The sequence below is a fragment of the Ranitomeya variabilis genome, chromosome 3, assembly GCF_051348905.1.
Source record: "Ranitomeya variabilis isolate aRanVar5 chromosome 3, aRanVar5.hap1, whole genome shotgun sequence".
NCBI classification, from domain to species: Eukaryota; Metazoa; Chordata; class Amphibia; order Anura; family Dendrobatidae; genus Ranitomeya; species Ranitomeya variabilis.
Genome location: NC_135234.1, coordinates 379,085,906 through 379,342,461, shown reverse-complemented (window position 1 = coordinate 379,342,461; position 256,556 = coordinate 379,085,906). Strand labels below are relative to the sequence as shown.

General features: G+C 45.4%; 1 protein-coding gene and 1 non-coding gene across 2 annotated transcripts; one reads left to right on the top strand and one right to left on the bottom strand.

Moving 5' to 3' along the window:
• The first annotated feature begins 34,736 nt into the window (after positions 1-34,736).
• Positions 34,737-216,188, top strand: LCK (LCK proto-oncogene, Src family tyrosine kinase). Its single transcript, XM_077296013.1, has 13 exons — positions 34,737-35,015; positions 100,478-100,575; positions 146,134-146,209; positions 151,008-151,098; positions 151,668-151,766; positions 164,463-164,566; positions 165,433-165,582; positions 166,511-166,663; positions 169,486-169,665; positions 171,047-171,123; positions 172,480-172,633; positions 212,824-212,955; positions 215,300-216,188. The coding sequence occupies exons 2-13, from the start codon at positions 100,483-100,485 to the stop codon at positions 215,500-215,502; spliced, it is 1,512 nt and encodes a 503-aa protein (XP_077152128.1). The 5' UTR covers positions 34,737-35,015; positions 100,478-100,482; the 3' UTR covers positions 215,503-216,188.
• On the bottom strand, positions 160,227-160,333 carry LOC143764015 (U6 spliceosomal RNA). The gene has a single exon (XR_013213003.1). It is a non-coding gene; the product is annotated as a U6 spliceosomal RNA (small nuclear RNA).
• Positions 216,189-256,556: the final 40,368 nt, after the last annotated feature.

Sequence of the window (256,556 nt, the reverse complement as noted above, 5' to 3'; positions counted from 1 at the left end):
CTGTCTTTCTGCGATTTGAAGTTACCCTTTAATACAAGTAATTTCATGTCCATAATGTTATGATTTGGGAGACAGAAATGTATTGCCACAGGTATATCCATTCTTTTTTCTCTTATTGTATGGCGATGAGAGTTCATCCTTGTTCTCAGTTTCTGCCCTGTCTCCCCTGGGGGTCTGTATGTAGGGGAGACAGGGCAGAAACTGAGAACAAGGATGAACTCTCATCGCCATACAATAAGAGAAAAAAGAATGGATATACCTGTGGCAATACATTTCTGTCTCCCAAATCATAACATTATGGACATGAAATTACTTGTATTAAAGGGTAACTTCAAATCGCAGAAAGACAGGAGAGTCTGGGAATATAAACTGATGACGACCTTTGACACTCTAAATGCAGGAATGAATGTGTCACACGGATTTATGTCTTTTTACATCAACTAATGAACTTGCCCATCAGACCATGTGGGGTCATCACAACAGAACCAGACCCTAATCACAGGACAATAAAACAATCCTTATCTAAGAATTGGCCCAATATTTATGGACGTAACTGTTTATCACCCATGGTAATTCTGCTTCATGTCACCTGGCTTATCCATGGTTTTTTTCCCCTCTCCCTTTTTTTTTCTATACTATGTTGTGCATAAATATGTGATTCTTCAGAATTTGTTTTAGTCTTTGCCTGATGAAGAGACGCATGTAGTCTCGAAAGCTTGCAATTTGTTACCATCTTTTCAGTTAGCCATTAAAAGGTATCAACCACTGAGGACTCTCAATTCTAAATATTTTTCTAACAGTTACTATTAACTCCTAAAATGCTGCTGTCATTCTCTGACAGCGACTTTACAATCCCTGTCTAAATAGAGTAGAGGTCAAGAATACCTACTTTTGGTCTATATATTCTCTATTTTCCAGGATTGGTAAAGATAGCCAAGTACATTGCTTGACAAGCTCCAGCAGTACTCTACAGAATGAATTGAGCAGAGGCGTACATACTTGGATGCTTGACCAGTGGTCCAACCCCAAGCAATCAATAAGTTATGCCCTATCTTATTATTATTATGGGATAACTTAAAAACCTTTATGTCTCTTGAAGATTACCAATCTGTTCTTATGATTTTCAAAATGGACACTCAATTGCATTTCTACTGTCTCTTGCCTTCCTTATAATTCCTCCCACCTTCTTGCCCCTATTTTTTTATCTCTGAATTTTCTCTTCTGTTTTTTTGGTTGAAAATGAAAAATGTGTGAGAATATGTAGTCTGGGATATTGGATGACAATAGGCCCCCATACACATTAGACTAACATTAGTCTAATGTTTATGAACTCCCTCACCTGTCACCGGACAAATAATGTCAGGATGATAATGCAGCGCCCCCACACCGCCGCAGGGCCGAGGGGTACCCGGAGCCGGGCCTCTAGGTCTCAGTCCTGGGATTGTCACGGTGGCTAGACCCGGTCCGTGGCCCTGTCCGTCAGTGGGGGGACATCTGGTGAAGTAGGTGCTGTTAACGGTGGTGTAGCGGTGCAGTTGTGGGGTGCAGGTCGCGGTAAATAACGAGGACACCAGGTTGCAGTCTCTTTACCTCTTTACTGGAGATCTCTTGGTCCTCAGTCCGGAATCTGGCCCACCAGGCTGCGCAAGTCCGGCCGGTCCAATGGCACCTCCAGAGTTCTCCTCACAGGTGGAAATCAGTGCCTTCCTTCTTAGCGCTTTGTGTTGTAGTCCTTCCCTGCTGTGCTTACGGAAAGTACCCCACAACTGTTGTGTCTGTTTCTTAAGTTCCCTCATAACTCGATTAACTGATCTTCTGCTAATCTTCCGTCCCTTCCTGATGTTACAGTCAGAACGGCACCCGTTTGTCAGGTAGGCCTGGAGTTCTTCCGGGACCCTAGAGACGCCCCTCTCCCGCAATTGCCCCCCAAGACTTCATAGGTGATATGTGGTAGACAGCCCGCCTGAGACTGACTGTCCTGCCGCTGTTTGGAGTATGGCTTAAAGCTGTATATTATTCCACTCCCTCGGCGTTCCGGCCACCGGTAATGCGCCTCAGCAAGGTGCTGCCTCTTTCAACAAAACCCCTGCTGGTATTCTCCGTCTGCTTGATCTCGTTTCTCACTCAGCACAATCTATCTCGCTTCTAGTCCTTTCTTAGGGCACCGCCGCTATTCTGAGCAGGCACGGTCCCGTTGCATTCTTTCAATGCCAAGCCTCTGCCAGGATCCCACCCCTGGCAGAGACCCTACTGTCTCTTCCTCCACAACACCCACTCTCACTAGGTGTTGCTTCGTTCAATCCAGTCAGCGTTCTCTCTAACTTCCTGCCTGACCCCCAGTTTACCCACTATGGTGGGGAGTGGCCTAATGAATAGCACCCTTAGCTCCCCCCGGAGGCCCTGCTGTGAAACATATTGGTGTCTGTGATACCTGATCAGAGGAACTCCTTCAGCGCCATCGAACGCACCATGGCTCCCCTTAGTGGCGGAGCCACAGTACTGCAACGACCAGGACTCTGGGGCGCTGCACTCCCCCCTGGTTAAACACAGTACTCCGGGACTGGGAAGAAAAACAACAATACAGATTAGCAAAAAGACATACAAATTTGTTGAGTGCAAAACAATAAGTATACTTGAACAGGCTTCCCTTTATGGGAGGTGAGGACACTTTAACGTTACAAACATGGTCAACATTGTAAATTTCAGGCTATACATAACTCCTGCTACCCAACCGGGTATTCTACTCAGTGCAAATGCTGGAACAATAAATTAACTTTGCCTTTAAGAAACATACACTCTTAGTTTACCAAAGGCCTTCCTATAATCACATTACAGGGCAAGGTAACTCTTCATTCTCCTACTTTTGAACCTGCAGGACCGCCTGTCCCTATGGCACCTGTCATGATCTCAATGGCAAGAGATCATAGCATCAGCATATATAGGAACTAGCTCTTGGAAGATGGAAACTGAGCTGACCATGAACTAAACCTAACGCACAACTAGCAGTGGCCGGGTAGCATGCCTACGTTGATTCTAGATGCCCAGCACCAGCCGGAGGACTAAATAAAGCTAGCAGAGGAAAATATTAGTCCTAGCTCACCTCTAGAGAAACACCCCGAAAGGAGACAGAGGCCCCCCACATGTATTGGCGGTGAATCAAGATGAAATAACAAACGTAGTATGAAAATAGGTTTAGCAAATTTGAGGTCCACTTACTACATAGCAGAAGACAGAAAGGACACTTTCATGGTCAGCTAAAAACCCTATCAAAACACCATCCAGAAATTACTTTAAAACTCTGGCATTAACTCATAACACCAGAGTGGCAATTCCTGTTCACAAGAGCTTTCCAGACACAGTAACGAAACTACAGCTGTGAACTGGAACAAAAATGCAAAAACAAACATGGACAAGAGTCCAACTTATCTAGTAGTTGTCTAGGAGCAGGAACAAGCACAGAGAGGCTTCTGATAACATTGTTGACCGGCAAGCAACTAACAGAGCAGCAAGGTTATATAGCGACTCCCACATCTTGATGGGAACAGGTGAACAGAGAAGATGAAGACACCAGTTCAATTCCACCAGTAGCCACCGGGGGAGCCCAGAATCCAAATTCACAACAGTACCCCCCCCTCAAGGAGGGGGCACCGAACCCTCACCCGAACCACCAGGGCGATCAGGATGGGCCCTATGAAAGGCACGAACCAGATCAGAGGCATGAACATCAGATGCATTCACCCAAGAATTATCCTCCTGGCCGTATCCCTTCCACTTGACCAGATACTGGAGTCTCCGTCTGGAAACACGAGAGTCTAAGATTTTCTCCACAACGTACTCCAACTCACCCTCAACCAACACCGGAGCAGGAGGCTCAACGGAAGGCACAACCGGTACCTCATACCTGCGCAATAATGACCGATGAAAAACGTTATGAATAGAAAAGGATGCAGGGAGGTCCAAACGGAAGGAAACAGGGTTAAGAATCTCCAATATCTTATACGGGCCGATGAACCGAGGCTTAAACTTAGGAGAAGAGACCCTCATAGGGACAAAACGAGAAGACAACCACACCAAGTCCCCAACATGAAGACGAGGACCAACACGACGACGGCGGTTAGCAAAAAGCTGAGTCTTCTCCTGGGACAACCTCAAATTGTCCACCACCTGCCCCCAGATCTGATGCAATCTCTCCACCACAGCATCCACTCCAGGACAATCCGAAGATTCCACATGACCAGAGGAAAATCGAGGATGAAACCCCGAATTACAGAAAAACGGGGACACCAAAGTGGCAGAGCTGGCCCGATTATTGAGAGCGAACTCCGCCAATGGCAAAAAAGCAACCCAATCATCCTGGTCAGCAGACACAAAACACCTCAGATATGTCTCCAGGGTCTGATTAATCCGCTCAGTCTGGCCATTCGTCTGAGGATGGAAAGCGGACGAAAAAGATAAATCTATGCCCATCCTAGCACAGAATGCCCGCCAAAATCTAGACACGAATTGGGTCCCTCTGTCAGAAACGATATTCTCAGGAATACCATGCAAACGAACAACATTTTGAAAAAACAGAGGAACCAACTCGGAAGAAGAAGGCAACTTGGGCAGAGGAACCAAATGGACCATCTTAGAGAAACGGTCACACACCACCCAGATGACAGACATCTTCTGAGAAACAGGCAGATCTGAAATAAAATCCATCGAGATGTGCGTCCAAGGCCTCTTAGGAATAGGCAAGGGCAACAACAATCCACTAGCCCGAGAACAACAAGGCTTGGCCCGAGCACAAACGTCACAAGACTGCACAAAGCCTCGCACATCTCGTGACAGGGAAGGCCACCAGAAGGACCTTGCCACCAAATCCCTGGTACCAAAAATGCCAGGATGACCTGCCAACGCAGAAGAATGAACCTCAGAGATGACTCTACTGGTCCAATCATCAGGAACAAACAGTTTATCAGGTGGGCAACGATCAGGTCTATCCGCCTGAAACTCCTGCAAGGCCCGCCGCAGGTCTGGAGAAACGGCTGACAATACCACTCCATCCTTAAGGATACCTGTGGGCTCAGAGTTACCAGGCGAGTCAGGCTCAAAACTCCTAGAAAGGGCATCCGCCTTAACATTCTTAGAACCCGGTAGGTATGACACCACAAAATTAAACCGAGAGAAAAATAATGACCAGCGCGCCTGTCTAGGATTCAGGCGCCTGGCAGTCTCAAGATAAACCAAATTTTTGTGGTCAGTCAATACCACCACCTGATGTCTGGCCCCCTCAAGCCAATGGCGCCACTCCTCAAAAGCCCACTTCATGGCCAAAAGCTCCCGATTCCCAACATCATAATTCCGCTCAGCGGGCGAAAATTTACGGGAAAAGAAGGCACAAGGCCTCATCACGGAGCAGTCAGAACTTTTCTGCGACAACACTGCCCCAGCTCCGATCTCAGAAGCGTCGACCTCAACCTGAAAAGGTAGAGCAACATCAGGCTGACGCAACACAGGGGCAGAGGAAAAACGGCGCTTAAGCTCCCGAAAGGCCTCCACAGCATCAGGGGACCAATCAGCAACATCAGCACCCTTCTTAGTCAAATCGGTCAATGGCTTAGCAATATCCGAAAAACCAGCAATAAATCGACGATAAAAGTTAGCAAAGCCCAAAAATTTCTGAAGACTCTTAAGAGAAGAGGGCTGCGTCCAATCACAAATAGCTTGAACCTTGACAGGATCCATTTCAATGGAAGAGGGGGAAAAAATATATCCCAAAAAGGAAATCCTCTGTACCCCAAAAACACACTTAGAACCCTTCACACACAAAGAATTAGACCGCAAAACCTGAAAAACCCTCCTGACTTGCTGGACATGAGAGTCCCAGTCATCCGAAAAAATCAGAATATCATCCAGATACACAATCATAAATTTATCCAAATAATCGCGAAAAATATCATGCATAAAGGACTGGAAAACTGACGGAGCATTTGAAAGACCAAAAGGCATCACTAAATACTCAAAGTGGCCCTCGGGCGTATTAAATGCGGTTTTCCACTCATCCCCCTGCCTGATTCGCACCAAATTATACGCCCCACGAAGGTCAATCTTAGAGAACCACTTGGCCCCCTTTATGCGAGCAAACAAATCAGTCAGCAACGGCAATGGGTATTGATATTTAACAGTGATTTTATTCAAAAGCCGATAATCAATACATGGTCTCAAAGAGCCGTCTTTTTTTGACACGAAGAAAAAACCGGCTCCTAAGGGAGATGACGATGGACGAATATGTCCCTTTTCCAAGGACTCCTTTATATATTCACGCATAGCAGCATGTTCAGGCACAGACAGATTAAATAAACGACCCTTTGGGTATTTACTACCCGGGATTAAATCTATGGCACAATCGCACTCTCGGTGCGGAGGTAACGAATCAAGCTTGGATTCTTCAAAGACGTCACGATAGTCAGACAGGAACTCAGGAATTTCAGAGGGAATAGATGATGAAATGGAAACCACAGGTACATCCCCATGAGCCCCCTTACATCCCCAGCTCAACACAGACATAGCTTTCCAGTCGAGGACTGGGTTGTGAGATTGCAGCCAAGGCAATCCTAGCACCAAATCATCATGTAGATTATACAGCACCAGAAAGCGAACAATCTCCTGGTGATCCGGATTAATACGCATAGTTACTTGTGTCCAGTATTGTGGTTTATTATTAGCCAATGGGGTGGAGTCAATCCCCTTCAGAGGAATAGGAGTCTCCAAAGGCTCTAAATCATACCCACAGCGTCTGGCAAAGGACCAATCCATAAGACTCAAAGCGGCGCCAGAGTCGACATAGGCGTCCGTGGTAATAGATGACAAAGAGCAAATCAGGGTCACAGATAGAATAAACTTAGACGGTAAGGTGCAAATGGAAACAGATTTACCAAGCTTTTTAGTGCGCTTAGAGCATGCTGATATAACATGAGTAGAATCACCACAATAGAAACACAACCCATTTTTCCGTCTAAAATTCTGCCGCTCGCTTCGGGACAGAATTCTATCACACTGCATACTCTCTGGCGATTTCTCAGTGGACAACGCCAGATGGTGCACTGGTTTGCGCTCCCGCAAACGCCTATCGATCTGAATAGCCATTGTCATGGACTCATTCAGACCCGCAGGCACAGGGAACCCCACCATAACATCCTTAATGGCATCAGAGAGACCCTCTCTGAAAGTCGCCGCCAGGGCGCACTCATTCCACTGAGTAAGCACAGACCATTTACGGAATCTTTGGCAGTAAATTTCCGCTTCATCTTGCCCCTGAGATAGGGACATCAAAGTTTTTTCTGCCTGAAGCTCCAAATGAGGTTCGTCATAAAGCAACCCCAAGGCCAGAAAAAACGCATCCACATTGAGCAACGCAGGATCCCCTGGTGTCAATGAAAAAGCCCAGTCTTGAGGGTCGCCCCGGAGCAAGGAAATCACAATCCTGACCTGCTGTGCAGGATCTCCGGCAGAGCGAGATTTCAGGGACAAAAATAATTTGCAATTATTTCGAAAATTCTGAAACCCAGATCTATTCCCCGAGAAAAATTCCGGCAAAGGAATTCTCGGCTCAGATACAGGTGCATGACAAACAAAATCTTGCAAATTTTGTACCTTCGTGGCGAGATTATTCAAACCTGCAGTTACACTCTGAAGATCCATTGCAAACAGGTGAACACAGAGCCATTCAAAGGAGAGAAAAAAAAAAAAAAAAAAAATTTCAGCAGACTACTTATTTCTCTCCTTTCTCAGCCAAGGATTTTAACCCTTTAGTGGGCCGGTCAAACTGTCATGATCTCAATGGCAAGAGATCATAGCATCAGCATATATAGGAACTAGCTCTTGGAAGATGGAAACTGAGCTGACCATGAACTAAACCTAACGCACAACTAGCAGTGGCCGGGTAGCATGCCTACGTTGATTCTAGATGCCCAGCACCAGCCGGAGGACTAAATAAAGCTAGCAGAGGAAAATATTAGTCCTAGCTCACCTCTAGAGAAACACCCCGAAAGGAGACAGAGGCCCCCCACATGTATTGGCGGTGAATCAAGATGAAATAACAAACGTAGTATGAAAATAGGTTTAGCAAATTTGAGGTCCACTTACTACATAGCAGAAGACAGAAAGGACACTTTCATGGTCAGCTAAAAACCCTATCAAAACACCATCCAGAAATTACTTTAAAACTCTGGCATTAACTCATAACACCAGAGTGGCAATTCCTGTTCACAAGAGCTTTCCAGACACAGTAACGAAACTACAGCTGTGAACTGGAACAAAAATGCAAAAACAAACATGGACAAGAGTCCAACTTATCTAGTAGTTGTCTAGGAGCAGGAACAAGCACAGAGAGGCTTCTGATAACATTGTTGACCGGCAAGCAACTAACAGAGCAGCAAGGTTATATAGCGACTCCCACATCTTGATGGGAACAGGTGAACAGAGAAGATGAAGACACCAGTTCAATTCCACCAGTAGCCACCGGGGGAGCCCAGAATCCAAATTCACAACAGGCACCAGACCTACTGCCTCTCCTTTCTTTTACAGGACCGCCCCGTTCAGCCAGGGCCTACTGCCTTTCTCTACTATACATAGTATAGACATAACATTCCTTTCAGTTTGAGAACATGGAGCCCACTCTGCCTGGCTCCTATAAGGACTCACTCACTAACCCCTACGGGTCTACTTTCTGTCCTTAGTAACGAACTAACTTTCTATGGGGACGCAGGGTTTACCTTCTATCCTCACCTTCATTATTACTTTCTTACGTTTCTATCCATGCAGAACTCTAGTCCACCTCAACAGGCTTTCTGCATCTTTCCTTTTGAAGAACATTATTCAAACTTCACATTTCAAACATATTAAACACATATAACTTTTCATGTAAAACGGTTACATTTCTTGCAAAGCATCATCATGACATTACTGTTCGGAAACAGTATCACTTTCCAAGTTCAATTCTAACCTCCCCTTTAAGAGGAGATCAAGTCTTTCTGAGGTAGCTCTTCTTCTCAGCCTACCAGTCCATACCAGAGCTCCGGAATGGCATCTTCGCAAAGTGTCTTTAACTAAAACCAGTAGGAAGCACCTTTAAGAAGGTGCAAACTATTTACAGGAAAGTTTGAATCATGCACAGTCTATGATTACTGCAGTTTGTGTAACTTTGTGCAAAACTTCTGGAAAACAACAATAGTGACCCCGGGTCAACAAAGGGGTCACCTTTTAAAGTTTACCCTGGACGGGTTTAGCAGCAACAGGAACAAAAGAACAAACAGTAACTATTTACATTTTCATAAAGCAATAAAATCTTAGAACCCCCCACGAGGCGCCACCTGGCGGGGGAACCCCTGCAATACAGGCAGTTCAGGTTCCAGGTTCACTCCCGCGGCCAGGTACACCCCATGGGTGCGGGTCTGTTGCACAACCAGATCGTGCGCGGTGATGAGGGTCTGCGTTCCCACTTCTCTCTGCGCGGGTACATCAGGAACATCAATCACTCAAAGAGGCACCTCCTTGGCCGCTACGGTGGTCAGGCGGCAGATCGCAGGTTCTGTGATCAGACAGGGTGGGGCGACCGAAGTGGTCACAGATCGGTCACACGGTGGCACTTTGGCTACAGGGGCTGGTTTCTCTTGCTTGTAGACGTTCAGAGCGAACCACCCCTTCTCCCCAAGATGCCTGGTATAGATGACGCTGTCTCCCGGGTAGAGGTCTCGGTCGGGGTGGCCCTCTCTGAGGTGCGACTCGACATCCCGCCGGTTAACAAAGACCTCCGCGTATAGCCCCGGTTCCTTAATAAAGCCCCAGCCTCCTCGGAGCTTAAAAATGGTGACGATGCCCTGCCTGCGCGGGGCCTGGTGAGTGGTGGGGTCCTTGCGGGCCCGGTCCTTGACCGCCAGATCTTTCTGATGATGGGCCTCCCGCCCAGCCTGATGTATTTTCTCCTCCTCTCGCCACCGATGCTCTAGCTGGATTCGGTATTCTTCCCAGCTTAGGGCCTGTACCATCTCCCCCTTCTGGGTCTCCACCCCGGGGAACCCCATAAGATTGGATCCGGGGTTCACCCAGTGGCACACCGTGCGCTCCGCGTGGACCTCACCCAACAAGGGAGTAGGGGTGATCGGGGCTCGCATGCGGTGTTCCATGCCCGTGGCGTCCTCCCATGGTAGCAGGCGCTGGAGTCTATGGGTTCCCGGGAGAGGTGGTGCCGCTACGGGACCCACTAACACACCCTCGGCTGGCGGGGCAGGATCGGCGGACTCACCAACTGGTGCAAGTTCACTTTCCGCAGCAGGTCCCGCTGGTTCTTCCGGTGAGGACTCCGACGTCCGGGAACCCTCTACCGGCTCCACCGGGTGCGGAGCCTGGACTCTCACATTCAGTTGGAGGAGCTGGTTATATAAGTCCTCCATCTCGGCTCTCAGGAATCTGGTGTTATCCACGGAGGACGGGCTGCTGGGCTCATCCGGGTAGTCGGGGGAGACTTCCACTTCAACCCCACTGTCGGGTTCGGAGCTGCTGGCCATAGCGTCCTCCACGTGGGTCACTTCCTGGTCCTTTTCCCGCTCTCTCCTTCGGGAGCGGTTTCGTTTTCTCTGCCTCCGCCCCCCATTAAGGATTAGGAGGCGGATCTCTGCTGCTGACGGACACGTCCTCACCGTGCAGAAATATTTAGACTGGGCGGCCATTACTGTTCGCGCTCTCCAGCTTGCCTACGCCCACTTCACGCCCCTCTTCTCTTCCTGCACTCTCCTCAGCGCTGCAATGGCGGCGGATTTTGGCGGCAAATGGCACAACACAGTCTTTTCAATAAAGTACGGTTCAAGTACAGTAAATCACAGTCTCTAGGCACACATGACCTGATTCTTCAGGCTTAAGTAGATCCTGTTCGTGACGCCAAGTTGCAGCGCCCCCACACCGCCGCAGGGCCGAGGGGTACCCGGAGCCGGGCCTCTAGGTCTCAGTCCTGGGATTGTCACGGTGGCTAGACCCGGTCCGTGGCCCTGTCCGTCAGTGGGGGGACGTCCGGTGAAGTAGGTGCTGTTAACGGTGGTGTAGCGGTGCAGTTGTGGGGTGCAGGTCGCGGTAAATAACGAGGACACCAGGTTGCAGTCTCTTTACCTCTTTACTGGAGATCTCTTGGTCCTCAGTCCGGAATCTGGCCCACCAGGCTGCGCAAGTCCGGCCGGTCCAATGGCACCTCCAGAGTTCTCCTCACAGGTGGAAATCAGTGCCTTCCTTCTTAGCGCTTTGTGTTGTAGTCCTTCCCTGCTGTGCTTACGGAAAGTACCCCACAACTGTTGTGTCTGTTTCTTAAGTTCCCTCACAACTCGATTAACTGATCTTCTGCTAATCTTCCGTCCCTTCCTGATGTTACAGTCAGAACGGCACCCGTTTGTCAGGTAGGCCTGGAGTTCTTCCGGGACCCTAGAGATGCCCCTCTCCCGCAATTGCCCCCCAAGACTTCATAGGTGATATGTGGTAGACAGCCCGCCTGAGACTGACTGTCCTGCCGCTGTTTGGAGTATGGCTTAAAGCTGTATATTATTCCACTCCCTCGGCGTTCCGGCCACCGGTAATGCGCCTCAGCAAGGTGCTGCCTCTTTCAACAAAACCCCTGCTGGTATTCTCCGTCTGCTTGATCTCGTTTCTCACTCAGCACAATCTATCTCGCTTCTAGTCCTTTCTTAGGGCACCGCCGCTATTCTGAGCAGGCACGGTCCCGTTGCATTCTTTCAATGCCAAGCCTCTGCCAGGATCCCACCCCTGGCAGAGACCCTACTGTCTCTTCCTCCACAACACCCACTCTCACTAGGTGTTGCTTCGTTCAATCCAGTCAGCGTTCTCTCTAACTTCCTGACTGACCCCCAGTTTACCCACTATGGTGGGGAGTGGCCTAATGAATAGCACCCTTAGCTCCCCCCGGAGGCCCTGCTGTGAAACATATTGGTGTCTGTGATACCTGATCAGAGGAACTCCTTCAGCGCCATCGAACGCACCATGGCTCCCCTTAGTGGCGGAGCCACAGTACTGCAACGACCAGGACTCTGGGGCGCTGCACTAAGGATCCAACATGTCCGATTTCGGACTGCCAATCTTTTTGTTCTCTAAGGTATAAGCCACCACCAGACAAGTATGGCACCGGCTCTCTCATAGTGAACACAAAAGCACTCAGCAGTGCAAACGCTCTTTTGTATGGGTTAGTAGGGTGAGACAGATGCCTGCAGAACCCACGTTCAGCTGACATCGATCTAAAGTGTATGTTGTCTTATGTCCTGGTAGTTTCACATTCACGCTTGTGCATACATTTTGTATTAATCTTAGCAGCGCTGCATCCCTATCTATGATTGTGTGCTGTTTCCTTCCAATTTGGCTTAAATAAAGAATTTATTAAAAGCCTAGCAATTTTGTTAAGGTTTTTGGAAATTTTGGCAAAATATACCATATGACCTCCACTTTTCTTTGCACTCTAACTGTGCCCTAAATCTAAAAAATTACTGAATAACCAATGCCAATGAAAAAAAGCAGGTAAATATTAACCAAAGGTATTGAGTTACACATAACTTTTATGTTCAATGTGTAATATATCAATAAATACAGCACAAAACATTGGCCAGAATGATAATGATTATATTTTTCTGCTCGTTGGTTTGGCATGGCAATCTCCTAGTGAAGATCCTCCCAGCCTTGCTTGATTGAATGCGTAAATCCTTTTGCAGGATGATCCACCATGTCTCAAAAGCCCATGTTTAGCTAAAGTTTGCCTGTGTCTGTAGGCTATAGAGAGGAGTTAGGGATATATTCTTTTTTATTTTGAGAATTGGAGATTGTGAGATCCTCTTGTTTGTATGTAGTAAGTTTGCCGATGCACGTGGTATTTAGGAGGACCTACGCTCAGTGAGAATCATATTGATGCTGTATCGATATTTCAATTACCGTAATATTTTTTACGATGTTCTTGTGAACATATGGTCTACTCACTAACCAGAAATTCTTGCCTCCCTTGTGCACAGCTTGTAGCAATGTTTGAAGAGAGGTTTGGCATCCATGACTATTACAAGTAAGGATTCTATGATAACTCTGTAATGTGTGACTCAAAGTAGACAATAGTTTGTGATTTGTAAGACTTCACAATGGACGGAGAATTGTAGACAACTGACTACTTGTTGGCAGTAGTATCGAGATCAGTGGCAGGATACAATGCTTGTCTGTGTTGATTGAGTTCAAGACCTGGAGATGAGAATTAAGAGGTAATTAGCAGAAAATATCAAACCACAAAGTGAATTTCTTCACCAAAGGTATCAATGTAATCGGTATTACGGCGCCATTACAGCCATACTTTATATTACAAAATTGTGCTGAGGGGTTCAATTTAAGTGGCAAATCTTACTACAATGGCCCGCTCATTAAGATTAGCACAAACAACACTATCCTTAATGATCCTGGGCCTTTATGTCTGGTTCTTATATGACTGTATGGATAACATAATTATGTGTCAAAACAGTGTCTTTGTGGTTATTCCTATCTTTAGTGTGAAAATTACTCTTGAAGGTGGGAGGAAATGGGAGATTAAAATCTTGATATAAGTAACGTAGACAAAGAGAAATACGAGAAGTCAAGTAGAAGATAAAACACATGGAGAAACCGACAACCATATTTTTATGGAAACCATAAAATGGAAAGTGACTCAGCATCTGCAGATTCAAGCAGCAAGAACTTCATATTTATTGAAAAACACTTAAAAAAGAGTGAATTTTAAAATATCAAATATAAAGAAGACACCAGAGTTTTGTACGGGATCGAAATGTCATGATTTAGAGCTCTCTACAGGTCCAAAAGCACTTATACTGTACTGTATGTGTCATACATGTACGTGTATGTACGAGTCACGGTTATTTGCTGCCTTCTATGTCATTGGTAGTTTGATTGTGTGTTCACATTTATGAACAGAGATACGCTATGTTGGGCTGGAGGGTAAGGCCTCTGCCTGTGACAGACTGGGAAATGAAAGGTGTTTTTTGTTAATTATTCTAATTTACTGTGATAATGACTTTTGGGTTTTCATTGGCTGTAAGCCAAATCATCAACATTAACAGAAATAAACACTTGAAATAGATCACTCTGTTTGCAATAACTCTATATAATATATGAGTTTCACTTTTTGTATTGAAGAACTGAGATAATTAAACTTTTTGATGATATTCTAATTTAGTGAGAAGCACCTGTATACCATAAGAGGGTAGAGTGTGGATCATATTTTTTGCAATGAGCATTAAGAGAGTTAGTAGTCTATAGAGCGGCTCAGTGTAGTGCAGATATTGTTATTCCGTAGCATTCTAATGACATGGCTATTTTTAAGTGCATCAACTCGAGATGTGCTGCAGGAGACCAGAGAAGATGAAAGTCTGCAGAGACGAGCTGTGGGTATAAAAAGTCATCATGATGGAGATGAAAAGAAAGAGAACAACTCTAATCAGAGAAGACATCACAAGTAAGGCTGGGTTCACACTGCGTTAACAGCAGCCTGTTCAACACATACGTTAACGGGCTGCTGTTAACACAAGTGCAAACTTGTCACATCGCTAGCGCCGATAGAGCATCTGCTAGCTCTATCTGCGCTAGCAGTGACGGACCCGGAAACGCTGCAGCCCGTGTCCCAGGGTCCGTCACTCAATGACGGCACATGGCTAGCGCACGCCCATTGTGGCGGCGTTAACAGGCTACGTTACACCACGTTATGCCGCGGTGTAACGTAGTCCGTCTAACGGACGCCACAGACGCAGTGTGAACCCAGCCTAAGATACCTGGATGTAAATGTTTATTTGTGATCCAGCCTGTGTATCGCCCCCAGGCGCAGGGCAGTGGGGTACTCGGTACCGGGTCCCTTCTGTCTCGGTTCTGGGGATGTCACGGTGGCCCGACCCGGTCCGTGGCCCTGCTAAAGGGCGCCCAATTAAAGGTGTAGTTAGTTGTTTGTACGGTGTTCGTGACGCCACCTGTGGTATTCGGTCAGGATGACCGACGCTGCTAAGGGTCCACTGGGGTGATGGAATGGAAGCTAGATGGTATACCTTCCCACAGGTGAAGTATGTCCCTAGGGCTTCCCAGTAAGGTAGATGATGATAGTGTAAGTAGTGTAAGTCACAGTAAATAATGAGGACACAGGGTTGCAGTCTCTTTACCTTTTACTGAAGACTTCAGCATCCACAATCCAGAGCACTGCTAACAGGGCTGGCTGAATCCGGCCGGTCCGAAGGCACATCCAGAGTTCCCTTTGCAGGTGGAAATCAGTAGCCTTCCTACTTGCGCCTGTGTGTTGTAGTACCTCCCTGCTGAGCACCACAGGATAGTCCTCACAACTGTCGTGTATGTTTCTGTTATTCTCTCTCTCCGTCCCCCAGATAGTATGGATAGGACAACCCGTATGACGGGGTAGGCCTGGAGCTATTTTATAGGGACCCTAGAGACGCCCCTCTCCCACAATTTGCCTCCGTTGTCTTCATTAGGTTAAAGGTTGGGCAGCCAACTTGGAATTAACTGTCCTGCCATAGTTTGAAATAATGCGTAGAGCCTATTACTCCCTCGGTGTTCCGGCCACCGGCTACGCGCCTCAGAAGGATGTTGCCGATCTTAAGGCAGAACTCCTCCCGGTGTTATCTCCTTGTGCTGTGATCTCGTTTCTCACTTCTCCACAATATACTCCGCTTCTTGTCCTTTCTTAGGATGCTGCCGCAATGAGGTGCAAGCGCAGCTCCATAACGTTCTATCTCTTGCTAAGTCTCTGCCAGGATCCCACCCCTGACAGGGACCTCTGTCTACAGCTCAGATGTTCCTCCTTCTCCCCCTGTCTGCCTGACAGGTCTTTCCTGGGTCTCACCCAGTAGCGTTCTCCGACTAACTTCCTATCCAACCCCCAGTTTTACCCGACTGCGAGGAGTGGCCTAATAGATAGAACCCTTTGCTCCCCCTGGTGGTTGGAGTGTGAAGTGTAGTGTGTGACTGTGATACCTGGTGAGGTGAACTCCTTTAGTGCCATCAGACGTAACATCACTCCCCCTTGTGGAAGAGCGACATTACTGCAACGACCAGGACTCTGGGCCGCTGCACCTGCATCTTATTAGTACTGTGGTTCCTGTATGGTCCACAGTCTGATGATTACTGGCAACAACAACTCCCAGTATCTCCATTGTTAGGCTGGAGTCACACTTTATGTATTAAAAATCAATCAGAGTCTCCCTGCCGAGAGTCGCATGAGTGTAATGCGAGTGTCATGCGTGTACAATCCGATTTTTCACATCTAGCATCCGATTTACATCCGAGTGCATGTGCTTTTCTCTGTGATTTACACATTTCAAAGGAAATATTCGTCAAAACACGCACACACATATATACTGTATATATATACACTGTATATATATATATATATATATATATATATATATATATTAGATAGATAGATACATAGATAGATAGAAGAAAAGCCGGCAATTCATGTGCACGTACAGTAAAATCACACTGACAGGTTAGAATAGAATAGATAGAATAGATATATACACATAGAATACATAGATATATAGATGTCAGTGACAAACACACACATATATATATATACATATTACATAGATAGAAGAAAAGCCACTAATTCATCTGCCGTGTTCTGTAAAATCAGCGCAGAAGCCGACAGGATAGAAGAGATGGATTACATACAGTAAATACAAATTGAATAGGTAGATATATAGATGTCAGTGACAAATACAATTAGTACAGTGTGTGTGCAAATTATGGAACATGTATTTAACTATTAAAAGATTATTGTTTGGAAAAAATGGTGTGGGCTCTAGCATAATTTTCGTAACCAGCAGAGGGAAAGCCGATGGCTGGGGACAGATGTTTATAGCCTGGGAAGGGGGTAATGCCCATGGAGCTTCCCAGGCTATTGATATCAGCTCACAACTGTATACGGTAATTAGCCTTTACTGGCTATTAAAATGGGGTACCCCCAAAAAACTATGTGGGGTCACCCTATAATTAATAATCAGTAAAGGCTACGCAGACAGCTGCGGGCTGATATTATTAGCCTAGGAAGGGCCCATGGATACTGGCCCCCCGGGCTAAAAACATCAACTCTCAGCCACCCCAGAAAAGGCGCTTATCTAAGATGTGCCAATTCTGGCACTTAGCCTCTCTCATCCCACTTGCCCTGTAGCGGTGGCAACTAGGGTAATAGTTGGGGGTGTTGCTATCACCGTCAGGTGACATCAAGCCCCGAGGTTAGTAATGGAGAGGCTTCAATTACTAAACCCATAGTCACATTGTAAGAAAATACAGACACCCAGAGAAAAGTCCTTTAATTGAAAGACACAGACTCCTTTAATATTCTTAATTAAACCATACTTACAACCACACCTACTCCCCCGATGCCCTCGTCATCTGTAAAAGAGGTAAAAAAACCAAACAACAGTATTCCTCATCTTTCCGTAGAGATGCTTTAAATCCATTTGTCCCACGACGGGTCCAGCTCTGCTACATCTAGGTGGCAGGCTGAATGATGCAACCATGCAGCCTGTCATCCGGCAGACACACCGAGCACCTTGGGCTCACTGTCTCTCTGTGAACTGCTATTCCCTGTCTGACGGCACTGCGAGAGTGAGAAAGTTCTCCTGCTCGCGGTGCTGTGTGACATACAATAGGAGTTGACGTCCAATGAACTCACTTCATCTATGTGACGTCAGCGCCAGCGCTGTGAGAAATTTTCCCACGGCGCTTGCACTGATGTCGGAAAGGTGAAGCGGGTTCACTGGTTGTGAACTCCCGGGAGTGCAAAGCATGTAAGGCCATTTTTGTTCCAAATTAATTCAGAAATTGGCTGCACAAGTTTAATAAATCAGCCCTGATACGTCAAACATGATAAGTTTATTGTAAAATACTTCATATTATGCAATTAAACGTTTTAATCAATTAAGCACAAGTTGCTGCATTTTAGTTGACCTTTTTAGATCACTTACAGTTAGGTCCATATATATTTGGACAGAGACGACATTTTTATAATTTTGGTTATAGACATTACCACAATGAATTTTAAGCAAAACAATTCAGATGCAGTTGAAGTTCAGACTTTCAGCTTTCATTTGAGGGTATCCACATTAAAATTGGATGAAGGGTTTAGGAGTTTCAGCTCCTTAACAAGTGCCACCCTGTTTTTAAAGGGCCCAAAAGTAATTGGACAATTGACTCCAAGGCTATTTCATGGACAGGTGTGGGCAGTCCCTTCGTTATGTCATTCTAAATTAAGCAGATAAAAGGCCTGGAGTTGATTTGAGGTGTGGTGCTTGCATTTGGAAGGTTTTGCTGTGAAGTAAACATGCGGTCACAGGAGCTCTCCATGCAGGTGAAACAAGCCATCCTTAAGCTGCGAAAACAGAAAAAAAAAACATCCGAGAAATTGCTACAATATTAGGAGTGGCAAAATCAACAGTTTGGTGCATCCTGAGAAAGAAAGAAAGCACTGGTGAACTCATCAATGCAAAAAGACCTGAGCGCCCACGTAAGACAACAATGGGGGATGATCGCAGAATAATCTCCATGGTGAAGAGAAACTTCTTCACAACAGCCAACCAAGTGAACAACACTCTCCAGGAGGTCGGCGTATCAATATCCAAATCTACTATAAAGAGAAAACTGCATGAAAGTAAATACAGAGGGTTCACTGCACGGTGCAAGCCACTCATAAGCATCAAGAATAAAAAGGCTAGACTGGACTTTGCTAAAAAAAACATCTAAAAAAAGCCAGCACAGTTCTGGAAGAACATTCTTTGGACAGATGAAACCAAGATCATCCTCTACCAGAATGATGGAAAGAGAAAAGTATGGCGAAGGCGTGGTACAGCTCATGATCCAAAGCATACCACATCATCTGTAAAACACGGCGGAGGCAGTGTGATGGCTTGGGCATGCATGGCTGCCAGTGGCACTGGGTCACTAGTGTTTATTGATGATGTCACACAGGACTGAAGCAGCCGAATGAATTCTGAGGTATTCAGACCCACACTATGTGCTCAGATCCAGCCAAATGCAGCCAAACTGATTGGTCGTCATTTCATACTACAGATGGACAATGACTCAAAACATAAAGCCAAAGCAACCCAGGAGTTTATTAAAGCAAAGAAGTGGAATATTCTTGAATGGCCAAGTCAGTCACCTGATCTCAACCCAATTGAGCATGCATTTCACTTGTTAAAGACTAAACTTCAGACAGTAAGGCCCACAAACAAACAGCAACTGAAAACCACCGCAGTGAAGGCCTGGCAGAGCATCAAAAAGGAGGAAACACAGCGTCTGGTGATGTCCATGAGTTCAAGACTTCAGGCAGTCATTGCCAACAAAGGGTTTTCAACCAAGTACTAGAAATGAACATTTTATTTAAAATTATTTAATCTGTTCAATTACTTTTGGTCCCTTTAAAAACAGGGAGGCACATGTTAAGGAGTTGAAACTCCTAAACCCTTCATCCAATTTTAATGTGGATACCCCCAAATGAAAGCTGAAAGTCTGAACTTCAACTGCATCGGAATTGTTTTGTTTAAAATTCATTGTGGTAATGTCTATAACCAAAATTAGAAAAATGTTGTCTGTGTCCAAATATATATGGACCTAACTGTATGTACAAGAAAACAGCAGAAAGTTTAGCTTGAAAAAAGATGACTGTTACAGGGTTACCACGACAGTGTGGAGCTAGAAGACCGCAGCATCTAATTGCTCCTACTCCGACGCTCAGAAGTAGCACTTCTCCATCATAATAAATGTGTTTATTTCTTCTGACAGAATAGGTTAATCAGCCATGTTGGAAATCCCTGTGCTCACAGCTGAGCTCGGTTAGCCACTCCTTTTCCCTTTATAACCTGGCCTCTGTTGTTAATCCTTGTCAGAGCTAGCTTTATTGCTGCATGGCTATCAGTGGGAGAGGAGTTGGTATGAGCAGGAGAGTTGGAGGATTTATTAAGTCACTGTTGCTTGGTTTGTACGCTTGGTATTTCCTTATCCTTCTCTATTTAGTTTTTTCCCCTTCCTGCACACCCCTGTGGATTCCCTTATTATATGTTAGCGGATATTTTGTATGTCTGGAGTTTTCTGTTAACCCTTGTCTGTGTTGCCCTGTTTGTTGACTTGGTGTACTAAGGTACACAGTAACGCCCCCTCTTTCCTGGTTGGGGGAAGAGAACAGACGGAGGGCTACTGGTGGGGGAAGAGAACAGATGGAGGGCTAACTTAGGAGATAAGGCAAGGACGGAGGTCCTGGCATCTTCACCATCTGAAGTATTCCAGGGAGCAGGGTGAGCTAGGGCATCTCCTAGTGATAGGGACAGGGAAGAAGCCCCTGGTCCCGGGTCACCGAACAGTTGTGTCGTGACAATGACTTGGAGGTGACTTCCTTAATTTTTTACATTTAAGCATGAAACTATAAAAATGGCAGAAACTATTGGTGCTACTATTTCATGTAGGTCTAGAATAGTTATAGACAACCAATTATTACGTTGTTTTTTTTTAACAATAGCACAGCATGCTTTAACCCCTTAATAACCACCAATATGTCTTTTAACTGGCTTGAGATATTAGAGAATTGCATCCCCATACAGGTGACAATCCAGCCGCTGTCGGCTGTACACTATAGCTGACAACTTGCTGCATCAGCCACGATCAGTGTTTACACCGTCCAAATCTGTTTAACCCCTTAGATGCTGCTGTCAATAGTGACTACATCATATAAATGGTTAACAGAGTGTCGGGGCTTCCTCTTTATCCCAATTGGTGCCCTCAGATCATGATTGTGTGGTCCTGATGGTAGCCATGGCAATTCATGATCAAAAAGCAGCCTTAGAGTCTGACGGCTATTGTAACCTGTTCAGAAGTTAGCGGCATTTAGGTGGTAAAAATACACATTTTCATTTCTGTCATGCCACTTTGCATTAATTCCTGAAAATCACCTGAAGGGTTTATAAACTACCTGACAGCAGTGTTCAATATGTCAAGGGGTGCAGTTTTTAAAATGGTATCACTTTTGGGGTTTTTCCAATATATAGGACCCCCAAAATCACTTCAAACCTGGATAAGTCCCTAAAAAAATAAATTTTGTAAATTTCCTTGAAAAAATGAAAAATTACTGCTACATTTTTGAACCTCCTAAAATGCTAACAAAACAAAACAACATTTTACAAATGATGCTGATGAAAAGCAGACATGAGGGAAATGTTATTTATTAATGTTTTGCTGTGGTATGACTATCTGGATTAAAGGGATAATCATTCAAAGTTTGAAAATTGCAAATTTTTTAACATTTTTCTCAAATTTCTAATATTTTTTTTCATAAATAAACACAAAACATATCGACCTAAATTTTCCATTATCATAAAGTTTAATGTGTCATGAAAAAACACTCTCAAAATCACTGGGATTTGTTGAAGCGTTCCAGAGTTATTACCACTTAAAGTGACACTGGACAGATTTCAAAAATTTGGCTCCGTCACTAAGGGGTTAAAATACCAAAATAAAGACTAATTGTAATAATTATAGGGGATAACTCAGGAGACTCTTTGCGTGGAATAAGACAACTACAGGACACAGTTTTATTAGTGGTAAAGTCTATATTATCACACGGTGATTCAAACAGGTGCAGAGAGAAACTCAAGTCCACAACACTTGGTGTAAATATTAAATGCAGCTTAGCAGTCTATAGGAAACTTCAGAGGAAAATGCAATCACGCAGAAAGTCTATGAAGCACAATTATTCTTGAGGATACTTGACACGAATAAGTCCTTGCTTAGTCCAAAACACAGATAGATGGGGGCGTGGCCTAGCTGCAGATGGAGTAGGTCGCACAGAGTGGGAGCTCCATGTCCAGGAACCCTAAAGCGGCTCATATTCTCTTCCCGGCGGACTCTCTGTCTCCTATAATACCGGCATCGCTCCCTGGTGCGGCGGTGAGTGTATGGGGAAATCCAGAGCCGGCGCACGCGACCCGTCCAGGCGGATTATAGATTTCTTTGTGGCCTCCCCTCGGCTGCTGCAGGATCCCAAGATGGCGCCGTCCTCACCCAGAGCATCTCGCTCCTCGCAACGCAACGCTCAGGCATCGCTTTCGGGCGCTTCTTCACTCTCTAGCGGTGCGGTTTCCGACGCTGCAGCGTCACATTCTCCTGACGCCCCGGTAACTGCTGCATTACTTAAGGATTTACTTGGGGATCTCAGGACCTACATTCAGGAAGACATCCGCACCATGCTGGCAGAACTGAAAGGAGAGGTAGTGGAACTGGGGAACCGTACGGATCGTCTGGAGCGCAAGATGGTGGAGCTGATCTCCTCTCATAATGAATTATGGGACGCTCAGGAGTCACTGCAAGACCTGCTCACTAAAACCCACGCTAAGACTTTGGATTTAGAAGATAGATCCAGAAGGAACAATGTTAAGCTTAGAGGCATTGGAGAATCTATCCTTCCGGGAGACTTGAAAGCTTTCTTGCAGGATTTTGTTGAGGCTGCTCTCCCTCACTTTTCCTCAAAGGACATTATAATTGATCGTATACACCGGATCCCTAAGCCGACTGGTCTGGGGCCTTCGGTGCCAAGAGATGTGCTCGCCCGCATACACTTCTACGAAATGAAAGAGAACTTTCTCCAAGCTCTGGGGAAGAATCCTGCTCTGCCTGAAAGATTTGCATCCATCACCGTCTTCCCGGACTTATCTCCAGGCACCTTGGCTCTCCGTAAAGCTTTTGGACCCTACACGGCTGCTCTCAGGGAAAAAGGCATTCCATATCGCTGGGGATTTCCCACTAAGCTTCTTATCCGCAAAGATGGATCCATCACCACCTGCCTGACCCCGTCCCACACGGCGTCTGCATTAGCTGGATGGGGCCTGCCGGCTCCTGATTCCCCAATCTCGAAGGGCCCCTCTGGGTCTGGGAGTGGCCGTAATCCCAAGGCCCGTGTTGCATCGGACTGGGAGGTCGCTTGAAGAATATTACAACTTTTGGTTCCTGGCTATTTCCCGCACTATATGGATATTTTCTTTTTTTATTCCTCTCTTGAGGTTTGCTTTTTTTTTTTTTTTTTTTGTCTCCATATGCTGTGTTGGTCTCCTTGTGGGAGTATTTGCAGCATTTCAATTTTTTGCCCCATAGGTGAACTGTTTTTTCTGATTTTCACCTTCTGGACTCAGGATTTGCCTGAATGGACCTCGATGTCCTAATTTTCGTGTTGTATGTTCTGTTTATCCTTCCCTCCCCCTTCCCACCCTCCCGGTTCCCCCACACACGTGTTCTGGTCTGCAGCTTTCTTGTTGATTCTTTTTGTGCATATTTCATTGGTGCTCAATATGGGCTAAGTTTATTTATACTGTTTTACCATGAGTGTTTCGTTGTATTCCATTAATGTAAATGGTCTCAACTCCTAGGGCAAGAGGTCGATTGTCTGGAGGCATCTGAGTAAATCTCGTCGGGACATTATATGTCTTCAAGAAACACACTTATTGGAATGTGACAATGCTAGAATGTACTCAGGTCTATATCCACATCAATTCTTTGCAAATGGTCCGTCAAAGAAGGCGGGAGTAGCGATTTTCTTTAGCAAAGCCAATGCCTTCCAACTGATCCGTTCCATTGTGGATCCGATGGGTAGGTTCATTGTGGTCATTTGTCTGATTAATAATGCCCCCTATACTATTGCGTCAGTTTATGCCCCTAATGCCGGTCAACTAAAATTTTTGGAGTTTTTATTTTCAAACTTTGCAGGACATCCAACATGGTCACAAATTGATTGCTGGGGATTTTAATGTGCCAATGTCTAAGGTGTTGGATTGCTCTACCGCTTCCCTGTCAAGGAAGGAGGCGGGGCCGCTAATTAACTAATTAGCTAATTAATTTAAGCTACATGACATATGGAGGTATCTGCATTGTGGCGAGAGAGATTACACGTTCATGTCTCCCAGACACGGTTCCTATAGTAGGATTGACTATGTGCTGGTGAATGATGTGGCTCTCCCTCACTGCATTTCGGCAGATATTGGTAGTATCACGTGGTCAGATCATGCCCCGGTGTCTCTTACTTTGAGGGACCCTCTTGCTATTAGACCTCCCGCACACTGGCGTCTCAATACTCATCTTCTCACTGATCAACTAAATTCCCAGTTTATAGAGAGAGCCTTACAAGAGTTCTTCTCCTCCAATGATACGCCGGATGTGCAGGATGATACCCTTTGGTTTGCTCTCAAGGCGGTTGCTAGGGGTTGCTTTATTAAAATGGCTGCAACAGCTAAGAGGAAATATAATTCGACCCTTCAGTCAGCCCTGGATGAACTAGCTCGTCTTGAGTCTGCCCATAAGATGTCCACTGGCCCGGCGCTCTTTTCTGACCTGTCTAAAGCTCGCATGCATGTTCGTCAATTACTTCTACATAAAGCTGAGAATACCATGAGGAAAACCAAGGCCAGATTCTACGCAATGGGTGATCGGGCGGGTGCTGTTCTTGCTAGGCGGGTCAGGAGGAGAGAGGCTCAATCCAAGATTCCATTCCTGCTTGGGTCTGATGGCTCCCGTGTCCACAATCCCATCCATATTGCTGAGGAGTTTGCTTTGTACTACTCCTCTCTCTATGATCTTAGTTCTGACCCGGGGGTCCCTCGCCGGAGCTAATTATGGCGTTCTTGGAGAGAGCTAATCTTCCCTCGGTTAATGCGGAGCAGCTTTCCTTTCTGAATTCTATTATTGTTGAGTCTGAGCTTTCCCAAATTGTCAGGGACTCTAATAAATGCTCCTCTCCAGGCCCGGACGGTTTCCCTTTTCTTTACTATGCACAATTCCTCTCTGTCCTCTCCCCTTTTCTCCTTCGCTTATTTAATAACTTGGCGTCTGTTGGTAGCATCAGAGCGGAGGGGTTGGAGGCCTCCATCGCGACCCTCCCTAAACCGGGTAAGCCCACAACGTCTCCGGGAAATTTTCGCCCCATAGCCCTCCTGAATTGCGACGTTAAAATCTATGCAAAAATTTGGGCCAATAGATTGATAGCGGTGCTCCCTAGCCTTATACACCCCGACCAAGTTGGGTTTGTCCTTGGTAGGCAGACCAGAGATGGCACAAGACGACTGATTGATCTTCTGGATGTGGTGGAGAGGGAGGGTCTCCCCAGTGTATTCCTGTCTCTTGATGCCGAAAAGGCGTTTGACAGGGTGCACTGGGGATATATTGAGCTCACGCTCGAGAAGTTTGGACTTACAGGACTGATTTCCAGGGCCATTATGGCTTTATACTCTAATCCCTGTGCGTCGGTTTGCTCGGGCGGCTTTAAATCTCGGACATTCCCGATTTTAAATGGGACCCGTCAGGGCTGTCCCCTCTCCCCCCTTATTTTTGCTCTAATCATGGAGCCTATGGCTGCCTTAATTAGACAGTGCCCTGATATTAAGGGGGTGCGGGTTGGGGAGACTGAACATAAAATTGGACTTTACGCTGACGATGTAGTGTTGACTTGTACCTCGGCCTTAACTTCACTGAACGCGATCACCTCAATTTTATCCCAATTTTCCGCGGTATCATATTATAAACTTAATTTGACTAAATCCATTATTTTCCCCCTTTTTCTTCCGGCTGATCTCCAAATTCAAATTCAATCTAAATTTGCGTTTATTTGGGCCCCTATGGGGTTTTCGTACCTGGGCGTCCGGATAACTAGGTTGGATAACATCGTTCGTTCTAATTGCGAGGAAACTATCGCTGAAATTAGGAGGGGGATAGACCAAATATCGAGCTCCTCACTCTCGTGGATGGCCCGTATACAATCTGTTAAAATGCTATTTCTCCCCAAAATTATCTATTTATTTCGGTTTCTTCCCCTCTCCATACCTTCCAAATTTATCTCGGCTTTCCAGTCGATCATAGATCGGTTTATTTGGAATAACAAGCCACACAGGATTAAGCGCCAAATAATGTCCCTTCCGTATTCTATGGGTGGTTTGGGTGCTCCCTCGATCCAGTCTTATTATAGAGCGGCGATCTTGGAGCCTCTTAAGCTTTGGTGGGAAGGGAACTCACGGTTACCCTGGGTGCTCATTGATTCTCATTTCGCCCCCAGAAATTCTCTCAAACTACTTCTGGAGCTTTGGTTGCTCCAGGTCTTTCCTAGTGGCCCTACTCTACGCTCTATCAAGACTGCCTCTAAAATGTGGACGTTAGTTTGCTCCTCCCAATTCCTATTTATGTATTATTATGTCTCCCTACGGGCCCTGGAATGTGCTATTGGACACACCTCTCTCTCCTCCTGGGAGACGCGGGGGGTTCACAGGGTGGCTGACCTTTTTGACCCGGATGGCTTATTGTCGTTTGAGGTCCTTGCGGGTAGATTTTCTCTCTCTGGCAGAGATTTTTTTCAATATCTACAACTCCGCAGTTTTCTCAGGTCACGTCGGCTCTTCGGTGTCCCCCCGCCTGTCTCGGAGGACCCAGCACACCGGTTCTTTAGACCGGCCACTTTAGTACCCCATGGCGTCTCTATTATCTATAAGTCCCTTGTATCCCATGATATTCCTGCTAAGCTTCCTTTTATGATTTCTTGGGAGTCCTCTCTTGGTTGGACCTCCTTAACGTTCTTGGGTACCGGCCAGTCAAGGATAGCCTGAATCTTACCAGATTCCATGTTCAGCCCCTGGGGAGAGATGATATAACCTAAGAACTGTATCTCAGAACGATGGAACTCGCATTTCTCCGGCTTAATATACAGATGGTTCTCTTTCAGACGTCTTAAAACAGTTTTGACATGTTCTTCATGTTCCTGTAGAGAGTCAGAAAAAATTAGTATATCTTCCAAATAGATCACTACAAACTGGTCCAACAAATCTCTGAAAATGTCATTAGCAAGGTGTTGAAATGTTGCAGGGGCATTACAAAGCTCGAAGGGCATCACAAGAGATTCAAAGTGTCCTTACCGGCATCTGAATGCTGTCTTCCACTCATCCCCTGGACGAATACGCACCAAATTATAAGCCCCACGAAGATCCAGTTTTGAGAACACCTTAGCATGGCGGACTCTTTCCAGTAATTCGGGAATCAGAGGCAAAGGGTAACGGTTTCGTACAGTTACCTTATTGAGTTCCCGATAGTCAACACAGGGTCTCAGGGTCCCATCCTTCTTCTTTACAAAAAAGATAGGTGCCCCTGCTGGTGAAGAAGAAGGACGTATGAAGCCTTTGGCCAGATTTTCATCAATATACTCCTTTAAGGCTTGAAGCTCAGGTGCCGCCAAAGGGTATACGTTACCAAAAGGAATAGCTGCCCCAGGAAGCAACTCAATGGGACAGTCATAATGCCTGTGTGGAGGAAGCTGATCTGCATTCCTCTTGTCACAGATGTCAGAGAACTCTTTATATGCTGGCGGTAAAGAAAATACCTGTACATGTGGTTCCATAACCGTGGACTCAGGGACAGCTTCTGTTAACGCTGAGTTGCTCCTTGTTGAAAAGATAATCTCCTTGGTCTCCCAGTTGATAATTGGGTTCTGAGAACGCAACCAAGGAATGCCTAAAATCACAGGAAAATGTGGAGAAGAAATTAGCAAGAAAGAAAGTTACTCCTGATGATTAGGCTCCAACAAAATTTTAAGGGGTACGGTCTCCTGATCCACAGGCCCAGAGATTAAAGGTGACCCATCCACTATTTCCATGGTAATTGGAGAGGCTCTTTGCTGAATTTCGATACCATGTTCCTTGGCAAATGCGATATCCATGAAATTGCCACCTGCACCAGAGTCAATCATAGCTGCACTGGAAATCCACTGTCCTGAACACAGGATCTTAATAGGGAGAGAACAGTGAGAGTTCTTTTCCTTAAGCTCCTTGGGGGGTGAAGTCATAGAAAGTGAATGGAATACAGCGTTTAAAGGCAGGTTACATTCAGAGATGTCAGATTCATCATCACAGTTGTCATACTCCCCTACTGCTGCTAGCAGGATAACCTGTCGACACAGCTGCATGATTTCTGGCTGCTGGACAGCCTGAACACATGCAGGGATTGCCTATTTGTTAGGGAACCTGCAAATAAGGCAGCTGTGTCGACAAAAACTAAATCTCCGAGCACGACAAAATACTCGGAGGACACTCGAGCTTGCTCGGGAAACCCGAGCAACGAGTATACTCGCTCATCACTACTTCCCATCTAACCCCGTTTAACCATTTAAATGAGCATCTATACATATACACTCACTGGCCACTTTATTAGGTACACCTGTCCAACTTCTTGTTAACACTTAATTTCTAATCAGCCAATCACATGGCGGCAACTCAGTGCATTTAGGCATGTAGACATGGTCAAGACAATCTCCTGCAGTTCAAACCGAGCATCAGTATGGGGAAGAAAGGTGATTTGAGTGCCTTTGAACGTGGCATGGTTGTTGGTGCCAGAAGGGCTGGTCTGAGTATTTCAGAAACTGCTGATCTACTGGGATTTTCACGCACAACCATCTCTAGGGTTTACAGAGAATGGTCCGAAAAAGAAAAAAAATCCAGTGAGCGGCAGTTCTGTGGGCGGAAATGCCTTGTTGATGCCAGAGGTCAGAGGAGAATGGGCAGACTGGTTCGAGCTGATAGAAAGGCAACAGTGACTCAAATCGCCACCCGTTACAACCAAGGTAGGCCTAAGAGCATCTCTGAACGCACAGTGCGTCGAACTTTGAGGCAGATGGGCTACAGCAGCAGAAGACCACACCGGGTACCACTCCTTTCAGCTAAGAACAGGAAACTGAGGCTACAATTTGTACAAGCTCATCGAAATTGGACAGTAGAAGATTGGAAAAACGTTGCTTGGTCTGATGAGTCTCGATTTCTGCTGCGACATTCGGATGGTAGGGTCAGAATTTGGCGTAAACAACATGAAAGCATGGATCCATCCTGCCTTGTATGGAGCATCTTTGGGATGTGCAGCCGACAAATCTGCGGCAACTGTGTGATGCCATCATGTCAATATGGACCAAAATCTCTGAGGAATGCTTCCAGCACCTTGTTGAATCTATGCCACGAAGAATTGAGGCAGTTCTGAAGGCAAAAGGGGTCCAACCCGTTACTAGCATGGTGTACCTAATAAAGTGGCCGGTGAGTGTATATCCACTTTGTGACAATTTGAATCTCCTTTTTTGGGGGGGAGACTGCACTGCAACTCAGGCCCAGTGTATAACACAACACAATGTAAGTGGCAGAACGTGGCTGGAAGATATCTGAAAAAATCCAAGGACTGTAGTACAATTTCAATCTCCCTACAATGATCTCAGGACAAGTATGGCAGCAACAAAAAGGACTGCTGCACACAAAAGTGTGGACAAATAAACAAGATAACTGCAGAAAGGAGCAACAGGATTTTTGCTTTTAAAAAAGCAGTTGGTTTGCACAGCAGCGTGCAAACAGCAATGCAGCTATCAGGGAGCCTTATAAGGCAGCCTAATAAGCTACAGAGCTGATGCACAAAAAAATAGCCTCCACTGTCCCTGCAAAAAAACGTGGTGTTGGACAGTGGAAATCGCTACAGCACAAGTGGTTTGGGGGTTAATCTTCTCTCCCTAACTATATCCCTTCTATATCCACCTCTCCCTATGCTAAGATCGGCAGAAGTAAGATGGCGGTCGGCGTGCACGCCCCTTTATACCCCCTGTGACACCGCAGAAAGCAAGCCAATCACTGTCATGCCCTTCCCTAAGATGGTGGGGACCGAGACCTATGTCATCACGCTGCCCACACTCTGCGTCCTCCTTCATTGGCTGAGAAATGGCGCTGAACGTGTCATACGACACGCGACTTTGGCGCGAAGATCGCCAACCGCATGGCCGATCCCACACTAGGATCGGGTCGGGTTTCATGAAACCCGACTTTGCCGAAAGTCGGCAATTTTTGAATTTGTCCGATCAGTTTCGCTCAACCCTATTAGACAGTGTTGGTCCTCCCGATCAGAGTCACCTTGTCGATGGTGGGATGGCTTTTATGCTATTTTTTCACGCACAACCATCTCTAGGGTTTACAGAGAATGGTCCGAAAAAGAAAAAAAATCCAGTGAGCGGCAGTTCTGTGGGCGGAAATGCCTTGTTGATGCCAGAGGTCAGAGGAGAATGGGCAGACTGGTTCGAGCTGATAGAAAGGCAACAGTGACTCAAATCGCCACCCGTTACAACCAAGGTAGGCCTAAGAGCATCTCTGAACGCACAGTGCGTCGAACTTTGAGGCAGATGGGCTACAGCAGCAGAAGACCACACCGAGTACCACTCCTTTCAGCTAAGAACAGGAAACTGAGGCTACAATTTGTACAAGCTCATCGAAATTGGACAGTAGAAGATTGGAAAAACGTTGCTTGGTCTGATGAGTCTCGATTTCTGCTGCGACATTCGGATGGTAGGGTCAGAATTTGGCGTAAACAACATGAAAGCATGGATCCATCCTGCCTTGTATGGAGCATCTTTGGGATGTGCAGCCGACAAATCTGCGGCAACTGTGTGATGCCATCATGTCAATATGGACCAAAATCTCTGAGGAATGCTTCCAGCACCTTGTTGAATCTATGCCACGAAGAATTGAGGCAGTTCTGAAGGCAAAAGGGGTCCAACCCGTTACTAGCATGGTGTACCTAATAAAGTGGCCGGTGAGTGTATATCCACTTTGTGACAATTTGAATCTCCTTTTTTGGGGGGGAGACTGCACTGCAACTCAGGCCCAGTGTATAACACAACACAATGTAAGTGGCAGAACGTGGCTGGAAGATATCTGAAAAAATCCAAGGACTGTAGTACAATTTCAATCTCCCTACAATGATCTCAGGACAAGTATGGCAGCAACAAAAAGGACTGCTGCACACAAAAGTGTGGACAAATAAACAAGATAACTGCAGAAAGGAGCAACAGGATTTTTGCTTTTAAAAAAGCAGTTGGTTTGCACAGCAGCGTGCAAACAGCAATGCAGCTATCAGGGAGCCTTATAAGGCAGCCTAATAAGCTACAGAGCTGATGCACAAAAAAATAGCCTCCACTGTCCCTGCAAAAAAACGTGGTGTTGGACAGTGGAAATGGCTACAGCACAAGTGGTTTGGGGGTTAATCTTCTCTCCCTAACTATATCCCTTCTATATCCACCTCTCCCTATGCTAAGATCGGCAGAAGTAAGATGGCGGTCGGCGTGCACGCCCCTTTATACCCCCTGTGACACCGCAGAAAGCAAGCCAATCACTGTCATGCCCTTCCCTAAGATGGTGGGGACCGAGACCTATGTCATCACGCTGCCCACACTCTGCGTCCTCCTTCATTGGCTGAGAAATGGCGCTGAACATGTCATACGACACGCGACTTTGGCGCGAAGATCGCCAACCGCATGGCCGATCCCACACTAGGATCGGGTCGGGTTTCATGAAACCCGACTTTGCCGAAAGTCGGCAATTTTTGAATTTGTCCGATCAGTTTCGCTCAACCCTATTAGACAGTGTTGGTCCTCCCGATCAGAGTCACCTTGTCGATGGTGGGATGGCTTTTATGCTATTTTTTCACGCACAACCATCTCTAGGGTTTACAGAGAATGGTCCGAAAAAGAAAAAAAATCCAGTGAGCGGCAGTTCTGTGGGCGGAAATGCCTTGTTGATGCCAGAGGTCAGAGGAGAATGGGCAGACTGGTTCGAGCTGATAGAAAGGCAACAGTGACTCAAATCGCCACCCGTTACAACCAAGGTAGGCCTAAGAGCATCTCTGAACGCACAGTGCGTCGAACTTTGAGGCAGATGGGCTACAGCAGCAGAAGACCACACCGGGTACCACTCCTTTCAGCTAAGAACAGGAAACTGAGGCTACAATTTGTACAAGCTCATCGAAATTGGACAGTAGAAGATTGGAAAAACGTTGCTTGGTCTGATGAGTCTCGATTTCTGCTGCGACATTCGGATGGTAGGGTCAGAATTTGGCGTAAACAACATGAAAGCATGGATCCATCCTGCCTTGTATGGAGCATCTTTGGGATGTGCAGCCGACAAATCTGCGGCAACTGTGTGATGCCATCATGTCAATATGGACCAAAATCTCTGAGGAATGCTTCCAGCACCTTGTTGAATCTATGCCACGAAGAATTGAGGCAGTTCTGAAGGCAAAAGGGGGTCCAACCCGTTACTAGCATGGTGTACCTAATAAAGTGGCCGGTGAGTATATAATTACAGTATACCACTGTTGCTAACCAAAAACATACAATGCAAAAACCAATATTATCAAAATTACTGCTATAAAAGACCAAAACAATAAAACTACTCAATGTCCACCACCATCACCACTACACAGCGAATACATAATATAATATTATATGACCATTAACTTTACATAGCAAAACACTATACAGAGACCAATGACACCACCATACACCTTCTACTACATAATGACTGAAACAAATTTAGCTGTTACTAAATAAAAAAAAAAAAAAAAAAGACTACTAAAAAGAGCAATATTACCACCTTACTGTAACCGTATATTGGTAGATACCAGTCCCGCAGAACATATACGTGAGTACAGTACAGTCATATATAGTGACTTACAGCTGACGATCTTTCTGATTTGGGTCGCTCACTTTTCCCGTCTTTTCCGTCTCTCCCAGACCTCTAATACCACTTCTCCAGCAACAACTCTTCTGTATAGATTACAACAAATAAACATTTGACTTCTCACATTTCTAGTGATGTCTCCATCTATTCCCAACCTACAAAAACTCCCCACTCTGCATACACCTGAGGCATAGAATACTGACCCCAATATTTAAAAAACTGTGTCATTATTATGATTACACCCTCCCCAATTAAAGTGTCCTATAGAAAGTATTAATACCCCCACTGTGCAAAGGCCTGTATGCTCCCTTGAAGGATATAATATCCCATGTGCCCCGTTCCAGCAACAAATACCCTTGAGTGTCCATTTCAAGTTAACAATGTCCCCACCCAAAAAAAACTAGTAATGTCCCCATTTATAACAAATACTGTCCAGAGTGCCCACACAGCTCTGCATATACAGAATAATGGTTTTAAAGCCCCCAATACACAATATGATGGTCCCCAAAGCCCTTTATTATACATTGAGGACTTCATACCTCCCCATATAGTAAAATGGCTACATAGCCCCTATATACAATGTGATGTCCCGCAAGTACTATGGGGAATACATTATACTATATGAAGAACTATGGGGTGCATTATGCTATGGGAAGTGAATTGTATGACATGGATGACGATGGCAGGGTATTATACTATATGGAGCACTATGAGGAGTGTATTATACTATATGGAGGACTGAGCAGTGTATTTTAATATATGGAGGACTATGAGGAGTGTATAATACTATATGGAGGACTGAGGAGTGTATTATACTATATGGAGGACTATGAGGGGTGCATTATACTATATGGAGCACTATGAGCACTGTATTATACTATATGGAGGACTGAGCAGTGAAGTATACTATATGGAGCACTATGAGGAGTGTATTATGCTATATGGAGCATTATGAGGAGTGTATTTTAATATATGGAGGACTATGAGGAGTGTATTATACTATATGGAAGACTGAGGCGTGTATAATACTATATGGAGGACTATGGGGAATGTATTATACTATATGGAGCACTATGGGGAGTGTATTATACTATCTGGATGACTATGAACTGTGCAGTATATTATATAGAGGACTATGGGGGTGCATTATATTGTAAGGAAGACTACTTCTTATATGGATCCCCATGACTTCTATGTAAGCCCTTGATGAGTATAATGGTTTATTTTCTTTTATACATTACATAACAATGGCATTAAGGGGGACAAATATATACCAGGATGGGGCACCGGATAGTTACGCCACTGAGGTCACACTATACAACTTTGCAACAAAGCTATAGTGTGTGAAATGAATAGGGAAAATGTGAATTTGGGTGGAAAATATTTTGGCACGGTGGGGGGGCCCCATTTGAAAGTTTGCAGCAGGGCCCATAACTTTGTAATTACACCACTGCTCACCTCATCCTGATTCCGGCACCGAAGCTTCTCTTCTGGCCTGTAAAGGGGCGCGAGACAATGATGTCATCGTGCCCCCTGCAGGAGCATGCTGAGGTCTCACAAGCCGCTGTCTGCAGCTTATGAGACTGATGCGCGTGGCCATGTCTGCTGTTGACGGTATCACAGCACAGCAGACACGGCCGCGCGCAGTTTACTCTACGGCGTGCGGCCATTAGGTGGCCGGCCCTGCACAGCTGCTGGGGCAGCGGCCCGGGGGCATTTGCCTCCCTGCCATCGGGCCCAGCCCGCTCCTGCCAGTGACAGATACACGCACAGTAGTCCTAAAACAGGTTCATGCGTGAATAAGTAGATGGACGTGATTAGAAAGCCTTACATTTTGTTTGGCTCCTGCACAAGTTAAAAACTATATAAAGCACCATTCAAACATCTACTACTTGGAAGTAAGTGAAAATGTAAGTGGCTACGTATTCTTGAATCGATGTGGACACTACTGGTCAAAAACACCTAAGAAATGGCCGAATACTGTATATAGGAACCTTAGTACTGGTTTTGAACTACAGATATAATATCAGCGACACAATGGTTAGCATGTGTCTGTGGTTGGAGCATGGTATTCAGAGTTATGTTGGGCAGGAAGTCAGGTAACAATGAAAAGGAGAGAAACAGATGCAAAGTAAAACAAGAGGAGGGAGAGAAGAGTATGCAGTAGAGAGAAGACAAGAGCAAGCTATGGTGCAAAAAGCAATATACAAAGAAAATATGACAAAAGACAATTCATACTAGGAAGAGGCCAGCATTTTTGGAGAAACATAAAGACAAAAGTTAACACAAGAGGCCACTCTGGGGAAGAAAGGAAGAGTGAGAAAAGGTAGAAAACACAAATATGGAATATATATTATAGGCTCAAGGATGATCAAACCATAACTGGAACTGCTCGTTGTTTTCTTCTGACAGGTAAAAAAATCTTCATATATTCTTATGCTGGTTAATATAATATATTTTATATATACGGTATATATGTACACACATTCACAACAACCACAATATCCATCCACCGTTCTAATGGAACCAGAAATCTAATGTGTCCGCACTATTGCCTCACTCACTCCCAATTGTTTTATAATCTGATTATTATTGTCTCCTAAATGTAATTTTTGAAGAAAACTTTAATTCTGTTTTTTAAACTGTGCAGTTTGGTCTAAGTTTAGTAATGACCACAGCAATGATTGTGGTTAGGTATAGTACTAGCAAGCCATGCTTTTTCTGAATGGACAATGGCTTTTCATATGCATGCTTCATTTTAACAGTAACAGTAATTTCAGTCTCCAGTATAATATACATTGATTGTGAGCTACTTACTGTATAAAATGGCAGCTTCCTCTGATCTATTTCACAAAATGGAGAATCAGGGAGGATGCTGCATAGAATACACAGTCAGATATATTAAATGCAGATAATTCAAGATAAATACATAAAAAGTAATGCTAGAACTTCATACGTGTTAACATTTTATATTTTCTGTAGGTTAGACGGCATTAAAATGATTCTAAGGTGCCCTAGTCTGCCTTCATGAATGCTGAAAACAATTCTCCCTTGCAATATTACTATCATCACAACATCAATTTGTACTTTAACAAGTGTTAACAATAGTGTATCATTTCCCAAACCGCGTTAGATAGCGGTCAGCTGGACAATTTATTGGCTACAATGCTTAACGAGTAACTTTTAATTTTTACATAAATGAGTAGTACATGTGAAAATAAGAACCTTTGTATAATATCTTATCAGAGATGGGTCACTTCGAATTTCAACACCCGATCCTTTTGTTTTCGGTGGAGATAAACCGCCGTACCATCTGTCTGGCATCAGCTGAAAACACATTAGCATTCGCCGGATAGCTATCTTATGGGTATGGCCAGATTTACTCTCCCTTTAAGGCTAAGTTCACATTAGCGTTTGACTGCGGACTTCTTTCCTTAAGCTCCGCCTACTTCCGCATGCGTCCTGCGTACCTATCTTTAACATTGGGTAGGCAGGGACATGCGTTGTATGCAGATGCGTTCCTCGTGCGTCGTTTTGACACAAGAGAATGCAACATGTTGCGTTCATCGGGCATGTCAAAACGACGCACGCGGACGCATAAGCACACAATGCATGTCCCTGCGTACACAATGTTAAAGATAGGTACGCAGGACGCATGCGGAAGTAGGCGGAGCTTAAGGAAAGAAGTCTGCAGCACCACGCTGCGGACTCAAACGCTAGTGTGAACCCGGCCTAACTTGCTATTTTTCTTGGTTCTTATTTTCTTTTTTTCTTTCTTGTGGCTTGTCAGATACACTAATCGTTACTTATTTCCGAGAAACATAAAGGATCAGATAAATGTTAATCTAGTATGAAGTTTTCTGATTTGCTTCAATTGCAGACATCAATGGACTCTCTATAGACTTTACATTGTCGCCAGATCCCATTGAAACCGACAGAAATCTAATCCAAATGGTTGACTTTTGAATATCTATGTTACTAACATAATTCACAAAAATATCTGTAAAAGTTTCAAGAAACATATATGGTGAAGAATGTACCTACAGTATACTGCTTGCCAATAGCCACACTTGTGTGTGAGATCATGCCTTTCCCTTTGCAGCCCACATAACAGTGAAATTACAGAACTTGGCTATATGTTTGGTTTGGCCAGCTGGATAAAACTTGGCAGTCCATGTAGTTTATTCAATTTTACTAGGTTTGTTGCAGTGTTTTGGGATATTATTTTTTGCAGAAAATAACCTAAAACATATGTCAATGAGGTTTGTTGGAGCTAACCAGAAAATTAACCACTTTATGAATTTTCACTTTAGCCACTTAGGCTTTTTTAGACTCTGACTTCCAATTGTTTCAGGAAATGCACATGTACATGAATAGCAATAGATTGACGCTGACCCTATCTTTTGTATTGCAGCATCTAATGAGTGTGTGCAAAGGTTGTGTGAAAGGTAGGAGAGATGGGATATTCCCTACTATAAATGGTGGATCGAGTTTTATCAGCTGTGTATAAAGGTATTATCAGTGATTGTAAAACTGCCTCTGCTGATAAGGAACATGTTGTAAACTCTTCCTGAAACAAAAGGATGTTAAAGTCTATAATACCTATACTGATCACTTTCAAGATTGATTGCAAGAGTACTATTTTTCATTTTAAATAAAGATATTGATATAAAAAAAAACATAGCAATTTAAAGAAAAAAACTGTTTTAAACAATAGATAATTTTCTGAAAACACATTCCCTTTAAGTCAGCATTTTTATTTCAACTGGCTTCCTGGAGGTCCTCTGACTTCGAAAGTAAATTTTAAGATAAAAAATAATTAGAAATAATTGTAAAATAAGAAGTGGCAAATATCCATATAAATAATAATAATAAACCTGTGGGGAAAAAAATGGGAAAATTCGGAGTTATAGATTTTATTGTGCACTGGGCTCTATATCAGCGATATTTCTTCATGAGAAATAAACATAAAAATGTACATACATATCTCTGGATAGAGAGGGAAGACTTTTTTGTGTATGTTTCATTGCTGCCGGACAGGACCGGTGTCAGCACTCGGCCCACCCAGGCAAGTGTCACTGTGCGGCCGTGTCTGCTAGTAATGATACGGACAGACCAACATACAAACAGAATTAAAAGCGCAGTATCGGCCCCTCTGCGTCACTACTAGCGGACACGGTCACACATTGTACTCTGCGCAGCCATGTCTGAGAAAGTGACAGCCATATTTCTAATGTGTCTGTATGTCTGTGTGTGTGCATGTATGATGTGTATATCTATGTATATCAGTGTGTATGACTGTGTATATATTTATATCTGTTTATATGTATATTTGTATGCAAATTGCCTCTTCAGAGAGAAAGAGGACTTGAACTCTATAGCGCCACCTGTTGGAAGTAGGCTCTCGACTGGGGAACCTTACCCCTTAGACTCCAGTCCAGAGCCTCTCACCTAGCCAAATCAGATCTCATGCTTCGCACTGACGAGGGCCAATAGCCCGAAACACCGTATGTGCATATTGAGATTCTGATTTGGCGTTTATCCTAAGTCATATTGCACGACTCGTTAAAGGGTTGATTGTTACTTGTAGGATCGCTACTTCCAACAGGTGGCGCTATATAGAATTCAAGTCCTCCTCTCTGAAGAGGCAAATTGCATATAAAGTTTCCCAGAGGAGCATTGCACGGCGAATATGCCTCCTTACCTTGACAAGCCAGAGCTGGTATGTCACTCTCCACATGTATGTATTTTTCTGAATTTGTCTTCAAATATCTATATGTACGTATGTCAGTATGTGTACTTATCTGTGTATGTTTGTATGTGTGCGTGTCTGCTTATTGTATGTGTGCATATCTGCATACTTTATGTGTGTGCATGTCTGTGTATTGTGTGCGCACATGTCTGCAAATTTTATGTGCGCATGTCTCAATATTGTGTGTGCATGTCTGCACACTGTATGTGTATGTATGTATGTGTACTGTCTGTGTGTGCATGTCTGCGCACTGTATGTGTGTGCATGTGGAACGCCCACCAGGGCCGTGGGGTACTCGGTAGCGGGTCTGGTATTTAAAGGGATGTGTCATGGCAACGGTGATCCGGTCCGTGGCACTGGGAGCCCATGTTAAAGGGACGGCCTTTAAATGGATTTGTAAAATAATAAACGTTTGTGACGCCACCTGTGGTATTCGGTCAGGGATGACTGATGCTGCTTAAATGGGTCCACTGGGGTGATGTTATGGCAGCTGGGATGGTATGGCTTCCCACAGGTGAAGCTGGGTCCCCAGGGCTCCCGTTGTAGAAGGGACAGGTGGTAAGTGGTGTAGAAAGAAATGGAGGACACAAGGTTGCAGTCTCTATACTGAAGGGTTCAGGCAGCCACAGTCCAGGGTACCAGACCACAGGTGCTAGAATGGTCCGGCCATCTTGGAAGCGAATCTGGAGTCTCCCTTACCAGGTGGGGTTGGAAGCCTTCCCTCTAGCGCTGTGGTGTAGTCCCTTGCTGCTTTAGGCCTCACACAAGATCCTCATGCTTTCTCTCTGTCCCCTTTAAGTAGGACACTAACCCGTACGACAGGTAACTCAAGCCTTTTTACAGGATCTCTATCTGTTACTGTGTCCTCGGGTGTTAATGGTGGACAGGTAACTTGAAATCTAGCTATCCACCGGTTTCTGCCATGGGGCATGAAGTTACCCCCACAACCTCGGTCTTCTGGCTACCAGTATATGCGCTCAGCGTGGAGGAAGTTCAGTCACAACTTCTCTCTCCAGTTCTTCACTTTGCCTTTGCTCCTTCCTCCTTTCAGTCTCTTTACAAGTTGCTCTGCTCTTTTTTTCCTTCCCAGGAGCTGCAGAATCACTCGTCTGCATGGCCCCAGCTTTCCTTCCTCTCTCCGCGCTCTCCTCTCACCAACTGTCTAACTCCAACTGCCTAGCAACTGACTCCTCCTCCCAACCAGAGAGAGCAGCTCCCCTGAAGTTGGGTGTAGAGCTCCCCCTTCTGGCCTGGAGTCAGAACAGTGTTGTATGTGCTGAATACCTGTTAAAGGAATCCTTCCTCGCTTCCAAGCATGACATCACTCTCCCAGTGAGGAAAGCAATGCCACTGTAACAACCGGTTACCTGGGGTGTTACACTCATCTGCTTAATGTATATGTGTGCATGTCTGCGTACTGTATGTGTGTGCATGTCTGCATACTGTGTATGCATTAGCAAAAAAAGGAGAAAAAAGTTCCAGCACCAGGCATCTCTTCATAAAAATATTCTATATTTTATTTTCATGTCAAGGAAAAAAACATCTTGCGGGACGCAGCCCCTAAATGGCTGACGCGTTTTGAACAGAGTTCTTAGTCATAGGCATATGAACAGTACATAAAAACATCCTTACCCATTCCATTGAGTAAAACCATGTACACCTGTTACTTGACATGATTGGTTTGCATTCATTACAAAATCAAATGTGAGACCGCCTACCAGAAATCATGACGCCTATACAGGTCACCGCCTCCTTGTCCACACAAAATAAGTTTGCAAAAGACATCTCTACTAACTCAGTGTATCAACTCTATCAAAAAAATCAAAAACAAAACATAGTTGTTATACTGAGTAAGTAGAGATGTCTTTTGCAAACTTATACTTACTTTTACCTATGAAAATAGTGGGCTTCTGCACACCTTTGGTGTAGCCAAGAGCTCGTTGCACTGTTGCATCCCATCAGTTTGCATCTTGGGGTCTTCTCCTGCTTCTGATAGACAGCACTCACTTCCTAGAGAATGCTGCTCCAAGTGTGAACGTATGCTTCCTAAAACTGGCTGTGCCGGCTGTGAGCACACACAGTTCATTGTAGGAGGTCACACAGTGGCCAATTGCGTTCTCCTACCTTAAAGGGCTTGTCTGGCCCTAGGCTACAAGTCTGCAGTCACTTTATGTGACTGCAGACTTGTGAATCCTCACAACGCGTGTACTGTGAGGATTCTTCGGTGCTGGTGCAGGAATGGTGGGCTCGTGACCCCAAATATATGATTTGCATATATGCAGTATTGTGCTGACTAGATAGGTGTGGCCGCACACCTATGCAAGTGTTTTGAGCGAGGCCGGATACTATCTAGTTGGAATGTGGCTGGAAGTAGGCAAATCGCATACTTGTGGTCATGACCACCGGTTTCCTGCAACGGAGAATCCTCACAGCCTGCAGTGCGCGTTGTGAGGATTCACTAGTCTGCAATCACATAGAGTGACTGCAGACTTGTAGTCTAAGGCCAGACAACCCCTTTAATCTTCTGGCTCTTTGTGCTTGTACATCGGAAGTGCAGTGAACAACTTCAGAGAGGGCGGAGAAGTCCGATTCCTGCCTTCATTGCATCACCAAATAGGTGATAACCCCATTGCCACCAATAAGAACATTTTAGCAGCTAATTTAAAAAAGGGCCACTTTATCTACATGTGTTGAATTACGTTCAGGGGCTTTATATATGTATGGGGGCTTCATATGTATATGTATGGTGTTTCAGAGCTCTACACATGTAGATATGATGTCAGCTTTTTATATTAGATGTTAAAATGCTATCATTGGTGGCAATGAGGATAATGATTTAGTGATGCAGTGAAGTCAGGAATCGCACTTCGCCCTTTCTGAAGTCGTTCACTAACACTTCCTGTGGACCAGCGCAGTGTGTGAGAAATGTAAGGTCGGAGAATGTGCCTGCGGTGTAGAACTCTGAAACCTCATGAAAAGCTCCCATACAAATATGAAGTCCCTGTACAGAATGCAAGACATGAAGATAAGGTGGCACTGTTTGTTATATTAGTGGCTAAAATGTTATAATTGGTGACAGTGGGGATAATCACCTATAGTTAAGACAGGAGCTGCACTTCTTAGCCCTCCCCTCCTCTCTGTAGGCACTCACGACACATCTGGTAGAGCCAGCGCAGCAAGACGTGTCGGAAAAGAGGAGCAATGGATGAGAATGTGCCCGGCCACTGTGTGCATGCCCACCATGAAATGTTAGTGCTCATGGCCTGCACACACAAGCAGAGCAACATTTGGTCTAGGAAGCCAGCGCTGTCCCTCAGAAGCTGCGGCAATCACCAAGATGTAAATGAAGGGGTGTAGCAGAGTACCAAGCTCTTGGCTGCACCAAGGGTGCACTGAAGCTCCATCATTTAAAATTATTTTCTATGGCACTTTACCAGTAACAAGTACTGTGTAGTATGATTGTTATAGGGGCTAAGATCTCTAAATCACTGTATAATAATAAGTTTAATAAGAATTTTAGGAGTGACAGAGTCCCTTTAATGTCGGAGTCTTGAGATAATCTGGTTGTGTGGAGGAGGGGAAGAAGCCATTCATATCTCAGGGAATATTTTATTTGGCTAAATTGTGAATGCTAGAATTGTCCCACTGGGTTAGGTGTAATCAGCTCTAACTTATCTTGTGATCGACACCTTGCCCAGTGTCAGAGACGGTGGTCCGCCACCGATTATCATGTGATATATTCCTTATAAACACAAGGTGTAATTGTAATAATTCATATTTCCTTGACTTCTAAAATCACATAGTAAGATAGATGTATCATTTTACATTGCAAGATTGGGATACTTGTGAGGAGGCTGTTGTGTATACAAACCTCCTTTTGGCACTGAGGTCCATTATTAATTATGTTACTTTATTTATCTGATTCATCTCCTTTGGTGATGACCCTTTGTAGTATTTTGTATCAACAGTTGGATAAATTGCTACTCCTTAGTGGCTGTAATTCCAGTAGAGTAAGGTATAGGCTTTGCTTTAGGTCAACATGCTATGTTCTCACTTGTTAGTGATATCAAGTGCAGAAAAACAGGAAACTCATTATTTTTCTCGAGTCGAAAATATGGGGTTTGGAAACATCAAGCTCATTTTTAATCTAAATCTTCTCTTTCAGAAGTTTGGTCTCTTTTTATTGCTCTTGATTGTAGCTAGGGCTTGCTTCCAAATTTGTAATTATACTCATCAAGAAGCCAGATAACAATGGTCTATTGATAGAGTCTTCCATGCCTATTTCCTGTACACTGAAATTCTTTGAAATATCCTTGGCAGATCGTCTATCCAAGATTAATCCACATAGTCTACATAGTTTTATTTTAAATTATGCAATTATCATCACAAAACCAAGGTTATTGAGCTTTGTTTGACTTGGATGCCACTAAGGTCGTTCCTATGAAAGTTCTGTCCAGATTTTGTTTTTGCAGAGGTAAATACATTGGTTTACCCAAACTACTTTATCAGTCACAAGTTAACTAGGGCAACCAAAAATGGCATTATGTTTATTCGTATACAAAAGATTGCAATGTACACCCAATATGTTCTTCTCTTTTTCGGCAAATGTTATTGTGAACCTCCATTAATGGAGTTTTCCAGGAATAGTGTTCTCGGTCTTATCGGCCAGGACCCTGTGTAAATAATAATAAAAGAGCTTTTACTCACACTCCCCGAGTCTAGTACTGCCTCTCCACCGCTGCTCTAGTGATTGTTTACAGGCTGCAGAGGTGACATCATGACTACAGTGCACCACACAGCTGCAGACAGTCACTGAGGTGGCTCGTTTTACCTACATAGGCAGTGCTGTTGGGGTCAATGATTGGCTGCAGCAGTGATATGCTCTGTAGTTGTGATATTACTACGGTAGCTTGTATACAATCACCAGAAAACATCAGAGAGGCAGCACTGGACCGAGAGAAAGTTGAGACGATAGGCTGAAGAAAGCTATTCCTGAAAAATCCCTTAAACAATTTAATAAATGTGCAGTAGTTTATATAAATTTATGTTATAGCATATTCAGAGCAGAATAAAAAAGAGCAAAAAAATTAAGTAAAAGTTTTAAGAAGTCTCTTCATCAGATTTTCAGTGGAACTGGTTCTATATAGTAGCAGAAAGTCCACAAAAAACTCTGCAACTGACAGAATAAAATAATAAGATTAGGGCCCCTCAATTCTATCACACTCTGAATGATGACATAACAAACTTACAGATGACTTTTGTCTTAATACTTTATTCTGGTAGATATTCTAATCAGGCAGGATCCAGTTGTTCTTCTCCAAATAAGTGGCGTGATACTCTATAAATCATAGGAGCCAAAATATAGTGTAAACCAATAGCAAATTTTACTTCTAAAACGCAATTAACAGAAAAGAACATAAGTTAGACAGAACATCAATTTAATCCAATATTTTCTGATATTGGATTAAAGGGGCTGTCCACTACTAGGACAACCCCTTCTTGATAAAAATGGTTGGCCCCGATAAAATAATAAAGCTTATACTCACCTCCTGTGCCGGTGCCATTCCATCGGTGTCGGCACTTGCAGTCCCGGGGCTCTTGTACGGTTGTATGACACGTGGTGACCGGAGCACAATCAGCGCTGGTGTCACTGTCCCCGTCTTCAAAACAAATCGAAAATGAAGAGGAAGTCTACGCTGATCCCTAGTTTTCTCTTCATGTTCAATTCGTACAAAGGCGGTGACAGTGACGCCAGCGCTGATTGGGCGCTGGTGTCACATGTCACAACACCCCACGAGAGCCCAGGGAGAGCGAGTGCTGACACCACGGGAACGGCGCAGGCACGGGAGGTGAGAATAAGCTTTATTATTTTGTGGGGGCCAAGTGAGGGTATGAAAAGAAGTTGTCCAAATAGTGGACAATGTCTTTAAATTGATGTGCTGACTGTCTTATGCACCTTTGTGAGTATGTTAAATGCTATTGGTTTTCCACTATGTTTTGGCCCATCTAATTTACAGGGAATCATGTCATTTATTTGGAGAAGAACAATTAGGCGTTGAAAATATCCACCAAGTGTAAAGCCACAATCCAATATTATTCAGACTGTGATAGTGTTGAGCAGCCAAAACTCATTATTTTATACTTTCTATAAATTGCAAGAAGTGTATCCTTTTCTCTGGATAGCCAAAAAGTAAACTTAGTTAAGCCATTACTGATTGTAGATAAAGTACTACTTTATGTAAGTACTAAGTATGTAAGGGTATGTTTCCATGGTCAGTATTCGCTGCGGATTGGACGCTGTGTACATCCGCAGCGTCCAGATGTTACAGCATAGTGGAGGAGATTTTATGAACTCCTATCTACACTATGCGTGCAGGGACGCCTCAGGCTTCCCTGCGGAGATGGACATGCGGCGCATCTTTCTAGACCTCAGCATGTCAACTTATCTTGCGGTGCTCAGTCTCCGCAAGATAAATATCACAGTTCTATGTATAGGATGCGGTGATTCCGCATGGTTCAATGAACACAGGCGGAATCACAGCACATACAAAAGCCGTCAGCGCTGTGGACGGAGCTGCATCCAAAGCATTGTCAATACTGACCGTAGAAATATACCTTAATGAGGAAAAGTTTCCTCGCTAACTACCAGGCTGTTTGGGTCGGAGAGTGGTTTATCTCAAACAGTTGCATAATGCACAAAGAAATCTTATAATATTGATGCTAAAATTAAAAAGTTTAAACTCCTGTCAGAAAGAGTTATACATTACGCAGAGGCAGTGAGATATGTGCTGATTGGAACAAACTGCATGCTGGACATCAGCTAGAGAAGGAAATATTCCCTTTTCCTTATTATATCAATATTTAACAAACATTTAACATTGTGGTTTTTGAGGAAAAGACATGACCGCATATGGCAAATACAGTTTCTTACCTTGCAACTGCCCACCTTTCTGCACCCAACCCGTAGACTATTATGCGCCTTGAAAATAAAAACATTATTCATCAGTTCTTTGGATAATATTGGCCACAGCGGCCAGTTTATTAACAAACAATAACAAATACATATCAATTATTGATGTACTCTAAAATGAGGGGAGGGTTCTTGGAGCTAAAAGATCTGGCTTTTATTTAGCAATATCCAACTAATTCAACCACCATGTTACCCTCAGCCGTAAACCACCAGCTCGAGGGCACCAAATAACCTGTTCAGGGAAGACTAACCACCAAAAGCTCCCAGGGTAAGACCCCGTCCAGAGCCCATAGCCGAATGCCAGATCAACCCCACCTCATTTTAACTGTCTGGAATTTACTCACAATTCCTTCCCTGACGAATCAGCGAGCGACAACTCCAAGAACCCCACCCCCCGCCAACCTAGCCACTATGACAAAGTATCACTCTACTCCATCTACTAAAAACAACCATCATTCATGTAAAATAAATTTTGTTATCCTGCTCCACTCGTAAATTTATTTTTTAAATAATATATATATTCTTTTATATATATATATATATATATATATATATATATATATGTATATATATATATATATATATATACAATAAACAACCCCTTAAAAGATATTTGTACATAAAATATCCCCCACACGTTAATCCAACCAACTAACAACCAAAAATAGGGAGGGTGGGTGGGTCTTCACTCTCTGGATTCTTTTTGAAAATGGTGATATTCCCGCACTTTTTACCTGCCCAAACTAATCACTAGGCACGCCCCCTATAACCCCCCTTCTTAACCTCAACCAATCCCTGTCCGTCATTTTACCCCTTCTGGAAACCCTCCCCTAGCCAACTGCAGTCATGGGGTGCTTCCATCTAGCTATGCCTATTCCAGCCCCTATCTTTATTAAGACATCCCTCACAATTTTGTAAATATTGCATTATATCTTTTCATGGGACAACACTGAAGATATGACACTGCTATAATGTAAAGTAGTCAATATACAGCTTGCATAACAGTGTAAATTTGATGTGGCCTCTAAATAACTCAACAGACTGCCATTTATATCTAAACTTCTGGTAACAAAAGTGAGTACATGCCTAAGTGAAAATGGACAAATTGTGCCCAATTAGGATATGTTTCCACGGTCAGGATTGGCTCAGTATTTGCTCAGGATTTGACGCAGGTAAAATCTGCACCAAATCGGCATCTGAGCTCACTGGCAGGTCACCTGCATTTTTGATGCGTTTTTTTTTCATGCGGATTTGTATGTGTTTTTTGTAAGCTAAATAAAGATATATTATTTAAAAAAAAAAAAGATTTGTGATGTCATTTCTGGTCCAACCTCCTCTTTAACATTTGTCCAACCCACACTCCATTACACACAGATAGAGGGATAGATAGATAGATAATAGATAGATAGATAGATAGATAGATAGATAGATAGATAGATAGATAGATAGATAGAAGAAAAATGAAGGCAGCACTCCAAATATTTCAGGTGAAAAAAGGTGAAAAAGTTTCACAAAGGCTCGGGTGGAGCCAAAACGTTGCCCAGGATGAGTGGGGCTGAATAAAGTTTTTCACCTTTTTTCACCTGAAATATTTAGAGTGCTGCCTTCATTTTTCTTCTGTCTAACTTGGCAAGTTTAGAAATAAATATGACAAAACAGCATGGTAATTATAGCAATCTAAGATTTAAGCAATAAATATACCTTAACATACCATGTTACCAATAATAGGACTATAAAGCCTACACCAAATATCACATAGAACCACAACAAAAGATGATCAAAAGGCCATATTATGATTAAAAACCACAAAGTTTATTGAGAACTGAAATATACAAGCATATAACCATGGTGCACAATGAGGGGCAAAGACGTACCCACTGCACACTATCACCCATACAAATGCACAGCCACGGGACCTTTATGGCAGCAAGGTAAAAGATGTTGCTAAGGCATATCAGGGGGTAGATACAAATATAATTAAAACAATACCAATCTCCCAAATTGATGCTACAACCCCAGATTTTTGCCCAGAATATTACATCCTATCCCCACACTCAATATCTAACTGGGCTAGTATACCCCATAATGCATGGCAAGTGCCCGGGAAATTACCTAGAAAGTTGCGGTGGATGTATCGCCAATGTCCGTGGTAGCGCGTGCGCCCCGACGCGCGTTTCAGTCTCCTTTTTCAAGGGGCCGTAACATGCACATAATGTCCCCATGTTTTATAGTAAACGGCTACTGCGGATAAACCGCGCAACCGGAAATGACGTTCCTACCCCCGGATGTGACGCGTGTGGTTGCCCAGTCAACGGCAACGCCAGCAAGCGTCGGCGTCACCACAAGGGCGGGGTCTCGCTACAGACGCCGAGAGCATGCAGACGCGGCAGCAAGTGGACACCACACGCGTCAGGGGCAGGAACTGGGAGGCAGCCCATACAATCAAACGCCCCTAACACTACGAACATATAACATATAATGCAGCACCCCAGAGTCCTGGTTGTTGCAGTACTGTGGCTCCGCCACTATGGGGAGCTATGGTACGTCTGATTGCACTAAGGAGTTTCTCTGACCAGGTACACTCACACCACACTTCACACTCCGGCCACCAGGGGGGGTGGTCCTATTTAGTAGGCCACTCCTCACAACTCTGGTAAAAACTGGGGGTTGGACAGGAAGAGAGGGAGAAGTAGCTGGGAAGAGCTAGTGAGAGGACCTGTCAGGGATGGGATCCTGGCAGACTCCTCAGAGCAGAACAAACCAGTGAACAACGGGAATACAGCAAAGAGGAATTAATACCAGAAGGAGTCGTGCTGTTAGACCGAGGCAACATCCTTCTGAGGCGCAAACAGTCGGTGGCCGGAACGCCGAGCAAGTAAGAGACTTTAAGTACACTGCAAACCACGGCCGGACAGCCAATTATAGGTTGGCTGTCTCACTTAACACCTAAGCAGACAACGGAGGCAGCTGTGGGAGAGGGGCGACTCTAGGGTCCCGGAAGAACTCCAGGCCTACCCCGTCATACGGGTGCGTCCTACCATATCATCTGGAGGACGGAGAAAACGAACATCAGAGACAGACAGAAACAGTTGTGAGGACTATCCCGGGAGCTCAGCAGGGAAGAACTACAACACTCAGCGCTAGAAGGTAGACACTGATTCCCACCTGTAAAGAGAACTCCTGATGTGCCTTTGGACCGGCCGGTCTCTGACAACCCAGTTAACAGCGCTCTGGACTGAGGTCTCCAACACCTTCAGTAAAGAGGTAAAGAGACTGCAACCTGGTGTCCTCGTTATTTATTGCGACCGGCACTTCACAACTGCACCATTATCATCATTTATTGCACTGGACGTTCCCCCACTGACAGACAGGGCCACGGACCGGGTCTAGCCACCGTGACAACCCCAGAACGGAGATCCCAGAGGCCCGGCTCCGGGTACCCCTCGGCCCTGCGGCGGTGTGGGGGCGCTCCAAATTTGGCGTCACGAACAGGATCTACTTAAGCCTGAAGAATCAGGTCATGTGTGCCTTGGAACTGTGATTTATTGCGCTTGAATTGTACTTTATTGAAAAGACTGTGTATTGCCATTTACCGCCAAAATTCGCCATTGCCGCGCACGGAGGGAAGAGCCTTAGCTACGTGGGCGGAATCAGCCAAAAGAAGCGCGGAACGGAAAGCGCGGTAAGGCGCCAATCCCAGAACAGGAACTCCGACCTCCAGCAGGTTCGTGGGAGGAAGGGACAGCCATGTCTGAGTCGGGAGGAGAGGAGGTGGCGGTCGCAGCCGCGGACGCAGGGGCAGCTCCGGTCCCCGCAGCGGACGGAGCCGCGGCCCTAATACCACCACCGGTAGCCGCAGAACCCGCTGTTCCTCCCAACCAGCCGGACGCTGCCGCTAACACAAAAGCCATAATGCCCTTCTCTATGCCGTACCTGCCCGGAGCGGCTTGGCTTCCGCGATACTCTGGGGAGTCGCATACGTTCACTGACTTTAAAGAGGGGCTCTGCAGCCTGCTCGAGTTCTATCCCCTAACCGAGCCTCAGAAGGTCCATATGATAACCGGCCAACTCTTTGGGGCGGCTCTGAGAGAATTGAAATCCTGGCCCGCTGAGGATAAAGAAACTGCACAACAGATTTTTGCCAAGCTTAAAGCCACCTTTGATACTCGCACTGCTACGGAAATTAAACTGACTTTTTATGGATGCAAACAAAGGCCACAGGATAGCTTACGGGATTATGCCCTTAATCTCCAGGAAGCGATGCGGGCCATTAAGCAGAGTGACCCCGGCAGCATGCAGGATGAGGATAAAATCCTGAAGGAGCGGTTCATTGAGGGGCTCCTGTGCAGTCACCAGCGGGGCCAATTGCACTTCCTGGCCATGCAAAATCCAGACTTGACTTTTGCGCAGTTTAAAGATAAAGCTATCCAGGCATTGCAGGAGCGACAGCCCAGCCGCGCAGTACCACCCAGGAGCCCCGCTCTCACATACCACCAGGAGGTGGCATCGGATACCCCAGTTGCCGCGGAGGCCGACGCCCAGAGCTTCGAGGACGACTCCCCTGCAGGACTCCGTCTCCAGATGCAAGAGCTAACCAAGAGCATTGCTGCCCTGGCCCGGACGGTGCAGTCCCTACAGGAGGCCCCCAAAGAGAAGATCCAGTTGGCTTCCAGCCCGGAGGATGTCCCTTGGATGCGACAGAGGAGGACTCCGCCGACCAGGAGCCGGCCCGACGATCGCTTCCACCAGGATGGACGACCCATCTGCCGCCGCTGTCACCAGGTGGGCCATCTTGCAAGGTACTGTCCTTTAAACGAGCAACCCCTGGGGCAAAGGGCCAACCCCCAGGAGTAGGACGGTCAGGCCCGCAGCATTGGAGAACCAAGTATATTGGAGGACGACCAGTTCTCCCTGTAGTGATTGATGGAATCCCCTTGAATGCTTTGCTGGACACCGGTTCTCAGGTGACGACTATATCTTACGTGCTCTACAAACGGTATTGGGAGGACGCTGATATTACTCGTGGCCCTGACGATGATTTCACCATAATCGCCAGTAATGGTCAGCCGTTGCCACAAGTGGGGTATAAGGAGGTCACCATCAAAGTGGGGCGGGTGGAATTGAAAGCCCAAGGGATTGTGATTGTTGATATTGATCGCCGAGAATGTAATCCCATGATGACTCTTGGTACTAATGTTATAGAAAATTGTCTTGCAGAAGTGATTGTTTTGTTGCAACAGGTGGCAGAAACCGCTGGCCACAGTGAGCAACGTGCCCTGCAGAAGGAAATCAGAGCTCTGATGCAGAGACAGCAGGTAGAGCTGACTGGTGGTGAGATTGGTCGTGTCACTGTGAGTGATTCAAACCCCATCGCGATACCCCCCAAGAGTGAAATGTTAATATGGTGTCGAGCAGCCATAGGCCTCAGGGGTAAGGACTACCAGGCCTTGGTAGAACCCGTATATTCAGACAATAGGCCTACTGTTCTGACAGCCCGGGGGGTGGTCGACGTCCGTCAGGGGAGAGTGCCCGTACGTGTCCTCAATTGTGGGGAGGAAGAGGTTCACCTCACCAAGTATACCACGCTCGCCAAATTGTTCACTGTCAATAATAATGTGATACAGACACCTGAACCCTTGGTCCCGTCAAACTTGGCGGAGAACAAAGGTTCTGCAGAGCCCTCGAAGGACTGGTGTCGGGAATTGCATGTGGGCACTGACTCTACCCCATCCCATCAAAAACAGGGGGCCTACAGGGTGGTACACGAGTACGAGCAGATATTCAGCAAACACCCCTCAGATTTTGGGCAGGTGAAAGGGATCAAACATCACATCCCCACGGGAGATCACCGACCCATAAAAGAGAGATATCGCCCTGTACCCCCAGCTCATTACCAGTGTGCCAAGGACATGTTGCGGGAAATGAAGGAGGCTGGGGTGGTGAGAGACAGCTGTAGCCCCTGGGCAGCTCCGTTAGTCCTTGTTAAAAAGAAAGATGGTACAATGAGGATGTGTGTTGATTACAGGCAGTTGAATCGCATTACACATAAGGACGCATACCCACTGCCTAGGATAGAGGAGTCTCTGGCTGCCTTAAAATCTGCTAACTACTTCTCTACCTTAGATCTCACCAGTGGGTACTGGCAGGTTCCTGTAGCGGAGGCGGACAAAGAGAAGACGGCCTTCACGACGCCAATGGGTCTCTGTGAGTTCAACTACATGCCCTTCGGATTGTGCAATGCTCCCGGAACGTTCCAGAGGATGATGGAGTGCTGCCTGGGACACCTGAACTTTGAAACCGTGCTGCTATATTTGGATGATGTCATTGTCTTCTCTAAGACCTACGAAGACCACCTGAAGCACCTGGCCGAGGTGTTTGAAGCCCTATCCAACTTTGGCTTAAAGGTGAAACCGTCCAAGTGTCATCTGCTGAAACCTAAAGTGCAGTACCTGGGCCATGTGGTGAGCGCTGAAGGAGTGGCCCCAGACCCCGACAAGGTCACAGTGATTAAGGACTGGCCAAAGCCCAGTGACCTCCACGAAGTCCGGCAGTTCCTCGAGCTGGTAGGCTATTACCGGAGGTTCATTAAGGACTTCACCAAGAAGGCCGCACCCTTGCAAAACCTGTTGGTGGGCCAACCAAAGAAGACCAAGGGGAGGAACACCCCCTTTGATTGGAACGAAGAGCTGGAGGAATCCTTCACCTGTTTGAAGTCGGCACTGACGGGAGAAGAGGTACTGGCTTACCCCGAATACGACCAACCATTTGTGCTGTACACAGATGCCAGTAATGTGGGACTAGGAGCCGTGCTGTCTCAAGTCCAGAAAGGCAAGGAAAGAGTGATCGCTTACGCCAGCAGGAAACTCCGTCCCACGGAAAGGAACCCTGACAACTACAGTTCCTTCAAACTGGAATTCCTTGCCCTTGTCTGGGCAGTGACAGAGAGGTTTAAGCACTACCTGGCCTCCGCGAAATTCACCGTCTTCACGGACAACAATCCGCTAACGCATCTGGGTACTGCCAAACTCGGGGCTTTGGAACAGCGGTGGATGGCCCGGCTGTCCAACTATGATTTCACCATCAAATATCGGGCAGGACACCAGAATGCCAATGCCGATGCTCTGTCCCGAATGCCCAATTTACCAGAAGTGGGAGAAGACCCGGAGGCACTTGAAGAGGTGGAGCTGCCTGCCTTCCATCGCCCCAAAGCCACTCAGAACTCTCACCATGTGAAGAACAGGCACAAGAACCAACCGGATGCCACGCTGAATCCCCTGCCCCACCACGGATGGGCAGAAACCCAGGATAGTGACCCCGCGGTCCGTCAGGTGAAGGAGCTCTTGACGCAGGCTGGGTTGCACCCTGGCCCAGATGACCCACAAGAAACCCAACAGCTGTGGAAGGGGAGAAGCAAGCTGTTTATCCATGATGGCGAGCTGTGCAGGAGGAGCATTGACCCACGTACTCATGAATTGGTGTGGCAGATAGTGGTGCCCAGGCGAGATGCGCCCATGGTTCTGGGAGCCTACCATGATGGAGCCGGACACTTCGGATGGAGGAAGCTAGAGAAGCTGCTCCGAGGGAGGTTCTATTGGATTGGCATGAAGAGAACCATTGAGAAGTGGTGTCGGGAGTGTGGTCCATGTAGTCTGCGCAGGAAGGACCGTGACAGTCAGCGGGCTCCCCTGCGGCCTATCATCACCAAAAGGCCGCTCGAACTGGTCGCGCTGGATCATGTGAAGCTGACACCTAGCCGGTCGGGCTATATCTACGCCCTTACTATCGTGGACCACTACTCCAGGTTTTTGGTGGTTGTGCCTGTCAAGGATCTAACGGCCAGGACTGCCGCCAAGGCCTTCCAGCAACACTTTTGTAGGCCCCATGGCTACCCAGAGAAGGTACTGACTGATCAGGGACCTGCATTCGAAGCGGAAGTGTTCCAAGAATTCTGCCAACTGTACGGGTGTAAGAAGATCAGGACCACACCGTACCATCCTCAAACCAACGGGATGTGCGAGAAGATGAACCAAGTGGTAATTGATTTATTGAAGACCTTACCCGTGGAGGAACGGAACCTGTGGCCGACAAAGTTGCCTGACTTGGTGGATATGTACAATCACATCCCAGTAAGTTCCACCAACTGTACTCCAGCGTACCTGATGCGAGGAAGATCTAGTCGGTTACCCGTTGATCTGGACATGGGGGTCCTAGTACCCGAAGATACCTCGCCGGATGCAGATTGGGATGCAGAAAGGCAGCGAAGGTACCGCGAAGTACAGGAGTGTGTAGAGAGAAGTCTCGCCCAGGCTAGGCAGAAGCAAGAAAGGGACTACAACCAACATGCTCCTGCGATCCCCCTGTCACCTGGTGAGCAAGTACTTAAACGAAAGAGGAGATTACACAAGCTCGATGACCAATGGGAAGCGGAACCATATACCATCCTGCCATCCGACTTCGACAACACAAAGGTCTGTCTCATCAGCAAGGACAGAGGGGAGACCTCGACAGCGGTATCCAGGGATCACCTTAAGGTCTGCCCCGATAAGTTGAAAGAGAGGGGCACGGCCCCAGAAATCTCCCCGCCGGTGGAAAAGGAGAAGATGTTCCATACCGTCCTTGGTGACTTTCCCCAATCCTGGACTCAGATAAACCAAGCCATCGCGGTGCCTGTTCTAATGTTTCAACAGCCGGACCCACCAGACCCAATGGTGGTACCAGATCATCTGGCCCCGCTACCTCAACAAGCCTTACCTGATGAAGCCATGCCAACCATTGAGCCGGCAAATCCTCCCTCTGCTGTCAGTGAATCTGCTGTACCCACTGTTGATAACCGCAGCTCTGAGAGCCCCAACCTGCCAGTGCTACCCAGACTCACTAGAAGTGTAGTTAGAAGACAGTGCACTACACCAGCGGTAGCAAGCATAGCGGGCCCTGTTAGGCCAATAGCAACCCCTGCGCTGCGAAGGTCCACACGCAGCACTCAAAATCAAACTCCCCTCCGCTACAAAACTTGGAGGTATTGATAAGGGCTGCTATTTAATTGAAAATGTTTGTATGCATATCTTTTTGTTACAGGTTTTTAAATGGACACTAGAGTAATGGACGGTGAATTGCTCAAAAACTTTCATAAGGGGGACCCCTTTGTTTACCCGGGGTCCCCGCTGTTTCAACCACTGAACTGAGAGTCATAAACTGTGCATGACCTAACTTTTGCAACGTTCAAGAATCCTCACCTCCCGTAAAGGGAAGCATAGTTATGTTCAATTGTTATGCTATTTCAAAAATTTGTGTGTTTCCTGTTAACATGTATTATTGTTCTTGTTTTCCCAGTCCCGGAGTACTGGATTTAACCGGGGGGGAGTGCAGCACCCCAGAGTCCTGGTTGTTGCAGTACTGTGGCTCCGCCACTATGGGGAGCTATGGTACGTCTGATTGCACTAAGGAGTTTCTCTGACCAGGTACACTCACACCACACGTCACACTCCGGCCACCAGGGGGGGTGGTCCTATTTAGTAGGCCACTCCTCACAACTCTGGTAAAAACTGGGGGTTGGACAGGAAGAGAGGGAGAAGTAGCTGGGAAGAGCTAGTGAGAGGACCTGTCAGGGATGGGATCCTGGCAGACTCCTCAGAGCAGAACAAACCAGTGAACAACGGGAATACAGCAAAGAGGAATTAATACCAGAAGGAGTCGTGCTGTTAGACCGAGGCAACATCCTTCTGAGGCGCAAACAGTCGGTGGCCGGAACGCCGAGCAAGTAAGAGACTTTAAGTACACTGCAAACCACGGCCGGACAGCCAATTATAGGTTGGCTGTCTCACTTAACACCTAAGCAGACAACGGAGGCAGCTGTGGGAGAGGGGCGACTCTAGGGTCCCGGAAGAACTCCAGGCCTACCCCGTCATACGGGTGCGTCCTACCATATCATCTGGAGGACGGAGAAAACGAACATCAGAGACAGACAGAAACAGTTGTGAGGACTATCCCGGGAGCTCAGCAGGGAAGAACTACAACACTCAGCGCTAGAAGGTAGACACTGATTCCCACCTGTAAAGAGAACTCCTGATGTGCCTTTGGACCGGCCGGTCTCTGACAACCCAGTTAACAGCGCTCTGGACTGAGGTCTCCAACACCTTCAGTAAAGAGGTAAAGAGACTGCAACCTGGTGTCCTCGTTATTTATTGCGACCGGCACTTCACAACTGCACCATTATCATCATTTATTGCACTGGACGTTCCCCCACTGACAGACAGGGCCACGGACCGGGTCTAGCCACCGTGACAACCCCAGAACGGAGATCCCAGAGGCCTGGCTCCGGGTACCCCTCGGCCCTGCGGCGGTGTGGGGGCGCTCCAATAACATAACAGGCAAGTGTGGTATATACATTTATAAACACTACAACATCCCACAAGTAAGGTATCAAAGACATAACAGAAAGATAGTGCAAAATATGACATAAGCTTTTTATCATTAAAGACGTTTGGGATGACGTATCTTCCAAGTCGCATGCCCAATCCTTTGCTGTTCCACACACTTGCCCAGCAGGACAACATGTACATGAGACGAATATTACTAAAAAAGATAATAAAACAATTAATTAGACACATTAAAATACACCAATAGGGCAATAGTAGCAAGTGGGATTAGGTATTAGGTAGTGGCTATAAAAAGGGGGCATAACTGATATGTTCGTTGAGTCCAGATGGATAGACCGTGCCCAACGTCCATATCCACCTGGACCTTAGTTGAGCCAACCTTTTAGTCATATTTCCCCCACGGATGTCCATATCAAGCATATCAATCCCCCTACATCTGAGGAGATCCCCATTACAACCGTGGTATTGTCTAAAGTGACGTGGAATCGTTTTTAGTGCCGTGACATCCTCTGCTGTTGCTGCCGCCACAATACCTAAAATATGCTCACGGATCCTAATTTTTAATGGTCTGGTGGTCATACCCACATAGATCTTCCGGCATGGACATACCGCATAGTAGATCACATACTTGCTATTGCAAGTAATCCGTTTTTTAATCGAAAATGTGCGTGACCCATCCTGATTTTCAAATTTATCAATACGGTCGATATTAGTACATGCCACACACCGGTTGCATGGAAAACAACCATTCGGCGGTTTAGCCTGATCCAAAAATGTGTTACCAGGCACACCGGTGTAATGGCTGCAAACCAAGTGATCCCTCAAATTTCTAGATCTTCTAGCCGCAATAGCTGCTTTATCCGGTAGAAATCTCGAGATCACTGGGTCCGCTTTTAGGATATGCCATTACTTATTTAATATCCCTCTCATTAGACCAAATTGGGAATGGTAGTCCGTCACAAATCTCACCAAATCCTGACTTTTAACTTGGCAAGTATTGGACTGTTTGCGTGGGGGCCTGGCACCCGTTTGAAATTATCGTGCTGTTCCTTTTTTTTCTCTCTAAATAGATAGATATATGTGGGATAGATAGATAGATAGATAGATAGATAGATAGATGGATAGATAGATAGATAGATAGATAGATAGATAGATATGAGATAGATAGATATGGGATGGATAGATAGATAGATAGATAGATAGATAGATAGATAGATAGATAGAAAGATATGAGATAGTTAGATATGGGATAGATAGATACATCTACAAGTATCTATCTATCTATAGATCTATTTATCGATAGATATATCTATCTATAGATAGAAAAAAATCTGTGTTAGCCCGGGGTCACACTTTTCGAGAAAATCGCACGAGTCTTGCACCTCAATACCCGACACTGCCGCCGGCACTCGGACCGGAGTGTTCAGCTGCATATGAATATACGCACTCGGTCCCGAGTGCCGACAGCAGTGCCGGGTATTGAGGTGCGAGTTTTTCGCAAGTGTGACCCCGGCCTTAAGTGCAATATCTGCTTAATTTAAAAAAAAATGAAAAAAAAAAATTGCTTGGGCTCCCACACAATTTTCAAGTCCAGAGTGCGAAAGCCGGTGACTGGGGGCCAGTGTTTATAGCTTGGGAAGCGGGTAATACCCATGGATCTTCCCAGGTTATGAATATCAGCCCGTAGCTGTCTGCGTATCTTTTACTGGCTATTAAAATAGGGGGACCCCCCAAAAAAATGACATGGGGTCCCCCTGTAATTTATAGCCAGAAAGGCTATGCAGACAGCTGTGGGCTGATATTCATAGCCTAGAGAGGGGCCATGGATATTGGCCCCCCTGGCTACAAATACCAGCCCCCAATTCTGGCGCTTAGCCTCTCTCTTCCCACTGCCCTGTAGCGGTGGCATATGGGGTAATAAGGGGTTAATGTCACCTTTGAATTGTAAGGAGACATTAAGCCAGGTTAGTAATGGAGAGGTGTCAATAAGACACCTATCCATTACTAATCCTATAGTTGGTAATGGTTAATAAAACACACACACATGCAGAATAAAGTATTTTAATTAAATAAAACACCACACAGTTTTGCCATCTTTATTACACTGGTAATCCAAGCAAAGCCATCGATCTTCTGAAAAAAATAAAAATAAACCAACAGTATACTCCCTGGTCCAACGCAGTCCTTAATAACGAGTGTCCCACGACGAGTCCAGCTCTGCTACATCTGGATGCCTGATATCCAGACATAGCAGAGCTTGTAGATGACCACCAGAAATCTCCAGCGATCACCTACACTGTAGCTCTTGCGGTCAGCTGACCCTGAGAACTAGCCTAGGGTGACCGGGGATAACCCCCGGTCACGTACATGGCAGTTCTCGCGGTAAGCTAAGTTATCGCGAGAACTGCAGTGGACGCAGATTTCTGGCGGTGTGACAGGTAAGAACTTATTTAAATTAGTAGACATGAGTAGTAAGCTGCATTTACGCAGTTACTACGCATGTGACTAATCATTAGATGCAGTGTTACTGTCTATGGTAGATTTACGGTGCGGCGACGTAGCGTCACCACATTGTAAACAGACATGCTGCGTTCTGGAAAGACACGCCGCATGTCCGTTTACGTGGGTCTGCCGCCTGCGTCTTTTAACGCATAGTGGAGAAAGGATTTCATGAAATCCCTTCCACTATGCTGTAACATCTGGACGCTGCGTGTTTGACGCTGCGGCTGTACGCAGCATCAAACATGCAGCGTTTCCTGACCATGGAAACATACCCTTAGTCCTTTTCCCTCCCTGATGTCATGTCACTTATTATTGTTAGAAGATCTCAGGTGTAAATGGGGAGCAGATGTGTTAAATTTGGCATTATCGTTCTCACATTCTCTCATGCTGGTCACTGGAAGTTCAACATGGCCCCTCATGGCAAAGAACACCCTGAGGATCTGAAAACACCAAGGTTTTCCACAACCCATGACAGCACACCTGAGAGAGGGGATCCTCCCAGTCAGGACAGGAACCCAACTGAAAATAAAAGGGCGGTACCTCTCCCTCGCTTCAGTTGGTTTACAGAGCATTAGAGCCCCCCCGGTTAGTACACATGGCAAAACCATCACCACATTATATCAACTAAAAACACCCAAACTATAGTGCACACAAAAGGAGTGATAAAGGGGGGGAATATACGGGTACTGTCATGGGTTCTAGAAAAACCGGCTACCGATAAGTAACCTTGGTGTTTTCCTTTCCCCATGACAGCACACATGACAGACTTTTGTAGAATGAAACACCTTGGGGAGGGACCACTACTTGCAGCACCCTTCTACAAAAGGTTAGGTCAGCAGAGGAGGATAGATCTAGTCGGTAGTGTTTGAAGAAGGTTGAGGGTGAGGACCAGGTAGCGGCCTTACAACTCTGATCAATTGATACCTCAGCCTTGTCTGCCCAGGAGGTAGCCAAGGCTCTGGTGGAGTGAGCCTTGATGCCTTCAGGAACCGTAGCGCCACTCCCAGAGTAGGATAAACTAATGGCCTCCCTGATCCATATGGCAATGGTACTTTTAGCTATGCCGTACCCTTTTTTGATACCCTGGAAGGCTACAAATAGGGACTGATCTTTCCTCCACTGACTAGTTATGGACATGTATTGTAGCATGGACCTCCTCACATCTAACATATGGAACTTTTGCTCCCCTGGGTTCCTAGGATTATTGCAAAATGATGGTAAGGTGATCTCCTGACTCCTATGGAACTTAAGGACTACCTTGGGGAGATAGGCCGGATTTGGTCTTAGATTTATTCTGTCTTCAAAAATTTGAGTATATGGAGGGCACATAGACAGGGTCTGTAAGTCGCCCACTCTACAGGCCGATGTTAAGGCTAGCAGCAATACTGTTTTAAGTATGAGTAACTTCAGTAATAACTCCTGTAAAGGCTCAAAGGGGTTTCTGGTTAAAGCCTCCAAGACCAGATTCAGGTTCCAGGGAGGGATCTTCGGGACAATGACCGGCCTAGACCTACTACAAGACTTTATGAACTGGGACACCCACTTATTGGAAGCTAGGTTGCAGTTATATAGGGCCCCCAGGGCTGAAACTTGAACCTTGAGGGTGCTAGTTGCTAACCCGAGTTGCAACCCTGCATGTAGAAATTCTAGGATGGTTCCGTCAGGAAGTCTAGGAACTTCTTCCATGTTCTACCGTATATTCTGGATGTGATAGGTTTTCAACTCTTCAACAGGGTGGAGACTATCCCTGGTTAGAATCCTTGGGGACTCAGTAGTGCCCTCTCAAATTTCAGGCTGCCAGATGGAAGCCCTTCACTTGAGAATGGCTCGCTGGTCCCTGGGTAAGCAGGTCCGGAACTTCTGGCAAGATCCATGGATCTGTAATTGACATCTGCCTTAGAAGGGAGAAACATGGCCTCTTCGACCAAAACAGAGCTATGCGAATTACCCTCATGTGATCCACTCTGATCTTCCAGACTACTGTCGGAATCATTGCCATCGAGGGGAACACGTAGGCCAGGGAGAACTTCCAGGGTGTTTGTAGGGCATCTACAGCAAAGGATGTTCCCTTGGATTTAAGAAGCAGAACTTCCTGACTTTCTTGTTGTGTGAGGTGGCAAACAGGTCTATCTCTGGTTTACCCCAAGTTTGCACTATTTGTTGGAAAACTTGAGAATTTAAGGACCATTCCCCCTGTCTCAAGTCTCTGCGACTCAGGAAGTCTGCTTGTATATTTTAAATGCCCCTTATATGTAGTGCCGTGAGAGATAACAAGTGTTGTTCCACTATCTGGAATAGTAGATCTGACACCTCCATGAGGCCCCGGGACTAGGGTTGAGCGACTTTTATTTTTATAGGATCGGGTCGGGTTTCACGAAACCCGACTTTCTCAAAAGTTGGGTCGAGTGAAATCGGCCGATCCTATAAAAAAGTCGGGGTCGGGGTCGGCCGAAACGCGAAACCCAATGCAGTGCAATGGGATACTATGGTTCCCAGGGTCTGAAGGAGAGGAAACTCTCCTTCAGGCCCTGGGATCCATATTTACGTGTAAAATAAAGAATTAAAATAAAAAAAATTGATATACTCACCCTCTGACGCACCCTGGTAGTAACCGTCATCTTCCGTTCCTAAAAATGGCGCTTGAAAGACCTTTCGAATGCTTCACGGCTTGTGATTGGTCGCGGCGGCCCACGTGACCGCTGAGCGACCAATCACAAGCCGGTGACGTAATTCTAGGTCCTGTTCTGGTTCTCAGGTACATGAGAATTACGTCACGGCTTGTGATTGGTCGCTGAGCGGTCACGTGGGCCGCCGCGACCAATCACAAAGCCGTGACGTCATCGGAAGGTCCTTCACGCGTTCATTCTTAAGAAGGAAGGCTGCCGGAAAGAAGCAGGGCGCGTACGAGGGTGAGTATATACCTAATAGGAATATACTCACCCTCGGCTTCTTTCCCTGTCAGCACCGGCCGGCCGTAAAGCAGAGCACAGTGGTGACGTCACCGCTCTGCTTTCCGGCGGCGCTTACACAGGATGCAGGAGGAGTGCAGGGAAGCGGACGCCGGGGGACGTGACAGGCACCGGAATGTGAGTATGTGTTTTTTTTTTTTACATTTACAATGGTAACCAGGGTAAACATCGGGTTACTAAGCGCGGCCCTGCGCTTAGTAACCCGATGTTTACCCTGGTTACCCGGGGACTTCGGCATCGTTGGTCGCTGGAGAGCTGTCTGTGTGACAGCTCTCCAGCGACCACACAACGATGAAACAGCGACGCTGCAGCGATCGGCATCGTTGTCTATATCGCTGCAGCGTTGCTTAATGTGACGGTACCTTTAGTGTCATTGCTGGCTGTTGTGTTGCTGTATGAGCCAGGCTCCTTATCTTGATTATCTTGCTCTCTGGCAGGAGACATAGCTGTCGCTCAGAGTCCAGTATTAACCCTAGGAAGGATTGCACTTTTTCTGGCGCTAATCTTGACTTGGGGGTATTTATTATCGATCCTTACTCTATTAGAGTTGACATCACTTCTCTTACTTGGTGTGTGCAGTGGGCCTCCGACCTCCCTACCACAAGGAAGTCTTCGAGGTATGGGACAATCACTATGTCCCGGGATCGAAGGTATGACATTACTTCGGCCATTACTTTGGTGAAGACCCTGGGAGCTGTAGACAGGCCGAATGGAAGGGCTATATACTGGTAATATTTGACCTGATCTTGGACATAGAGCGCTACCTTCAGGTACTTCCGATACTCCCCATGGATTGGGATATGATAATAGGCATCTTTTAAGTCTATCACTGCCATGAAGCAGTGCTGGACTAAGATTTTTATGGTCGTGTTGATTGACTCCATCTTGAAGGAGCAATTCTCTACCGACTGATTGAGCTTCTTCAGGTTTCTGTGGTTCTCCAGGAATCATCCAGTTTTTGTATCAAAAAGAGAGGGGGAGTAAAATCCCCTTCCTTCCTCCTGAGTCGGGACTTCCTGTAGAACTTGTTTCTGAACCAGTCCCAAGACCTCTGTCTCCAGAGCCAATTGTTCCTGCTGGGACTTCCTTCTGGGTGTCATTATAAAATTTTGCCTGGGTGGACGGATGAATTTTATTTTTAAACCGTCTTTGATTATGTTTAATACCCACAAACTGGGGGAGATGTTTACTCAGGCAGGGAGGAAGAGAGAGAGCCGTCCCCCTACTTCCGATCTGATGTCATTGGGGAGATTTTTTTGATGATCTAGAGGGCCCTTTGAACATGTAGCTCGACCCTCTTTTTTCTTTAAAGTCCCAATTTCTCCTGTCTCCTGGGGGATGACCTCTGTTAAATCTTCTCCTTCGAAAGGAAGGCTTTTTGGACTCTACAGGAAAACAGGGAAAGCCTTTCATTTTATCCTCTGCTTGTTCCAAAATGTCTTCCAATTTTTTACCAAAAAGGAACTGACCATCACACAGGATGGAGCACAGTCTATGTTTGGACGGTAAATCCCTCAGACACCCTTTAAGCCACAGGGCTCGTCTTGCTGCATTGGACAAGCTGCTCAGGCTGTTAATCTTGCAGAATCCACTGAGGAATCTGCTAAGAAAGCTGCTGCTCCATGTACTAAGGTCATATTTGCTAGGATATAGTCTCTTGGCACTTTATCCCTCAGCTGATCTATCTGCTGCAGCCAGATCATGAGAGCATGAGCAGTACATGTTCCAGCTATTGCTGGTTTTAATCCCCCTGCAGTCGCTTCCCAGACGTGTCTTAAAAAGCCGTCTGCCTTTTTATCAAGCAGGTCCTTTAGTACTCCCATCCTCTAAGGCCGGCGTCACACTCCACGTAGGGAAATACGGTCTGTATTTTACAGGCGTAATAAGCAGAAATGATCCCAAAACATTGATCCGTATGTCAACCATAGGCAGGGTGTGGCTGCGTATTTTGTGCATGTAAACCTCCGTATGTAATCCGTATGGCATCCGTACGGCGAGATTTTCTCGCCGGCTTGCAAAATGGACATAGAATGGATCCATGGGCTCAAATATTCGTGAAAACATATATACAGTATATATATATATATATATATATATATGTCAGTGAGACATATATATATATATATATATATATATATATATATATATATATATATATATATATATCGATTTCATACAGCGCAAGATAGCAGAAAAGCCGGTAATTCAATTGCCGGCTTTTGCTATCTCCTTCACAAACCTGACAGGATATGAGACATGGTTTACATACAGTAAACCATTTCATATCCTTTTTTTTGCATATTCCTCACTACTAATGTTAGTAGAGTCTGTGTGCAAAATGTGGGGGCTCTAGCTGTTAAAATAAAGGGTTAATTAACGGAAAAAACTGGTGTGGGCTCCCACACAATTTTCTCCGCCAGAGTGGGAAAGCCAGTGACTGAGGGCAGATATTAATAGCCTAGAGAGGGACTATGGTTATAGGACACCCCTGGCAAAAAACATCTGCCCCCAGCCACCCCAGAAAAGGCACATCTGGAAGATGCGCCTATTCCGGCACTTAGCCTCTCTCTTCCCACTCCCCTGTAGCGGGGGGATATGGGGTAATAAAGGGTTAATGCCACCTTGCTATTGTATGGTGACATTAAGCCAGGTTAATAATGGAGAGGTGTCAATAAGACACCTATCCATTATTAATCCAATAGTAGTAAATGGTTAATAAAACACACACATTAAGAATAAAGTATTTTATTGAAATAAAGACACAGGGTGTTGTAATAGTTTATTATACTCTTAATCCAAGTGACGACCCTCGTTCTGTAAAAGAAAAAAAAAAGAAAAAAGCAACAATATCCCATACCTTTCCAGCGCTCAGTCACGTCCCACGCTGGAAATCCATCTGAAGCGGTTAAAAATTTTTACAGCCAGGAGCCTGCTAATGCAGCTATGCTCCTGGCTGCAAAATCTGGGGAATGAATTAAAAGCAGGGGAACGTAGCATCGTAGACTTGCGGTGCTGCGCCCCCTACTGGTATAAACTCATATGAACTCTAGCGTGAGAAAATATTCACTTGCAGATTACTGGGATTTTTTGAAACTGAGTGTTTTTGGTTTTACTATGCTCTTTTGTGTCTTCATGGTCCCTCTTTAGGCTATTAATACTTGCCCTCAGTCACTGGCTTTCCCATTCTGGCTGAGATAATTGCGCGGGAGCCCACGCCAGTCTTTTTCCGTGAATTAACCCTTTATTTTAACAGCTAGAGCCCCAAAATTTTGCACACAGACTCTACTAACATTAGTAGTGAGGAATATGCAAAAAAATGGGATATGAAATGGTTTACTGTATGTAATCCATGTCTCATATCCTGTGGGGTTTGATAGGGAGATAGCAAAAGCCGGTAATTGAATTACCGGCTTTTCTGCTATCTAGCGCTGTATTAAATATAAATATATCTATACACTTCGCAAAAACAGGCAGCACTCCATAGTCTTTAGGTCAATATGCAAGTGTTTATTGTGCCCACATCTCCATGCAACGTTTCGGCTCTAACTGAGCCTTTCTCAAGGCTTGAGAAAGGCTCAGTTAGAGCCGAAACGTTGCATGGAGATGTGGGCACAATAAGCACCTGCATATTGACCTAAAGACTATGGAGTGCTGCCTGTTTTTGCGAAGTGTATGAATTGGAAACAACCGAGGACGGGTTGTCTGGGCTTTGCACCCGAAGATAAGTAGTGGAGTGTGCTGTTCCATTTTTTCTACTATAAATATATCTATATATATGTGTCTCAATGACATATATATATATATATCTATATATATCTATATATATATATATATATATATATATATATAAACCTATACTATGTGTAGACATTTATTCTGTCTTTTCTATTCTAACCTGTCAGTGTGATTTTACTGTACACCGCACTGAATTACCGGCTTTTCTCTAGAACACATCTGTGTATTTCTCACAAGTCACACTGATGGTCCGTGTGTAGTCCGTATTTTTCTCGCCCCATAGACTTTCATTGGCGGATTTTTTGCGCAATACGCTGACAAACGCAGCATGCTGCAATTTTCTCAGCCCGTAAAATACGGCTGAGAAATATACGGCAGATAGGAGCTGCCCCATAGAGAATCATTGGTCCATGTGCAATGCGTAGTTTTTGCGCCTCTCATACGTCCGTAACACTCTCTAGTGTGATGCCGGCCTAATGGTAGGGATGATTTTTTAAACCCCTTCCCGACCTGTGACGCCACGTAGGTGTCATGAAAGTCGGTGCCAATCTGTAATGACCTAGTGGTTAAGAGGCCGCACTGATATGACCTGGTGGCTAAAACGCAACATGGGACGAGCTCTGAGAAGGTGGTATCTCTACTGACCGCAGTCCCTAATCCTAACAACAACACTAGTAATAGCCGTGGGATGTTCCTGACTCTCCCTAGACACCTCTTCACAGCCTAAGAACTAACTACCCCTAAAGAAGGAAATAGAAAGCTATCTTGCCTCAGAGAAAACCCCCAAAGGAAAGCCAGCCCCCCACAAATATTGACTGTGAGTGGAGAGGGAAATGACGTACACAGAAATGAAATCAGGTTTCAGCAAAGGAGGCCAATACTAAACTTGATAGACAGAGAGAAAAGGATACTGTGCGGTCAGTATTAAAAACTACAAAATCCACGCAGAGTTTACAAAAATGAACTCCACACCGACTCACGGTGTGGAGGGGCAAATCTGCTTTCCCAGAGCTTCCAGCTAGCCTGAATATGACATAGTGACAAGCTGGACAAAAGAGACATATTTGCAGAGCAATAAAGTCCAAAACAAATGGACAAACAAGGACTAGCAAAAACTTATCTTTTGCTGACAAGGACAGGCCATATGAGAAATCCAAGGAGAGAACCAAATCCAACCAAGAACATTGACAGCTGGCATGAACTAATGCCCAGAGCAGGTTTAAATAACAAACCCAGGCAAGGCGATTAGTGAAGGCAGCTGCTACAGCCACCTAAAGGAGCAGCAGTTCCACTCGAAACCACCAGAGGGAGCCCAAGGGCAGAACTCACAAAAATACCATTAGCAACCACAGGAGGGAGCTCCCGAACGGAATTCACAACAGTACCCCCCCCTTGAGGAGGGGTCACCGAACCCTCACCAGAGCTCCCAGGCCGATCAGGACGAGCCAAATGGAAAGCACGAACCAAATCGGCAGCATGAACATCGGAGGCAACAACCCAAGAATTATCCTCCTGGCCATAACCCTTCCACTTGACCAGATACTGAAGCTTCCGCCTCGAAAAACCAGAATCCAAAATCTTCTCCACCACATATTCCAATTCCCCCTCAACCAACACCGGAGACGGAGGATCAACGGAGGGAACCATAGGTACCACATATCTCCGCAACAAGGATCTATGGAACACATTATGAATGGAAAAAGAAGCTGGAAGGGCCAAACGAAAAGACACCGGATTCATAATTTCAGAAATCTTATAAGGCCCAATAAAGCGAGGCTTGAACTTAGGGGAAGAAACCTTCATAGGAACATGACGAGAAGACAACCAGACCAAATCCCCAACATGAAGCCGGGGACCAACACACCGACGACGGTTAGCAAAACGTTGAGCCTTTTCCTGAGACAACATCAAATTATCCACCACATGAGTCCAAATTTGCTGCAACCTGTCCACCACAGAATCCACACCAGGACAGTCAGAAGGCTCAAGCTGCCCCGAAGAAAAACGAGGATGAAAACCAAAGTTACAAAAGAAAGGCGAAACCAAGGTAGCCGAACTAGCCCGATTATTAAGGGCAAACTCGGCCAACGGCAAAAAGGTCACCCAATCATCCTGATCAGCAGACACGAAGCATCTCAAATAGGTTTCCAAGGTCTGATTGGTTCGCTCCTTTTGGCCATTTGTCTGAGGATGGAATGCTGAAGAAAAAGACAAAATCAATGCCCATTCTAGCACAAAAGGACCGCCAAACCCTAGAAACGAACTGGGAACCTCTGTCAAACACAATATTCTCCGGAATACCATGCAAACGAACCACATGCTGAAAAAATAATGGAACCAAATCAGAGGAGGAAGGCAACTTAGGCAACGGTACCAAATGGACCATCTTAGAAAACCGGTCACAAACCACCCAGATGAACGACATCTTCTGAGAAACAGGAAGATCAGAAATAAAATCCATGGAAATATGCGTCCAGGGCCTCTCAGGAATAGGCAAAGGCAAAAGCAACCCACTGGCACGGGAACAGGAAGGCTTAGCCCGAGCACAGGTCCCACAGGACTGCACAAACGAACGCACATCCCGCGACAAGGAAGGCCACCAAAAGGACCTAGCCACCAAATCTCTGGTACCGAAAATCCCAGGGTGACCAGCCAACACCGAACAATGAACCTCAGAAATTACCCTGCTAGTCCATCTATCAGGAACAAACAGTTTCCCCACTGGACAGCGGTCAGGTTTATCAGCCTGAAACTCCTGAAGTACCCGCCGCAAATCAGGAGAGATGGCAGAAAGAATCACCCCCTCCTTGAGGATCCCAGCCGGCTCAAGAACTCCCGGAGAATCAGGCAAAAAACTCCTAGAAAGGGCATCAGCCTTTACATTCTTAGATCCCGGAATATACGAGACCACAAAATCAAAACGGGAGAAAAACAGAGACCACCGAGCTTGTCTAGGATTCAACCGCTTAGCAGACTCGAGGTAAATCAGATTCTTATGATCAGTCAAGACCACCACGCGATGCTTGGCTCCCTCAAGCCAATGTCGCCACTCCTCAAATGCCCACTTCATAGCCAACAACTCCCGATTGCCGACATCATAATTACGCTCAGCAGGCGAAAACTTTCTGGAGAAGAAAGCACATGGTTTCATCAAAGAGCCATCAGAATTTCTCTGAGACAAAACGGCCCCTGCCCCAATCTCAGAAGCATCAACCTCAACCTGAAAAGGGAGAGAAACATCTGGCTGACGCAACACAGGGGCAGAAGTAAAACGACGTTTAAGCTCCTGAAAGGCCTCAACAGCCGCAGAGGACCAATTCATCACATCAGCGCCCTTCCTCGTCAAATCGGTCAGAGGCTTCACCACACTAGAAAAATTAGCAATAAAGTGGCGATAAAAATTAGCAAAGCCCAAAAATTTCTGAAGGCTCTTTACAGATGTGGGTTGAGTCCAATCATGAATGGCCTGGACTTTAACAGGGTCCATTTCAATAGCTGAGGGAGAAAAAATGAAACCCAAAAAAGAAACCTTTTGAACTCCAAAGAGGCACTTAGACCCCTTCACAAACAACGCATTAGCACGAAGGACCTGAAATACCATCCTAACCTGCTTCACATGAGACTCCCAATCATCGGAAAACACCAAAATATCATCCAAATACACAATCATGAATTTATCCAGATAATTCCGGAAGATATCATGCATAAAGGACTGAAATACCGATGGAGCATTAGAGAGCCTGAATGGCATCACAAGATATTCAAAGTGGCCTTCGGGCGTATTAAATGCTGTTTTCCATTCATCACCTTGTTTAATACGCACGAGATTATACGCCCCTCGAAGGTCGATTTTAGTAAACCAACTGGCACCCTTAATCCGAGCAAACAAATCAGAAAGTAAAGGTAAAGGGTACTGGAATTTGACCGTGATCTTATTGAGAAGGCGATAATCTATACAGGGTCTCAAGAAGCCATCCTTCTTGGCAACAAAAAAAAATCCCGCTCCCAGCGGTGACGAAGACGGGCGAATATGCCCCTTCTCCAAGGATTCCTTTACATAACTCCGCATAGCGGCATGCTCTGGCACAGACAGATTGAAAAGTCGGCCCTTAGGGAACTTACTGCCAGGAATCAAATTAATGGCACAATCGCAGTCCCTATGAGGAGGCAGGGAACTGGACTTGGGCTCATCAAATATATCCTGGAAATCCGACAAAAACTCAGGAACTTCAGAAGAAGGGGACGAGGAAATGGACATCAAAGGAATATCATTATGTATTCCCTGACAACCCCAACCAGTTACAGACATAGATTGCCAATCCAGCACTGGATTATGTACCTGTAACCATGGAAAACCCAGCACAACAACATCATGCAAATTATGCAACACCAAAAAGCGAATATTTTCCTGATGTGCTGGAGCCATGTACATGGTTAACTGTGTCAGCCACCTAAAGGAGCAGCAGTTCCACTCGAAACCACCAGAGGGAGCCCAAGGGCAGAACTCACAAAAATACCATTAGCAACCACAGGAGGGAGCTCCCGAACGGAATTCACAACAGTACCCCCCCCTTGAGGAGGGGTCACCGAACCCTCACCAGAGCTCCCAGGCCGATCAGGATGAGCCAAATGGAAAGCACGAACCAAATCGGCAGCATGAACATCGGAGGCAACAACCCAAGAATTATCCTCCTGGCCATAACCCTTCCACTTGACCAGATACTGAAGCTTCCGCCTCGAAAAACCAGAATCCAAAATCTTCTCCACCACATATTCCAATTCCCCCTCAACCAACACCGGAGACGGAGGATCAACGGAGGGAACCATAGGTACCACATATCTCCGCAACAAGGATCTATGGAACACATTATGAATGGAAAAAGAAGCTGGAAGGGCCAAACGAAAAGACACCGGATTCATAATTTCAGAAATCTTATAAGGCCCAATAAAGCGAGGCTTGAACTTAGGGGAAGAAACCTTCATAGGAACATGACGAGAAGACAACCAGACCAAATCCCCAACATGAAGCCGGGGACCAACACACCGACGACGGTTAGCAAAACGTTGAGCCTTTTCCTGAGACAACGTCAAATTATCCACCACATGAGTCCAAATTTGCTGCAACCTGTCCACCACAGAATCCACACCAGGACAGTCAGAAGGCTCAAGCTGCCCCGAAGAAAAACGAGGATGAAAACCAAAGTTACAAAAGAAAGGCGAAACCAAGGTAGCCGAACTAGCCCGATTATTAAGGGCAAACTCGGCCAACGGCAAAAAGGTCACCCAATCATCCTGATCAGCAGACACGAAGCATCTCAAATAGGTTTCCAAGGTCTGATTGGTTCGCTCCTTTTGGCCATTTGTCTGAGGATGGAATGCTGAAGAAAAAGACAAAATCAATGCCCATTCTAGCACAAAAGGACCGCCAAACCCTAGAAACGAACTGGGAACCTCTGTCAAACACAATATTCTCCGGAATACCATGCAAACGAACCACATGCTGAAAAAATAATGGAACCAAATCAGAGGAGGAAGGCAACTTAGGCAACGGTACCAAATGGACCATCTTAGAAAACCGGTCACAAACCACCCAGATGAACGACATCTTCTGAGAAACAGGAAGATCAGAAATAAAATCCATGGAAATATGCGTCCAGGGCCTCTCAGGAATAGGCAAAGGCAAAAGCAACCCACTGGCACGGGAACAGGAAGGCTTAGCCCGAGCACAGGTCCCACAGGACTGCACAAACGAACGCACATCCCGCGACAAGGAAGGCCACCAAAAGGACCTAGCCACCAAATCTCTGGTACCGAAAATCCCAGGGTGACCAGCCAACACCGAACAATGAACCTCAGAAATTACCCTGCTAGTCCATCTATCAGGAACAAACAGTTTCCCCACTGGACAGCGGTCAGGTTTATCAGCCTGAAACTCCTGAAGTACCCGCCGCAAATCAGGAGAGATGGCAGAAAGAATCACCCCCTCCTTGAGGATCCCAGCCGGCTCAAGAACTCCCGGAGAATCAGGCAAAAAACTCCTAGAAAGGGCATCAGCCTTTACATTCTTAGATCCCGGAATATACGAGACCACAAAATCAAAACGGGAGAAAAACAGAGACCACCGAGCTTGTCTAGGATTCAACCGCTTAGCAGACTCGAGGTAAATCAGATTCTTATGATCAGTCAAGACCACCACGCGATGCTTGGCTCCCTCAAGCCAATGTCGCCACTCCTCAAATGCCCACTTCATAGCCAACAACTCCCGATTGCCGACATCATAATTACGCTCAGCAGGCGAAAACTTTCTGGAGAAGAAAGCACATGGTTTCATCAAAGAGCCATCAGAATTTCTCTGAGACAAAACGGCCCCTGCCCCAATCTCAGAAGCATCAACCTCAACCTGAAAAGGGAGAGAAACATCTGGCTGACGCAACACAGGGGCAGAAGTAAAACGACGTTTAAGCTCCTGAAAGGCCTCAACAGCCGCAGAGGACCAATTCATCACATCAGCGCCCTTCCTCGTCAAATCGGTCAGAGGCTTCACCACACTAGAAAAATTAGCAATAAAGTGGCGATAAAAATTAGCAAAGCCCAAAAATTTCTGAAGGCTCTTTACAGATGTGGGTTGAGTCCAATCATGAATGGCCTGGACTTTAACAGGGTCCATTTCAATAGCTGAGGGAGAAAAAATGAAACCCAAAAAAGAAACCTTCTGAACTCCAAAGAGGCACTTAGACCCCTTCACAAACAACGCATTAGCACGAAGGACCTGAAATACCATCCTAACCTGCTTCACATGAGACTCCCAATCATCGGAAAACACCAAAATATCATCCAAATACACAATCATGAATTTATCCAGATAATTCCGGAAGATATCATGCATAAAGGACTGAAATACCGATGGAGCATTAGAGAGCCTGAATGGCATCACAAGATATTCAAAGTGGCCTTCGGGCGTATTAAATGCTGTTTTCCATTCATCACCTTGTTTAATACGCACGAGATTATACGCCCCTCGAAGGTCGATTTTAGTAAACCAACTGGCACCCTTAATCCGAGCAAACAAATCAGAAAGTAAAGGTAAAGGGTACTGGAATTTGACCGTGATCTTATTGAGAAGGCGATAATCTATACAGGGTCTCAAGAAGCCATCCTTCTTGGCAACAAAAAAAAATCCCGCTCCCAGCGGTGACGAAGACGGGCGAATATGCCCCTTCTCCAAGGATTCCTTTACATAACTCCGCATAGCGGCATGCTCTGGCACAGACAGATTGAAAAGTCGGCCCTTAGGGAACTTACTGCCAGGAATCAAATTAATGGCACAATCGCAGTCCCTATGAGGAGGCAGGGAACTGGACTTGGGCTCATCAAATATATCCTGGAAATCCGACAAAAACTCAGGAACTTCAGAAGAAGGGGACGAGGAAATGGACATCAAAGGAATATCACTATGTATTCCCTGACAACCCCAACCAGTTACAGACATAGATCGCCAATCCAGCACTGGATTATGTACCTGTAACCATGGAAAACCCAGCACAACAACATCATGCAAATTATGCAACACCAAAAAGCGAATATTTTCCTGATGTGCTGGAGCCATGTACATGGTTAACTGTGTCCAGTACTGAGGTTTATTCTTGGCCAATGGCGTAGCATCAATCCCCCTTAAGGGAATAGGACTCTGCAAAGGCTCCAAGGAAAAACCACAGCGCTTGGCAAATTCTAAGTCCATTAAGTTCAGGGCAGCGCCAGAATCCACAAATGCCATAACAGAAAAGGACGACAATGAGCAAATCAGGGTAACAGACAAGAGAAATTTAGGCTGTACAGTACTAATGGTAACAGACCTAGGGACCCTCTTAGTACGCTTAGGGCAATCAGAAATAGCATGAGCAGAATCACCACAGTAAAAACACAGGCCATTCTGACGTCTGAATTTCTGCCTTTCTGCTCTAGTCAAAATCCTATCACATTGCATAGGCTCAGGACTCTGCTCAGAGGACACTGCCATATGGTGCACCACCTTGCGCTCACGCAGGCGCCGATCAATCTGAATGGCCAAAGACATTGACTCATTCAGACCAGCAGGCGTGGGAAACCCAACCATAACATCTTTAAGGGCTTCAGAAAGACCCTTTCTGAAAATCGCTGCCAGGGCATACTCATTCCATTTTGTGAGCACAGACCACTTTCTAAATTTCTGGCAGTATACTTCTGCTGCTTCCTGACCCTGACACAGAGCCAGCAAAGTTTTTTCTGCCAGATCCACAGAATTAGGCTCGTCATACAGCAATCCGAGCGCTTGAAAAAATGCGTCAATATTGAGCAATGCAGGATTTCCTGGCTCAAGGGAGAATGCCCAGTCCTGCGGGTCGCCACGCAGCAAGGAAATAACAATCTTCACCTGCTGAATAGGGTCACCAGAGGAATGGGGTCTCAGAGCAAAAAACAATCTGCAATTATTTTTAAAGTTCAAAAATTTCGATCTATCCCCAGAAAATAAATCAGGAATAGGAATTCTAGGCTCTAATACCGGAGTCTGGACAACATAATCTTGGATACTCTGTACCCTTGCAGCGAGTTGATCCACGCGCAAGGACAGACCCTGGACCTCCATATCAGCACCAAAATCCTGAACAACCCAGAGATTAAGGGGAAAAAAAAGACAAAACAAGCTACAAAGGAAAAAAAAATGACTCAGAACTTTCTTTTCCCTCTTTTGAGATGCATTTAACACATTGATGGCCAGCTGTACTGTTATGACCTGGTGGTTAAGAGGCCGCACTGATATGACCTGGTGGCTAAAACGCAACATGGGACGAGCTCTGAGAAGGTGGTATCTCTACTGACCGCAGTCCCTAATCCTAACAACAACACTAGTAATAGCCGTGGGATGTTCCTGACTCTCCCTAGACACCTCTTCACAGCCTAAGAACTAACTACCCCTAAAGAAGGAAATAGAAAGCTATCTTGCCTCAGAGAAAACCCCCAAAGGAAAGACAGCCCCCCACAAATATTGACTGTGAGTGGAGAGGGAAATGACGTACACAGAAATGAAATCAGGTTTCAGCAAAGGAGGCCAATACTAAACTTGATAGACAGAGAGAAAAGGATACTGTGCGGTCAGTATTAAGAACTACTAAATCCACGCAGAGTTTACAAAAATGAACTCCACACCGACTCACGGTGTGGAGGGGCAAATCTGCTTTCCCAGAGCTTCCAGCTAGCCTTAATATGACATAGTGACAAGCTGGACAAAAGAGACATATTTGCAGAGCAATAAAGTCCAAAACAAATGGACAAACAAGGACTAGCAAAAACTTATCTTTTGCTGACAAGGACAGGCCATATGAGAAATCCAAGGAGAGAACCAAATCCAACCAAGAACATTGACAGCTGGCATGAACTAAAGCCCAGAGCAGGTTTAAATAACAAACCCAGGCAAGGCGATTAGTGAAGGCAGCTGCTACAGCCACCTAAAGGAGCAGCAGTTCCACTCAAAACCACCAGAGGGAGCCCAAGGGCAGAACTCACAAAAATACCATTAGCAACCACAGGAGGGAGCTCCAGAGCGGAATTCACAACACCAATCCGACCTGTGACGCCTATGTGGCGTCATGGAGGGATCGCGTCCCTGCAGATCGGGTGAAAGGGTTAACTCCAATTTCACCCGATCTGCAGGGACAGGGGGAGTGGTACTTCAGCCAAGGGGGGGGTGGCTTCACCCCCTCGTGGCTACGATCGCTCTGATTGGCTGTTGAAAGTGAAACAGCCAATCAGAGCGATTTGTAATATTTCACCTATGAAAATGGTGAAATATTACAATCCAGCCATGGCCGATGCTGCAATATCATCGGCCATGGCTGGAAACCCTGATCTGCCCCCCCCACCGCCACCGATCTCCTCCCCAGTCCTCCGTCCTGTGCTAAGCTCCCCTCCATCCGCCTGTCCACTCCCTCGTCCTCCTGTCTGCTCTCCCGTGCTCCGATCCCACCCCCCCGTTCTCCGATCCCCCCATGCTCTGATCCCCCCCCATACTTACCGAGCCTCCCGGTGTCTGTCCGTCTGCTTCATGGGCGCCGCCATCTTCCAAAATGGCGGGCGCATGCGCACTGCGCCCGCCGAATCTGCAGATTCGTTCTAGGTACATTTTGATCACTGTGATAAAACCTATCACAGTGATCAAAATAAAAAAATAGTAAATGAACCTCCCCTTTATCACCCCCCATAGGTAGGGACAGTAATAAAATAAAGAAAATATATTTACTTTTATTTTTACACTAGGGTTAGGGTTAGAACTAGGGTTAGGGCTAGGGCTAAGGTTAGGGCTAAGGTTAGGGCTAGGGTTAGGGCTAGGATTAGGGCTAGGGTTAGGGTTAGAATTAGGGTTAGAATTAGGCTATGTGCGGATTTGGCTGCGGATCTGCGGCAGATTGGCCACTGCGGATTCGTAGCAGTTTTCCATCAGGTTTACAGTACCATGTAAACCTATGGAAAACCAAATCCGCTGTGCCCATGGTGCGGAAAATACCACGCGGAAACGCTGCATTGTATTTTCCGCAGCATGTCAATTCTTTGTGCAGATTCTGCAGCGCTTTACACCTGTTCCTCAACAGGAATCCGCAGGTGAAATCCACACAAAAAAACGCTGGAAATCCACGGTAAATCCGCAGTGCATTTTACCTGCGGATTTTTCAAAAATGGTGCGGAAAAATCTCATCCGCAACGTGGGCACATAGCCTTAGGGTTAGGGTTGGAATTAGCGTTAGGGTTGGAATTAGGGCTAGGGTTGGAAATAGGGTTAAGATTAGGCTTGGGGTTAGGGTTATGGTTAGGGGTGTGTTGGGGATAAAGTTGTGGTTAGGGTTGGGATTAGGGTTAGGGTTGGGATTAGTGTTAGGATTAGGGTTGGGATTAGGGTTAGGGGTGTGTCGGGGTTAGGGTTGTGGTTGGGGGTGTGTTGGGGTTAGGGTTGTGATTAGGGTTATGGCTAGAGTTGGGATTAGGGTTAGGGGTGTGTTGGGGTTAGTGTTGGAGTTAGAATTGAGGGGTTTCCACTGTTTAGGCACATCAGGGGTCTCCAAACGCAACATATCGCCACCATTGATTCCAGCCAATCTTGCGTTCAAAAAGTCAAATGGTGCTCCCTCCCTTCCGAGCCCTGACGTGCACCCAAACAGTGGTTTACCCCCGCATATGGGGTACCAGCATACTCAGGACAAACTGAGCAACTACTATTGGGGTCCAATATCTCCTGTTACCCTTGCGAAAATAAAAAATTGCTTGCTAAAGCATAATTTTTGAGGAAAGAAAAATGATTTTCACGGCTCTGCGTTATAAACTTCTGTGAAGCACTTGGGGGTTCAAAGTGGTCACCGCACATCTAGATTAGTTCCATGGGAGGTCTTGTTTCCAAAATGGGGTCACATGTGGGGGAGCTCCAATTTTTAGGCACACAGGGGCTCTCCAAGCACGACATGGTGTCCGCTAACGATTGGAGCTAATTTTTCATTCAAAAAGTCAAATGACGCTCCTTCCCTTCCAAGCCCTGCCGTGTGCCCAAACAGTGGTTTATCCCCACATGTGAGGTATCAGTGTACTCAGGAGAAATTGCCCAATAAATTTTAGGATCCATTTTATCATGTTGCCCATGTGGAAATGAACAAATTGAGGCTAAAAGAATTTTTGTGTGAAAAAAAAAGAACTTTTTCATTTTTACGGATCAATTTGTGAATCACCTGGGGGTTGAAAGTGCTCACTATGCATCTAGATAAGGTCCTTGGGGGTCTAGTTTCCAAAATGTGGTCACTTGTGGGGGAGCTCCAATGTTTAGGCACACAGGGGCTCTCCAAACGTGACATGGTGTCCGCTAAAGATTGGAGCCAATTTTTCATTGAAAAAGTCAAATGGTGCTCCTTCCCTTCCGAGCCCTGTCGTGCGCCTAAACAGTGGTTCCCCCCCATATGGGGTATCGGCGTACTCAGGACAAATTGTACAATAACTTTTGGGTTCCAGTTTCTCTTTTTACCCTTGGGAAAATAAAAAAATTGTTGCTAAAAGATCATTTTTGTGACTAAAAAGTTAAATGTTTATTTTTTCCTTCCATGTTGCTTCTGCTGCTGTGAAGCACCTGAAGGGTTAAAAAAACTTTTTGAATGTGGTTTTGAGCACCTTGAGGGGTGCAGTTTTTAGAATGGTGTCACTTTGGGGTATTTTCAGCCATATAGACCCTTCAAACTGAGTTCAAATGTGAGGTGGTCCCTAAAAAAAATGGTTTTGTAAATTTCGCTGTAAAAATGAGAAATCGATGGTCAAATTTTAACCCTTATAACTTCCTAGCAAAAATAATGTTGTTTCCAAAATTGTGCTGATGTAAAGTAGTCATGTGGGTAATGTTATTTATTAACTATTTTGTGTCACATAACTCTCTCGTTTAACAGAATAAAAATTCAAAATTTGAAAATTGCGAAATTTTCAAATTTTTCACCAAATTTCCATTTTTTCCACAAATAAATGCAAAAATTATCGACCTAAATTTACCACTAACATGAAGCCCAATATGTCACAAAAAAATAATCTCAGAACCGGTGGGAATGCATTTAAGCGTTCCTGAGTTATTACCTCATAAAGGGACACTGGTCAGAATTGCAAAAAACGGCCAGGTCATTAAGGTCAAAATAGCCTGGGTCATGAAGGGGTTAAGGATCTAGCCACGGCACCATCAATTTTAAGGATTTTTTCCCAAGCTTTGGAGTCATTTTCCTCAAATGGCTACCTCCTTTTTGATCAAGAAGGTAAAGTACCCGACCTATCAGGCCTTTTCCACTCTTTATCAATCAATGCCTTTATTTTCGCATTGACAGGGAACATGCGTTTCCTTTTTTCCTCCAACCAACCGAACATAACATCCTCTAATGACCTAGATGCTTTTTCTTCCTTAAGGCCCATTGTAGACCTGACTGCTTTGACCAGTCTTTCTACTTTCTCAGTTAGGAAACATTGTCGGCCCCCTATATCACTGTCCGAGGAGGATTCTGAGGACTGGAGAGAGGAGGAGGCGGCAGAGTTAGGCAGGGATCTTTCCCGATCTTCCTGCTCTAGAGAGGCCTCTGAATCCGTAGGCACCTTACGGCTTCTTTTGCCAGCTTTTTTAATGGCTGCTTTTAAGGAGGCTTTTACTTCTGCCTGTATTATAGCCCTAAGGCTAGTGGCGAAATCAGGGGTCTCTTCCTGTATGGTCTTATTAATACAGTCAGCACAGAGATTTGTCCGCCACTGAACTGCTAGCAGTCTTTTACAAAGGGCACATTCTCTGTTCTTCCTCGACCCCTAGTGATCAAGCAGAAAAAATGGACCCTGTTACCATAAGGGTGACATTCACGAAGATCACTCACCACCACTGTCAGTCAAGGGTACCGGTTTAGGAAGCTGATCAGATGCACGTACAACGTCCCTTCTGGACGTTGAGGAGTCTTGCCGGACAGGATGACTGCCACTTCTACCACTTGACCGGCTACTCTTCCTGGTATGCTGGTGGCTCGGCAAAGCATCTGGTGAGAGCTCCTGCTGCTGCTGCTGTATCGGCGGCGGCTGCTGCTGCTCTTGCCCTACTTTCATGATGAAGTTCTGCCCCGGGGTCATGCGGACTCACCGATTTCCAGCGTGCCTTGTGGGTGACCCAGAAGCGGACGCCCCTCCTGGAGCTCCTGGATACTGGCAGAGGGGGAGGGTGGCACGGCAGCCACGGAAGAGCCCTGGACTCCTGACCATGCTGCACCCACTCCCGCTTGGACGCTAAGGCCCTCAGGACCCTCGGACGGCGCCTCCATCACCCGAAGACCAGCGCACAGGCCCTGCCTGTTCTTCCACGCCAGAACGGGAGTGGGTAAGTAGACTGTGATCGCCGTCTTCAGCACGAGGGTCCCTGTCAGGACAGGAAACCCAACTGAAGTGAGGGAGAGGTACCGCCCTTTTATTTTGAGTAGGGTTCCTGTCCTGACTGGGCGGATCCCCTTTCTCAAGTATGCTGTCATGGGGGAAGGGAAAAAAAGAATTGTTGCCCTACATCAGGGGCGGGGAACCTCAGGTCCCAGGGCCATACCTTGAGGACCTTTTATCAGGCCCCTGAGCAGATTCTCAGGGACAGCATTCTTGGTCAGGGAGGTGTATTTTGATTACAACCAGCTCATTAATTTTTTCTTTTTCTGTTAGCACACACATGCAGTGTTCACTACTGAACACTGAAAGACATTTAATGAAAGATTACATCCTGAAACCAGTGCCAGAGTCATGATGCACTTTGTGGGCGGAGTTTGTACGGCCCCCGAAGGATGGTATAAATACCCAAATGGCCCTTGGCAGAAAAAAGATTCCCCACCCCTGCCCTACATAAAGATGGCCAAGGTTATAAGAAGATTGCCAACACCCTAAAACTGAGCTGCAGTACAGTGGCCAAGACCATACAATGGTTTAACAAGAAAGGTTCAATTCAGATCTGGCTTTGCCATGGTCGACCAAAGAAGTTGAGTGCCCATGCTCAGCGTCACATCCAGAGATTGTCTTTTCAAAATAGCCTTATGAGTGGTGCCAACATTGCTGCTGAGGTTAAAGGGGTGGGGTGTCAGCCTGTCAATGCTCAGACCATACGTCGCACACTGCAGCAAATTGGTCTGCATGGCTGTCGTCCCAGAAGAAAGCCTCTTCTAAAGATGATGCACAAGAAAGCCTGCAAACAATTTGCTTAAGACAAGCAGACTAAAGACATGGCTTACTGGAACCATGTTTTGCAGTTTATTGAGACCAAGACTTATTTGGTACATATGGTGTAAAGCATGTGTGGCGGCAACCAGGTGAGGACAATACAAAGGTGACATCAAGCCCACAAACATTAACCCCACTTACCATCGCTACAGGGCAAGTAGGAAGAGCTGGGCAAAGCACCGGAATTAGCCCATCTAATAGATGTGCCTTTTCTGGACAGCTGCGGGCTGCTATTTTTAGGCTGGGGGGCCGATATCCATGGCCCCTTACCAGCCTGAGAATACCAGCCTCCAGCTGTCTGCTTTAGCAAGGTTGGTTGTCAAAATGGGGGGGACCCCAAGTTTATTTTTTAATTATTTATTTAAATAATGAAAAAATACGGCATGGGTACCCCTCTATTCTTGATAACTAGCCTTGCTGAAGCTGACAGCTGAGGGTTGCAGCCCCCAGCTGTGAGTTTTGCCTGGCTGGTTAACAAAAATACAGGGGAATCCATGCCATTTTTTGAAAAAAAAAATTTATTTACAGCCCCGGCAGATGAATACTCCCATCCGCCGCTCCTGCTCTCGCTGTTATTAGCGGCAGCAAGTGTCGGATGATGGGAGCATCAGCTGACACCAATGACTGGAAGTAAACTTTATGCCTCCAATCACAGCTGAGCACTCACGCTGTCTTTTGACAGAGTGGGAACCGTTGCTAGCTGACCGGTGGGCATGTTTTCACCGCCGATCAAAATTGGTGTTTGCCGTGCTGTCTTTTACATTACAGGGCACAAAAACTGGATGTTCGGGCCTCCCATTTAAGTGAATGGGGTCCAGGTTCGGGTTCTGGTCCGGGTACTGTTCTGGTACCCGATCCACATGAAAGAGAAAAATGAACGGCAACTAGGGTCACAAATCACTACTTATTGCAGACAATAGATCCACAAAAGCTGAAACTAGCAGACAGTTCCTGCTAGTATTGGTGCTTGACACGAAAAAAGGATCAGATCCGGTCCAACGTGAAGAAAAAATAAGTGCAGCACTCACCAGCTTGAAAGATATCCAACAGTCTTTATTTCACATCAGTGCCATAGACCCATAGAAGAAAGCAATCGTGAAAGACTGTCATCCGTGCCCTTCCTCCCCCGCACCCCTCTGAACGTCCTCATGTCCGCTCTTCTGTCTATGGCACTGATGTGAAATAAAGACTTGGATATCTTTCAAGCTGGTGAGTAGTGTTGAGCGATACCGTCCGATACTTGAAAGTATCGGTATCGGATAGTATCGGCCGATACCCAAAAAGTATCGGATATCGCCGATACCGATACCCGATACCAATACAAGTCAATGGGACACCAAGTATCGGAAGGTATCCTGATAGTTCCCAGGGTCTGAAGGAGAGGAAACTCTCCTTCAGGCCCTGGGATCCATATTACTGTGTAAAATAAAGAATTAAAATAAAAAATATTGATATACTCACCTCTCCGGAGGCCCCTGGACATCACCGCTGGTAACCGGCAGCCTTCTTTGCTTAAAATGAGCGCGTTTAGGGCCTTCCATGACGTCACGGCTTCTGATTGGTCGCGTGCCGCTCATGTGACTGCCACGCGACCAATCACAAGCCGCGACGTCATTCTCAGGTCCTAAATTCCTAGAATGAGGAGTTTAGAGCCTGAGAATGACGTCACGGCTTGTGATTGGTCGCGTGGCGGTCACATGAGCGGCACGCGACCAATCAGAAGCCGTGACGTCATGGAAGGCCCTAAACGCGCTCATTTTAAGCAAAGAAGGCTGCCGGTTACCAGCGGTGATGTCCAGGGGCCTCCGGAGAGGTGAGTATATCAATATTTTTTATTTTAATTCTTTATTTTACACAGTAATATGGATCCGATACCGATTCCCGATACCACAAAAGTATCGGATCTCGGTATCGGAATTCCGATACCGCAAGTATCGGCCGATACCCGATACTTGCGATATCGGAATGCTCAAAACTACTGGTGAGTGCTGAACTTATTTTTTCTTCATGTTGGACTGGAATTGTTCTGGTACCCGAACTTTTTGTATCTGTTCGGTCGAACCCACCGTACCCGAACATGCAGGTGTTTATGATATATTCTGAAAACTTTAACCCCTTAGTGATGGGGCCAAATTTTTGAAATCTGACCAGTGTCACTTTATGTGGTAATAACTCTGGAACGCTTCAACAAATTCGAGTGATTTTGAGAATGTATTTTCATGACACATTATGCTTTATGATAATGGTAAATTTAGGTTGATATGTTTTGTGTTTATTTATAAAAAATATCAGAAATTTGACAAAAATTTTAAAAAATTTGCAATTTTCAAACTTTGAATGATTATCACTTTAATTCACATAGCCATACCATAGCAAACCATTAATAAATATCATTTCCCTCATGTCTGCTTTACATCAGCACCATTTGTAATATGTTATTTTATTTTGTTAGCATTTTAGGAGGTTTAAAAAATGTAGCAGCAATTTTTCATGGAAATTTACAAAATTATTTTTTTAGGGGCATCTCCATGTTTGAAGTGACTTTAGGAATACTATATATTGCAAAACCCCCAAAAGTTATACCATTTTAAAAACAGCACCCTTCGACATATTGAAAACTGCTGTCAGGTAGTTTATTAACCCTCCTGGTGCTTTTCAGGAATTTATACAAAGTGACATGACAGGAATGAAAAAGTTGATTTTTACAACCTAAATGTCACTGACTTTTGAACAGGTCGGTGTAGCCGGCAGACTCCTAGGGTATGTGCGCACGCGTTGTGTTTTGGCGGACCGTCGGCAAAAAAAAAACGTTACATGTAACGTTTTTTTGAGCATCGTGCCCGCCATTTTAGACCGCGCATGCGCGGGCGAAACTCCGCACCCTCCTCCCTGGACCTTACAATGGGGCAGCGGAAGCGTTGTTCCTTATTTTCACAACGCGCGTCGGCTCGTCGGGCCGACACATAGCGACGACCCCGTGCCGACACTAGTGTGAAAGCAGCCTAAGGCCGCTAGTTGCTCATGAATTGCCATGGCAAACATCAGGACCACACAATCATGATCTCAGGGTGCTGATGGTGATAAAGAGGGAGAAGCCACACTCTTTTAAACATTTATATAATATAGTCATAACTGACAGCAGCATCTAAGGGGCTAAACAGATAAGGATCGTGGCTGATGCAGCAAGCTGTCAGCTATAGTGTACAGCCGACAGCTGCTGGATTGTCACCTTTATGGGGATGATATTCTCTTATATCTCAGGTCAGTTACAAGACGTATTGACAGTCATTAAAGTGCTAAAATGTTCGATAAATTCGAGTTAGCCCGTTTTTTTTTTTTTTTTTTATGTATTTGCCTCTTTGCCTCTAGATACACAAATTGAGCTGAAAAGGTGTGTAAGGGTATGTGCACACGTTGCGGATTTGGCTGCGGATCCGCAGCGAATTTGGCCCTGCGGATCCGCAGCAGTTTTTCATGTGGTGTACAGTACCATGTAAACCTATGGAAAACCAAATCCGCAGTGCACATGCTGCGGAGAATTCAGCGCAGAAACGCAGCATGTCAATTCTTTGTGCGGATTCCGCAGCGTTTTACACCTATTCTGTTATAGGAATCTACAGGTGTAAAAACGCAGGCGAATTCCGCACAAATATGCACAAAACCCGCAGGGAATCCGCAGATAAAACGCAGGTCATTTTACCTGCGAATTCTGCAGAATCCGGCGGAAAAATCCGCAATGGAATCCACAACGTGTGCACATACCCTAACACTCTGAAGTTTTCTGGAACTGTGTTGAACCCCTTTCAATCTCTTTAACACAAACACATCCTTAGTATTGTCAAAGTGACCTCAACATAGAAATGGATAGGGACCCAGTACTAACCAATAGCCCATTTAAAAACACAGCGCACTGACTGTCCCAAAATTGTCCCTTTTGGACCTTTTTGATCAGGTAAACCATTCTGTGCAGACTGCTTACTCAAACTGACAGTGTTGATGTCAGAGGTAACAGCTGTGTGTAATTTTCCATATATTCTATAACACCCTCCTAATATGTTTTCCGCAGGCAAAAAGTGGCCAATTTTGGTCTATATTTTGGTATTATTTCTGCTCAGAAGGCTGCTAGCGGCTCCCACATTCTTAGCCATGGTTTTTTTTTCAATGAAGTTATTCCTCCTTTTTCGACTTTTTCTTTTATCATACATTTTGTACAACACTATTATTAACTATTGACATTTTTTTACCCCAAATATTTAACCCTTGCCAACGTGAAAGTAACAAGAAATGTAGGTAGCTACATTGTCATGTCGGACGATATTCACACCAGGGCGTCTGACAGACAGCAGTAATTCCATTTACGGCCACTATATGCTCAGTGGCGTCGGCTAGACTTGTTTTAGGTTGTCCGGGGTTAATCTAGCTTGTACTCGGGTTGGAGGCTGGGTCACACCCACGGCCTTTAAATAGTCGTGCTGGACTTTGGGCGTCGCCGATTATAGCTTGTGCCTAGTGAATCCAGTCTGGAGTGGTGATCTTGGAGAAGAAATATTATCTGGTGGTGTATTATCATTTGTTTATATTTCTCCTTCTTATATTTGTATTTTGGTTTTGCCCTGCGCATATTATTGTGTTGTCCTGTGCGTCTGCGGTGTGGTGCGTTTTAAGTTTTCCCTGTCTGTATTGTCTCTGGAGTTTGGTGTTTGGTCTTTTCATTGGGTGGCGGGTGGCGGTTCCAGCATAGGGCTGAAACAGGAGTCAGGGCCAGGCCTGGTGGCCCAGACAAGCACACCATCAGTGTAAATTCTGGGAGAGGGACAGACAGGGTTTTTCCCTAGTCTGAGGGATATTGCAGGGGCCCGGGAAATTAGCCTTAGCCTTCTAGGCTCCCCGTAACATATAAGCACAGGAAACAAAGTGTGGTAGCAGGCCACACTATAGGTAGGTTGTGTGGAGTTGTCAAATTGGCCTAGTAAAACGATTGTACAAAAAAACAGACCAGGACAGTTAAATATTTCCTTTTTTTCCATAAAATTCAACCCATCTGCCAAAAATGACAATAAGAAATGCTAAATAAATACACTTACAGTAGGGCGCTGTATTGGTGCGGTGTGTAAGGATGTAAAATTTCACTAGTAAAACAGATACGCAGCAAAAAGCAGTGTTCATTTGCGAGTTTTTCCTCAACGGTAATCGGGTTGAGGAAAAAATTGCAGCAGTGTTGGCATACTTGAAATTGTTCCATAAATGAAGTATTTCTACCAGAAAATGAGTGCCATAACATATGTTTTGTTATACACATATTTATTTACTTTGTGTGTATTGAAACAACAGAAAAAACAGAGACAAATTCAAACTGGACATAATTTGACACAAAACCCCAACAATGGGCCAGACAAAATTGTTGGCACTTTTCAAAAAAATGTGGGTAAACAACTTTGTTTCAAGCCTATAAAGCTCATTCAAACTCACTTGTGGCAAGTAACAGGTGTGGTCAATATGAAAATCACACGTGAAACCAGATAAAAAAAGGAGAAGTTGACTCAATCTTTGCATTGTGTGACTGTGTATGCCACATTAAGAATGGAGAACAGAAAGAGGAAAAGAGAACTGTCTGAGGATTGAGAAGCAAAATTGTTGAAAAATATCAACAATCTAAAGGTTGCAAGTCAATCACCAGAGATCTTGATACTCCTTTGTCCATGTTGCGCAACAAAAACAGGACGTTTACAACTCATGGCACTGTAGCTAATCCCTCTGGACATGGACAGCAGAGAAAAATTGATGAAGTGGTGCAATGCATGATAGTCTGGATAGTTGATAATAAAAAACATATAAGGAAAAATGCACAAGATGTTCAGCCCCCACAAGTTACTGGCCGGAGAAGGATGGGCCCGGTGAAAACAGGCCTGCCCGTAATAGGAGGTAAAAGGGTACTGGATTTGGGCGATGCTGAAGGCAAAGCTGCCGAGAATGGAGTGTGGCACAGTGGTCAAGTCAAACGTTCGGCCCAGAAAGAGGCAGAGTCGGGCGCAGGAAGCATGCCATCGGAAGGCGTCTGATGCTATTTTCTCTGCAGCACATTGGAGGTGAGACATCCCCTAGAGAGCTCCTGGTAAAGATGGCTTACAACATACCGAGCTTCAGTGAGAGGTATCGTAGTTCGGGAGTGTTGGGGCAGGATCTAAAGTGATCCTTCATGGTTGACTCAGTGATTTCCAAATTAATCTACAGGGTGTTGCCGGCAACTGAAAATGACCAGACGGAGACATGTGCCTCTGTATGGGGGATCGAGCAGATCTCTGGCCCCTGTTTTATTGTGTATCACTTTTCATAATCATAGAAATTATACTTCAACCAATCAGCATAAGAACACGCTCACAGTTCTTAACCTATAAGAATGCAGGAAAAACTTAACCCATAAGAATACAGAAAAACCGGAAACTACATATATGGTCATATCTTCTTGGCATAGAAAAACATATACTCACAGGTGCCTCAAAGTCTTATCTAGCAATACACCCCCGAGTTCCTTCCCTGGCTCGAGTCAGAAGACTCAAGGTCTTTATACCAATTATAAACCATAGCCTAGTTGAATACCAGGCTTGTGAACAACAAGATAAAGTTACTTCATGGCAGCTATAACCTTTTACCTAATTAACAGAATTTATCTTTAAGCAACAGGAAAATGGAGTCGAAAAGCACAAAATGGAGAATCTTTCTTAATTTGTCCCTTCACATTCCCCCCTAGATAAATTTTGTTAATTAATGTCCAGCATCAGAGGTACTATCCCAAGCTCTAAGCTCGAGGGGTACTGGTCTTCACATGACTGGTGCCATGTTACCAGCCATGGCTGTTGCAGCGTACCCGTCCCCCCTGTATACTAGAATTTACGAATAACAATTGTTGATAACAGTAGTGGGGATCTTTTGAAGATAGCCATGTGCTTGGCTCCAACATCTTCATCAGGTAACTTTGTGAAATCGGTGTAGAGAAGAGCCGGGGTGGCAACGCTTTTGGTATCATCATTAGTTGTCTTAGTGCAGAGTTTCCTAATACATACAGAAATACACCAAAGAACAAGTTTTAGTATTACATACATGACAAGGATAAAGGCAACAATATATAACAAACTTTGAAAGATTTCAGCTATCCAGCCCCCAAATCCCTTAAACCAATTGGCTGGATTAAGAAAGGAGAAGGTGTCTGCCCACCAACTGTCCTTATTACGGACATTGTCTTTATCATATTAATCTCTGACTCTTTGAATATCCTCTAACTTTAACTTCATAGTGCTATTGGGATCTGTATAATAACAGCAAGCGGGTCCAATAACCTGACACATACCACCCTGTGCTGCTGTTAAGTAATCCAGTACTACAGTGTGTTGATTAGTGACTATGATAAGTTGGTTTTGGACAACAACAGTAGTATTAAGTATATCCAATGTATCCCAAATTTGATCATCTAGAAAATCTGTGGCCCTAACCAATTTATCCCACATTTGTGTAATCATAGGGTAAATAAAAATATAACTGATAATTTTATTGGCTATACCCATCTGTACTACTAATCTTTCATGATATTGTACAAACTTATTACTCAAGGATATTGGGGAATTTAGGCTGTCCCATGCGGTTACCAATATTATTATATAGAAATACAAAAAAACCAAAATATTATGTCCCCTTATTTGCTACTAGTCTGTTTGACCAGCTTGCAGTGCGATACGTGGATCCACGTCGACCTTCCTTCCAGCTTTACTGACATAGGAGTGATACTGAGGACTTGGTAGGGACCGTCATACAAGGGTTCTAGTCCGTGTTTTCTGACATGGCTTTTCACGACCACAAAACCACCAGACTTTAAGTTGTGACAAGTGTCGGTTTCTGCTGAATCTGGAAGGGAAGAAGAAACTAAAACATGGGTGTTAGCAAGATTTTTACTAAGCTGAATAACATATTGAACAGCACGGTCAGTTTCCTCTGATAACTACTGAGGCTGGAAATTTGTAACTGGGGGCCTAGCACCAAATAATATCTCATATGGGGACAGGCCATGTTTTGCCTTAGGGGTAGTACGAATGTGGTACAGTACAATGGGTAGGAGCTCTGGCCATGGAGCCGTAGTCTCCTGCATCATTTTGGTCAATTGTCCCTTCAGTGTGCCGTTCAGCCTCTCAACTTTCCCACTGGATTGTGGATGGTACGGAGTATGGAGGGCTACAGTAGATCCAAGCACTGTCAGAACCTCCTGATACACATGAGAAGAAAAGGCCGGGCCTTGGTCACTTTCGACGACTTCTGGAACACCATATCGGCATATAACTTCCATCACCAGTTTCTTCGCTGTGCTTTTTGCAGTCATGTTGGTAACGGGGAATGCTTCCGGCCAACTGGAGAACATATCGACAACCACCACACAATATTCATACCTTCCAGACTTAGGCAACGTGATGTGGTCCACTTGGAGCCTTTGGAAAGGATAGTCGGGCTTAGCAAGGTGCTTTGTGGGTACACGTTGAAGTTGACCTGGATTGCAGGTCTAACAGATATTACATGCATGGTTGAGTGCTGTCAGGACTGTAGAAATACCAGTAGAATTTTTGTACATTTTTTTCCTCGATGTGTGGGCCATGTGCCCACGTGGCAATAGCAGGGTACATCCGCTTAGGGAGACACACAAGTTGGTCCTTTTTCCAGAGACCGTTGTCCATACGTGCTCCATCAGCCTTCCACTGCTTCACTTCTTCCTTTGGGGACATTCTCTGCATCGTCATTAAGCGGTCTCGCGGGGTCCGACAGAAAACCTCAGTCTGGCGTAGATCATCAGGTTCCTGTAGAGTCAGTGTTTCTTGTAACTGTTTACGCTGAGAGCGTGTGGTCACCATAGTTGGTATGGTCAGTTCAACGGGTAGGAGAGCAGCAGCTTTTGCTTTCATATCCACAAAGGCGTTACCAACAGTGTGTGGACTTTTCCTAGGACTATGCGCCTTAATTTTGATAATGGCCACCTGGGCAGGTAATTTGATTGAGTCCATGAGGGTTTTAACAGCTTCATCATTCTTCACTTTAGTAATAAACCCTCGATTGGCCCATAGGGCTCCGAAATCATGAGCAATACCAAATGCATACTGTGAGTCCGTGTATATGCAGCGCCCCCACTGTCGCAGGGCCGAGGGGTACCCGGTACCGGGCCTCTGAGTCTCTGTTCTGGGGTTGTCACGGTGGCTAGACCCGGTCCGTGACCCTGCTGAGGGGCGCCCAAATAATAGGTGTGGGTGGTGGTGGTATTGCGGTGCAGTGCCGGTCGCAGTAAATAACGAGGACACTAGGTTGCAGTCTCTTTACCTCTTTACTGAAGGCTTCAGGGTCCTCAGTCCGGAATACGGTTAACCAGGCTGCGCAAGTCTGGCTGGTCCGATGGCACCTCCAGAGTTCCCTTTGCAGGTGGAAATCTGTGCCTACCTTCTAGCGCTTGTGTGTTGCGGTCCTCCCCTGCTGTGCTTACGGGATAGTCCCCACAACTGTTGTGTCTGTTTCTCGTGTTCCCTCACAACTGTATTTTGATGTTCTTCTTCGTCCCCCAGATGATATGGCTAGGACGCACCCGTATGACGGGTAGGCTCGGAGCTCTTCCTGGACCCTAGTGTCGCCCTTCTCCTAGTATGCCCCCCATGTCTTCATAGGTGATTGGTGTGAGACAGCCCGCCTATAGCTGACTGTCCTGCCGTAGGTTTGAAGTATTGCTTGGAGCCTGATACTTCCTCGGCGTTCCGGCCACCGGCTACGCGCCTCAGTAGAATGTTGCCTCGATCTTACAGCACGACTCCTACTGGTATTTCTCCTTGTTGCGTTGATCTCGTTTCTCACTCAGCACAATATACCTCGCTTCTTGTCCTTTCTTAGGGTACCGCCGCGATCAAGTGCAGGCGCGGTCCTGTAACGTTCTCTCTGGTTGCCATACCTCTGTCAGGATCCCACCCCTGACAGGGACCCCTCTGAATCTTCCCCCTACAACACCCTTTGCCACAAGGTGTTGCCTGGTTCCAACCCAGTCAGCTTTCTTAACTAACTTCCTATCTAACCCCCAGTTTTACCAGACTGTGAGGAGTGGCCTAATGCATAGTGCCCTTAGCTCCCCCTGGAGGCCAGACTGTGAAATGTATTGGTGTCTGTGATACCTGGTCAGATGAACTCCTTCAGTGCCATCAGACGTACCATAGCCCCCCTTAGCGGCGGAGCTCCAGTACTGCAACGACCAGGACTCTGGGGCGCTGCACTCCCCCCCGGTTAAATCCAGTACTCCTGGACTGGGAAGAAAACAACAATATATGTCAGCAAAAAGACATACAATTTTGAAAATGCAAGTACAAGTAAACTTTTTAACAGAGCTTCCCTTTATGGGAGGTGAGGACACTTGAACGTTACAAACATGGTTAAATATTTTAAATAACATACTATAAATAACTTTTCTTACCCAACCGGGTATTCTACTAAGTGCAAAATTTTTGAACAATAATTTAACTTTGCCTTTAAGGACGTACACACTGAATCCACTAAAGACCTTCTTATAAAACATTATAAGGCTAATCAACTTTTCTGCATTCTCCTTCTTTACATCTGCAGGACCGCCTGTCCTATCTGCTCCAGGCCTACTGCCTCTCCTTTCTGTTACAGGACCGCCCCTTTCTGCCCGGGCCTACTGCCTTTCTGCTACTATACACGGTATAGAACTTATCATCCATCTTTCAGTTCAGGATTACTGAGCCATCTCTGTATGGCTCCTAGGAGGACTCACTGACTAACCCCGTAAGGGTTCACTTTCTGTCCTCATTCTTTTATCAACATCATTAAACATTTCTCACAATCAACTAGTTAGTTACATTTAACTTTTACATATCAGCATTATTAGTACTTTCTTTCAAAACATCATCATTCTTTAAGTGCTTTTGATGAACATCCCCTTTAAGAAGGGACTAAGTCTCTAAGAGGTAGTGCAACTTCTCAAGCTGCAAGTCTGTTCGCAGTAAGGACTCCGGTGCTGGTTCCAAGACCAGTGTCTTCGCAAAGAGTCCTTTCCTTGTGTAAAACCAGTAGAGGGCACCTTTAAGAAGGTGCAAACTATGTACAAAAAGTTTGTAATCATGCATTGTTCATGATTCAGCAGTTCTTGATAACTTGTGCAAACAGGTAGAAAACAAAAAAGTAAAAAGCAATAGGGATCCCGGGTAAACAAAGGGATCCCTTTAAGAGTTAACCCTGATCAGGTTGTAGCAGCAAACGGGAAACAAACAATCAACTATTTACATAATAAAGCATTCTTGCTTACTCAGTTTTCTGGCTGCGCAGGAGGCGGCCTCTGACCCGCGGCTGATGCGGTGTCAGTGTCAAGAGTTGGTCTCTCGGGTGCAGTCAGGTCACCCGGTGTCTGGATTCGAAGGCTAACCCTGGCTGCAAGCTCGGTAGCCGCGACAAGGCATACAGTAGCAATAGTAACAAGATCTGTCAGGTCCGGATCAGTCATGGTCGGGACAACAGGTGACACCCCCTCAGGCCCACATAGTTGGACGTTCCGAGCACACCATCCTTGCGCACTCCGGTGGCGGGTATAGGTCACCTGATCCCCCCCTTTGCAATAGTGGGTCACCATATTGGTTGCGGCAGGGAGTCTTCACGTTGTAACTGGTAACGAAGACGTCAGTCGGTAGTCCCGGTTCCTGTATGGAGCCCCAACCCCGCTTTGGGTGAAAGGCCAGCACAGTTCCCCGCTTTACCGCGTCATTCCTGCCGTGCGCAGGCTTTGGGCGCCGTACGGTTAGTGGATCAGTCTGTTCGGTCTCTTTTCGGTTTTTCCAATGTAGGATCAGACATTGTTTATATTGTTCCCAGGTGAGCACAGCAAGGGTGAAGCCCTCCTCCCGAGCCCCATCTGGCCCGATCCAGGGGGTGTCCCACCGGAGGACCACCCCGTCTGAACTCACATCTATGGGATATCCCATCTTGGTCGGTAGTGGAGGTACCAGCTTCCCCATTGTATCGGGGGTAAGGATCACCCGCTCCACCGAGAGGAAACAGTTATTGCTGGGGTGAGGAGCGGTCACGGGAGCGGGATCGGTCAGGGGAGCTGGATCGGTCAGGGGAGCAGAATCGGCCAGGGGAGTAGGGGCGCTTTCCATACCTGCGCCTGATGTGATTCCACCGGTGTCGATCCGTTCCGCTGACAAGGACACTGGAATCGGCTGCAGCCCGGACCGCGGCCCCTCCGAGGTGGCCTCTTGATGTGGCTCCGCCCTCCATGGCTCCGTGGTTGGGATAGGTAGGCTCGACTCCTCCGCCGGCGGCTCCAAGGAGTTCAGATCCTTCACCGGCGGTGGACGCGAGTCCGCCTCTGGTAGGTGAGGGCAAGCCGGGATCACTTCGCCGTCGCTCGGGCACTTGCTGCTCATCATCGCTGTCCGGCATTCGGCGGCAACGCATGCACCTGGCTCCGCCATTTCTCCTAGGTCGAGCTCCTTCTTCGCCTCGTTCCCGCCGTTGCAAATCAGGAGGCGGTTCTCCTCTGCTGCTGGGCAGGTCGTCATCTCGCAGCAGAAGTCGGAGGGGACGGTCGCTACTTTTGGCGCCGCTTTGGTGGTCTCCTCCCATGGCACGCCCCTCTTCTTCCTCTGCGCTCCCTGTGGTACTGCAATGGCGGCGGATCTTGGCGGGAACTTTTGGCGGCAAGTGACAATACACAGTCTTTGCAATAAGCCACAGTTCCAAGGCACACATGACCCGATTCTTCAGGCTTAAGTAGATCCTGTTCGTGACCCCAAGATTGCAGCGCCCCCACTGTTGCAGGGCCGAGGGGTACCCGGTACCGGGCCTCTGAGTCTCTGTTCTGGGGTTGTCACGGTGGCTAGACCCGGTCCGTGACCCTGCTGAGGGGCGCCCAAATAATAGGTGTGGGTGGTGGTGGTAGTGCGGTGCAGTGCCGGTCGCAGTAAATAACGAGGACACTAGGTTGCAGTCTCTTTACCTCTTTACTGAAGGCTTCAGGGTCCTCAGTCCGGAATACGGTTAACCAGGCTGCGCAAGTCCGGCTGGTCCGATGGCACCTCCAGAGTTCCCTTTGCAGGTGGAAATCTGTGCCTACCTTCTAGCGCTTGTGTGTTGCGGTCCTCCCCTGCTGTGCTTACGGGATAGTCCCCACAACTGTTGTGTCTGTTTCTCGTGTTCCCTCACAACTGTATTCTTCGTCCCCCAGATGATACGGCTAGGACGCACCCGTATGACGGGTAGGCTCGGAGCTCTTCCTGGACCCTAGTGTCGCCCTTCTCCTAGTATGCCCCCCATGTCTTCATAGGTGATTGGTGTGAGACAGCCCGCCTATAGCTGACTGTCCTGCCATAGGTTTGAAGTATTGCTTGGAGCCTGATACTTCCTCGGCGTTCCGGCCACCGGCTACGCGCCTCAGTAGAATGTTGCCTCGATCTTACAGCACGACTCCTACTGGTATTTCTCCTTGTTGCATTGATCTCGTTTCTCACTCAGCACAATATACCTCGCTTCTTGTCCTTTCTTAGGGTACCGCCGCGATCAAGTGCAGGCGCGGTCCCGTAACGTTCTCTCTGGTTGCTAGGCCTCTTTCAGGATCCCACCCCTGACAGGGACCCCTCTGAATCTTCCCCCTACAACACCCTCTGCCACAAGGTGTTGCCTGGTTCCAACCCAGTCAGCTTTCTGATCTAACTTCCTATCTAACCCCCAGTTTTACCAGACTGTGAGGAGTGGCCTAATGCATAGTGCCCTTAGCTCCCCCTGGAGGCCAGACTGTGAAATGTATTGGTGTCTGTGATACCTGGTCAGATGAACTCCTTCAGTGCCATCAGACGTACCATAGCCCCCCTTAGCGGCGGAGCTCCAGTACTGCAACGACCAGGACTCTGGGGCGCTGCATATATATTAGCCCGCCTGTCTTTAGCCAGAACACATGCAGTAGACAGAGCCTGAATTTCTACTTCTTGTGCTGACAGTGAGGGAGGGAGTGCAGCTCCGTGCACTACAGTGTCTTCCGTAGTAACAGCATATCCGGTGTGGAATCTGCCAAACTCATCAGCATATCTTGAACCGTCTTTCAGGGCATTGTAGAGAGGTTGCATTATGCGGGATGCGTCTGGTATCCACTGACGACAATAAGTACATAGTCCAAGAAAACGCTGGAGTTCAGTCTCATCTTTTTGTAAAGGAAGGGAGCTGATGGCTATTTTTCTTTCTTTTATGAGGTGTCTGACACCCTGAAGGAGACAGTGACCCAAAAATATCACTTGACCAAGGCAGAACCGAAATTTCGAGGCCGAAACCCGACAGTTCAGATCTGCCAGATACTTGAGAAGGCTAACAGTGGCAGCAATGGCTTCCTGCTCTCTTGTTGTCCCTGATAAATAAATGCAAACAGAAACTGGCAATTTGGGTGTAATGGAATGCTGAAGAAGGCATTGGCAAGGTCGATGACTGTGAACCAAGCAGCATCCTGAGGTATCTGGGACAAAAGAGTATGTGGATTAGGCACGGAGTTTCCAGAACAGTAGCTGCATTAACTGCCCGTGGATCTTGTAGCAGCCGGTACACAGGGGGTTGGCCGGGTGAGGTCTTTTTCTTAATGGGAAACAAGGGCGTGTTACATGGGGAAACACAGGGTACCAGGGCACCATTATCGAGTAACATTTGTATTTGCCCCTTGAGGCACCGCTCCTGATCATGTTTCAAAGGGTATTGATGGACTTTGGGAAAAGGGGCACCAGGTTTGAAAAACACTTTTACTGGTTCTACAGGCATTATTGGGGGTGGATCTGAGCCTATCAGGGCCATCATAACCGTGGGAAGGGCATGTAAGATACACATCTCATTGTGTTCATCTGCATAGGGGTTATATAACGTGAGGACCATCTGACCATCATCTTGGAATTGTATTCTGGAGCGGAACTGTGATAATAAATCTGCCCCCAGTAAATTTACCGGACATATAGGAGAGAATACGAACTGAGCCGTGACTTCAGGGAAAGGGTCCCACAGGGATGGGTTTTGTAAGAGTATATTTATTGGGTCTGCCATCTACTCCAATTAAAACAAGCTCTTGGTCTGAGAATTGACATAACAGGGCTTGGGAGGGAGATTCCCAGACATAGGGTTAAAAAAGATATTGTATTTGTGTAAGGTAGGGAGGGCAGGAGCTGAAGTCTGTTACGTGGGCCACTGATAAGGAACGGAGCTGCGTCCTTGCAGCTGTGTGTGTGTGTGTGGGGGGGCTGAGATTGGAGTAGGAATCACTGCGGCTACAGATTTAACCTTTAATTTCCCTGCTGATGCAGAGCGGGCTAAGTTCTTTTGAAAACTCTTTACTATTTTCAATGCATCATCCGGAGTGGAAGTCTTAATATCGGATCTAACTGACATTATTACCTCTTTCAATTCAGATTTAAGGCCGAACATTAAAGCTGCCACAAAAAGGTGTGTATGGCTTTATTTTACAATGAGAATAAGACGCCCATAGAACTTCTCGGCTGTCCAGGATATATTGGTGCCTTGGGGTTAAGGGGCATAGGGCTTACAGTCGGGAGAAGAGGCTTAATTTTCTGGGGAGGGATCATATTATCTAGCAGGGAGACCCCCTGTCCCAAAATTTTTGATTGTTTGCTTTCCCGACACATTAATCTCAGTCACTTTCTCAGTTCCTTCTAGTACCTCAAAACATCCAGTTTTTTGTCATAGTAATAGACAACTTTCCTTTTTCAACATAGCAAAAAACAATCAGAATTCACATCCCCTGTTGATCCTCAATTTGCTTTATATCAACCACTCAACTCGAAGCAGGTGAATCTTTTACCAATCTTTCAATTACACTGATAATCAAACAATCTCTTACAAGTTTTCTTCTAAAACTCGGCACTTTCAACTTCCAACTTACAATATTTTTTTCTACTTCAATACAATATTGTACTATTGTTTAAACACAAATTTCCCAGCGCGACAGAAAATATAGAGAAACTTAGAACGCAGCTATGAGCCCCCTCCATACCAGACACACAGTTGATAAGAAAAATCACAGCATTCCTCAACACAGAGAAAGCAATAACGCAGCTGTTTGACTCCCCCCTCCCATCCGGTATCTTAGAGATAAACACAGAAACGGAATACAGCAGTTCTCAGACTTAATTTCTACAAAACCTTCATCACACAATTCACGTGCCAGACCACCTTAGAAAAACCCATGATTGAGAATATTGTTCCTGCATTCCTGACAGATTTATTTCCCCGTCTTTGGGCTAACAATATCAGATTCATCACACAAATTCAAAGTCTTCTTTTCCTTCCACGGAAACTGATTCTCCTTTAGAGCTAAATATCCTTACTTTAGTTGTGCACAATACCGACGGCCTTACGGTTTTGTTCCACTGGGTCTCTGTCCCCCGCTGGGACAACCCAAAAACGCAGTACTCAGTGAAAGGAGGAGGGCGTCTTAGACTTTCCCTCCGGACACCTCTGGATATATATATAAATATATAATTCCTGAGTTACGCATCCTACCCAATCTTCGATCACCTCACCACGCCTGATTCTAACAGTGATCAGGAATTCAGGATATTTTGACTATAAAGAGAATTACATCACTGGTCAATCCGGGGTGTCCGTCCCTTATGAGGTACGGTTCGAGCACTGGGCTGCCAACGGAACTACACCTCTATATGATTCCACCCAAAAATCACCCCACCTTTGGGGACAAACCTCAGATCCTCTTTGCAGCAACAAACACAGGAAAACCACACCAAACGGTCAGTCTGGACAGTATAACTACCAACTTACCGTGGTTGTCGTGGGGGATGATCAGTCCCAATTTTCCAGTGCCTGTGTCCGATCCGAGGATCCTTTGTCTTGTTGTCCTCCGGGGGGCAGAGGCGTTCCTGTTTGGGGCCCCACGTTTTCGGGCGCCAACTGTTGAGGGAGGATCTAAATTGATCCTTCATGGTTGACTCAGTGATTTCCAAATTAATCTACAGGGCGTTGCCGGCAACTGAAAATGACCAGACGGAGACGTGTGCCTCTGTATGGGGGATCGAGCAGATCTCTGGCCCCCGTTTTATTGTGTATCGCTTTTCATAATCATAGAAATTATACTTCAACCAATCAGCATAAGAACACGCTCACAGTTCTTAACCTATAAGAATACAGAAAAAACGGAAACTACATATATGATCATATCTTCTTGGCATAGAAAAACATATACTCACAGGTGCCTCAAAGTCTTATCTAGCAATACACCCCCGAGTCCCTTCCCTGGCTCGAGTCAGAAGACTCAAGGTCTTTATACCAATTATAAACCATAGCCTAGTTGAATACCAGGCTTGTGAACAACAAGATAAAGTTACTTCATGGCAGCTATAACCTTTTACCTAATTAACAGAATTTATCTTTAAGCAACAGGAAAATGGAGTCAAAAAGCACAAAATGGAGAATCTTTCTTAATTTGTCCCTTCACAGGAGAAGGTACCTATGACGATGCAGCCTCAACGCCCTGACGAAGCCAGTTTAGCTGGCGAAATATGTAGGGGAGGCTTTAGGAGCAAGTTTTAGTTACACTTGCCAGTGATTGTGTATTGGGAAATGAGTGCATATAGGTAGTGACCACACCATACCTTATACCCCTGAATACTGTCACTAAATAGGAATAGGGCTGCGAGCTATATAAAGGACGGCTGTCTTCAGAGCAGTATATGGTTTTTCTATTGATGCACACTGACAAGTGCAAGTTTTAAATCTAATTCCCTTTTTAATTGTATCATTAAAAGTTATTTTTTAGAGTCTTTAGCTAGGGATTTTTTTGCCTGTTGGCAATTTGTGATTTGTGTTTCTACCCTGAATATGGAACTGTTCAGGACTGTTTGAGAGTTTTCATACAAGGGAATGTTCCTTTTTCCTTATGGGCCAGAAGCAGCTGAAGTTTAAGTGAAAAATTATTTTGAATGACTGTTTTACATATTGTTTTTCTTGCTTTGTTGCACCTTTTTCTGCTGGAATAACGGAAGCTGGCGCTCTCAGCGGGTTGTTACAATCATTTCCAATTGGGATTGTACCGCTTTGGTATATGTCGCAACCGGAGGCTATTGATGTGTTGGCTTAAAGGCCTATTGATATAAATGGACATGGACACTTTGTTCCAGGGTTCTTTCCGAGAAGGACCAGTATTGCTGGAAGGTTTGATGGATATGGACTGTCACATTTGCTGTTCCTGGGCCCTTAACAGAGAAGGGCCAGATCTAAGGAGAAGATAGCAGGACTATCCTACAGTCTGATATGTGATAAAGTTTAATAGAGTTTTATAATGCATTGTCTCTGCTCTATCGTTTCTTTTCAGGTCTGACATGGTCAGGGATGACCATCATTAAAGTGTGGGGGAATGTAGTGGTGGTGGGAGCTCATGGATTGCTTCCAAACACCCAAGGGTTTAATGTGTTTTATGTATTTGTATGTGGTACAGGTAGAATACCCCCTATGACTGCAATTAGCTGGGACAGGGTTAACTGAAGTGGCCAGCCCACATGGGAGGGGAACTGAGTGTTAGAAACAGAGGCAGGAAGTGACAGTCAGTGTATGTGAGGGCATGAGTGCACATGCAGCAGAAATAGTGGGCTGCTAGGAATAAAGTGAGCTCAATATTCAGGACAGCAGATTGCCATAAATACCCTTTGTGTGAATCAGTCTAATAGCAAAGGGCAATGTCAAGATGGACATTGGGGGTGGGGCAGGGGCACACTGAGCTTGCGAAGCTAGATGAAAGGATGGACTCAGACCACAAGGGGCGGAAGGTATTGCAATCCAGAAATTCTGCTAGAGGTGAGGAAGATCTCCAAGGGCTAGGAAAGCCAAAGAGGGGGATGTGCCACCTATCCCGCGAACAAGGGCTAAAGTTGTATCTGGTACCTGTGGGAACGATGACAACCCATTGTGCCTTTAAGCCTGCTTGCAAATACTGTACAGACGGCCATTCTCTAAGTAAAAGGTTTTTTTATTAACCACGTGGCTCCTGGATTGTTTGCTGCCCTGGTTCCAGAAGAGCGATTCCTAGAGTCAGAAGAGGCCTGCAGGCCAGAAGTAAGTGGGAAGCACCACATACACAGCTGCACACCAGGACTGAGACACCCCTTGTCTGTATGATGCCAGAGCAAGTGGGGACAAAAGCTCGCCCACGACTACTTCAGTTGGGCATCTTACAATTGTGTGCAACTAGTATGCTGCCAGGTCCTTGTCCTTGAGTTTGAATCTTACCTGTTTCCTGAGACCCATGTTATACTTGAACCTGAAACTGCATCGGCAGTCACTGAACCTGAAACAGCATCTGCGATCCCTTAACTTGAAACCATATTGGCGGTCCCGGAACCTGAAACTGCATTGGCTGTCCCTGACAAGAAACCGCTCTGACAGTGCCTGAGCCTGACATCGCGCCGATAGTACCTTAAGCTGCTTCTGCGATACCTGAACCTGACACTGCTGTGGCGGTATCTGAACCTGAAGCCTGAGCCTGAAGCTTCACCGGTTCCTGATGCCACACCAGAAGTACCTGAACTAGAAGCTGCTCCAGTGGTACCTGAGCATGACACCACACCGAGGGTACCTGAATCTTAAGCCGCTCTGGTGGTACCTGAACATGGAGCCAAGATGGCAATACCTTAACCTGAAGCCACACAGGTGGTAACCAAACCTTAAGCTGCATCTGCGTTATCTAAACCTGAAGCAGCACCGGCGGTACCTGAGCCTGAAGCCACTCTGGCGGTACCTGAGCCTGAAGCTGTACTAGCGATACCTGAACTTGAAGCCGCTCCTGTGGTACCCGAACCGGAAACCGTTCTGGCGTTCTTCTAATACACAAAGGAAATAAACATGTTTATAACAAAACGTGTAATTGCAATAATTTTCTGGGAGAAATACTTCATTTTCTGGAACAATTTCAAGGGTGCCAGCACTTTTGGCCATGCCCGTATATAGAGCCAAATAGCTGCAGCGTGACTGCTGCCACCTGCAGTTAGATGTGAATATAATAATTAACATTTTCTGATCTGGATCTAAAACTAAAATCAATTCAGCGCAAAAACTGATATGTTAGATCAAATGATCCCATACAAAACTGCATGATAGGCTCCCACACCAGTTTTCTGTGGATATTTTTGGACTACACTAGAGAGAAAATTAAGCTGCTACATAAGTGGAATTCATTGATCTATGAAAGTGTTAGGCTATATGCACACGCTGCGGATTTCGTGGCGGAACCACAGCTTTTCCGCAGCTGCGGGTCCGCAGCGGTTTCCCATGAGTTTACAGTACAATGTAAACCTATGGGAAATGAAGTTCGCAGTGCCCATGCTGCGGAAAAAAACGCGCGGAAACGCAGCGGTTTATATTCCGCAGCATGTCAATTCTTTGTGCGGATTCTGCTGCGGGTTTACACCTGCTCCAATAGAAAACTGCAGATGTAAACCCGCAGCGGAAACCGCAATAGAAACCGCGATAAATCCGCAGTAAAAACCGCAGCGGTTTTGCACTGCGGATTTATCAATTCCGCTGCGGAAAATTCCGCAATGGAATCCGCAGCGTGGGCACATACCCTTAGTTTAATTTGTAAACTTTATATTAAAGCATAGTAACAAGAACACCTCTGCTGAAGTCACAAAATGGTAATGTTTAGGCACAGGTAAGTCATATGCATGCTGCCAAACACTCAGTTTATACTGTACAGATACTTTTTTAACTTGATAAAGTCTTTGTGTCTGCAGGTACAATGGGGTGTGGGTGCAGCTCTGATTATGATGAGGACTGGATGGAAAACTTTGATGTGTGCGAAAACTGCCATCTTCCTCGAGAGAAAAATCAGGTCAGTATATACATAATAAACAGATGGCTACTCACAACTGTAAATGCTAAAACCTAAAACCTAAAATTATTTTCTCACTTAAACCTGTTAATTCATATTGTTCTCACATTTTACTAATATAATGTCAACTCACTAATTTTAGTCATATAAAATGATTTCTTACAAATACAACTCCTTTTTATATTTTTTACTATGTTAAGAGAACCTTTCATAGGGGGTTCACCTATGCAATGCAGAGGGAAGCTTCTAAGAAAGGGTTAATTTACAGGATCTCACAAATGTGAGTACACTCCTCATATTTTTGTAGTTTTTTTTATTATAGAATGTAAAATAGTCAGTGTACAGCTTGTATAACAGTGTAAATTTGGTGTGCCCTCTAAATAATGAGTACACCCCTAAGTCAAAATGGACAAATTTTGCCCAAAGTGTCAATATTTTGTGTGGCAACCATTATTTTCACTGCTTTAACTCTCTTGGTCAACAAGTTCACTAGAGCTTCACAAGTTGCCACTAAAATCCTCTTCCACTCCTCCATGACGACATCACTGAACTGGTGGATGTTAAGAGACCAGGCTCTTCTCCACCTTCTGTTTAGGTCTGGAGACATGCTTGGTCTGTCCAGCACCTTTACCCTCGGTTTCTTTAGCAAGGCATTGGATGTCTTAGAGGTGTGTGTGGGGTCGCTATCATGTTGGAATTCTGCCCTGTGGCACAAATTCTGAATGGAGGGGTTTATGCTCTGCTCCGGTTTGTCACAGTACAAGCTGGCATTCATGGTTCCCTCAATGAACTGTAGCTCACCACAGCCGGCAGCACTCATGCAGCCAAGTGCGGACTGGGGCTGAAATTCAGCCCTGGCATTTGAAGTCACATAGGCCCATGCTGTCCTCATCCCCAAGCACCAGATGGGATATATTACTAATATTTCTCTGCATGGAGGAAAGCAAGATTTACTAGCAGACCAATATTTCTAATGATACCTCCGTCACAACTCTTAACAGCATGGGTGTCTTGTGAACACTGATTCTGTTAACAACGTAGCAGACAAGGTGGCCCACCACCAGACAGGCCCTTCTGGCATTTGCCAGAATTGCCAGATGGCCAGTCCGGCCCTGCATGCAGCCCTAAACCATGACACTCCCACCACCATGACACTCCCACCATGCTTGAATGTACGCAAGACACACTTGTCTTTGTACTCCTGACCTGGTTGCCTCCATACACACTTGACATCATCTGAATCAAATAAGTTTATCTTGGTCCCATCAGACCACATGACATGGTTCTAGTAATTCATGTCCTTAGTCTGCTTGTGTTCAACAAAGTATTTGCAGACTTTCTTGTACATCATGTTTTGAAGAGGCTTCTTTCTGGGACCATAGTGATGCAGACCAATTTAATGTAGTGTGCAGCCTTTGGTCTGAGCACTGACAGACTGACCCCCACACTTTTAACTTCTTTAGGAATGCTGGCACCACTCATACGTCTATTTTGAAAAGACAACCTCTGGATATGACGCTGAGCATGTGCACTCAACATCTTTGGTTGACCATGGCGAGGCCAGTTCTCAGTAGAACCAGTCTTGTTAAACCGTTGAATGGTCTGGCCCACCATGCTGCAGCTCAGTTTCACGGTATTGCCAATCTTCTTATAGCCTAGACCATCTTTACGTAGAGTAACAATTCTTTTTTTCAGATCCTCAGAGAGTTCTTTGCCGTGACGGGCCATGTTGAACGTCCAGTAACAGAAAAAGACTAATACCTCTAAAAATATCTTTTATTTATCAAATCTAAAAAAGGGGATAGAAAAAAAAAAACCATAGTACACCATGTGAAAAAAAACAAACATAAAGAAAATGCTGCTGATCCGTGTCACTTATAACAACATGGGCTGATATGCAAGCTAATTAGCCCTAGTAAACCCTCACTGAACCCTTCCTGACAGCGGAGGTTGGCACCCTCTTGAAAGCATATAATGGCGCCCCCACTCATCGGCGGCTCACCCTGATATCCCTAGAATCCCCTAGAATAATGCACCCCATTAGATCTACAAAACATGCCAAATAGATACACTGATAATTGGAATTAGGGGATAATTCAAACAATGTTTTTTGGGACAAGAACCACCGTTGTGAAATCAATTAAAGCATGCCAGGAAGGTCCATAAATAAAAACCTAAAGGGTACTACACAAATATCAAAAAAACAACGTTATCTAACGAAAAAAAAAAGAAAAAAAAAGAGGATACCAGACACAATAAGCGTTATAGTGAAAAAAACAGATGGGGTTATAAAAACCCTGTACAGGAAGGGTTCAGTGTGGGTTTACTAGGGCTAGAATGTAAGCCTGCAAGGGCAGGGTCCTCGCCCCTCTGTATCAGTCCGTCACTGTTAGTTTGTTTACTGTAAGTGATATCTGTAACTTGTATGTAACCCCTTTCTCATGTACAGCACCATGGAATCAATGGTGCTATATAAATAAATAATAATAATAATAATAATAATAATAATAATTAGGCTGTATATCAGCCCATGTTGTTATAAGTGACACGGATCAGCAGCATTTTCTTTATGTTTTGTTTTTTTCACATGGTGTACTATGGGGTTTTTTTCTATCCCCTTTTTTAGATTTGATAAATAAAGGATATTTTTAGAGGTATTAGTCTTTTTCTGTTTATGAGCCGTAATTATAACTAATCCTATTTGGATCAATTACATTACAACTTTGAACGTCCAGTAACCAGTATGAGAGAGTGTGAGAGCGTTAACACCAAATTTAACACATCTGCTCCCCATTCACAACTGAGACCTTGTAACACTAATGAGTCACATCACACCGGGGAGGGAAAAGGACTAATTGGGTACAATTTGGCCATTTTCACTTAGGGGTGTACTCAGTTTTGTTGAACACGTGTAGGATAAAATATAACTTTTACTAGATACTCTAAAAAGCAAAATTCACAACGAAAGTGCAAGGTGCATAACACAGACAAACATACACACAAACATGTGGATTGCGCTATAGATCCTTACTAGAAATCGATTATTGTATAATACTCAATTTCTGATAAATAACATGCTCAATCGATTTCTTTCTATAATTGTCGTGTCTTATTCCAAGACAATCAATTGGATCTGACATACCCAGCACAGAAACCACTATAGTAGCCCATACCTCAAACCATAGGTGTGGAGAACCACTTTTACTAACCTAATAGGTACGGTAACTTATAGCACCACTACAAGACTTTTGACCCCAGTGCAACAGCAAAAACCATACACATATATACATTGCAACCTGGGGTTAATCAATGAATTCTTAACTGCCAACACTGTGCGGTATTCAGTCCACCTGAGACTGTTTATTAACCTTATTAAGCATATTCAAGAATCCATCAATGTGACTGGTATGAATCAATAAAGAATGATCTCACCCGCCTCGAACCATGTTACATCGCAGTACTTAAGTTTCATTGGTGGCGGTGGATGTCCTCCCCTACTGTCCCGACGCGTTTCGTTTTACACTCCTCAGGGGATATTGTTGGGGTTGTCTTATCATGACCGTCCAGCCGACGCTGCCATCCATGCGCGTGGTGAATAATATGTACGCTGGTTTTTTATCATACGCCTTGCATACCGGCATCTGGTCTGTGTGCCGCGCGAAGCCGACCACCTGACCGGATGTGAGCTCATTGGACCGTATCAGCTGACCGAAAACTCAGTCAGCTGCATGCCACACCTTCTCTGGAACGTAGACGTTTCCAATGCGCCTGCGCTCCTGTGCGAGGTTCATACGCAATGCCCTGAACCGCATAATAACTGTATATAACCCTGCCATCCATTGCAATGCGTTAATCATTTTACGGATGTATGGCCAAGTGCTGCTCAACCCGGAGCATGTATACCATACACCAATAATGTACCACCGTTTTACGTGCAGGTTAATTCCATTATGGTAAGACATTTATTATATTATCATTAGCCGTAATTGGACATAGCAAAGTTAGAGCTTGTGCAGATCCAGTACAACACCCCTACTGGGGACACATGATTGACGTACGCAGATCAAATGTTCATGATCCATTCTAAGGCCTGTCCCACACGTCCAGATAATTCCGGTACCGGAAAAAATCGGTACCGGAGTTATCCGTGTCCGTGTGTCCGTGAGCTCACGTAGGCCATCCGTGTGGCACACGTGCGGCAGCCGTGTGCCGCCTGGGTACCACACGGACCGTGCAGGAGAGACAGCGCTACAGTAAGCGCTGTCCCCCCAGCATGGTGCTTAAGCCGCCATTCATCCGTTCTCTCCAGCGCTCGCTGGGGAGAAGGGATGAAAAATCTTTTTTTTTTTTTTATGTGTTTAAAATAAGCTTTAGGGCATCCTCCCCCCTCCCACCCCCTGTGCGCCCGGCCGCCGGCATTAAAATACTCACCCGCCTCCCTCGACGCTTGCTCTCCGCCCCGCAGCTTCTCCTGCATAGGGGTGGAGCCGCATATTCATCACTGTAATGGGCGGCACCACGTGACCGCTCATACAGGAGAAGCTGCGGGGCGGAGAGCAAGGGGGGAGGATGCCCTAAAGTTTATTTTAAACACATAAAAACAAAAAGAAAAAAGATTTTTCATCCCTTCTCCCCAGTGAGCGCTGGAGAGAACGGATGAATGGCGGCTTCAGCACCATGCTGGGGGGACAGCGCTTACTATAAGCGCTGTCTCCAGCACGGCACACGGACTGCACACAGAAAACATCCGTGTGCGGTACGTGTTTTACACGGACCCATTGACTTTAATGGGTCCGTGTAATCCGTGCGCTCCCACGAACACTGACATGTCTCCGTGTTTGGCACACGGAGACACGGTCCGCAAAAAATCAATGACATCTGCACAGATGCATTGATTTCAATGTGTCTACGTGTGTCAGTGGCTCCGGTACGTGAGGAAACTGTCACCTCACGTACCGGAGCCACTGACGTGTGAAACCGGCCTAAGAGAAATAAATTGGAGATGGTTTCTAATGTGAGATACAACAAAACAAATTCTCAGGAGTCTTGGAGGCACGGAAAGAATAGATGCAGATTGAAAGGAGATTAAGGGGAGAGAAAGCCTGATGTGTACCTAGGGTACCCTATTCTAGCTTACCCTACCTCACGCGGAGGTTGGCACCCTAGGACTTACGCAGTGGCACCCCCACTCAACGGCGGCTTCCCCTCTCTATACACCACCCTAGTTCTCCCTGTATTAAAGGAAGGAAGCAAAAAAGAGCTGGTCATTTAGACCATTTGGATGGACAGTACGTCCATTTGCATTCCCTCTGGAGTATTATTTTGTCCCAATTCCCCCCTCTACTTGGGGGCATAATTTCGTCAATCCCTATGAAAGTAATTTTCTTGATGTTGCCCCGATGGTGTCTATTCACATGGTTGGCTATTGAAGTATCTCTCTTATTTTTAATATCGCGTATATGCTCTCCTACTCTTCTACAAAAATCTCTTTTCGTTTTTCCTACGTATTCAAGTCCGCACTCACATGTAGCCTTGTGTATCACTCCTTTTGTTTGGCAGTTGATGAATTGCCTAATCTGATATACCCTGCCTGTATTGTTGCCTACAAACGTTTTACTCGTCTGTATAGAGGCACATGCTTTGCATCTGCCGCATTTATAGCTACCAGCCGGTTGCGTACTTAGCCATGAATGGTTCTTTTGACTCTGATAGTGGCTATGGACGAGTCTGTCTTTTATGGATTTGCCCCTACGAAAAGTGATTTGGGGTACTGAGTTGATGGTATCCTTGATGTCCGGGTCCATGCAGAGAATTTGCCAAAGTTTCTTTAAAATTTTACGGATCTCATTTGCTCCATTAGAGAATCGGGTTATGAACATGGGCTGATATACAAGCTAATTAGCCCTAGTAAACCCTCACTGAACCCTTCCTGACAGCGGAGGTTGGCACCCTCTTGAAAGCAAATGGCGCCCCCACTCAACGGCGGCTCACCCTGATATCCCTAGAATCCCCTAGAATATTGCACCCCAATAGATCTACAAAACATGCCAAATAGATACACTGATAATTGGAATTAGGGGAAAATTCAAACAATGTTTTTTGGGACCAGAACCACCATTGTGAAATCAATTAAAGCATGCCAGGAAGGTCCATAAATAAACACCTAAAGGGTGCTACACAAATATCAAAAAAACAACGTTATCTAACGAAAAAAAAAAGAAAAAAAAAGAGGATACCAGACACAATAAGCGTTATAGTGAAAAAAACAGGTGGGGGTATAAAAACCCTGTACAGGAAGGGTTCAGTGAGAGTTTACTAGGGCTAATTAGGTTGTATATCAGCCCATGTTGTTATAAGTGACACGGATCAGCAGCATTTTCTTTATGTTTGTTTTTTTCACATGGTGTACTATGGGGGTTTTTTCTATCCCCTTTTTTAGATTTGATAAATAAAATATATTTTTAGAGGTATTAAGGCCCCGTCTCACTAAGCGATTTACCAACGATCACGACCAGCGATACGACCTGGCCGTGATCGTTGGTAAGTCGCTGTGTGGTCGCTGGGGAGCTGTCACACAGACAGCTCTCTCCAGCGACCAACGATCAGGGGAACGACTTCGGCATCGTTGAAACTGTCTTCAATGATGCCGAAGTCCCCCTGCAGCACCCGGGTAACCAGGGTAAACATCGGGTTACTAAGCGCAGGGCCGCGCTTAGTAACCCGATGTTTACCCTGGTTACCAAAAAAAACAAACAGTACATACTCGCCTTTCGGTGTCCAGGTCCCCTGCCGTCTGCTTCCTGCTCTGACTGAGATCCGGCCGTACAGTGAGAGCAGAGCGCAGCGGTGACGTCACTGCTGTGCTCTCACTTCTCACTGTACGGCGGCAGTCAGTGAGAGCAGGAAGCAGACGGCAAGGGACCTGACGGACATCAGAAGGCGAGTATGTACTGTTTGTTTTTTTTTACATTTACGCTGGTAACCAGGGTAAACATCGGGTTACTAAGCGCGGCCCTGCGCTTAGTAACCCGATGTTTACCCTGGTTACCAGTGAAGACATCGCTGGATCGGTGTCACACACACCGATTCAGCGATGTCAGCGGGGCCTCAACGACCAAAAAAAGGTCCAGGCCATTCCGACACGACCAGCGATCTCGCAGCAGGGGCCTGATCGCTGGTACGTGTCACACATAGCGAGATCGCTATGGAGGTCGCTGTTGCGTCACAAAACTTGTGACTCAGCAGCGATCTCGCTAGCGATCTCGCTATGTGAGACGGGGCCTTTAGTCTTTTTCTGTTTATGAGCCGTAATTATAACTAATCCTATTTGCATCAATTACATTACAACTTTGAACGTCCAGTAACCAGTATGAGAAAGTGTGAGAGCGTTAACACCAAATTTAACACATCTGCTCCCCATTCACAACTGAGACCTTGTAACACTAATGAGTCACATCACACCGGGGAGGGAAAAGGACTAATTGGGTACAATTTGGTAATTTTCACTTAGGGGTGTACTCAGTTTTGTTGCCAGCAGTTTAGACATGAATGGCTGTGTGTTGAGTTATGTAGGGGACACACCAAATTTACACTGTTACAAAAGCTGTACACTAACTACTTTACATTGTATCATAGAGTCGTATCTTCAGTGTTGTCCTGTGAAAAGAGAGAATAAAATACTTACAAAAATGTAAGGGGTGTACTCACTTTTTGAGATACTGTACATTATGTAATCCATGATATTAAATGTCTGCCAAATGGTTTACATTTGCCAATCTGCTGTCATTTTAACAGCCTGTTTAGACAAACAGAAGAAAAGGGAGCACAGAACGGTCAGTCATAGATTGTTCTATGCACATAGAATGCAATTGATGTTGTCAGACAAGACGATGTGCTGCCAAGAACAATGATCTTTTAAGCAAGCTAAAATATAATTTCATCAGTTGAATTAGCATTTTTTGTGCTAGCCAATTGATTGAGGTTCCTGAAATCTCATGCCCACGTTGCTTATTTTTTCCTTACAGATTTGCATCAATTTCAAATCTGCAGCATGCCAATTCTTTCAGCATTTTTACAGCGTTTTTCACCTATTCTAATTAATGGGAAAAATGCATAAGAAATAAATGCATTTTATGCTGCATTTTTCCTGCCAGCCCATCAGTATTTGCAGCAGATTGTGCATATAACCTTTTAATGTCCTGTAAATTTCAACTTTGCCATTTATTGAAAATTCTGTTTTCATGAGAGGAGGAATGTTTAATTCTTTAGTTTAGTTTGTTGTCTAGATTACCAGCCATCTCTGCAATCTATTTGAGGTGGCTAGTTACCTAGTAAAAGTGTACATACTTGCAAGTTCTTTGATATATAGCTTTCTAGGGCTGTTTCCTTGGATCAAACCAACATTAGAATACCTAAGCTCCTCCAGTGCTGCAAAGCCAAAGCTACCTCTGCTTGTACCATTGGAAAATGTATCACCCATGCAAACAGCACGGCAAGGTCATTGTCCCGAACTGTCATTCTTTAGAAGGGCGACCACACACAAGCAGGAAGTTGGAGATTTGTGCTTCTCAAGAGTTATATGTGTCAAGTAGAAGCTGCACTGAAGATTTAGAATCATCCCGAAACTAGAGGTGTCAAAGTGAACCTGTCACCCCCAAAATCGAGGGTGAGCTAAGCCCACCAGCATCAGGGGCTTATCTACAGCATTCTGTAATGCTCATTTATTATGAGCCTACCGAGGTTCATCTAAAATTTTACAACCCTCGTCAGGAACCAGGTGAAACCCTCCGGGACTATGCATTAGCCCTTCAGTCTGCATACAGGGCTTTACAGCAAATAGACAATCTAGATCTTGCTGCTACAGAAAACATAATCACTGACAGATTCATAGAAGGTGTGGATTCCAGACTCATACAAATTCAACTCCGCATGCTAGCAGCACAAAACATGACTTTCTTAGACTTTAAAGCTCTAGCCTTGCAGGTAGTGGGTAATGACTCACATTGTCCCCACTATGATCCTACTCCTTGTTCTCTAGACCTGGCTGCCAGAATATCTCCCATATCTCCACTTTCACCTACTCCATTTATGCAGGCTACACAGTCCGTGCCAGCCCCTACTCTCGGTCATATTCCTATTACCACAGATGCACTTGTCCAAGTCCTTGATTCTGTATGCCAAGCCTTGAAGGAACTAAAAAGCCAATTCCCTGCACCATGCGAGTCATAAGTAAGTTGGGCAGTGTCCCCAGAACCACGTTCTAGTCGCCCAGGTGCTGGAGGGCTTCCATCTGGAGATTGTGTCTACTGTAATTATTGTGAGTGTCCTGGGCACTATAAGTATCAATGCTATAAGTTATATGGGCCATCCCTGAGGCCAAAGTCCGCCCCTCGGGAAGTGAATCCATAGGCCCAGAGGGACCGTCACAATGGGTCTCCCGGTTCATCTCTAAATGCCCAAATATAACCATATGGATTGATGGTGTACCCTTAGAAGCTTTATTAGACACTGGTTCACAAGTCACCCCCATTGACCGCCAAACTTTTGAGAAGAATTGGCACTATGATATTCTGAATCCAGTGGGCAAAGCGAAGTTACGTGTGATTGCAAGTAATGGTCAATTTGTTCCCCAGGTAGGCTACTGGGAACTCATCATCCAAATTGGGGATCTAAGTTACCAGGTCAAGGTGTAATTGTTACTGAGGCTAAGGGAGATACAACAGTAGTAGGGCTAGGCATGAATGTACTGCGACATGTGTTTCCTGAATTGCTCGCTGTCTTGCATGCTTCTCTCCCTTCTGCTTCTTCCCTTTACAGGAAAGCTGTTCAACGGAACATCAAAGTGCTCTGTGTCCAACAGAAGTTTAAAAAAAAAAAAAAAAAAAAAAAAAGTTTGCCAACTGTAAAGGTGAGATCTGCCGTGTGCGAATCACCAACGCACGGCCGGTTGCCCTCTCTGCCAACAGCGAGACTTTAGCCCGACCAGGAATTAACAATGAAGACTATGAAGCGCTTCTCGACTCCATCCCAATTGAAGGACAGCCCCTGGTAAAAGTTGCCAGAAGTATTGTTATTGTCTCAAACGGTAGAGTACCAGTACGGCTATTCAATCTGAGTGATGTACCCAACGAGCTATACAAGTTTAATTCAGTCGCTCAACTGTACAGCCTTGATCCTGAAAACATCCTAGATGACGAGACACTCGCTCATCAAAAGTCGATGAAAGCCGCTCCCAAAGGCACTAATACTCCCACTATCTTCTGGTGGAATGAACTTAATGTTGGAGGTGCTAACACTCCCATTGAACACATCCAGGGTGTCACCAAAGTTGCTAAACGACACAGCACAGTTTTCAGCAAGCACCCACTTGACTTTGGCAGAACTTCCCTGATACAACACAGAATCGAAACAGGTGATCATCCTCCTATCAAGGAAAGACACTGTCCAGTATCTCCTGCTAATTATCAGCAAGTAAAGACGCTGCTAAAGGAGATGAAAGATTCTAAAGTCATTCGAGAAAGTCAGAGCCCGTGGGCTGCACCAATCGTCCTGGTGAAGAAGAAGGATGGTAAATCAGGTTTTGTGTTGACTATAGAAAGCTGAACAATGTTACGCACAAAGATGCCTATCCCCTTCCACGGATTGAAGAATCCATCACAGCTCTTGGCTCAGCTGTATATTTCTCCATTCTTGACATGACCAGCGGCTATTGGCAGGTACCCATGGCTCCTGAAGATAGAGAGAAGACAACCTTCACCACCCCGATGGGACTCCATGAGTTAGACGGTATGCCGTTAGGGTTATGCACTGCCCCTGCTACATTTCAGCGACACATGGAGAGATGTCTTGGTCACCTCAACTTCCAAAGCGTTCTGTTATATCTCGATGATGTGATTGTGTATTCTCGTACATATGAAGAGCACTTACGCCATCTTGCAGAAGTATTCCAGGTACTCATTGAACATGGTCTGAAACTAAAACCATCAAAGTGCCATCTGCTCAAGCCGAAGGTCAAATGCCTGGGTCATGTTGTAAGTGCCAAAGGTATCCAGCCTGATCCTGACAAAATCTCAGCTGTGAACGACTGGGATACTCCAAGAACCATGAAAGAAGCCAAGAGTTTCCTAGGCTTTGCAGGCTACTACCGCCGCTTCATCCCTCATTTTGCGCAAATAGCAGAACCTCTTACAGAACTGCTATGAGGTTGCCCTAGAGAACACTACGACAGAAAACTTCCAATTGATTGGTCTGAGCGACAACAAACTGCCTTTCAGATGCTGAAAAGCTTACTAATTTCCCCTCCAATTCTGGCGTATCCTGACTACTGCCACCCTTTTCGTCTCTACACGGATGCCAGCTATCAAGGCCTTGGGGTGGTGCTATCACAAGTCCAGAATGGCAAAGAGAATCATTGCCTATGCCAGCTGAAGCTTGGGAAGTGCTGAGAGGAACGATAACAATTACAGCTCATTCAAGTTTGAGCTGCTAGCTCTTGTGTGGGCTGTCACCGAGAGGTTCAAAGATTACCTCGCAGCTACCCCTTCACCGTTTACACGGACAATAATCCTCTTGCTCACCTTAATACTGCACGACTAGGTGCTCTGGAACAGAGATGGGCTTCAAGATTGGCGAGTTTCTGCTTTGACATTAAGTATCGCAGTGGCAAGATAAACATCAATGCAGGTGTGTTATCTTGTTTGCCCGTAGGAGGAGAGCCTCTTGAGGAAGATCTGTGGGAGGATGTCGAGATGCCTCCCTTCTATCAAAGATTTGCTACACAGAACACCATTGCTGCTACACAAACTGATGAAGTCTCTTAACCAAAACCGGATTTGTCTCAAGATCCATTGAGATGGCAAACCCTTCAAAATGAGTTTCGTGTCCTAGGAGAGATCTATGAATATCTGACTACTGGGAGGATACCTGCCCGATGACGATAACGATGTCCTGATGTTCAGCTTAATCATCTATGGAGACAGCGCAAAAGACTTTTCATTCAAAAGGGCTTGATCTTGCACAATTCCCAGGACCCTGTTTCAGGTGAAAGATTACATCAGATTCTAATCCCACCGCGAGATGCCAGAGTTGTTGTTGATGCCTACCACTACCAGTCTGGGCACAACACTAAAGCTACCATACGGCAATGCTTCTATTGAATTGAGATGCATTCAGACATAGAGAATTGGTGTAGCGCATGTTCAGCTTGCAACCTCACTAAAGCTGGTAAGAAAGATGCCAGAGCTCCTCTTCATCCAATCGATTCTCAGAAACCGAACAAACTAGTTGCTCTTGATCACGTGAAGCTAGCTCCAACTCGTTCGGGCTACACGTATGCCCTTACCATGGTGGACCACTATACTAAGTGGGTTGCTGTTATACCGGTGAAAGACCTTATAGCTCGGACTACAGCTATCACCTTCTGCCACGAATATGTGAGACATTACATTTGCCCTGAAGCAGTCTTCACAGACCGTGGACATGCCTTTGAGTCCCAACTATTTCAAGAACTCTGCCAATTCCATGGGTGCAAGAAGCTAAGAACCACTGCCTATCATCCACAAGGGAATGGCCTTTGTGAGAAAGTAAACCAGACCTTCATCAATATGCTGCGAACAGCATCTGTTACCAAACAAGCTGAATGGCCTCAACTACTTGATGAGTTAGTGGAAACCTACAACAATACTGTCCACTGTGCTACCAGCTACTTGCCATATTACTTAATGTTTGGAAGACAAGGTCAACTCCCAAAAGATTGTGCTTTGGGAATCCAGGTTCCCGTTGTGATCAATCCGCTGCCTAAAACTGATTGGGTCTCAGAGCATCAGCGAAGAGTACATGAAGCCCAGCAGATTGTCAACCACCGGATGGATGAAGCTCACTGTCGATAGGAAGAGAACTACAATCATAGAGCTAATGCTTCCCCACTTCACCTTGGAGGCAAAGTATGGCTAAAGAAGTGCCACCGTACAGGGAAACTCTGGGAAACAGCGCCCTACACAATTACAGCTATCATATATCCGGAGTCCGATGTACAGTATATGAAGTGAAGAAACCCGAATGGCCCCACAGATGGGGCACATATTTGGTATTGCTGAGTCTGGAACGACCCGACCTATAAAACTGTCCCATTATTTAACCCCTTTAGTGAACGTTAAAAAAAAAACGAGGCCAAAAACAATGGTTTATCATCATACCACCAAACAAAAAGTGGAATAAAACGCGATCAAAAAGTGGAATAAAATGCGATCTGTCCTATGATCCGGCGATGTCTGTCTTTTTAGGTGTGCATAAAAGTTCAGTCGGCCACAGTTTTGTGCACTTCTGAAAAAAAGAAGGACACTGCTGAACAGAGGCCAGACTGAGTCCAGAGTAAAGGTACCGTCACATTTAGCGACGCTGCAGCGATCTAGACAACGATGCCGATCGCTGCAGCGTCGCTGTGTGGTCGCTGGAGAGCTGTCACACAGACAGCTCTCCAGCGACCAACAATGCCGAAGTCCCCGGGTAACCAGGGTAAACATCGGGTTACTAAGCGCAGGGCCGCGCTTAGTAAGCCGATGTTTACCCTGGTTACTAGTGTAAATGTAAAAAAACAAACACTACATACTTACATTCCGGTGTCTGTCGCGTTCCCCGGCGTCCGCTTCCCTGCACTGTGTAAGCGCCGGCCGTAAAGCAGAGCGGTGACCGCTGTGCTCTGCTTTACGGCCAGCCGGCGCTGACACAGTGCAGGGAAGCAGAACGCCGGGGGACCCGACAGACACCGGAATGTAAGTATGTAGTGTTTTTTTTTACATTTACACTGGTAACCAGGGTAAATATCGGGTTACTAAGCACGGCCCTGCGCTTAGTAACCCGATGTTTACCCTTGTTACCAGTGAAGACATCGCTGAATCGGCGTCACACACACCGATCCAGCGATGTCTGCGGGAGATCCAGCGACGAAATAAGGTGCTGGCCTTCTAGCTCCGACCAACGATGTCACAGCAGGATCCTGATCGCTGCTGCGTGTCAAACACAACGATATCGCTATCCAGGACGCTGCAACGTCACGGATCGCTAGCGATATCGTTGTTAAGTTGTTCAGTGTGAAGGTACCTTTACTCTGCTGCTTCATTAGTGAATAGATCCCTTGATGGTTTTATCTGAATCACATCACTCAGAGATTCGGCTGTGTGCACACGATGCAGATTTGCTGCGAATCCGCAGCGGATTTTTCCGTGCAGAAACACTGCAGATCCACACTGTGATTTACAGTACCATGTAAATCAATGTCTTAAAAAAAAAGGTTGCAGATGGTGCAGAAAAATCAGTGCGGAATTGCTGCGGATTTAAAAAAAGTGCATGTCACTTCTTTTGTGCGGATCTGCAGCGTTTCTGCACCCCTCCATGATAGAAATCCGCAGTGGCAAAAAGTGCAGAAAATCCGCATCAATTCCGTGGCAAATCCGCACAAAATCTGCCTAAAAACCGAGGCAAATCTGCGGCTGCGGATTCTGCCAGGAGATGCAGATTTTGTGCAGAAAATTCTGCACCACTTTTCCTACGTGTGCACATGCCCTTAGATGCAAATCCCAATATAAATGCTCAGTGTAGATCACAGGATAAATGTGATCCCTCACATTATGTAAAATGTTCCCAATATAAGCTTCATCTCAATCCACGAAAAAAGGAAATCCCTGCTCAGGTCCTTTATCTGTTAAGGGAAATAGACGACTTCCACTTAACTGGTAGTACAAAGGCTCTGTAAAAGTGAAATGGCTCCTTGCCTGCCAAAAGAAATTCAGAAAATTCTGCGCTCCTAAATCCAAATGCTCCCTCCCTTCTGAGCCCCAGTGTGCCTAAACCACATAGAGTCCACATTCTTGGCATTTCTGTTTAGGTGTGTATGCCTTCAGAAGCATGAGCTGGGCATAACATAATTGTCAATATAAGGTACTGGTCACTACAATGGCAGTTTGCAATTTTGACTCAGCAACATGCACTGCTGTTTGTTTCTGAAAACACCCATAGAGTCAAAATCGTCACTACACCTGTAGATAAATTCCCAAATTTCCACAATGGGGTCACTTGAGTGATGGATTCTGCTCTCCTAACTCTTAGGGGCTCTGTATATGGCTTCCTCAAACTATTCTAGGAAAATCTGCACTCCAGAAAGCAAATAGCACTCTGTCCCTCCAGAGTCTTTCCGTACAGCTAAGCAGTACTGTACAACCACATGAGGGGTATTGCCACTTTCAGTAGAATTTGTAGGGTAAATTATGGTGCAATTTTTACCCATTTCTTTTGTGAATATGTAAAATCTGGGGCTGAAACAAAATTTTGGTGGTAAAAATGTACCATATATACTTGAGTATAAGCCGACCCCCCTAATTTTGCAACAAAAAACTGGGAAAACTTATTGACTCGAGTATAAGCCTAGGGTGGGAAATGCAGCAGCTACCGGTATATGTCAAAAATAAAAATAGATACCAATAAAAGTAAAATTAATTGAGACATCAGTAGGTTAAGTGTTTTTGAATATCCATATTGAATCAGGAGCCCCATATAATGCTCCATGCAGTTCTTTATGGCCCCATAGATACCCCATATAATGCTCCATACAGTTATGGCCCCATATAATGCCCCATATAATGCTCCATGCAGTTATGGCCCCATAGATGCCCCATATAATGCTCCATGCAGTTATGGCCCCATATAATGCCCCATATAATGCTCCATACAGTTATGGCCCCATATAATGCCCCATATAATGCTACTTGCAGTTATGGCCCCATATAATGCTCCATACAGTTATGACCCCATATAATGCCCCATATAATGCTCCATGCAGTTATGGCCCCATATAATGCCCCATATAATGCTCCATACAGTTATGGCCCCATATAATGCTCCATACAGTTATGGCCCCATATAATGCCCCATATAATGCTCCATGCAGTTATGGCCCCATATAATGCTCCATACAGTTATTGCCCCATAGATGCCCCATATAATGCTCCATACAGTTATGGCCCCATACAAAATGCCCCATATAATGCTCCTTGCAGTTATGGCCCCATATAATGCTCCATACAGTTATGGCCCCATATAATGCCCCATATAATGCTCCATGCAGTTATGGCCCCATATAATGCTCCATACAGTTATTGCCCCATAGATACCCCATATAATGCTCCATGCAGTTCTTTATGGCCCCATAGACGCTCCATACAGCTTGTGCCACATGTAATGCTGCTGCTGCAATAAAAAAAAATGACATACTCACCTCTCGTCGCTGCCTGCTGCTCCTCAGCGTCCCGTCTCTCCGCACTGACTGTTCAGGCAGAGGGCAGCACGCACACTAATACGTCACCGCGCCCTCTGACCTGCACAGTCACTGCAACAGGACTGGAAGGCGGAGCGGCGCCCGGCGAATAGAACGCGGACAGGTGAATATGAAATACTCACCTGGTCCCGGCGCTCCTGACGCTGTCCCTGCCTGTCCCATAGTACCGCAGCTTCTTTCTGTAATGAGCGGTCACCGGTACCGCTCATTACAGTAATGAATATGCGTCTCCGCCCCTATGGGAGTGGAGTCCATATTCATTACTTTAATGAGCGGTACCACGTGACCGCTGAATAGAGGAAGAGCTGCAGCGAGGGAGACCATGGGACAGGCTGGGACAGCGTTAGGAGCGCCGGGACCAGGTGAGTATGCGACACTGCTCTCTCCCCCTCACCGACGCATGCGTCATGCGCCCCTATCTTTAACATGGGGGGCGCATGGACATGCGCCGGTATGCGTTGTACTGCGTTTTACGACGCATGCGGCATATAGACGCACAAGACAGGGCGCAGCGGACGCTACTTGTAGCGTTTTCCCTGCGCCGAAAGTCCCGATCTGTACGATCTTATGACAACGCATGCGTCGCAAATCGCTCCGTTGTGTACATGCATTGTGGGTTGCGTCGCGTTGCCGACACTGCGCCCAACAACGCAAATGTGAACGTAGCCTATGATGGACCCGTAGCTCCCTTATACACAGTATGATGGGCCCGCAGCTCCCTTATACACAGTATGATTGGCCCGCAGCTCCCTTATACACAGTATGATGGCCCACAGCTCCCGTATAAACAGTATGATGGACCCGCAGCTCCCTTATACACACTATGATGGGCCCGCAGATCCCATATACACAGTATGATGTGTGCACAGCTTCCTTATACACAGTATGATGGGCCCGCAGCTCCCTTATACACAATATGATGGGCCCGCAGCTCCCTTATACATAGTATGATGGGCCCGCAGCTCCCTTATACACAGTATGATTGGCTTGCAGCTCCCTTATATGGAGCGCCCCCAGACGCAGGGCCACGGGGTACTCGATACCGGGCCCCTCTGTCTCAGTCCTGGGGTTGTCACAGTGGCTAGACCCGGTCCGTGACCCTGCTAAGGGGCGTCCAATGAAAGGTGTGATGACGGTGTGTGGTGCAGGTCGCGATGAATAACAAGGACACAGGGTTGCAGTCTCTTTACCTCTTTACTGAAGGCTTCAGGATCCGCAATCCAGAGTACTGCTAACAGGGCTGGCTGAGACCGGCCGGTCCGAAGGCACATCCAGAGTTTCCTTTGCAGGTGTAAATCAGTGCCTACCTTCTAGCGCCTGTGTGTTGTAGTACCTCCCTGCTGAGCACTACGGGATAGTCCTCACAACTGTTGTGTCTGTTTCTGATGTTCTTTCTCACAACTCGTATCTGTTCTGATGTTCTTTCTCTGTCCCCCAGATGATATGGCTAGGACGCACCCGTATGACGGGTAGGCCTGGAGTTCTTCCGGGACCCTAGCGTCGCCCCTCTCCCACAATTGCCCCCTATGTCTGCTTAGGTGTTTTAGGTGAGACAGCCAACCTATAATCAACTGTCCTGCCGCTGTTTGAAGTAATGTTTGGAGCCCAATACTTCCTCGGCGTTCCGGCCACCGGCTACGCGCCTCAGTAGGATGTTGCCACGATCTTAAGGCACGATTCCTACTGGCTTTATCTCCTTTTTGCTGCGATCTCGTTTCTCACTTCTCCACAATAAACTTCTCTTCGTTTCCTTTCTTAGGATGCCACCGCAACGGGTGCAGGTGCGGCTCCGTAACGTTCTGTTCTGTTCGCTAGGTCACTGTCAGGATCCCACCCCTGACAGAGACCCCCCTGAATCTTCCCCTGCAACACCCTCTGCCACAGGATGTTGCCTGGATCCAACCAAGTCAGCTTCTGACTAACTTACTATGCATCCCCAGTTTTACTCAAGTGTGAGGAGTGGCCTAATACATAGAACCCTTTGCTCCCCCTGGTGCTGGAGTGTGAAATGTAGTGTGTGACTGTGTTACCTGTTCAGGTGAACTCCTTAAGTGCCATCAGACTTACCATCACTCCCCTTAGTGGCGGAGCGTCAGTACTGCAGCGACCAGGACTCTGGGGCGCTGCACTCCCCCCCGGTTAAATCCAGTACTCCCGGACTGGGAAGAAAACAACAATACATGTCAGCAAAAGACATACAAAATTTTGAAATGCAATGAACAAGTAAATATAACAGTGCTTCCCTTTATGGGAGGTGAGGACTCTTGAACGTTACAAACAAAACATGGTTAAATATTTTAAATAACATACTATAAATAACTTCTATTACCCAGCCAGGTATTCTACTAAGTGCAAATTCTGAACAATAATTTAACTTTTCCTTTAAGGGCGTATAGGCTGAACCCACTAAAGGCTTACTATAAGACTCTAAAATATAAATTAACTTTTTCTTTATTTCTCTTTTCTAAGTGCAACATTTTTCTTTTTACTCTCTGATTTTTCATACGCAGGACCGCCTGTCTATCTGCCCAGGCCTATTGCCTCTTTTCTTAGTACAGGATCAATGAGCCATATCTGCATGGCTCTCAGGAGGACTCACTAACTAACCCCTACGGGTTTACTTCCTGTCCTCATTCTCTAGTAACATTATTAAACATTCTCTATAACTATCTAGCTAACTACATATGACTTCTATGTAAAACATTATTACCATCTACTTTCTTTAAGGCAACATTATACTTTAAGTGCAACTGGTGAACATTCCCTTTAAGAGGGAACCAAGTCTCTTCGAGGTAGTGCAGACTCTCTCTATCTGCAAGTCCGGTTAAAGCAAGAGCTTCTGTGCTGTACTCAGGAACAGTCTCTTCAAAAAGCTCTCTCTTTTGTAAAACCAGTAAGGGACACCTTTAAGAAGGTGCAAACTATTTACAATACAGTTTGTGAACCACTCACCGTCCATGATTCGGCAGTCACTGTAACATGGAAGAACAAAAGCAAAAATAAAACAAAAGCAAAAATAAAAAGCAATAGGGATCCCGGGTAAACAAAGGGATCCCTTTAAGAATAACCCTGGTCGGGTATTAGCAACAGAGGACACAGAAGACGAACAGTTAACGAACTATATACAATTTCAACAGCTTAGGCTCATAAATCAGGAGGTGGTTTCCACCAGGGCTTTACCTCACAGGTAGCCCTCTGGGGCTTAGAGAGGCTTGGCCCCAAGTCCACCCCTCTCAGCCGAGGACGGGTGGAACTCAAGGTCACACGTTGGGTCGAGACCGCCGGATGATCCATAACGCAGGCGGTAATCGGCCCCTCAACAAGGGGTCCGGTCTCCTGGGCCTCAGGGGCGGCCGGAAGAGCTGCGCACCGCTGGACATCCTGAGCCCTTCAACCAGTCCCTAGCTGCCACCGGGTGTAGACTACGGCATCTCCAGGCTGCAGGTCGCGGTCCACGTCAATCTCTCCATGGCAGGGTTCCACCTCGCCCCGGGCGACATGTACCTTCAGCGGCTCCCCGATCTCCTGAATAACTCCCCGTCCTTCCTGGGAGTTAAAGGTGACCACTACACCCCACTTCGGCGGAGGATCCTGCACTTCGGCTCTCAGATCGATCACGGCCACAGGTCGGGCTTCTCTCTCCTTCTCCTTCCGCCACGCGGCCACCAGGCGCCGCTGGTGCTCCATCCATGGCATCAGCTTCAGATCCCGCTCCCGCGGTTCACGGCCCGGTGACGGGGTCCGTGAGTCCTCCGCGGTCGGGTCAGGTGAAGAGGGGAACGCAGAGGACAGGCGGATCTCTGCAGAGTGGACCAGCCGGGAACTCACTCGGGCATGGGCTTCTCGGCACCGCTCCTCCTGCCGGGCTTCGGCCGCAACCACCCATTCATCCGGCGAGCGGCTGCTGGGTCCTCCTCTCACAAGCAGCTCTGCAGCGGTCAGAGCCCGCTGTAGCAGTGGGTCCTGGCTCGCTCCCAACGATGCGGGCTGGCACCGGGTCGGGTCGTCCCCACATGGCTGCTTGGAGGCTGCCATGTCTGTCCCTTCTTCTAGATCGTCTTCCCGCGTTCTCTTTCGTGGGCGGCCCCGTCTCCATGGTCTCCACCCTCCAAAGAGAATGAGAAGGCGGACCTCAGCCGCTGACGGACACGTCCTCAGGATACAGCAATACTTAGACTGGGCGGCCATTGTCTTTCGCGCTCTTCAGCTTGCGTACGCCCACTTCCACGCCCTTCTTCTCCTCCTGCACTCCTCTTAGCGCTGTAATGGTGACGGTTTTGGTGGGAATCAGCAATGCACAGTCTTTGCAATATGTCACAGTTCAAGCACAATTCAGACACAGTTCCAAGGCACACATGACCTGATTCTTCAGGCTTAAGTAGATCCTGTTCGTGACGCCAAGTTGGAGCGCCCCCAGACGCAGGGCCGCGGGGTACTCGATATCGGGCCTCTCTGTCTCAGTCCTGGGGTTGTCACGGTGGCTAGACCTGGTCCGTGACCCTGCTAAGGGGCGTCTGCAGCGCCCCAGAGTCCTGGTCGTTGCAGTACTGATGCTCCGCCACTAAGGGGGGCTATGGTACGTCTGATGGCACTGAAGGAGTTCACCTGACCAGGTATCACAGACATCAATACACTTCACAGTCTGGCCTCCAGGGGGAGCTAAGGGTGCTATGTTTTAGGCCACTCCTCACAATCTGGTAAAACTGGGGGTTAAATAGGAAGTTAGACAGAAGCTGACTGGGTTGGAACCAGGCAACATCCTGTGGCAGAGGGTGTTGCAGGGGAAGATTCAGGGGGGTCCCTGTCAGGGGTGGGATCCTGACAGAGGCCTAGCGAACAGAAAGAACGTTACGGGACCGCGCCTGCACTTCATCGCGGCGGTACCCCAAGAAAGGACAAGAAGCGAGGTTTATTGTGCTGAGTGAGAAACGAGATCAACGCAACAAGGAGAAACACCAGTGGGAGTCGTGCTGTAAGACGAGGCAACATCCTACTGAGGCGCGCAGCCGGTGGCCGGAAACGCCGAGGAAGTATTGAGCTCCAGGCCTTACTTCAAACCTACGGCAGGACAGTCAGTTCTAGGCGGGCTGTCTCACCCAAAATCACCTAAGCAGACACAGGGGGCAACATTTGGAGAGGGGCGACTCTAGGGTCCCGGAAGACCTCCGAGCCTACCCGTCATACGGGTGCGTCCTAGCCATATCATCTGGGGGACGAAGAAGAACATCATAGTCGAGTTGTGAGGGAACTTCAGAAACAGACACAACAGTTGTGAGGACTATCCCGTAAGCACAGCAGGGAAGGACTACAACACACAAGCGCTAGAAGGTAAGCACAGATTTCCACCTGCAAAGGGATCTCTGGAGGTTCCATCAGACCGGCCGGACTCAGGTAGCCTGGTTAACCGTATTCCGGACTGAGGATCCTGAAGCCTTCAGTAAAGAGGTAAAGAGACTGCAACCTGGTGTCGTCATTATTTACCGCGACCTACACCACACCACAACATCATCTCATTCTCAACTTTCACTGGATGCCCCTCAGCAGGGTCACGGACTGGGCCTAGCCACCATGACAACCCCAGGACTGAGACGCAGAGGCCCGGTACCGGGTGCCCCTCGGCCCTGCGGCAGTGGGGGCGCTTCAACTTGGCGTCACGAACAGGATCTACTTAAGCCTGAAGAATCAAGTCATGTGTGCCTTGGAATTGTGATTTGTTGTGCTTGGACTGTGACTTATTGCAAAGACTGTGCATTGCCACTTGCCGCCAAAAGTCCCCGCCAAAAACCGCCGCCATTACAGCGCTGAGGAGAGCGCAGGAGGAGAAGAGGGGCGTGGAGTAGGCGTGGACCAGCTGAAGAGCGCGAAAGACAATGGCCGCCCAGTCTAAACATTTTTGCATCCTGAGGACGTGTCCGTAAGCAGCCGAGGTCCGCCTTCTCATCCTCATTGGAGGGTGGAGACCATGGAGACGGGGCCGCCCACGAAAGAGATCGCAGGAAGAAGACACTGGAGAGGAAGCAAAGATGGCGATGCCGGGAGCACCGCGTGGGGACGACCCGACCCAGCATGAGGCTGCACTACCCGACACAGCCCCAGATGCGCCATCGTTGCAGGGACTGGCCCTTACGGAGCTACCGATGGGCAGACCCAACTGGCCGCCATCTGAGGAGTGTGTGGCCGCAGCCGAGGCCCGGCAGATAACGCGCCGCCGGAAGGCCGATGCCCGTGTGATCGCTCGGCTGGGCAACCCACGGAAGTCCGCCTGTCTCCGGTGTCCCCCGCTTCCATCCCGACCGCGGCGGAGTGTGAGCTGCAGGCACAGGGCCTGAGGATCCTGCCGGAGGCCGAACACCTGCGGCGCCTAATGAGGGCGTGGCGGAACAGACCCCAACCCGCGGCCCAGGTCGACCTGACGGGCGTTGAGGGGGCCCCGCCGTCGCACTGGGGTGTGGTGGTGCTCTTTAACTCCCGGGAAGGACGGGGAGTTATACAAGAAATTGGAGAGCCACTGCAGGTCCGTGTGGACCGGGAAGAGGTGGAACCCTGTGGGGGAAGGTACGGTCTCGACCTGGAGCCCGGAGACGCAGTGACTTACACCCGGTGGAGGAGGGAGGTTGGCTGGATAGCTCGGGGCGTCCAGCGGTGCGTCGCACTCCAGGCCGCTGGCGGAACGTCAGAGGACGAGCCTCCTGAAGGGAAGGTGCCGGAACCTGCCCCCGTGGAACCCCAGGGAATCCAGGCCCACCGTGTAGCTACGGGTCGTGCTCACCCACGAGCGAGGAGGGTGACCCGACGAGGGATCCTGTCGTTGCTGAGGCCGGGACCGGTCCTTGTAACACCACCACGACCCATTTGCCAGGTGAGGCCCGGTAGGAGGCCGCCCCCTGCCCAGCCAGAAACTGAGTAAGCAAGAATGCATGCTTCATCACTTGTAGATAGTTAACTGTCCGTCTTTCTATGTGTCTTCTTGCTGCTACAACCCGACTAGGGTTAACTCTTAAAGGGATCCCTTAGTTTACCCGGGATCCCTACTTTTGCTTTTGTTTTTGTTTCTTGTTCATCATTGTTGAAAAGAACTGCTGGATCATGAACACTGCATGATTACAAACTTATTGTAAATAGTTCGCACCTTCTTAAAGGTGCCCTCTACTGGTTTTACAAAGAAAAGGACTCTTTGCGAAGAAACTGTTCTTGGAAACAGCACCGGAGTCCTTGCTGTATACGAACTTGCAGCTTGAGAAGTTGCACTACCTCCGAGAGACTTGGTCCCCTCTTAAAGGGGACGTTCACCAATAGCACTTAAAGTTGAATAATGCTTACATGTCGAAGTTATATGTAGTTAGCTAGTTAATTGTAAGAAATGTTTAATAATGTGTTAGAGAATGAGGACAGGAAGTGAACCCATACGGGGTTAGTCGGTGAGTCCTCCTAGAAGCCGTACAGAGATGGCTCAGCGATCCTAAACTGAGAGAAGGTTGATAAGTTCTATACTGTGTATAGTAGCAGAAAGGCAGTAGGCCCGGATGAGGAATGGGGCGGTCCTGCAACAGAGCGAGAGGCAGTAGGCCTGGGGCAGATAGACAGGCGGTCCTGCAGATGTAAAGGTGGAAAATGAAGAAAAGTTGATTAGCCTTATAGTGTTTTATAAGAAGGTCTTTAGTGGATTCAGCGTATACGTCCTTAAAGGCAATGCTAAATTGTTGTTCAGAAATTGCACTAAGTAGAATACCCGGTTGGGTAAGAGAAGTTATTTATAGTATGTTATTTAAAATATTTAACCATGTTTGTAACGTTCAAGTGTCCTCACCTCCCATAAAGGGAAGCTCTGTTCAAATTTACTTATTGTTGCATTTCAAAAATTGTATGTCTTTTTGCTGACATGTATTGTTGTTTTCTTCCCAGTCCAGGAGTACTGGATTTAACCAGGGGGAGTGCAGCGCCCCAGAGTCCTGGTCGTTGCAGTACTGATGCTCTGCCGCTAAGGGGGGCTATGGTACGTCTGATGGCACTGAAGGAGTTCACCTGACCAGGTATCACAGACACCAATACACTTCACAGTCTGGCCTCCAGGGGGAGCTAAGGGTGCTATGTATTAGGCCACTCCTCACAATCTGGTAAAACTGGGGGTTAGATAGGAATTTAGACAGAAGCTGACTGGGTTGGAACCAGGCAACATCCTGTGGCAGAGGGTGTTGCAGGGGAAGATTCAGGGGGGTCCCTGTCAGGAAGTATTGAGCTCCAGGCCTTACTTCAAACCTACGGCAGGACAGTCAGTTCTAGGCGTGCTGTCTCACCCAAAATCACCTAAGCAGACACAGGGGGCAACATTTGGAGAGGGGCGACTCTAGGGTCCCGGAAGACCTCCGAGCCTACCCGTCATACGGGTGCGTCCTAGCCATATCATCTGGGGGGACTGTTGTGAGTTCCGTTCTTGGGCTCCCTCCGGTGGTTGTAAGTAGCACTTTTGTGAATTCTGCTCTTGGGCTCCCTTCTGTGGTTTTGAATGGTATAGCTGCTTTTTGGATTTAGCATCAGCAGCTGCTTCCACTGATCGTCTTTCTGGCTCGGCTATTTTAGTCTGGCCTTATCCCTCAATCAATGCCAGTTGTCAATTGTTCCTGCTTGGAGTCACTGCTCTTTTGGATTTTCCTGACATTCTGACCCTTTCAGCAAAGATAAGTCCTTGCTCGTCCTTTTGCAGTCCACTTGTTGTGGACTTTATTGTTCAACACATTTTATGTTTTGCTCATTTGTCCAGCTTATCAGTATGGATCTATTCAGCTAAGCTGGAAGCTCTGGGCAGCAGAATTTGCCCTCCACACCTTTAGTCAGGTGTGGAGATTTTTGCATTTCTCTGCGGTGGACTTTTTCTAGTTTTTATTACTGACCGCACAGTGTTCTTTCCTGTACTATCTATCTAGCTAGAAGTGGCCTCCTTTGCTAAATCTTGTTTCATACTACGTATGTCATTTCCTTCTCCTCTCACAGTCATTATTTGTGGGGGGCTGTCTATCCTTTGGGGATTTTCTCTGAGGCAAGATAGCTTTCCTGTTTCTACCTTTAGGGGTAGCTAGTTCTCCGGCTGTGACGAGGTGTCCAGGGAGGGACAGGGACATCCCACGGCTACTGCTAGTGTTGTGTTAAGATCAGGAACTGCGGTCTGTATAGTTACCACCTGCTCAGAGCTAGTCGCATGTCGCTCCTAAATTACCAGTCCATAACAGTACAACTGGACTAAAAATGAGTTGAATGCATCTCAAAAGAAGGAAAAGAAAAAGAGTTCTGAGCCATTTTTTTTTTTCTTTAGTCTGTTTTGTCTTTTTCCTTCCTCTTAATCTCTGGGTGGTTCAGGATTTGGGTGCGGACATGGATGTTCAGGGTTTGTTTTCTCGTGTGGATCAGCTTGCTGCAAGAGTACAGATTATCCAAGATTATGTTGTTCAGACTCCAGCCTTAGAGCCTAGAATTCCTACTCCAGATTTGTTTTACGGGGATAGATCTAAGTTTTTGAACTTTAAAAATAACTGCAAATTGTTTTTTGCTCTGAAACCCCGTTCCTCTGGTGACCCCACTCAGCAAGTTAAAATAGTTATTTCTCTGCTGCGTGGTGACCCTCAGGACTGGGCATTCTCCCTTGAGTCAGGGGATCCGACATTGCTTAATGTAGATGCATTTTTTCAATCGCTCGGATTATTGTATGACGAACCTAACTCTGTGGATCATGCGGAAAAAACCTTGTTGGCCCTGTGTCAGGGTCAGGAAGCGGCAGAATTATACTGCCAGAAATTTAGAAAATGGTCTGTGCTCACTAAATGGAATGGGGACGCTCTGGCAGCAATTTTCAGAAAGGGTATTTCTGAAGCCCTTAAAGATGTTATGGTGGGGTTCCCCACGCCTGTTGGTTTGAGCGAATCTATGTCTCTAGCCATTCAGATTGATCGGCGCCTGCACGAGCGCAAAGTGGTGCACCATATGGCAGCGTCCTCTGAACAGAGTCCTGAGCCTATGCAATGTGATAGGATTCTGACTAGAGCGGAACAAAGGGGATACAGACGTCAGAATGGGCTGTGTTTTTACTGTGGTGATTCTGCTCATACTATTTCTGATTGCCCTAAGCGTATTAAGAGGGTTGCTAGATCTGTTACCATTAGTACTGTACAGCCTAAGTTTCTCCTGTCTGTGACCCTGATTTGCTCATTGTCATCTTTTTCTGTCATGGCATTTGTGGATTCAGGCGCTGCCCTGAACTTAATGGACTTAGACTTCGCCAGGCGCTGTGGTTTTTCTTTGCAGCCTTTGCAGAGCCCTATTCCTTTGAGGGGTATTGATGCTACACCGTTGGCCAAGAATAAACCTCAGTATTGGACTCAGCTGACTATGTGCATGGCTCCAGCACATCAGGAAGATTGTCGTTTTCTGGTGTTGCATAATTTACATGATGTTGTTGTACTGGGTTTTCCATGGTTACAAGTACACAATCCAGTGTTGGATTGGAAATCGATGTCTGTGACTAGTTGGGGTTGTCAAGGGGTACATAGTGACGTTCCTTTAATTTTAATTTCCTCTTCCCCCTCTTCTGATGTTCCTGAATTTTTGTCAGATTTCCAGGATGTATTCGATGAGCCCAAGTCCAGTTCCCTTCCTCCACATAGGGACTGTGATTGTGCTATTGACTTGGTTCCTGGCTGTAAGTTCCCTAAGGGCCGACTCTTCAATCTGTCTGTGCCAGAGCATGCCGCCATGTGGAGCTATGTGAAGGAGTCTTTAGAGAAGGGGCATATTCGGCCGTCTTCGTCACCATTGGGAGCAGGATTCTTTTTTGTTGCCAAGAAGGATGGCTCCTTGAGACCCTGTATTGATTATCGCCTTCTTAATAAGATCACGGTCAAATTCCAATACCCTTTACCTTTGCTCTCTGATTTATTTGCTCGGATTAAGGGGGCTAGTTGGTTTACCGAGATTGACCTTCGAGGGGCATATAATCTTGTTCGTATTAAACAGGGTGACGAATGGAAAACTGCATTTAATACACCCGAAGGCCATTTTGAATACCTGGTGATGCCTTTCGGGCTTTTTAATGCTCCTTCTGTGTTCCAGTCCTTCATGCATGATATTTTCCGCAATTATCTTGATAAATTCTTGATTGTGTATTTGGATGATATTTTGATTTTTTCCAATGATTGGGAGTCTCATGTGAAGCAGGTCAGGATGGTATTCCAGATCCTTCGTGATAATGCTCTATTTGTGAAGGGGTCTAAGTGCCTATTTGGAGTTCAGAAGGTCTCTTTTTTGGGGTTTATTTTTTCTCCTTCGTCTATAGAAATGGATCCTGTTAAGGTCCAAGCCATTCATGACTGGATTCAACCCACATCTGTGAAGAGCATTCAGAAATTTTTGGGCTTTGCTAATTTTTATCGCCGTTTCATTGCCAACTTCTCTAGTGTGGTTAAGCCCCTGACCGATTTGACGAAGAAAGGAGCTGATGTGACAAATTGGTCCTCTGAGGCTGTTGAGGCCTTTCAGGAGCTTAAGCGCCGATTTACTTCTGCCCCTGTCTTGCGTCAGCCGGATGTGTCTCTTCCTTTTCAGGTTGAGGTTGACGCTTCTGAGAATGGGGCAGGGGTCGTTTTGTCACAGAGGAATTCTGATGGTTCCTTGATGAAACCATGTGCCTTCTTTTCCCGAAAGTTTTCGCCTGCGGAACGCAATTATGATGTCGGCAATCGGGAGTTGTTGGCTATGAAGTGGGCATTTGAGGAGTGGCGACATTGGCTTGAGGGAGCCAAGCACCGCGTTGTGGTCTTGACCGATCATAAGAATCTGATTTACCTTGAGTCGGCCAAGCGGCTGAACCCTAGATAGGCTCGATGGTCCCTGTTTTTCTCCCATTTCGATTTTGTGGTCTCATATCTTCCGGGATCTAAGAATGTTAAAGCGGATGCTCTCTCTAGGAGTTTTTTGCCTGATTCTCCTGGAGTTCTTGAGCCGGTTGGCATTCTTAGGGAAGGGGTGATTCTTTCTGCCATCTCTCCTGATTTACAGCGAGTGCTTCAGGAATTTCAGGCTGATAAACCTGACCGCTGTCCTGTGGGGAAGCTGTTTGTTCCTGATAGATGGACAAGTAAGGTAATTTCTGAGGCCCATTGTTCGGTGTTGGCCGGTCATCCTGGGATTTTTGGTACCAGAGATTTGGTTGCTAGGTCCTTTTGATGGCCTTCCTTGTCACGGGATGTGCGTTCTTTTGTGCAGTCCTGTGGGACCTGTGCCCGGGCTAAGCCTTGCTGTTCCCACGCTAGTGGGTTGCTTTTGCCTTTGCCTGTCCCTGAGAGGCTCTGGACGCATATTTCCATGGATTTTATTTCGGATCTTCCTGTGTCCCAGAGGATGTCTGTTATCTGGGTGGTTTGTGACCGGTTCTCTAAAATGGTCCATTTGGTACCTTTGCCTAAATTGCCTTCCTCCTCTGATTTGGTTCCATTATTTTTTTAAGCATGTGGTTCGTTTGCATGGCATTCCGGAGAATATTGTGTCTGACAGAGGTTCCCAGTTTGTTTCCAGGTTTTGGCGGGCCTTTTGTGCTAGGATGGGCATTAATTTGTCTTTTTCTTCGGCGTTCCATCCTCAGACAAATGGCCAAACTGAGCGAACTAATCAAACCTTGGAAACCTATTTGAGATGCTTTGTGTCTGCTGATCAGCATGATTGGGTGGCTTTCTTGCCATTGGCCGAGTTTGCCCTTAATAATCGGGCCAGTTCGGCTACTTTGGTTTCGCCTTTTTTTTGTAATTTTGGTTTCCATCCTCGTTTTTCTTCAGGGCAGGTTGAGCCTTCTGATTGTCCTGGTGTAGATTCTGTGATGGACAGGTTACAGCAGATTTGGACTCATGTGGTAGACAATTTGACGTTGTCTCAGGAAAAGGCTCAGCGTTTTGCTAACCGCCGTCGGTGTGTTGGCTTCGTGTGGGGGATTTAGTCTGGTTATTTTCTCGTCATGTTCCTATGAAGGTTTCTTCCCCTAAGTTCAAGCCTCGGTTTATTGGTCCTTATAAGATTTCTGAGATTATCAGTCCAGTGTCTTTTCGTTTGGCCCTTCCAGCCTCTTTTGCCATCCACAATGTTTTCCATAGATCTTTGTTGCGGAGATATGTGGTACCTGTTGTTCCCTCTGTTGATCCTCCTGCCCCGGTGTTGGTTGAGGGGGAGTTGGAATATGTGGTTGAAAAAATTTTGGATTCTCATTTTTCGAGGCGGAGGCTTCAGTATCTTGTCAAGTGGAAGGGTTATGGCCAGGAGGATAATTCTTGGGTGGTTGCCTCCGATGTCCATGCCGTCGATTTGGTTCGTGCTTTTCACTTGGCTCATCCTGATCGGCCTGGGGGCTCTGGTGAGGGTTCGGTGACCCCTCCTCAAGGGGGGGGGGGGTACTGTTGTGAATTCCGTTCTTGGGCTCCCTCCGGTGGTTGTAAGTAGCACTTTTGTGAATTCTGCTCCTGGGCTCCCTCCTGTGGTTTTGAGTGGTATAGCTGCTTCTTGGATTTAGCATCAGCAGCTGCTTCCACTGATCGTCTTTCTGGCTCGGCTATCTTAGTCTGGCCTTATCCCTCAATCAATGCCAGTTGTCAATTGTTCCTGCTTGGAGTCACTGCTCTTTTGGATTTTCCTGACATTCTGACCCTTTCAGCAAAGATAAGTCCTTGCTCGTCCTTTGCAGTCCACTTGTTGTGGACTTTATTGTTCAGCACATTTTATGTTTTGCTCATTTGTCCAGCTTATCAGTATGGATCTATTCAGCTAAGCTGGAAGCTCTGGGCAGCAGAATTTGCCCTCCACACCTTTAGTCAGGTGTGGAGATTTTTGCATTTCTCTGCGGTGGACTTTTTCTAGTTTTTATTACTAACCGCACAGTGTTCTTTCCTGTACTATCTATCTAGCTAGAAGTGGCCTCCTTTGCTAAATCTTGTTTCATACTACGTATGTCATTTCCTTCTCCTCTCACAGTCATTATTTGTGGGGGGCTGTCTATCCTTTGGGGATTTTCTCTGAGGCAAGATAGCTTTCCTGTTTCTACCTTTAGGGGTAGCTAGTTCTCCGGCTGTGACGAGGTGTCCAGGGAGTGACAGGAACATCCCACGGCTACTGCTAGTGTTGTGTTAAGATCAGGAACTGCAGTCTGTATAGTTACCACCTGCTCAGAGCTAGTTGCATGTCACTCCTAAATTACCAGTCCATAACAGGGGACGAAGAACATCATAATCGAGTTGTGAGGGAACTTCAGAAACAGACACAACAGTTGTGAGGACTATTCCGTAAGCACAGCATGGAAGGACTACAACACACAAGCGCTAGAAGGTAGGCACAGATTTCCACCTGCAAAGGGAACTCTGGAGGTGCCATTGGACCGGCCGGACTCAGGTAGCCTGGTTAACCGTATTCCAGACTGAGGATCCTGAAGCCTTCAGTAAAGAGGTAAAGAGACTGCAACCTGGTGTCCTCGTTATTTACCGCGACCTACACCACACCACAACATCATCTCATTCTCAACTTTCACTGGACGCCCCTCAGCAGGGTCACGGACCGGGCCTAGCCACCGTGACAACCCCAGGACTGAGACGCAGAGGCCCGGTACCGGGTGCCCCTCAGCTCTGCAGCAGTGGGGGCGCTCCACGTCCAATGAAAGGTGTGATGACGGTGTGTGGTGCAGGTCGCGATGAATAACGAGGACACAGGGTTGCAGTCTCTTTACCTCTTTACTGAAGGCTTCAGGATCCGCAATCCAGAGTGTTGTGAACTCTGTTTTTGGGCTCCCTCTTGTGGTCACAACTGGTACTGTGTAGTGCTGTCTTTGGGCTCCCTCTGGTGGTTCTTTGTGTCATTCTGCAGGTCTGAGGCTGATCAGCTGTCTCGTTATCTGTTAGCTGGTTTCCTATTTAGTTCACCTGGACTCTCAGTTGTTGCCTGCTTTCAATGTCTTCAGTGCTATTTTGGAGCTCTCCTGCAGTCCTTCGTTATCAGTCTCTTCAAGAGAAGCTAAGTTTTGCTTGATTCATTTTTTGACCATCAGTGGTCATATGTTTCTTGGTTTATTTTTGTTTTCTTGCCCAGCTTGCTAATATGTGATTTCCTTGCTTGCTGGTAGCTCTAGGGGGCTGAGTTTCTCCCCTCACACCGTTAGTTGGTGTGGGGGTTCTTGTATTCTCAGCGTGGATATTTTGCATAGGGTTTTTTACTGACCGCACATGTTATGACCCCAATGGCGAGGGTCTCAGAGGAACGTGGAAGTCTGCAAGATACAAAAGTCCAGCTCATAGGGCAGTGGTAACTGGGTTGACCATATATCTACTCCTAACGCCAACACTAGAAGTAGCCAGGGATCATTCCTACGTTGATTCTAGATGACACGCGCCAGCCGGAGAATCTAACTACCCCTAGTAGAAGAAAACAAAGACCTCTCTCGCCTCCAGAGAAAGGGACCCCAAAGCAGGATAGAAGCCCCCCACAAATAATAACGGTGAGGTAAGAGGAAATGACAAACACAGAAATGAACCAGGTTTAGCACAGAGAGGCCCGCTTACTAATAGCAGAATAAAGAAAGGTAACTTATATGGTCAACAAAAACCCTATCAAAATCCACACTGGAAATTCAAGAACCCCCGAACCGTCTAACGGTCCGGGGGGAGAATACCAGCCCCCTAGAGCTTCCAGCAAAGATCAGGATACAGATTTGGAACAAGCTGGACAAAAATACAAAACAAAACAAATAGCAAAAAGCAAAATAGCAGACTTAGCTGATATAACCGGAACCAGGATCAGTAGACAAGAGCACAGCAGATTAGCTCTGATAACTACGTTGCCAGGCATTGAACTGAAGGTCCAGGGAGCTTATATAGCAACACCCCTAACTAACGACCCAGGTGCGGATAAAAGGAATGACAGAAAAACCAGAGTCAAAAAACCAGTAACCACTAGAGGGAGCCAAAAAGCAAATTCACAACAGTACCCCCCCCTTAGTGAGGGGTCACCGAACCCTCACCACGACCACCAGGGCGATCAGGATGAGCGGCATGAAAGGCACGAACTAAATCGGCCGCATGAACATCAGAGGCGACCACCCAGGAATTATCCTCCTGACCATAGCCCTTCCACTTGACCAGGTACTGAAGCCTCCGCCTGGAGAGGCGCGAATCCAAGATCTTCTCCACCACGTACTCCAACTCGCCCTCAACCAACACCGGAGCAGGCGGCTCAGCAGAAGGAACTACAGGCACAACGTACCGCCGCAACAAGGACCTATGAAATACATTGTGAATAGCAAACGACACAGGAAGATCCAGACGAAAAGATACAGGATTAAGGATTTCCAATATCTTGTAAGGACCAATGAAGCGAGGTTTAAATTTTGGAGAGGAGACCTTCATAGGAATAAAGCGAGAAGAAAGCCACACCAAATCCCCAACGCGTAGTCGGGGACCCACACCGCGGCGGCGGTTGGCAAAGCGCTGAGCCCTCTCCTGTGACAACTTCAAGTTGTCCACCACATGATTCCAGATCCGCTGCAACCTATCCACCACAGAATCCACCCCAGGACAGTCAGAAGGCTCCACATGACCCGAAGAAAAGCGAGGATGGAAACCAGAGTTGCAGAAAAAAGGCGAAACCAAGGTGGCGGAACTAGCCCGATTATTAAGGGCAAACTCAGCCAACGGCAAGAATGTCACCCAATCGTCCTGATCAGCAGAGACAAAGCACCTCAAATAAGCCTCCAAAGTCTGATTGGTTCGCTCCGTCTGTCCATTAGTCTGAGGATGGAAAGCAGATGAAAACGACAAATCAATGCCCATCCTACTACAAAAGGATCGCCAGAACCTAGAAACGAACTGGGATCCTCTGTCTGACACAATATTCTCAGGGATGCCGTGCAAACGAACCACGTTCTGGAAAAACACAGGAACCAGATCGGAAGAGGAAGGCAGCTTAGGCAAAGGAACCAAATGGACCATCTTGGAGAAGCGATCACATATCACCCAGATGACAGACATGCCCTGAGACACCGGAAGATCAGAAATGAAATCCATGGAGATATGTGTCCAAGGTCTCTTCGGGACAGGCAAGGGCAAGAGCAACCCGCTGGCACGAGAACAGCAAGGCTTAGCTCGAGCACAAGTACCACAGGACTGCACAAATGACCGCACATCCCTTGACAAGGAAGGCCACCAAAAGGACCTGGCCACCAGATCTCTGGTGCCAAAAATTCCCGGGTGACCTGCCAACACCGAGGAATGAACCTCGGAAATGACTCTGCTGGTCCACTTATCCGGGACAAACAGTCTGTCAGGTGGACAAGACTCAGGCCTATCAGCCTGAAATCTCTGCAACACACGTCGCAGATCCGGAGAAATAGCTGACAAGATAACTCCATCCTTAAGAATACCAACAGGATCAGCGACTCCAGGAGCATCAGGCACAAAGCTCCTAGAAAGAGCATCGGCCTTCACATTCTTTGAACCTGGTAAATACGAGACAACAAAATCAAAGCGGGAGAAAAACAATGACCAGCGGGCCTGTCTCGGATTAAGGCGTTTAGCAGACTCGAGATACATCAGATTTTTGTGATCAGTCAAGACCACCACACGATGCTTAGCACCCTCGAGCCAATGACGCCACTCCTCAAATGCCCATTTCATGGCCAACAACTCCCGATTGCCCACATCATAATTTCGCTCGGCAGGCGAAAATTTCCTAGAGAAAAAGGCACAAGGTTTCATAACAGAGCAACCAGGGCCTCTCTGCGACAAAACGGCCCCTGCTCCAATCTCTGAAGCATCCACCTCAACCTGAAAGGGAAGTGAGACATCGGGCTGGCACAAAACAGGCGCCGAAGTAAACCGGCGTTTTAACTCCTGGAAAGCCTCCACGGCAGCAGGAGCCCAGTTAGCTACATCGGAGCCCTTCTTGGTCATATCCGTCAAAGGTTTCACAATGCTAGAAAAATTTGCGATAAAACGACGGTAGAAGTTAGCGAAACCCAAGAACTTCTGAAGACTCTTAACTGACGAGGGCTGAGTCCAATCAAGAATAGCTCGGACCTTGACTGGGTCCATCTCCACAGCAGAAGGGGAAAAAATGAACCCCAAAAAGGGAACCTTCTGTACACCAAAGAGACACTTTGAGCCCTTGACAAACAAAGAATTTTCACGCAAAATTTTAAAGACCAACCTGACCTGCTCCACATGCGAGTCCCAATTATCAGAAAAAACCAAAATATCATCCAGATAAACTATCAAAAATTTATCCAGATACTTCCGGAAAATGTCATGCATAAAGGACTGAAAAACTGAAGGCGCATTGGAGAGCCCAAAAGGCATCACCAAGTACTCAAAATGACCTTCGGGCGTATTGAATGCGGTTTTCCATTCATCACCTTGCTTAATGCGCACAAGGTTGTACGCACCACGAAGGTCTATCTTGGTGAACCACTTGGCACCTTTAATCCGGGCAAACAAGTCAGACAACAGCGGCAAAGGATACTGAAATTTGACAGTGATCTTATTTAAAAGCCGATAATCAATACAAGGCCTCAAAGATCCGTCCTTTTTAGCCACAAAAAAGAATCCCGCCCCAAGAGGGGAAGAAGAAGGACGAATATGTCCTTTCTCCAGAGACTCCTTGATATACGAACGCATAGCGGTATGTTCAGGTACCGACAGATTAAACAGTCTTCCCTTAGGAAATTTACTGCCTGGGATCAAATCTATAGCACAGTCACAGTCCCTATGAGGAGGCAATGCACTGGACCTGGACTCGCTAAAGACATCCTGATAATCAGACAAATACTCCGGAACTTCCGAAGGCGTAGAAGAAGCAATAGACACAGGCAGGGAATCCCCATGAATACCACGACAGCCCCAACTTGACACTGACATAGCCTTCCAGTCCAGGACGGGATTATGGGTCTGTAACCATGGCAGCCCTAAAACAACCAAATCATGCATTTTATGTAAAACAAGAAAACGTATCACCTCGCGGTGTTCAGGAGTCATGCACATGGTAACCTGTGTCCAATACTGCGGTTTATTTGCTGCCAATGGCGTAGCATCAATCCCCCTAAGAGGGATAGGATTTTCTAATGGTTCAAGAATAAAACCACAGTGCTTAGCAAATGACAGATCCATAAGACTCAGGGCAGCACCTGAATCTACAAACGCCATGACAGGATAAGATGACAGTGAGCAAATCAAAGTTACAGACAGAATAAATTTAGGTTGCAAATTACCAACGGTGACCGGACTAACAACCTTAGCTATACGTTTAGAGCATGCTGAGATAACATGTGTAGAATCACCACAGTAGTAACACAAGCCATTCCGGCGTCTATGAATTTTCCGCTCATTTCTAGTCAGGATTCTATCACATTGCATTAAATCAGGTGTCTGTTCAGACAACACCATGAGGGAATTTGCGGTTTTTCTATCACATTGCACCGAATTAGGTGTCTGTTCAGACAACACCATGAGGGAATTTGCGGTTTTGCGCTCCCGCAACCGCCGGTCAATTTGAATAGCCAGTGCCATAGTATCATTCAGACCTGTGGGAATGGGAAAACCCACCATAACATTCTTAATGGCATCAGAAAGGCCATTGCTAAAATTAGCGGCCAGTGCACACTCGTTCCAATGTGTCAGCACGGACCATTTCCGAAATTTTTGGCAATACACTTCAGCCTCGTCCTGCCCCTGAGACATAGCCAGCAAGGCCTTTTCTGCCTGAATCTCAAGATTGGGTTCCTCATAAAGTAAACCGAGCGCCAGAAAAAACGCATCAATATCAGCCAATGCCGGATCTCCAGGCGCCAGCGAAAAAGCCCAATCTTGAGGGTCGCCCCGTAAGAACGAAATAACAATTTTTACTTGCTGAGCGGAGTCTCCAGATGAACAGGGTCTCAGGGACAAAAACAATTTGCAATTATTCATGAAATTCCTAAACTTAAACCTGTCTCCGGAAAACAGTTCAGGAATCGGTATCTTAGGTTCTGACCTAGGATTTCTGATAACATAATCTTGTAAGCCCTGCACACGAGTAGCCAGCTGGTCCACACTTGTAATCAAGGTCTGGACATTCATGTCTGCAGCAAGCATAGCCACTCTGAGGTAAAGGGGAAGGAGAAAGAGAAAAAAAAAAAAAAAAAAAAACTCAGAATCTTCTTTCTTGTAATCCCTCTTTTGCAATGCATTAAACATATAATACGGGCCTGGCAAACTGTTATGACCCCAATGGCGAGGGTCTCAGAGGAACGTGGAAGTCTGCAAGATACAAAAGTCCAGCTCATAGGGCAGTGGTAACTGGGTTGACCATATATCTACTCCTAACGCCAACACTAGAAGTAGCCAGGGATCATTCCTACGTTGATTCTAGATGACACGCGCCAGCCGGAGAATCTAACTACCCCTAGTAGAAGAAAACAAAGACCTCTCTCGCCTCCAGAGAAAGGGACCCCAAAGCAGGATAGAAGCCCCCCACAAATAATAACGGTGAGGTAAGAGGAAATGACAAACACAGAAATGAACCAGGTTTAGCACAGAGAGGCCCGCTTACTAATAGCAGAATAAAGAAAGGTAACTTATATGGTCAACAAAAACCCTATCAAAATCCACACTGGAAATTCAAGAACCCCCGAACCGTCTAACGGTCCGGGGGGAGAATACCAGCCCCCTAGAGCTTCCAGCAAAGATCAGGATACAGATTTGGAACAAGCTGGACAAAAATACAAAACAAAACAAATAGCAAAAAGCAAAATAGCAGACTTAGCTGATATAACCGGAACCAGGATCAGTAGACAAGAGCACAGCAGATTAGCTCTGATAACTACGTTGCCAGGCATTGAACTGAAGGTCCAGGGAGCTTATATAGCAACACCCCTAACTAACGACCCAGGTGCGGATAAAAGGAATGACAGAAAAACCAGAGTCAAAAAACCAGTAACCACTAGAGGGAGCCAAAAAGCAAATTCACAACACGCACAGTTCACTATCTGTCTTCTGCTATCTAGTATTAGCGGGCCTCATTTGCTGAATCTGTTTTCATTTCTACGTTTGTGTTTTCCCCTTACCTCACCGTTATTATTTGTTGGGGGCTTCCTATATCTTTGGGGTGATTTCTCTTGAGGCAAGTGAGGTCTTACTTTCCCTCCAGGAGTAGATAGTTTCTCAGGCTGCGTCGAGACGTCCAGGATTTTAGGCACGTTCACCAGCTACCTTTAGTGTGTTGGTTAGGATCAGGTTTGCGGTCAGTTCAGTTACCACCTCCCTAGAGCTCGTGTCTATGTTCATAAACTTAGCTAGTCCGTTTTGTGATCCTCAGCCACTAGGATCATAACACCAGAGTACTGCTAACAGGGCTGGCTGAGACCGGCCGGTCCGAAGGCACATGCAGAGTTTCCTTTGCAGGTGGAAATCAGTGCCTACCTTCTAGCCCCTGTGTGTTGTAGTACCTCCCTGCTGAGCACCACAGGATAGTCCTCACAACTGTTGTGTGTGTTTCTGATGTTCTTTCTCACAACTCGTATCTGTTCTGATGTTCTTTCTCCATCCCCCAGATGATATGGCTAGGACGCACCCGTATGACGGGTAAGCCTGGAGTTCTTCCGGGACCCTAGCGTCGCCCCTCTCCCACAATTGCCCCCTATGTCTGCTTAGGTGTTTTAGGTGAGACAGCCAACCTATAATCAACTGTCCTGCCGCTGTTTGAAGTAATGCTTGGAGCCCAATACTTCCTCGGCGTTCCGGCCACCGGCTACGCGCCTCAGTAGGATGTTGCCACGATCTTAAGGCACGACTCCTACTGGCTTTATCTCCTTTTTGCTGCGATCTCGTTTCTCACTTCTCCACAATAAACTTCTCTTCGTTTCTTTTCTTAGGATGCCACCACAACGGGTGCAGGCGCGGCTCCATAACGTTCTGTTTTGTTCGCTAGGTCACTGTCAGGATCCCACCCCTGACAGAGACCCCCCTGAATTTTCCCCTGCAACACCCTCTGCCACAGGATGTTGCCTGGATCCAACCCAGTCAGCTTCTGACTAACTTCCTATCCAGCCCCAGTTTTACTCAAGTGTGAGGAGTGGCCTAATACATAGAACCCTTTGCTCCCCCTGGTGCTGGAGTGTGAAATGTAGTGTGTGACTGTGATACCTGTTCAGGTGAACTCCTTAAGTGCCATCAGACGTACCATCACTCCCCTTTGTGGTGGAGCGTCAGTACTGCAACGACCAGGACTCTGGGGTGCTGCATTATACACAGTATGATGGGCCCGCAGCTCCCTTATACACAGTATGATGGGCCCGCAGCTCCCTTATACACAGTATGATGGGACCGTAGCTCCCTTATACACAGTATGATGGACCCGCAGCTCCCATATACACAGTATGATGGGCCCGCAGCTCCCTTATACACAGTATGATGAGCCCGCAGCTTCCTTATACACAGTATGATGGTCCCGCAGCTCCCTTATACACAGTATGATGGGCCCGCAGCTCCTGTATACACAGTATGATGGGCCCGCAGCTCCCTTATACACAGTATGATGAGCCCGCAGCTTCCTTATACACAGTATGATGGTCCCGCAGCTCCCTTATACACAGTATGATGGGCCCGCAGCTCCCTTATACACAGTATGATGGGCCCGCAGCTCCCATATACACAGTATGATGTGTGCACAGCTTCCTTATACACAGTATGATGGACTCAAAGCTTCCTTATACACAGTATGATGGACTCACAGCTCCCTGTCATGATTTGGATTCCCTGGTCATTTAGTCATCCTCCGGCGTATTCACTATTTTGTGGCACTGCTGCAGTGCCGCTGCTCAAACTTGTGAGCACAGCTTCTGACAGGCCAGAAGTTAGTCTTATATTGAGCACTTGTGACATAGCTTCTATGAGGCTACTGTATGTGCACTTGTTGCAGATTCGTGTGCGGATTTACCGCGGATTTCCTGTGTTTTTTGTGCAGATTTCACCTGCGTATTACCACCTGCGGAATCCTATACAGGAGCAGATGTAAAATGCTGCGGAATCCGCAAATAGAATTGACATGCTGCGGAAAATACAATGCAGCGTTTCCGCGCGGTATTTTCCGCACCATGGGCACTGCGGATTTGGTTTTCCATAGATTTTACATGGCACTGTAAACCAGATGGAAAACTGCTGCGAATCCGCAGCGGCCAATCCGCAACGTGTGCACATAGCCTGAGAGTGAGAAAGAGGCCAGAACGAGACTCCCATAGACTCACATTGATTAGTGACCTCTGCACTGCTCCAGGAAACACTGGAGCAGCGGACAGGCCACAAACTGCAGGAGACGGAGCTGAACGGAGACTAAAACTGATGAAAATGCCAGAAGGTGAGTATCAGACAGGGGGCAGGGGACGTGGATTTTCAGCACTGCCCCAGCAATGAAATAAAAAATAATGCTGGAGTGGTGCTGTAAATGTGATGCAGCTCTTGGTTACTGTATGCCGGCTCCTTATACTAATACTCATAAAAGACCCAGGTGGTACGTATCAAAATCCCCCTAACCCCCCCCCCCCCCTCAATCTCCAGCCTCCCCAGACAGCAAATATTACATGTGATGGAGTACATATAATATTATAACAAAACATTATAATATTCAGCCCCCAGTGACCTGTCCCCCTCCCCCACTTCAGCCCCAATACCCCCATCATCTCACATCCACCCCCTCAGTGCCCTGTCCCACCTCACCCACCTTCTGCCCTCACAACACCCAAATGGTCTTACATTCACCCCTCAGTACCCTGTCCTCCCTCACTCACTTTCAGCCCCCACAATACCCCAACGGTCTCACAGTGACATACCTGAATTTAATAAACCTAATAAGTTCCATCCCCACTTAGGCTACTTTCACACTAGCATCGTACTCGGCCCGTCGCAGTGCATCAGGCCGACGTACCGACGCTAGCAGTGAATGCGCCGCACAACGGGGGCAGCGGATGCTGTTTTTCCACGCACCTGCTGCCCCATTGTGAGGTGCGGGGAGGTGGGGGCGGAGTTCCTGTCTCCTGGTAGCGCCTCCGGCCTCTGGACACTACGCTGACAGACACAGCAAACCTTCTTGTCACAGCTCGCATTGATGTGTCATCCTGGATGAGCTGCACTACCTGAGACACTTGTCTGGGTTGTAGAGTCAGTCTCATGCTACCACGAGTGTGAAAGCACAACCAACATTCAAAAGTGACCAAAATATCAGCCAGAAAGCATTGATACTGAGATGTGGTCTGTGGACCCCACATGCAGAACCACTCCTTTATTGAGTGTGTCTTGATAATTGCCTATAATTTCCATCTGTTGTCTACTCCATTTGCACAACAGCATGTGAAATTAATTGTTACACAGTGTTGCTTCCTAAGCGGACAGTTTGATTTAACAGAAGTTTGATTTATTTGGAGTTATATTCTGTTGTTTAAGTGTTCCCTTTATTTTTTTTGAGCAGTGTATATACACATATACAGTGAAGAAAATAATTATTTGATCCCTTGCTGATTTTGTAAGTTTGCCCACTGACAAAGACATGGACAGTCTATAATTTTAAGGGTAAGTTAATTTTAACATTGAAAGATAGAACATCAAATATTAAAATTAAGAAACTCACATTGTATAAATTATATAAATTAGTTTGCATTTTGCAGTGAGAAATAAGTACTTGATCCCCTACCAACCATTAAGAGTTCTGGCTCCTACAGACCAGTTAGATGCTCCTAATCAACTCGTTACCTGCATTAAAGACAGCTGTCTTACATAGTCACTTTTATAAAAGACTCCTGTCCACAGACTCAATCAGTAAGACTCTAACCTCTACAACATGGGCAAGGCCAAAGAGCTTTATAAGGATGTCAGGGACAAGATCATAGACCTGTAAAAAGCTGGAATGGGCTAAAAAGCCATAAGTAAGACACAGGGTGAAAAGGCGACAACTGTTGGTGCAATAGTAAGAAAATGGAAAAAATACAAAATGACTGTCAATCGACATCGATCTGGGGCACCATGCAAAATCTCTCCTCGTGGGGTATCCTTGATCATGAGGAAGGTGAGAGCTCAACCTAAATCTACATGGGGGAACTTGTTAATGATCTCAATGCAGCTGGGACCACAGTCACCAAGAACACCATTGCTAGCACATTATGGCGTAAATGTTTAAAATCCTGCAGTGCCCGCAAGGTCCCCCTGCTCAAGAAGGCACATGTGTAGGCCCATCTGAAGTTTGCCAATGAACACCTGGATGATTCTGTGAGTTATTGGTAGAAGGTGCTGGGTTGGATGAGACAAAAATTGAGGTCTTTGGTATTAACTCAACTCGCCGTGTTTGGAGGAAGAGAAATGCTGCCTATGACCCAAAGAACACTGTCCCCACTTTCAAGCATGGAAGTGGAAACATTATGTTTTGGGGGTGTTTCTATGCTAAGGGCACAGGACTACTTCACCCCATCAATGGGAGAATGGATGGAGCCATGTACCATAAAATCCTGGGTGACAACCTACTTCCCTCCACCAGGATATTAAAAGTGAGTCATGGCTGGGTCTTCCAGCAAGACAATGACCCAAAACATACAGCCAAGGCAACAAAGGAGTGGCTCAAATAGAAACATATTAAGGTCATGGAATGGCCTAGCCAATCTCCAGACCTTAATCCCATAGAAAACTTATCGAGGAAGCTGAAGCTGGTAGACGGCTGCGCTGACTTTGGTCTTGATAAAACACAGTGTACCTATACCAGCAGATGGCACGGCTCCCCAAACCATTACTGATTATGGAAACTTCACACTACACCTCAAGCAGCTTGGATTGTCTGTCTCTCCACTCTTCCTCCAGACTCTGGAACATTGATTTCCAAGGTCTAGTGTGAAGTATCCACAATCAATTATGGTTTCGGGAGACATGTCATCTTCTGGTGTATAGGTCCACTGTATTTTCTCAAGACCATATTTAGAGCAACCGTCTATCAGTAAATTTTAGAGCACTTCATGCTTCCCTCTGCCGACAAGCTTTTTGGAGATGGAAATTTCATTCTCCAGCAGGACTTGGCACCTGTCCACAGTGCCCAAAGTACCAATTCTTGGTTTAAAAACAACAGTATCACTGTACTTAATTGGCCAGCAAAATAGCCTCACCGTAACCCCATAGAAAATCTATGGGGTATTGTCAAGAGGAAGATGAGAGACACCAGACCCAACAATGCAGACGAGCTGAAGGCTGCAATCAAAGCAACCTGGGCTTCCATAACACCTCAGCAGTGCCACAGGCAGATCACCTCCATGCCACACCGCATTGATGCAGTATTTGATGCAAAAGGAGCCCCAACCAAGTATTGAGTGCATTTGCTGAACATACATTTCATTAGGTCAACATTTCAGATTTTAAAATCATTTTTCAAGCTGATGTTGTAAAGTATTATAATTTACTGAGATAATAACTTTTGGGTTTTCATTGGCTGTAAGCCATAATCATCAACATTAACAGAAATAAACACTTGAAATACATCACTCTGTTTGTAATGACTATTTAATGTATGAGTTTCACTTTTTGTATTGAAGAACTGACATAAATTAAGTTTTGATGATATTTTAATTTTGTGAGATGCAACTGTATCTATTCTACTTATTCTTTAGTAAGGCTTCTTTCACATTTGCGTCGGTACAGGTCCGTCGCTAAGCATCGGCCTGACGTACCGATGCACGTTGTGAAAATGTGGCACGACATGGGCAGCGGATGCAGTTTTTCAACGCATCCGCTGCCCGTTCTAAAGTCCGGGGAGGTGGGGGCGGAGTTACGGCTGCGCATGCGCAGTAGAAAATGGCGGACGGGATGTATGAAAAAACGTTCCCTTGAACATTTTTTCGTGCTGACGGTCCGCCAAAACAAGACGCATCCAGTGCACGACAGACGCGACGTGTGGCCATACGTCATGATCCGTCGGCAATACAATTCTATGGGCAAAAAACGCATCCTGCGGGCACATTTGCAGGATCCGTTTTTTGCCCAAAACGACGGATTGTGACAGATTGCAAAAAACGCTAGTGTGAAAGTAGCCTTACCTGTAAAGTTCTGATTTTACTGTACGCGGCAGAATTGCTGGCTTTTCAAATGTGGTGTGTAAAATACAGACAGCACTCCGTGTGCTGTGCGATTTTTTTCTCGCACCTATTGACTTCTATTGCGGGATGCAATCCGATTTCTGATTAAAATCGCAGCATGCTATGAATTTTTTTGAGTCCGATCGTGATACGATCTGAGCTGGGAAAAAAAAATGCAGATGAACACACAATGATAGAATAACATTGGTCCGAATGCAATCTGATTTTTATCAGATTACATTCGTCTGATTTCATCGCAAGTGGGAATGAGCCCTCATAGCTGCTATCTGAGCATTGTGTTTTACAACTATTTCTTTTGAGTTATTTTAGCACTATTTTTTATTTTTTATTGTAGCAAACTATTTTTGTTAATACTATGTTTATATTTGGATCTTTTTATAGTTGCTTACAGTTACACGCTGCAGTTGGGAAATGTAATTTATGACTGTCAGTTCCCTCATATTGACTTTATCTGGTCCTTTGCTACTTATACATCACATTACAGTATAGTTTTGTATTTTGGTTTAATAGTTTACTATATTTTAAAACCATTTATATTTCTTTCTATTGATGTTACTCAGCAGTATCAAGCAGATTAATTGTTCCATTGCGTGAACCATTATGCCATAAAGTAGTTTTGCTATTACCGCCTGAGGCGCAGTTGTTATTCACGTTTCTTTGATATATTACATTGTTGCACATTTAGATAGGTTGTGTGCTAATCTTGTGTTTTTCAGTCGTAGCAAAGTGAATTAAATGTTACAAAATCTCATCCGCATCCAAATTCACAATATGGATTTTAAATACTGCAGATTGTCACAGCGGATGTTACTGTTGGAGAGACATAGAGAGAAATGTATGAAAAAACAGGAGAAATCAGAGTTTGTGACTAAAATACAAAAATCTCACTGCTTACAAGTAAAAAAAAACTATTCAGAAACATAAAAAAAGACAGACACCAGTGCTTCTGGCGACGAAAAGAAGGCACAGTTAGATCTTCTTCACATTTCCTTTTTTTATTTCCTTATGTGGTCCGTTTTTTAACACACATAGTGCACCAATTGTATTCAGTGGTGGTGCGTATATGTTAGGTTTTTCACATGGAACGTCGCATGATGATGCAGATGGTTTGATGAGCAGTCACATCAGTAATGAAACCGATGTCCATGCCAGCCGCAACACACTGAGCTGAGCATGAGAAGCACTGCCCGTGACCAGCGGTAACCTTAATGACATCACTAGTCACATGCAGCCGCGTTCTCATGGTCAGCTCAGTGTGTTCCACTGTCGTGGAGAATGGTCACATCATTGACCAAACCATCCGGATTGTCGTGTGACATCGGCATTAATGGATTATTGGCGGAATGGTGAGTATAGATGAGATGGATTTTCGGGGACTCGGCACTATTCTACAGTAGTGTGAAACTGGCCTGACATGCAGTATTTATGGGAGGCTTAATGGCTTCTTGATTGTTGTGACCATTTTGTCTCTTTTTTATGTTAAGGCTCATTACTTTTCTACTATTCATAACAGTAATAACAGTAAACCTTAATTTATATACTGGGGGGGCATTTTATGTTCATTTACATTTGGTTGTTCATATATACTCACATCAACACCTGAACTTTTCTTACTTTAAGTAAATTTTATGCACATTATTATGGTACATGTTCACATTATAATTTTTTGTACTAAATTGTATTCACCTTCCCTATGCCTTTATTGTTTCTTTTTGCTTGCAAACAGTAAAAGTTTTTGTATTTTAGCCGCAAACTCCTATTTCTCCTGTTTTGTTTTTTTAATTTACATCCTTTAGAGTGGCTTATATGGGTTTAGAGATACACTGGTATTTTTTTCTGCAATACCCATTTATTTTCAACATGTACCTGTTGGATTTATGGTTTCTCATAGAGAAATATGTAGCAAATCTGCAACAAAATTTGTGACAAATCCGTATGTGACACAATTTATATATTTTAGCGTACTCTACATTTTTATTACGATGACTCTACCATAAGTCATAGAAGGTCTCAAAAAGACAGAGTTATATATTTGCATGTGAATAATTATTTCTTCATTTTATTGCCCTCTCAGATGATCATGCAATATGATATACAGGACCCATTGGTCTCATATATGTCTCAAGTTCCTCCCATTTCGCCAGTGCATGGTAAGTAAAATATATAAAAAAACATTAGTCCAACATTGTAAAAACATACTACAAAGCTAAGTCCCACAAAAGAGATTTTTTTTAAATTTGCAACATGTCATTTTCTCTTGCGGCAGATAAGCATTTCATTTGTGGATTTTCACTATTTAGACTTGAGTGAGATAAGAAACAACAAAATGCAGCAAAAATGTACTAAAAACACATGATTTCTGCCCGAAATCCACCTGAAAAAGCACAGCAAAAGCTCCCCATTAAATGAACATTATGTACAGCAATTATGTACAGCAATGTTATTTTGATGTTCAGTATTTCGTCTTATGTCACTTCTTTTCACTGCTTTAGGGTCCAGAAAAAAATATGCTCATCCTTTAGGAAAGTACAAATCGTGGTAGAAGTGAAGGAAATTTAATCCAAAAGTACATACAGTAGTCACAAAGGTTTCGGTCTAGAGCGACCTTCATCAGTGTACTACAAATAAAATAAATAACAAACATAAGAAAATAGAACTGAAGTGTATACAATATAATGGTAGCAAACAAAGTCAATGTACAGTATATGCTAATTTGGGTAATTCAGTGAGACACAACCTTCATCACAGCTCTAAAGGTACCATCACACTCAGCAACTTTGCAAAGAGAACGACAACAATCCGTGATGTTGCAGCGTCCTGGATAGAGATCTCGTTGTGTTTGACACGCAGCAGCGATCTGGATCCCGCTGTGCCATGGCTGGTCGGAGCTAGAAGTCCAGAACTTTATTTTGTCGCCAGGTCGGCGTGTATCGTCATGTTTGACAGCAAAAGCAACGACGCCAGCAACGAGCATAGGGGGCGTCGCAGCGTCTCCTTCTAGCCAGTCGGTACACTCCGGCTGACATGGAGCTAACAACCAGTGAGAAAGAGAAGTGAGTCGCCGTTACGTCACTGGATCGCTCCTGCATCGTTCTGGAGTTGCTGTGTTTGACGTCTCTACAGCGACCTAAACAGCGACGCTCCAGCGATCTAGTTTAGGTCGGCTCGTTGTCTATATCGCCGCAGCGTTGCTGAGTGTGACGGTACCTTAGTCGCTACATGGAGACAAAATACAGAAATGCATGCTTAATCCATTGTGGTGTCATGTACGGGAGATAGAGGGTATAAGGGTTGAAATACAAAAGAACCCACCTATATGATACGTTAGACAATCGTGGGATATCCTTATCCCTTGTGAGAGATGTACTCTTTAAGAGAAAAAGGAATAAGAGATCACTTTAGAGTTCAATATAGCAACGTGGTGGCAAGCCATAAACATAGGGAAGGAGCACCAACCAGTTTATTAGATTATATACGGTATGCTGGTACAGCATCAGCTGCGCAGGGCTGGCTTGTCTAAAAAATATACAGTGATACTAGCGGTCAGTATGCTAGAAAAGCGTGTATGGTTCAGTGAGCAGAAGGGATTTACCGAAGATATAGGTACAGTAAAGATATATATCTTGGTACCGTGTTAGCCAGTGGATAGAAAAATATGTAGAATTGAGAGTCCTCAGTGGTTGATGCCTTTTAATGGCTAACTGAAAAGATGGTAACAAACCGAAAGCTTTCGAGACTACTCAGGTCTCTTCATCAGGCATAGACTAATAGAAATTCTGAAGAATCACATATTTATGCACAACACAGCACAAAAAAATGCCATAGATAAGACAGGTGAAGTGAAGCAGAATTATCATTATGGGAGAGGGATAAACATTTGTGTCCATAAATATTGGAACAGTTCATAGATAAGGAGTGTGAATGTTTTATTGTCCTCTGATTGGGGTCTGGTACTGTTATGATGACCCCACATGGTCTGAGGAGCAAATTCCTTAGTTGATGTAAAAAGACATAAATCCATGCGACACATTCATTCCTGCACTGAGAGTGTCAAAGGTCATCATTAGCTTATATTCCCAGATTCTTCTGTCTCTCTGAGATTTGAAGTTACCTTTTAATACAAGTAATTTCATGTCCACAATGTTATGATCGGGGAGACAAAAATGTTTGGCCACAGGTAGATCCATTCTTTTTTCTCTTATTGTATGGCGATTAAAGTTCATCCTTGCTCTCAGTTTCTGCCCTGTCTCCCCTACATACAGCCCCCCAGTTGGACATTTAGTATAAATAATTAAGTACACCACATTAGAAGTGACGCAGCTGAAAGTACCTGGTATCTTGTAGTCCTGGTGTGAATTGGGGATCTTTATCTTGTCCGTGGTCATTATAGATGGACAGGTTTTATATTTTTTTTGGTTGCAAGGAAAGGTTCCTGCAGTTGTTGGAGAGGACAGCGAGCTTCTGACAATGATGCTTCTTAGATTTGGGGGATGCCTAAAACACAGTAGTGGGGAGTAGTGGGGGGTCTGGAACAATGGATTGTAGTCAGGCATCTTTTTGCAGTAAAAGTTGTAATTTCCATGCAGCTCACCTTAGCACCTCCAGATTTAGATTGTAGGTGACTACTAGAGGCACCCGATTATTTTCTTCTTTAGCCTTGTAATGTAGCAGGTGATTCCTTGATATTCTAGTTGCTCTAGTAATTTGGCTTTGAATTGTTCTTGGATGGTAACCCTGATTCAAAAAGGTCTTTCTGAGGCGACCAAGGTGTTCATCTCTATCTATGGGGTTGGAACATATACGATTGTATCTGATGGCTTAACTGTAGACAGTAGAATTTTTTATGTGTTTTGGACAGAAACTGTCCCATTTAAGGTATGTTGGACTGTCGATTGGCTTCTGATACAGGGATGTTTTCAAAAATGTAATTTCAATGCAGTAGTTGAGTGTTAAGTTGATGATAGGATGAAATTGATTAAACTGCTCATGGAGCGTCTTTAGCTGTGGCTCAGACTCCGTCCCGAAGATTACAATATCATCAATGTAGCGGTAGTAGGCCAGAGGCCTGATGGTACATGAGGACAAAAAGTCGCTTTCAAGCTTGGCCATGAAAGATTTGCATACTGTGGGGCCATTTTACTTCCCATTGCTGTGCCAGTCTCCTGTAGATATATCTTGTTGTCAAATTCAAAGTAATTGTGGGTGAGGATAAATTTTATAAGTTTCAGCACAGAATCAGCATTAGTCCCTGTGTTTTCCAGGAAGAATTTGCAGGCATTTAATCCATCCTGGTGTGGGATATTGGAGTACAAATATTCCACATCCATGGTGGCCAGGATGGTTCCTTCTGGTAGAGGACCTATTGCTGATAGTTTATTCAATAGGTCAGTTGTGTCCTGAATGAAGCTGGGTGTATCCTTTACCAGTGGTTTAAGAATACCTTCTACCCATCCAGATACCTGCTCAATAAGGGTGCCCACACATGAAATAATTGATGTTCCTGGATTTTCAGATTTGTGGATTTTGGGAAGCATGTCGAATGTCCCTGTTCTTGGACTTTCTGGTATCAGGTCATCGGCTCTTATGGATTTGTCAAGCAGACAAGATACTAACTTGTTTAGTTCCTTGTAATAGTCCTGTGTAGGATCCGACTCCAATTTTTTTGTAGTAGCGTGTGTCCATAAGTTGTCTATTTGCTTCTTTCATATAGTTTGTGGTTTTCTCGTCTTTCTCCTCATCTTTCACGGGTACTTCATTTGAGCTCCAGTCCATGTTAATGACGGATGGAATTTTATTGGTTCATTTCAAGTGAGGATATAATGATTCATTTTGTTTTTTATTTTTATCAATGACATTAAACAGGATAAGAAAAAATTTTAAACTCCACCATAACCACAGTAAATATCTTATTTTCATCAGAAAAGGATAAAAAAAAGAGAAAACCCAAAATGATAATTTCATGAGTATATTTTATTAATTTTTTATTTTTATTAATTTTTACTTTAAATAAAAATACTTTTTTAATAAATAAATATAAATACACATTAATTATACATTTAAAGGTGGAGGTTGATCTTATCCTTCAGGAGAAGCTCCTCTGATTGGAATGGTGGTGCAGGTAGGGGAGGGAGCATAGTGGGGATTGTTCACATCCTCAAATAAGTTGTCCTGTCATTTCGTATACATTTTTATTTTTATTTTTTCTTTCTGATTTCTGAAAAATGAATGAAATTTTATTAGATTGGTCATTAATTCTAATCATGATACCAACAATTTATGTACATGTCGAAAATAACTTCGTGCTATGTATTACTGCATTATTAACTTTGACATTGTATATCACATGTCAGAAGACTGTTTGGCGCAGTTATTCGAATTCTGAATGTATATAAGCAATGCAATGGTACCGTTTGTCATATCTTTCTGCGGCCATGAGCTTTGAAACGCGTTGAATAAACCACCTGAGTATTTCACAACCATATCTGGATTCGTCATTTGTCACAGCAGCGTGGACTTCATCCACATTTATCTATTATAACACTTTAATAGATTAAAATAAAGAAATCAGATGGGAAAATTTACATTTTTCATTTAGTTGCATAATTCTGCACACTAATAGTTGTCCAATACTTCTGCACACATAGATACTCTCCTAAGAGAGACAAAACCTCACTTTTACTTTCTTAAATATTCAGGTTTACTAACCTTTTGGGCTGATTGACAGCTCTGCAGTTGTTCAATAATAAAATTAATCAAAAATACAAATTGCCTAATTTGAATCTATATTTGGTATGTTATTTTTCCAAAATTTGGTTTAATTGGGGGCACAATACAGATAAAATGCACATTACTATGCAAAATTTAGAGTAAACACATAAAACAATTGTAAACTTTTCATGTTTCGCATTTTGAGTGCAGTCTTTACAGATTGATTTCTCTATTGCCCAGATAAACAGGTAGTGGCACTGTTTGACTACACGCCTGTGCATGATGGTGATCTTGGCTTTCAGGCTGGAGAGAAGCTGCACATTCTGGATTTGTAAGTGCATACATGACCAATTGATGTTAGATTTCTTATTTCACCCTGACTCAAGTAACGGTTGTAAATTGATGATTGATGAACTCACAAACGTAGATTTTTAGGGTTCAACGCTTTAACTCCTCCCTCTTTTCCCAAATTATACCTACAGAAGTCTAGGAAACAGAGAAGCTCATTAGCAGGGTCAATTCTCTACAGGGTTGCTTTAGCTATCGCTTGTACGTGCAAACTACAAGCACCTAAGAACCTTATATACCTGTTGGCTGATAGACATCAATGCTTATTCCATGCATTTGGAAAAGAGGGAGATAATGCTACCAGACACCACTGGTGGGGGCTTATCTCCTCGGAGGACAATAGGATTGGGCATATGAATTCAAACCTGCTGATCCTCTTCTTTTCTGACGCCATGGGGAACATTGGAAGGACTTCATACCCATTAGATGGTTGGCCAAACCAAAATCAAGGGGTTCATCCAAACTGGGAGTTCACTAGAATATAATGCTGATGTCACCTGGGTTTTATTCTGCTGTATAATCATAGCCCTAATGACATTTTATCCCTTTTAGAACCGGAGAGTGGTGGAAAGCTAAGTCCTTGCGTACGGGACAAGAAGGACTAATTCCATTTAATTTTGTAGCTTCTGTAGCTGGAATTGCAGCTGAACGGTGAGTATCAATTCATGTGAAACAGCAATGCAAGTATTCAGGAATGATCCTGTGACTTTTTGCTGACTTCTTTAATGCCTTTAACATTTTCTTAATAAAATATTGTTTCTAATATTTGTCTTTTTATCATTAGAAGATGGAACAAGGTTGCTATGAGATAATAAGGGAGTGTAGTGAGATCATGATGCTCTAGTCTGGTCCATAACTATCAATTATCAAAATGAACTTTTGGCAGTACTGAAAAGACTATCTACATTTAAGCTTTTTTGGAGAAAAGTTAAGGCTATGTGCACATGTTGCGGATTTGCCTATGGAATTTTCTGTGCGGATTTTGCATCTCTTGGCAGAAAATGCAGGTCAAAATCTGCACTTTTTTATGCGGATGCTGTGCGTTTTTACTGCAGATTTGCTGCGGATTTCCTCCACTTTCATAGATTACTCTCTATTTCACTCTTGCCTTTTCCTGCTTTACAATAGTGATGTACCAACCAAATCTTACAAGGTCTCCATTATGATACTTCTATTAGATGTAGCTAGAGATTGTATCACAGTACTACGAAAATGTCGCTTCTTTTAAACTTCAGTTTCAAAAAGTGGAGAATACGTGTTGCATAAAGGATCTAACTTTTCAAATTAACAACCAAAATGACTCATTTTTCAAGACCTGACATTACAGGCCACGGAGTACAAAACATTATTAGTACAATAACATTTCTCTTACAGGATTTTTTCTTTAGCCTTGGAACTAAATGTTAGTTTCCTACATGACACTATATGTTTTACATCTTTTTATGATGTGCAATCCCGTCATGCTTTACAGTATGTTTGTATTATTTTGCATAGAACTTCTTTATTCTAGAGGTTATACCTACTTTTCTTAGCTTGATTCATTAAAGGGAACCTGTTACTTTAAAAGTAAAAGCTTTTTACCTGCAGATATGGGGGTAATCTGCAAGTCAGTGGTGTTTAAATGATGTCTGGCAGTTTTACTTAACTAACCATGAATTTTAACTCTATGAATTCTCGAAACTACCGGGAGTATGATAGTGAAAGTCTGAGACCATTAGATTACATAATAGAGATCAGCAAAGCTTTTGAAATTCAAACTTTCTAGCTTCACCGAATGAAAAAAAAAATTATTCAGAGCAAATCAATTTGTGGCAAATTGCAAGTACTCCAGATGCCCTGAAAAAACATGTATAACACTCTGAGGTCTCCAAGTACTGTATTCAACTCATCCAAGGGGGGTAAAGTTCCTCTAAGTGGAGTGGGAAAGTCAAGCCTGACATGCTGAGGTGAGATTTTTAACCCCTTAGTGACAGAGCCAATTTGGTACTTAATGACCAAGCCAATTTTTACAATTCTGACCACTGTCACTTTATGAGGCTATAGCTCTGGAACGCTTCAATGTATCCCACTGATTCTGAGAGTGTTTTTTTTTGTGACATATTGTACTTTATGATAGTGGTAAAATTTCTTTAATATAACTTGCATTTATTTATGAAAAAATGGAAATTTGGCAAACATTTTGAAAATTTTGCAATTTTCAAACTTTTAATTTTTGTACCCTTAAATCAGAGATTGGTGTCACACAAAATAGTTAATAAATAACATTTCCCACAAGTCATCTTTACATCAGCACAATTTTGGAAACATAGTTTTTTTTGTTAGGACGTTATAAGGGTTAAAAGTTGACCAGCGATTTCTCATTTTTCCAACATAATTTACAAAACCATTTTTTTTTAGGGACCACCTCACATTTGAAGTGAGTTTGGGGGGTCAATATAACAGAAAATACCCAAAAGTGACACCATTCTAAATACTGCACCCCTCAAGGTGCGCAAAACCACACACAAGAAGTTTATTAACCCTTTAGGTACTTCACGAGAACTAAAGCAATGTGGAAGGAAAAAAATGAACATTTTACTTTTTTTACAAAAAAATTTCTTTGGAACCAAATTTTTTTTTATTTTCACAAGTGTATCAGGAGAAAATGAACCACAAAATTTGTTGTGCAATTTCTCCTGAGTACGCCGATACCCCGTATTTGGGGAAAAGCCACTGTTTGGGCACATGGCAGGGCCTAGAAAGGAGGGAGCACCATTTGACTTTTTGAATGCAAAATTGGCTGGAATCAAAGGTGCGCGCCATGTCGCGTTTGGAGATCCCCTGATGTATCTAAACAGTGGAAACCTCCCAATTCTAACCCCAACACACCCCTAACCCTAATCCCATCCATAACCATAACTCTAACCACAATCCTAACCCCAACATACCCCTAACCCTAATCATAACCCTAACCACAACCCTATCCTAACCCTAGCCCGACCCTAACCCTAGCCCCAACCCTAACCCTAGCCCAACACTAACCCGAGCCCCAAACCTAACCCTAGCCCCAAACCTAACCCTAGCCCCAACCCTAACTCTAGCCCAACCCTAACCCTAATGGAAAAATGGAAATAAATACTTTTTTTTATTTTAACCTAAGGGGGTGACAAAGGGGGGTTTGATTTACTCTTTATTTTGATCATTGTGGTAGGGTCTATCACAGTGATAAAAATGAACCAAAAATTTCCTATTGTTGCCGGGTGTCAGTCGGCAGATCTCGGCGGGCGCATTTCTTTCCGGAAGACGCAGCCAGCCGGATGGACATCATGGGGGATACAGGAGGGACTAGGGACACTGGAGGTACCAGGGGGTATCGGTGTACCCCATTTCTCTCTCCTCTGATGTTATGGCATCAGAGGAGAGAGAAAATTAAAGAGAGAGAAATTAAATGGGAAATCTGACTTTTTTGCTTGCGGTCACCGTTATTCCGTGAATAACGGTGATCGCAACACTGAGGTTGGTAACAACCAACCCGAATCATGTTCTCCGGGGTTTCGGCTACCCCTGTATCCACTTATTTCTCAGCGCCCTTAAAAAGCAGCGCTGAGGCATAAGTACCTTTAACTGCCGCCGTTAAAAGTTATATCAGCGGTCGTTAAGGGGTAAAGCTGCAATGTTCCTCTGGGAAATATGTAAATCCCTTGTAACCCCTTGTATCCCAATCAGACACCTCTGACTCAGCCAAACTAGATCTCACACTTTGCACTGACGAGGGCAGTATCCCAAAACACAGCGTCTGCAAATTGAGATTTTGGTTTCGGCATTTATCCTAAGTCATGTGACAAGGCTTATTATAGATTCAGTATTGACTTTTAGGATTGCTACTTCCTATAATTGGCACTAGAGTTCCAGTCATCCTCCTCTCTGAAGAGATAATTTGCATATTTCCCAGAGAAGCATTGTAGCTTAAAAGTCTCCTCACCTCAGCATGTCAGGCTTGACATGTCACCAGGGGCAGACACTGACAGCTTGGGGCCCTTGTGCAAGAAATGTGTCTGGGCCCCTCTCCTTTTATGGAGACAAACGTGTGTATATATATATATATATATATATATATATATATATATATATATATATATATATATATATAGCAACACACATATACAGTGGGGAAAAAAGTATTTAGTCAGCCACCAAATGTGCAAGTTCTCCCACTTAAAAAGATGAGAGAGGCCTGTAATTGACATCATAGGTAGACCACACGTATGAGAGTCAAAATGAGAAAACAAATCCAGAAAATCATCTTGTATGATTTCACAAGATTTATTTTGCAAATTATGGTGGAAAATAAGTATTTGGTCATTAGCAAAAGTTCATCTCAATATTTTGTTATATATCCTTTGTTGGCAATGACAGAGGTCAAACATTTTCTGTAAGTCTTCACAAGGCTGGCACACACTGTTGATGGTATGTTGGCCCATTCCTCAATGCAGATCTCCTCTAGAGCAGTGATGTTTTGGGCCTGTCGCTGGGCAACACAGACTTTCAACTCCCTCCAAAGGTTTTCTATGGGGTTGAGATCTGGAGACTGGCTAGACCACTCCAGGACATTCATATGCTTCTTACAACGCCACTCCTTCGTTGCCCTGGCGGTGTGCTTGGGGTCATTATCATGCTGAAAGAACGATCCACGTTTCATCTTCAATGCCCTTGCTGATGGAAGGAGGTTTGTATTTCATCGTTTGTTTGCAGAAGAAACTTGTGAGAGTAGATTATATGGGGTAATTCAACTTTTATCTACATAGAACATGAGGTACATGCATTAGCTTCTTAATACAGCATAACAGGAAGTCTAAAAGACCTTTTACCAGAGAGAAAGTGAAACCAAATTACAACAAGTATATGCATTACATTCAACTAAGGATATAACAGTAACAACATCACCATCTACTGTAAGAAAAGTGTAAACTCCTCCTGCACACAAATAAGTCTATCTGTTGCATATCTGCCAATAGTTTGCACTCAAAATCTCACGATACATGGCCCCATTCATTCTTTCATGTACACCAATCAGTCATCCTGGTCCCTTTGCAGACAAACAGCCCCAAAGCATGATGTTGCCACCTCCATGCTTCACAGTAGGTATGGTGCTATTTGGATGCAACTCAGCATTTTGTCTCCTCCAAACACGACGAGTTTTGTTTCTTCCAAACAGTTCTACTTTGGTTTCATCAGACCATATGACATTTTCCCAATACTCTTCTGGATAATCCAAATGATCTCTAGCAAACTTCAGACTGGCCCGGACATGTACTGGCTTAAGCAGGGGGACACGTCTGGCACTGCAAGATCTGAGTCCCTGGTGGCGTAGTGTGTTACTGATGGCAGCCTTTGTTACGGTGGTCCTAGCTCTATGCAGGTCATTCACTAGGTCCCCCAGTGTGGTTCTGGGATTTTTGCTCACCGTTCTTGTGATCGATGGAGATTATCAGTGGTCTTGTATGTCTTCCATTTTCTTATTATTGCTCCCACAGTTGATTTCATCACACCAAGCTGCTTGCCTATTGCAGATTCAGTGTTCCCAGCCTGATGCAGGGCTACAATTTTGTTTATGGTGTCCTTCACAGCTCTTTGGTCTTCACCATAATGGAGTTTGGAGTGTGACTATTTGAGGTTGTGGACAGGTGTCTTTTATACTGATAACAAATTCAAACAGGTGCCATTACTACAGGTAATGAGTGGAGGACAGAGGAGACTCTTAAAGAAGAACATACAGGTCTGTGAGGTGACCAAATACTTATTTACCATCATAATATGCAAAATAAATCTTGCCAATCAGACATGATAATTTTCTGGATTTGTTTTCTCATTTTGACTAATACTTGTGGTCTACCTATGATGTCAATTACAGGCCTCTCTCATCTTTTTAAGTGGGAGAACTTGCACAATTGGTGGCTGTCTAAATTCTTTTTTTTCTCACTGTATCTTACATAGTCTCCTTTATTATGTATATTGCTGTCCCTATTACACAGTGCCTTTCTTAAGAAAAATAACAAGAATAACCTATGTAAGGGACAACACTGTACATAACAGCAGAGGAAGTTATATAATAAGGGACAGCACCATATATAACTAGTCAGGATGGTACATATTAAGGGACAGTGTTATATATAATAGAACAGTAAACTATTTAACTAAGAACGGCACTATACATAATAAGTGAGTACACTATATAATAAGGGACTGTGCTATACATTTTGAGTGAGCACACTATATACTAGGGGAATGGGCGATACATAATAAGGCTACATTCCTGTATCTGTGTGCAGTGTCGGTGTGCTGCTAGTGCAGTGCCCCAGAGTCCTGGTCGTTGCTGTAATGTCGCTCTTCCACCAGGGGGAGTGATATTACGTCTGATGGTACTAAAGGAGTTCACCTTGCCAGGTATCACAAGTCACACACTACACTTCACACTCCGGTCCACCAGGGGGAGCCTTGCTTCTATCTATTACGGCACTCCACACACACGGGTAAAACTGGTGGGTTGGATAGGAAGTCAGGCAGAAGGTACCTGGGTTTGACCCAAAGAGGACCTGTCAGGCAGACAGGGGAGAAGGAGGAACATCTGAGCTGCAGACAGAGGGTCCCTGTCAGGGGTGGGATCCTGACAGAGGCCAAGCACGAGATAGAACGTTACGGAGCTGCGCCTGCACCCATTGCAGCAGCATCCTAAGAAAGGACACGAAGAGAAGTGTATTGTGGAGAGTGAGAAACAAAGTCACAGCACATGGAGATAATACCGGGAGGAGTTCTGCCCCAAGAACGGCAGCCTCCTTCTGAGGCGCGTAGCCAATGTCCGGAACACCGAGGGAGTAATTGACTCTACGTATTACTTCAGAGACCGGCAGGACAGTCAATTCCAAGTTGGTTGCCCGACCTTAATACCTAAGAAGACACGGAGGCAAATTGTGGGAGAGGGGTGTCACTAGGGTCTCTATAAATACGCTCCAGGCCTACCCCGTAATATGGGTTGTCCTATCCATACCATCTGGGGGACAGAGAGATAGAAGATCAGAAACATCCACAAAAGTTGTGAGGACTATCCCGTGGTGCTCAGCAGGGAGGTACTACAACACACAGGCGCTAGTAGGAAGGCTACTGATTTCCACCTAGATAAGGGAACTCTGGATGTGCCTTTGGACCGGCCAGACTCTGCTTGCCCTGTGAACGGTACTCTGGACTGTGGACGCTGAAGTCTTCAGTAAAAGGTAAAGAGACTGCAACCTTTGTGTCCTCGTTATTCATTGCGCCTTACTACGTCCACCATCACCACCTACACATCTGGGAAGCCCTCGGGACATACTTCACCTGTGGGAAGGTATACCATCTAGCTGCCATTCCATCACCCCAGCGGACCCCTAGCAGCGTCGGTCACCCTGACCGAATACCACAGGTGGCGTCACGGGCTCTGTGCATGCATCCGGTTCTGATCGCACCGGACTTTAGCAAACAATTTGTAGTCCAGATGGATGCTTCAGAAGTCGAGTTTCAAGCTGTTCTGTCTCAGGAAATAAATGGAGAAGGGCATCCCATCCTGTATCTGAGCCAGAAACTCTTCCTGCGAGAAAAACTACCCAATTGTTGAGGAGTGCTTAGTCATAAAGTGGGCCATGGACACACTGAAGTATTACCTTCTAGGCCGTAGGTTTAAGCTAGTATCAGACCATGCCCTTATGAGATGGTTGAGGGAAAAGAAGGGTAAGAATGCCCGGGTGACTAGGTGGTTCTTAGCCCTTCAAGATTTCAGTTTCCACGTGGAGCATAGGCCAGGGAAGTTACATGGTAGCGCGGATGTTCTCTTCCGAATCCCGTTTGGTGTCTGAAGGTGCCAAAACCCTCGCCTTTGGGCAGAGGGGGAGAATATGTGACAGGGTCACTGGCATGGTATATGAGGGGAGTAATGTGTCACTGTGCTTAATGGAGTCAGTGACGTGAAACCAGAGTATTTTCCTCCAGCACACTGCGTGTTGTGAGGGTTAAATTAAAGTTGCATACATGGGCTGGTTTTATGTGGACATCTATAGAATGGGTGGGAAGATGTCCACCTTATCTCCACCTGCAGAGTTGTCATAGTCGTGTGATGACAGGACCTGTGTGATTTCACAGTCATGTGGTACGTCACATGGTGTGGGCTTAAATAGCTAGACTTGAGAGTCAGTCGGTGTGTTGTGGTTTGGAGATGAAACACTCCAAACGGTAGCTCCAGGTGGAGTTGAAGACACATGATAGTCTGAGCGGGCGAATCCCTCAGACATATGGACTTTGCTTTATGTTATCTTTTTGTTTGGCCGTTATGCTAGAAAGGCCATGTTTCCTTTGCTTAACCCTGCTATGGTTTATGCTGTTCCACAATAAACCAGAAGGTGATTTACCACAAGAAGTGTTCCTATGTCTACCTTAGGAAGCAGCTGAGTCAACCCCTCAAAGCAGATACAGAATAATATTTACATCCAGGAACTAACCGCTGATGTCTGATTAGAGTCAATTTCTGCTGTTTCTTCTCCATCTAGTCAGACCTTCATGTCGACACCTCCCAGCCTAGACTCATCTTGTCATGATCATTGCAGCCCTAAAAATAACAAGGTCACATACATTGTATACATACATGTATCTCCCCTGCACTGCACCCCTGAGTATAGATATGTACCTCACCATTAACATACTATTAACCATGCACCAATCAAAATATAAACTGATGAGCAACACTGTGCCCCCCATTAACTATAATCTCCACTACCCAATCACTATAAAGAAATATATGCAGCAGCACATATCCATCTCACAAACTTAGGGGCAGTGAATGAGGAAATTATACTTTTTTCCATTAAGATCTTTAAAGCGTACAGCAGGATGCAGCATAGTACTCCTAATTAGATTGCAAACTCCACTTAGGGTTAAAAAAAAAAGAGTCTTATTGGGTTGATTGAGAGTAGGCCAAAATGGAGTCAGTTATGCAAAAATGAATGGGAGGAACCAAAATTTTGAACTTCAGTTGGACTTGGAAAAGCTTGAGAAGGCTTTCTATCTGCATGGGTGCATCCTTCAATTTCATCCATTCGAAAACATGACGAATAACATATGGAATGCTTCACAAATTTGCGTGTCATCCTTGCACAGGGGCTATGCTAATCTTCTCTGTATTATTTCAATTTTAGTATATGTGCTGCCGAAGCAAGCATGGTCATCGGGAGACTCTCAGACCACCCCATCATTTTTCTCCCCCACCACACCTGTGTTCTCTCCACCAGCATTATCATTATTTTCCCCCAACACACCTCAGTGTCCTCTCCAACACCCCATCATTGTTCTCCCTCACCACCCGTGTCCTCTCCACCAGCCTCATCATTTTTCTGCCGCACCCACATTATTATTCTCCCCCACCTCATCATTGTTCTCTCCCACCACACCTGTCCTCTCTTCCACCACACCTCAGTGTCATCTTCAACAGTCCCATCATTGTTCTCCCCACCATTCCTCAGTGTCCTCTCCTCAATGTCCAGTACAGACCAAAAGTTTGGACACACCTTCTCATTTAAAGATTTTTCTGCATTTTCATGACTATGAAAATTGTACATTCACAGTGAAGGCATCAAAACTATGAATTAACACATGTGGAATTATATACTTAACAAAAAAGTGTGAAACAAACTGAAAATATGTCTTATATTCTAGGTTCTTCAAAGTAGCCACCTTTTGCTTTGATGACTGCTTTGCACACTCTTGGCACTCTCTTGATGAGCTTCAAGAGGTAGTCACCGGGAATGGTCTTCTAACAATCTTGAAGGAGTTCCCAGAGATGCTTAGCACTTGTTGGCCCTTTTGCCTTCACTCTGCCGTCCAGCTCACCCCAAACCATCTCCATTGGGTTCAGGTCTGGTGACTGTGGAGGCCAGGTCATCTGGCATAGCACCCCATCACTCTCCTTCTTGGTCAAATAGCCCTTACACAGCCTGGAGATGTGTTTGGGGTCATTGTCCTGTTGAAAAATAAATGATGGTCCAACTAAACGCAAACTGGATGGAAGAGCATGCCGCTGCAAGATGCTGTGGTAGCCACGCTGGTTCAGTATGCCTTCAATTTTGAATAAATCCCCAACAGTGTTACCAGCAAAGCACCCTCTCACCATCACACCTCCTCCTCCATGCTTCACGGTGGGAACCAGGCATGTAGGGTCCATCCGTTCACCTTTTCTGCATCGCACAAAGACACGGTGGTTGGAACCAAAGATCTCAAATTTGGACTCATCAGACCAAAGCACAGATTTCCACTGGTCTAATGTTCATTCCTTGTGTCCTTTAACCCAAACAAGTCTCTTCTGCTTGTTGCCTGTCCTTAGCAGTGGTTTCCTAGCAGCTATTTTACCATGAAGGCCTGCTGCACAAAGTCTCCTCTTAACAGTTGTTGTAGAGATGTGTCTGCTGCTAGAACTCTGTGTGGCATTGACCTGGTCTCTAATCTGAGCTGCTGTTAACCTTCGATTTCTGAGGCTGGTGACCTGGATAAACTTATCCTCAGAAGCAGAGGTGACTCTTGGTCTTCCTTTCCTGGGGCAGTCCTCATGTGAGCCAGTTTCTTTGTAGTGCTTGATGGTTTTTGCCACTGCACTTGGGGACACTTTCAAAGTTTTCCCAATTTTCGGACTGACTGACCTTCATTTCTTAAAATAATGCTGGCCACTCATTTTTCTTTACATAGCTGCTTTTTTCTTGCCATAATACAAATTCTAACAGTTTATTCAGTAGGACTATCAGCTGTATATCCACCAGACTTCTGCACAACACAACTGATGGTCCCAACCCCATTTATAAGGCAAGAAATCCCACTTATTAAACCTGACAGGGCACACCTGTGAAGTGAAAACCATTTCCGGTGACTACCTCTTGAAGCTCATCAAGAGAATGCCAAGAGTGTGCAAAGCAGTCATCAGAGCAAAAGGTGGCTACTTTGAAGAACCTTGAATATATGACATTATTTCAGTTGTTTCACACTTTTGTTAAGTATATAATTCCACATGTGTTAATTCATAGTTTTGTGTGAATGTACAATTTTCATAGTCATGAAAATACAAAAAAATCTTTAAATGAGAAGGTGTGTCCAAACTTTTGGCCTGTACTGTATTAACTAAAAAAAAACACGCCACCATTCACCTCCCTGGGCAGGAAGCAGAGGATGGATCGCTCCCTGCCCGCAACAAATGAGGGCAATTTGACCATGGGCCCCACTGAGCCTTGGGGCTCCAAGAAACAGGCCAGAGTACACTAAGAATTAGCTGCCCTGCAGGGGCCCACCTCCACCTCTGGGCTCCGGTGCAGTTGTATTTGCTGCCCTGGCAGTATGTCCACCCCTTTGTGACGCTCTCCACAAGGTGGAACGTTACCCCTTGGATCCTAAATATTTAGTACAAATTTGATTTGAATAGAATTGATTATTTCATCTATTGTACATAAGTATTGTCGTAGCTGTTTTTATTCTGACCCAAATGTCAGCTGACAGATCACCAGTGAGACCTAATTGTGGATTTACGCCCTTAGTTGACAAGCGCTTGGAGACAAAAGACACCTCACACGTATCCCGTGAGCAAGTCACTTTTATCTGATATATAAAAAGCCAAAGCAATGTTTTATACCATTTACATCCAATGCATTTCAATGTAACTCATGTAGCCCCCACCTGCACCCAGGGTCATATTCTATTTACCATAGCTCAGAACATATTGTGACTGACTATTGCGAACATACATGATAAGAAGTGTAATCTCCTTGAAGAGGAGACCATCAGACTACTGAGTCAACAGATTCTAGTAATTCTAACACTTAAAGGTAAAAGGCACTTAAAGGCAAGGCAGTTAAAGGCAAACTATTAACCCTTCTATAACAGTATATACACCCAATATATACTGTATATGGCAATGTTTCTAATTCAATGTATGTTGCTATTATGTGAGCAATTTCTATCACTGTTAGTAAGATGCGATTCACAATGTTATTTTTGGCAATGAGTGGAGCAGTGGATGGTAGACACTTTGTGGTATGGTTATTGGCACGGGAGTGACCATAGTGGGTGCAGGGGTTGCAGTCCCACCTGGGCCCTGGAGTCTAAGGGGCTCAAATGTTCTCTTTGGTCTAAATAAGAAGAAAAAACTATTTCAAATCCATGATTTTTAGGGGCCCCGTTGCCGACTTGGCATTAGGGTCCACGAGCTTCAATTTACGGAAATGGCTATTGTTATATTGTTTGACGCTATCTAAAGTTGGTCTTGTCTATATTTATTTATAAGGCTAGTAAACCTAAACTTGAGGATTCGCTCACACATGCATTTAAATAATCGGTCCCATTCTCATCCAGGAGAGTGGGACAATTTTTTCTCACTTGCCATCCGTGTGCTGTCTGTATACAATCCATTTTTTTTACTCAGAAACTATTAACTATTTATAGTTTTCTGTGCTAGAGAGTTGTAATGCATCTGTAAAAATCAGATGCCAAAATTGGATTGCACGCAGTTGATTTATACGCAAGTTTGAACGAATACTTAAAGTAAGTATCAAATAAAACCTAGAATAAAATAACTACAAAGACTTTCAGACTCTAGAGATGGGGACATTTGTGTTGGTAGATATTTTACATTACAAATGATATCTCATGTTCAGTAATTATCTTGGTGCATCGCCAACGGGAAATATTACTTACTAGAGTTTTTTTTCGAAATAAACATTTTTGTGGTTTAACAATACAGAGAGGAAGAGCGTGTGACTCAGTTTCCATTCTTGTTAATTCATGTCAAATGCAAATACATAGAGGAAAATTACAAAAACGTATGCATAGTGTTCAAATGGCACAAGATGTAAACCAGTCTTTATATGAGACGAAAATGGAAGCTTAATACCAAATAGAACATTGTCCCCAACTCCTTGTATACAAGGAGAAATATTTTAACCCATTATCTACCAATGTCCTTTTTTTAGGACGCCTAATCTTTAGCTTCTAGCAACTAAGATTTTATAATTTTTATAATTAGGTCCAATTTTTTGTGTTGTGTTTGTAAAATGAATGTTTTCAAAATAGGAAATCATGTCATTGTCATTTTTAATTGAATATTGGGACGCCCTTTTCTGAAAAATCCGTACTTGTAAAAATTTTAATTTGGCAAGTAATGGGTTAAATTTCAATAAGAACAAACACACTCAGCACCTTATAGAACAATACAATGTATGTATTGGTCAAAAGTTAACATATTACATTTTGATTGTAGCATTTTTTTGTTGTATAAAATGTGTTGCTTATAAACTCATGTCAACATGTTCTCTTTAGTTGGTTCTTCAAAGATTTAGGTCGGAAAGATGCAGAGCGTCAACTCTTAGCGCCAGGAAACCAGCAAGGTTCTTTCCTTATCCGAGAGAGTGAGACAAATAAAGGTATAGTTTTGCAATGAAAATAGGCAAGTAACATAAATTGGATCTTTATTCTCCAAATTAATTTTTATGTTTTTATTTATTGTATTAATTTAGAAAAAAATGAGAGTCCTTAAAGGGAACCTGTCACCCCCCAGGCGTTTGAAACTAAAAGAGCCACCTTGTGCAGCAGTAATGCTGCATTCTGACAAGGTGGCTCTTTTAGTTATTGGTGCTGTAACTGCAGAAATAATCCATTTTTTAATTTGTCCCAAATACCTTTCTTCAGTCCTGGAGGCAGGCCTTTCCCCCCTGCTGCAGACGCCACACAGCCATGAGAATAAATCAGAAGACACTGCGGGGCAGAGATTAACAGGCAGGGCGGCCGCACAGGCGCAGTCAGCTAGACTGCATATGAGGACAGACGGGCAACGCTCACTGCCCCTGCCCAAGGCAGGAGAAAAGAGCGCAGGCGCCGGCTCATTTCAAAACAGTGCTGAGGAGGCGCGCCCGGCGCCAAGAAGACTTGAGTGACGGCTGTGTGGCGTCTGCAGCAGGGATGAAAGGCCTGCCTCCAGGACTGAAGAAAGGTATTTGGGACAAATTACAAAATGGATTATTTCGGCAGTTACAGCACCAATAACTAAAAGAGCCACCTTGTCAGAATGCCGCATTACTGCTGCACAAGGTGGCTCTTTTAGTTTCAAATGCCTGGGGGGGTGACAGGTTCCCTTTAATAGCTGAGAAATTTTATCAAACCACTGAGCACTCTCATTTTCTTTCTATCTATTGGCTGAACAGTACGAAGTTATCTTTACTGTATCACTTTTTCCATTGAAAAGCTTCATCCTTTCCAGCTATGAATGAATCTCACCTATTGTTTTTTCCAGGCTCATACTCTTTATCTGTGCGCGATCTGGATCAGAATCAAGGGGAAGTGGTGAAACATTACAAAATCCGCAACATGGATAATGGAGGATTCTATATATCTCCTCGAATAACTTTTAAAACACTCCAAGAACTTGTGCAACATTATTCTGGTAAAAAATGTTACCAATGTGTTCATATAAATATTCTGTATATATTGTGGTAGATAGGCTCACTTGGCTGCACATAGAGGTAGACGCAAGAACGCTGTCTCTTTATATCTTTTACTGGTTTATTAAAGGTACCGCATAAACCAGTACAACGTTAGCAATAACAAACACGGCCTTTCTGGCCTAACAGGAAAACAAAAACTTAATGTAAGTAGGCATAGTTGCTGTGGGGATCTGCCTCTCAGAAAAAAGCAACAAAGTTCAGCTTTCCTTATCATGAAAACACAGCTTTGGAGTTTGCACCTCAAGACACATCCAACACTGAATGATCCAGAAGGCTGTGTATTTATCCTCTGGACTCCCATCACTCTACAGCTGTTCACTCAACCTAGCCCTAAACATGGCAGATTAACACTTCTCACCACATAGTGTGCTGGAGCCTTTTTCTAGATTCATATTACTGGTGCTAACAACCACAGTGATGCATATCTCCACTCCAGTACTTTGCCAGTGACTTTGTCATAATATACATATTACTTATGATATTATTAATGATTTATTATGGTTTTCCAATGTGCCTTCAAAAAATGTTTGCTGTCCAGGAAAAATTAAAAATCAAGTTGGCATCTCTGATACACCTGACTAGCTCAGAAAACCCAAAACAACTCTTTCATCATGCCAAAAAGAACAAACAATACTCAACATGTTCATTTACAAAACCCGGCAGAGGGAATGCATGTTGAAATAAACACATTTACAAGCTATACTATATCTATTATGTGATTCTTACTTTTGTTGTAACAATAGGACTTCTATAGATTGAAATATCTTTCGTAATGTACAAAGTAGTGGTTAACAGCTGCCAAAGAATTCACAGATCATTCCATACATATATTGGTGTATAGAGTAATTTTATAAGTATTTAATTTAGGTACCTTGGATGGATTGTGCACATTACTGAAGGCACCATGTCAAACTCAACGGCCACAAAAGCCCTGGTGGGGCGATGAATGGGAAATTTCACGCAGTTCACTACAACTGGTGAAAAAACTAGGCGCCGGGCAGTTTGGGGAGGTATGGATGGGTAAGTTAACTCATTTATATATTTAAAAGAATAACAGGATTAATGTTAGTTTTGATTAGTTATAAAATAGCATTAGGTAAAATGTATTATTAACCAGTTCAAGACCAGGACATTTTCCCCCATTTCTGGCCAGGCACATTTTCATTTTTTTCCCCCTATACATGTGGTTTAAAGACCCCTAAAACATCTTCTCATTCAGATATTAGGCTACGTTCACATTTGCGGTGTGCGCCGCAGCGTCGCCGCCGCAACGCACAGCGCAAATGTGAACACATGCACAACGCTGCTTTTTGCGCCGCATGCGTCCTTTTTTCCATTGATTTTGGACGCAGCAAAAATGCAACTTGCTGCGTCCTCTGCGCCCCGACGCGGGCGCCGCAGGGACGCATGCGGCGCAAAAAGCAAGTGCACCGCATGTCCATGCGCCCCCATGTTAAATATAGGGGCGCATGATGCATGCGGCGCCGCTGCGGCGCCCGACGCTGCGGCGCTAGCCGCAAATGTGAACGTAGCCTTAAATACATTTTTGTGTTTTCTTTTGTGACGCGTGGAGCTCCATTTTTATGTCAGTGTCATATTCTCTTTTTTTGGCTGATATTTGGCAATATAGATGGAAAAATAAGGGAAATAAGTGTCTGTTTTTCCCTTTTTTAATATTATTTTTTATGTCCACACATGTCCACATCTTGTTCCCCAAGATGCAAGAATTAATTTTATTTATTGGACACTTTTTTTTTACGGGGCAGAGCAATTTCGATTGACAGTGGCATTATTTCATTATTTTTTACCTGTTATTTTTTATTTATTTATTTTTAATTTCTTTTACATATTATGCCCCTATAAGGTCATGATATTTCCCTTGTAACTTGATTCATAATATTAGCTCCAGTTACAAAGGAACTGCAGCCACGCTCTTTCTCCCTATACACAGCAATCATGTTTTATAACATCACTGCAGAGTAAGAACGGGACCAACAGACGATTAGAGACTACAGGCGGTGCGGAAGCAATTAATAATAGTAACAATAACAATCGATTAACTTTTATTATTTAGAGAAGAGCTAAATGTGGAAAGAAAGGTTACATATTATATACGTACCAGGACATATTGCTGACAGAGTCAGGCTTTAGTTAAAAGAATATAATTGCTATATACTCTCTCGTTATTTTCTGAAGTCAGAGTCACGCTTATTACTATGTAAGGAATGAGAATCCCAGAGAAAAATATTCTTAAATGTTATATCTGTCTTACAACAAATGTAGCTGCTAAGATTAAAGTCATTAAATGTTGTGTAGCTTTTATTTTGTATATTGAATCTTATATGGTGCTGCCATCATGTGGTTACAGATCAATTGATCTATTTCTTAAGATTTTAATTTACCACTAAACAGAACAGATTTGACCTAGCATTGTAGATTACCATTATATTGTATTGCCATTAGAGACTAAAGAATTGTTCTCAGTAATTAATGGCAAAAAATGGGCATTATTGCAATTGAAATGGAGTGAGCAGAGCTATAGCTAAAGATATGGTAAGTTTAAAGGGCTTTCAAGCAAATAGCAAATTATGGCTAGATAGTTTTTCAGAAAAATAAGGAATGCCATGACCATTTACAAATGACTTGCCCTTCAAACTATGCCAAGCCATTTTTGAGCTGAACAGTGGGAATTCTGCCAACAATATGGCTGCTACAATGCTAGGTGCTAATCCTATTTCCTCAATGGAATTATCAGGCAGCACATCAGTCTTAAACAATCTTTCTGATTGACAGTACTAAATGAAGGGTGGAGAACATCTTTTTAAGGCCGGGGTCACACTTGCGAGTGCAATGCGAGAAACTCACACAGAAAACAAGCAGAAGCACGTTCCGGTCCCGAGTGCCGGCGGCAGTGCCAGGTATTAATGCGAGAGACTTGTGCGAGTTTCTCGCATTGCACTCGCAAGTGTGACCCCGGCCTAATGCTCAGTGTACTAGTGATGGATACAGAAAGGATTGATATGGATTCCACAATTCACCAGTAGTAACAAGGGTTATTCACACGTTATTCGCAAATTAACTTGAGGTGGAAAATTCCACCTTTCCAATTGAAATCCATGTCAGAAATTGATGTAGTACTTTTAAGTATGAAAATGTCAAGCTTAGTGTAGATTTCAGGAGGAATCTGCATCACAGAAGTGACATGCCATATTTTTTTTTCACGGAGCAGTTTTCAAAACTAAAAAAACAACTCTCTGAACAATAGTTTGAAATTTCCTATTGAAATAAAGAGGAAGCATATTCAAAGTGCATTTGAAGTGGATTTTAGAGCGGATCCACTTCAAACTCCACATAAAAAAAATGATGTGTGAACATACCCTAATGGTATATGCATATGGGAAGATAATAAATTAGCTCATTTTCTATCCATATTTTCAAACCACAAAATCCACTGCATATTACAATACCAGCATTAAGGAGGAGGTTTTTTCCCAACATTTTATTCAGAATCAGCATAAGAAAATCCACAGCAAAAAATCTAAATCTGCGCAGGACTGTGGTATCGAAATGCCATGCAAACAATGAAATCTGTGGCAATAATTCCATAACAAAACACACACAATATGGTGCAAATGTTGCTGCTTCAAATTTCCCTGACAAATTTCACTGTGGAAATTTTGCTTGTAACATCCACCCTGGATCAGTGGGCGTAACGGTGACTGTGAATGAGACATTGATGTGAAATGCCTTTTGCATATGCCAAACATGCCTTTTTTATTGGCATTGTTTCCACTTACATATTACTAAGGTTTTTTTGTATTACACTTTGTCTTTTTGGTCAGGATACTACAATAAGCACACCAAAGTTGCAATAAAAAACCTTAAACAAGGCACCATGCCACCAACAGCTTTCCTGGCAGAGGCCAACCTAATGAAGCAGCTGCAGCATCCACGACTGGTCCGCTTACATGCTGTGGTAACTGAAGAGCCTATATTTATTGTGACAGAATTCATGGAAAATGGTAAGACTTTTCTATTAAATATCTTATTATTGTGAAATATAAGGTAGCAAACATACAATAATGTGATTTCGAGTAAAAGAGTAAACAGTCTGCACTTTGTCGAGTACTCTTTACAAAAGATAATATAATATACAGTATGTATATACAATAGTTATGTAAAGCCTGCCATACACATTGCTTCACCAATTGTTCGGTCAACAGCCATCTCAGCCGGCTTTCCCATACTCCGAAACACAGAAGCGCTCACTCAGCTAAGCTCTCGTGTTCCCCAGGAGACAATGTGATCGGCAATCCAAAATCGGACATTCCTGATCGACATATTTAGTGACGATCAGGAGGCCAATTTTCCCTTACATATTAGACCATCAGCTGAACCAGCCAGCATTAATCTAATGTACTGGGTGGGCCATTTACAGTATATGGATACACCTAAATAAAATGGGAATGGTTGGTGATATCAACTTCCTGTTTGTGGCACATTAGTATATGGGAGGGGAAAACTTTTCAAGATGGGTGGTGACCATGGCGGCCATTTTGAAGTTGGCCATTTTGGATCCAACTTTATTTTTTCCAATGGGAAGAGGGTCATGTGACACATCAAACTTATTGAGAATTTCACAAGAAAAACAATGGTGTGCTTGGTTTTAACGTAACTGTATTATTTCATGAGTTATTTACAAGTTTATGACCACTTATAAAATGTATTCAAAGTGCTGCCCATTGTGTTGGATTGTCAATGCAACCCTCTTCTCCCACTCTTGACACCCTGATAGCCACACCGCAGAAGAAATGCTAGCACAGGCTTCCAGTATCCGTTGTTTCAGATGCTGCACATCTCATATCTTCACAGCATAGACCATTGCCTTCAGATGACGTCAAAGATAAAAGTCTAAGAGGGTCAGATCGGGAGACCTTGGTGGCCATTCAACTGGCCCACGGTGTGCACCACCACATTATGGGTGTCAGGTCCGAGCATTCCTACATGAACAGTTTCCTTGAAAGTGGATTGGTCATCGTGGGCCAGTCTGACACTCTGGCAATAGGTTGTTATTCTTTTTCTGCCAATTGGAATATTCCGTACAAGGTATTCCTTTATTTTTTTTTACATGGAAGCCTTTGGGCAACGGATGGCTCTGCATGTTTATATTGTGGCATCCGACAGAGGTAAACGTTGGGAAATCCTCCCAATACAGATCTTCAGCAGACATTGCAATGTGAAAGCAGCCAAATAGATGAGGGACCTAATTATGAATTCCTGAATAGGCGATTGGAAAATCTGTAACTAAACCAGATAACCCTTTATTGGTCATGATTAAATTTTGAATATTACGGTAATAATCTTGGAGTGTTTCAATCTATTGCCTCTTTCGTCATTCTACAGGGAGCCTAGTAGATTATTTGAAGACACCTGAAGGCCTCAGACTAAATGTCTATAAGCTTATAGACATGTCAGCTCAGGTAAGAATTCATATAACAGAATATTGAAGCTGGCAGAGAACCCAGAAATGGCAACTCCTAGAATAAGAATTATAAAGAAATGTCTGGTGAACCACAGAATGATCTGCATGTCTAAGAAGCATAAAACCATAAATGATGTGGCGCCACCACCATACAGAACAGACATGAGTGGAGTAAAGCAGTATAAATTGACAATATTGGGGTTTGTTAAAGGGAACCTATCACCCCGTTTTTAAAAAATTAGATAAAAATAGTGTGAAATAGGGGCAGAGCTGGGCTTTACATTAGTGCCTTTTCGGTGCCTTTACACCCCCGTTAGGCTGCCGAAATACCTTTGTGAAGTGGCCGTTTTGTGCTGTCACTCAAGTTGGTCAGGTCGGATGGGCGTGGTCACAGCGCTGTTTCTCCCCCAGATCAGGCTCATCATTACGTTGGTGGCGTAGTGGTGTGCGCATGTCCAAAGAGAAGATCCACTGCCCAGGAGATTCAAAACAGCGCGGTCTTCGCTATTCGCCATTTACCGGTGGGCGCGGCCATCTTTCCTGTGGCCGCGCGTGCGCAGATGGAGCGCTCTGCTGCCCGGGGCTTCAGGAAAATGGCCGCCGCGATCTCCATCTGCGCACGCGCGGAATCCCGCGGCCATTTTCCTGAAGCCCCGGGCAGCAGAGCGCTCCATCTGCGCACGCGCGGCCACAGGAAAGATGGCCGCGCCCACCGGTAAACGGCGAATAGCGAAGACCGCGCTGTTTTGAATCTCCTGGGCAGTGAATCTTCTCTTTGGACATGCGCACACCACTACGCCACCAACGTAATGATGAGCCTGATCTGGGGGAGAAACAGCGCTGTGACCACGCCCATCCGACCTGACCAACTTGAGTGACAGCACAAAACGGCCACTTCACAAAGGTATTTCGGCAGCCTAACGGGGGTGTAAAGGCACTGAAAAGGCAGTAATGTAAAGCCCAGCTCCGCCCCTATTTCACACTATTTTTATCTAATTTTTAAAAAACGGGGTGATAGGTTCCCTTTAAGTTTTGTTGTGGTGTCCAGTATTTTAACAAAAAGAATATTGTTGCATGCTGCGCTATTTTACCTATTTAAATATGACCGAATGATAATCTACAAAGGAGGCTCCTAGTGTGGCCTCGAATGCAGATGTATACTCAGTCTGATAGTGTGGGAGATCCGGCACACAGCCTTTTTTGTTTTATTCTCCTATGAAGGAACAGTAAACTGTGAATAATATCGCAGATGTGAACTAAGTCTTATTGTAAATGCGATAAAAAATATTTTATATATGCACTTTTTTAGAATTAATCAGTCCTCCTCACTGTAATATAATTTCCTGATTACTAGGTGGCAGAAGGAATGGCTTTCCTGGAGCGTAAAAATTATATCCATCGGGACTTGCGAGCTGCCAACATCTTGGTTTCAGAAAGAGTGATATGTAAAATTGCAGACTTTGGTCTGGCTCGTATGATCGAGGACAATGAGTACACAGCACGAGAAGGTACCTAGCTATACAAATCCTGTCTAGTATTTTTTTTTTCAAATAATTACCGTATTTTTCGGACTACAAGACGCACTTTCCCCCCCCCAAAAAAGGGGGGAAAATAGGGGGTGCGTCTTATAGTCGTAATGCAGGCTTACCCGCAGTGGTGTGGTGGCGGCGGCAGAGGTGCGCGGCAGAGGTGCGGTATGGCGTGCGCAGGGTCCCTTCCATCGGTGAGGTGACGCAGCGGCCCGGAATGCAATGTGAGCAGCAGAGCCGGGTTGATAACCGGTTTATCGGTGGCGGCGGCCATCTTCCTGAGGCTGCGCGTGCACAGATGGAGTGCTCTGCTTCACGGGGCTTCAGGAAAATTGCCGTGGGAGGCTGCGCGTGCGCAGATGGAGATCGTGGCGGCCATTTTCCTGAAGCCAAGTTCGCAGATTTAGATCTCGGCTTCAGGAAAATGGCCGCCGCGATCTCCATCTGCGCACGCGCGGCCTCCCACGGCCATCTTCCTGAAGCCCCGGGAAGCAGAGCACTCCATCTGCGCACGCGTGGCCTCGGGAAGATGGCCGCCGCCACCGATAAACCGGCTCTGCTGCTCACATTGCATACCGGGCTGCTGCGTCACCTCACCTGTGGAAGGGACCCTGCACACGCCATACCGCTCATCATCCCTGCACCTCTTCTGCCGCCACAGCACTGCTGCAACCCCCCCATGGACACCAGGCCATGGCGTCGCCCACCTAAGCAGAAAGGGACCCTGCTCGGGTGTACGCCACACCGCATCACCCCACCTCTGCCGACACCATGCCTCCTGTGACCCTGCTCTGCCACCGCCAGCCCTCAGGTAAGATACTGTAAATTCGGACAATAAGACGGACCCCCATCTTATAAAAAATCTTTTTTTCTGCAATTTTCACCCCAAATTTGGGGTGCGTCTTATGGTCTGGTGCGTCTTAAGGTCCGAAAATACGGTTATCTCCTAAACTTTTTTTCAGAATATGTTACTGTTAGGTGAAAAGTATTTTAGAATATATTGTTTTAAAGGTATTCTAAACCTTTGAACTTTCTATTCAGCATTTGCACCTCTTGGTTGACTTTACACCATTACTTTGAATGAAAATAATGTTGCATGTTGTTAAAGGGGTTGTCCACTACTAGGACAGTCGCTTTTCAATCTGAATGTTTGCCTCTGTTAAAATAAAAGCACTTACACCCACCTCCCGTAGCGTTCCAGGGGGCCGGGACTCGCGGTCCTAGGGCTCTTGTGAGGTTGTTATGTCACTTAAGCCCTGCGCCCAATCAGTGCCGGCTTTACTGTCTCCACCTTCGGATGTTTGGTACATCAGCAAGAAGGACTACAACTGCTTCTCTGATTCCTCTTGATGTTTGATAACGACCGCATGGAAGCCCTGGGAATGCGAGTGTCAGCACCACTGGAATGGCGACGGCCCAGGAGCTGGGTATAAGTGTTTTTATTTTAACCAGAGCAAACATTTAGATTGAGAAGGGAATATCCTAGTAGTGGACAACCCCTTCAGTATGTAATTTTAAAAACTCCTGTTAGCTACATTATCTCTTTCAAAACTGTACAGCGAGGCACCATGGCACTGATTCATCAGGACCAACAGTCTGGCTCAGGGAGCATATTGAAGTCAGTGGCGCTTGATTCATTAAGAGTTGCATGTGTCTTAATGAATTAGTTGCAAATGAAAAAAAGAAGTCAGCGCCTCCATACACCTCGCCAGAAATCTTACTCCAGTTATAGACTGCAGTAAGATGTTTGGCGTAAGATGTGCCACAGTTTCATATTAATTAGACAAGTAGTAGTGTCACCCCCCGTTCTGTTCCAGTTCCACACATTTTGGTGAAGCTGGGAGAACTTTGTGTGACATTTTGGCACAATCTCAAGTTACACAAAGATTTTCAACTTATTAAAGTATTTTACTCTAGATTTCTGGCAATGATGCTTTGATGAATTAGGGGCAAAGTGTCATAATAGATGTAGCACAAGGCGTGATTACCAATTTTTTATCACATTTTGAGACGGAATCCAGTTGCATTTTGCTTTTTTTGCAACATGTAATATAGTTAACTTATTTGAGAACATTCCATTAAAACAATAATTTAGACATCTAAAATGAAGTAATTATTTACAACCACAATCAGACAATCATCACAACTGGCTATAGCGATTTTCATTTCCTGTCGATGATGTTGTATGCACACAATGGATGTTTGCATGGTGATAATTAGAACATACTTAATAGTGCACATTGCTGGCAATTCTTACAGCATTAATGTAAGATAACTAAAAATGTCATGACATTCCAAAATGGTATATCCTCCACTACAGCCAACTATACATAGGAGACAGCTGGCAGCTATTTTACCTAACTACACCATGAACATTGTGCATATTTATTTAAATGGGGGAGATAGTTGAGATGAGAAGCAGCAGTACAGTTAGCGCTGTTCTCCGATGCTGGGTGCTGAAGACCACTTGCATCATTCTCCCCTGCTCATGCTGCAATCAACGCTAGCAGGGGAGAATGTTGAGAGTTGTATTCAGCTGATAACAGCGAAAGTAGGCAGAGGCTGATGGAACTACTACTCCCATCAACCTACACCTGCTGCCGCTAATAACAGTGAAAGCAGGTGGCGGCTGATGAATACTTGCTATAAATAAATAAATAAATAAACTGGTGTAGATTCACCTGTATTTTTGATAGCCAGCCAGGCAAAACTGAGAGCTGTGGGCTGCAACCCTCAGCTGTCACATTATCAAGTTAAGCTAGTTATCAAGAATAGAGGAGTCTCAACGCCGTATTTTTAATTATTTAAATAATTTTGAAAAAGGAGTGGGGCCCTCTCATTTTTGACAACAAGCCTTGCTAAAGCAGACAGCTGAACACTGGTATTCTCAGGCTGGTAAGGGGCCATTGATATTGACCTCCCCCAGCCTAACAATAGCAGCCCGCAGCCACTCAGAAAAGGTACATCTATTAGATGCGCCAATAATGGCACTTTGCCCGACTCTTTCCACTTGCCCTGTAACAGTGGCAAGAGGGGTTCATATCTATGGAGTTGATGTCACCTTTGTATTGTCTAGTAAACTTTTATTTGAAATAAAAACCAAACACACTTTTCCTTTTATATTTAAAAATAACAAACACAGTTATGCTCACCATTCCATTGAAGCCCTCGTCTCCTGTAATAAAACAAAAACAAAAAAACAACAATATCCCTCACCTGTCCGATGTTCTGCCCCCACACTGTAATCCATGTCTGGCAATAGTTTTCAACCTGGACAGTGCTAAGATGCGACCGTCCAAGCTGAGAACCACTGATAAATGAGCTGCTGCGAGGTTACTGCCAGTCACTGAGGCTGTGTTCCCAGCCGAGCTGAACTGCAGTGAATAATTAATAATAAAATGTGGGGACCCCTCTATTCTTGATAACTAGCCTTGCTAAAAGCTGACAGCTGAGGGTTGCAGCCTGCAGCTGTCAGTTTTTCCTGGCTGGTTATCAAAAATACAGGAGAACCCATGACATTTTTTTAAAATTTATTTATTTATAGCGCAGGCGCCGGCTAAGGAATACTCTCATCAACCACTGACTGCTCTCGCTGTTATCAGCTAGTTACAACTCTCAACATTCTCCCCTGTTAGCACTGATTGCAGTGCAAGCAAGGGAGAATGATGAGAGTGGTCTTCAGCCCAGGTCACTGGGAAACAACACAAACTGTACCGCTAAATTAGATACAGGGCTAAGTGTAGTTTATCACATAAATGGATTAGATATTGAGCTCAGCGGAGTGTATCACAGAGGATGGGATTAGATATGCAGTATCTAATGTATGTAAGATGTGACAACGCTCCACCCACTTCTATGGGAGCAGTGATGTAATGTGTGACGTCGCTCTGTCCACTGTTATGAGAGCAGTGGTGTAATGTGGCAACTCGCTCTGTCCACTTCTCTGAGCGCATTAGTGTAATGTGTGACTTTTGCTCTGTTTACTTCTATGGGAGCAGTAGTGTAATGTGTGACTTTGCTTTGTCTACTTCTAAAGGGAGCAGTAGTTTTATGAATGACTGGTGTAATGTGTGACCCTGCTCTGTCTATTCTATGGGAGCAGTAGTGTAATGTGTGACTCCACTCTGTGTACTTCTATGGGAGCAGTGGGGTAATGCGTGACCCCGTTCTGTCCACTTTTACGGGATCAGTAGTGTAATGTGTGACCCCGCTCTGCACATTATATTACTACACCCATAAAAGTAGACAGAGCAGAGTCACACAATACACCACTGCTCCCATGGAAGTGAACAGAGCGGGGTCCCACATTACACCACTACTCCCATAGAAGTGGATGGAGCAGGGTCATGCTATGCGCCACAGGACTGGCGCATACCAAATGTGGTACCAATATTCAAAAAGGTCTCTAAAAGTCAACCTGGAAACTATAGGCCAGTAAGTCTAACCTCTATTGTTGGTAAAATATTTGAAGGGTTTCTGAGGGATGTTATTCTGGATTATCTCAATGACAATAACTGTTTAAAGCCATATCAGCATGGGTTTATGAGGACTCGCTCCTGTCAAACCAATCTAATCAGTTTTTATGAAGAGGTAAGCTATAGACTGGACCAAGGTGTCATGTCGGACGCTATTCACACTAGGGCGTCCGACAGACAGCGGTAATTCCGCATTCGTCCACTATGCGCTCAGTGGCGCCGGCTAGATTTCTTCTAGGTTGTCCGGGGTTAATCTAGCTGGTACTCGGATTGGAGGCTGGGTCTCGCCCACTGCCTTTAAATAGTTCTGCTGAACTTTGGGCGTCACCGATTATAGCTTGTGTCTTGTGCCTGGTGATCTCGGTCTGGAGTGGTGGTCTAGGAGAGGAAATATCGTATCTGGTGGTGTATTATCCTTCGTCTTATTTCCTATATTTGTATTTGTTTTGCCCTGTGCACATTATAGTGTTTTCCTGTGTGTCTGCGGTGTGGTGCGTTTTTAGTTTTCCCTGTCTGTGCTTTCTGTAGGGGTTGGTGTGAGGTTTTATCACTGGGTGGCGGGTTGAGGTTTCAGCTTAGTACTGAAACAGGACTCAGGGTCAGGCCTGGCAGCCCAGACATGCACACCTTCAGTGTAAATTCGGGGGAGAGGGACAGACAGGGTTTCCCTAGTCTGAGGGATATCGCAGGGGCCCGGGTAATCAGCTGTAGTCTACCCAGTACCCCCGTGACACAAGGTGAGTCATTGGACGTGGTATATCTTGATTTTTCCAAAGCGTTTGATACCGTGCCACACAAGAGGTTGGTACACAAAATGAGAATGCTGGGTCTGTGTGAAAATGTGTGTGTAAATGGGTAAGTAATTGGCTTAGTGATAGAAAGCAGAGGGTGGTTATAAATTGTATGTTCTCTAACTGGATCGCTGTGACCTGTGTGGTACCGCAGGGGTCAGTGTTGGGACCTATTCTCTTCAACATATTTATTAACGATCTGGTAGAAGGTTTACACAGTAAAATATCGATATTTGCAGATGATACAAAACTATGTAAAGCAGTCAATACAAGAGAAGATAGTGATGGTCACAAGGTGACATTCTCTGCGACTGGAGGAGAGAAGGTTTTTCCACCAATATTGAAGAGGATTCTTTACTGTTAGGGCAGTGAGAATCTGGAATTCCTTGCCTGAGGAGGTGGTGATGGCAAACTCAGTCGAGGGGTTCAAGAGAGGCCTGGATGTCTTCCTGGAGCGTAACAATATTGTATCTTACAGTTATTAGGTTCTTTAGAAGGACGTAGATCTGGGGATTTATTCTGACGAAATATAGGCTGAGGAGGATGGACATTTTTTTTTTAGCCTTGCTAACTATGTTACTATTACATCACTGTACCTATAGAAGTGGACGGAGCAGGGTCACACATTACATCACAGCTCCCATAGAAGTGGACAGAGCGGTGTGCCACATTATACCACTGCTCCTTTAAAATGTGTAACTCTGCTCTGTCCACTTGTGTGGGAGCAGTGGTGTAATAGAATAGATAAATAGAATAGATAAACATCCTGTAGCTATATAATCTCATAAACCCTGTGCAAATAATAGACTTTACCCAAATAAGTAAATGAAAAACATGACAGTCTCCCCTATTTTTGTTAACTAGCCAAGATAAAGCAGACAGCTGTGGGCTTATATTACCAGGCTGGGAAAGTCCCTGGTTATTGGGCCTTTCCCAGCCTAAAAATACCAGCTTGCAGCCGCCCCAGAATTGGGCAATCACATTAGATGCGCCAATTCTGGGGCTTTGCCCGACTCTTCCCGATTGCCCTGGTTTAGTGGCAATCAGGGTAATGGTAGTTGGGGTTGATGACAGCTGTGAATTGTCAAAAATCACATCTGGCATCAAGCCCTGGTGTTAGTAATGGAGAGTTGTCTTTCAGACACCTCCATTACTAACACACTAATGAAAAAAACAAAACAGACAGTAAAATACTTTTTATTTGAAAAACAAACTCTCCAACATTTTACCTGATTCACCAATTTATTTTTGAAAATAACAAATTGAAACCTAAAAAATAAAAAGAGACAAATAAAGACAAGACACTGTCCCAGTGCATTCTGGGATAAGTGAAGAGTCTCCGTGAGCTCAAAAACCACTGGAATTTGGCCGTTGAAGCTGAAAGGAGGACATCGGTAAAAGGTGCGCCTGCCGGGGAGTGAATTTTGCCACGTTTTTCACCGCTTTGATATCTTTTTAACAGTAGGAACATGGAAGAGGCCAGGAGCCATTTGGTGAGCTGCATTTCTTGCTACATGTTCAGACTTACCAGTGGAAAAGCCAAACTTCACATGCCAGAAATGCAAGCTTGTGTCCCTGTTGGAGGAAAAGTTGCAAAATCTAGAAGAGAGGTTAGCTACATTGAAAACCATTAAGGAAGGTGAAGAGTTCTTCGACAGAGCAGAATTATCTATTCAGGTTACAGAAAGAGAAGAAATTCAAAGTGCACCTGAAGAAACAGAGAAATGGAAGCATGTGACACAGAGAAGCAGGAGGATCGGGAGGCAGTCAGCACCGATACTGCTCAGGAACCAGTACCAGGCTCTAAAGCAGGGGAACGATGAAGAAATACATCAAGATAAGACTTTTCCCACAAAGAACAACCTTGTAAGTCCTCAGAGTCCTCCTGGATGGAGAAGGAAAAATGTTGTGAAGAAGAAACAGAGAGTTGTGATCATGGGGGATTCCCTGTTGAGAGGAACAGAGGCCACTATCTGCAGACCGGATATAACCTCAAGAGAAATGTGCTGTCTTCCAGGTGCAAAATTGAAAGATGTGTCTGACAGGATATCAGGAGTGGACTCTTCAGACCTACAGATGACCACCCATTCCTGCTAATACATGTGGGGTCAAATGACACTGGAAATCATCTGCAGTGACTTTTAAAACTTAGGTAAGAAAGTGAAAGAACTGGAAGCACAGGTGGTCTTCTCTTCCATCCTCCCAGTGGATGGCGATGGAACAAGGAGGTGGAATAAGATTTTGCAGGTGAATAACTGGCTATATTGATGGTGCCGTCAGCAAAGATTTGGATTACTGGATCATGGAGTGAATTACCTATATGATGGACTGCTTGCTAGAGATGGGGTGCACCTTACGAAGACTGGAAAATACGTATTTGGAAGTTGCCTTGCTACACTCACCAGAAGAGCTTTAAACTAGAACAATGTGGGAAGGGAAGCAAATGGACTGAAAAAGCCATACACCAGACAAATACTATTGAGAACTCTGCTATTAGAAGTGGAAAGGAAGAACAAAGACAAAAAATCTAAATAATAAAACTATTGGAGGAAGAGAAACCAATCACAAACTAAAATGTTTCTATACAAATGCTCAAAGCATGGGCAACAAACAAGGAGAATTGGAACTGCTAACACAGGAGAATAAATATGATGTCATTGGAATCACTGAAACTTGGTGGGAGGATACACATGATTGGAATACAAGGCTGGAAGGATACAACTTATTTGAAGAAACATACTTGATAAGGCTACATTTGCGTTGTGCGCCGCAGCGTCGGCGCCGCAACGCACAACGCAAACAAAAACGCAGCAAAACGCATGCACAACGCTGCGTTTTGCGCCGCATGCGTCCTTTTTTTGATTGATTTTGGACGCAGCAAAAATGCAACTTGCTGCGTCCTCTGCGCCCGGACGCGGGCACCGCAGGGACGCATGCGGCGCAAAACGCAAGTGCGACGCATGTCCATGCGCCCCCATGTTAAATATAGGGGCGCATGACGCATGCGGCGACGCTGCGGCGCCCGACGCTGCGGCGCAGACCGCAAATGTGAACGTAGCCTAAACGAGGAGGAGGTGTCGCATTGTATGTTAGAAAAGCGTATATCTGCACAGAGATTGAAGCTTCAGAGTCTGGGAGTTCTGTGGAAACTGGGTAAGAATACAAGGAGAGAACAACGGAAAGGACACAATTGTAGGCATTTACTACAGGCCACCTGTGGAAGCTGGAGATATGGATGAACTCTTTATGCATCAAATGGCCAAGTTCTCCAAAAAATATGACATAGTGGTTATGGGATATTTCAACTCTCCAGACATTTGTTGGGAATCTCTCTCAGGGAAAACTAACAGGTCAAGCAAATTCTTATTCTCTCTTGCTGACAACTTTATCTTCCAAAGGGTAGGGGAGAAAACAAGGGGATCTGCTACCTTGGATCTAATATTTATAAACAGGGAGGAAATGGTTGAGAATGTAGGAGTGGCTGGGACCCTAGGGCCATGTTCACACTTAGCGGTTTTTACCGCGGAACCGCGATGATTTTGATGCTGCGGGTCCGCAGCTGTTTCCATAGCGTTTCCATTTACATGTAAACCCTATGGAAACCGCAAACCGCTGTGCACATGCTGCGGGAAAAACCGCGCAGAAACGCAGCGGTTTAAAACCCGCAGCATGTCACTTCTTTGTGCAGAATCGCTGCGATTCTGCACCCATAGGAATGCATTGAACCGCTTACTTCCCGCATGGGGCTGTGCCCACGTTGCGCGAAGTAAGCGGTTAATGCGCGGGTGGTACCCGGGGTGGAGGAGAGGAGACTCTCCTCCAGGCCCTGGGAACCATATTTGGGGTAAAAAAAAGAATAAAAATAAAAAATCATGTTATACTCACCTCTCAGCGCTGCACGCGGCCGGCCGGTCAGAGTTGCTGTGCGAACAGGACCTGCGGTGACGTCGCGGTCACATGACCGTGATGACGCCGCGGTCACATGACCGTGACGTCACGAAGGTCCTTCTCGGCACAGCATCTTTGGAACCGGAGCGCCGCGTGCAGCGCCGAGGAGATCCGGACATCGGAGGGTGAGTATAACCAATTTTTATTATTTTTAACATTACTATTGATGATGCATATTGCTGCATATGCAGCATCAATAGTATAGGAGTAATCCCGCAGCGGAAACCGCGGAACAAACCGCGATAAATCTGCAGGGATAACCGCAGCGGTTTTGCCCTGCAGATTTATCAATTCCGCTGCGGGAGAACCCGCAGAAGGACGCCGCAAAGTGTGAATGTGGCCTAGTAGGTAGTGACCATGCTATTTTAGAATTTTGGATAACTAGAGGAGGAAGACCGGTGAAGACTCAGACTTCAAGGTTAGATTTCAGAAAGGCAGATTTTAAGGGACTCAGAAAGAGAATCGTAGGGATCCAATGGCTGGATATCCTTAAGGACAAAAATGTCCAGGAAGGATGGGAAATCTTGAAAAATGAGATTCTCAATGCACAATCGTTAACAATTGCAAAAAGAGGGAATAATATAAAGCATTTAAGGAAACCAGGATGGATGAATACAGAACTTAAACACATGCTAAAAAGGAAGAAGGAAATGTTTATCAAATGGAAAGAGGGAGGCATATCTAAAGAATATAATGCTGTCTGCAGAACCTGAAGGGAACAAATCAGATTATCTAAAGCTGACAATGAATTAGGGCTTGCAAGAGACGTCAAAAGCAATAAAAAAGTATTTTGTGGATATGTCAAAAGTAAAAGAAAAGTCAAAGATGCTATAGGATTTTTACAGGATGAAAATGATGAAATGGTAAGAAAGGATGTTGAGAAGGCCGAACTTTTAAATTCCTATTTTGCATCTGTTTTCTCTCAGAAAGGAAATGTAACATAAACTGATCTTCACTGTCTTATTAAAGGAATAGAAGAATCCAGGATATCTATAAACGTAAAGATAGTAAGGAAACACTTAGCTAACATAAATGAATTCAAGTCTCCAGGTCCAGATGAATTGCACCCCAGAGTACTGAAAGAGAAAGCAGAAGAAATTTTTGAACCACTGTCCATAATCTTTGAAAATTCTTGGAGAATAGGAGAAGTCCCAGAAGACTGGAGAAGAGCAAATGTTGTTCCTATCTTCAAAAAGGGGAAGAAGGTGGACTCGGGGAACTATAGGCCAGTGAGTCAGACTTCTATACCAGGAAAGATCTTTGAACAAATTATTAAACATGTATGTAAGAACCTGGATAAGAATGAAGTGATTAACCAGAGTCAGCATGGGTTTGTAACTAATAAGTCATGTCAGACTAACTTAATTTCCCTCTATGACAAAATCACTGACTGGGTGGATCAGGGACATGCTGTAGAAATAGTATATTTTGACTTCAGCAAAGCATTTGACAAAGTATCTCACAGCATTCTTATTGAAAAAATGACTAAGTATGGAATGGACAACTGAAAAAAAGACTTGGGTATACTAATAGATTGTAAGCTGATGAGTCAACAGTGTGATGCAGTAGCTAAAAAGGCAAAGGCAATTCTGGGATGTATTAACAGAAGCATACAGTCTAGATCACACAAAGTCATTACTATTAATACTCCTCTTTGGTCAGACCACATTTGGAATACTGTGTCCAGTTTTGGGCACCACATTTAAAAAAAGGCATCAACAAACTGGAGCAAGTTCAGAGAAGAGGGACCAGAATGGTGACCAGTCTGCAAACCATGCCCTCTGAGTAACGGTTACAGGATGTGGGAATGTTTAGCTTGCAAAAAAGAAGAATGACAGGAGACTTAATTGCTGTCCACAAATATCTCAAGGGCTGTCACTTTGTAGAAGGATCATCTTTATTCTCATTTGCACAAGGAATGTGCTCCATGGTATAATGGTCCCATGTAGTGCATCCTGATGCATCCTGGCATCTGTTCCCCCTTCCTGGCTTATATTCCCCATCCTGGTATATGGCTTCTATCCTGGTATATGGCCCCTCCATCCTGGTATATGGCCCCTCCGTCCTGGTATATGGCCCCTCCGTCCTGGTATATGGCCCCTCCGTCCTGATATACAGTGGGTATGGAAAGTATTCAGACCCCTTTAAATTTTTCACTCTTTGTTTCATTGCAGCCATTTGGTAAATTCAAAAACGTTTATTTTTTTGTCATTAATGTTCACTCTCCAACCCATCTAGATTGAAAAAAACAGAAATGTAGACATTTTTGCATATTTATTAAGAAAAAAAAATGAAATATCACATGGTCATAAGTATTCAGACCCTTTGCTCAGTATTGAGTAGAAGCACCCTTTTGAGCTAGTACAGCCATGAGTCTTCTTGGGAATGATGCAACAAGTTTTTCACACCTGGATTTTGGGATCCTCTGCCATTCTTCCTTGCAGATCTTCTCCAGTTCCATCAGGTTGGATGGTAAACATAGGTGGACAGCCATTTTCAGGTCTCTCCAGAGATGCTCAGTTGGGTTTAGGTCAGGGCTCTGGATTGGCCAGTCAAGAATGGTCACAGAGTTTTTCTGAAGCCATTCCTTTGTTATTTTAGCTGTGTGCTTAGGGTCATTGTCTTGCTGGAAGGTGAACCTTTGGCCAAGTCTGAGGTCCAGAGCACTCTGGAAGAGGTTTGTATCCAGGATCTCTGTACATGGCCGCATTAATGTTTCCTTCAATGACAACCAGTCGTCCTGTCCCTGCAGCTGAAAAATACCTCCATAGCATGATGCTGCCACCACCATGTTTCACTGTTGGGATTGTATTGGGTAGGTGATGAGCAGTGCTTGGTTTTCTCCACATATACCGCTTAGAATTATCACCAAAAAGGTCTATCTTTGTCTCATCAGACCAGAGAATCTTATTTCTCTTAGTCTGGGAGTCCTTCATGTGTTTTTTAGCAAACTCTATGCGGGCTTTCATTTGTCTTGCACTGAGAAGAGGTTTCTGTTGGGCCTTTTCCTTAAAGGCCTGACTGGTGGAGGGTTGCAGTGATAGTTGACTTTGTGGAACTTTCTCCCAACTCCCTACTGTATCTCTGGAGCTCAGCCACAGTGATCTTGGGATTCTTCTTTACCTCTTTCACTAAGGCTCTTCTCCCATGGTTTCTCAGTTTGTGTGGATGGCCAGGTCTAGCAAGACTTCTGGGGGTCCCAAGCTTCTTCCATTAAAGGATTATGGAGGCCACTGTGCTGTTAGGAACCTTGAGTACTGCAGAAATTCTTTTGTAACCTTGGCCAGATCTGTGCCTTTCCACAATTCTGTCTCTGAGCTCCTTGGCCAGTTCCTTTGACTTCGTGATTCTCATTTGATCAGACATGCACTGTGAGCTGTGAGGTCTTATATAGACAGGTGTGTACATTTCCAAATCAAGTCCTATCAGTTTATTTAAACTATTCAAATTATTTAAACACAGCTGGACTCCAATGAAGGAGTAGAACCATCTCAAGGAGGATCACAAGGAAATGGACAGCATGTGACTTAAATATGAGTGTCTGAGCAAAGGGTCTGAGAACTTTTGACCATGTGATATTTCAGTATTTTTTTAAATAAATTTACAAAAATTTCTACATTTCTGTTTTTTTCAGTCAAGATGGGGTGCAGAGTATACATTAAAGTGAAAAATGATCTTTTTTTAATTTACCAAATGGCTGCAATGAAACAAAGAATCAAAAATTTAAAGGGGTCTAAATACTTTCCATACCCACTGTATGCCCCCCATCCTGATGTATGTCCTCCCATCCAGGTATATGGCCCCCATTCTGGTATATTGCCCCTCTATAGTAGTATATGGCTCTTCTATCATGGTATATGTCCCCTCCATCCTGTGCGATGACAGGGGCAAAATGAAGCCCACAGCATACGCTGTGCACTACAACAAAATGGCCATGATCTCCTTCCACAGCTGTGACCAGGACAGCCCAGGAGGCATGCCCAGGTCACAGCTAGAAGCAGGAGAAGCAGCCTCAATGCAAGAGATGCGGTTGGACGGTGACTGCACTTTATTATGCCCAGGGGCTGCCGTATTTGAAGTGTGTAAGTGTTATGCTCAGACAATTACACTTAAAGTGAACCTGTCACCAGAAATAATGCTGTTAACCTGCAGATATGCGGTTAATCTGCAAGTTAATAGCGTTATTATGCTGTCTGGCATTTGCACGCAGCCGAATGCAGTTTGGAGAAAATTAATTTCATTCTCTCTGCAATCATTCCGTTTCAGTCATGGAAGCGGTGGCACCACTGGTTCAGTCACCTGGGTATACAGAGCAGCTGCTGTAACCGTGCCCCAGCCCTGACTGACAGCTGAGCCTCAATGCAGAGGGAGTGTCAATCCACGACTGAAACCAAATGCTGGGGGGGGGAGGGGTAGAATAAAATTTATTTTCTCCCCACTGCATTTGGCTGTGTAAAAGTATAAGAACGCTAGTAACCTGCAGATTAACCGCATATCTGTAGGTTCATAGTGTTGTTTCTGTTGACAGGTTCCCTTTAAGCTGGTATTCCACAAAATCTCTTACTTTCAGCCTCTGTCCGAGCAGATATCAGTAGGGGTGCCAGGTGTTGGATGTCTACCAATCTCATAAATCATCAATGTTAGACATTTGGGATCTGTGAAAGCACATCTGTAATAAAAATAGATCAAATGTATACAGTGATGCTGCCATCACACCTTTTTTGACCACATTAGGCTGGTTTCACACTTGCGTTTTGATCTGCAGCGTTTTAAAAAAAAAACGCATGTGGTGAAAAAAACGCATGTAAACGCGTGCAAACACTGCGTTTTTTAGACGCATGCATTTTTGCATGCAGAAAAAAAACGCGGCGTTTTGCCGCGTTTACATGCGTTTTTTCCTGCGTTTGCGTTTTTTAAACGCATGCTGAGAAGTGTGTGACAGCTGCCAATCATCAAAATCAACTAGAAAACCCACTATAAACAGAAATAGCTAGGGTTAGAGTTAGGGTTAGGATCCCTAGTAACCCTAGGGATCCTAACCCTAACCCTAACCCTAGGGATCCTAACCTTAACCCTAACCCTAAGGGTTAGGATCCTAACCCTAACCCTAACCCTAACCCTAGGGATCCTAACCCTAACCCTAACCCTAAGGGTTAGGATCCTAATCCTAACCCTAAGGGTTAGGGTTAGGATCCCTAGGGTTAGGGTTAGGGTTAGGATCCCTAGTAACCCTAGGGATCCTAACCCCAACCCTAGGGATCCTAACCCTAACCCTAAGGGTTAGGGTTAGGATCCCTAGGGTTAGGGTTAGGATTCCTAGGGTTACTAGGGATCCTAACCTTAAGGTTAGGGTTAGGGTTAGGATCCCTAGTAACCCTAGGGTTAGGGTTTTCTTGTTTTTTCTTGTGTTTAGGGTTAGGGTTAGGGTTTTCTTGTGTTTTTCTATAAAAACGCATGCGTTTTTAACGCAAGCAAACGCATGTGCTTAAAAAGGCATGCGTTTACATAGACAGCAATAAAAAATTTTGCCGCGAATAAACGCATGCGTTTTTTTGCGGCAAAAAAATGCCGCTAGAAATTATTACAGGTTGCATTTCTGCAACTAAACGCATGCATCAAAAAACGCATGTGTTGCCGAAAACGCGTCAAAACGCATGCTAAAAACCGCATGCGTTTTTAATGTTAAGTATAGAAAAAAACGCATGCGTTTTTTAGCACTAAAACGCTGCAGATCAAAACGCAAGTGTGAAACCAGCCTTATATGGATATTAGCCAAACAATGGTTTGGCCCATCTCCATCTCAGCCACTCTTAAAAACACAGGAGCACTAACATGGCTGAGAAGCCCTGAGTTCTCTTTGAGAGATCCGCCACCAGGCGTGTCTGGTGGCAGCATGTCTCTGGAAAATTTTACTTATTTTATTCACTTATATAGTGCTATTAATTCCACAGCACTTTACAGACATTATTATCACTGTCCCCTTTGGGGTTCACAATTTAAATTCCCTATCAGTATGTGTGACATGCAGAAATAGTGCTAACTGTTGTTGCTTCAAAATCATCCAGCAACTAAAGGGGTTAACAGTCACAGGAGACAGGGAGTGGTCAGCAGAGCCCCAGGGGGATTGTGGGAAACTTGTTTACCAGTCTGGCAGCAGCCAAAGGAAGTCAACCAAATAAACAACTATATGTGTGGTCGTGTATCTGTTTAAATACATAACACCTATAGATATGAAACAATATGGAATATACTATGAAATGTGAACAGTGCAATATAAGTAAAATTACCTCAATTTTTTTGATCATTTATGGTGAGATTTCCATGCTCGTTACATTATCTGATTTCCTTAAGAAATTAATTATTCCAAATTTACTGACATGCCCTTGTATGATAACCTGCATTCTACTGCCACCTGGTGGTCCTTTCCTGAATTTTAAACTGTTATTATTGTGTTTATAATAAAAGTTATATTTTAATCTTAAATCATTGGTTGTTGTTTCATATCTATAGCAGCCAAAGGAATAAGCAGTGTGTTTCTGTGATCTCTCTCACAGAAGTTCAGGCAAGTGAACCATAGGGATACTGGATTCATGTATATACAGAGTGGAGTTGGGCTACCCCTATACTGCTAGTTGAGGAAGTCTAAGGGTACCGTCACACAGTGCCATTTTCATCGCTACGACGGCACGATTCGTGACGTTGCAGCGTCGTATGATTATCGCTCCAGCGTCGTAGACTGCGGTCACACGTTGCAATACACGGCGCTGGAGCGATAATTTCATGACGTATTTGCGATGTAGAAGCCGTTGGTTACTGTGCGCACATCGTATACAACCTGTGTCACACGATGCAATCATGCCGCCACAGCGGGACACTAGACGACGAAAGAAAGTTTCAAACGATCTGCTACGACGTACGATTCTCAGCGGGGTTCCGGATCGCAGTAGCGTGTCCGACACTACAATATCGTAACGATATCGCTAGAACGTCACGAATCGTGCCGTCGTAGCGATGAAAATGGCACTGTGTGACGGTACCCTTACAGGAGTGGAAAGATAAGGACTGGAAGAAGTTGTGTACAGGGATAATCTCCCTCAACAAACCCCCCCTCCCTCCTCCATTACACTGTGCTGGAAGGAATGCTGTATACTCCTGTGCTTTTCTAAAAAGTCTTGATCTATGCTGAACTGTGCCATCTAAAGAGACTGTTAAAGGGAATCTGTCACCTCAATTTTCGTATATAAACTGCGGCCACCGCCATCAGGGGCTTATCTACAGCATTCTGTAATGCTGTAGATAAGCCCCTGATGTAACCTGAAAGATAAGAAAAACAAGTTATATTATACTCACCCAGGGGTGGTCCGGTGCGATCCGGGTCTGATGGGCATTGCAGGTCAGGGCCCGGCGCCTCCCATCTTCATACGATGTCATCCTCTTCCTTGCTGCTGTTGCGGCTCCGGTGCCTGCGCACTGCAATACTTTACACTGCCCTCAACAGGGCAAATCAGTACGCCTGCGCAGGAGCCGCAACAGAAGTAAGGAGGATGACAACACCGTACGAAGATGGCAGGCGCCGGACCCAAACCTGCGACGCCAATCGGACCCGAACTGGGACCGCCCCTGGGTGAGTATAATCTAACTTGTTTTTCTTATCTTTCATGTTACATCAGGGGCTTATCTACAGCAGTACAGAATGCTGAAGATAAGCCCCTGATGGCGGTGGCCGTAATTTATAGGGCCAAAATTAGGTGACAGATTCCCTTTAATCAGGCTCGTACTGGCCCACCGGAGAATCGGAGGATTCTCCGGTGGGCCCTGGCACTGACACCTGCTGGCATACTGGCCAGCAGCTGCCTAGGGCCCCCACTGCTCCAGGGGCCCCCCCGGCCGCCCGCCTCCCACCCTCCTTAAAGATGAAACTCACCCTGCTCCAGCGATGGTCTCGGCGTCTGCAGCTCGTCCTGAATGAGCGGTCACGTGGTACCGCTCATTAAGGTCATGAATATGTGCATATTCATGACCTTAATGAGCGGTATCACATGACCGCTCAGGCAGGAAGAAGGTGCTGCACCGGGAGTCGGGACAGAGCGCGGGGGATGTCGGCGCGGCCGTGCAGTGTGGGACAGGTGAATATGGGGAACGGGGGGATGAAGGACATAAGCCGGCGCGCCATGCTAGATGGGAGCAGGAGCGGGAGCCGGGGGGGGGGGGGGGGGGTGGATGGAGAGATAAGCCATGCATACAGGGGGGGAATATGAGCCATGCATACGGGAGGGGACTATGAGCCATGCATACAAGGGGGAATATGAGCCATGCATACAGGGGGGGAATATGAGCCATGCATACAGGAGGGGGAATATGAGCCATGCATACAGGAGGGGGAATATGAGCCATGCATACAGGAGGGGGAATATGAGCCATGCATACAGAGGGGGGAATATGATCCATGCATACAGGGGGGAATATGAGCCATGCATACAGGAGGGGGAATATGAGCCATGCATACAGGGGGGAATATGAGCCATGCATACAGGGGGGAATATGAGCCATGCATACAAGGGGGAATATGAGCCATGCATACAGGGGGGAATATGAGCCATGCATACAGAGGGGAGAATATGAGCCATGCATACAGAGGGGGGAATATGAGCCATGCATACAAGGGGTCATATGAGCCATGCATACAGGGGGGAATATGAGCCATGCATACAGGGGGGAATATGAGCCATGCATACAGGGGGAATATGAGCCATGCATACAAGGGGGAATATGAGCCATGCATACAGGGGGGAATATGAGCCATGCATATGGGATGGGAGGGAGATGAGCCATGCATACAGGAGGGGGTCATTATACAGTATGGAGAACTGTGTGGCCATTATACAGTATTGAGCATCATGTGTGGCCGTTATACAGTATGGAGCATCATGTGTGGCCAATGGACATTATACAGTATGGAGCATCATGTGTGGCTGTTATACAGTATGGAGCATCATGTGTGGCCATTATACAGTATTGAGCATCATGTGGGATCATTATACAGTATGGAGAACTGTGTGTGGCCGGTATACAGTGTGGAGCATCATTTGTGGCCATTATACAGTATTGAGCATCATGAGGGATCATTATACAGTATGGAGAACTGTGTGTGGCCGTTATACAGTATGGAGCACTATGTGTGGCCAATATACAGTATGGAGAACTGTGTGTGGCCATTATACAGTATGGAGCATCATGTGTGGTGGCCGTTATACAGTATTGAGTATCATGTGTGGCCATTATACAGTATGGAGCACTGTGTGGCCATTTTTTTTGTTTATAATTATTGTATATAAAACAGTGTGATCAGCAGTGCTAAATGGCTGTGGTTGGGACGTGGATATGAGTGTGACTAGTTGTGAAATGGGTGTGGTCAGAGGCGTGGCCTAAAATTTGCCACAGCGCACTACGCGCGCCGCAAACTTTATACCTCCTTCCCTTCTTCAAAAGTTGGGAGGTATGGTACCACATTTGCCAGATCACGGCAAGTGCCACAAATCCCATAGGGAATGAATGAGGCCGAACGCAGTGTTGCCGTAAGTGATCCGTTACGCGGCACATGCAGAAAAACTGCCGGATCTGCTGCAAAAGGCGACTTTCACATCAGCGATTCTTGCCAAAGTCACTGCCGATAGTGTCATACTCACCAAAGGGGGAGGCAGCACTAAAAGTGACTAGGGCAGCAGAAACTCTAAATATGGCCCTGGGGGGCTACATTATATTCTGTGGGGGGACTGCATTATACTCAGGGTACTACATTATATTATGGGGGCTACATCATACTATATGAGGGGGCTACAGTATACTCTATGGGGGGGCTGCATTATATTCTGTGGTGGAACTGCATTGTCTCAGGGGACTACATTATATTCTGTGGTGGGTTGCTGTCATGTTCCCAATGGCAGGGAATTAAACACATAACACGGGCAAAAACAGGACGAGCTCTAGGGTGATGGAACCTGAGCTGACCGCGATCCTGAACCTCAACACTCAACTAACAGCAGCCGGGGAACGTTCCTGGGGGGACTCTAGACGTCTCGCGCCAGCCGGAGATCTAGCTACCCCTATCAGAAGAATCACAGACCTATCTTGCCTCCAGAGAAATATTCCCACAGAAATAGCAGCCCCCCACATATAATGACGGTGAAATTAGAGGAAGGCACAAACGTAGTTATGAAAACTGATTTAGCAAAATGAGGCCCGCTTAAGCTAGATAGCAGAGGATACAAAAGGTGAACTGCGCGGTCAGCTTAAAACCCTTCAAAATACCATCCTGAAATTACTTGAACTCATGTGCCAACTCATGGTACATGAGTGGTAATTTCAGCCCACTAGAGCAACCAGCAGCAGAGAATTACATATCTGCAAGCTGGACTAAAAACATGAAAGCAAACATGAAACAGGGAAATCCAGACTTAGCTTGTCTTGAAGGCCTAGGAGCAGGTAGCAAAGGTAACAGAGACACACTGATACATTGATAGCTGGCAAGGGAATGACAGGAAAGCCAGGTTAAATAGGAAACACCCAGCCTCTGATGGACAGGTGGAAACCAGAGACCGCAACCCACCAAAGTCACCCAGTACCAGTTGTAACCACCAGAGGGAGCCCAAAAACAGAATCCACAACAGTACCCCCCCCCCTTGAGGAGGGGTCACCGAACCCTCACGAGAACCCCCAGGGCGATCAGGATGAGCTCTATGGATGGCGCGGACCAAATCAGTCGCATGAACATCAGAGGCGACCACCCAGGAATTATCCTCCTGACCATAACCCTTCCACTTAACCAAATACTGGAGTTTACGTCTGGAAACACGAGAATCCAAGATCTTCTCAACAACATACTCCAATTCTCCCTCCACCAGCACCGGAGCAGGAGGCTCAACCGAAGGAACAACGGGCACCTCATACCTCCGCAATAACGACAGATGGAACACATTATGAATAGCAAACGATGCTGGGAGACCCAAACGAAAAGATACAGGGTTAAGAATCTCCAAGATCTTATAAGGACCGATGAACCGAGGCTTGAACTTAGGAGAAGAGACCTTCATAGGGACAAAACGAGAAGACAACCACACCAAGTCCCCAACAAGAAGTCGGGGACCCACGCGGCGACGGCGATTAGCAAACTGCTGAGTCTTCTCCTGAGACAACTTCAAATTGTCCACCACCTAATTCCAAATCTGATGTAGCCTGTCCACCACCACGTCCACTCCAGGACAATCCGAAGGCTCCACCTGACCAGAGGAAAAACGAGGATGAAACCCCGAATTACAAAAGAAAGGAGAAACCAAAGTAGCAGAACTAGCCCGATTATTAAGGGCAAATTCGGCCACTGGCAAAAAGGCAACCCAGTCATCTTGATCAGCAGAAACAAAACACCTTAAATAAGTTTCCAAGGTCTGATTAGTTCGCTCCGTCTGGCCATTCGTCTGAGGATGGAATGCAGACGAGAAAGACAAATCAATGCCCATCTTAGCACAAAACGTCCGCCAAAATCTAGACACAAACTGGGATCCCCTGTCAGAAACGATATTCTCCGGAATCCCATGCAAACGAACCACGTTCTGAAAAAATAAAGGGACCAACTCAGAGGAGGAAGGCAACTTAGGCAAGGGTACCAAATGAACCATCTTAGAAAAGCGGTCACACACAACCCAGATAACGGACATTTTCTGTGAGACAGGGAGATCAGAAATAAAATCCATGGAAATGTGCGTCCAAGGCCTCTTCGGGATAGGCAAGGATAACAACAACCCACTGGCCCGAGAACAGCAAGGCTTAGCCCGAGCACACACTTCACAAGACTGCACAAAGGTGCGCACATCCCTTGACAAGGAAGGCCACCAAAAAGACCTGGCCACCAAGTCTCTAGTACCAAATATTCCAGGATGACCAGCCAACACAGAAGAATGGACCTCGGAGATGACTCTACTGGTCCAATCATCCGGAACAAACAGTCTTTCTGGTGGACAACGATCAGGTTTATCCGCCTGAAACTCATGCAATGCACGTCGCAAGTCTGGGGAGACGGCGGACAATATTACCCCATCCCTAAGGATACCAGTAGGCCCAGAGTCTCCAGGAGAGTCAGGCACAAAACTCCTGGAAAGAGCATCTGCCTTCACATTCTTTGAACCTGGCAGGTATGAAACCACAAAATTGAAACGAGAAAAAAACAACGACCAACGAGCCTGTCTAGGATTCAGACGCCTGGCAGACTCAAGGTAAATCAGATTTTTGTGATCAGTCAAGACCACCACACGATGTCTAGCACCCTCAAGCCAATGACGCCACTCCTCAAATGCCCACTTCATGGCCAAAAGCTCCCGATTACCCACATCATAATTGCGCTCGGCGGGCGAGAATTTTCTAGAAAAGAACGCACATGGCTTCATCACCGAGCCATCGGAACTTCTCTGTGACAAAACCGCCCCCGCTCCAATCTCGGAAGCATCAACCTCAACCTGAAAAGGAAGTGAAACATCTGGTTGACATAACACAGGAGCAGAAGAAAACCGGCGCTTAAGTTCCTGAAAGGCCTCCACGGCCGCAGGAGACCAATCAGCAACATCAGCACCCTTTTTAGTCAAATCAGTCAAAGGTTTAACAACACTGGAAAAATTAGTAATGAACCGACGATAAAAATTAGCAAAACCCAAGAACTTCTGAAGACTCTTAACAGATGTAGGTTGTGTCCAGTCACAAATCGCCTGAACCTTGACGGGATCCATCTCAATAGTAGAAGGAGAAAAAATGTACCCCAAAAAAGAAATCTTCTGGACTCCGAAGAGACATTTTGAGCCCTTCACAAACAGAGAATTGGCCCGCAGGACTTGAAACACCTTCCTGACCTGTAGAACATGAGACTCCCAGTCATCAGAAAACACCAAAATATCATCCAAATACACAATCATAAACTTATCCAGATATTCACGGAAAATATTGTGCATAAAGGACTGAAAGACTGAAGGAGCATTAGAAAGTCCAAAAGGCATTACCAAATACTCAAAATGGCCCTCAGGCGTATTAAATGCGGTTTTCCACTCATCACCCTGCTTTATCCGCACAAGATTATACGCACCGCGAAGATCAATCTTAGTGAACCACCTAGCCCCCTTAATGCGAGCAAACAAATCAGTCAATAATGGCAATGGATACTGATATTTGACTGTAATCTTATTCAGAAGGCGATAATCTATACAAGGCCTCAGGGAACCATCTTTTTTTGCCACGAAAAAAAACCCTGCTCCCAGAGGGGACGAAGATGGACGAATATGTCCCTTTTCCAAGGACTCCTTAATATAATTCCGCATAGCAGTATGCTCTGGCACTGACAGATTAAATAAACGACCCTTAGGGAACTTACTGCCAGGAATTAATTCTATAGCACAGTCACAATCCCTATGAGGAGGGAGCGAATTGAGCTTAGGCTCCTCAAAAACATCCCGATAGTCAGACAAAAACGCAGGGACCTCAGAAGGAGTAGATGAAGCGATTGAAATCAGAGGTGCATCATCATGAACCCCCTGACATCCCCAGCTTAACACAGACATTGTTTTCCAATCCAGGACTGGATTATGAGTTTGTAACCATGGCAGACCAAGCACTAGTACATCATGTAAATTATACAGTACAAGGAAGCGAATCACCTCCTGATGAACGGGAGTCATGCGCATGGTCACTTGTGTCCAGTACTGCGGTTTATTCATAGCCAATGGTGTAGAGTCAATTCCCTTCAAAGGAATAGGAACTTCCAGAGGCTCCAGACTAAAACCGCAGCGTTTGGCAAATGACCAATCCATAAGACTCAGGCCAGCGCCCGAATCCACATAGGCATCGACGGAAATGGATGACAGTGAACAAATCAGAGTTACAGACAAAATGAACTTAGACTGCAGAGTACTAATGGCAAAAGATTTATCAACCTTTTTTGTGCGTTTAGAGCATGCTGATATAACATGAGCTGAATCACCACAATAAAAACACAATCCATCTTTCCGCCTATAATTTTGCCGTTCACTTCTGGACTGAATTCTATCACATTGCATAGTCTCAGGTGCCTGTTCAGAAGACACCGCCAACTGGTGCACAGGTTTGCGCTCCCGTAAACGCCGATCAATCTGAATGGCCATAGCCATAGACTCATTTAGACCTGTAGGCGCAGGGAACCCCACCATAATATCCTTAATGGCCTCAGAAAGACCATCTCTGAAGTTTGCAGCCAGGGCGCACTCATTCCACTGAGTAAGCACCGACCATTTCCGAAATTTTTGACAATATACTTCCGCTTCATCATGCCCCTGAGAGAGGGCTAATAAAGCCTTTTCAGCCTGAATCTCCAGGTTAGGTTCCTCATAGAGCAATCCCAGTGCCAGAAAAAACGCATCCACACTGAGCAATGCAGGATCCCCTGGTGCCAATGCAAATGCCCAATTCTGAGGGTCGCCCCGCAGGAAAGATATTACAATCTTGACCTGCTGAACAGGGTCTCCAGAGGAGCGAGATTTCAAAGAAAGAAACAATTTGCAATTGTTCCTGAAATTCAGGAAGGTAGATCTATCTCCAGAAAAAAACTCTGGAATAGGAATTCTAGGTTCAGACATAGGAGTGTGAACAACAAAATCCTGTATGTTTTGAACTTTTGCAGCAAGATTATTCAGGCTGGAAGCCAAACTCTGGACATCCATGTTAAACAGCTAAGGTCAGAGCCATTCAAGGGTTAAGAGGAGGTAAGAAGCAGCTAGACAGCAATTAAGGGCTAGGCAGCAAAACTCTGAGGGAAAAAAAAAAAAAATTCCCTTCAACACTTCTTTTTCTCCTGCTTCAGCCCAAACAATTAACACTTTGTGGGCCGGCTATACTGTCATGTTCCCAATGGCAGGGAATTAAACACATAACACGGGCAAAAACAGGACGAGCTCTAGGGTGATGGAACCTGAGCTGACCGCGATCCTGAACCTCAACACTCAACTAACAGCAGCCGGGGAACGTTCCTGGGGGGACTCTAGACGTCTCGCGCCAGCCGGAGATCTAGCTACCCCTATCAGAAGAATCACAGACCTATCTTGCCTCCAGAGAAATATTCCCACAGAAATAGCAGCCCCCCACATATAATGACGGTGAAATGAGAGGAAGGCACAAATGTAGTTATGAAAACAGATTCAGCAAAATGAGGCCCGCTTAAGCTAGATAGCAGAGGATACAAAAGGTGAACTGCGCGGTCAGCTTAAAACCCTTCAAAATACCATCCTGAAATTACTTGAACTCATGTGCCAACTCATGGTACATGAGTGGTAATTTCAGCCCACTAGAGCAACCAGCAGAAGAGAATTACATATCTGCAAGCTGGACTAAAAACATGAAAGCAAACATGAAACAGGGAAATCCAGACTTAGCTTGTCTTGAAGGCCTAGGAGCAGGTAGCAAAGGTAACAGAGACACACTGATACATTGATAGCCGGCAAGGGAATGACAGGAAAGCCAGGTTAAATAGGAAACACCCAGCCTCTGATGGACAGGTGGAAACCAGAGACCGCAACCCACCAAAGTCACCCAGTACCAGTTGTAACCACCAGAGGGAGCCCAAAAACAGAATCCACAACAGGTTGCATTATACTATATGAGGGGGGCTGCATTATACCCTATGGGGGTGCTACATTATATTCTATGGTGGGGAGTGCGTCATACCTGAGGGGGTTGCATTATATTTTGTGGGGTGCTGCATTATATTCTATGAGAGGGGACCGCATTATATTTTATGAGGGGGCTACATTATATTCTGTGAGGGGGCTACCCCAACCCTTGCTACATAATTAAGACGTGAACTACCTTATATTATTGTCAGGGAGAGACTAGGTGAGCGAGAGCTAATAACCCGGGCCCCTGCAGTTTCCCTCAGACTAGGGAAATCCTGACTGACCCTCTACCTGGAGTTTACACTGAAGGTGTGCATGTCCAGGCCTCGAACCTCACCCTGTCTCCTGAGCTCAGCCCTAGGCTGAAACCTTCGCCCACCACCCAGTGAAGATGTTATTCCCCAATACCCACAGTTAGCACAGACAAGGATAAAGGAAAATATACACCACGCCGCAGTCACTCAGGAATACACTATAAATGTGCAGGGCAAAATAAATACAAATATAGGAAGGAGTAAATAAGACAAAGGAAAATACACCACCAGCAACGAATCTCCAACCACCAGCTCTCCTCACCAGACCGAGATAACAATGCACAAGACAGAAGCTATAATCAGCGACGCCCAAAGATCAGGAGAACTATTTAAAGGCAGTGGGCATGGCCCAGCTTCCAATCCAAGGATTAGGTAAATTAACCCCTGAACAGCTAGATGAAATCTAGCAGACGCCAATGAGCAAATAGTGGTCAAAAGCGGAATTACCGCTGTCTGTCGGACGACCTGGTCTGAACAGCGTCCGACATGACAGTACCCCGCCTTCTACGAGGGACCCCAGGGCCCTCACGGCTTATAGGACCCGGCTTGTCCGGATGACGGCGGTGAAGCAACCTGACCAGCCGGTCAGCATGAACGTCCGAGGCTGGTACCCAGGACCTCTCCTCAGGCCCATAACCACGCTAATGTACCAAGTACTGTAAAGTGCGACGCACTACACGAGAGTCAACCACCTTGGAGACTTCAAACTCCAAATTACCATCCACCAAGACTGGAGGTGGCATAGGCGCCGCGTCCACAGAACCCACCACCTTCTTTAGAAGAGACCTGTGGAACACGTTGTGTATCTTATACACCGTAGGGAGCTCCAATCGGTACGCTACTGGGTTAATGACGGCGGTGACCCTAAATGGACCAATAAACCGTGGACCCAATTTAAGGGATGGTATTTTGAGTCTTATGTTTTTTTGTGGATAACCACACCCAGTCATCCACACTCAGGTCCGGACCTGGCACACGCCTACTGTCAGCCACACGTTTGTACCTAGCACCCACACTCAACAGGCGCTGTTTAACTCTCCTCCAGACTGATGACAATTGTGTTCCTAATTGGTCCTCCTCCGGAACGCCGGGAGAGCCCCTCTGACTCAAGGTACAAAATTGAGGATGTAGCCCGTAAACACAAAAAAACGGAGACCCCCCAGATGACTCCTGGCGGTGATTATTGATGGCAAACTCAGCCAAAGGAAGAAAGGTAGACCACTCCTCCTGGTTATCAGAGACAAAGCAGCGTAAGTACTGTTCCAAATTTTGGTTCATACGCTCAGTCTGACCATTTGACTGAGCATGAAACGCCGAAGAATGAGATAACTTGATTCCCAGCCGTGAGCAAAACGCTCTCCAAAATTTTGCCACAAACTGAGACCCCCTATCAGACACGATGTCAGACGGAACCCCATGAAGTCTGACCACCTCCTGCACAAATACTTGGGCCAGAGTCTTAGCGTTAGGCAACGCAGGCAAAGACACAAAGTGCGACATTTTAGAAAACCGATCAACAATCACCAAGATGACCGTGTTTCCAGCTGATGAGGGCAAATCAGTGATGAAATCCATGGAGATTTCCATCCATGGCTTACTAGGTACCTCAAGAGGAAGTAGTGTGCCAACAGGACGGGAGCGAGGCGTCTTAACCCTAGCGCACGTGGTACAAGCTGACACGTATGAGACCACGTCCTGTCGGATCTTGGGCCACCAAAACCGACGTGACACCAACTCCAAGGTACCTCTAACCCCTGGGTGACCAGCAAGGACAGCATCATGATGCCCCGCCAAAACCTTTAGGCGGAGATGAAGCGGTACAAAAGATTTGTTGACGGGAAGCTCAGATGGTACCTCCTCTTGAGCCTCGGCAATCTCAGCCTCAACCTCGGTAGTGAGAGCCGAAACCACAACACCCTTTTGGAGGATGGGTACTGGATCTTCCCGAGGTACTCCCCCTGGAAAACACCTGGACAGAGCATCCGCCTTAGTGTTTTTAGACCCCGGTCTGTAAGTGACCACAAAATTGAACCGCGTGAAAAACAATGCCCAGCGAGCCTGCCTGGGGGACAGACGCTTGGCAGACTCCAAATACAGCAGATTCTTATGATCGGTAATAACAGTTACCTGATGTACCGACCCCTCCAAGAAGTGTCGCCATTCCTCAAAGGCCAACTTAATTGCCAACAACTCCCTGTTGCCAATATCGTAGTTACGTTCGGCGGACGACAGTTTCTTGGAGAAATAGGCGCACGGACGTAAACCACTCAAAGATGAGCCTTGAGATAGTACCGCCCCCACACCAACCTCAGACGCATCGACTTCCACAACAAAAGGTTTTGATACGTCTGGCTGCACAAGAATGGGGGCTGAAACAAAACTGTTCTTAAGAAATTCAAATGCGCGCACAGCAGCCTCAGGCCAAACGGAGAAATTGGTACCCTTTTTAGTCATGTCACTTAGCGGTTTAGCAATGATGGAAAAATCCTTGATAAATTTCCTATAGTAGTTAGAAAACCCAAGGAACCGCTGAAGTGCTTTCAGGTTATCAGGACGTTCCCAACGCAGCACCGCCTGCACCTTAGCGGCGTCCATTTTAAAACCAGAAGCAGACACAATATAACCCAAGAAAGGCAACTCTTGAACAGAAAATACACATTTTTCAAGTTTAGCATACAGCTTATTCTCTCTGAGAAGCTGTAACACCTGGCTGACATGATCTAAATGAGTATCACGGTCGCAAGAATATATGAGAATGTCATCTAGGTACACGATAACGAATTTCCCCAAAACATGCGAGAACACATCATTGATGAAATGTTGGAACACTGCAGGTGCGTTAGTCAACCCAAACGGCATCACCAAATTTTCAAAATGACCCTGGGCGACTGGTAACCGTGACACAGAGGAGGCCCCAAATCCCACCAACCCCAGAATGGTGCATTAGGTAAAACAGCTGCGTCAGCACTATCCCCAAGTGTGTTCCCATCTACAACAGCTGCAAGAGACACAGGGGCATCAGTTACTTAATGCCCAGTGCGAAGGTCTAACGTCATACTCCTGGGAAGAGGATTCCTCGGTCAGTAAAGATAGCCTCTTCAGCCTAATTGGTGAAAGGTGCTATATACAGTTCCAGCCAGATAGACTCATAGTAAAAGCACTGTGGGAAACAGGAGCCTAAGCGAGCCTTTTAAATGAAGAATGGAGAAGGCGCCACCAGCCTTTGGTCGCTAAAGGAACTCTTAGGATCAGTGGAACTTCATGGCAAAGCCATCAACCAGACCGAAATTCCTTTCATAGGCTGGGTGGAAGTGACTTTCCAACTTAGGGCCACGAAGAATAGCAACACCATCCAGCTTTTGGTACCTTTTCTCGTGACCAGTGATCAGAACGTGGCAGAGGATCCTATCCTGGGTTATAATGTAATTAATGAGGTCATCACAAAACACAAGTCAGGGACACTGATGGTGGATGCAATTGCCACATCGTTCGCCATACCCAATGCTGTGGCAGAAAATGTGATTCATAGAGTAAAGAAAGCACAGAATACAATGGGCCTGAAAGAAGTCAAGGTAGGCCTGAACCCAACCATCATCCCTGCAAACCATATGGTGGCAGTGAGGTGTGGAGACCGGGTGGAACCGGGAAGAAAAGTCCAGAAGAGACTGTTTGTGCCAAAAGACTCCTCTGAACTTCCAGAAGGCCTAGTACAAGGCGAGACTGTGCTTACGATTCCTACTGGTGGGTTTCCCCGAGTGACAGTGCCGGTGATGAATGCCACGAAACATGAAATTAGACTGGATTCAAAGACAATGTTAGGTCACATTGAAACTGTCAAAGCGATATATCCAGCCAGTGTGAGACCCGCCCAGTGGTCTACCGTGAATTCAGTCCCGCCACCAAGGAACAGGAGTTGCCCAGGGGAGGAAATTGCACAACCCATCTCAGGATCCTGGGATCTCCCAGTCCCCCTGGAACATTTGTGTGCTGAAGATCTAGCAGTAGCAAAACAGATGCTGAGAGAAGAGTGTCATGCATTCTCTAAAGATGACTCTGACATAGGCTGTATTCCTTTGTTGCAGTTGAAAATTAATTTGAAAGACACAACCCCAGTAACCAAAAGTTATATGTCGGTGCCGAAACCATTACACCGTGAAGTGAAAGAGTATTTACAAGATCTATTCAACAGAGGTTGGGTCCAAAAGTCGAAGTCATCTTATTCCTCTCCTATTGTCTGTGTTAGGGAGACGGACGGTACGTTGAAACTCTGCTGTGATTACCGGGAACTAAACCGAAAGTTAGTACCTGATCGACACCCGATACCAAAAAATCAAGATATGCTGGATAGCCTCTCAGGAAGTACTTGGTTCTCTGTCCTTATTCAGGGTAAGGCATACCACCAAGGGTTTGTCGAGGAGTTCAGTAGACCCTTGAGAGCATTCATCACACCATGGGGATTATACGAGTGGATCCACATACCGTTTTGGCTCAGTTCAGCTCCAGCAGAATTCCAGAGAAGCGCATGCTGAACATGTGAGGATCGTATTTCAGCGATATCAACAACACGGAGTTAAGTTGACCCCACAGAAGTGTGAACTATTCAAAAGGCAAGTCCGATTTCTAGGGAAAATTGTGTTCAGAGAAGGATATACCATGGACCCAGCAGAAATCGCTCCGGTACTGGCCTTAAAAGACAAGCGGCCTTCTACTGTCAGGGAGGTCAGGCAGATCATAGGATTCCTCTCCTACTATTGTACTTATATCCAAAACTTCTCCAGGATTGACGCCCCACTATATCTTCTCTTGGGGGGATGACAGAGTCAACAACACCCATGGAGAAAAAGAAGAATGCGGGCAGGACCGGACTTAAAAGAAACAACGCCGTTTCATCCCAGCAGCCTATTGTCTGGACATCAGAGCACCAGGAGGTATTGGAAGAACTAGTGGATTACCTGGTAAAACCACCCATATTGGGATATCCTGACTTACCATTTGTTCTTTATTGTGATGCTTCTCAAGTTGGACTGGTAGCTGCCCTGTATCAGCATCAAGATGGGAAATTGAAAGTCATCAGTTACGATTTCAGAACATTGACAAACGCCAAGAGAAATTACCATCTACATTCTGGAAAATTGGAGTTCCTGGCATTGAAATGGACTATCTGTGAATGATTTCGAGATTATCTCTATTACAGCAAAGAGTTTGAGGTTTACACAGACAATAACCCCTTGACCTATGTTCTCACTACAGCCAAACTGAATGCAATGGGTCAGAGATGGGTAGCTGAACTAGCTGACTTTAATTACAGTATTAAGTACAGGCCAGGGAAATGCCATGTGGATGCTGACGGCTTGTCGAGAATACCACCAGAGCCTGAGGAGTTCATGCAAGAATGCTCAAAGGAAGTCAGGCTGGAAGCTATTGAGTGCACTACCCACGCAGTACAAGCTCATCAAGAGGAAGATACACCATTGTGGTTTCTGTTGACAGTGGAAACCACCGTAAAAGCGAAATAACGAGATCATCCCCTGTCCATTCAACAACTACCAAAAAGAACAATCCGTAGAGCACAACATGGAGATCAGATAATTGGCAGAGTACTTCCTTATGTGGACCAAAACAGTTTTCCAAGCAAATGGGAGAGCGATAATTAGTCACCAGCAGTATCGGTTTTAGTTAAAGAATGCACAAAGCTGTACCTCAGTGAAGACTGTATCCTGTATCATAAAGCTAGGGCAAAAACAGCAGTTGGTGCTCACCAGAGTGTACCGTAGGTTGGTTTTCAAAGAACTCCATGAAAGCATGGGACACCTGGGAGTGGAAAGAACAAACTTGATCTGTGAACGTTTTTTCTGGCCGTACATGCAGAGAGATATTGAGAGGTACATGACCAGTGAGTGTGGGTGTCTGAAAGATAAACGTCCCAACACATCAACCCTAGCTCCTATGGGCAACATCCATACTATGTATCCATTTGAGATAGTCTCAATAGACTTTTTACATCTCGAGGCATGCAAGGGAGGTTACGAATACATTCCAAAGACATACTGATAGGGAATTTAGATTGTGAGCCCCATCGGGGACAGTGATGATAATGTGTGCAAAACTGTAAAGCGCTGCGGAATATGTTAGCGCTATATAAAAATAAAGATTATTATTATTATTATCTTGGTGGTGATGAACCATTTTACTCGATTTGTTCAAGCATATGCCACCACTAATAAATCTGGTTGAACAGTGGTAGAGAAGATCTTTAATGATTTTGCTTTGAAGTTTGGGTTCCCTACGAGGTTACACCATGACCAAGGAAGAGAATTTGAGAACCAGCTCTTTGCCAAATTAGGAAAGTACTGTAGAATTCAGAGATCCCGTACAACACCCTATCACCCAGAGGGTAATGGGCAAGTGGAACGTTTTAACCGGACATTATTGTCAATGCTGCACACTTTAACAGCTGACGAGAAGAAAGATTGGAAGAGTTCTCTGTCAAAAGTGGTATATGCATATAACTGTACCAAGAGCGAGGCAACGGATTACTCACCTTTCTTCCTGTTGTATGAACGATCGCCAAGACTGCCAATTGACATCATGTTCGACACTTCGGTGTCAGAGACTTATAAAACGTAGCTGGAGTACGTTCGGAAATGGAAGGAAAGGATAACAGAGGCATACAACATAGCCTCCAAAGTGGCTACCCAAGGGCAGAGCAAGAGTAAGGAGTACTATGATCGAAAATGTTATGGAGCAGAATTAAGACCGGGAAGTCGGGTGCTAGTCAAGAATGTATGTGAAAAAGGTGGTCCAGGAAAACTTTGTTCTTACTGGAAAGACAAGGTGTATGTGGTTGTAAGGAGGAAAGCCGATGACAGTCCAGTGTATGAAATCCGATTGGAAATGGGGGACAAGAAAACCAGAATAGTCCATCGGAATTTACTACTACCCTGTGATTATCTTCCACCACAACAAGCCTCCCCAGAAGTAGACCGACATCAATCAAGATCGACTACAAAACTACCACAGACTGAAGCTCCAGAGGTGGATAGTGACCTTGAAAGTTCCAATGAAGAAGAGCACATTGTTGTACCTCTCGGACTGGCAAGGAGAATGATGTACTATCCTCAGGAGAGTGAACTAAGTCCAGAGGCTCCAGAGTTTGTAAGGAGAATGATGGCAAGGAAAATGATGTACTATCTTCAGGAGAGTGAAGTAAGTCCAGAGTTTGTACGAAGGAGTATAGATTAAGTCCAATTCAGTTCTGATGATCGAACACCGATCACTGCAGAGACACTCAGGAGGAGCGGTATTACCAGACTGTGTGGAACCAGATGATTCAGAAGAAGTACAGGAACTTACAGAGGCATTCCAAGAGCATCTGAGGAAGTAAAAGAAATATCTGAGGAACAACCCATCAGGAGGATGTCAACTCGAGAAGTGAGGAGGCACGTGATGCTGACGTATGACACACTTGGTGAACCTAGTCAAGTGCCAAGGACTGTCAATTGGAAACAGGTATCTCTGCCTACGGACCATGTAAGCCCACTTGAGTGGTGTTCACCACAGAGAGGCAGTATGGAAGATGTTGCCTGGTGGAAAGACTTGTTTTCACGCTGTTATTTTCCTTAAAAGACTTTGTAGAAACAAAGAACTGTTAGGCCTAGTGAGACGGAGAGCTGGTTGAAGACATACGAAAAGCTCCAGCTGAAGAGATGCTGTTTGTTTTAATTGTTTATTTCTTACAGAAGTCCTACAAGCAAAAGTTCGTAATAATAGGTTGTTATTAATGTTTATGCATGTTATGCCAATATGTACAATGCCTACAAGTAGTATTCAACCCCCTGCAGATTTAGCAGGTTTAATAAGATGCAAATAAGTTAGAGCCTTCAAACTTCAAACAAGAGCAGGATTTATTAACAGATGCATAAATCTTACAAACCAAAAAGTTTTGTTGCTCAGTTAAATTTTTATAAATTTTAAACATAAAAGTGTGGGTCAATTATTATTCAACCCCTAGGTTTAATATTTTGTGGAATAACCTTTGTTTGCAATTACAGCTAATAATCGTCTTTTATAAGACCTGATCAGGCCGGCACAGGTCTCTGGAGTTATCTTGGCCCACTCCTCCATGCAGATCTTCTCCAAGTTATCTAGGTTCTTTGGGTGTCTCATGTGGACTTTAATCTTGAGCTCCTTCCACAAGTTTTCAATTGGGTTAAGGTCAGGAGACTGACTAGGCCACTGCAACACCTTGATTTTTTGCCTCTTGAACCAGGCCTTGGTTTTCTTGGCTGTGTGCTTTGGGTCGTTGTCTTGTTGGAAGATGAAATGACGACCCATCTGAAGATCCTTGATGGAGGAGCGGAGGTTCTTGGCCAAAATCTCCAGGTAGGCCATGCTATCCATCTTCCCATGGATGCGGACCAGATGGCCAGGCCCCTTTGCTGAGAAACAGCCCCACAGCATGATGCTGCCACCACCATGCTTGACTGTAGGGATGGTATTCTTGGTGTCGTATGCAGTGCCATCCAGTCTCCAAACGTCACGTGTGTGGTTGGCACCAAAGATCTCGATCTTGGTCTCATCAGACCAGAGAACCTTGAACCAGTCAGTCTCAGAGTCCTCCAAGTGATCATGAGCAAACTGTAGACGAGCCTTGACATGACGCTTTGAAAGTAAAGGTACCTTACGGGCTCGTCTGGAATGGAGACCATTGCGGTGGAGTACGTTACTTATGGTATTGACTGAAACCAATGTCCCCACTGCCATGAGATCTTCCCGGAGCAACCTTCCTTGTTGTCCTTGGGTTAGCCTTGACTCTTCGGACAAGCCTGGCCTCGGCACGGGAGGAAACTTTCAAAGGCTGTCCTGGCCGTGGAAGGCTAACAGTAGTTCCATAGGCCTTCCACTTCCGGATGATGCTCCCAACAGTGGAGACAGGTAGGCCCAACTCCTTGGAAAGGGTTTTGTACCCCTTGCCAGCCTTGTGACCCTCCACGATCTTGTCTCTGATGGCCTTGGAATGCTCCTTTGTCTTTCCCATGTTGACCATGTATGAGTGCTGTTCACAAGTTTGGGGAGGGTCTTAAATAGTCAGAAAAGGCTGGAAAAAGAGATAATTAATCCAAACATGTGAAGCTCATTGTTCTTTGTGCCTGAACTACTTCTTAATACTTTAGGGGAACCAAACAGAATTCTTGTGGGTTGAGGGGTTGAATAATAAATGACCCTCTGAAAAGACTTTTCACAATTTAAAAAAAAAAATAAACAAAGAAATAACATTCTTTTTTGCTGCAGTGCATTTCACACTTCCAGGCTGATCTGCAGTCCAAATGTCACAATGCCAAGTTAATTCCAAATGTGTAAACCTGCTAAATCTGCAGGGGGTTGAATACTACTTGTAGGCACTGTATATGAAGTGACATGACTCCCACCACTGTCTTAGAATTGGTCAAATCGATCAATTGAGGCAAATGTCGAGGACGACATTCAAAAAGGAGGGAAGAGTGTGACATGCAGAAATAGTGCTAACTGTTGTTGCTTCAAAAGCATCCAGCAACAAGAGGGGTTAACACAGTCACAAGAGACAGGGAGTGATTAGCAGAGCCCCAGGGAGATTGTGGGAAACTTGTTTACCTACCAGTCTGGCAGCAGCCAAAGGAATGAGTGGTGTGTTTCTGTGATCTCTCCCACAGAAGTTCAGGCAAGTGAACCATAGGGATACTGGATTCATGTACAGAGTGGAGTTGGGTTACCCCTATACTGCTAGTTGAGTCTAACAGGAGTGGAAAGATAAGGACTGGAAGAAGTTGTGTACAGGGATAATCTCCCTCAGCAAACCCCCCTCCCTCCTCCATTACACTGTACTGGAAGGAATGTCGTATACTCCTGTGCTTTTGTAAAGAGTTTTGATCTGTGCTGAACTGTGCTATCTAAAGAGACTGTTAATCAATGTGCCTCTAAGAAGCAGCTGTCCTGTTTATGAAGCCTGCGCTTAAGAGACTTGAATTGTACTGAATGTGCTGTGACACTAAACTACACTGTTCATCTGTTCATGAGGACTCTATCAATTATTTTTGTGTGAGCAAGTTGATCCATCTTGTGCCTGAGGAAGCTGCAGTACATGGTCGCCCTGAGTAACGGTTCCCCCAGAGTTACAAAGAATTCATGAGACCTGTTCCGCCCCTATCTGAACCTAGCGGCGTGCATGTAACATGTCTTTTGAGTGTGGGAGGAAACTGGAGAACCCAGAGGAAACCCACACAAACATGGGGAGAACATACAAACTCCTTGCAGATATTGTCCTTGGTTGGGTTTGAACCCAGGACCCCAGTCCTGCAATGCTTACCACTGAGCCACCATGCTGCCCATATGATACAATCGGCAGTCTGAAATGTTGGACATGTTGGATTGATATTTCCCAGACACATTAGGCAGTCAGCTGGCCATACTCGCCGATATCAGTGGGTTCGCCTGACATTACTCTAACATGTATGGGGGCTTTATGATATACAGTTAGGTCCATATATATTTGGACAGAGACAACATTTTTCTAGTTTTGGTTATAGACAATACCACAATGAATTTTAAACAAAACAATTCAGATGCAGTTGAAGTTCAGACTTTCAGCTTTCATTTGAGGGTATCCACATTAAAATCGGATGAAGGGTTTAAGAGTTTCAGCTCCTTAACATGTGCCACCCTGTTTTTAAAAGGACCAAAAGTAATTGGACAGATTCAATAATTTTAAATAAAATGTTCATTTTTAGTACTTGGTTGAAAACCCTTGGCTGGCAATGACTGCCTGAAGTCTTGAACTCATGGACATCACCAGACGCTGTGTTTCCTCCTTTTTGATGCTCTGTCAGGCCTTCACTGCGGTGGTTTTCAGTTGCTGTTTGTTTGTGGGACTTTCTGTCTGAAGTTTAGTCTTTAACAAGTTAAATGCATGCTCAGTTTGGTTGAGATCAGGTGACTGACTTGGCCATTCAAGAATATTCCACTTCTTTGATTTAATTAACTCCTGGGTTGCTTTGGCTTCATGTTTTGGGTCATTGTCTATCTGTAGGATGAAACGACGACCAATCAGTTTGGCTGCATTTGGCTGGATCTGAGCACACAGTGTGGCTCTGAATACCTCAGAATTAGTGTTGAGCATTCCGATACTGCAAGTATCGGGTATCGGCCGATACTTGCTGTATCGGAATTTCCGATACCGAGATCCGATACTTTTGTGGTATCGGGTATCGGGTATCGCAACAACATTAATGTAATAATGTGTAAAAAAGAGAATTAAAATAAAAAATATCGCTATACTCACCTGTCCGACGCAGCCGGGACCTCAGCGAGGGAACCGGCAGCGTTGTTTGTTTAAATTTCGCGCTTTTACTTGGTTACGTGAAGTCCCGGCTTGTGATTGGTCAGGGCGGCCATGTTGCCGGGACGCGGACCAATCACAGCAAGCCGTGACGAAATTACGTCACGGCTTGCTGTGATTGGTCCGCGTCCCGGCAACATGGCCGCCATTAACCAATCACAAGCCGTGACGTCACGGGAGGCTGGACATGCGCGTATTTTGAAAAGCGCGCGTGTCCAGCCTCCAGTGACGTCCCGGCAACATGGCCGCCATTAACCAATCACAAGCCGTGACGTCACGGGAGGCTGGACATGCGCGTATTTTGAAAAGCGCGCGTGTCCAGCCTCCAGTGACGTCCCGGCAACATGGCCGCCATTAACCAATCACAAGCCGTGACGTCACGGGAGGCTGGACATGCGCGTATTTTGAAAAGCGCGCGTGTCCAGCCTCCAGTGACGTCCCGGCAACATGGCCGCCATTAACCAATCACAAGCCGGGACGTCACGGGAGGCTGGACATGCGCGTATTTTGAAAAGCGCGCGTGTCCAGCCTCCCGTGACGTCACGGCTTGTGATTGGTTAATGGCGGCCATGTTGCCGGGACGCGGACCAATCACAGCAAGCCGTGACGTAATTTCGTCACGGCTTGCTGTGATTGGTCCGCGTCCCGGCAACATGGCGCCGTGACCAATCATAAGCCGGGACGTCACTGGAGGCTGGACACGCGCGCTTTTCAAAATACGCGCATGTCCAGCCTCCCGTGACGTCACGGCTTGTGATTGGTTAATGGCGGCCATGTTGCCGGGACGCGGACCAATCACAGCAAGCCGTGACGTAATTTCGTCACGGCTTGCTGTGATTGGTCCGCGTCCCGGCAACATGGCCGCCCTGACCAATCACAAGCCGGGACCTCACGTAACCAAGTAAAAGCGCGAATTTTAAACAAACAACGCTGCCGGTTCCCTCGCTGAGGTCCCGGCTGCGTCGGACAGGTGAGTATAGCGATATTTTTTATTTTAATTCTTTCTTTTACACATTAATATGGTTCCCAGGGCCTGAAGGAGAGTTTCCTCTCCTTCAGACCCTGGGAACCATCAGGAATACCGTCCGATACTTGAGTCCCATTGACTTGTATTGGTATCGGGTATCGGTATCGGATTGGATCCGATACTTTGCCGGTATCGGCCGATACTTTCCGATACCGATACTTTCAAGTATCGGACGGTATCGCTCAACACTACTCAGAATTCATTCGGCTGCTTCTGTCCTGTGTCACATCATCAATAAACACTAGTGACCCAGTGCCACTGGCAGCCATGCATGCCCAAGCCATCACACTGCCTCCGCCGTGTTTTACAGATGATGTGGTAAGCTTTGGATCATGAGCTGTACCACGCCTTCGCCATACATTTCTCTTTCCATCATTCTGGTAGAGGTTGATCATGGTTTCATCTGTCCAAAGAATGTTCTTCCAGAACTGTGCTGGCTTTTTTAGATGTTTTTTAGCAAATTCCAGTCTAGCCTTTTTATTCTTGATGCTTATGAGTGGCTTGCACCGTGCAGTGAACCCTCTGTATTTACTTTCATGCAGTCTTCTCTTTATGGTAGATTTGGATATTGATACGCCGACCTCCTGGAGAGTGTTGGTCACTTGGTTGGCTGTTGTGAAGAGGTTTCTCTTCACCACGGAGATTATTCTTCTATCCTCCACCACTGTTGTCTTCCGTGGACGCCCAGGTCTTTTTGCATTGATGAGTTCACCAGTGCTTTCTTTCTTTCTCAGGATGTACCAAACTGTAGATTTTGCCACTCCTAATATTGTAGCAATTTCTCGGCTTGTTTTTTTCTGTTTTCGCAGCTTAAGGATGGCTTGTTTCACTTGCATGGAGAGCTCCTTTGACCGCATGTTTACTTCACAGCAAAACCTTCCAAATGCAAGCACCACATCTCAAATCAACTCCAGGCCTTTTATCTGCTTAATTGAGAATGACAACGAAGGGATTGCCCACACCTGTTCATGAAATAGCCTTGGAGTCAATTGTCCAATTACTTTTGGTCCCTTTAAAAACAGGGTCGCACATGTTAAGGAGCTGAAACTCTTAAACCCTTCATCCGATTTTAATGTGGATACCCTCAAATGAAAGCTGAAAGTCTGAACTTCAACTGCATCTGAATTGTTTTGTTTAAAATTCATTGTGGTAATGTCTATAACCAAAATTAGAAAAATGTTGTCTCTGTTTAAATATATATGGACCTAACTGTATTTTATGTGCATGTGTATACCTGAACGACCATCCAATTCTCTTGTATCTAAAATCAATTTGGATCACCTATGATTGGATAGCTTTAAATACATATGCAAAGCATTATTAAAGACAACATTCTGGACTTGCTACATTTTTCCAAAAGTCTGACATGGAATTGGGAGAGTGCCTTTCTAATAAAAAAAAAGATATAAAAAAGTATAGTTCTTTGAAAAAGCTACTGGCTCTCTGTTCTTTTTAATCCAAAAAAAGCCTTAAATTGCCATGCAAAGCAAAAAGAATCAATACACAATGCACTATGATATATAATTCAATAATATTTATTAATAATTAGCACCATAGAATTAACAATAATAATTATTCCAGTGACGACCTCCAATAAATAGTGGAGCGGATTTTATTCACATAACATCTAAAATTTACCCATGTGAGAAATCACTAGCCAATTGTCCAGATGAAAGAACCTGCATAGTAAGTACGCCTATACACAGCCGAGCAATGTAAACATTAATCATATGGCACAATGAAACAAAAGTGGTTCAATTGAGGGGGCTTAGTAACTTATTATAGCCACGGGCCTCTATATAATAGTGTTCCCCGTCTCTTAAACCCACCTATCCAATAACTATAACAGGTAAAAATAAAGACATGGGCACGCCAAGATAACTCACATGGGTATGATGTACGTGTCTCCGTTCCTTTACCCCGACGCGCGTTTCGTAACACTTCCTCAGGGAATGGGTTTAAGAGACGGGGAACACTATTATATAGAGGCCCGTGGCTATAATAAGTTACTAAGCCCCCTCAATTAAACCACTTTTGTTTCATTGTGCCGTATGCTTAATGTTTACATTGCTCGGCTGTGTATAGGCGTACTTACTATGCAGGTTCTTTCATCTGGACAATTGGCTAGTGATTTCTCACATGGGTAAATTTTAGATGTTATGTGAATAAAATCCGCTCCACTATTTATTGGAGGTCTTCACTGGAATAATTATTATTGTTAATTCTATGGTGCTAATTATTAATAAATATTATTGAATTATATATCATAGTGCATTGTATATTGAGTCTTTTTGCTTTGCATGGCAATTTAAGGCTTTTTTTGGATTAAAAGGTTGGTAGTGTAACACAATGATACAATAGGGATCATTCTTTGGTTGATTAAATTGGCTCTCTGTTCTGCCTTGTCCCATTGACTTTGATAACTCTTCATTACTGTCTTGAAATAAAGTTTAAAGTATCTGTATATACAAAATAGCATCAGACGTGACTGTCTGCTTTCTTCACAGCACTAGATTATTGTTGTAGCTCACATGATAATGATCAGAAAATGTTTTCTTATCTGCAGGTGCCAAATTTCCAATAAAATGGACAGCTCCTGAAGCTATAAATTATGGAACATTTACCATTAAATCAGACGTGTGGTCATTTGGTGTTCTCTTAACTGAAATCATCACATATGGGCGTATTCCATACCCAGGTAAGTTGGCAAATTAGAAAGTACATGAAAAAGATCATGAAAGTAATGGTATTGCCATCCTACATGTTACTGTTTGGGTTCGGTAACCCAAACAAAGCTTGCTGAAAGGCTTCTGGCCCCATCGCAGCCATGTCAAGTATTGGCATGGCTGTGATTGGCCGGCGCACTGTGTAACAACATAAACAATAAAAAAAGTGTGGTCACCTTTATTCTTGATAACTGAGGTAAAGCGGACAGCTGTGGGCTAAAGTCTTCAGCTGTCAGCTTTATCTTGGCTTGTTATCAGAAATAAAGGGGTTCCCATGCCATTGTTTTAAACAATTTAAATAATTTTAAAAACCGGCGTAGGGTCACCTCCATTTTTTGATAACCAGCCAAGCTAAAGCAGACAGCTTGGGGCTGGTATTCTCAGACTGGGAAGGGGGTCATGGATATTGACCCCCTTCAGCCTAAAAATAGCAGCACGCAGCCACCCCAGAAAAGGTGCATTAGATGCTTTGCTCGGCTCTTCCCACTTGCTCTGGGGCATTGGCAAGTGGGGTAATAGTTCTGGGGTTGATGCCAGCTGTTTTATGTCCGCTGACATCAAGGAATGGAGTTTGTAATGGAGATACGTCTATCGCCTCCATTACTAACCCCGTAGAGAAAATTAATATAAACACACACAGAAAAAGTATTTAATTGAACAAAACACTCCCAGGCAAATCCCCTCTTTTAACCATTTATTAAGATGAAAAAATCAAAGTAATCCTCACTTGTCCGCCGATAATCAAAGTGTCTCACGACAAGCTCCAGATCTGCTACATATGGATTCATTGCTGAGCGGTGACATAAGTAATGCAACCGCTCAGCCCAGCATCCAAGACACAGGTAACGTTTTCACCTGCGGTCAAAGTTGCTGGCTCACACGCTGTCATCTGTGGACAGCATGGGAACTGCAGCCCTGTGAATGACGGTAATGTGTAAGGTTACCAACAGTCAGTGTTAGGCCATGTGCACACGTTCAGTATTTTTCGCGTTTTTTCGCTATAAAAACGTGATAAAAACGCAAAAAAAAACGCTTACATATGCTTCCCATTATTTTAAGTGTATTCCGCATTTTTTGTGCAAATGTCGCATTTTTTTCCGCTAAAAAATCGCATCGCGGAAAAAAAAGCAACATGTTCATTAAATATGCGGAATTGCGTGGATTCCGCACACCTAGGAGTGCATTGATCTGCTTACTTCCCGCACGGGGCTGTGCACACCATGCGGGAAGTAAGCGGATCATGTGCGGTTGGTACCCAGGGTGGAGGAGAGGAGACTCTCCTCCACGGACTGGGCACCATATAATTGGTCAAAAAAAAAGATTTAAAATAAAAAATAGTCATATACTCACCTTCGATGGCCCCCGGAGTGTTCCCGCCTCTCTGCGCTGCATGCTGCCGCTTCCGTTCCTATAGATGGTGTGGTCACTGTGGTGAAGGACCTGCGATGACGTCGCTGTCTTGTGATTGGTCACGTGACCGCTCATGTGACCGCTCACGTGACCGCGACGTCATCGAAGGTCCTGAACCACACCATCTATAGGAACGGACGCCGCTGAGGATATCGGCTGTCTGCAGAGGTGAGTATAACCATTTTTTTAAATTTTTTTATTATTTTTAACATGATATCTTTTTACTATTAATGCTGCATAAGCAGCATCTATAGTAAAAAGTTGGTCACACTTGTCAAACACTATGTTTGACAAGTGTGACCAACCTGTCAGTCAGTTTTCCAAGCGATGCTACAGATCGCTTGGAAAACTTTAGCATTCTGCAAGCTAATTACGCTTGCAAAATGCGAAAAAAAGCGAAAAAAAAACGCAAAAAAAAAAAATGCGGATTTCTTGCAGAAAATTTCCGGTTTTCTTCAGGAAATTTCTGCAAGAAATCCTGACCTGTGCACATACCCTCACTGTCGCATATGCTTTCCCCACCTTCAAACAAACCATCAGTAACGCCCACTTTGGGGGCTGGTCTAGTCCCTGCTTTGCTGAGCATGCATCAATTGTCAATTCCAATGCATGCTCAGTGTGAGCTAAATGCTCAGAATACTATACGTCCTTTAAATTCATGTACTCCCTTGCCACATCCTGACTAGACGTACTCGGCATTAATACAAGTGAATTGAGGCAGGCTCAGCTTATCTAGTCGGTATCCTGTGATCTCTTCTGTGGAAACAGCCTCCCTAGCTGCAGCTCAGCAAGTGAGGTGCCAAGTGGCGTGTCACTGCGGAGACCCACATCACAGTTTGAGAAGTACTGGTGTACACTGAAACCAAATGTTCAATGACATAAGGAAATATGTTTTCCATTCTACAGGCATGACTAATCCCGAAGTAATAGATCACCTTGAGCGTGGGTACCGAATGCCAAAACCAGAAGATTGCCCTAAGGAACTTTATGATTTGATGCTTCGATGCTGGAAGGAATGCCCTGAAGAAAGGCCCACATTTGAATTTCTTCGCTCCTATTTGGAAGATTTTTTCACAGCTACAGAGGGCCAATACCAGACTCAGCCTTAAACTGTGTACAGACATTAGATTAAAGTTCAAGAATAACAACTATCCTGACATTCCCGATGAAAGTTGTGGCCATAGTCACCTTGTATTTATGACCTACTTTATTCAAGCATTTTTATATAAGAACAAGCATTGTTGTAGAGATGCGATCACCACTGCAGAAATATCAAGTATATATTGAGGGTATTGCCATGAATAAAGTGATTATTCAAAGTTTAATGGGTTCATATTTGCAATATTACAAAGCTTGCATTATAGTTGCCTATCAATTACATGCTGGTTCACTGCCATTCTTGTTGCATTTGGACTGACGACGGCAGAGCATGTACAAGTCCACTGATTGCGGAGGAGTAGGAAGAGCAAGACAAGAAAATGGCAGTGTTTTCAATTTTATAATTTTGAGATTAAATTAATAGACTTGTAACAAACAAGTACAATTTTTAAACCATTTTATTTCAGTCTTCTAGGCAGAAGTTATCAATGAACAAGAAACACTTCATTATGTGGGACTGTAACTCTTGCCGTATCTTTATTTCCCTATCTGTAAGAAAAAAAACTAATACCAAGTAATGTGTTTTTCATTTAACTTTAGATGTAAAAAAAACATTGTTTTGCGATCACTTTACTAAACCCTGTGTAACATATACTTGTGCATTTTAAAGCTAAAATAAATACATCTATAAGATTACACTCCTGTGTCTTTGTGGACTTAAATAAGGGAAGAATGTGTGAGACTAATGGATATTTACCAACTGGTGTAATTTTATCAACCGGATTTCGGTTTTCACCTTCTGTTTGATCATTAGTCTGAAGTAGATATGGCCAAGGCCAACAGAAGAACATGTCCCCAATAAAACTATAAATTTCCAATTAGTGATTTGGAAACAGCTCCACAAAGGACCAACTGTACTAAAGAAAGTGTTACTCACCTGTCTCTATGCTCCCTTAAGTAATTGGCTGCAGGTCTTGTGCTTCATGGCAGGATTCACAAGTTGCTTGGCGTACCTCACTGACATCATCATCCAAGGCCTTTTAATTTGATATACTCAATTTGCGCCTTCAACAACACACTCCCACACAGCTTCTTTTACTTCCTTGTTAGTGGGGGGGAAGAGCCACAAGCAGAATGATAAAGCTACTCCTTAAAGTGAAACTGTCACCAGGTTTGGCCAATAAGAGATACGGCCATCACCCTTCAGGGCTGATAAACCGCATTCTATAATATCTTTTTCTATAACAACTTTTATTATACTTCTATGAGGGGTGGTCCAGTCCGATGGGCGTCGCTGGTCTTGGTCCGGCGTCTCCCATCTTACGACCTCCGTCCTCCTGCTTGCTTCGTGTGGATGACACGTCCGTTTGTCATCCACAGTCTTCTCGGCACAGGACTCCTGTGCAGGCATAGTTCTCTGCCCTGTCGAGGGCAAAGCAAAGTACTGCAGTGCGCATGCACCGGGGCTCTTTGACCTTTCCCAGCACCTGTGCACTGCAGTATTTTGTTCTGCCCTCCACAGGGCAGAGAAGTACACCTGCACAGGATTGCAGTGCTGAGGAGACTCATCATCCACACGAAGCAAGCAGGAGGGTGGCATTGCAACAAGAAGGGAGGCGCTGGACCAAGTAGAGCAACACCCATTGGACCGGACTGCCCTGCAGGTGAGTATAATAAAAGTTATTTTTCTTTGCTTACAGGTTGGGTTGGAGGCAGATATACAGCATTTTAGTATGCTGTATATCAGCCCTGAAAGGTGATGGACATGTTTCTTATCTGCAAAACCTGGTGACAGGTTCCCTTTAAGTAGGTTTGTCCTACTGCTTATTCTGAAGACTAAACTGTTATCCTTATATTTGCATATAGAGCTAATAATGAGATAGGAAAACTGCTCTTTAAATTGCAGGTGGTGGGGTCGAGGGATTGTGATTTTGCAGGATTAATGACAGGATGGTCAGGAGCTAACCAACTTATCTGCTGTATGAAAATCAATGAGCTGGTGAGATGTCTAACATCTCAGGAGTTAATGCCTTAGCCCTGAATGTAACTACTGTGCATAGGACCAGGCTCCAGTGGTCAGTTTCCTTGGAAACAAGCTATACACTATGTCAGGTAAAAGCTTCCAAAGATGGAGAATGAAAGCTGATAGAAAAAGCAGATCAATTGCAAACTTTTTATTTTCATCTTATTTAACTATACTAATTTTATGATATGAGAATATTCCTTTAAATTTTACTTAGGTAAACATGTGGTGTTTGAGTATTCAGTGAACATTGTGATCAGTTGCCTTTTTGGCTTATAGTTTGCCACAATCCAGTTCCTTCAGTCGTAATCATCTTTGCAAAAGCACGTGTTTCAACAACTTTCATGTACTGCTCCGAAACATTACAAACAGTTGTTTGGAAACTGTTCACATTATGCTGAAATCATCTCTGCAAACTCCTGTGGGCGCTACGACTTGCATCTACTGCTTCTCAGACCAACTGATTGGCCAATTATCTGCTGTATTTATTACGAACTGTTACTTGGAGACGGATCACATTACACTGCAATCATCCCTGCAAAATCCTGAATATTTCTCAACCTGCTGTCACGCCGCTCCTGCCGCCGCTTGCCGCGTCTTCTCATACTTACCGGTCCTCGGCGTCCCGGCGTGGCTCCTCCTCTGCAGCGTCCCTCCTTCAGCGTCCGCTCCTGGCTCCTGCTGCTTGTCGAGTGCACGCGCACGCCAGGTTCAGCTCTGCGCGCGCACTTCTGACCTTTCCCTGTACTTCCTGTTCTGGCCTCTCTACTATCCTGGAGGACCTTCACCCGGAGGTAATGCGCAGCGCTCCTTCAAATACTGGTCTCTTCCTCTTCCCTGTGCCTATGATCATTTGTGCTTCAGGTGTTCTAGGCTGCCTACGTCTCTGTGCATTTCCTTGCCTTCTGACTCTAGGTTTTCTCCTCTTCTCTCCGCAGCTTGCATCAGTCTCCGTGTCTCCGCAGTATCCTGCCAATCTCTGTTTCACCACCACATCCTGTCGGTCTGTTTCTCTGCAGTATCCTGCTAGTCTCCATCCCACCTCAGTATCCCGCCTGTCTCTGTGTGTTTCCCGCTACACTGCCAGTCTAAGTGTCTCCGGGGCATCCCGCCAGTTTCCGTGTCTCTGCTGCATTCCTACCAGTCTCTGTGTCTTCGTTCTCCCTGCTGGTTCTTGTTTCTCCACCGTATTTCTTTTCCGTCTTGGTCCTCCAGCTTCTGTGGCGATAGTCCCTCACGGGCCTGTCCCTAACGCTCCCTGTATAGGGGGAGGTCCATCTGGTTAGCTCGTCTGTGGGGGGTTCGTTGCCTACGGTCTAGAGGGTCCACTTTTCTTACAAGTTCCGTGTCACACCTGCATCTACATCCTGGTTAAGACCTTCTTTTTGAACCTTCATCTGCTCTCATGTGCTTATCTACATTTCTGGCTCTGGATTCTGTTGCGTCCCGCTCTGCTTGATTGCCAGCCAGCAAAGTCCATTGTCCAGTTCCTCATCGGAGTGTCCAGTGTCGGACTGGTGTGCTAATGGCCCACCAGTAACATTGACTGTGGGGACCCACTTTTCACCTGCATACAAATATTACACTATCCTCATTCACAAATTTGCCTATATCTCTATATAATAATAAACTGGGTAATTTGGTTAATGATTGATGATATGCCGTGTTTTTATGTACAGAGTGAATCAATTGAATTATGCCAAATAATGCCCATATAATGGGGTTGGGGGCCCAGATCTGAACAGAGGCCCACCGGAGGATTCCCGTTACCCTATGGGCCAGTCCGAGCCTGGGTGTGTCATCAGCCTTGGTCCTTGTGATCATCTTAACTTGCTCTTCGGTTGATCTATCTCACCAGGTGAGCCTTAACAGAAAGCTGTCTTTATGAGAAAACGCAATAGCAAAAAGTCCTTTGGGCAGACCACTGGAGACCAAATATGTTTCTTATGTATTGTATTAGCAACTCTGATCTGGGTTACATAGGTGACTATGTTATATTGGTGCATTCTGCAATATCTCTATTTTTCAAATCCTACCCAGATGGTAAAAAATATAGTTAATGTTACCATCTATTGGTATATTGCTCTTATTCTTTATTATTGTTTAGCTTACACATATATTGGAGATATTATTTTGTTTTTTTATCTATGACAGCCATTTTTCGCACTGTGAGAAAATAGAATTAGTCTTACCGGTAATTCGGTTTCTAGAAACCTTCCGCAAAAGCAGCATTGGAGGATGTCTCCCTGCCCTAATGGGGGATAGGAAACATAAAGAGGTTAAATACTCCTCCTCTTTCTGCAACTACCAGTGTTTTTCCGGAGACACTAGCATGAATAGTTACCACCAAAGTGCAGGAATCATCCAATAAGAACATCAGATAGGGAGGGAAATTAGTGCTGACGTGGAAGGTTCCTAGAAACAGAATTACTGGTAAGACTAATTCTATTTTCTCCAGTCACCTTCCACGACAGCAGCATTGGAGTAATACCAACAATTAATTTCTTAGGGAGGGACAACAGCCTGCAGAACACGTCTGCCGAATGTTAAATTCCTATTAAAATCTAGTCTGTAGTGTCTGGTAAATGTATGGACAGAAGACCAGGTGGAAGCTCTGCAAATCTGCTCAGTAGATGCGTCCCCTCTTTCTGCCCATGATGCTGATATTGCAAGTGCGGAATGAGCCTTTAGTGATGTAAAAGGAGATAAATACTGTGACGAGTATGCAAGATAGATAGCTTGTTTGATCCAATAGGCAATTGTATTCTTAGCCACCTTCCTGCCCTTATTCCGTACCGAGGGCTGAATGAATAAGTTTCAGTCGATCCTCTAAACTTCAGTCTGCTGGAGATAGTAGAGAACCACCCTACGAACATCAAGGGTGTGAAAGGCCTCTTCTTTTGTATTGGAAGGATTTGGCCGAATGATGGTAGCACTATATCCTGACCTCTATGAAAATCCGAGACTACCTTAGGCATAGGAGGGATTTCGGCGGAGGATGATGCTATCTGTCATCACTGTTAAGTAGGTTTTACCCTAACTGGTGTCTGTGTTTTCCTTCTGCGCTCCTGAGACCGACTATTCTGTTCTTATTGCAAGTTTTTCTCCCCCGTTGTGGGGTGTCCGGCTGGAGCTGCGGGGACCTGCGCACTTATTTCCTCCTCATTGGGACGGCAGCTAGCGCTCCTTCTACAAACCGACATTTGTTGTTCTACATCACTGTTAAGTAGGGCTCTTGTAGTGACAGTGGCTGTAGCTCCCTTACATGCCTAGCAGAAGTAATTGTTACCAAAAAGACAGTCTTAAGGGTAAGGTTTTTTTAGACTGGTAGATGGCAAAGGTTCAAATGGGTCTCTGGTTAAGCCATTAAGAATGATATTTAAATCCCAAGGGGGAATACGCTCCGAAGTCTGGGCCGGAGTGTAGCTGCTGAGGTCATAAACCGCTTTATCCAGCGATGACTAGCTAAGTTCTGGTCAAAGAAAGAACTAAGAGCTGGCACCTGCTCCTTCAAGGTACAAGGTGTAAGACCTAGATCAAGACCCTTTTGAAGAAAGTCCAAAATCTGAGCAAAGTTAGGATGTAAGGGATCAGGCATGTTCGGAGAACACCATGACAAGAATTTCTTCCAAACCTTGCCATAAATGGCGTTGGTCACTGGCTTCCTACTCTTTTGGAGAGCTTGTATCACTTCATCCATAAGCCCCTTTGCTCTTAGGATTCTGGCTTCAGTATCCAGGCCGCAAGGTTCAATTTGTGAAGGTCCGGATGTAACAGGGGACCCTGGTGGAGGAGGTCGTCTTTCTGGGAAAGCGGCAGTGGACCCTCCTGGGCCATGTCCATCAGAGCGATGTACCAACTCCTTCCCGGCCACATGGGAGCAATTAGAATCATGGTGATCTGATCGGACCGTACCTTCTGAAAAGTCCTTGCCAGAATCAGGATCGGTGGGAAGGCATAGGCCAGGTTGAACTTCCAAGGGTGAGAAAAGGCATCTATGCCTAATGCCCCATCTGCGGAATTCAGGGAGAAGAATGTCTTCACTTTTGTGTTCTGGCCATTGGCATATAGAGCCACATCTGGAATTCACCATCTTGTCACTAGGGATAGAAAGATTGCTTGGTCGAAGCACCATTCCTCTGGATGGACGTCCCTTCTGCTGTGGAAGTCTGCCTGAGTATTGGCGGACCCCTTCCGATGGACTGCTGTAATGGACAGAAGATGTTTCTCTGCCCAGGAAATTTTTTTTGCAGCAACCAATTTCAATCTAACATACTTTGTGCCCCCCTGGTGAAGGAGATATGCCACTATGGCCATATTGTTGGAGTAGACATGTACATGATGAACTTGGAAAAAGGCAGATGCGGCTTTCAATGCTTGTTCTACCACCTTCAGTTCTCTGAGGTTTGAGGAACTGGTTCTGATTTCTGCAACCATAAACCCTGGAAGTGTGTTTTCTCTACCACCGCGCCCCTGCCCCTCTGACTGGCATCCGAAGTGAGAATCTTCAGGGGAAGCTGATCCCAGCTGACCCCTAGCTGGAGATTCAGGCAGTTTAGCCACCATGCAAGGGAAGCCTTCACATGACCGGGAAGAGAAACTCTCTTGGTCAGAGAATCTTGATGCCTGTCCCAAGATAAAAGAACATGAGTCTGGAGGACTTGTGTATGGGCTTGGGCCCAGGACACTGCCTGGATGCATAATGGTAATGATCCCAGGATCGACATCGAGTGCCTCAGGGTGGAAGCCCTCTGGTCTCTGAATTTTGAGATCTTCCGAAAAAGATTGAGCTGTTGATCTCTGGGCAAGAAGGATGTTCTTTTTTTCTGGATCCAGGAGTATTCCCAGGAATTTCTTCCTTGGTGAAGGATGAAGATCCAACTTTTCCAATTTTGGGAACCAGTCCAGAGATTCCAGAATTTCTAAAGTCTTCGCCACATCTAGTTTTAGATGGGGAATAGATGGTGCAACGATGAGGAAATCGTCTAAATATGGAACGATGCAAATCCCCTGATGGCGAATGAAGATTACTGCCTCTGCCATAAATTTGGTGAATACCTGTGGTGCTTATGAAATGCCAAACAGGAGGACATTGAATTGGTAATTTTATGACCCGGTGACCATGGGAAACTGCGAATCTGAGGAACCCCTGATGGTCTGGGTGGATTGGTACATGGTAATAGGCATCCTTCAGATCTATCGCAGCCATTACAAAACTGTGAAATAAGGGGGATTGCTGACTTGATCGTTTCCATCTGTATGTGATCACTTGATTCAGGAGTTTCAGATTGATGATATCTCTGTGCTTCCCTGAGGGCTTCTCGACCAGGAAGAGGCAAGAATAGTGGCCCCTGCCTATCTCTTGCAGGGGTACTCGAGAGATCACATTTGCTAGAAGCAAACCTTGAAGAGCGAACAGCAAGGAGTTTTGAAGGCGTAGACTCTGTAATGAGGTAATTCTCAAGTATTGAGGGGGAAGACTCACGAACTCTAGCTTTAATCCATCCCGAATGGTACGGAGAACCCACTGGTTCATAGAAATGGATTGCCACTGAGTGAGGAAGTCCAAGAGTCGACCCCCGACAGGGGAGCAGTCACAGCTTGTCTGGGGCTTGCTGGTGGTGAGGGACAAGGATATTTTTGCCCTTACCACCCTTTGGATAGCTCCAACAGACGGATTTGCCTTTCCCTTTATATTCCCCCTGGGAAGACCGATCTCGGGAAAGATGAAAACAGAATTAGACTTACCGGTAATTCGGTTTCTAGGAACTTTCCACGACAGCATAGGAGGTTGTCTCCATGCCCTAATGGGGGACAGGAAGCACAAAGAGGTTAAAAGCTCCTCCCACCTCCTATTCGCCAGTGACTTACAACTAACACAATAGCACAGGTTACCTTTAGAATCACAGGAATTATCCAAGGAACATAGGGAGGGAATTAGTGCTGTCGTGGAAGGTTCCTAGAAACCGAATTACCAGTAAGTCTAATTCTAATTCTCCAGTCACCTTCCACGACAGCATAAGAGGAATACAACCAATTCTGCACTGGGAGGGGGGACAATGGCCTGAAGAACTTTTCTCCGAAGGCTAAATCCCTATTGGACAACAAGTCCAATCTATAGTGTCTGGTAAAGGTATGAAGCGAAGACCACGTAGCAGCCCTGCAAATCTGCGCGGTGGATGCGCCAGCTTTGTCAGCCCAGGAGGCTGAGGTAGATCTTGTAGAATGAGCCGTAGCCCCAGCGGGGGGTGTCATGTTATGGGCTAAATATGCTTCAGAGATAGCCCTCTTGATCCAATTTGCGATGGTATTCTTCGTCACCTTCTTACCCCTATTTCGACCTGATAGATGAACGAACAGATTCTGGTCAATTCTCCACGATTTCGTTTGTTCCAGGTAGTACAAAATCATATGTTGCACATCGAGTGCATTTGTTGGATTCTGGCAAAAGGAGGGGAGCACGATATCCTGTGAATGGTGAAAATCGGACACAACTTTGGGCAAAAAAGACAGATCAATATGGAGAACTAAACTATCGTCTCTGATTATTAGATAAGGTTGTCTTACAGACAATGACTGCAGTTCCCTTACGTCTTGCCGTAGTAATAACTACTAGGAAGGCTGCTTTGAAAGAAAGAAGCTGAGGGGTACAGGAGGATAAAGGTTCGAATGGGGGTTGTGTGAGGCCCATGAGGACTATATTTAGATCCAATGAGGGGATAACAGTCTGTTTCCAGGGACACCATCTATGGGCTGACACCATGAACCTTTTATTCCAACGGTGGTCGGCTATGCCTTGATGAAATGCAGAGCTTAGAGCAGAGATCTGAACCTTTAAGGTACTAGGCTTGAGGCCTAGCTCTAACCCCTTCTGTAAAAAGTTCAATATTTGTGAGATGTTGGGGTGAAATGAGTCTGGTGCATTAGGCATGCACCAGGGTGAACATTTTTCCATACTTTGTTGCAAATGGCATCGGTGACTGGTTTCCTGGACATCTGTGAGGTGCCAATTACTTTGTCTGAAAGCCCCTATGCATGTAACACCTGGGCCTCAGTAGCTAAGCTGCTAATTTCATTTTTTGAGGATTTGGATGATGCAGAGGTCCCTGTGAGAAAAGATCTGTATCCGATGGTAAAGTTGAACCAGCTCCTTTTGGGCCACATTGGAGCCATCAAGATGGTTGATACCCAATCTTCCCAGATCTTCTGAAGGGCCCTTGCCAGCATCGGAATCGGAGGGAACACATAAGCTAATGGGAAGTTCCACTGCTGAGCGAAGGCGTCTACTCCCCTGGACCTGTCCCTGGGGTTTAGGGAAATATAGTCTGTCTTGCGAATTCTGGCCTGAGGCGAATAAATCGATCTCTGGCAAATCCCATCTTGTTACCATCATCCGGAAGATTCCTTGATTCAGGCTCCATTCCCCCCAGTTGTATATCCTGACAACTCAGGAAGACTGCCAGAAGGTTGGAGGACCCTTTTAGGTGAACAGCCATCAGATAGAGATGTCTTTTGGCCCAACAAAATATTTGGCTTGATATGCTTTTCAAGCTGTCGAACTTCGTGCTCCACTGATGTTTGAGGTGAGCTACAGTCGTAATGTTGTCTGAATACACCCTATGACAGCCAGTGACTAGGTTGCCTGCTGCAAGAGTTGTCTCCTCCTCCTGCTTTACCAGGGTACGTATCTCATCCAGGAGCAAGGGATGTTCAGCCCTGACTACCTTATCTGTACCCTCCTGGCATAGCTTCTTCTCCCATTTAGAGGGAAGTTTCTTATTGCAGATGGCACATTTCAGGACCTTCCTAGTCGGGATTTTGTGGGCAGACTTGTCTCCCAAGGAAGAGAATGGAGAGAAGTATATCTAAAAAGCGACCCGCTATTACTGAACACAGGACCCCGACTAGGACTCCCCCCAAGACTTACTGAGGCTGGGGCAGCGCTGGGCTCTGCAGATGCAGGGCAGGAAGCAGACACACCATCCATACCGAGGATTTAGTCTTACCTGGAGGTGTCTTCCAGGAGGTATATATAGAAATAAACCCTGCCCTCAGCGCTATACAATTTTCCCCTCCTCCGCCTCCGGGTCCTGAGCAGGCATCAGTTGGTCGGCGTGCTCTGCACGCCATTCGAACATCCGGAGGCTGCAGAGCTCAGAAACCGGAAGTGCATGGGTTCCAGCCTGGAACGCAAGGTCCGGAAGTGACCCACGTGTGATGTCACTTCAGGGTCGTGGAACAGCGTGCGCTGAGGAGGAAGGCCGGAGAGCTCAGGGAGGCCTCCGGCTATGTGGATCACTGGCCCGCTTTACCCCCAGGAGGGGAGCAGGTGGGCCAGGAAGGTCCCGAATCCACTGCCAGTGGGGAGACGGAAGCAGAACGGAGGAGAGTGGAGCCCACGACCACCACAGCCCGGCTTAAAATAAAACACAGGTACACTGCAGTGCCGGTCACGCAGCATACCGAACAAAAAAAACCTCTCCATGCCCCATGGGGGACAGTAAAGACACTGGCGAATAGGTGGGAAGGGTTTTTAACCTCTTTGTGCTTCCCGTCCCCCATTAGGGTGAAGAGACAACCTCCTATGCTGGCGAGGAAGGTGACTGGAGAAAAAAAATGTTTCCTAGGGTTCTTCTGTTCAGGTAGAGCTTTCTTTTTGTCCGTAGCTTTTTCTAAGATCTCATCGAGAGCCGAACAGAAAACGTAGTGTCCCTGAAAGAAAATGGCGCAAAGCTTGGCCTTAAAGGTGACATCGCCACTCCATGATTTCAGCCACAGAGACCTCCTAGCTGAGTTGGAGAGGACTGCGGACTTGGCTGCTACACGTATTGATTCTGCAAAAGCATCAACAAGGAACCCTGTAGATTTCTGAAGTAGGGGAAAAAAAGAGTCAAGAATTTCCTCCATAGAAATTCCTTGAGTGAGGTGATCTTCTAAAGCACGGAGTCAGTGGAATAGGGATGTCTATCGATTTATCGTACTCTGCCATGCATGAGAGGGGAGATTGCATCAATAGCTGATGTGAAAGTGGCATTCCAGAAAGCAGTGGCACTGTGTGTGTCGTGAAGATGTGGACATCAGTGGTAGAATAGAGGTCAAAGGGTGTGTGGGTGTCTAGCTGTGCAAGGTTTCTGTGGGGGTGCGCTAGTTGGTGGACAAGGGTGACAGGTGAGGAGGACAGGGATGAGAAAGTGAGTAGATGGTGATCAGATAGAGGGAGAAGGGAGGTTGTGAAGCTAGATAGGGAGCAGGGACAGGTGAAGATGAGGTCTAATCTATGTCTGTCTGTGTGGGTGGCGAAGGGGGACCACTAAGTAGGTCCAAAAGATTAAGTTAGCGACAGGAGTTCGGAGGCTGCTGACTGAAAAGTGTCCATAGGGATGTTAAAGTCACTCATGATGATGGTGGGAATGTCAGCGGAGAGAAAGTGAAGAAGCCAGGTTGAGAATTGGTCAATAAAGAGACTGGCAGAGCCCAGAGACCTGTATATGATGGCCATTTGGAGCTTAGAAAGAGAGTAGATGTGGACAGAGTTTACTTCAAAAGAAGGGCGGATAAGGGAGGGTAGAGGTGGGATCAGGTTAAAGGTGCAGTTGGTAGAAAGGAGACGACCCATTCCTCCATCATGTCTGTTGTCAGGGCGAGGAGTTTAGGTGAAGTGGAGGCCACCGTAATACAGGGCAGCAGGGGAGGCCATCAGCCAGGTTTATGTGAGGCCCAGGAAGGAAAGATTGCAAAAAATAAAGAGGTTTTGAATCACATGATGCCTATTGCAGATAGAGCGGGCGTTCCAGAGAGAGGGAACTGTTCCCTTCTGGTCTATTCCTGGTATATTACTGCAGCATACTTATAGAGCAACACTTAGAAGCCACATGCTATCATTATTTATATTACTAGTGTCACTCATTATTGTGCAAAGTTAAGTCTGCTGACATCCCCTATATACCGTATGAGCCAGCGCACAGCCCCTATATACCAAAAGAGCACTCACACAGCCCACTATAAACTAAAAGAGCCCCCACATAGTCCCCTATATACTGAAAGAACCCTTACACAGCCCACCTATATACTGAAAAAACTCTCACACGGCCCCCCATATACCAAAAGAACCCTCACACAGATCCCCTATATACCAAAAGAACCCTCACACAGCCTATGTCAAAAGAACCCTCACACAGCCCAAAAGAGCCCCCAATATACAGAAAGAGCCCCCACACAGCCCACTATATTCCAAAAAAGCCATCAAACACCTATATTGCCGAAAGAGCCCCCACGTAGCCTCCTATATACCATGAGCCCAACACAGCCTCCAGTATACCATATTAGCCCCCACACAGCCTTCTATATACTGTATGAGCCCCCACATAGCCTCCTATATACAGCATGAGCCGCCCACATAGCCTCCTACATACTGTACAGCATGAGCCCTCACATAGACTCCTTTATACAGCATGAGGCCCCACAGAGCTTCCTATACACAAAATGAGCCATAGCTACACTCACCATCTGCCACACTGAAGCTTGGCTCACTAGACTAATGTGTGACGATTGGCACCTCTTGGTATTCGTCCAGGAGAACCGCTATGGCTCTGAGTACCTGAAGGCAAAGGGAATGTCCTTTGTGTAGAGACAGTCATGTGCATGCAGACTTAAAAAGTTATTTTGCTGATGTTATAGTTTCCCTTACACTTTGTATCTAGGCTTCAGAGATACCAGGAGGGAGGAGGTTGTACACAAAGTGTAGAGAGGATAAAGTATCTAAAATGTTATAGAGTGCAGATAAAACAGATTAAACATAAAGAAAGAAAGCAAATAAATAGAACATTACTTTCTACCGAGTTTCACAGCTGACGAGGGGTACGTGTGAACCATGTAGAACTTTGCAATGGTATGAATGGAAGAACATGTAGCAACTTTGTAAAGCTGCAAGGCCAACGCCTGGTGGCAAACAGCCTAGGAGACCCCCATTGCATGAGCGGAGTGAGCCGTGACCCTGAGTGGACGTGCTCTGTCCCTTATTCAATAGGCTTCCAGAATGGCAGAACGGTCACAACGGGCAATGGTAGACCTGGAAAGCCTCGAGGCAGGAATTATGAACAGAGAGTCCGCTCATCTGAAAGGTGCAGTTTTAGAAAGGTATAGATTATTATTATTTATTTATATAGCACCATTAATTCCATGGAGCTGTACATTAGACAGGTTACATCAAAATACAAATATCACTTACAGTAAACAAAACTAACAATGACAGACTGATACAGAGGGAAGAGGACCCTGCCCTTGCGGGCTTACATTCTACAGGATTGTGGGGAAGGAAACAGTAGGTCAGGGGTTGCAGTAGATCTGATGGTGATGAGGTGGCCGTGTGGTCATTACAGGTTGTAAGCTTCTTTGAAGAGATGAATTTTCAGGTTCCATTTGAAGGATCCAAATGTGGTGGATAACCGGACGTGTTGGGGCACAGAATTCCAGATGATGGAGGATATTTGGGAGAAGTCTTGGAGGTGATTGGGTGAGGAGAGAATAAGCGTGGAGGAGAGAAGGAGGTCTTGGGAGGACAGGAGATTACGTGAGGGAAGATATTGAGAGATTAGTTCAGAAATATACGAAGGAGAAAGGTTATGGATGGCTTTGTAGGTCAGTGTTAGTAGTTTAAACTGGATATGCTGGGAAATTGGGAGCTAGTGAAGGGATTTGCAAAGAGGGGAAGCAGAAGTGTAGCGAGGAGAGAGATTAATTAATCAGGCAGCAGAGTTAAGGATGGACTGGAGGGATGCGAGAGTGTTAGAAGGTAGGCCACAGAGAAGGATGTTGCAGTAGTTGAGGCGAGAGATGATGAGAGCATGCACAAGCATTTTGATAGAGTGAGGGCTGGGGAAAGGACAAATTCTGGCAATATATTTGAGGTGGAGGTGACAGGAGGTGGCGAGAGCATGGATGTGCGGTTTAACCCCTTAAGCCCCGAGGGTGGTTTGCACGTTAATGACCGGGCCAATTTTTACAATTCTGACCACTGTCCCTTTATGAGGTTATAACTCTGGAACGCTTCAACGGATCTTGGCGATTCTGACATTGTTTTCTCGTGACATATTGTACTTCATGTTAGTGGTAAAATTTCTTCGATATAACTTGCGTTTATTTGTGAAAAAAACGAATATTTGGCGAAAATTTTGAAAATTTCGCAATTTTCCAACTTTGAATTTTTATGCCCTTAAATCACAGACATATGTCACACAAAATACTTAATAAATAACATTTCCCACATGTCTACTTTACATCAGCACAATTTTGGAACCAAAATTTTTTTTTGTGATGGAGTTATAAGGGTTAAAAGTTGACCAGCAATTTCTCATTTTTACAACACCATTTTTTTTTAGGGACCACATCTCATTTGAAGTCATTTTGACGGGTCTATATGATAGAAAATACCCAAGTGTGACACCATTCTAAAAACTGCACCCCTCAAGGTACTCAAAACCACTTTCAAGAAGTTTATTAACCCTTCAGGTGTTTCACAGGAATTTTTGGAATGTTTAAATAAAAATGAACATTTAACTTTTTTTCACACAAAATTTATTTCAGCTCCAATTTGTTTTATTTTACCAAGGGTAACAGGAGAAAATAGACCCCAAAAGTTGTTGTACAATTTGTCCTGAGTACGCTGATACCCCATATGTGGGTGTAAACCATTGTTTGGGCGCAGAGCAGAGCTCGGAAGGGAAGGAGCGCCATTTGACTTTTCAATGCAAAATTGACTGGAATTGAGATGGGACGCCATGTTGCATTTAGAGAGCCCTTGATGTGCCTAAACATTGAAACCCCTAACAAGTGACACCATTTTGGAAAGTAGACCCCCTAAGGAACTTATCTAGATGTGTGGTGAGCACTTTGACCCAACAAGTGCTTTACAGAAGTTTATAATGCAGAGCCGTAAAAATAAAAAATCATATTTTTTCACAAAAATGATCTTTTCACCCCCATTTTTTTATTTCCCCAAGGGTAAGAGAAGAAATTAGACCACAAAAGTTGTTGTGCAATTTGTCCTGAGTACGACGATACCCCATATGTGGGTGTAAACCATTGTTTGGGCGCATAGCAGAGCTCAGAAGGGAAGAAGCGCTATTTTACTTTTCAATGCAAAATTGACTGGAATTAAGATGGGATGCCATGTTGCGTTTGGAGAGCCCCTGATGTGCCTAAACCTTAAACCCCCCCACAAGTGACACCATTTTGGAAAGTAGACCCCATAAGGAACTTATCTAGATGTGTTTTGAGAGCTTTGAACCCCCAAGTGTTTCACTACAGTTTATAACGCAGAGCCGTGAAAATAAAAATTATTTTTTTTTTTCACAAAAATGATTTTTTAGCCCCCAGTTTTGTATTTTCACAAGGGTATCAGGATAAATTGGACCCCAAAAGTTGTTGTCCAATTTGTCTGGAGTACGCTGATACCCCATTTGTGGGGAGGGACCACTGTTTGGGCGCATGACAGAGCTCGGAAGGGAAGGAGCGCCATTTGGAATTCAGACTTAAATGGATTGGTCTGCAGGCGTCACGTTGCATTTGCAGAGCCCCTGATGTACCCAAACAGTACAAACCCCCCACAAGTGACCCCATATTGGAAACTAGACCCCCCAAGGAACTTATCTAGATGTGTTGTGAGAACTTTGAACCCCCAAGTGTTTCACTACAGTTTATAACGCAGAGCCGTGAAAATAAAAATTATTTTTCTTTTTCACAAAAATGATTTTTTAGCCCCCAGTTTTGTATTTTCACAAGGGTATCAGGATAAATTGGACCCTAAAAGTTGTTGTCCAATTTGTCCTGAGTACGCTGATACCCCCTATGTGGGGGGGAACCACTGTTTGGGCGCATGACAGAGCTCGGAAGGGAAGGAGCGCCATTTGGAATGCAGACTTAAATGGATTGGTCTGCAGGCGTCACGTTGCATTTGCAGAGCCCCTGATGTACCCAAATAGTACAAACCCCCCGCAAGTGACCCCATATTGGAAACTAGACCTCCCAAGGAACTTATCTAGATGTGTTGTGAGAACTTTGAACCCCCAAGTGTTTCACTACAGTTTACAACGCAGAGCCGTGAAAATAAAACATATTTTTTTTCCCACAAAAATGATTTTTAGCCCCCCAAATTTTTATTTTCCCAAGGATAACAAGAGAACTTGGACCCCAGAAGTTGTTGTTCAATTTGTCCCTAGTACGCTGATACCCCATATGTTGGGGTAAACCCCTTTTTGGACGCACGGGAGAGCTCGGAAGGGAAGGAGCACTGTTTTACTTTTTCAACGCAGAATTGGCTGGAATTGAGATTGGACGCCATGTCGCGTTTGGAGAGCCCCTGATGTGCCTGAACAGTGGAAACTCCCCAATTCTACCTGAAACCCTACCCCTAACCGTTTACTGAACATTTTCTGACAGTCATAAGTGCCACGTATATAAGTGCCACGTATATAAGTGCCACGTATATAAGTGCCACGTATATAAGTGCCACGTATATAAGTGCCACGTATATAAGTGCCACGTATTTCAGTGCCACGTATTTCAGTGCCACGTATTTCAGGCACTGAAAAATACGTGGCACGTAAATACTTCAGTGCCACGATATTTCAGTGCCACGATATTTCAGTGCCACGTATTTCAGTGCCACGTATTTCAGGCACTGAAAAATACGTGGCACGTAAATACGTGGCACGTAAATACGTGGCACGTAAATACGTGGCACGTAAATACGTGGCACTTAAATACGTGGCACTTAAATACGTGGCACTTATATACGTGGCCACTGAAATATCGTGGCACTTATATACGTATATACGTATATAAACGTATATTTCAGTGCCATGTATTTCAGTGCCACGTATTTCAGGTTAGGGGTAGGGTTAGGGGTAGGGTTAGGGTTTCTTGTTGTTTTCTTGTTTTCTTGTGTTTTTCTATAAAAACGCATGCGTTTTACCGCGTTTACATGCATTTTTTCACACATGCGGTTTTTTTAAAAAACGCATGCAGATAAAAACGCAAGTGTGAAACCAGACTAAAAGACGCTTTTTATAGCAAAAAAGTTTTTGCGTCTCCACATTTTGAGACCTATAATTTTTCCACATTTTGGTCCACAGAGTCATGTGAGGTCTTGTTTTTTGCGGGACGAGTTGACGTTTTTATTGGTAACATTTTCGGACACGTGACCATTTTTTATCACTTTTTATTCCGATTTTTGTGAGGCAGAATAACCAAAAACCAGCCATTCATGAATTTCTTTTGGGAGAGGCGTTTATACCGTTCTGCGCTTGGTAAAATTGATAAAGCAGTTTTATTCGTCGGGTCAGTACGATTACAGCGATACCACATTTATATCATTTTTTTATGTTTTGACGCTTTTATACGATAAAAACTATTTTATAGAAAAAATAATTATTTTGGCATCGCTTTATTCTGAGGACTATAACTTTTTTATTTTTTTGCTGATGATGCTGTATGGCGGCTCGTTTTTTGCGGGACAAGATGACGTTTTCAGCGGTTACATGGTTATTTATATCCGTCTTTTTGATCGCGTGTTATTCCACTTTTTGTTCGGCGGTATGGTAATAAAGCGTTGTTTTTTGCCTCGTTTTTTTTTTTTTTTTCTTACGGTGTTTACTGAAGGGGTTAACTAGTGGGCCAGTTTTATAGGTTGGGTCGTTACGGACGCGGCGATACTAAATATGTGTACTTTTAATGTTTTTGTTTGTTTTTTTTAGATAAAGAAATGTATTTATGGGAATAATATTTTTTTTTTTATTATTATTATTTAGGAATTTTTTTTTTTTTTTTTTACACATGTGGAAATTTTTTTTTTTACTTTTTTACTTTGTCCCAGGGGGGGACATCACAGATCGCAGATCTGATAGTGTGCACAGCACTCTATCAGATCCGCGATCATACTTTCATCGGAGCAGGCTGCAGCTTTCATCTGCAGCCTGCTCCGACCCGGAAGTGCTCCCTGCAGGACCCGGATACAGCCCCTCGGCCATTTTGGATCCGGGGCCTGCAGGGAGAAGACGTTCGGTACGAGGTGAGTACATCACCTTGTACCGATCGTCTCAGGGAAGCCCGCAGGGAGCCCCCTCCCTGCGCGATGCTTCCCTGTACCGCCGGTACACCGCGATCATGTTTGATCGCGGTGTGCCGGGGGTTAATGTGCCGGGGGCGGTCCGTGACCGCTCCTGGCACATAGTGCCGGATGTCAGCTGCGATATGCAGCTGACACCCGGCCGCGATCGGCCGCGCTCCCCCCGTGAGCGCGGCCGATCGCGTATGACGTACTATCCCGTCACCGGGAATTAAGGCCCACCCCACCTCGACGGTATAGTACGTCATACGGGCTTAAGGGGTTAAAGGACAGAGCAGAGTCAAAGGTTACTCCGAGGCAGCAGATTACCAGGACAGGGTAAAGTATGAATTAATTTATTGTGATAGATCAGGTAGGAAAGGTGTGCGAGATGGAGGAAAGATAATTAGTTCAGATTTGTCCACATTGAGTTTGAGGAAGCGAGAGAAGAAGGACGATATGGTTGATAGACACTCTGGGATTCTGGAGAGCAGAGAGTGACATCTGGGCCAGAGAGATAGATCCAAGTATCATCGGCATATAGATAGTACTGGAAGCCATAGGACTTTATGAGTTGTCCCAGGCCAAGGGTATAGATTGAGAAAAGAAGGGGTCCTAGGACAGAGCCTTGAGGGACACCAACAGAGAGGGGGTGAGATGAAGAGGTAGTATGGGAGTAGGAAAAGCTAAATGTGCAGTTGGTATGAGGAGATCCAGGACAGGGAGAGGTCTTTGACACCAAAGTAAGAGAGGATCTGTAGTAGGAGGCAGTGGTCAACTGTGTCGAAGGCAGAGGACAAGTCTAGGAGTATAGAGAATTGTCTGTTAGCTTTGGCTGTAAGTCGTTCGTAAGTTAGGTCGGGGCACTCTCAGTGGAATGGTGATGACAGAAGCCAGATTGTAGGTTGTTGAAGAGAGAGTTAGATGCAGGGTGAGAGGAAAGTGCTGCTCAAGTAGTTTGGAAGCAAATAGGAGCAAAGATATGGGGCGGTAGCTGGGCATAGCGCTCGGGTCAAGGGATGGCTTTTTGAGGATATGTGTGATTATGGCATGTTTGAAAGCAGAGGGGAAGGTACCAGAAGTTAGTGATAGATTTAGGAGATGGGTTAGGGATGGGATTAGTGTAGTGGTGAGATTGGTGAAGAGGTGGGATGGGGTCAAGTGCACAAGTGGTGAGCTGTGATTTGGAGAGAAGATGATCAAGCGGTCCTTCAGTGATTTTGGAGAGGGAAGTTATGGGGTTAGGGCATTGGTCTGGCATACAAAAGGGTTGTGGTGGTGGGACAGCAAAGACTTGCCTTGTTTGGCCTATCTTATTTTTGAAGTGCTTGGCAAAGTCCTCAGCAGAGATTAGGGAAGTCGGAGGGGGCAGTGGTGAGTGGAGGAGGGAGTTAATGGTGTTGAACAACTGTTTGAGGTTGTGGAATAGGGAAGACACAAGGGATGTAAAGTAGGCCTGTTTAGCAAAGGTGAGAGCTGATTTGAATGGGAGTGTTGCTTGTTTGAGTTGTGATATATGTGATGCAGTAACCCCTGTAACAGGTAGGGGGCGCTGCATGGTCTCCCCGGGATCTGCACGGAGTTGTATTGAGGCCATGAGAATTGACCTGCAGTGATGTCAGGATCACGTGACCAGTCCATGTGATCCATTACTGTGGGTGTGGTTACAGGTACATAACATGACCAGAGTGTGGGTCACATGTTCCTGTGTGGTTCCAGTGTTTGGACCTGAAGGGTCCAATTGCAAAATCCCTGAGGGAGTTCCTGAGGGCTCGGTGTGTTCCTGTGTTGGAAGCCTGAGAGGAGGCTTCCTGGAAAGCACCTGCTGGCGTGGGAGGTCCTAGTAGGAGGACCGGATCCCGGAGCAGTGCACAGTGGAACTGGGGAAGCTACAATCCTTCGGTGAGGTCTGGACTGACTACTGAATGCCGGACAGGCAAGTTGGGGATCCCTGTTAGGCAGCTTACCCAGAAGAGTGATAACGGAGTCTGGGGAAGCTGGAGTCCTTCAGTGAGGTCTGGACTGAGTAGTGCGTGCCGGCCAGGCAAGTTGGTGATCCCTGTAAGGCAGCTTAGGTGTGGACTGGCGAGGAGTCAGCAGGTGGAGCCGGAGCTCCCGTCAGGTATCGTACAGGCCGGTAGTGCTTGTGAAGTTCTATGAACTATGTGGTCTCCCTTGGGAACTGGTTAAGGGAGGACCAGCGTGTTAGTGGCCGTGAGGCAAAGCCGTACACTGAAGTGTTAGAAGCTGCAAGTAAATATCACCAGTTGGTGCCTGTTGTGTTTCATGTTATGAACTGTGCGTACCCCGGTTTATGAAGCTTAATAAACCGCATGGACTGCTTTGTTTTATAAACCCGTGCCCGTGTGCTTGAATATCGCGGCCAAGTGAGTGTCCCCCAACACTCTCAGTAAGAGAAATCTTACAATTGGTGGAGAATTTTGGCAACAATCCCGCTAGCACACGTGGAGTTAATTGCTGTGGCAAAGCCACGAAGGTGACAAGCGTCTAGCGGTAACTCGGTGGGGTTACGAAAGTGACAAGCGTCTGCTGTGACTCGGCGGGGTCACGAAGGTGACAAACGGCAGCGGTGGACCCGTGCAGAGCCGTGTGGAGAGTAGCCGCGGTTGCAGCGAGAGGTTCCACAGCAGGCGGAGCTACTGTGACTTGTGGTTGGCAGCACATGGAGGTGCCGGTTGTGTGTGACTGCAGCGGGAGCTGTGGCGGTACCAGCAGGAGCTGGTGAAGTGACATAGAGAAAAAAAAAATAAAATTTTTTCTTTTTGTGCAGACTCCTAAAGGGCCAGTACAAGCCCAGAGACATTGGGGTGTACTGTGTGAACTGGGGTCTGAGTACCGTGGGGGAGTCCACGGGGTGTATCCCAGGGAGGGGATTATCCCTAATAGTGAGCAGTGGCCCAAACGGGGATGGTTGCCCAAAAGGGGGCGGAGACCCAAAAAGGGGCGGTAACCCGAATAGGGGTAATGGCCCAAAAAGGGGTGGAATCCCGAAGGGGGGCTGAATCTCGAACCGGGGTGGTATCAAAAAGTGGAGCACTTGCCCAGAAAGGGGGCAGAGCCAAAAAAGGGGCGGCAATCAGTGAGGTGTCACGACTGTGTCCTTTTTGGCTGGATGGAAAGTGTGTGCAAGGGTTGATAGACCCGGGGAGAGAAGAGTCTGTGCTGAGAACCCGTCCAGGAGATTCTGTGTCACCTGGCGACACTGAATATCTCCAGGTAGCCACTATCTACATTGTCGCAGCGGAGGTTTCCACATACCATGAGGTGGTTGTAGACCCGATCTTGCCGTATCCTATGGTAATAGGACAAGATTTGGTAGCACTGTGGGAAAAGGCTGAAGTGTTTGTGGATATAATGTGGATGTCAGTTAGTAATGTTGAGAAGGCAGGCCTGACCAGAGGGAAAGGTGCGACTGTCCAACTAACTGACCTGACGTCACCTGAAGTGTGCCACAATACGACTGATAGTGGTCTGCTGGATAAAACACGTGGAGCTGACACCCAGACAGAGAGTGACTTGCAGGGTCATCAGACTGTGGGGTGTGACACAGATTCTGGGGGTGACTGTGACAAATCATGGCCAGTAACAAGCGCATATGCCCTGGTGACAGGTGGAGGACGGGGTCCAGGACCTATGGTGACGGGTGGAGGACGGGGTCCAGGACCTGTGCTGACGGGTGGAGGACGGGGTCCAGGACCTGTGGTGACGATTGGTGGCGACTCCCATTCAGACGGTGACGCCAGTGGAAAAGAGTGTAATAAGGTTGACTCAGGCAATTCTTCCTCCCGTCGCCGGAGACGTAAAAGAGCCAAAGGGGCTGAACCAGTTGCTCCGTGTGAGGAATTGACGGAAGATGCTGAGGACCTGGGGTGTATGAAGTACTCTGAAGTCCCAGGGAAAAGGGACGAACCTAATGACGTCACCGCTGAGACCCAAGAGAGGGCCGACCCTGACAGTGCAGAGTCGGAGGGTGCGGAAGTGGAGGAGGCCACCAAGGAGATGGTGCCGGAAGTGAATACCTCCTCAAGTGATGGATGTTTCACCAGTCCGGAGGATGGGAGAAGCGAGATGGAACTGGTTATAGAGACGGTGAACGACCATGTCGAACGAGAAAGGGTCCTGAGACAAGCGGCTGAGCGCAGAGTGGATGAGCTGGAGAAGGAAGTCTCTGAGCTCAGAGGCCACCTGTTCAGATGGCAAAGTGTGTATCAGACCCTAAAGGAAGACATTGTAGTGCTTAGAGAAACACTAAAAGGCCCTCTACAAGGAAAAGAGGTGGTGGTCGCAGACTTCTCGTGCCAGTACCAGAGTGGTAATGAGAGTAAAGCTGAAGAGGAGTTGGCGCTAAAAGCAGAACAAGATGGTCACCCATTTGTGACAGGTGTCTTGATGGAAAGGTCCATGGCAAGGCAGGAGCCATCTGTTCTTGAAGGAAGTGAGACTCCGCTCTTCAAGTGCGTGATAGATGTACCCATAGAGGCGCAAGATGCATGTACCTGAGAGGGTGTGCATGAGGCCTTTAAAAAGGCAGTGGAAGCGTGTAGTGTGCACTGGGCACTGGAGACGAAACAGTTGGTGGTACTGTCTACTAAGGAAGTCACAGTGAAGAGGGTGGCTGTCCTGAGGGACATGCACCTACGGTGCCTCTGCACGAAACAGAGGGTCCTGTTGGGGAATGGTGAGGCCACTCGTTGTTTGGAGCAAGCCAGGAAAGCTCAAAGTCGTCTGGGTTTGGTGGAGGACACAGTCCAAGTGCCCAGAGCTCTGGTAGCGAAGCTTACTGGCCGATTTGGAAAAGCGATGCAGGAGATGGTGGATGTGTCCGGTGTGAAGAGACTGAGGATTCCGGCTGAAGACAAGGCTCAGGTGGGTGAAGATGGAATGGTGTCATTCCTGGTTGTCGGGTCCAAGGAGAGTCTAGCGAATATCCGGATGCTCCTGAAGTATCGCGTGGCCTACCTGAGAGAAATAGAGCAGCTGAGACTGTACAGACGGCAGGTCAATAAACAGCTGCAGAACACAAGGTGGCAGCCGCCTTCTTCCCAACGAAAAGGAAACAAAAAGGACATGTACAGTAGTAGACGTAGTGATGGAGGGTCAGACTCTGATCAGTTGCTAGTCTCGACTGTAAGTGGGACTAATGTCCGTACCAACCGTGGGTGGCGACCCTGGAGAGAAAGGTCGAGTAAAAAGACAAACTTGACTAAAGGTTTGGTGTCACGGACAGACTGTAACTTAAGGGCCAAACCTCAAGGCCTACATGTTGACCGTTGGGGGCGGGGTAAACTCAACAACTGGATGGGTCTGTGTGATGCTCAAAACCGACTGAGACGGTTCTCTCGACAGGTAGGGCAAGGCAACGTGCATGACATATCCCGTGATCCCACGTGTATGGCAGGTGTTCAACCCTACAGGTGTGAACAGAGGGGGAGGATATGTGATATATGTGATGCAGTAACCCCTGTAACAGGTAGGGGGCGCTGCATGGTCTCCCCGGGATCTGCACGGAGTTGTATTGAGGCCGTGAGAATTGACCTGCAGTGATGTCAGGATCACGTGACCAGTCCATGTGATCCATTACTGTGGGTGTGGTTACAGGTACATAACGTGACCAGAGTGTGGGTCACATGTTCCTGTGTGGTTCCAGTGTTTGGACCTGAAGGGTCCAAGTGCAAAATCCCTGAGGGAGTTCCTGAGGGCTCGGTGTGTTCCTGTGTTGGAAGCCTGAGAGGAGGCTTCCTGGAAAGCACCTGCTGGCGTGGGAGGTCCTAGTAGGAGGACCGGATCCCGGAGCAGTGCACAGTGGAACTGGGGAAGCTACAATCCTTCGGTGAGGTCTGGACTGACTACTGAATGCCGGACAGGCAAGTTGGGGATCCCTGTTAGGCAGCTTACCCAGAAGAGTGATAACGGAGTCTGGGGAAGCTGGAGTCCTTCAGTGAGGTCTGGACTGACTAGTGCGTGCCGGCCAGGCAAGTTGGTGATCCCTGTAAGGCAGCTTACCCGGAGGTGTGGACTGGCGAGGAGTCAGCAGGTGGAGTCGGAGCTCCCGTCAGGTATCGTACAGGCCGGTAGTGCTTGTGAAGTTCTATGAACTATGTGGTCTCCCTTGGGAACTGGTTAAGGGAGGACCAGCGTGTTAGTGGCCGTGAGGCAAAGCCGTACACTGAAGTGTTAGAAGCTGCAAGTAAATATCACCAGTTGGTGCCTGTAGTGTTTCATGTTATGAACTGTGCGTACCCCGGTTTATGAAGCTTAATAAACCGCATGGACTGCTTTGTTTTATAAACCCGTGCCCGTGTGCTTGAATATCGCGGCCAAGTGAGTGTCCCCCAACACTCTCAGTAAGAGAAATATTACAGAGTGCAGTGAAATCATCTTGTGAATGCATTTTCTTTCAACGCCGTTCTGCAATTCTGGATACTAGCTGAAGCTTTTTAGTGATGTTATTGTGCCAGGGTTGTCTATTGATTCATCGCACTTTGCTATGCATGACAGGGGCGACCGAGTCGATGGCTGATGCCAGAGTAGCATTGTAGAAACTAGTGGCAGTGTCTGTGTCGTGAAGCTATGGAGGACAGTGGCTGAATAAAGTCAAAGTGTGTGAGGGTCTAGGTGTGCGAGGTTTCTGCGGGGGGTGTGCATGTTGCTGGACATGGGTGACAGGTGTGGAGGACAGTAATGAGAAAGTGAGTAGATGGTGGTCAGATAGAGGGAGAAGGGAGGTTGTGAAGATAGGGAGCAGTGGGTGAAGACCAGGTCTAATGTGTGTCCGTCTGTGTGGGTGGCTGAGGAGGATCACTGAGTAAGTCCAAAAGATGAAGTACGGTATAGATGAAGTTTGCTTAGTCATCGCTCCTGAGGAAGAGAGGGTAATGGACAAAAGGAAGTAGAATGTCTTCACTGTGGTGAAATGAGGAAACCACCTTAGGAAGAAAAGATGGAATTGGACACAGGATCACCTTGTCCTGGTGGAACACCAGGTATGAGGAACATTAAGAAAGAGCCGGGAGTTCGGACACTCGTCTGATTGAGGTGATGGTAGAAAGGAAGGCAATCTTCCATGAGAGGAAGGCGAGAGAGATTTTTTGTAGTGGTTCAAATGGGGACTCCTGAAGGACATCTCAAACTAAGTTGAGGTGCAAAGGTTCTACCAGGGGCCGGTAAGGGGAACGGAATGTGCGACCCCCTGAAGCTGGCAGGAGATACTTCCCTCTGTGACCAATTGGTCTACTAAATTCGCCAATTGGGAAGAGGAAGCACCTGACAGAATACCTTGGCAGAGGAGCTTCGCCCAGGTCAAAACCGACTGACCCACGTTCCGGCAAAAGACAGGCAGAAGGCCGAACATGAAGCCTTGAAGGCCAATTAGGCGAGAGCCTCGGTGTGTCTGTCTAAGGGCTTGTTTAGAGAGGCTCAATTAGAAAGGAGTAGGATGGTGTTAGTGGAAAGTCTGGAGACTGGGGGATCCGCTGAGGGAAACTCTGCTCATCTCTGTAGCACGTCGACAGCCAATGGATATAAGACCTCCATGCGCTTTCTTCTCTAAAAAAGATTTTCTGGATCCTCCCATTCCCTGGTAAAATTCCCTTGAATTCTTCATGGTTGGCGAAAACACGAAGCAGGCTCTTCGTCTTTCTGAAGGATACGGTCTACTCAGAGTGTGAGGGCTCCACGTCCTTCATGTTAATGGTCTAATTAATAGCTAGAATTAGACTATTCACCATGCCCTAAAGTTTGGGGCTTTTTTCGGAGTCCAGATAGAAATCCAACTCAGAACAGAAGTCTGACTCCTAGACCGCCAGAGCATCGGAAGAGGGAGAAAGGGATGGAATCCTGAAGGACGTGGAGGGTGATGAAGAACTACATAATGAGCTAGTGCGAGCCCCCTTCACAGCCACGCTTGAACTGGATATAATTGTCCTGAAGATCCTGAATCCTTCTTCGCAAGCCGAAGTGGCTGGCAGGTAACGGATCCGTCTTCCCTCCCCAGTCCATCTGGTTCTGGGGGGCGAGTGGCCAGGAGATTGGTGGCAAGGACCATCTGCCCGGGAGCCCCAAACACTTTTGCTGTGTTAGGGGGTTAAGGTCCTGCCTCAGACCAGATGGGATACAGTGACACAACTCCACAATGTGCTCTCGGACTCTAGGTTAGAGATCAGAATAAAACAACTCCACTTTATTGCACTTACAAGCCATATCTGTAAGAAAAAGGGGAATCATTAACAAAAAAAAAACAAAACCTAAGGTAGAAACAAGCCTGGGTCTAGACCTCTGTCTGCCTCCTACTGACACAAAGCTAAAACTGATTAACGTCATGCCAGTTAGTGGGTGTACACTACTAGAGAGGAGCTTTTGTTTGTATAGTGTCAGCCTCTTAGTGGCAGCAGCATACATCCATAATTTCCTGTGTCCCCCAATGAAGTGTTAGAGATTTTTTTTTTTATGTCAAAGATGTCCTTAAACTTGAATATGACATATAAACAGGAGTTATCTTTGTGAGCAACCCTTACATTTTTTTCAAGGAGCGGAATATTTAGCTCCTACTTGCCCTAGCAAAATTTGGAAGGCTCTTGCAAAATCGTGAGACTCTCCTGATGTGTTGACAAATCTCAAGAGTGCTGCCAATATGTCATGGTGGGACCCGACCGAACGGGTGGTCGGTCAATGAACAGCACAACTCACAAATAATGGGATAGAAAAGGTGAGAGGAAGGCACTACCCATAGGGAATGGGGGTTGGTCACCACCTGAGCTCAAACCTGAGCCTGTCCCTGAACTCTGTTAACGCCCTATGTGGGTCCTTCCCCCCACCGCTGTCAGGATAACTTGTCCCTAGTAGTCACCTACTACTGCCCTGGCTAGTGCACTGGCCGGCAAGGAGCACTAGCCTAACCTATGCAGATAATACACAGAGGGAAGTGACAAACACCAATGGGAGGTGAAAAAACACCACACTTAGCTTATGAACACTGCTGCTAAGCTCCGCACCGCAGATAACAGCAACTGGACTCCAATCACCAGACCAGAGCTGCTCCTGCTAGGCTAGTCTCCAGAAAGAAACTGTATCACCAACAGTCAGCTGATGCATCAGGTGACCTTTTAAAGGATGGGAGTGGACACCATCTGTATCAGCTGAGCCAGCAGCACTGCATTAACACCAGATTGCCAGCAAGTGGGGTGGGGGGACTGACATTAACCCCCGATAGTCCAAAAGGAAAAAAGTTTTAAACTGAGTGGAACCAGAGCTGCCAGAAATCCAAAAAATGGATCGTGAGTCCACAATATCTCCCAGAAAGCAGGACATTTCTTATATATAATCACATATGTCCCAAAAAAGAATAATGTACTGCTAGACAATTTGTCAACAGATTCACAACTAGCATCCATAACAGCAAATCAAGTGCAGCAGGTTAAAAAGAGATTTCAGCTAAGTATTAAAAAATATAATTTTTTATTCAATTAATGCATAAAACAGTATATACAAAGACAGGGCAAAAGACCTCCAAGAAGGAGACACAACCAGAAAAGACTTGGCAATCTGGAGGAAATTTTGGCGTGCAATGAAATTGTTTATTCAGCGCGACTCCTAAAGCGACTTCAGTCGCTCTCCCCATGCGCTGACTCATACACGACTCCCGGCTGCATCCAGGCTACCCCAAAACGTCATTTGGAACTGATAGAGACAGGATACATGTTTCTCTCAATACCAGTATATTAGTTCTGATGAAGGTCCGGATGTGGACCGAAAACGTTCAACTTGCCTTTATGGATGCACATCAATAAACATTTTCATTGCACACCAAAATTTCCTTCAGAGTGCCAAGTCTTTTCTGGTTTTGGACTGTTTTGGGTTGGATACCCTACTTGAGCACCTATCTCACACATTACGAGTGCCGTAGTGCTCCATTTCAAGAAGGAGACACAGACACAATATCACAAGTCTAAATACTTTGATAGAATTTCTATATGCAGATATATCCAAAGCATAATAAGCAAAGTGAAAATACAGGTGTAGAAAAAATGAACAAAAGGAGAGGGGCATTCAAGCTTACTGGCTATTTCTGCCACAATGGCATAACTCATAATCAAAGTGCTAGTCTAATTAAGACTAGAATGTCTTCCCTCTTGTATAATCTTATATGCATGGATTCAACATCAGTGACTCACGGGGCAGGCTAAAACAGCAGCAAAACATTGTAGAAATAGTAAAAGGTATATTACCTAAATCCAAGAACCATCAGAGGGAAAAATGGAAACTGTGTCTCCCCACCTTGATGCCACGTTGCCTATGCTTCTTCCGGGGGGAATAGCTAACCATAGGGGACCCAGTACTACATATATTCCTACACTACCAATAGGATGCTGCCACGTCATGTATGAATTAGACGAGTGTTGGTGTAAGCGGCACATTGTGTGTCTGCTCTGTTCCTTGATACTAAAGGTATTTCCAGGATAATGTGAATGGGACCTCATGCTGGAACACATATCAGTGTGATAAAGCATTCCTGGAAGTCAGAAGGGATACGACAGACACGCATGCGCACGACCAATCTCCCCAGATCTGCTTGAAGCAAAAAGAAAGATCTTATATCTGATTGTTTAATTATATAATTCTAGTGAGACTACTCCATGGGAGATTACAATAAACTAATTGTACCCTATTATTTCGATATTAACAACTCAAAAAGATGTAATTTGATAATATATATTATTGATGTGATTGCATATTCAGTGACAGCATAACAGTATTGCTACAAGTAGGATTTTGTATTGGATTGAACCGACGCATGTAGAGTTTATAATTCCCTCTCAACGTGATCCTGTAATTTATCCATGTAGTCCGTCCTAGACTGCACTGGATAAGGATTTTTGGCTTTAAATCCGTTAACCTGATTTACTGATGTTATCACAGACTGAGTACCATTCTGCAAATATATAATAGATGGTTGCTCACAAAAATCATAGTTGGAAAATTAATTAACACTATCAGTTGAATCGGGTTCTGAGAAGGAAGTGTCGTGTCCAGAAATGTCTTTTAACCGTCAGGTTACTGTTAGAATCTGTTTAGTTTGTTAATATCCGCCATTTTCTTGTGGAGTTCTGGCTGCTGGTCTTTTTTCCTCTGGTGCTGGGTTTGTCTTGGGTCAGGTGTTTGTTTCACTCTTTATTAACCAGCACCTGCCTCCCAGTCCTTGCTGGACAACAGTGTTTATCTGCTTGACCTCTAGCTTGGTGCTTTGCTTTGTATTCTGTGTGTGTTATTTGAGCAGTGTTGGTACCTCTGGTTCTGCTAGCCTTAGTTTCTGTTTTCTATTGGTTTCTGCAGCCTTCTCTTTGTTTTCTATTAGGAGGTGACCCGTTTTTTGTACCCAGTCCTTAGGTCTTTTAGAGAACCCCTTCCCCTTATCTATAGGTCTTCGCTTGAGATTATCCTAGGATCGTCGGTGGGTCTATTCTCAAGGAATGGGTCACTCCACTCCATCGTAGGGTTTCAGCCTAGTCATAGTGCAGGGTCAGTTTTCCCCCTTCTACCTTAGTCCTGTGTTGCAGATCTGTAACAGTTTGTCCAGCCAGAAAGAAGTTTAAAAAAAAAACCCCTCCCCTCCCGGATTTCTGCAATATGAACAGCGTTCAAGATCTTGTTCAGCGTCTGCAAGGGTTAACATTGGAAGTTGCCAGCTTACAACAGCACGTGAGTAATTGCCCTGGAATCCGCTCTGAAGAATATAAGATGGGTTTGCCTGAATGTTTTTCCGGTAAACGGCAGCAATTTTTTTCATTTAAAAATGCATGTGTACTTTATTTTCGGCTTAGACCCAGGTCTTCAGGAGCTGAATTACAGCGTGTGGGGATTATTACCGTATATACTCGAGTATAAGCTGACCCGAGTATAAGCCGACCCCCCTAATTTTGCCACAAAAAACTGGGAAAACTTATTGACTCGAGTATAAGCCTAGGGTGGAAAATGCAGCAGGTACCGGTGAATTTCAAAATTAAAAATAGATACTCCATACCATTCATTATGGCCCCATAGATGCTCCACATAAAGCTGTGCCACATATAATGCTCTGCACCGTTCATTATGGCCCCATAGATGCTCCACATAAAGCTGTGCCATATATACAATGCTCTGCACCATTGCCCCATAGATACTCCACATAAAGCTGTGCCATATATACAATGCTCTGCACCTTTGCCCCATAGCTGTGCCATATATATAATGCTCTGCACCGTTGCCCCATAGCTGTGCCATATAGTGCTCTGCACCGTTGCCCCATAGCTGTGCCATATATATAATGCTCTGCACCGTTGCCCCATAGCTGTGCCATATAGTGCTCTGCACCATTGCCCCATAGCTGTGCCATATAGTGCTCTGCACCGTTGCCCCATAGCTGTGCCATATATATAATGCTCTGCACCATTGCCCCATAGCTGTGCCATATAGTGCTCTGCACCGTTGCCCCATAGCTGTGCCATATAGTGCTCTGCACCATTGTCCCATAGCTGTGCCATATAGTGCTCTGCACCGTTGCCCCATAGCTGTGCCATATAGTGCTCTGCACCGTTGCCCCATAGCTGTGCCATATAGTGCTCTGCACCGTTGCCCCATAGCTGTGCCATATAGTGCTCTGCACCGTTGCCCCATAGCTGTGCCATATAGTGCTCTGCACTGTTGCCCCATAGCTGTGCCATATAGTGCTCTGCACCGTTGCCCCATAGCTGTGCCATATAGTGCTCTGCACTGTTGCCCCATAGCTGTGCCATATAGTGCTCTGCACCATTGCCCCATAGCTGTGCCATATAGTGCTCTGCACCGTTGCCCCATAGCTGTGCCATATAGTGCTCTGCACCATTGCCCCATAGATAGCTGTGCCATATAGTGATCTGCACCGTCCATTATTGCCCCATAGCTGCTGCTGCTGCAATAAAAAAAAAAAAAAACATACTCACCTGTCTTGCTTGCAGCTCCTCGGCGCCATCTTCCCGGCGTCTCTCTGCACTGACTGATCAGGCAGAGGGCGGCACGCACACTATATGCGTCATCGCGCCCTCTGACCTGCACAGTCAGTGCGGAGAGACGCCGGGAAGATGGCGCGACGCCCGGCGTGTGGAACGAGGACAGGTGAATATGCGATACTTACCTGCTCCCGGCGTCCCGCTCCTTCCCCCGGACAGCTGGTCTTCGGTGCCGCAGCCTCTTCCTCTGTCAGCGGTCACCGGCACCGCTGATTAGAGAAATGAATTATGCGGCTCCGCCCCTATGGGAGGTGGAGCAGCCTATTCATTTCTCTAATGAGCGGTCCCACGTGACCGCTCAGGGGAAGAGGCTGCGGCACCGAAGACAGTGTGACAGGCAGGGGGAGCGACAGGAACGCCGGGACTAGGTGAGTATATGACAGTGCTCACCCGCCGACCCCACCACCGATCATGACTCGAGTATAAGCCGAGAGGGGCACTTTCAGCCCAAAAATTTGGGCTGAAAATCTCGGCTTATACTCGAGTATATACGGTATGTCGTTATTGTGAAGTGAGCAGCAAGTTTGGGCATTTTCATTGTGTCTGGATGACCCTTGTTTGATGTCAGAAGCATTTTTTCTGTTATGGGGGTATGATATGATGATCTTGATCGGGTTACTACAGCCGAGGCAGAACTCAGGCGGCTGAAACAGGGTTCTGGCGACGCTGAGAGATTTTGTAACCAGTTCAGACGATGGTCTGCACAGGTCAGCTGCAATGATTCAGCACTCAAGAGTCAGTTTTTAGCAGGTTTGAATTACAGGGTTAGGCTACTTTCACACTAGCGTCGTACGACGCACGTCGCAATGCGACGTTCCGACGCATACTGTGCAAGCGCCGCACAACGGGGGCAGCAGATGCAGTTTTTCAACGCATCCGCTGCCCCACTGTGAGGTGCAGGGAGGCGGGGGCGGAGTTCCGACCGCGCATGAGCAATCGGAAAAGATGTTCTCGACGCACCAAAAAACGTTACGTGCAACGTTTTTTGGTGGCGACGGACCGACGCAACACGACGCAACCGTCGTACGACAGTTGCGACGTGTGGCAATGCGTCGCACTGCGTCGCTAATGCAAGTCTATGGAGAAAAAACGCATCCTGCAAGCACTTTTGCAGGATGCGTTTTTTCTTCAAAACGACGCATAGCGACGTGCAGTGCACGACGCTAGTGTGAAAGTAGCCTTAAAGATTTGTTCATTGCATATCCTGCACCTGCTACGCTTGAGGCTGCTATGCAATTAGCCATCCGAGTGGACAGAAGATTGAGAGGTAGACAGAATGAGGAGGTTTCAATTTTGCTGGAGAGCCCCGTTGACTGTGGGGAGCCGATGCAACTGGGGGCGATGTCCTCTCGTTCCCAGGAAAGGCAGAGAAGATTCTCTGAAGGGATATGCCTTTATTGTGGTAAGGCTGACCATTTTATTAAGCAATGTGAAGGACACAAACAAGGAAAAGAGAAAAAAAAAAAGTCAATCAGAATAACCCTCCCTTTCTCATTGCATTTTTGCGGTCGGCAGGAGTTTCTTTTTCTGGTAGTTCTACCTGTCGTGGTCATTCAATTGATTTTCAAGTGATGGTGGACTGTGGTTCTGCACTTAATTTGATTGATCAACAATTTCTAGACAAGTATAAGATTGATTCCGTACCTTTATCATGCCCTTTTCCTGTAGTTGCGATTGATAACACTCCTCTAGAGCATGGGTGCGTTTCTCGAAAGGTCACAGAGTTTCCACTCACTGTGAACATGGAACACCATTAATCTTTAGGGTATGCTTCCACGTTCAGGAAACGCTGCGTGTTTGACGCTGCGTAGAACTGCGTCAAACATACAGCGTCCAGATGTTACAGCATAGTGGAGGGGATTTCATGAAATCCCGTCTCCACTATGCGGTAAAACACGCAGGCGGCAGACACGCGTAAACGGACATGCGGCACGTCTTTTCAGAACGCAGCATGTCTGTTTACAACGTGGCGACGCTCTTTCGCCGCGCCGTAAATTTACCATAGACTATCATTAGATGCGGTAAAACTGCATCTAATGATTAGTCACATGCGTAGAAACCGCGTTAACGCAGCTTACTACGCATGTCCATGCCAGCTCACCAGTCCCGCCGCCGGAAGTCCCTCGTCCACTGCAGTTCTCATGATAACTTATCTTATCGCGAGAACTGCCGTGCACGTGACTGGGAGTTATCTCCGGTCACTAGTCTGGTTCTCATAAACAGCTGATTGTGAGAACGCTGCAGTGTAGGTGATCGCTGGAGAGTTATCTCCGGCGATCATCTACAGGCTCTGCTACATCTGGATGTCAGGCTTCCAGATGTAGCAGAGCCGGACTCGTCTAGACTGTGTGCACATACAACACACAACATACACCATACGACATGTGACGTGCGACATGTGACGTGCAACATGCGACATACCACAGGCAACATACTGTACATACATACAGAACATGCAACATTCATAACATACATACAGTACATACAATACATACATATAGACATACAGTACATTAAACAGAGTACATACTCACCATCACCTTGATCCCCGAAGCCATTGTCACGTGTAACAAATAATAAAATAATAAACAAACACTATACTCCCTGATCCGCAGATATCCAATTAAAACGAGTGTTCCACGACGATCTCCCGTGGAGAGCAGCCACATCAGATGATGTGACCGCACTCCAGGGGCTCCAGGAATACAATGATGGAAGGTATTCTTCCACAATGTATTCCCCACAATGTATTCCTCCGCCCCTGTGAGAAAAGTCCCTAGTCTCACTCGTGGCACTGCTGTGTGGGAAAATTCCCACACAGCTTTGCCATAAAGTGAGACTCTGAACTAAGGTAACCTCAGTGATACACTGCAGGAGCCATTGTCTCCTGTCAGTGTGTCACTGGAGGGCCTATAGAGCGGTGACATCACCCGATGTCACTGTTCTATAGGGGAGATCGTCGTGGGACATTCGTTATTAATTGGACTACGGCGGAAAGTAAGTATACGGTTGGTTTATTATTTTTACTTTTTTTGCAGGCGCTCAAGTATGGTAAGTATGGTGAAATTAAGAATAATAAAATACTTTTTTCTGGCTGTCTATTTTTTTTTTTTACACTATCACTACAATAGGATTAGTAATGGATAGGCGTCTTATTGACGCCTCTCCATTATTAATTGGGCTTAATGTCACCTTATATTAGCAAGGTGACATTAACCCCTTATTACCCCATATCCCACCACTACAGGGGAGTGGGAAGAGAGGGGCTAAGTGCCGGAATTGGCGCATCTTACAGATGCGCCATTTCTGGGGTGGTTGGGGGCTGGTATTTGTAGCCGGGGGGGCAATATCCATGGCCCCTCTCTAGGCTATGAATATCAGCCCGCAGCTGTCTGCGTAGCCTTTCTGGCTATAAAATATAAGGGGACCCTATTCATTTTTTATAGCCAGTAAAGGCTACACGGACAGCTGTGGGCTGATATTTATAGCCTGGGAAGTTCCATGGGTATTAACCCCTTCCCAGGCTACAAACATCAGTCCCCCAGGAGCTGGCTTTCCCTCTCTGGCGCAAAAAATTGCACGGGAGCCCACACCATTTTTTTTTTTAAATTAAACATATTGCGTTTAAGGCCGGGGTCAATACCCGGCACTGCCGCGGGCACTCTGGACCGGAACGTTAAGCTGCATAGAAATAAATGCAGCCGCACGCTATGCAGCTGCACGCTCCGCTCTCGAGTGCCGGTAGCAGTGCCGGGTATTGAAGCGAGAGACTTGTGTGAGTTTCTCGCGAGTGTGACCCCGGCCTAACGCAGATTTCATGTGTGCGTCTTTATTTAAGGCCGGGATCACACATGCGAGAAACTCGGACGAGTCTCGCATCTTAATACCCAACACTGGCTCGGAGTGGAGCGTGCAGCTGCATAGCAATACATGCAGCTGCACACTCCGCTCCGGAGTGCTGGCGGCAGTGCCGGGTATTAAGATGAGAGACTATTCCGAGTTTCTCGCTTGTGTGATCCATCTATCGTATCATCTATCTTCTCTATCTACCTATCAATATATCTATATATAGATAGATATATTTATAGATATATTGATAGATACGAAAGATGGATACAATAGATACAATAGATGGATACAATAGATAGATAAGATAGATATGATAGATATCTATCGTATCTATCATCAATCAATATATCTACCGTATATACTCGAGTATAAGCCGAGATTTTCAGCCCACTTTTTTGGGCTGAAATTGCCCCTCTCGGCTTATACTCGAGTCATACCGGGGGTCGGCAGGGGAGGGGGAGCGGGGGCTGTCTAAAAATACTCACCTAGTCCAGGCGCGGTCCCTGCTTCCCCGGCGCCGGCAGCAGCAGCTTCAGCTTCTTCCTGTACTCAGCGGTCACATGGTCCCGCTCATTACAGTAAATGAATATTCGGCTCCACCTCCCATAGGGGTGGAGCCGCATATTCATTACTGTAATCAGCGGTACCATGTGACCGCTGAGTACAGGATGAAGCGCTGCGGCGTCGGGGAAGCAGGATCTACACAGCGGCAGGACCAGGTGAGTATACGGGGAGGGGAGCGCAGCGCTGCGCGATAGTCACCTGCTCCTCGTTCCGGGCACCGATCTGTCTCCAGCAGTGACACTGAGGTCAGAGGGCGCGGTGACATGGTCAGTGGGCGCCCTCTGCTGAACGTCAGTGCTGGAGACAGATCGGCGCCGGAACGAGGAGCAGGTGACTATTGAAAGTGCCGGGGGCCTGAGCGACGGAGAGGTGAGTATGTGATTTATTTTTTTTATTGCAGCAAATGGGGCAAGTGTCTGTATGGAGCATCTATGGGGCCATAACGTTCCTGCAGCACTATATGGGGCCATAACGTTCCTGGAGCACTATATGGGGCCATAACATTCCTGCAGCACTATATGGGGCCATAACGTTCCTGCAGCACTATATGGGGCCATAACATTCCTGCAGCACTATATGGGGCCATAACATTCCTGCAGCACTATATGGGGCCATAACATTCCTGCAGTACTATATGGGGCCATAACATTCCTGCAGCACTATATGGGGGCCATAACGTTCCTGCAGCACTATATGGGGCCATAACGTTCCTGCAGCACTATATGGGGCCATAACATTCCTGCAGCACTATATGGGGCCATAACATTCCTGCAGCACTATATGGGGGCCATAACGTTCCTGCAGCACTATATGGGGCCATAACGTTCCTGCAACACTATATGGGGCCATAACATTCCTGCAGCACTATATGGGGCCATAACATTCCTGCAGCACTATATGGGGCCATAACATTCCTGCAGCACTATATGGGGCCATAACATTCCTGCAGCACTATTTGGGGCCATAACATTCCTGCAGCACTATATGGGGCCATAACATTCCTGCAGCACTATATGGGGGCCATAACATTCCTGCAGCACTATATGGGGCCATAACATTCCTGCAGCACTATATGGGGCCATAACGTTTCTGCAGCACTATATGGGGCCATAACGTTTCTGCAGCACTATATGGGGCCATAACGTTTCTGCAGCACTATATGGGGCCATAACGTTTCTGCAGCACTATATGGGGCCATAACGTTTCTGCAGCACTATATAGGGGCATAATGTTTGTGCAGCACTATATGGGGCAAGTGTCTGTATGGGGCCATAATTAACGTTTGTAGGGCACTACGGCATATGGGGCAAGTGTCTGTATGGAGCATCTTATACGGCCATAACGTTTGTGCAGCACTATAAGGGGCAAATATCTTTATAGAGCATCTTATGGGGCCATAATCAGCATTTGTGCAGCATTATATTGGGCAAATGTGTCTATGGAGCATCTTATGGGGCCTTTATTAACCTTTATGCAGGATTATATGGGGCATATTTTAATATGGAACATCTTATGGGGCCATAATAATAATAATAATCTTTATTTTTATATAGCGCTAACATATTCCGCAGCGCTTTACAGTTTGCACACATTATCATCACTGTCCCCGATGGGGCTCACAATCTGAATGGCCATAATGAACAGTATGGAGCATTATATGGGGCTCCTGATTCAATATGGATATTCAAAGACACTTAACCTACTGATGTCTCAATTAATTTTACTTTTATTGGTATCTATTATTACTTTTGACATTTACCGGTAGCTGCTGCATTTTCCCCCTAGGCTTATACTCGAGTCAATAAGTTTTCCCAGTTTTTTGTGGCAAAATTAAGGGGGTCGGCTTATACTCGGGTCGGCTTATACTCGAGTATATACGGTATTTATCTATCGATATATTTATATATAGGTGTATTTATAGATATATCGGTAGTTAATAGATAGATATATCGATAGATACCATAGATAAATACGATAGATAGATCCATAGATAGATACGATAGATGGATACGATAGATATGTATCCTATCTATCTATTGTATTCATCTAACGTATCTATCTAGCTGTGTGTGTATATTCTTCAATGGAGTATGTAAATAAAGAGGTTGGACAAGAAATTACAATTTTTTTTTTTGTATATCTTTATTGAGCTTACAAAACACATACAAAGCCGCATGAAAAAAATGTGTGAAAAACGCATCAAAAAACGCAGGTGACCTGCCAGTGACCTCAGGTGCAGATTTTACCTGCGTCAAATCCTTATGCAATTGTTAAAGGGAACCTGTCACCTGAATTTGGCGGGACAGGTTTTCGGTCATATTGGCGGGGTTTTCGGGTGTTTGATTCACCCTTCCTATGTCCCGGAAGTATTTTGCTGTGTTCCGGGACATAGTGTGCCGGCGAATGCGCACTAATGCTTTTCGGCTTTGCCTGCAGTTGGGCAAAGCATACTGCGCGTGCGCAAGGCAAGATTGCCTTGTGCAGGCGTGTACTACGGAGGACAGAGAATGAACTTCAATCCAATATTGCGGCCAGCATGCAGCCAGCGGGTAAGGAAAGGGTGAATCAAACACCCGAAAACCCTGCCCATATGACCGAAAACCTGTCCCGACAAATTCAGGTGACAGGTTCCCTTTAACGTGGAAACATACCCATAGATTTGTTTGTACTTGATAAATTCCCTTTTCCAGTTGTTCTGGGGTTGCCCTGGTTAAAAATGCACAATCCTGTACTGGACTGGTCGTCAAGTACAATAAGATCCTGGGGTCATGAGTGTTATGGGAAATGTTGTGATGTACACATTGCTGCTGTGGTGAAAAATGAGCTACCTGAAGCTATTCAGGAATTCTGGAAAGTATTTTCAGAAGTGGAGTCACAAGCTCTACCACCTCTTAGAGATTACGATTGCGCTATTGAGGTAATCCCAGGTGCTATTCTCCCTAAGAGTCGTTTATTTAATCTGACGATTCCCAAGAGGGAGGCCTTAAAGGAATACCTGCAGACTTAGTCTTGCTGCAGGTCATATAAGACCCTCTAAGTCCACTGTGGCAGTGGGGTTCTTTTTTGTAAAAGAAAAAGATGGGGGTCTTAGGCCGCATCTGGATTTCAGGGAGATTAATAAGATCACTGTGCGCAATCCTTACCCCTTGCCGCTAATTCCGGATTTGTTTAACCAATTAGTTGGAGCCAAGTGGTTCTCTAAGATCGATCTCCGTGGGGCATATAATTTGCTGCGGGTTAAAGAAGGCAATGAATGGAAGACAGCCTTTAATACCCCGGAAGGTCATTTGAGTGTCTAGTTATGCCTTTCGGCCTTACAAATGCTCTGGTGTTCTTTCAAAATTTCATTAATGACATCCTGAGGCTGTTGATCAGTAGGAGTGTGATTGTTTATTTGGATGATATTTTGATCTATTCGCCCGATCTGGAGTCGCATTGGCAGAGTCCGTGAGGTTCTGCAGATTCTGAGAAAAAACACACTCTTTGCTAAACTGGAGAAATGCGAGTTTGCAGTACAGAAAATTAGTTTTTCTGGGTACTTTGTTTCCAGTAATGGTTTTGAGATGGACCCGGTGAAGGTTCAGGCGGTATTGTAGTGGCCTAGACCTGAATGCTTGAAGTCGATTCAGAGATTTTTGGGGTTTGCTAATTATTATAGAAAATTCATAAAGAATTTTTCTGTTAATGCAAAACCCCTTACTGATCTTACTAAGAAGGGTTCCAATACTGTCCAATGGTCCCCTGAGGCTGCTAAGGATTTTGAGCATCTCAAGGAGAGGTTTAGCTCTGTTTTGATCCAGACAGATGAGACTAAGCCCTTTCTGGTAGAGGTGGACACCTGATCAACAGGAGTGGGGGCTGTTCTGTCCCAGGAGGGGGAGGATGGGGTGCGTCCCTGTGCTCTTTTCTAAAAAAAATTTTCAAAGGCGGAGCTCAACTACAATGTTGGAAACCGAGAATTGCTGGCTATTAAGCTTGCGTTTGAGCATTGGCAACATTTTTTGGAGGGCGCTAGACATCCTATACAAGCCTTTACTGATCATAAGAACCTGATCTACCTGGATGCTGCTAAACGTTTGAATGCCCGTCAAGCTAGGTGGGCATTGTTTTTGCCCGGTTCCATTTCTCTGTGACATATATCCCTGGGACAAAAAATGTTAAAGCTGACGCTTTGTCTCGATGTTTCTCCCCAGCGGATAATAGTGAAAAGGAAGAATCTATTCTGCAGATAGGGGTGGTGGTGTGTTATGATCTGGTGACCTTGGAGCCGCATGAAAACTTTCTCTGGAGTCGGTGGAACCTGTACTGACCGCAAATCCTGAACTAACAACGCAACTAGAAGTAGCCGTGGGGTGTGCCTAACAAACCCTAGACACCTCGACACAGCCGGAGGACTAAATACCCCTATAGATGGAAATAGGAATGCTATCTTGCCTCAGAGCAGACCCCCAAAGGATAGGCAGCCCCCCACGAATAATGACTGTGAGTAGGAGAAGAATAGGCACACGCAGGTAGAAAACAGGATTTAGCAAAAGAGGCCACTCTAGCTAAATAGGAAAGGATAGGACAGATTACTAGGCGGTCAGTATTAAAACCCTTCCAAAAATATCCACAACAGATAATACAAAAAGTTCCACAATCTAACTAAAGACATGGAATGTATATCTGCCACTCCAGAGAATCCAACAAGACTGAGAAAATACTGACACAATCTAAGCTGGACAAAAAAACACAAAGAATAGCACTGAATTGTGAAGCACACAGCATGTGTGCCACAGGAAAAAAACAGACACTTATCTTTGCTGATTTGGCAGAAAGGCAGGAGGAACCAGGCAGAGGTCCTACACCTCCCAACAACAATTGACAACTGGCAAGGACTAATGAATCCTGCACACCTAAATACCCCAGTCAGAACTGCAATCAGCAGACACACCTGACCAGGACTGCAACCCAGGGACAACTGCATTACCACCTACTACCACCGGAGGGAACCCAAAAGCAGAATTCACAACAGTGGTGGCAGCATTAGGCTCTGAGTTGGAAAATAGCATTCTTAAAGCCTAGGATGCGGCACCAACTAACACTCCGTATGGGAAATTATTTATGCCTAAAGCCCTGAGGAGAGCTTTGTTTACAGAATGTCATGAGTCTTGTTTGGCGGGTCATCCAGGGATTGCGGAAACAAGAAAGTTGATCAGTCGGAATTTCTGGTGGCCGGGGTGGCTAAGAGAAATGGTCAAGTGGGTGCGTCACTGTACCGTGTGCGCTAGATCTAAGGCTTCTCATGCTCCGGTGGCAGGGTTGCTTTGCCGTTAAGAGGATCCTAGTTCTCCATGGATGCATCTTGCAATGAATTTTATCACCAACCTGCCGGTTGAGTTTTTCTGTTATCTGGGTTGTTGTGGACCGGTTTAGTAAGATGTGTCATCTGGTCCCGTTCAATAAATTACCCTGCGTTAATAAACTTGCCAGGGCATTTGTGAGATT

What these genes read in the sequence shown, in the direction of transcription:
- LCK (XM_077296013.1), top strand. Translation starts at nt 100,483, where the DNA reads ATGGGGTGTGGGTGCAGCTCTGATTATGATGAGGACTGGATGGAAAAC. An exon ending in TTCCTCGAGAGAAAAATCAG is followed by an intron (nt 100,576 to 146,133) that starts GTCAGTATATAC and finishes TTGCCCTCTCAG; the next exon opens with ATGATCATGCAATATGATAT. An exon ending in TTATAGACATGTCAGCTCAG is followed by an intron (nt 171,124 to 172,479) that starts GTAAGAATTCAT and finishes CCTGATTACTAG; the next exon opens with GTGGCAGAAGGAATGGCTTT.